Below are 251,570 nucleotides of genomic sequence, written 5' to 3'. Positions count from 1 at the left end.
GAGTTGCCCCACATTACTTCATATGAGTCTAAAGTAAAAAAGAAGATAAATATAATCGGTGTGCTTTGAGGAAGTTGCTTTGAACACAGAATTATTTTCTTCTCCATCCCCTTAGAAAATCAGAAATTTAAAAATGTGATTTTTTTTTAATACTGTTCAATCTGGCAGATTTTGTCTCCCTTTTGATGGCAAATAAAAAGTACTTGGTATCTACAGAACACTTTCCCAACCAGACCCAATGTGCTTTCCCAAATATTCCCTTAAATGTCATCGCACACACACACACAATGTGCTAGTGCAGAGAAATTGAGGGACAAATGGTTTATGTAGCCAATCTAGAAATGCATAAGAGCAAAAAATAAAAACCTGAACTCCCTAATCCCAGACCGAGCACTGGTTCTTCAACTCCTCTTCTTTCCTTTTGTCATCAGACAGTTATTAAAAACCTGTGGGCCCTCAGTGCCAGGTTTGTGTGTGTGTGTGTGTGTGTGTGTGTGTGAGAGAGAGAGAGAGAGAGAGAGAGAGAGAGAGAGAGAGAGAGAGAGAGAGAGAGAGAGAGAGGAGAGAGAGAGAGAGACAGAGAGAGAGACAGAGAGAGAGAGAGAGAGAGAGAGAAAGAGAGACAGAGAGAGACAGAGAGAGAGAGAGAGAGAGAGAGAGAGAAAGAGAGACAGAGAGAGAGAGAGAGAGAGAGAGACAGAGAGACAGAGAGAGAGAGAGAGAGAGAGAGAGAGAGAGAGAGAGAGAGAGAGAGAGAGAGAGAGAGAGAGAGAGAGAGAGAGAGAGAGAGAGAGAGAGAGAGAGAGAGATTCAAGACTGTCACAGATCCTGACAGTGCCAGCTCTCTGGTTTGGGATTAAAAGAGTCATCCTGCTCTGCTCAAGAAACCTTGTCAGCATCCTCCATCTCCCACAGTCATCCTCTTTTGCTGGGCTCTCTCTGACTGCAAGCCGCGCCCTCTGCTGGCCATGGAGGGTATCAATTCCTGACTGAAAGGGGAGAGCCCTTTGAGTCAATCAGTCAACATTTATGCAACTACTATGTAGCAGGCCCTGTGCTAGATACAGATACAAAGGGGAAGCAAGCCTTGGCCCCAAGGACCCTACTTTCTACATAAAGGATACAAGGGCATCAAAACTAAAACTGTGCCCTCTCTCCTTCATAACAGATCACTAGTGATCACGAGCTGAGCCTTTCATTGAACAAGCATTTGCAGGGGCAGGGAGGTGGCACAGTGGATAGAGTGCCAGAGTCAGGAGGACCTGGGTTCAAATTTTGACTTCTTTGTAGCTTTCTGACCCTGGGCAAGTGATTTAGCCTTAGGAAAGATTCAAAGAAGAAAAAAGACAACAAGCATTTACTAAATGCTTACTGTGTGCTGTTAAAGGCACTGGGAGAAATAGAGAGCCTCTTAAAAAATGGAGGCTCTTCAATTTATCTTTTTGTTTACTTTCTTATCTCTCATTTCTAGCAGTGTTTTGCATGTAGTGGCCTCTTACTAGGTGTTTATTGAGGTTTTCCCGACCTTGCAATGCAGTTTGGTTTCTTAGTCCTCTAATATTTTTTGTTTTGTTTTGTTTTTTGGGTTCAAGCTATTCTAAGAGAGACAAAGATAGAAAGGAAATAGCAGTGGGGCAACTAGAGATGGGGGCCCTGGGTTTAGATTTGACCTCAGAAATTTCTTACCTGTATGACCCTGAGCAAGTCACTTAACCCCAAATGACTAGCCCTTACCAATCTTCTGCCTTGGAGCCAATACTTAGTATGAATTCTAAGATGGAAGGTAAGGGATTTTTTTTAAAATAGTAGTTAAGTGCCTACTATGTGCCAGGCACTGTGCTAAGCACTTTACCAAAGGTATCTCATGACAACCCTGAAAAATAGGAACTGGTTAGCTTCCCCATTTAACATATGAGGAAAGTGAAGCAGGCAGAAGGCAAGGGAAGTGCTCAGGGTTACAGAGTTAATGAAAAAACAGTTCCTGTGGATCAGTGGCATACAACACTAGATAGAACCTGCCTGTTCCATGCCAATTTGCTTTGGGAACACCACTGTGAATATAAAGTGGCTGCTTTTGTAAAACATTTTTGTGCATCAATTTTCTATGTAATTTCACAGATTTTTGAAAGGCCGTGTTGTGCATCCAGATTGGACAAAACGGATGCATCTCTGGGCTTTGAGTTCTCAAGAAGATCTTGGCCAGACACTTTCTAGCTTTGGGACCCTGGGCAAGTCACTTAAATTTTGCCTGCTTTTTAGTTCTCCCTGCTGCAAGATGGGAATTATAATAGAACCCAGACCCCGGAGTTGCTGTAAGGATAAAATGAGATGATATTTTTTAGGTGCTTTGCTAACTTTAAATTGCTGCATAAATGCTAGTTGCCATCGTCATTTTTGTTGTGATACAGGGAGCATTGCTTTTGAAGTCAACACCTGGGCTCAAGTCCCAATTCTGTCAGTTATGAGCTCTGTGGCCTTGAACAACACATTTAATCTCTGTGACCTTCATCTGGAAAACAGAAAAATAAAACATACTCTATGCCTGGCAGATTTGTGGTAGAGAAAGTGCTTTGCAAACCTTAAAGAACTCTATAAATAGGAGTTATTATAGCAATTAGAAACAAGCTAAGATTTTTTAAAAACACAAATAGCAAGAATAAGAAGGAAATAGTTTAGACAAATAAATGATGCTGAGTCTAAGTGCCAGACAACAGGTCTAGTCCTTCAATGTCTAATAACTGAGGAACTGTTCTCTCAGAGGTAAGCTATCTCCTCAGAACTTTTTCATAAATATTAGGATATGTAGTTGATATAATCTAGATATTTGAAATAATCTAGATTAGGATATATGGTCGATATAATCTAGATGTGTTTTTATTACAGATTACATTAGTTTCTTTTGGGGGAGGGTTAAGGGGATCAGGTCACAAAGGAGGGAGACAGAATTTGAGATGTAGAAATATTTAATCCAAATCTCTGTCAGCTCAAAAAGCATGGCTTATGTTAGAATTATAACTATCACCAGCCTCGACCATGTAACTTTGTGTCCTTGGAGACTCCAAGTATCTCCTCAGGTAGTGGTTTTTTTCTTCATTCATAAAACAAGGGAATCCATTTGTGAAATTCCAGTGAAAATGCACCCATCTAAGGATCAGACTCTAGTCTGGACCAGGCTATCCTGCCGACTAGTTATCCCTGTGTCCTGAGGCAACACACTCAACTTTCCTCATCAAAGGAATTGATGCTTCTGGGACTTACTTGCTTCACAACCCTGGACAGGACATTTAGCATTCTGAATCTCATTTTCCTCATCTGTAATTCACAGGGTTGTTGTAAAGATCAAATGGGAAAAGTGGGTATAAAGTGTTTTGTAGAATCTAAATGCTAGCCATCATTGTCATGGTGGTGGAGATGATAGGAATCGGATTAGCTGGCCTGTGAGATTTCTTCCATTTCTAAAATCCTCAAATCTAGTTCTTTTCAGCCAGATACATTCCAACAGTACTCCCCCTTAGTAGGGTTATTTTCACTTATAAAGAAAGATGTATAAATAGCAGCTCAAAACATCCCAGGGTCTTTCTGGCTTTTCAATAAGGCCATTTGGGACCTCCATTTATTTTTTTTTAACTAAGTGGTAGATTTTTCCCCAGGTAAGATGATGACAATAATATCATAATTTGATCTAATAAGAAACTCAGAAGCCAATTCCTATTTCCCACACATGAGTATAAAAACAACTTGAAGAGCAAATGTGGGGACTGGGGACATTCTATTAATCAATACTGCAGAGCCCCTTATATATGTTTTCTCATCTGATCCTCATAACAACCCAGTGAACTAGGTGCTACTGTCATTCTCATTTAATAGAAGAGGAAACTGAAGCTGAGACACATAATGTTATGTATCATGCAGCTGGGCCAGCTAGGTGGTATAGTATAGAGTGCCAGGTCTACAGTCAGACTGAGTTAGACTCAGCTTTCTGAGTTCAAATCTGGCATGAGTCACTTCACCGTGTTGGCCTCAGTTTCCTCATCTGTAAAATGATTTGGAGAAGGAAATGGCAAACTACCACAGTATCTTTGCCCAGCAAATTCCAAATAGCATCATTGAATGGGACTGAAACCACTGAACAACAAAAAGATGATACCACTAGTAAGAAGGATTCAAACCCAGGCCTTATCTGACATTTAATGGTACCCTGTACCATTTAATTGCTTCAGAATACAAACTGTTTCTGGGATATTTTTGTGAATTAGGACATTGGTAGCTTAGCATGGATTAAAACCATAAAGCAGAGAGGATTCAATTTTCAGTTTAGTTTTTAAATCTCTATTATGTGTCTGGAAGTGTGCTGGGTGCTGGAAGAGATTCAAGGATGAATATACAGTCCATGCTCTCAAAAAGTTTACCATCTAGCAGGCCTGATGAAGATATGGTTTCTTTCCTGATGGTGCATGCCTCTGTTTTCTCTTTCCAGATGTTTTTACAGCAGTCAGCTGTATCCCTAAGTTTCAGCAGCATTCCACGGCCTGAGCCTCAGCAGCAACAGCAGCTACAGCAGAGGTCAGGGGTGGTTTCCCAGGCACAACTCATTCCTAGTCCTCAACTTCCAGGGCAAATTACAACTTCCCAAATAGCAAATCAGCAGCTGCTACGGGAATCCAGTGTGATAGCAAGCCAGGTAAATACACTTTTTTTCAGATTCCATTATCTCAGCAATGACAGGCAGACATAAATGAGTGAAGATATGATTTATTATTGATAGCAGAAGGGGGTAAACTGGGGAGTAGAAGATCTTTTGAAATTAAATCCAAGCAAATTTTTTTCTTTTTTCTAATAAGTTCTCTCTTTTTTTTTAAAGTAAGCCTTAAGGTTAATTTTGTTCCATATCTTAATAACTCTTCCCCCCCCCCATCCTTTTGTTTCTGATTTGCTTTGAAACATATTCTACATTCTTTAGTGGCTCAAGGAAGAGAGAGGAAAAGAAGGGGAGATTTGGATCTCAAATTTTTCAAAAACAGTCAAAAATGAATGTTAAAAATTGTATTAACAAGCAATGGGTGGGGAGAATAAAATGCTATTTGAGAAAGAAAGAAAAGAAAAGTATTCCAGAGCTAGCCTTGTCAGTCTTGCCTCTCATTGAGATGGCTTAAAAGGATGGAGAAGAACATCCTTCTAAATTTTTAAAGAGGCAAATCTAGCTATGATGTAAAGGGGAAGTTTCTAACACTTAGGGCTATCTGAAAGTGGGAATGGAATGAATGACTTTAGGTGGTGTTCTTATTGAAGGCCTTCAAACAAAGGCTGGACGACTCCTCTTTGAGAATATTTATAAGAGGGATTCTTGTTTGGGTACAAGTTGGACTAGATAGACTCTTAAGACCCATCTCCCTTGAGATTTTGCATACTAGAGATTCAGATCACCCTGGGTGATTACAGATACAGGTTGGTGTAAGTCAGCTCTTAATATTGTCCTTTTTCTTAAAATGGCCTGTTCTCTGAGAATTATCTGCCAAACTTTTTTTTCTCAGATCCCTTCACCCTTTACAAAGGCACTATCCAAACCAACCTTGGCCTCTCTTCTAGGGAGGGTCTAATTTTGCCCCACTCATGAATGATGGCAAAATGGGCAGACAAGAGACCTGACAGAAACAGAGCAAGATGAAAATATCCTTCAAGGGGACTGCTAGATGGCTCAGTGAATTGAGAGTCAGGCCCAGAGACAGGAGGTTCTGTATTCAAATATAGTCTCAGGCACTTCCTAGCTGTGTGACCCTAGGCAAGTCACTTAACCCCCATTGCCTAGCCCTTACCACTCTTCTGCCTTGGAACCAATTTACAGTATTGATTCCAAGACGGAAGGAAAGGGTTTAAAAAAAAAAAAAAGAATCAATCCTGTGTTTTGGTTCCAAGGCAGAAGAGTGGTAAGGGCTAGGCAATGGGGGTCTTGGAATCAATACTGTGTATTGATTTGAACCTAAGACCTCCCAGTTCTGGGGCTCCCAATTCACTGAGTCACCCAGCTGCCCCCCACAGTATTGATTCTAAGACAAAAGGTAGGAAGGAAGGAAGGAAGGAAGGAAGGAAGGAAGGAAGGAAGGAAGGAAGGAAGGAAGGAAGGAAGGAAGGAAGGAAGGAAGGAAGGAAGGAAGGAAGGAAGGAAGGAAGGAAGAGAGGGAGGGAGGAAGGCAGGAAGGAAGGCAGGAAGTACTGACTCTTCCAACTTCTTTTATTAAGACATTTCCTTCCCCTTAAATCCATGCTCCAGGGTCAAAAGCCAATGAGAAGCACACAAGTCATGCAGGGAAATGGCCATTCTGTGAGCAGCTTAACCTCACAGTTCAATAGCACAGCCTTACTCCCACAAGCGCTGAGCCTGGCCACACCTGGTTCTGTCACCCAGGATACTGGACAGTGTCATCCCAGCCCGGACTTCAGCCATGATAGGCAACTCAGGTATGAACAGGGCCTTTTGGAGGATTTTGTTTGCATTATTTTTTAAATTAAATTGTCTTTCTATTAACAAGGATTTATTTTTCTCTCCCTCCATCTCCCCACAATTGGGGGATGGGGGTCAGGGAGAGACATAAATTAAAGCCCTTATAATAAATGTTATATATGTATATATAATTTGGTGTGTGTATAACTTGTTTTACTTGACTATATATACACATGTATATGTATATATAGTCCAACAAAATAAATCTCTACGTCGGCTGTGTCCAAAAACATGTGTCTCTTCGTACATATTCCCCATCACTTCTTGGATAGCGAGTGAGTACTATGCTTCATCTTCAGTCAGCAGGAATTAGCATCTTTCTTTGAAAAGTAACTGATGCCTATCTTAAAGTGGCCCCTTAGATTTCCCCTTTGCCATGGACTATGGAGGTGAGTAAGAGAAATCCAGACATTCTTAAGAAGCAACATGGAAGTTTCTAAGCTGTATGACACAGAAAGCACACAAGCCCAGTGGACAGACGAGGTCTGCAATGTACCTCCCAAGTAGGAGACCAAGAAAGGTCATTTAAGTTAAAATGAGAAAAGTAATTCAAGTTGAAATAAGAGGCATTTGAATTGAATAAACATATAGGGGCTTGGTAAACACCGTAGTGTGCCAGTCATTACCAGAAGGGTGATGAAAAATATTCTCTCTCTCCTAAAGATTGCTGCTTAGCCAACCAATCCAGCCAATGATGCCTGGGTCATGTGATGCGCGGAGGTCCTCAGACCCTGGTGGCACAGGACGACAAGTAAAGTAGGTGGCTAAGGGAGGGAGAAGGGTGGGAGGAAAGATAGATAGGAGGAGAGTAGAAAACTGGGTTGGGGTCATAATATCATTATCTCCCTATTCAAATCAGAAGGAATCATTTTAATTGTATTCAGCTGTTCTTTTTTAAAAGGTCCCTGTTCTGTAATTGCCTTCCATAACAACAACCTATGCCCTTCAGCCCCAGTTATTTAGCCAGTCAGATGTGGCACTGACTCCTTCTCAAATGTGAAGAGCCTCTACCCTCAGGACATAAACTCCAGTGGGCCCAGCTTAGCTACTAGAACCCTGCAGGACCCCTTGTATGGTTTCCAACATTGATAGGAAGGAGCAGCCTAGAATAATAGATAGTGGCCACTCAAACGCACTTTCTCACACATACCAGACCATTCCTTAAGACTTTAAGGAAGAGTTGCCTCTCTGCTTTGAAAGAGGGAATTGTTTTCACTGGGAGCTCCTTATGGGACACCAATGAAATCAAAGGTCTGAACTCCTTACCCCCACATGCCCCCCAAAAGTCCAACAACCACTAACTGCCAGCCTGTGTCACTGATGATGCACCATTGGGATATTAAGAAATTTGTAGATTTTTTTCCCCTTTCCATCCACAAAAAGAAAATATTCTTCCTGTCCCATCCCTTGTCCATACCATTAGGTCTATAACTATTCCCTAAGTAACAGGGTCAGTATTACTGAAACATGAAGCTGAATATTTAAAAGCTCTTAGAAAAATAAAAAGTTTCTGTGCCTTGGAAGCGAGACTGAAATAGAGATACCTGGCAGATGATGCCCTTTCAGTAAAATTCTAGCTTAATTTTTGTAAGAAGGTGGCCACCACTCAATAAAGAACCACACAGAAGCTTTGGAAAACCATAAGGCAGCTCTTCCTGCCTTAGAGACAGCCTCTGTAGGCACCCCTCCCAGACTTCCATTTTCTCTAACTCTTAAACTCCCTTTGAAGCAATTCCATTGACATTTTCCTCCCATCTCACAATCCTTTAGAGAGCCATCTAGAGCAGGGTTGGACCACCCACTGTTTGTAGTCTCCTTGGTTCCTTCCCAGAGTTCGTAAAGAATGACCCATTTCATAGCAATCCTAAATAACATCAAACCCCAGTCGCCCAATTTCTTTCAGGTTTCTCTTAGACACACAGCAGCATTCCTCCCCAAAGATTCAGCCAGTGTTTCTAATTAAGCCAAGTTTTTAGCTCGTTCCACCCAAGTGGTCCAAGTGTTTGGAGACAAACTTTCTGGTTATAATAATAGTAACAATAGCCCTCGTTTAGATGGCTCTTTAAGATTTGCAAAGTGTTGTACTTATGTTATCTCTTTTGAGCTTCACAACAACCCTGTGAGGTAGGTGATCTTTTTAACCCCATTTTATAGATGAAGGAACTGGGGCTGAGGAATTTTAAGGGACCTATCCAGGAACACACAGCTAAATAACTACAATGAAGGAGGATTTGAACTTATGTATTCCTTACTCCAAGCCTTGCACTTCATCTACTGCCCCACCTTGCTACTGGTTATATTCGTTTCCAGGGAATCAGTGGGTATAGAAATTCTTCATTCTGTGAACTTTTGACTTTTTTTTAAGGGACAGCTAGATGATATAGTGGATAGAGTATTGGGCCAGGAGACAGGAAGACCTGAGTTCAAATCAAGCCTCAAACACTAGTTGTGTGACCTTGGGCAAGTCACTTCACCTCTCTCTGCTTCTGTTTCTTCAACTGTAAACTGGGACTAATAATAGTATCTTCCTCCCAGGATTTTTGTGAAGATCAAATGAGAATAATTGCAAAGCACTTAGCATGGTGCTGTGACAAGGAAATCACTTTAAAAGACTGATATATATTAATTTAAGGTCGCCAAGGAATTCAGCTATGTAATTCCTAAATGAAAACTCAAGTCAGCAATCAACCTTTTATGGAGTTTAATTACAAACAGGAAGAAGAAAGGTATTAGAGATAGAGAGAGAGAGAGAGAGAGAGAGAGAGAGAGAGAGAGAGAGAGAGAGAGAGAGAGAGAGAGAAAGGAAAGAGAAGGGAATAGGGCTTAAATACCCCTTCTGTTTAGGCTGGGCCAAAAGGCCCAAGCCCTTAGATAGCTGAGGCAAAGAAAAGAGATCAGTCCCTATCACTCACGTGACCAAAATGGAGAAACAGTCTCAGGGGCCTCCACCTCCAGCTTCCTTCAGAGCAAGCTTCTCAGAGCACAACCTCTCAGAGCAAAACCTTTCCAACCAACCACCTCTAGTCCTCAGACCCCGCTATCTTTAAGGAAACTATCCAAGTTCCCTCCCCTCAGTTCTCACATCTACCAATCACTGTCCATGTCTTCCCTGTGCCAATGGTGGCTCTACCTTAACCCAGGACCACCCAGAGTTCTGTGGCTTTGCACATGTCAGTTGAAGGTCATATTCTCAAATAATTAAATCTTGATCCTTTGCTACAGCCCTTCCTAAATCCTGTTACCCTGAGTAGGGTGGAGATTGGAATAATTAAATTTTGATCTATGCTGCAGCCCTTTCCATTGTTCAGCAAAATGTTTCTGTCCTAAAGTAATCTTAAGAAGGGAGGAGGAGGAACCTCCCATGCCAATGAGGTTCACATTCCAATAGACTATCAGTAAGAAATTTTCCAAGTCTGAAATTTCCCAATGGTGAAATTTCCAACATTTATAAGTCTAAGAAATTTTAAGGTTCACAGTGCCTGGCATGTAGTAAGCACTAATAAAGGTTAGCTGTTTTTAAAAAAAATAATGATAACCAACATTTATATAGCAATGTATATCATCTGCTCCTCACAAACTTGTGAGATAGTTATTACAGGTATTATTGTTCCCATTTTAAAGATGAGGAAAATGAGTGATTAAATGACTTGCTCATGATCACACAGCTAATAGGTGTCAGAAAACAGATTTGAACCTAGATCTACCTGACTTCAAATTCATCAGTTTATCCATTATTCAACACTACCTTTCTCTGACTCGCTTTTTATCTTGTTGAGCTTTTCATAGTCTTGATTGTGCTTTTCTTCCCTCTCCCTCCCCAATTTTTGTAGGACAATAAGTTGACCTTTTAATGCCTGAGCCTCCTTAGTCATCCAGAATCTAGCTGCCACTCCAGTATCTGGGCCACTTGTGAAGTATATATACATAGGGAGTGCTTCAGAGAAAACTGGTTTGAAGGGTAAGTTGGGTGGCACAGTAGAGAGAGGTCCAGGCCTGGAGTTGGAAGGCCCTGGGGTTCAAACCTAGCCTCAGATACTTCCTAGCCAAGTAATCTGGGGCAAATCACTTAACCCCAATTGCCTAGTCCTTGCCCTTTGAACCTGGAATTGTAACTAAAGCAGAGAGTAAAAGTTTAGAAGAAAAGAAAAGAAAGGAAAACTGATTGAAGATGCCCTAGAAAAAATGTACAGACTTTCCAAATACCTGAAACTTTTCGAGAGCCTCCCAGGATTTCCCCAAATAATCATTCCATGTCTTGCTGGAAGCTTTAAATATCTCATCCTTAATGTTTGTTTTTTCCTTCCCCGTGAAACCAAACAGATATCCTCAAAGCCCATCTGGCTTTCCAAGTCTGGAAGTGCAAACCTCCAGCAGCAGCACCTCGACCCCTATTCTGCTGATGGGACAGGCTGTGTTACACCCTGGCTTCTCGGCCACACAGCCATCCCCCTTGCAGCCCCTGCAGCCCCAGCAGCCACCACACTATCTACAGGTAAGAGATGGGAAACATGAGACTTCTCTAGAGAGGGACCAAACCAAGAAGAGAAAAGAGCCGATAAAGCCTGTTTCGCCTCTTGGCTTAGACCAAGAATTCCTACCTGGAATCTGGGAACTTGATCTTTTTCTAACATTTTGATCACCGTAATTCACTGTTCCTTTGTAATCCTACATCCCCGATATTATACATTTAAAAACTTGATTCCGAGAAGGCTCCACCAGACTGCCAAAGGGAGGGGTCTCTAATATACATACTCACAAATGGCCCCCAACCCTAGTTTGAAGATCACTCTAGGCTCCAGGTGCAGAACAGGTTCACTATTTGGTAAGATTTCCCAAACGCTCAGTGGGAGTAGGTAAAGCCACGGTAATAAAGGGAATTACCAGGGGCAGCTGGGTGTCTTAGCAGATAGAGAGCCAGATATTGATTCTGAGATGGAAGACAAGATCTAAAAAAAATCCTTCCGCTCACTGAAGCCATATCAAGTAGCATTGTGGGAAAAGAGAAGCAAGATCCCATGCCATGTGTCCCCAGGATCTGCCAGAGCTCATCCCCACGGCTTCCACTTGTGATAAGGTCTAGATTAACCATTTGGCATGGAATCTGCATCTCTTCCCTTGGAAGACCCTCTAGTTGGCCAATCAAAGTATAACTACTGGAATCCAAGTGTGTTTGTTTTCCTCACCAGGTACAAACACCAGCCTCTTTGCACAATGAACAACAAGACTCTCTGCTTCTGCCTGCTTACTCCCAACAGCAAGGGACCCTGGGGTATCACCCCACACCCCAGCAGCCCCCGCCGCCTCCACCTCCGCCGCCCCCGCCGCCACATCCGTCCCGAAGGCCCAGCAGTCTATCAGAGTCCTCGAGCCTCCAGCCGCCGCCCCGATAGGGCCCCAACATGACATCAATACATAATCAGCTTTAACCAATGGACAAGAGAGGGAGGGGCAGAGGAAGAACGGATTTTGCATCTAAACTCTTGGCTTTTGCACACTGCAGAATACATTTCAGAACTCCTAGATCCGAACACATCTCAGAGTGCAGGTTGCAGCGGGGGGAACATGATCAGGATCTGGACGTCCTTGGTTGCCCCTGGCTCGGTGGATCTCTGATGTACTCTACAGCCATACGATGACCACTCAGACTGGAAATGAACAGTATTCTACATGAACCCCATCCTTGTTGGGTAAACACTCGGAGAAAGCACTTTTTTGCCACATCCTTGTGAGCACATCCATGTTACTCCAGCTGACTGTGGACTGTCAATAAGAGATATTTGGCCTTTATTCTTTCAATCTTCTTTCCTTTGCATTTGAGAAGCACTTCGTCAAAGATCTGTGGAAGAGAGAAAGAACAAGAGATTATTTTTATTATTGTTAATTTTTTTTTGCACAACTGCACAGACAAAATAACTTAGGCACTTTCTGTATAAAATAAAAAAATAAATAAAAGTCTATTTACTTCATGCCGTGACCAACAAGTACAAAAATCAGCAGGCAGAGCTGGTCAGACTCTCCAACCTGAAATTAACGGAACAGGCCTTTAACCCTTCCTGTTCTGGTGACTGTTTGGTCTCTTTCTTAAGAAAATAACACTGGACTATACCTGTTTACTTTATTAATTACAACTACAAAGGAGGACTCAAACTGTAAGCACAATCATGCAGCTGACGTTCTGGAATTCTAGCGAGACACACAAGAACACAAAGAAGATCCATTTCTGCCTCCCAAACAGCCCATCAGCTCTGTTTGGGACTACAGGTCACTGGGGAAAATGCACTGTGTTTTGGCCCACTGAATGGGGATGCTGCATCTTATTACATATCTTTCATGAGAAATACCTAGGATTGAATTTTCCTTTAAGAAATGCACTTTTTGCTTTTTTTGTATGTTTTGTTATGTTGAGATGTTTCTAAAGAAAAGATTTTATGTAATTATAAAACATAGTGTATTGTACAGCTGTTGTAATAATGACCTATTTCTATAAAAAATAAAATTGTATGGAATTATGTGTAAATTATTTTGTATCTGAAACACCAGTTCATTTCACAACTATGAAAGTTTTCTTGTGCTTTTCTGTGAGTGGACATTTTGTAATAAATTAACAAATTTGTACAATTTCCTATGGAGGCAAGTCCTGTCTCTTGGTATATTTATATGTACATATATGTATCTGGTCATATATGTATATGTATTTATGAGTAAACATATTTTTGTCTTTATTTCTGCATGCATTTATATTCAGTAAAAGAACACTGAGAGGCGGTGTGGAGTAATGGAGAGAGCTGGCCTCCAGGCCAAGAAGACCAAGATTCAAGTCCTGTCCCTCACACAGCTTGGGCTGACGGCTACACTAAGGCTCCAAGTTTTAGAAAAGGTGCCCGTCTATACTGGTAGAAGGATTTTCCTTTTCCAGTGAAATCACAGGTCTAATCCCTATCCTTCAATATAAATAAATAAGTGTGAAGAAAAAGAAGAAGCCATCGTCCTCTCTAAAGGGACCCTCATAAAATGCAAAAAGCTGGTAGACCGGGGTTCCAATCACTCTTTATAGGACCTTCAGTAAGTCTAGGCTTCAGATTTCTTATTAGTGGTTTTTTAAAAACTCTTTATTTTCTGTCTTAGTATCAATTCTAAGAAGAGCGGCAAGAGCTAGGCAATTGGGTTAAGTGATTTGTCCAGGGTCACACAGCTCAGAAGTATCTGAGGTCACATTTGAACCCAGGTCCTCCCTACTCCACGCCTGACACTCTCTACCGTGCTACTTAGCGGCCCCATTATTAGTGATTTTTAAAAGTTGAGCTAAATAATAGCTAGAGTCTGTTCTAGTTCTGACATTAAAAGGGAAAGTGGCAGTGAAAGCAACTAGTTGGCGCAGTTAATAAAGTCTCAGGCCTGAGGTCAGGAAGAATCATCTTCCAGAGTTTAAATCTTGCCCTCATTCAGACACTTACTAGCTGTGTGACCCTAGGCAAGTCACTTCACCCTGCTTGCCTCAGTTTCCTCACCTGTAAAATGAGCTGGAGAAGGAAATGACAAACCTCTCTGGTATCTCTGGCAAGAAAACTCCAGGTAGGATCATGAAGGGTCAGACATGAATTAAATGACTGAAAAACAACAATAGCATGGCATAGTAAATAGAACACTCCACTTGGATTTGGGAAAAACAAATATAAGAACTAGACCTATGATTTCATTGCTGTAGAACTCCCAGCTGAGGAAACTCCTACCCCAATGTAGGTTGGTATTTTTTTGCAACCTCTAGAGTTGCTTAGAGCCCACCGAGAGGCTAAATGATTTGCAGCCAATATGTTCTAGAAGTAGGACTGAAACATTTGGTCTTCTCAGCCAGCCCTCTATCCAGTTGTGGGCTTTAAAATTAATAATCAATAACTAAGTTCTATTTTATAAAGTTTTATTAATAATAACTAAAACAAAAGAACTGCCTGACTTCAGCCTGGTCACACGTTCAAAAGAGGATGAGGGAGGGGTTACAGCCACTTAAATACAATCACATAAAATGTGGGGATGCAGGAAAAATGGAATTTTGGGAAATTCTAAGGGACTTCTGGAGGATGAATTCCAAAGGCTCAAAATCTCCATTTATACACAGTACACCTTGCTGGAGCCAAGAAGACCTGGGTTCAAATCCCATCTCAAACGCTTTCCATCTCTCCAGACTAGTTCCTTAACCTTTCTACACATTGGGGGCCTAATTTGCAAAAAATGGAGGCTAGATTCAATGGCCCCATCCAGCTCTTAGCGTGACATCAAATGATGGCAACACTACGCAGATTGAAATTTTTGCTGTCAGATTGAAGTTGAAAGAATTCTGTGCCTGTGAGCTTGAACTGTGCACATTGGACAGCTTGTTCAGACAGCCCTGAAAGATCCCCGAGGCTGGATTTAACAGTAAATGTCTCCACATTTTAACTCAAGAGGAAAGCTATAGATGTAAATGTTGCTAGAGTGGGATGTTAACATGCTAACCTGCCATAACTAGATTTCTTCTCTGAGAAGCTATTCTAGTCCAAATGGAAAAGAAATCAGGTAAAGGTAGTGGGAAAATCCATGAATCTTTTCTCTGGAAAAATACCAGCCTGAGCGCAGATAGAAGGTGCCTCAGTGGGTAAAGAACCAGCCTTGGAGATAGGAAGCTCTGGGCTCAAATCTAGCCTCAGATATGTCCTAACTGTGTGACCCGGGGCAAATCACTTAACCCCCATTGCCTAGTCCTTACCCCTCTTCTGCCTTGGGATACTTGATATTCATTCTAATACAGAAGATAAGAATTTGAAAGAAAAAGAAAACATACCACCCTAAAGGGGACAACGAGGTAGTTCAGTGGATAGAGTACCAGGCTTGAAGTTGGGAGAAAATGTGGGTTCAAATTTGGCCTCAGATATTTCTTAACTGTGTGACCCTGGGCAAGTCATTTAACTCTGTTTGCTTAGCCCTTGCCCTTCTGTCTTAGAGTTGTTTCTAAAGGACAAAAAGTAAGGTTTAAAAAAAAAGAAACGAAAGATACCAGCCTATCACATATAAATGAGTAACCCACAGAAATGCCCAACTTCACAATCCTCCCCAAAACATGAATGAATTTAATCTTTTCAATTTACCAACATGGAAATAACAAAGCTGGACAGATGAAGTCCTGAAATACTCTTTCCTGGGGTCCCTCAGTATGATGCGTAGGTAGGTGCCACAGTGCATAGAGTGCTGGGTCCAAGTTCAAATCCAGCCTCAGATATATGACCTTGGGCAAGTCACTACCTCTCTAACTCAGTTTCCTTATCTGTAAAATGAGGATATAAATAGCGACTACCTTTCAGAATTCTTGAAGAATCAAATGAGATTAATATTTATAAAGCACTTAACACAGTGCTGACTGAATAGTAGGTGCTTAACTAAAAGCTTGTTTCCCTTTTTTCCAGCAGAATTCCTGGGTTCCAACTTTAATCCTTTCACCAAGTAGCCACTTAACTATTGGGAAGGCATATAACCTCTCTGTGCCTTAGCTTCATCATTTCTCAAATGGCTATAATTCCTACCCTCACAGAGTTATGGGTCTAAAGTGAAATATGCGTGAATACCCAAAAATGCAAAACACTGCATAAAATGCCAATGTGTTTCTGAAAAGTGTAAGTCATTTTTTGTGATCAAACATTTCTAATCCATTAAAATATTTTACCATTAAAAAAACCCTTTAAAAGAGTTCTATGTTAAAATAAAGAATAATCACCATCTAATATATTATTCTTCAGTAAGTTCAAAATGTCATCTGTCAGGGTCTTTTTAAAAATTCTGCTTTATAGGGCAAAGATAGCACAGTAAATAAAGCACTAGGTCTTGGAGCCAGAGGACCTGGGTTCAAATCCGACCTCACTTTCCAGCTCTAGTACCCTGGGCAATTCACCTAGTCTTTGCTACTCTTCTGTCATAGACTTGACACAAAGACAGAAGGGAAAGTTTTAAAAGGAAAGAAAGAAAGAGAGAAAAAGAAGGAAGAAAACAACACTGCTTTATTTAATCAGCAAATTCTCAGAATCTCCACTTCTTTTTTTTTTAATTTTATAATATTTGATCATTTCCATGCATTATTCATTAAAGACAAAGATCACTTTCTTTTCCATTCCCCTTCCCCCCCCCAGCCGACACGTGATTCCACTGGGTATCACATGTGTTCTTGATTCGAACCCATTGCCATGTTGTTAATATTTGCATTAGAGTGTTCGTTTAGAGTCTCTCCTCTGTCATGTCCCCTCAACCGCTGTAGTCAGGCAGTTGCTGTTCCTCAGTGTTTCCACTCCCTCAGTTTGTCCTCTGCTTGTGGATAGCGTTTTTTCTCCTAGATCCCTGCAGATTGTTCAGGGACATTGCATTGACACTAGTGGAGAAGTCCATTACGTTCGATTATACCACAGTGTATCAGTCTCTGTGTACAATGTTCTCCTGGTTCTGCTCCTCTCGCTCTGCATCACTTCCTGGAGGTCATTCCAGTCTCCATGGAATTCCTCCAGTTCATTATTCCTCTCAGCACAATAGTATTCCATCACCAACTTATACCACAATTTGCTCAGCCATTCCCCAATTGATGGGCATCCCCTCATTTTCCAATTTTTGGCCACCACAAAGAGCTCAGCTATGAATATTCTTGTACAAGTCTTTTTCCTTATTATCTCTTTGGGGTACAAGCCCAGCAGTGCTATGGCTGGATCAAAGGGCCGACAGTCTTTTATCGCCCTTTGTGCATAGTTCCAAATTGCCCTCCAGAATGGTTGGATTAATTCACAACTCCACCAGCAATGAATTAGTGTCCCTACTTTGCCACATCCCCTCCAGCATTCATTACTTTCCTTTGCTATCATGTTAGCCAATCTGCTGGGTGTGAGGTGATACCTCAGAGTTGTTTTGATTTGCATCTCTCTGATTATAAGAGATTTAGAACACTTTTTCATGTGCTTATTAATGGTTTTGATTTCTTTGGCTGAGAACTGCCTGTTCATGTCCCTTGCCCATTTGTCAATTGGAGAATGGCTTGTTTTTTTGTACAATTGATATAACTCTTTATAAATTTGAGTGATTAAGCCTTTGTCAGAGGTTTTCATGAAGATTTTTTCCCAATTTGTTGTTTCCCTTCTGATTTTAGTTACATTGGTTTTGTTTGTACAAAAACTTTTTAATTTGATGTAGTCGAAATTATTTATTTTACATTTTGTGATTCTTTCTATGTCTTGCTTGGTTTTAACATCTTTCCCCTCCCAAAGGTCTGACATGTATACTATTCTGTGTTTACCCAATTTACTTATGGTTTCCTTCTTTATGTTTAAGTCACTCACCCATTTTGAATTTATCTTGGTGTAGGGTGTCAGGTGTTGATCTATTCCTAGTCTCTCCCACACTGTCTTCCAATTTTCCCAGCAGTTTTTATTGAATAGTGGATTTTTGTCCCAAAAGCTGGGATCTTTGGGTTTATCGTATACTGTCTTGCTGAGGTTGCTTGCCCCCAGTCTGTTCCACTGATCTTCCTTTCTGTCTAGAATCTCCACTTCTTAAAAGGAAAAGATTCTTAATAGAAATATATTCTAGTTTTTAACTCTAGCTCTTTATACCTAGAGGACATGAAAGTTTTAGGGAAGGGCATACTGTGCTGTATATTTGTCTTTTACTGATGTGTTGCTTTTCAAATACTCAGAATATGGAGAAATTTAGAAAATATATTAGTTAGTCCTTTGTTCACTCTTTAAACCTATATTCTTGATAGGAGATTTCAGCTCTAAAGCTTATCATTAATTAACATTTTGCTTGTTAAAATATTGTTTCACTCTTTTATCTTATTTCCGGGGGGGAAACTACAACCTGTCTGTTTGTCTTGGCTCCCAGAGAATGAATTGATTCTGAGTTCTGAAACACATTGACTTTCAGAGGGTACAGAATCAAAATCTGTTTTCCTCTATCACTAATGACAACTGCAGTTCACTCAATGAAAGATAATCTAAAGGCCTGTTTAGACACACAAAATGAAAAACTCTGGCAATCATCTGGATAATATTAGTATTTTTTAAGCACTTTTGCCATGATTATCTGGCAAAAAGGAATTGGCCTGAATTATTCACAGACTGTCTCCATTCTCTTCTTTGCTTTGTAGACTTAGCCTGAAGGCTTTTGATTCAGACAAGGGTATAATAAAGGGATCTAAAAAAAAAAAAACCAGATCTGGTGTATAGATGGAGCAGATGACTTTTGTGGACTGACGTGCATGGTGTTTATTCCTCCCTCTGCATATGGGCACAAAGATGAAAGTAAGCTTTCATCAGCCCAACATGGTTCATTAAACATGGAGCTGAAATATATAGCCTTATGCTGCATGCAAAACAGTTTTTTTCTGAATAAAATTTAAGATAAGTTTATTATCTCCCTTTACTATGTGTGCCTAGCCTGGTTGATATTCACAATTTTCTCTCCACCTTAAAAATGCTTCACTAAATTTACCATATTATATGACTATATGTCTTCATGTAAATCACCTCAAACTCAAGTTCTTTTTAAAATTAATTAAAAAAAATTGAACCCTTACCTTCTATCTTAGAATCAATACTGTATATTGGTTCTTAGTCAGAAGAGCAGTGAGGGCTAGGCTTAAGGGACTTGCCCAGGGTCACACAGCTGGGAAGTGTCTGAGATCAGATTTGAACCCAGGACACCCTCTCCAGATCTGACTATCAATTCACTGAACCATCTAGCTGCCCTCCATTATGTTGCAATCAAAGCTCATCATGCCCCTCAAATCAGCTCCCTTCCTCAATTTCCTTTTCAATATCACTACTCTTCTCTCAATCATACAGGCTAGAAAATTTAGTCATTTTAAATTCACATTCTCTCACATTCCCACATGTTAAGTCTATTGTCAAATTTAGCTGTTCATCTTCAAATATCCCTTGTATTTGCCCTTCTATACTTACTCTAGTCTAACTAATCCTCTCCTTGCCAAATCACTGCAGTAGGAGCCTTTCCCAGTACTCCAGTCTCTATTCCAATCTCTCCTGTATGTCACAACCAGACTCCCCAAATTAACAATAAATGAGGAGTCTCTTTGCCAATAAAATAACTGAACAATAACGGTCATTTTATGGTGCCTACTATGTGCCCAGCACTATTCTAAGTGCTTTACAAATAATACCTCATTTGATTCTGACATCAACTTTGGGAGGTAAGTTATTATTATCCCCCATTTACAGCTGAGGAAACTGAGGCAAACACAGATTAAGTGATCGCCATGGTCACCTAGCTATTAAGTGTCTGATGTCAATTTTAAATTCCAGTCTACCTGACTCCAGGCTTAGAGCTCTGTGCATTTGGCACCACCTAGAAGCCTTAAACAACATGTTTAAGGGGGAAACAATGTATAAGTATGCATGTCAGTATAAACAGCATTTTACAAAGTAGTTTCCAAGGGAAGTACTCAGGTCTAATAGGAAAGGCAGATTTGTTTTTGTGGTTTTTTTTAACAATGCAGCCAGGGTTCCAGAGGGTAGGGAAGATTGGCATATAGAAGATTGGTCTTTGTGGTTGAGTAGGAGAGAGTCTGGGAAGAAAGCTTGAATCCTGGGAAGCAGATTATCCCCCTCCCACTTCACAATATCAAAGGTCATGTTGATTTGATTATTAAACCCTGATAAAGGTGTGGCAGCCCAAAGAACCAGCCTAAAGGGTCCAGGCAGTAGAGTGGAGTTTTGGTAGCAGGCCAATATCTCTTAACTATAATGTATTGTTTTTCATTCATTTTCAATTGTCTGTCTAACTCTCTGTGACCCCATTTGAGATTTTCTTGACAAAGATACTGGAGTGGTTTGTCATTTTCTTCTCCAGTTCATTTTAGAAATGAAGAAACTGAGGCAACCACAGTAAAGACACTTGCCCAGGGTCACACAGCTAGTACATGTCTGAGGCCAGATTGGAATGTAGGAAGAGGAGTCTTCCTGATTCCAAGCCCACTATTTTTATCCACTGCACTACCTATTTGAAGGCACAAAACAAAACTCTGTTTTTAGAATGTAAATTCATTGAGGGAATCTAGGTTCATTTGCGTCTTTGTATCCATTGCATTTTACACAGTGCCTCCTGGAACATTAGAAGTGTTTGATTAATGCTTATTGATTCATTAAGAGCTACTTCAAGCCTGAAGAGAGACCTGTCACCAATTCAAGATAAAGATAATGTCAAAGTGAAATCTGGACTCCTCAGTTTTACCCCTGCCCTTTGAGAAACCCCAGTACCGGGCACACTTGTATTGGATTGAAGCATAGACCTTAAACTGTTTAGGGACCCTAGTGTGGGTGGGATTAGTGGATAAAGTCCCAATGTTGAGCGCCTTTATTTGTTTTAAAAGCTTCTCCCATTGTATTAAAGATCCCTCTCCAGAAGCCCAGCTCTTAGTTTGACCTTTCCTTCGTAATTGTTATAGTAGACCGCTCCCTGATACTCCTAAGGCTGGCTGCAACCTCTTTGCAGCCTGCTTGCGGTTTGTCTGTGCATGCTTGCTGTACGTAGTTCTCTGGGGGGTATAAAAGATCCCCAAGTTCTGCCCCTCTTCGGAGCTGTCATCTAGCGCGGTGGCACTCCCAGGAGTTTAGTGATCCGAGCTGTCAGAGTCTGGAGACTGTGTGGGTTTATGGTGCACAGCTCTGCCAGGAGGCCTGAATTCTAACGCTAAACTCCCTTTCTTAATTAAAGAGAGCTTTTTCCTACTTTAACACTAGCCTTGAAGAGACACTGGGCCACTGACAAAGATGGAGACAGAGGCATTCCAGGAATAGAGGTCTGAGAAGGAATATAGTGTGTTTAGGGGAGGAGAGATGAAGGTGCAGAGCACCGTCCAGTTTGACTGGAGTCACTTCCTCCTTCCAAGCTCTCGGAATCATTTTTTAACCAAAGCTCAGCTCTGGTGCCACATTCCAAGAAAAGCCTTTCCCTGAACTCCACCTGGTGGAGAAAAGTGATGTGTAGAATAGGGAAAGGACAAGAAGACCTCGCTACTGATTGGACTTGAAAGTGCTATGATAAATGTAATTAGAATCATTGTTAAATTTTCACTAATCATGTGTATCATATTCAGTGTTCTATGTTTTATGTGCCTTAGCTCCCCTACTAAATTATAAAATCTTTATGGGCAAGAACTATATTTCGTTTATTTTCGTGGCACCAATTTTTGGCCATATTTTTAAGCGTGTTTAACTTGAAATAAGAGGAACACTTTATGTAAGCAGGGAAGTCAATACTTGGCTATTTGAGGAAATCTTTCAAACAATGAGAGGAAATCACGGCTGCCTCCTGAGTTAAGCATTGACCGAAGCTCAGGATTCTACGAAGTGGAAGGAAGGAGGGAATGCATCCAGGAACGGGGGATCAGCGCAAAGATGCACAGGTGGGAGATGAAATGACGATTTGGGTCCATTCACGAAGCACTCCGGGTGAGGGGATTTCTCTATCCGTTCTGGCTGGCCCCTTCAGCAAGAGTACTCTGGCTTGAGTAAACAAAAAAGGTAGGCTGGTAGAAGCGGAGGAAATTTGTTTTCTCCGCCCCGCCTCCGCCGTGTGACGTAAGACGTAGAGGGGCAGGCGCCCCTCACCCTCGGCCTTCCACGCAGCCGCTGTTCATTATCCCATTTGCGCATGCGCGACCCGGAAGTAGTACTGAGGCTTGGGTGTTAGGTTCTCCCATAATCCCCGGCGTTCTTCCTTTCGGACCTGGTCCCCGGCAGGGTGAGTGTGTTCTTAGCTGTCTAACCTCCGTGAATCCGCCTCCATCCTCTCTGGTGGTCGCGCTAATCTGTACAGCGGGAACCCCCCTTAGCTAGGCCGAGGCTCTTCTGTCTCCCGGAGCAGGAGTTAGCGCCTCGGCGCCACAGGGGTCTTTTTAAATTCAGTCTAACTCGATTCGGGGCCCGGGCCCTGAGCGCCGGCGGGACGCTGATGGCTGGGGCTTGGGGGAAGTGGTGGAGGGAGAACCTGCTTGTGGGAGAAAGCGAGGTTTAAGGGGACCGCACGTGTGGTGAGCCTGCGGGCCTGAGAGTGTCTCGGTCCTGGAGAAAGGGAGAGGTCTGGGAAGGAGGCTGAGAACTAGGCTGGCCAGGTCGGGACGCTCCCGGAAGTGGAGCATGCTGGCTGAAGAGACAAGGGTGGTCCCTTTTGTCATTTGCTGGGTCCATAAACCCTTTCTTTATCTATACTCTCTCGTGTAGATGGCTCCCGCAAAGAAAGGTGGAGAGAAAAAGAAGGGACGTTCTGCAATCAACGAGGTGGTGACCAGAGAATATACCATCAACATTCACAAGCGGATCCATGGAGTGTAAGTATGGAGAGAGTTTTTCCGCGAGCTTTTGGGGGTCCCCGCAGGGTGGATGGAATTTGTTGGGAACAAGCCAGCATGGTTTTTTTATTCTGTCATTCGCAAAGCGGATACCTGTGTAAATGTTTTCAAGGACAGGTTGGAAGCCAAAATGTTCAACTTTTTTCCTTAAAAATGCACGTTGGAAGCAACGAATTCACAGTTGAATAGAGATTACCCGTTTATTATTTTGTGTGAATTATTAAAATTGAAAAAGGTTAAATGCTTACCGAAATGCTTTTGGGGAATGTTTATAGAAGCTTATGTTGAGCAATTATGTGTCTAAGAAGGTTTACTTAAAATCAGACCTGGACGTTTAATGGGTGAGTAGTTAAACATAGCTTGCCTGCTGCCAGAATTTTTCGTGAATTTTCCTTGCTTTTCATTCAGCTGCAAGGAAAAGGCATGAATCTGGGATTTTGAGTTCCCTTATGCCAGTGATACTGAGCCAAGAGTTAGGTGGGGGGGTGACATGAAGAGTATCTGTGGGTTTTATTTTGCTTAATTTAATTTTTCTAAAATCCTTACTTCCATCTTAGAATCATTAGGTCCAAGGCAGAAGAACAGTAAGGGCTAGTTGACGGGGATTGTGTGGCCATATTTGAACCCAGGATCTTCAGTCTCCAGACTTGGCTCCTAAATCACTGAGCCACCTATCTGCTCTCTGTGGGGTTACTTTAGAAAAGATTTAAAATCCTGGTATAGCTTAAGTATCATTGTTGCCCAGTGTTATTTAAATGATGTTTGAAGCCATAGGAAGACATACTAGTCAGGCATTAATAAGAGAAGCTGTGTGTCTAGAAGATTATTTTCACTTCAGTATGTTTACCTACTTAAGAAAATTGAGCAATAGCTGAGGAGCAAGTGAAATCCTTAAATTTGGCATAATTTGTTCTGGAAAATAAACTGAATTTCTACTTGAAGTAGTTGGCTTGGGCTTTAAATAAAGGTCCATTGGAGAAAAGTATTCCTAAATGGCTAGTCTGGTTACATTTTGTTTTGTTTCCTGTCTTTTGAGCTTGTTTATAGTATACATTTGTTTTCATGTTTGGAGGCAATTGTGGGCCTAAAGAAAGGAATGAAAATTATTTCTTTACCATCATTTCTAAGAGTCTGGATTATATGAATTTGCACTTGAAATTAACTGCATATTTACTTAGTAATTTAATTTAGTATTTTCTATTGTCTATATTTTGGGACTTATTGAAGTGGATTCACCTCTTGTTCCAGGCTTTAGAAAAGTTTTGGCTTAGCCTACCAAAGACAGTCACTATAAGTGAATAGGATGGGCTTAAGAGACAACTATTTAGAAGACCTCATGTTTTGAGTCTTCATACCTTCTCAGAGTCTACTGTGTATTGGCTCTAAGAAACACCTGGCTAGGTAATTTGCCCAGGATCACATAGCCGGAAGAGTTGAAGTTATTTAGTTCAGCCTTTTGAAATAAGACGAATGAAAACATTTTTATTTTACAGATGAAGGAACTCTAGGGTTCAAAGTCCTACCTAAGGCTGCTTATGTATTAAGTGGTTGAGCAGACTGAACCCCAATTGGGAGACAGTGTAGTATAGTTGGAACATAGGCTTTGAAAGTCACAGAACTTGGGTTCAAATCCTGTCTTATGTCTGTGATTTTGTGTAAGTGACCTCCTTGGGGCTTAATTTCCTTTTGTAAAATAGAGCATTGGATTTGATGACCTCTAAGGTCAAGCCCTAGATTTAAGGTCTTAGTCTCATCTGTAAAACAGAGTAGTGTTGGGAAGTCCAACCTCAAAGCAAAGTTGTGAGAGAACCACCAGGTAAATATGAGGAATTGTTTCTATACAACTAGACTAAAAATTCCTTAAGGCAGGGACTGTACCTTATAAATTTTACCTTCTAATATGTCATTAGCCATTCTAATTCTAAAGAATAGTTTCCTCCAAACATGTAAGTTAATATATTGCATATATGTATGCAATTTTCAGGCTGCCTCAAGTATAATCTTGTTTTCAAAAGCAGTTAAACTGGGCAGGCTCAGTGGTATAGATGATTTATTAAATTTGCCTTCATTATTATTTTTTTTAAATCCTTACCTTCCATCTTGGAATCAATACTGTATTGGTTCCAAGGCAGAAGAGTGGTAAGAGCTAGGCAATGGGGGTCAAGGGACTTGCCCAGGGTCACATAGCTGGAAAGTGTCTGAGGCCAGATTTGTGCCTTCAATTTTTAATAGATCTATGCTGGGGGAAAGATTGTGTGCTCTACCTCTGGGAAAACAAAGTTTGGACCATAAAGAATCAGTGGGGGGAAAGTCTGGTTGAAGTTGTGAGTTCTGGTCTTGGCTCTACTACTTTTTAAGTGCTACTCTTTTATCTAGTTTCCCAGAGTGCACCCTACCATCACCCCTTTAAGAGAGAAAATGAAGGAAAGCCTGGTGTCTACATATATGTACACCCCTCATAAAAAGGAGAAAGCAATGCCTGCATCAAGTCATGCATCCAGTCATTTATTGAAATCCTAGCTTTAAACAATAAAATGCTAGCCACTGAAGCTATTTAGGGGGAAAGTGCCATCATATCTTGATTGCTTTATATCACTTAGCTCATCACATACACCATAGTTAAGGTTAGGTTTTATTTAGTCAACAAGCATTATGTGGTTGGTACCTGAGTGTACTGGGGACATGGAAAAAAGGCAAAAACACTTGCTCTGGAGAGTATATCCTAACAGGATACGTGAACAGAAAGATGCACATATAAAACATGCACAGAATTGCTAGAAATGGGATAGATGGGTTAGGAAAGGCCTGCAAAAGGTGAGATTCTAAGATTGTTCTGTTATTGAAGTAGAGCTGCAATTCATCTAACATTTTTTGTGATTGTGTTTGTTTCCTCTTTCCTGAATTTTAGAGGCTTCAAAAAGCGAGCTCCCCGGGCTCTAAAGGAAATCCGCAAATTTGCCATGAAAGAAATGGGAACTCCTGATGTGCGCATTGACACTAGACTCAACAAAGCTGTTTGGGCCAAAGGAATAAGGTGCTTAATTGTTTCTTCTAAGAAGTTGTACCCCTATTTAGGCTCATTTCATCCTTGCTGAAGTTATTGATAGTGGGTGGTAATTTTTTTAAATGTATGGTGCTATATCCTAGAGGAGTAGCTATTTAGTGTTGGCTCTTTCCCTTCTTTGCGTTTGGCTTATTTTTAGTAAAGATATGTTGAATTGGGAATCTCAAACCAAAACATCAGTTTTTATTTGGCATCCCAAGTAATTTCTGGCTTCTAACTAAACTCCCTTGTTCAAAAAGAGTGTCTAAAACTAGTAATGTTAGCTGACCATTGAGTCGAGTCCAAAACATAAGTGGTAGGCAGTTGTAACCACTTAGTAAATGAAGACACAGGAAAGCAGTGTGTCACAAGCAAGGGGTTAGTTGAAGTTTTATTTTTATTACATCTTTAGTGGTTGTATGCAACCCCGTCGCCTTTTTTTTTTTTCATGTGAAGTATGCATTTTCTTTGGCAAAACACTTTCTGAAACCTGTTCCCACCCAGGAATGTCCCGTACCGTATCCGAGTGCGTTTGTCCAGGAAACGCAATGAAGATGAAGACTCACCAAACAAGCTGTATACTTTGGTTACTTATGTGCCTGTCACTACTTTCAAAAGTAAGTTATACAGTTCTTGGGAATTCTACTTCGAAAGACAATTGTCTTTTATTCTGAACATTTTTTAGTGTATACCTGATTTTGAAAAGCCCCTATATCAATATTGAAATTCACTAAGGTATTTTCTGTTGCTTTGCAGGCTTACAGACAGTCAATGTGGATGAAAACTAAATTGAACTTCATATAAATAAAGTTTTAAAATATCAGCTACTAGCCTGTTTTGACTGTAAGTTACTCATTTGTGACTATTTGGGTACCACAGGTAAATAATCTTTTAAAATTTCTAATAGCTTGTTAGGAGCAGTAACTTGAAATCATTTCTCTTCCTCTAGGCTGAATCCCCAGTATGGGGAAGCCAGAGGGGCTGAGATCTATGTTTACCCACTATATTTTAGAAGCTGCACCAAGACTTTGTCATCACTCTGTATACACATTTTACTTGAGTAGAAGCTGTTGCTTGGCCACAGCAGAGCATGACTGCAGTGAATGGAGAAGGGACCAGAGGATGTTGGTTGCTGGGATTCGTGTGTGTTTTGATGAAGGATAGTTAATGAGTTGTGCATCTGGTTGTAGCGAACATCTGCAGTTGTTTTATGACTTGTAAAATCCAGAAACAACTAGTGTTAATAATCTCTCGTCATGTAATTGGGACGACTGTTTTCTCGTTTCCTCACACCTGAAGATACAGCTTGAGGTCTGTTATTCTAGGAGGTGATAATTTCTCTTGCGAGTCATAAAACTATGTAAAATTCCATTGTATCAGAATGATAGTTTCTTTATGCTCCTGATATAGAGGTGAAATAGTGTATTTAAAGTATGCCCTAAATGAGGTTTTTTTCCAAATATAAGACTTATTTGGCCAAGTAAGCTGGCCCAAGTTTTAGCCAAGGTCTTTTGAGTTCCCAAATTTTAGGTTTGTGTGAGTGTTTAAAGGCTTGACTATGAATAATGTTCAAGTAACTTAAAAGAAAACCAGCAAGTCAATATAAAAGAATATTATTAAAAACCGCTTTTGGGGACCAACAACATCAAAAGCATGGTTTGTACACTTTTTTTGGTAAGACATACAAATTGAATACAACCAAAAATATTAAAACAGTTTCAATTACCAGCATTGAAACAGGTTTTTTTCAGGATTAGTGCAAAAGAAAAAAAGAAGCCATTTGCAAACAGTAGCTCTTAAACCTGGACTTGAATTAGTCCCCATCCCAAAACACCCCAAATCTCATTGAGTAAAATTTTTTACATTCATGGGGGGGGGTCTTTTTAAAAAATCTGTTTAGGAGGTAATGACCATCAGTAAACTGAAACGAAACTGTAGTTTAAACATTGGGAGACAAATCGGGCATGGCCTGCTTTGTTTTGTCTTCAGGGTCTTTAGCTAGAATTGGTTTGAGATTTGGTGAAGAAAGTAATGGCTTCTGTCCAAGTCCTTTAAGTAAAATTTAATAGTTCCTTGCCTCCCGTCATTTGGTTGCTGTCTGTCAAGATTCTTCTCCATAGCCCCTCAAGTTTGTAAAACTTAACTCAGCTGACATTTAGACAGTGCTCACTATTATAAAGAACGCACTAAGCAACTCAGAAGCAGCCTTGTTTGCCAACATGTGCTTTGGTATCGCATCTTCCAGTGTACTCAGCAGAATGGTGAATTGTGCTACTGGCCTTTACTCAGACTGGCGGCTCATTTCATTGGTTTTGAGACTATACTGATTGATCTTGGCATTTTCAAGTTTAGATTTTATGTCTAGTGGCTTTTCAAAGAAGTTTACTAGTGACTGTTCCGTTAAAAGTGATGCTAAAATATGTTCAAGGGAAACCGTCCAATCCCCTTCAGTCATAGTTAAAGCTTGGGAATATCTCTGAGGCATCTTCCCCACATCAGTAAAAACTGAGTCCTGGTCAGAGGTGGAAGCAGACCCTTCTGTTTGTATATCCTCCATATACTCATCTGAGCAGCTTCCTGAACTGCTGCTCCTCTGCCCCACTTCTCCTATTTGCAGTAACAAAGTAGTTACTGTGGCGATAGCTTGATAGAGGTCATTTTCCTCTGGATCTTCATGAAACATACTATAAAGAGTTTTGCAGAACTGGATAAATTCTCTCTGGGGAAAAAAAAACATCATTAGTATTCATTTTCCAGTAAAGAATCTTAATAGTGGCTATTTATGTTTCTAAAAGGAATAAAAAATCAAATGGCAAATTAAAATTGAGGATTATATATATGATTGCATGGGGCCATGGAATTCACATAAAACAAGATTGCCAGGTTTGAAAGTCACAAGAAATCTGAGTGTAGATTCAAGACTGTCCAACACTGAGCAGTCACTTAATGTTTTGAATTTTGGAAGGCCTATTGAATCCTTCAAAAATTAACTTGAGGCCTTTCCCAACATTGTAGGACCTTTTGGAAGAGGTTTACCTTACTGACATTGCCTTAAACTGTCCCAGCGACTTGTACTAGGCCACAAGATGTAGTAACTTCAGTAGCGGTTACTTAAGATGAAGTTGTAATTGTCCTTTCGCTGTATTCAATTGTGTCCTGAAAGTGGTCCCGAGCTCTTGAAACCTAGGCCAGCAGAACAGTCCGGGCCATGTCCTCCTACTAAGCTAGAAAGACTTCTAGCACTTTACTGGCCTTGACTGGATTATCAGAACTGAGGCAATGTGCCATATGTGGGACTAAATGTACAGCTAAATTTAAGAGTTTTTGTTTGTATGCATGAATAATTACCTGGCTCATTTTCGGCAATTCTTTTTCAGTTTTGTCTTTTTCTTTGGCTAAATCCTTAAGCATTTGTTTCAGCTGCTTTTGATAATCAATAGTATCACCTTGGGACAGAGGAAAAACAGTGATAAAACCAAAGCCATAAAAGCAGAGAGAAAGAAATTAATGGCTAAGAATATGGGGCAACCATAACTTTTTCAGTTTTATTCCAAAGACTTTCTAATGTTCATGGGATTCCCACGTATATACTAATCACTTAAGATGGGTCTGGGGGAATCCCAGAGGGAGAAGGGAGGAACAGGATGCAATTGTTAATGACTTCAATGCAATTTGGAACTTGAGGACCTCTGACTACACTTCTAGATAAGAGATACTGCTATGACTAACAGCTTTTCATTTTTCTCCCCTTCCCACATAGTTATAGAGAACAAGGACCTGGGATGACAAGCTTTGTATTTTGTGGGGGGGTGAGGAGAGATGGCATGATAGTAGGGAGAAGGCAGCCATTATTCAGTACTGCCTGACTGGGAATCTTTTTACCTCCAGGAGGTTTTGCAAAAGTGGCAATAAGTAGGTCAGGTCAGGGCATAGAATGCAATTCCAATATATGTCATACCAAAACAGAAAACTTAAAGATTAAAACCAATACATGCCATTTGACTTCCCAAAGACCAGAGGTCTTGAAGTTGACAGCAGTGGGTTCTTTAATGGTGATTGACTATCTTTGTCATTTTCAGTGAGAGCTACAAAAGAAAAAAATTGAACATTTAAATTCTCATTCAATTTTCTTTAAAAGACATTTGTGTTTTTATTGCAATTTAATGATGGGACATCTAGGGTAGTTTTGATTCATGTAATCTGGAAAAAATAGCATCTTAAAATCCACATTACTCAATTTTTTAGGTCAATATTTACAATCTCTAAGGTTTGGCAATTTACCTCAGTCTGATTAAGTGGTCACATCTCCACAAGGTGGCACTGAAGCCTGAATTACCATTGTTTTAGCCATCACCTTCTGTCCTAAGACTCATACGGAATATTGGTTCTAATACAGAAAATGGTCAGGGCTATGCAATTGGAGTTAAGTAACTTGCCCAGGATCACACAGCTAGTTTTTGAGACCAGAGTCAAACCTGGATCCTTACATATCTAGGCCTAAATCTTAGATATCTTGCATATCTAGATCTGGCCACTGTGCTATTTTTAGATGCCCAGCAATGTGTTTTTCTAATCAGCTGTTTGTAAATGTATATTGCCAAATATATCATAGATCTTAGGTCTAAATTTGGAAAGGGCCCTGAGAGTTTACCTAGTCTTAGCCCTATTTTAGATGGAGAAATGAAGGCAGAGAGTAGAGCATCAATGACTTGTTTTAAAGTAGTAAGTAGCAGTTTTAATTTTAACTGATCCAGTTTCAGCACTCTTCTAAAAGATACTAAGCCATTTCCTTTACTACTACCAAGTTTTAGGAAAAACTACAGTTTCCAAAGGAGTTCTCAACTTTGTGTTATGGACTTCTAAAATATTGCCTTTAAATGCAGAGAAACAACAATTACAAATGAAACCAGTTATATTAAAATGATTATCAAAACATTTTGAGAACAAGATCCTGGACCCCAGCTTAAGTACTTCTGCCCCAAGGGAATGAAAATATACTTTTGTCCTAAAAGTTTTATGGATGGTGTTTTATGACACCTAGAGAATAAGGAAAAGTAAACCAGAGCTACAGCTGACCTAGTTTGCTATATGACCTATGGCCAGTCACAACCTGCCTGTGGCTTTAAATTTCCTGTAAAATAAGGTTAACATTGATAACACAGCATATAAGGATTGTGATTTCAAAAGAGAAGTCTGTAAAGTCCTTTGCAAAATTTTTTTCTGAAGTTTGGTTAAAACCTAAAGAGGAACTTTGTTATAAATATAGGCCAGCTTGGGGCAGAAAAGCAAGATATCAGCAGGCTTAGCCCCAAAGACCCCATTTGATCATAGTAGGCTTTATAAAATTAGGAAAATGTGCCTTTAAAAAAATCTCCCCCTACCCCAAGACTTTGAAAGAAGCACAATTCAAATTTGTAATATGTTACTCCATCTTTCAGATTTACAATAATGTGAAATGCCTATATCTGGGCAGATTAAAGACAGGTTTTCTGCTCACTATATCTTACCAGGAGGGAGATGAAGCCTATAAAGAAGTTTTATTTTTTCATTCATTTCTCCATTATACATAACATCTGCAAAGAGAAGTAGAAAATGTGTTATACAATATTCCCATCATAGAGAGAAAAATAGTTCACTCGTTTTTCTTTTTTAAAAGTTTACATTGATTTTAGTTGAACAAATCTTTGCAAGATAATTCTCGGCCTTCTCCTGTCTGATCTTTTAGGCAAAAGGGCTAGATTGAAACCTCTTAACAAATGAAAACAGTATTTAATTAGAAACAAGCTCATCAGTACACATGAGCTCTAAAATCTGGGTGTTCCCTTTACCTCACCCTGCTGTAGTCTTCAATAATGAAGCTTCTACTTTAAAAGCTGTCTTTGAACTAGCCAAGTGAATAGAAAGGTGATATCACTCCAACCATATTTTCCGTTTGGTTTTCACAAGTAATTTCTGCAAAGACTAATAATGTAGGATTACCTAAGCAGATAGCAAATCCTTTGAATGCAATAAGGTGATCCATGTTTTCATCCAGGAGGCGAAAGGTTCTTTCAGCCAGGATCTCAGTGTGGGCACCACATGTCCATGGAGAGACGAGCTTGTAAAGATTAGTGAACTGTTGTGCATCTATTAGATACTGTTCAGCATATGGTCTGTTGGGATCGTGGTGCTGAAATGCAGGACTTGTCTGTTCCCAGTAACAGCTTATCATATGTTCTCTCTTCAAAAAAAAAAAAAGTTAACTATAAAGATGAGTCACAAGAGCAGAAGTCTCTAGGAGCCAAGGGCCAGGTGAATCATTCACAGCTTGCCCAATTTTATTTTGGGGGGAGGAGATAAGTTCACAGAAGGGTGGCATCTTGGAAATCTCATGGCACCTGAATTCAAAAGACTTGAAGGCCAATCCTGCTGTGCCACTTAACAGCTCAAAGAAGTGACTTGCATATTGAGAAAAACATTTGAAATCAGGTTTGGGTACTCTTTAACAGACATCAAGAGGCTTCAACATACGTACTGATACTCCTACAAACATCCTAACCTCCCAGTTATTCAACTTGCATATGTCTCCTATTTTACTGCATTCTCCCATAGCCATGCACAAAGGTAGTCCGTCATTCTTCCCATCTTGCCTTCCCTCACAAATGTATAACTTCTATGACCATAATCTGTTATCCACCTCTTCACAATGCCACATGCTGGACACTTTGCCCACACCATGACCTTCAATACCTTAACTCCTCCATCACCCCTACATTAGCTACACTTTTTGTGAACCAGTTCTACTCTACAGTACCCTCCCCCTTTGGGTCCCTTGGCCTGTCATCTTACAACTATTCTTGCCTTGCCAAGCCTCATTCTTGGATCATTCCCACCATCTATGCTATATACACAAGCTGCTGCAAGAGGAAATCACAAAACCGATCAGATCTACTATGAATTTGTTACATTACCTCACCTGGGCCCTCAATGCTATAAAGCAACCCATTTATGCTTCCTTGACTCCCTACACTACAGTGGTTTTTCCAAATTTTTCTATCCTTCAAACCTCCTGATTCTCAGGTGATGAGCTTCCTTTACTAAAAAATTTGAGCCCATTTGTCAAGAGCTGCTTCCTCTTCCCCCTCCTCATCTTATGTCGCCCATGCCTTCTGCCACCATCACCGTTACCTTATGGCGAAGTGCCTAACATAATAAAAGCTTACCTAATTACTCCTGTCTCCCCTGCAGAGGTGGGTGCCCTTCTTGCCAAGGCATACTCCTCTACAAGCACAGTTGACCACATTCCCTCCAATCTTCCACACTCCCGTTATCCCTACTCTTTAATCTCCACTACCTACAAATGCCAGTGTTCTCGCCCCATCTTTAAAAACTCCACTTGATTCCTCCCACCCAACTATTGTATCATATCCCTCCCTCTTGTGGATAAACTTGGGAAGGCCTGCAAAGGCCTCCACTTCATTCCCTCTCACCTTAACTAGTCTGGCTTTTGAGCTCATCATTCAATTAAAACATGTAAGTTACTAAACCCTTCTTAAGCCAGTCTGATGGCCTTTTTTCTCATTCCTATGAACCCCCTAAACGGTCTCTGACACTTGTTCAGCCTCTCTTCTTCTCTCTTGGTATTTGTGACATTTGTTACATGTTCTGTTTCTCCTATCTGGCCACTCTAGTCTTGCTCCATCTTCAAGTCATGCCTGCTAATATGGATATATCCTCTGGGCCTCCTGACCCTGAGCCCTCTTTTTTCTTCTCTCTCTCTGCTATTTTCTTGGGTTATCTCAGCAGCAGCCATGGATCCAATTAGGTCTATGTTGGATATCAAGTTTTCTTATCTAGCCCTTTCCTTTGCCTTCTTCCAGTCTTGCATCTCCAATTGCCCATTGAGTATCTTGAACTAGATGTCCTATAAACACCTTAAACTCAACATGCCCCAAACAGAATTCATCTTTCCTCTAAACCCTCCCCATTTCCACACTTCCCTCTTAAGCATCTTTTTACTTAGCCAGGCTCACAGCCGAGGTAGGGGGTAGCCTTAGCTATTCTTTCCCTGTCACCTCCAGGATGAAGTATATACAAGTCTGACGTTCAAAGCTTTTCACAACAGCCCTCTCTTCTAGTCATCTTACATCTCGTTACCCTGCCCCCCCATGTACATTGGCAGCAGGGACACAGGGTCCCCTTATTGCTCTTGCCTGGAATGCACTTTCCACATCTCAGCCTCCTGACTTTTACAGGAAGCTTTAACAGACCCTCCAAATTTGGTGCATTCTCCACTGATAATTTCAGATTTATCATATCTATATCTTTTTGTGTACATTGTTTACACATTGTCTTCCTTATTAGACTGAGCTAAAAGCTGGGACTATCTTTTACATTACTTTGTATCCCCACCACTTAAGTTCCTGGCACAGAGGAGGTTCTTAATAAATAGCTACTATCTGACTGGTAACATTAAAACTTTCTACAGGGTTATGAAGAGGAGTACAAAAATATATAGAATCACCTAGGTGATGAATAGAGAGTAGCTGACCTGGAGTCAGGAAGACCTGAGTGCAAATATGGCCTCTGGGCAGGTCACTTAAGTGCATCCATTTCCTCATCTTTAAAATGGGGGGTTGGGGGGGAGTCGGTCATAATAGTACTTCATTCACAGTGTCATTAAAAGTATAAAACGTTATAATATTCATAAAACATTTTGTAAACCTTAAAAGTGCTAGTCATCATGAATGGGAGCTATTATTGGGCAACAGAACTGTACAACTTCTATACAAAAACATGTTTCCTCAAAGCAATTTGCACAAGGGCTACTATCTTTACTACAACCTACCTAATTCTTAGTACCAGTAAGATCATGGACAAGTCCCATTTCTGTGCCTCTTTCCCTTGAAAACCTTTTCTGACTTATTTATTATTATTCCCTAAGAAATAGCTGCTTTCCGGATACAAAATTCAGTGGAGCACAATTCATTGGTGTGAAATGGAGTACTCCAAAGTGAATGTTCCTATTAATGTTTGGGTGAAAAAAATAAAACAAAACAAAAAAAGGCTTTAAAAGTAAAAATCTTTGCTAGAAATCTTCCTAAAATGTACTTGAAGAATATATTGAACACAGTCAGATCTGTCAAAGTCATAACCATTGATGATTCTACTCTGCTGAGCCATAGGCCCCAACACCTGTCAAGGTAGGCCAGGCTGTTTACCTCTACATTAAATGATGTCAGACGCTGTGAGTTTTTTCATTTTTATGTCTCTTTTTCATGGATTCCCTCCCAGTGGTCTGTCAGAGGTCATTTCCTGCTATCCTTTCTATGCCACCCTTTTCCTAATTAATATACTGCATTTCACCCATGTGTTAGAAATCCAGACAACCAAACCTGTTAAAATTCTGCTTAAAATTAGAGCTGCCAAAATGTGAATGAAGTATTTATCACATAAACTTTATTACATCTATTTTGTCAAATCAGAAGCCTTTTATTATTACTGACTGCAGCTCTGGTCTCCCAGTCTGGGTGGGGAGAAGGATGGAGGTTCCCTAGGTGAGTTGTCACTGAACCTATAGTCCCAGTTAAAATCCTACCTCTTCCTACAGTCCCCAAGTTTAGAGTACTCCATAATTAGGTTATCGGTATATGTCACAAAAAACTAAATGGAAATAGCAAAAGGACCAGGAAGACTTCTGGCAACAGTTTGTCATATAATTATGAAACAATTTAAATTTTACTTTATAACTCAATGTTCATACCTTGAATAAGTCATAGAGTTCCTCTAAATCTTCTGGGAGAATTGATACTTCTGGAATAACAACCCGGAGCTTACAGAGAGGAAAAAACAGTATGGAGTGAATATCTGCTTTGGTATATAGAGAAGACCGTGTAATTGTTGGTCACTTGGAAAGTCTGAAGAATTGGGCTCACTAATGCATAAAAGGTTGCAATGCAAACTTCCCTTCATCAAAATCACTCCTACATGGTGGTGACATTGCAGAGTGATCCAGTATTTCTAGAAAGTAACTGTGGAATGTCACCATAATTCTGATTCCTGTCCTATGTCCAGCTCCATACTGGGAAGCACTTCACTTACAACATTCTGTTTTGTTGTATCCTCATGACCTTGGAGAACTCGGATCCTGTGTTTGCAACGCATATGTTCAATCAGTTCCACCGACTGGTCTCCGAATTTCTGCAGCAAGACATGAATTTGAAAAATATCTTCAAATATAGAAGAGCAAATGCAAACTGTCTTCAGTGAATTTTAAGTGCAAAATCCATTCTTCTTTTAAAAAAAAATCCAGGGTAGACTAGACAGGTGATCCTGCTTACCTCATAGGAGTCCCGAATTAGGTCGGCTATCTCTGTCACAGGGAAAGGTTCCTGATCATCAGAGAAAAAGGTATGGTGATTTCCAACTGGTAGTCCAGGGCTTTCTTCATTCTTAACATGATCCAGGAACCTAAACAGAACCATCAAACCACTCAAAGACATGCTCCACACATCCTGATAGCAACTTCTTGCTTTTTATAATGCTTAGTTCTAGTGGCAAAGTTACAATTTTTTGGTGATGAAATAAATCCTATTAAAAATAGCAATACATCATTATTACATACTTAATGATTGAAACAAAAAAGATAGCTTTCAACTTGCAAAGAGAGAAAGCATTTTACAGATTTTAAAAGATACTAAGACTACTTAAAAAGCAAACCTGCAGGGAAATTTTTTCATTTGAAATCAGAAATGCAGCTGACTAATTCTGAGTGGAAGCTTACATCAATTTTTTTTAAAGAAAAGGCCTTTTACTGAATCACAAAAAATATTAAACTATTTTGTGATTCTAATCCAATAAAGTCTAATAATCTCAGTGAATTCTCTCAAGCCTAAATGAGACATGGATTGTGTGAAAGATCTGCTATCTAGGATAGTAATTCTTTTCATTATTATTCATATGTTAACAATAGAATATTAGTAATGAAATGTATTTTCTGCTCACACCAGTAAGCTCACCTGTGTAAGAAAAAACCCAACAGTTAAATGTAAAGTGCTTTCACACGGATCTCATTTGATCTTCACTAATAACTGGAATAGCCAGGGATGGGCACTTCAACTCCCATTTTACAGAAAAAGAAACAGATACCGTGTGGTCAAATGATTTGTCCACGTCAAGACTAAAACCTTGCTGTTTGGATTCTGAAGTCTAGCAACCAAATCATAACTACCACATTGCCTCCTGTACAGAAACAGTACGCCTAGAACTTGAGTTCAGATGTTAGGCCTTTTTTTTCTCCTTTGCTTCACATGGTTCTAAAATATGGTGTGTAGGTTTGTTGTTGTTTTTTAAACACTTGCCTTCTATCTGTCATCAATTTTAAGAAGAGTGGCCAGGGTACCACAGCTAGGAAATGTCTGAGGCCACATATGAACTCGGGTCCTCCTGACTCCAGGCCTGGTGCTCTATCCACTATTCTAAAAGGCTTTTGGATCAAGGTTGAGGGCTAGAGAAGTCAGTATAGAACTATGCACTTGAACATTATTTCAGAAAGTGGCTAAGACCCTTAGCCTTATAAAGCCCTTCACAATGTAAGGGATGTGTCCAAGGAAGGGGAAACTCCCATCTTTAGACTTGTAGAAGTCGAAGAGTGAGAGTAGTGTTCCACATAAACTAATGCTGAAAGAAGGCAGTGGCAGGGTGAAATCAGGTAGCTGCCCTCCCCCTTATTGGTTAGGATGCTACCAGCATACCTTTATTTTATTTTTTTTTAACTCTTCACTTCTGTCTTAGAATCAGTATTGAATGGCAATGAATGGGTTAAGTGACTTGCCCAGGGTCACACAGCTAGGAAGTGTCTGAGGCCAGATTTGAGTCCAGGACCTCCTGTCTCTAGGCCTGGCTCTCAATCCACTGAGCCACTAGCTGCCCCCCAACAGCATACCTTTAGCATCTCCTCAAACAGCTTTCCAACATGACAGATGTAATGGAACTTTCTCCCTGTGACAGTCTGTGTTCGGGCCAACTCTCAAACTCATGGTCTGACAGGGAAGGTCACCAACCTGCTAAGGATCATCAAGGCTTGGCCATCGTCTTTACTGCCGCACAGCTCCATTGCATTTGCTTCTAGTACTGCTAACCCCAGCTGGAAGATGGCTTTGATCCCATCATAGAAGAAACAGTCCACAACGTTCACGGCACTTTCTAGGGGCATTATGCTGAGGAACAGGGTCAGGAACCAGGAGAGGGAAATGGAAGCCAGAGTGGATAGATCCTTCATGTGTTCAGCCAGTTCTGGAAGTCTCTCTCTTATGAGTTCCTCAAAGACTGACTGGTCTACTTGAGCCCCTGAAACAAACAGCAGTCAGAATCATAAGAAAAGGGAGGGAATAAGCATTTATAGAGTGCCTATACTTGCCAGATATCACTCTAAGTGCTTTACAAATAACTCACAACATCTCTGTGAGGTATGTGCTATTGTTATCTCCATTCTACAGTCGAGCAAACAGAGGTTATGTGAATGGTCAGCCCAGTATCACAGCTTGAAAATGTCTGAAACCACTTTGAACCCGGGTCTTCCTAAGCATAGGCCCAGTCTTCTATCCACTGAACCAACTTGCCTTTCATAAGAGAGAAGTCGCGAGGGCCATTTTTCTTCATCTGGTTCTACTGCCACAAAATTAATTACCAAGGCTGGTAAGTCCCTGTGAAGAGGTTAGAAGTTCCCCGCCTGCCCAGACCACATCTCCAGTCATAAACCAACTCCTGGTTTCCACTATATAGCTAATAGCTTTGCATTCCTGAATTCCCCACATCCTCCTTTTTGTTCACCCCAATTATCCAGAAAGAACACCAATCTCCCAAATGTCCTGAAATCCCCTAAGTAAACAAAATATTTCTCCCATCAGGGAAGATCAATTATTCAATCAATAATTAAGCAATTTTTTAAACTAAACTAATTCTACCCACTACAAATTTCATTTCTCGACAAAAAAAAAAAAGAGGAAACTTGAGGTAGCCGCTAGATATGGCGCCATATATAATACTTCGTACTTATGGCCCCCCCACCTCTGTACCAAGGAAGGAAGTGGGTTGTTTCATTATCTGTCCTCTAGGACAAAGAATGCTTTTGTGTCAGATCTGAGTTCATGTACCTTTCAGGGTTTTATTTTATTTTTAAATTTTATTTGTTGTTATTTACATAAGAATTCCCAAGTATTTACCTCCCTCATCTCCCCACACCAGAAAAAGCATCAGTTCATAAGAAACCATATACATAACTATATTGTTCATGTTTCTTTTTATCAGTTCCCTTCCTGGAGGTGAACACTTACAGATAATTCTTCAAATATTAATTCTCTAGATGTATATACATCTTGGTTCTACTCATTTTGCTTTTCATAATTGCAGGTATCTCCTTCCAAGGTTTTTAAAAATTAATTTGCTTGTCATTCCTTATGGTGTAGTAGTATTCCATGACAGTCATATACCACAATTTGTTCAACCATTCCCCAGCTGATGGACATCCCCTCAATTTCCAGTTCTTTGCTACCACAGACAGAGCTGCTATGAATACTTTAGAGTTTTTGTTTGCATAATTATCATCATCATCTATCCTGCCTGCCTACCTTCTTCATATCTGCAGCTGCAACCTCACCTCAGTGTGAGAAAAATGAAGAGCTGCCAATTATATTATTTTGATCAACAAAAAATACTCAACCAGATAGAATTAAAGACTAAATGAAAATTTAGCCTCTAGTGTGAAATATCTACTTTGTCTACAGTCAACATTCAATCAAGATTTTTGATCTGTATCTCTTAAATTGAGTTGCTTTAAAAAAAAAAAACTGTAGAAAGCAGAACCAGAAGGGAAGTTTAACCTTGGAAAGAGAAACAACTTTGAAAGACTTAAGAGCTCTGATCAATGCAGTGTCCAACCACAATTCTAGAAGATTCATGATGAAACATGCCACCCTTCTCCTTTCCTGACAGAGGAGATAAAAAAAATTAGAGTACAGATCGAAGCCTGCCTTTCTTTCTTTCTTTCTTTCTTTCTTTCTTTCTTTCTTTCTTTCTTTCTTTCTTTCTTTCTTTCTTTCTTTCTTTCTTTCTTTCTTTCTTTCTTTCTTTCTTTCTTTCTTTCTTTCTTTCTTTCTTTCTCTTTCTTCCTTTCTTTCTTTCTTTCTCTTTATAAATTAGAGCTAATGCAGGAATTTGTTTATTTAACAATAAGAGAAGGTAAATTTTCCTTCATTTTAAAAATGAAAACTTTTTAACTTGTATGTATATAGGGATTACTATTGCAAATAGAACACATCAAGAAGCATGTCCTCTAATTTTTGGCAGGCCCTACAACTGTTAAGTCATTTTCAGTCACATCTTACTATTTGTGACCCCATTTGAGGTTTTCTTGTGTGAATCTTAAAAACTACTCAGACTGTACCTTAGAAGATTTGGTCTAGCTATTCCCTTATTGTAACAATGGAGATACTTGGTCTAACAAGAATCAGGAATGTATTGGGAACTTGGAAATTACTCCACCCTACTCATACAGTGCCTTAGGGGAAGACAAAGTTGTAAACTCCTGATTGAACAATGAAAGTCCCTAACTCATACCTTATAGTAAAGCTAGAACCTTAAGATAGGTCTATTTTTAGATCTAATACAAAAAGATGTTAAGTACCTGTAAAGGTTAAATTAATCACAAAAAGGTCAAGTAACTTACAAAAGCAAGCTTAACAAAGAGGTGTGAAGTACTCAGAAGATATAATCTAACCAGAGAAGGTGAGAACCAAAGAAGATGAGAACTAAGAATGGGCAGTCCTGGAAAAAAGCTTCTACTGTGATTGGTGGATGTGAAAGTTTAGGGGAGGTGACATAAGAGAAATTTTTCTTTAAAAGGAAGGGTAAAACAGTTGAGGCTAATTTCAGTTCGGAGTGGAAGAACCCAGCTTGGAGACGGTATTATGGTGAATTTGATAAAGACTGACTCGCTCTCCCTTAGGCTCAGGGAGGCCACTTTGGCCTAGGCCTTTAACTACTGCTTGGCTCAGCCTGAGCCAGAGCAGTTAAAATTAATTAATTCATTCTCTCTCTCTCTCTCTCTCTCTCTCTCTCTCTCTCTCTCTCTCTCTCTCTCTCTCTCTCTATCTATCTATCTATCTCTCTCTCTCTCTCTCTCTCTCTCTCTTCCTCTCTCTCCTTCCCTTAATTCCTTCTTTATTAATTAAAATCTCCATAAATCCCAGCTGACTTGGGTATTTTTCATATTTGGGAATTTCCCATGGTGATCACTTACTTAGATTTTAAGTCAAAACACTAAAATTATCCTTACAATTTTGGCAATTATACTTGGCAAAAGTATTGGTTGGATTGGTTTGCTATTTCCTTCACCAGCCCATTTTGCAGATGAAGAAACTGAAGCAAACTGGGTTAAATGAGTTGCCCAGGGTCACACAGCTAGGAAATGTCCAAGATCACATTTGATTTTAAGAAAAGAAGTCTTCCTAACTCCAGGCCCAGCACTCTATCCACTGTGCCATCTAGCTGCCCTAGCAGAAATAGAAAGATACTTAATCATCTAAATCACAGTCTTTAAACTAAGAAAAAAAATGGATCACTGCAGGTTGCATACTAACTTAGAAAACCATAAATTAGGATTATCTATGTAATACTATATTTTTATTGATTTTTCTAAACATTCCCCAATTACACTATCATCATTTTCTAGCCCTACAGGGAGTTTTGCAGGTGTATTCATTTGATAGTTCTGAACTAATTGATCAAACTTTTTAGCTATTCTGGATCTGCTGACTTTACACCAACACAGTATTGATTCTCAGGTACAGTAGAAAATGAAGCCATTTATTTACCTATTACTCGATGATTGAAGTAATCTGGTAACATCCGCTCACACACAGCAACCAGCAGCCAAAAGGCTTCTTCCTCTTTGGCATACAGGAGTAACACAGACGTCAGGATGTTCATTGACTGCACAGAGTTCAAAGAGAAGGAAGAGGTTACCGACCACTCGTTTTAGCATATTCATTCATGAAACGTATCGTAGCTGCCATAGACAGGGCAGCGGATGAGGCAGACAGTGAGCCCTTGTAGAGTGACAATCGGGCATGGGAATACAAGACATGAATGCAGAAATATAATGTACAATATGACACTTTAAGTTGGTCACAGAGTTGCAAAACAAAGTCATGGACCTTGGAGGAAAGGGCAGCACTTAGACTAGATTTCAGAGGACGTTAGGAATCCAGACAAGGAGGAAAGAAGCTACTCCAGACACAAGGAATGGCACTGGCAAAGGTATGATGGTGATGGGGAACTATTGGAGGGCCGTGTATTTATTAAGTTTCCAGTATGTGCTAAGTCATCATCATTGATTAAACACCTGCTCTATGCAAGGAGCTGTGCAAAGCACTTTACATTATAGTCTCTCATTTGATTTTCACTTTATAGATAAGGAGACCTTGGCAGACAGGGGATAAATGGCTTGCTCAGGGTCAAATGGGGAGACCTGATTTTCTACAATCAGGCCTGACTTCAGGCCCCATGCTTTGTCCACGGGCCATCTAGTGGCCTCCAATGGGAAATAATAAGCTTCGTTTAAGGTAGAAAGTGATTGAAAGGTTTAGATATAAATATACCTATACCTCAAAAGGCCCTGCATGCCAAGAGGAATTTAAATTTTTTGATTCACACAAACTGAGAGCCAAAGAAAATTTCTGAGCAGATCAAAGCATAGTATGAAAGAGACACTGCATGAGGAGACAAGGGAAAAGTAAAAGAGCATAAGCAAGGCCAGTACACTGTTCTAGGCACATGGGCAAAGTGCCTTATGAATGCTTATTAAATGGTGTCACTGGTGACATATTAAGTCACAGGGGTTAGAACATGCCAAAAGAAACTAGCCAAGTAGATGCATATAAAATAGACACACCAAGCTGTTGCATCGGATTAGGGCAGATCACCATAAGTCAGGCCTGGCTACAGAGATCCCCATTTATTGTGCAGACAGCTTAAAATCCAAGGGCCACTGCAGTTTGATCCAAACTGTCCAGTGGCGGTGCACAGCCTTGTCCAGATTTTAATTCCTCCTAATGTTACTTATTTCTTAGAAAGGAAGTTTAAACACTTTCAATTTTTGAGCTCCACTAACTTGTCTACAACCTGGAGTTGTTTTTGCTGCTCGGTTTTCATGCAGCTCATTCATGAAATCCTGAATATTCATGATTGTCCATGTGCTTCTCCTTACAACCACTGTCTCCCTGCACAATTTACTTACTTCTCAACACATATCCAACTACTATACATGCTGTCAGGTATAGAATTCCATGCGAGAATTGCCAGCCCCATTTTATGGGCAGTAAAGTTGAGGCAGAGGAGGAGGGCATGAACTCGGCTGGGGTCAGAGAGTAAGTTAGCCACTCATGACGCTTCATCTTCCCAATCTCTCTTCATTTTATACATTTCAAGGACTGGGACAAAGAAAAGATGATTTTCCCTGGAGAACGAACACATGAGGGTTTGCTTTATCCTCTCTCTTATCATGACTCTACCTGGCAGTATCCAATCTTGGGGTTCCGGTGAGCGTAGGCGGTCAGTACCCTCCTCAAGGCGGCGATTCCCGTTTCGTTCTGGAAGGCTGGGTGCTCTGGGAGAGAGCGGTGCAAATCCCGCTCTATCTCCTCGGTTACTAGGCAACATTTGCCCATTGACTCCTCTACCAGATTCCCATAGTAACCGGGATGAGAGGCAAGATCGGTTACAGCATCTGAGGATTTTTAAACAATACACATGCAAAGGGAATTAAGAATTATTTCCAGGACAGTGCCACCATGGGAGTTATATTTGTCAGAGAATATCTGTGTTATCTGGTTTTAGAAATTAAAAGCATTTTAAGAGTTAAAACATCTTGTTATTATAATAAAAATAGTTTGGGCCTTATCTATCTCCTCAAAGGGTCTTGGGGACCTCCAGATCAAAACTTTTCATAATGACACTAAGATATTTTTGTTCTTAATACAATAAATTATCAGGAGCTATAACCCACAAAAAAGCTCTTTTTGGGGGATCTTCAATAATTTTCAAAAGTATAAAGGGGCATTGAGACCAAAAAGTTTAAGAACCATTGCTCTAATTCATATAATACTTAATGAGCACCTACTATGTGCAGGTGCTTTGCCAAGATAGCATTAGTTATAATAACTTACTTCTGAAGGGACCTACAAATAAAATCCTTTGTAAAGCTTAATATCATACAAACTTAAGTAACCATTACCTACTAGAATGCAAACTCCATGAAGGCAGACAGCATGTCTTTTCTAAATTTGATATCTCCCCTGACACCCAGCAGGATGCTCTGCCCACAATAGGTGCTCTATAAATATTTGATCCACATTCATTCATTCGGTAATCATAAAAGCACCTTCAAAATGGCCTACATGAAGCATTTGAGGTTGTCTTAATGATCTAGGAAGAGCAGTAGATTTCATCAGAGAATGAAAGGACCACATAGCTATAAAATGAGATTCTTTATTTTTTGTGTGTCATGGACTCTCTGTAGTCTGGTGAAGCCCATGGACCCCTTTGCAGAGTAACACTTTTACATGTATTATATATATTATTTACATTCTTTAATAAAATGCATACTCAATTAAAGAGAAAAGAATATAGTTCATATTGAAAATAAACAGCATTTATGAAAAAACTTCAAAATATAATAATATATAAAATATATGTTATGCATATATGACAAAATTACAAAGGAAATAACAGTTTTGGGGGAAATGTTTTTCCTAGTTTAAGGACCTCCTTTCCATAACCTATCCATGGACCCATGTTAAAATCTCGGCCTTAGCACTCATCTAGTTCAAGATCTTCATTTTAAGATGAAGAATCTGAGGCCGAGAGTGGTTCAGTGAGAAGGTCTCACACCTAGCTAGTAGCGTTGCCTGGACTAGATCCTAAATCTGTTAATCCGGTGGTATTCCCACTATACCACGCTGCTTCCTATTTGAAAACAGGAAGAGATATCTCTGACTCTTAAAGAATGGAGCCTAGAACTCTTTAACTTGCCATATCAGATGCCTCACACACAAGTGTGAGTCTGTGGGCACAGGAAATACACTGTGACCAAAATAATGCGCAAACCTGTCAGAAGCATCTGTGGGGTTTTTGTTAAGCAATACCAGGTGCTTTGGGAAGCAGGGCTGAGCCACTAGAGGAAATAAATGGGTAAAAGGGTTAGGGCCAAGTTCTTTCCCATTTACTCTATGCCTCCTGGCTTAGCCCAACCTCTCGGCATTAAAGGCACATTTATAGTTAGCACATTAATTTCCAAATGGTACATGTATTTAAACATCCATCTCTAGTTCTGTTCATAGTCCTTAGGGGGATAATCCTAATATCTAGATGAAAAATCATGCTAAGAACTCTTCTTCACCTTATAAATATAGCCTAAAATGGCTAAATGAGACATTTTACGTGAATGAATTCCCTCAGGGGGGAATGAGATGGTCCCTCAAGTGTGACAAGAAGCAATAGAAAAGAAGAGGGCATCTAAGCCAGCAAGAACAAGAGAGGTAGGAGCAGAGGACAAGCTTCAAAGACTTCACAGTTTTGTCTAGGGTGGGTCCTAGATGCCTGCAGCTGGGGAGAAACGGCGCACTGAGGTATTTTTGGCATACAGCTGCAAACAGCAGCAGCAGCAGCTCTGTGCTGTGGACTTCATAGGAGATCTTTGGCTTCTTTGTTTATTTTAACAGGACTCCCTTCACTGAGGCCAAACATTAGCCCAGGAGTCAGGAGATCTAGATGCCCAATTCTACCTCTAGCATATGATGGAAAACTTGAGACAAAGAACAACCTTTCCGGGCCTCAGTTTCCTTATTGGTGTAATAATGGATTGGACTTGGATGATATCAAATTGGGTCACTTACAGAGTCAACATTTTATATGAAGCCACTTCCTTCCTAAGAGATTTGTTAATGTAGGTATAACTAGAATAGACAGAAAATCTTCTAGTGTATAGATCTTAGATAATCTTATAGTTGAGAAAAGACTCGAAATCCTTTAGGGATTTGCCCAAAGTCAGAAAAAAAAAATGTTCAGGCTTAAGAAGTCCTTAATGTTTGAGATTCCACAATGAAAACCCAAGTATGGCTGACTCCGCTGGAACCAGAAAAATTCCTCCGACCTTGACCTCCATTCATAAATAATGTTCCAAACTAACATTTGGTTAAAGATACAAGAGAAACAGCAAAATAAATATTTACCTGAAAACAGGAGCCAGAGTTTCCCCCGTAAAGATTCAGGGATTCCCATGGCAACAAGCTTGCGAATCTTTTCTGTACGAAACATACACACTGTTCTGCCATATTCCACAAAATGGTCGCTCCATAGACTTGCTTTGATTTGTTCCCTTGACTAGAAACCATAACATGCACATTTCAGGTATGGCACACACCATCCACACACGCCCACCATGTTTTTTTTTAGAGCACAGGATAAAATAGAAGAGGAAGTTCATTGAGAAGCCAACAATTACAGGCAATTAAACCTCAGTGGCAAAGCTTAACAAGAGGAACAAGATTTCCTACCAAAGTACCTCGTGACAATGATTGCAGGCTGAGGACTTAATGCTGCAACAGCTGCCAGAAGAGACCATGGCAATCTCCTCTGAAAGCATCAGAGCACAGAACAGTCTCCTTTTGTCTGCTCTCGTTACTGGGTGGCCCTGGGTAGGCAGGCAGGAAAGAGAGAGACCTTCTCCTGCCCCCCTTTTTTGTTTTAGGATTTGGAAGATAGGCAGGAATAAAGGAAATTACATGAACTCAAGAAATTTTCCACTTCCATTATCTGAAAAAAAATCAACAGAAATCAGACAGAAATCAACCTCCTTATTCAGGGGTCAGTTATTTTACACAGCCTCTCCTGTGGTCCTCCTGTCTGTTAACCTTCAGGACATCACTGAGAATAGTGTATGGAGTGGGTTGGGGAGGGGAGGGTGAAGGAAGAAAAGCTCAATCTGGGTATTTCTTAGCAATCCTTCATGAATTAAAGTTGTGGTGGGGAAAAAATTGGAGCCAGTTACTAAGATGAGGTTTAGGGAATAATTAAGAGCTGGCCAAAGCTATTTAAAAATCTCAGGACCATAAGGTTCACGCATTGCAAGATCATCGTGTTCTTATTTATCATCAACAATGCTAGTACCTGAAAGATCTATATTTTAACTATGCAGAGTCTTAGAACTGGTAAAGTTCTCAGAGACCATCTAATCCAACTCCCTCATTTTATATATGAGGAAATGCAGGTCCAGAGAGGAAGAATTGCCCACGTAACAGGTAATAAGCATCAACAGAGAAATAGTTATTTCCTTTTTTTTTATTATTTTTACTCTCTATCTTAGTATCAGTTCTAATACAGAAGAGCAGTAAGAGCTAGACAATTAGGGTTTAAATGTCTTTCCCAGGATCACACAGCTAGGAAGTGTCTAAGGCGATATTTGAACCCCAATTCCCTCTATTCAAGGGCTGGTATTTTATCCACTGCGCCACCTACCTTCCCCATAGTCTTTATTTCAGTTCTGAAACAATTTGTAGTGGAATAAGAATGCTGCCTATTAGTTAAACAATGGCTTGTGCTCAGGAGAAAAAAATTCTAAGGTAAAGGACATTAGAAAGCTTAGATGAGGTTTTCTTTATGAACAGGTTAGAAGACAAATTTGGTCCCAATCAAAAAAAAAGATGGCTGATATTGATAGCTGGTCTTTATGGAAGATTATGAAGTCCCCAATGAACTTTCAGATTTTTAATAGAGTAGTTTATTCCATTCAGAGAAGGTTTTCCAATCTTTTCCGTCCAATCAGAAACTGTAGAACATTGGGCACCATTTTGGCTGAGAAGACAACATGAAAATGGTAAGTGATGAGGCCCATCCTACCTTTCCATCCCTTACTCCTGATTTTATCAGAGAAATGGTATGGAGATGAGGCAGACAACATCTTACTCTGCAAACTAGGCAAATGACACAGCCTGAAGGATTGGAAGTAAGATCACAAATAAAGAGGACTTCAAAGTCTACCTACTCTACTTTAAGGTGGGGACACTAAGGGCTAAAGAAACAGTGATTTGCCCAAGATCACACAGGTGGTAAGAACAACTAATGCAAAGGTTCTTAGGAAAGTTTAAAGCAATGCCATCATCTTTAAGAAGATAAACCAATATGGGCACTTTCTCTTGTCATATCTTAGGGAGCATGGAGCATGCCTTGGGCAGCTTCCATGTTTGAACATGGAGTAACCAAAAAAATGCTGTGAAATTGGGAACAGCGATTTGGATGGCAGACTTGTGGCCTTCTAATGACTAGCACACAGAGGTACAGAGTAAATATTAGCCCATAATAAGCTATTAAGAAAACTATTTTTTGGGCTCATTACTCTCTAAGCCAAATCCAACAGTTAGCCTATCTGGGTTAAAGCATGGGGGCAAAAAAGATCTCAGGGCAGCTAGGTGGTTCAACAGACAGAGCACCAGGCCTGGAGTCAAAAGGACCTGGGTTCAAACATGGCCTCAGACACTTCCTCGCTATGTGACTAGGCAAGTTACTTAACCTCATTTGCCTAGCTCTTACTCTTCTGTCTTAGAATTGTTACTAAGATGGAAGGTATGGATTTTTTTTTTAAAGCATAAGGGCTACAAAGGACTTTAAAAGACTGTCTGCCCTTTGATCCAGCCATAGCACTGCTGGGTTTGTACCCCAAAGAGATAATAAGGAAAAAGACTTGTACAAGAATATTCATAGCTGCGCTCTTTGTGGTGGCCAAAAATTGGAAAACGAGGGGATGCCCTTCAACTGGGGAATGGCTGAACAAATTGTGGTATATGTTGGTGATGGAATACTATTGTGCTAAAAGGAATAATAAAGTGGAGGAATTCCATGGAGATTGGAACGACCTCCAGGAAGTGATGCAGAGCGAAAGGAGCAGAACCAGGAGAACATTGTGCCAGAGACGGATACACTGTGGTACAATCGAACGTAATCGACTCCTCCATTAGTGTCAATGCAATTATCCAGAACAACTCAAAGGGGCTTATGAGAAAAAAAACATGATCCACATTCAGAGGAAGAACTGTAGGAGTAGAAACACAGAAGAAAAACAACTGCTTGATCACATGGCTCAATGGAGACATGACTGGGGATGTAGACTCTAAGTGATCACTCTATTGGAAATATTAATAATATGGAAATGAGTTTTGATCAATGATACATGTAAAAACTAGCTGAATTGCTCATTGGCTACAGGAGGGGGGAGGGAGGAAGGGAGGGAAAGAACATGAATCATGTAACCATGGAAAAATATTCTGTTAATTAAATAAAATTTTAAATAAATAAATAAAAATAAAAGCATGGGGGCTAGAGAAAGAAGGTGAATTGTACCTACCATTCTGGAATCTGGGCTCTGGATTCCAGACTGATGGAAGACAGCTATCAAGGCCTCAGAATTTGGCAGAGGGCTAGATTCTTTGTCAACCTTGTTACCATTGGGAGACATTTTGAGAGTCCCAAAGTTTGAATCATTGCACATACTTGTTGACTGAAAAAGAGCAGACGTCTGAAAAGGAAAAATGGAGGGATTTGATTCTTGATTAAGGCTGTGGAGTTGCTTTGGGCTTCCCACCAACACATAACAGACAACTACAATTTTAAAAGCTACCTAGCCAGCTGTGGTTTGAGAGACTAGACTAATACACCAAGGAATTAAATACATCAAGGCTTTGCCTTTTCAATGGAATTGTACACCCTGAGGTTTTATTTTGGTTCTTAACAGGACACACACAAGGCAGAGGTGCCAAAACAAAAAGTCTGACATCTTTTGTGACTTTTCTTTTGAAAAAAGGAAAAAGCAGGTAACTTTGCAAAGACAACATAGATGTATCTCCAAACATTGCTTCTAAAAGGAAAATTTCATGCCAACCTTTTTTTCTATTCCTATCTATTCTAAAATGGATATAAGCTCTTTTGTGGGGGTGGGAGGAGCAGGAGAAGGAGGGTTGTTTTACTAATCTTGTCTATCCACTGTGGGTCCTACTGGAAAGGAAAAAGAAAAGAGGAGGTTAAAGGAGGGTAGAAGCTAGAAACGGGGAGAGCTAGAAACTGGGGTAGCCAAAGAGACCTCTGTGGGTCTGCCTCTTGGGCAGTAATATTGTCCCTGACATCTGGATACTTAGTGCAGTGGCTCACCAACATCCTCTCTCCTCCTTTCCGCCCCAACCTTTGCTCTCATCTGCTGATTTATATAACCCTCAGGGATTCTTTGAAGAATCTGAAGCAAAAATTCTATGCTGGGCAGGATGAATCTACAGAGGCTAAATGCATTATAGAATACTGTTTGTGTTTTGGCTCAAGCCTGTGACTTCGTGGACATAGGAAATTAATTCCCAGTGAGGAAACTCACTACACCCAGAAAAAGACTTTTAGGAGATGGCTTTTGAGCTGAGCTTTGAAGGAAACTAGGAGAGATCAAGGTCAGGATCGAGTGCATTCTAACTCGGGGGACAACTTGTGCAAAATCACAAGAGAGAGGAGATAAAACATCATGGATGAGAAGAGGAAGCAGGTCAGTTTGGCAGGCCCACACAAAGAATGTATGAAGACTGGAAAGGTAGTTTGGAGGCAAGTTGTAAGAGGCTTTAAATGCCTGACTATGGGGTTTGTGTTAGAGCCTGAGGGTTAGAGGAAATCATTCTAACATACAATGAGTCCTTTTCCAAAAGCCTTTGGGAAATCCTTATCTGAAATTCTGAGAGCAATTGGCAGAAGGGGGTGGAAGAATCAGACAAATATCTAGAGCTTAAATAGTCCATCAACAACCAACCAAAAAACTTGAAACGGATACCCTAAAGAAGGCATTCTATAATGCACTGAGTTTTTTTTTATCCTTACCTTCTGTTTTAGAATCAATACTATGTATTATTAAAGTAGCAAGGGCTAGACAATTGGGTTTAAGTGACTTTCCCACAGTCACAGCTAGGAAGTATGTGAGGTCAAATTTAAACCCAGGATCTCCCCCTCTTTATCCACTGAGCCATCTCACTGCCCCTAATACATTGAGTTTTATAAGTTAACCTTTATCTAGCTTAGACTTTTAGTTTCAAATTCTCCAAACCCTCTTGGGAGAATTATAGACAAACAAGTTCGCTCATTTCTGTGGCCTGCCCCCTGCTAGATATCGGGTGGGTTGAAGGAATGGAATAAAATGAAGAGTAAAAGAAAATAAATTATTAGGAGTCTAACTTTATATAGAGAGAAGATGAATAGGGAAGGAATAATAAACCCACCTCCCACCAATTACCATGTTACTTATTTCCATAACATCTACTTCTCTTCCCTGCAATCTGTTCTGGAAAATGCATTGTGTTTCTCATTCCTATCAGATGAGAGCTGAACCCCAGTCAAGGCTCCTCTCCTGTGCCTGGCAATAAATACATCAGGAGTGCTATTCAATAGCAGCACTATAATTTGTCTGCATTCTTAATTCATCAACAGGTCTCAGTAATTATAAGGCACCAGCAATCTTGGCTTTGGAGTCAAGTGACAATCATTTCTGTATCTTGCACAGAGAAATCTCGTGATAGCTTATGTGGGCAGAGGGAGAAAGCAAACCCAACAGCCTGCTAGGCACATCCTCCCATAGAATCCAATAAATATCCTCACCTAGACCCTCCACCCGAAAGGTCAAAGTGCCCTTTTTTGTTTTCCACATTACACAGAATTTCTAGAAAATCTTAATTTTTGTAGTCTTGGAATCAACTTTTAAACAAAAAAAGGAAGTGTTAATAATTGTAATTTCTGAGTATGTCACATAAACTAGGTGTATATAGAAATATAATTATTACATATATATTGCATATTATACACACACATCTGTAGATGTCTATGTAGAGACATATATATATATAAATATGCATAGATATTTGAGCCAAGATCTCCAAACATGCCATACACACACACACACACACGTGTGTCATATATACATGTTAGATATCCGAAGCATCATACCGTGTCTTCATTTCTCAAGGTCTTGTAATGTGCCGCGCTGTTGGCATGAACCTGTTTCAGCCTCATGAGCAGGTTTTCCACCAAACTCTCTCTATCCTTGAGTTCAATGAACTGAAAGGCCATCTTACTCCTTATACTGATAATGATGGGATTAGGAAGGAGGCTGGTGTCTTCCATTTTCTCTATGCTCACTACCTGTTTTAAAAAAAAATGGACACATGCCAAAATATGAGGGAAAAGAAAGTCGTTTTATTGAACATTCAGAAAAAAATGAGAAACAGAAAGGTAGCTGCAACAAAAGCATCTGCGTAAGGGCGGCGAGGTGGTTCAGTGGATAGAGAGTCAGGCTTAGAGAAGAAAGATCCTGGGTGGTCCAAATCGGACCTCTGAGGCACTTCCCAACTGAGTCACTTAACCCCCATAGCCCAGCCCTTACCACTCTTCTGCCTTGGAACTAACACACAGTATTGATTCTAAGACAGAAAATAAGGTTTTGGGGTTTGTTTGTTTTTAAGTGTCTGAGAGTAAAGGTTTTCCCTGTCTTCCTATCTTCGGGTGTTGGTTAAAGAATCACCAGGACCCATATTATTTCAGTAAGATCATTAAAAAATAATAAAAATTTTAAAAAATAAATAAAAAGACAAAAATATATAAATATAAATATAACAATAAATAATAAAATACATATAAATAATAATAATGATAAATTTTAAAAGGAGGTGAATTTAAGCAAACCTCAGAGAATGCAAGATGGTATCCAAGAGTTGACTTGCCAAATCCTTTTTTAATTTTCTTCACCTTAGTCAGACCTGTGATTTAATTAACATAGGATACTCCCAAGTCAAGAAAATTCAGATCAGCTGCTGGTCTGCAAATTATAATCTAAGAGTTGCCCAGGGCACTGAGAAATGAGATGACTGGCCTGGTACTGAGCCAGTATGAATCAGCCCCAGTACATAAGCCTCAGTCATTCACTCTTCTGTTCACTCTTCCATGCTGCCTCTCAGCCAAATCTTAATCTCTCTGATTATTTTGAGTGTTCTTGTTGTTGCTATGAATAGGAAATAATTACGACCACATCATTATTATCACATGTTTAGCACTATTTTTAGAAAAGCTCATTGGGCTTCTCACACACACATACACACACACACACACATCTATCTTCCATATTCTTACATCATCATTCAGGAAACATCTGGCCTCGGTGAGATGTCCCTGATGTGTTATAGTTTCTGCTTCCATTGTTGCTAGGACATATTTCAAGTTTATTCTTGTCTTTCTTTGACCTTGCACTTGCTACCTGGACCACAGGTATCACCTTCAATTTATAGAAGGGGAAACTGAGGCAGGGGTGAACTAAATAACCTGAGGTCACTCAATCAGCTGCTTTAAATCTGGGGGATAAACCTAGATTTTAAAATTTTCCTATCTTTGCTGTTTCCACTAGAAAAAAAATATTAGTTTTAAGTATTCTTTGTGGGGTAGGGGGAGTGTGCAGCTAGGTAGCACAGTAGATAAAGTACCCATCTAGGTGTCAATAAGACTTCTTGAGCTCAAATCTGGCCTTAGACAGCCTGTGACCCTGGGCAAGACATTTGCCCAATCCTATTTGCCTCAGTTTCCCCATCTATAAAATGATCTGGACAAGGAAATGGCAAACCACTCCAATATCTTTGCCAAGAAAACCCCAAATGGAGTCACAGTCAGGCACAACTGAAATGATTGAAACACATTTTTTTTATTATTTGAATTACTTATTATTCTGAATATTCTTAACTCATTTAAATATCTTTTGCAATTCTAAGGAATTATTTTTAAATTTTAAATAAAATACTAAGAAACCATAAAGCCCATACTGCTTCTTTTTTTTTTCATTTACCCCCCAAAAAATTTCTTTTAGGGGTTGGAGAGTAGGAGGCTTGGTGAGGGGAACTGCAAAGGAGAAAGTTCTTTTCTCTCTCTGCTGACAATCCTTAGAAAAGCTCTAATTGCTACATGTGTATTCTTAATAACAGCTTTATAAATACTATACATGTCAGGGTAGGTTGTTTATACAAGTCACTTAAAAACGTTTTTTTTTTCAGTTCTCAATGGACTAGAGAAAGCAAAGAAAAACAAGGGTTTTCTTTGTTTTCCACTGCATATGAGGGGAAGACTCACACATTTATAAACTCATCTCTGACCTAGGAAAGAAAGCTGTTTCTTCTAACTGTTGCAGCTTCACGTAACATTGCTCCAGTTATGGGATAAAGTGGGAAAGATATGTAAAAAAATATATACTCCCATAAAACAGAAAAAACAACAAATAGATCCAGAGACAGTTTCTACCTCTCTAAGTGGAAGGACGACATTACAACAGCCATCTTCTTTGCTGGCAAAACAGACATAGCTATCAGAAGCAAACATCCGTCCCACTGTGTGACAGCGGCTAAATGGTGTCCACAGAGAACAGTCTACAACTTCATGTAGTTTCTCCTTCCTTGGCAATCTGAAGAAGGCTCGAAAGAATTCATTTTGTGCTCTGGCTTCCAGATCCCTTGTGAGGGAGGGAAAGAGAAAAAAAATTTTTAATGGGAGAAGTTAGTTAGAAAAGGGAAATAAAACAAACCAAAAAACCCAAACACACACACTCTTCCAAATCTGGTGTTTCCAGGTTAGAAAAACAAAAACAAAAAACCAGATCATGTAAATTTGAAGTAGACACATTAAACTGTATATACCTAATTTTTAAGATAATCTCGGAAAGAATTATTCTGTATTGTGCCCCTTACACTGAACTTTGTTTAATTTAATGAAGTAAAAATTCAAAACTGATCGTTGAACAAAGTAGCCATTCCTTTTTTTATTTCATTAAATATTTCCCAAATGCATGGAAATAAATTTTTAATCAATTAAAATTTTTTTTATTTTTTTGATTTCCAAATCCCTCCTTAAGAAGGCAAGCAATTTGATTTTGACTATACGTGTGAGATCATGCAAAACCTTTCCACATTAACTATCTTATAAAAGAAAACACAAACAAAAACTAAAAAGTTTGCCATCTGCTCTTAGCTTTCATCAGTTCTCTCTCTGGAATTTAGCATTCCATCATTGTTATATACCACAATTTGTTCAGCCATTCCTCAATTGATGGTCATCCCTTCAATTTGCAATATTTTGCCAACGCAAAAAAGAGTTAAAATAAATATTTTTGCCCAAATAGGTCCTTTTCACCAAATAGTGGTATTGTGGGGTCAAAGTTTATGCACTATTTTATAGCTCATTGGATGTAATTCCAAATTGTTCTCCAAAATAGTTCACAGTTTCACCAATAGTGCATTAACAGGCCAGCTAGATGTCTCAAGGGGCAGAGTGCTGGGCCTGGAGTCAGGATTAGCTGGGTTCAAATCTGGCCTCAGACACTTCCTTTGTAATCCTGGGCAAGTCACTTAACCTTGTTTGCCTAGCCCTTGTCTTTCTGTCTTAAAGTTTACTAGGGCAGAAAGTTTTTTTTAAAAGTTCATTAATGTCCCATTTCTACATCCTATCCACTATTTTTGTCATTTTCCTTTTCTATTATGTTAGTCAATCTGAAAGTGTCAGGTTGTATCTCAGACTTGTTTTAATTTGCATTCTCTAGCCTGTAATGTTTTAAAGCAATTTTTCATTTGACTTTTGATAGCTTTGATTTCTTTCTCTGAAAACTGCTTGTTCATATCCTTTGACCATTTATTTATTAATTGGGAAATGGCTCTTATTTTTTATAAATTTCACAATTGCTCCAAATTCTGAATCCCCTCCAGTTTCCCATTTTCCTTCTAATTTTGGCTGCATTTGTTTTGTTTATGCAAAAAGTTTTTTATTTCATGTGATCAAAATAATCTATTTTACTTCTTATAATCTCCTTTATGTCTTGTTTGGTTAGAAATCTTCCTTTTTCTATAAATCTGGCAAGTACATTTTTCCATGCTCCCCTAATTTACTTGTGAAATCATGCTTTTATATCTAAATAATTTATCCATTTTGACCATATCTTGTTATACAATGTGAGATGCTTGTCTATGGCTAGTTTCTACCAAATTGCTTTTTAGTTATCCCAACAATTTTTGTCAAACATTGAGTTCCTACCCCCAAAGCTTGCATTATGGGGCTTATTAAATTATTAAGATTATTATAGTCTTTTACTACTGTGCATTGTGTACCTACCTATTCCACCAATTTGCCACCCTATTTCTTAGCCAATACCAGATTGTTTTGATAATAATCACTTTGTAGTATAGTTTGAAATCTGGAACTGCTAGGCTGTCTCCTTTACTTTTTTTTTCATTGATTCTCTAGCTATTCTTGACCTTTTGTTCTAGGTAAATTTGTTACTACTTTTTCTAGCTCTACATTTCTAGCTCTTTGGTAGTGTGATTTGTATGACACTGGATAAGTAAATGAATGGTTGTCATTTTTTATTATAGTGACTTAGCCCACCCCATGAACAATTAATATTTAACAGTTGAGATCTGTCCTTATTTGTATGAAAAGTGTTTTGTAATTGTGTTCATATAGTTCCTGGGTTTGTCTTGGCAGGTAGATACAAATATTTTATATTGTCTATAGGTATATAAATGGAATTTCTCTTTCTCTTGCTTTCTTTTGGATTTTATTGGGATTATGTAGAAATGCTGATGATTTATGTGGGTTTATTTTACATTCCACAACTTTGCTGAAGTTATTCATTGTTTCAACTAGTTTTTTAGTTGATTCTCTGGGATCCTCTAACTATATCATCTGCAAAGAGGGATAGTTTTGTTTCTTCATTGCCTATTTTTATTCCCTCAATTTCTTTTTCTTGTCTTATTGTTATAGCTAGCATTTCAAGTATAATATTGAATAATAGTGGTGATAATCAATGTCCTTTCTTCATTTCTTATCATTTTGGAAAGGCTTCAAGTTTATCGTTGTTACAAATAATGCTTGTACCTGGTTTTAGATAGATACTACTTATCATTTTAAGAAATGCATTCCTTTGCCTTCTAATTTTTTTTAACCCTTACCTTCCATCTTAGAATCAATACTGTGCAGTGGTTCCAAGGCAGAAGAGTGGTAAAGGCTAGTGACTTGCCCAGAGTAACACAGCCAGGAAGTGTCTGAAGCCAAATTTGAACCCAGGACCTCCCATCTCTAGTGTTGTGTTTTTTTATAGGAATGGGTATTATAATTTGTCAAAGATTTTCTACTGCATTTATTTTTTAGACCCTTCCCTTCTGTCTTAGAATCAATATTGTGCATTGGTTCCAAGTCAGAAAAACAGTAAGGTGAGGCAATGGGGATTAAATGATTTGCCCAGGGTCACACAGCTAGAAAGTGTCTGAGGCCAGATTTGAAGTCAGGATCTCCTGTCTAATCCTGCCTCTCAATTTACTAGCCCACTTAGCTTGCCCCCCTTTTCTGCATCTACTGATATATAATCATGTCATTTTTGTTAGTACTATTATAGTCAATCATGCTGATAGTTTTCCTAACACTGAACCAGTTTTGCTTTCCTGGCATAATTCTACCTGGTCATAGTGTATGATCTTTGTGATATATTGCTATAATCTCCTTGCTAGTATTTTAATTTTTAGCATCACTATTCATTAGGGAAATTGGCCTGTAGTTTTCGTTCTCCATTTTTTGTTCTCCTTGATATTATCAAAATCACATTTGTGTTATAAAAGAAATTTGGTAGGATCTTTGGGGTCCTTAATCATTTTAAATGGTATAAAATATTTTTAGTATTTTTAGTAATTTTTATTAGGAGTATAAAGATATCCTAAAATGAAAAAGTATGAGAACTGCTGCTTTAGGAAAATTTCCTTAGCATGTCCCAAACTCAATAACTTAGATTTAAAACATCTTCTGGTTCTAGATGATCAAAGGTAATACTTAGAAGGGAAATAAAGAAATGATAGCTAAAGAAAAATCTCAAATTCATTTCACTTTGGTGTCTATGGAAAAACTAAAAGGAAAATTTCATAGAAATTTTTTTACCTGTAGAAGTAAAAACTAGGAAATTTGATGTCTAAAGAAAGCTTAGCATTAGCACCAGGCAAACTAATCTAGTGACTATGTCAAATAACATCAGGAGATTTCAGTTTTAGAGCTCAATTTCTTTATCTGAAAAATAGGATTAATATTTACTGCTAAGTAAATATTAACACCAACACATTGTGAAAATCAGTAAAGATTTGGAAGCCAACTCCCCTCAGAAGTCACAGAACCCTTTTATTTTACTTTTTATCTCCTTAACTCCCAGTCCATGAGAGAGGGATCAAAATGTCAATGACAAAAGTATAATGCCGTTACAACACTGGAAGTCATTGATCTAGAACAGTGGTGGCAAACCTTTTAGAGATGGAGTGCCAGGCCCTGCCCTCAGACCCCACTCCAGACTGAGTGCTGTGCCTGCCCCCTCCAGAGGCCATGCTCCTCCTCCCCACAAGTTCCAGGTGGGCCCTTCCCCCCCCCTTATCCCACACAGGGGAGGGAGAAAGCTCTCCATTGGGCTGCTAGGCAGAGGGTTGAAGTAAGGAATGTCCTCAGCAAGTGTAGAGAGGGGGGAGAGCAACTCCACCCAAGTCCCTCTGCCTTTCTAGTAACTAGGGTGTGGGGTGGGTGGTGGGTAGCCACATGCCCACAGAGAACTCTGTGTGCCATCTTTGGCACCCATGTCATAGGTTCGCCATCACTGACCTAGAGCATAAATTACTTGGAGAGCAAAAATTACCAAATACATGTAGAAGCCATATATAAATTTCAAGTCACCAGGTTTTTAGTTACAATATGACAAAAAGTCACAATTTACTAAATGATACCTATTATCCTGAAAGAGTTCACACATCAGTTTTGAATGTTGCCTAAGCCCATCCCCCAAGATTGGGCACAGGGAAAATGTAATTCACAAGATCATAGATTTAGAACTAGAAAAGATCTTACAAGTCATCTAATCTAATCGTCTCATTTTACAGATGAAGAAGATAGAAACCAGAGACAAGAAGTAACTGATCCAAGGTCACATAGGTAGCAGACTTGGCACTTGATTCCACTGCTCTGATTCCAAATCTAGTTTTCTTTGCACAATACCATACTGCTTTCCCCAAAGGATCCTATATATGGCTAAATACTCCAGACCCTTCAGATCATCATTGGGCAATGGGGAAGAGAGAGCAGAAAACAGAAAATGCTAAATTAAACACAAGTTGTCTTAGGAATTTTGTATTAGCCAATATTTCCTAATTACCAAAGTGCATGCTAAGCAATCCCAACATTTATTAAACTGTGTATCTCACAAAGCTATTTCTACATGCCAAATATTTTCTTTTTTTTCTCTGAAAGATATCACTCTCCCATTAGGAGAAGGGTGAGAAAGAGGTGAATGTATGGGGGTGTGATAAATCACAGATGAATATTACCAAAGCACAGGAAAGGTGGGAGGATTCATATTTGCCCACTCCCTAACATTCTCTCTCTCTCTCTCTCTCTCTGACACACACACACACACATCACATGAACTCATGATTAGTTTTATTTTTTCCATAATCTGTAACATATTTAAAATCTTTGGCTCATACACCTGCTACTTCCTCTATTGACTCAATTTTGAGTTCTATTCAATCAGCCTTTTACATGCTTTTAAAGTTCTCTCTGTATCACAGATTCTTTATATGAGGTTACCCGAGAGGATCTGTGGATAGATTTCAGGTGGTTCATGAGCTTATATAAGAAAAAAAACCCATATCTTTATTTCAATATAAATAATGTCCTTTGTAAACTCTTGTATTTTATTTTATGCATTTAAAAACATTATTCTGAGAAGAAATCTGTAGGCTTTATGAAACTACCAACATAATACTCCATGACACAAAAACAGGTTAAGAATCTCTGCTCAACACACATACTTGTCTTCACCTTTTTGGCAATGTTTTTCTTCAGGGGCCTCCCATTCCACCAAGAATGCAATCCTAGACCCAGAAGAACTTTTTATTGGCTTCTTTTCCTCCTACCCTCTACAATGTTAAGCATCAAAACTCAGCCTTTGGCATTCTTTCTCTCCCTCTCCAAATTTTCCTCTAATTACCTACCAATGAATTCTACTGTCAGCTTCCTACAGAAGATTTCCTCCTGTCCAGATCTACTGGTGATCTATATCCAAAGCTCCAGGTCAGCATTTTTATCTGCATAGTAAACTCTACTTGTTTGTTCCCACCATTACTTCTTTTAAAAAAAATTTGTTTGTTGATTACATTAAAATGTATATATAAACCATGCCATTCATGCTTCTGTTTGTCAATTCTTTCTCTGAGAGTGGACATTCACAAGCTATTCTTCAAACATTAATCCTCTTTTGGTTCTACTCATTTCATTTTTCATAATTTCATGTAGGTATTTCCATATTTTAAAACTTAACATGTTGATCATTTCTTATAGCACAATAGTATTATATCACAATCATATGCCATAACTTGTTCATCTAGTCCCCAACTGATGAACATCTCAGTTAACAGTTCTTTGTCACCACAAAAGAGAGCTGTTAAAAATATTTTCATTTCTTTTCCTTTTCCCCTGATCACCTTAGGAAACAAATCTAATAATAGGATTGTTGGGTCAAAAGATAGACACCATTTTATATGCTCATATTCTCTCCAGAACGCTCACCAAAATGGTTGGATCAGTTCACAGTTCCACCAACAGTGTATTTAAATCCCCTTCTCCCACCATTACTTCTAACAACATCTGGAAGAACATATTTACTTTATCCTCCCTTCTCTTAGGAATCCATTTGTTTTCTCAACTGGCTAAGCTCAAAACCTTGGCTACCTTTGCTTTTTAACCCCTCACCCTCCAAGACCTAGGACCAAGCTCTATCCATTCTAATTCCACAATGTCTTTGGACTCCCTACTGTCCTTTTGGATCCAACTTCTCTTTGCTTTAGTTCAGGATCCTATTGCCTCTCTCCTGAGTTTACTGCATTAGCCTTTTAATTGGTGTCCCTACCTCTCAAGCCATATGATCATGTTCTCTTTCATCATTTACAATCCTACCCTGATACCCACCCTCTGTATAGCTGCTGTTCCTAGGTTAAAAAGGCATCCACGTAAGTCGGCAGCTTTCTTCTGCTTTAAAAAGTATGCCATCTTAGGTACATGTAATTATATATAAAGAGTAGGAGTGTCAATCAAAAGTACATGCAGCCACATGAAACAAATGTCATGACTGCAGAGGATGGGCGATTTCGCTATAAAAATGTGACTTTATTAAAGAAATTCAGAGTAAAAGATTTTTTAAGATATGTGAAGATACAAAAGGACTTTACCTTAATATTCATAATTATAAGAGACCTGGGACATTTAAGGGTAGAGAGTGTTTTTGCTCCTTTGCATATTCACAAAGCTTTATAGTATATATGGGTATCTTTCTTGCTACAAAATCTCTTAAGAACCTACAGATTCAATTAAACAATTCCACAAATGTTTATTAAGCACTTAATATTTTCCCAAGACATTGTGTTAGGTATAGGGCATATGGAGAGGTTAAAAATGACATGTCTGTTCTTTCACAAAAGTTGGATAAAAATGTCATGCACATGTTGCCCTTTTCTTATGTAGACATTCTATTTGCTAAAAGGGACAGAAAAACCATATTTTACTTGGCTCACAAAGAAAAGCAGCTGTTTTGAGAGAGCCTGAAAGAAAAGCAATTCCTGGGGGCAGCTGGGTAGCTCAGTGTATTGAGAGCCAGGCCTAGAGATGGGAGGTCCTGGGTTCAAATTTGACTTCAGACACTTCCCAGCTGTGTGACCCTGGGCAAGTCACTTGACCCCCATTGCCTAGCCCTTACCACTCTTCTGCCTTGACTCCAAGATGGAAGGTAAGGGTTAAAGAAAAGAAAAGAAAAGAAAAGAAAAGAAAAGAAAAGAAAAGAAAAGAAAAGAAAAGAAAAGAAAAGAAAAGCAACTCCTCAGATAAAAGTTCTGAAAAGGCTTTGAAAGAAAGCAATTTCTCAGAGAAAGGTATTGCCTTATAGTAGAGGTGACTTTCATGCATTTTTCCCCAGTTATTCATTTAAATATAACTATTTTCTAGACTTTGGGGTTTATTGCTAGGAAACTCCTCCTTGAAGAATTCTTTGGGAACTATGGAACTGTTGCATAATAATTAGTGTCACATCTGACAAAAAGGTGGATTTGGGGTTTCTCACCCTTAGTTATAGATGAGTAACAGTACTGAGAAAGAGGTTATGATTTGAGGCACAGAAGACTGGGATCCAGAATGTGGGTAAAAAAGAGAAGTCGAACAGAGAAGCTGTTTACTGAAATCAAAACATCAGAAACTAAAAGCCTGAACCTGGAGCCAAGGGGCCTAAAACTGACAGACAACAAATGCACAGGCTCTGCAGCTGGTGTGGGGAGATGAACTGATTGGAGGAAAGCTTTAATGCTTAAATGATAATTGGTGAAAGCAGCATCCTATGCTGTGAAGAACTAACTGGGGTAAAGACTGATTTACTCTCTAATGTCATCCCCAGCTTGAGAGAAGTGAAATTCCTCAAAGACCTGCTGGTTTAAAATGCCCTTATTTCCATCTATGACTTGAGAGGGGGAAATCTCTCAAAGCCTATAGAAAACAAGCCACGAATGGCTTTGCAGATCCTAGAATTAAAAGGAGTTACTTTTCATTGAAAATGGTCATACTGCCTCAACGTGGCATCCAGCCAAGGTTGTAGAACTGGCAAGTTCTGAAGATACTAGGTTTGAGAGTTCTGCTAACCAAAAAAGCCTAGCATTGTTTCATAGACCTTAGAGTAACAGGGAAAGGCTTTGACCAGCTGGAGAATGAGAAAACCTCTTTAAGAGGAGGTGATAGTATAGAACAGTGATGGTAAACCTATGACATGGGTGCCAAAGATGGCATGCAGAGTGCTCTCTGTGAACACCACACACACACACACACACACACACACACACACACACACACTAGTTTGTTACTAGAAAGGCAGAGGGACTTGAGTAGGGCTGCTTCCTTCCCCCTCTCTCTACCATACCTGATGATATTTTTTCACATCACTTGCCCCTCTGCCTAGCAGCCCAATGGGAGCACTTTCTCTTTCACCTGTGTGGGGTAAGTGGGGGGGGAGGGGTTTGGTGGGTGGGTGGGCCTGGCACTCAGTCTGAGAGATGGGGTGGGGGCAGGACCCAGCACTGCCTCTAAAAGGCTCACCATCACTGGTATAGAATGTTTCCCAAGGAGACAATGGCTACATTCTGGGGCCATGGACCTCCCAAGTTAGTGGTTGTATTATGTTTTGATTTTTCCTGTCTTCTACTGAATAAAATTAATGTCAAAATTATTCTTTCTTTTGACTTTTTAATAAATGTTTCGTGTTTAAGAGTTAATGTTGCCATTTTTACTGATATTTGTATAAATAGGAAGCATGCTAGTGGGGACTCGGAAGCTGCAGCTGTAAAAGTATCCATCTATTTCTTCCATATGATGGTTATTTTCAGCACCTTGAGGATAAGTTGTAGCCCCACAGTGATCACTGGCATCCCACCCCCAATCCTTGGGAAAACTCTCCATCCCTACCATCATGAGTGCATATTAGGATGAGTGAGAAAACCCAGAAAGAGATTTGGAGGGATGGATGCCACATTAGGCACCATGCCTTTTATATCTCCAACAGTTAAATATAATGTAAGGTACACTGGCTATGGGAGCCAAAGACAGCCAAAGTATTCTAGGATAATTTGAAGAGATGGATGGAAAGTTCTATACGAATATTATCAGGAGGGGTAGCTAGACGGCTCAATGGATAGACCACCAGGCCTGGAGAAAGGAGGTCCTGCTTTCAAATCTGGTCTCAGACACTTCCTAACTGTATGGCTCTAGGCAAGTCACTTAACCCTAACAGCCTCACCCTTATCACTCTTATGCCTCAGAACTGATTTTAAGACAAAAGATAAGAATTTTGGGGTTTTTTAAAGAATATTATCAAGATCCTCATAGAATTTCTCTACTTCTTAATCCTCAATTGATGTTGTGTAATCTGCAAATATTTTCATGATTGTCTTTTTGCAAATATTTGTCATCAGTACTGTAATATAGGACAGGTAAATAAATGGATGGAATGAACTAATGAAAAGCATTTATTAACTACTTATTATATGCAAAGCCAATCTCTTATTAAAAATGTTTCTTGTTGCCTTTGTATGTATGACATATATCAACTCTACCAATGTCTTTCTTTGACTTTCCTCCAAGGAGTGCCTGTGAACCATCTTTCCACTTATCTGCCATTTCATTCTTTCTTCTGGTTTCATTTATAGCAAGATCATGAGCGTTTCCCCCAGAAATATGTACATTCATTAATTATTGGGCAAGGATCTCACATTTATAATGCCAACAAATCAAATTAAAGTTTACAGATTGTAGAAAAGCTGTCTTAGCATCTTCCAGTCCCTTTTCTCCCTTTCTATCAGTGTCACCACAGAATCGGGGGTCCATACAGAATTAATAATCATTTTATATTTTTCTTTGTTTCATAACTTGCTATGGCCATAAAACTTCATCACCAAGTGACTGGCCCACTGCTGGCAATAAATCTCTCTGCAATTAACTGAGCTAGTTCTTAAGAAAAAGGGTTCACTCAGTTACTAAGATCACACTTGAAGCCTTTTCAGGTAACCTTCAAGAATACAAGGTCCCCTCTATAGCACAATGAAGGACCAAAGTAGGACATTATGGAAGAAAGTCAATAATATCATCAGAAAAGTTTTCCCCATGCATAATACCACAGATTTAATAAAAGCCTCAGAAGCTAAGGAAGCTGTTTTACACAACTGATTAGCAACTAATGCTGGGTTTAACATTTTAGGTAAGAAGGCTGCTCAGACAGAAATATTATTAAAGCCCACAAGAAAGTCTTCCTTTTGTGAGAAAAGAACAAAAACTGTCTGAAAATCTAATCTTTTCCCAAAATACAAGGATATCAGATAATCTGGTGAAGGGATCTACCATTGTGACTAGACATTATCAAGATATGTCTTGGCTATCTGAGCATGAAAATATTTTCCATTCCTATAATGAAAAATTGGATGCCTCACAAAACCTTTACTGGCCTATTGGACTAAAAATGTTTATAGAGACAAAGCAGAAAACTAATTCTGCTGTTGGTTTCATCTCATTAAGAAGGTCCAGAGACTTGTAGTTGTTCTGTTAGTTAAGAATGTGTCTGCCTGTGAGGTTTCTGTGGGTAAAAAGTTACAGAGAATAATTTTTCAAAGATATTTACTAACATCTGAAGACAGATAAACCTGCTGGGCTTTAATAATTTGGGATAAAAGTAGAAATGCTATTTATATGGCTTTCCCTTAAAGTCCAAGTCTGAAGAGAAAACACCCTGCACATTTTGTTTCTTAAACTTATGTTTACATAAAACGTCTTTCCTCTATTACTCCCCAAAGTGCTTTAAGGAAATAGAAGAATGAAGTTCCTAGTCAGCAGCTTGTATACACACACACGCATGCACACACACACACATGCACACACATACGATCATGCAGCAGGCCACGGGCTGGGCAGAATAAACTTCAGATTTACACGTTCCCAAGTGTGTGCTTATAGAACTTAGTAAAGCAGCTGTAGACGAAGGTAATAGAATATAAATTACATTAACTTCACATCTCCCAAGCAGTCTCAGAAATCAACATATCTGGAGCACCTATAATATAGTAGGAACTAAACTATAAAAAGACATGTAGGAATCTCTCATTCCCAAAGGGGGGGAAAAGTTTTTACCCTCATCTCCTGAGTATCCATTCTACTACTATCAAAAGCTGAGAACAATCACTGAATGAACAAGAATTTAATGAGGGGCCTCGTGCAGGAGTGAAAGAGCCCACTTTGAAGCCAGGGACATCAGGGACCAAGTCCTGCCTCCATATCTCCATTTATGTATATATAAGTAGATAGACCAGCATTTTTAAAATTAAACATAAGAATGGAGTAAGATGACCTTTTATTTTTAGAGGAAATGACTTGGAAATATGTTGGGGGGGGTTCCTAGGAAGAATGCATTTCTTCCCTTGTTTTGTCAAATATGCTCTTTATAAGAGATGTTTCATGCAAATTTCCAGCAATTATAGGTGGCACTTCTACCATTGCTTCCTAATTATACTATTTCTCCCCATCCTCTGCCCTTATTTCTTGCTCCTCTGGATTTTCTGGAGTCAAGTCTTGCTCCCTGAAGGCAAGGACTGTTTTTACCTTTCTTTTTAGATCCAGAGATTAGCACAGAGTCTGGTACATGGAAAGTAATTAATAAATACTTGTTGACTTATTGACTAGTCAATGAACATTAAATAAAAAGTGAAGAAGTAGTTTTCAGTTTTCCCAGTTCTTATAAGTTTTGACCATAAAAGTCAAAGTATTACGTAAATGTAACTTATTATTTTATCAAGTATCACAGGATATTCTTATTATACAGCGATGTCTTTGTAAGTCAGCAACCAACAAGTATGTGGATTTGGGCTTTCAAAGACCTTTTCTGTGTACTTCTTGGTTCTTGGCTGCATTGAAGGTTGTCTTTTGGACAGCTGAGTTTGGGGTGGGTGAGGTGTTATTGTCCCTCTTTCTACTGCTAAACTGGAAACTAAAGTTTATCTTACAGATATACAAATAATCTTTTGGCAAATGTTTTTATTTTATTATTTCTAAATAGTGCCAGAGAAATAAATATTTGCTCCAAATGCATAAGCTGAAAGGATGATTTGCCAGATTTGACTCTCTTAACTATGGTGACCTGCCCTTAGAATCTAGCAAAATTTTTTTCTCAAGTCTTCTCTAACCTCATTTTGACAATGTTCGACTTGGTGGTTAATATGCCAGGAAAATATTTCCACTTCACCCACACTATTAAAAATAGATTGATACACAGTGACAAGGATAAAAGTGACAAGCTCCATCTGACTGTTTAGTTTCAAGAGAAGGTGGGTTCAGGAATCCCAGCTACTAAGGTCATGCTGAGATACCTGAAGAAACCATGAAAGAGGAGGATGCTTGCCATATTAGATGACTGAGCTCCTTGGAAAACAAGTTCCCTTTAAAATGAGTCCATAGTGGGGCAGCTAGGTGGCAAAGTGGATACAGAACCAGATCAAAAGATGGGATAAATCTGGCTTCAGACACTTGCTAGCTGTGTGATCCTGGGTAAGTCATTTAACTCCAATTGCCTAGCCCTAACTGCTTTTCTGCCTTGGAACTGATATTTAGTATTGATTCTAAGACAGAAGGTAAGGGTTTTAAAAATAATAAAATTAAATAAAATGAGGCATAGTAGAAAAGCCAGGCTTCATAATTAAGAAGAAAGAGCAATGGGCTGGAAGTTAAAGCACCTGAATTCATGTTCTGGTGCAGGACTAATCAAATGTATTGCTGGAGGCAGGTCATAACTTCTCTGTGTCTTATTTCTCCCATCTGTTAGGAGCATTTCTGGCTTTCCCTATCTCCCAGAGCAATGGTGAAAACCTGAGAGATGAGAGGATAGCCAAGGTGTCACAAACATTCCTCACTTTATTGCACCCTGCTTTATGGCACTTTGCAGATAGTTTGATGTTTGTTTTTATTTTTGTTTACAAATTGAAGGTTGGTGGAGCCCAACATTAAAAACAAGTCTATCGGTGCACCATTGTTCCAAAAGCACAAGCTCCCATCGAGTCTCTGGGTCACATTTTGGTGATTCTTCTCACAATATTTCAGACCTTTAGATTATGATTATATCTGTTCTGATGATGTATGACCAATGATCTTTGATGTTACTTTTTAATTGTTTGGGGTGTTACACTTGTATGAGATGGCAAACAAAATCAACAGGCCAGTTAACAAACCTTACACTGGTCTCTAAGTGTTCAAGTGAAAGGAAAAAACAATTGATGCAGCAAACTTCATTACTGTCTTATTTTAAGAAATTGCCTCAGTCACCCCAATCTTCAGCAGCCACCGCCCTGATCAGTCAACAACCATCAAAACTAAGGCATGAGGGACAGCGGGGTGGCTCAATGGATTGATTGAAAGCCAGGTCCAGAGATGGGAGGACCAGGCTTCAAATCTGGCCACAGACACTTCCTAGGGTAAAAAAAAAAAGTCAAGACCCTCCACCAGCAAAAAGATTAAGACTTGTTGAAAGGCTCAGTTGACAGTATTTTTTTTTAACAATAAAGCATTTTTTTTACCTAACAGATAGATTTTATAGATTCAATATCTTACAATTAAAACACTACAATAGAGTGTAAACATAACTTTTATATATACAAGGAATCTGAAAAATTCATGTGATTTGCTTTATTGTGGTGGTCTAGAACTGAACCCCCAATATCTGTGATTATGTGATTATCTGTGATATGTGTAAAATATTAATATTTCTTGGTCTTGCTATAGTTCTTATGAGCTTTAGGCTCAGAACTGGTGTCCCTTGTCATAAGGTGGCTTAAATATACTTTATTTTAAAGTCAGACACACTACTATTATACTATGTAGGTGAACTCTAAAATCATAAGATTCTATGTACTGGCTACCAAGCAAATGCAAAAAAGTTATGTCATTTGGCTCTTTTTATTTTCAAGAAAAGTCACTAAAATTTTAAAAAGAGGAAACTGGAATAAGGAACTTCCTAAAATTACTGGCACTCAAACTGTGGATAATTCTGTAACTTAAAAAAAAACTACATAGCCCAAATAGCAGATTAAACATATTTTCAAATTATGATCAAGAAATAGCCTTGCAACTCCCCAGCTGTCTGCAATAAACCACAGTCAGAAACCACACTCAAGTTCAAACTCTGGATTGAACTTTAAACCAGAAATTTAAACTTGATTTCCTTAAAAGGATAAGCAGGTTATGAAGTTTAATTTAATTTAATTCATTATCATCCTGATTATTATGCCTTAAACTATATGTGCTCAGGGCATGAATAAAGAATGATAATTTTTATTAGTGGTGAACTACAGGGCTGTGAGAGAGGCTCAGCTGGCCCCAAAATGAAGAGATATCAGCCCAACTAAAGTTTTTTCAACAAAATAATTCTGAAAATAAAGATTTTTCTGAACCACATCCAGTTTCTCAGAGAGAACAGAAAACTAACTAGGGTCCATTCACAAGACTATAGCAATACTCTTTTAAAAAATATGGGGGGGGGGCAGCTGAGTAGCTCAGTGGTTTGAAAGTCAGGCCTCTAGAGAAAGGAGGTCCTGGGTTCAAGTCACTTAACTGTGTTTGCCTAGGCCTTGCCCTTCTGTCTTAGAGTTGTTACTAAGACAGAAAGTAAGGGTTTTAAGAGAAATAAATGAAAAGTATGAAAATATAAAGGAAACAACACAGCATAAATTAAAGGCATGTCTGAAATTTCAATCACTTTTTTTAACCCTTACCTTCTATCTTAGCAGAGCTACTAAGTATTGATCCTAAGACAGAAGAGCAGTAAGGGCTAGGTAATGAGGGTTAAGTTATTTGCCCAGGTAGGGAGTGTCTGAGGCCAGATTTGAACCCAGGACTTCCCATCTCCAGACCTGGCTTTCTATCAAATAAGTCGCCTAACCTGCCCCTAATTTCAGTCATTTTCTAGGAATGGAGCTATCTGGATCACAAGCATAGAAACATTTACATTTAGATTATGCCAACAAGATGTATTCCTCAAGCCTCCCTTTTTAAGACCTGGATTAATTAAAGCAAGTGAAGCCTTTACCTCTTGGTAATCTGGGTTGGCTCCTGCAAGTCTGGATCCAGTTCAAATATCTCATTATCTAGGAGCCTTCGGAGTGTCACATCTGCTAGTTGTTCCATTATCTTAAATACCTCGTCAAGGTTAAGAAACATGGAAAAATCACGCTCTTTATTCTGCGTGGTAATGCGGATGGTGTCCGTCATGAAGACATTGCATGTCCTTTCTAGCTTCTGAACATCAACCCAGGGGACAATGAGTTTGACTGCAAGAGAAGAGAGCAAAATGGGCATCTTTATCTTAGAATGTTCCTTTACAAGTCAAAGCTATAGATGTGTTATAAAACATCAGACTTGGGGTTTTTTGGTTTTTTAAAAATGCAGATCTCCAAATATCATTTTAGGGTATTTTTTAAAAAGAACAAGACTGCTCAGCACTTGTATATCAAGATGAAATTGATTTTCAATCAACCAACAAGCATTTATTAAACATTGACTGTAAGCCAGGCAATGTGCTACACACTATGGATGCAAAGAAAAGGCAAAAACAGCTCCTGTCTTCAAGAAGCTTATATTCTAATTGGGGTTATGACATATTTAAGTCAGAATATGCAAGATAAATAGAAAGTAGATCTATAAATAGCAAGAAATAGAAAGCACAGAGGACAGAAGATCAGACCTGGAGTTAAGGACCTGGTTTCAAATCCAGGTTCAGCCACTTTCTGACTTTGTAACCCTGGGCAAGTCACCTAACACCAATTGCCTACCTCTTGCTGTTTTGTATGAGAATTGATACTAAGAGAAATGGTAACAGTTTAAAAAAAGAAAAGAAAAGAAAGGGAAAAGAAGGAAATTTTATAGGAAATGGCACTAATAGTTGGGGGGGGGGGGAGATGGGTACAGAATGGAGACCAGGAAAATCCTCCTGGAGTATTGAATTTTGGTACTTGAATTTTTATTAAACTAAATTTTTTCTTCCCTTCTTTGAGTTGAGTCATAAAGGAAGCCTGAGATTTGTAGAATCCAAGTTTGGAAGGGAGAAAATCTCAGGCATGGGGAATAAATGGGAGTGTTGTGTGCAAAGAAGAGTTTTCTCTTTGGTACCATTTTCTAAAGTCACAGGATTTATCCAGTACAGTGGTTAATAAATGCAAGCATAAAGAAGATCATTCTGAAGCATACTGTTAACAATCATCCTGTGTAAAATTTCTGAATATTTAGAACCACAAGAATCGTCAGTCAATATTTTTTTTAAACCACCAACTGCAAAATTCTGGATTCAAGGGCAGCATTCATCTAATGTAAAAAAAAGGAAAAAAGCTATGAAAGGGAAGCATTTTAAGTTAAAAGATTATTCACAGGCAAAGTTTTTCCAAATAGGACAAACATTTAGGTTGTGTCAAAGAACAGTGTTCTAACAGTGAACTTACAAATAGAGCTTTTATGCAACTCTTTTGTTAAAAGAAAAAACCTACTGTTTGTACTGTCCTTTATGGATACAAATTATGTATTCTCCCAATTAATGTTGAGGAGAAAACAAATGATTGAAGTATCAGAAAATCAGAACTGGAAGAGACCTAAAGGAGGGTTGGGGGCACCATCTATCTCCACAATTTTATAGAGGAGAAAAATGAGATGCAGAAAAGTGAAATAATTGTTAGAGGCACACAAGCCAGTGGCAGAGTCAAGATTTAAAATCATGTTCTCAAACTCCAAATCCAGCTTTATAAATACATATATATATAAAATATATATATATATATATATATATATATATATATATATATATATAAACCTATCAATCAATGTTAGTTACAGAGAGGCAATTTCTACATAATGGAAATCATGCTGGACTTTTAAGTCAGAAAACCTGGGAAGGAGTCCCAGGTAAAATGATAACTAGCTAGGTAATCCTGAACAAGTTAATTAAATTCTTGGGGCCATAGTTACACAAATCTTCATCAACAAGTTGTGGTAAGGAAAGCATAAAATGCAACCTGAGTTCTTTGTAACCTAACAAAAATGAAAGAAAACTGAACAATCAGCAGTCATTATTAGCAGGAATGAGAAAATGGCTCAGTTCCTCAAGTCTTATAATAGCATGGAAAAAAGGTAGTAGATTTCTGAACAGGAACCTTTAGCAAAGGCTATTTTCTCTTTTAAAACAAAATAGATAACCCAATGAGTGTTTTCATTATTTTTCATAATAAATTTGGTATGTAATATAAAACAACACATTTAAAATAATAAATTAAATAAAATAAAGATTTGTAATCATAAATTTAATCAAATAAATTATTTGAATAATAATATTTTTAATAATATAAACAAGTATACCTGTTTTCAGGCCTATAAGAATTGGAGAGGGAAAAAAGAGTGAGCTTCGCAGGATGTTAGAGCTAGAAAGGACTTTAGTTTCCCCCTAGTCCAAATCTCTCATGTTACAGATCAGGAAACTAAAACCCAATATAATGAATGACTTGCCCAATTTGAGATGCAGAGAAGGATCTCAACCGTGGGTCTATGCTATCTAAACTTCGACATACATATGTATCTAATGAGATTATATATGAGTGCATATGTGTGCATATGCACACCCATATACACCCACGTCATATATATACATATATGTGTATATTGGAAATATATTAAATAATATATTTAGCTTTGCAAACTTTAAAGCAATATATAAATGTTAGCTATTACAAGCTTAATAGTCATTTCCATAAGCATCAAGGATGTGTAAATATCCTTAGATATTTCTGGTCCTGACTAATCATGGTGTTGTAGAGATTACACTGGGCTTGGAATCAGGAAGAACTGGGTTCAGATCCTGTCTCAGACTCTGGACAAGTCATCAAACCTCAGATTCCTCTTTGGTAAAATGAAAGGGTTAAGCTCTAAACCTATGATCCTATGAGCTAGCTAATTATTTCTATATCTATATTCATAGATGTAGCTGGCAGGAAGGCTTATAGTCTCTCTGGAGAGAAAGAAGCCTCTCTTCGGAAGCCTGGAATCAGAAAGATTTGAGTTCAAATCTAACCTCAGACATTTAACTTGCTGTGTGATTCAAGGCAAGTCGCTTAACCCTGTTTGCCTCAGTTTCCTCATCTATAAAATGAGCTAGAGAAGAAGATGGCAAATTATTCTAATACCTTTCCCAAGAAAACCTCCAATGGTGTCAAAAAGAATGAGACAATTGAAAAACAAATGAACTGTCTCTGAATATCAAAGATTAAATAAAATGTAAACCTTGTCCTCAAGGACCCTATGGTATAATAATAGCAATAGTATTTCAGTGCAAATAATGATGACATTACAAAGGGCTTTCTTCAGATGTAATATCATTTCCATCCTACAGATAAGAACGTTGAGATTCAGAAAAGTAATTTGCCTAATTTGGGGGGATAGGTACAAGCAAATGGGGATAATAATAATAGCTACTATATGGGATTGTTTGCATCTAAAACTCTTAGCAAATCCTCAAAGTATTCTATTAGAATAGATAGACAGATAGATAGATAGATAGATAGATAGATAGATGTATATGTGTGTGTGTGTGTATACAAAGACACACACAGATTTATATCTATCTCTCTACCTTTAATAGTGGATACTGTAAAGTAGCCACTATTTATGTAAGGTTTACAAAAGGAATTCCCAGGATCAAAGAAGACTTGATGGTCAAGGTGGCATTTAAGTAGATCCTGAAGGACATGTGCACACTCCTAAACTATAAACTCGATTGTTGATAGAACTCAATTCAAGACTAACCCAGATTCAGGAAAGGAACAGGAAAAGGAAGGCAAGCTCAGTATAAACAAGAATATAAAAATGTGGATGAATTAAAAAACACTAGTAAGACACCAGACCCTTCCTTTTACTAAAACTAATCAGGTCAGGCCATTTCTGAAACAACAGGAAGTAAGAACCAGGACCAGCTATTTTTTTTAATGGAATTATACCATTTAAATAGAATCAGGCATCTGGTTCTATAATTTTTCAATTATGTAATAAATTTACATTTATCTATTATATGCATCTATCCATTGTACAGCATGCTATAATGGATTTAGATTAGAAATCCTATGTTTAAATTGTAGTTCAATCACTTAAAAAGCTACTGAACCTTGGAAAAGTAACAACCTCTCTAGGATAATTTCTTCATCTGTAAAACAAAGATAAGGGCAATAAAGAATTAAAAACAACTAGCATTTATATAGCACTTTAAAGTTTGCAAATTGGTGTGTGTGTGTGTGTGTGTGTGTGTGTGTGTGTGTGTGTGTATTAGATCAAACTACTTTATGTTTATTTCTTTATGGTCATTAGCCTAACAATGATATTTTAAATTCTAGAAAGTTTAGATAATTTTATCTTTATGTATGTATAATAATTACATATAAGAACATATTATATTATAATATGATTATAAGATAGCCTGTGGTTATAACATATATCATATTCAATATATTGTGTTTATATACTATAATCACATAATATATTTTGTGTATATATATATATATTTGCCTTATTTGGGCAGCTAAGTAGCATAATGGATAGAGTGCTAGGTCTGAAGTCAGAAAGAGGAGTCTTTCATAGTTCAAATCCAGCCTCAGACTTTTAGTAGCTATATGACTCTGAATAAGTTACTTAATTCTTGTTTCCCTCAGTTTCCTCATCTGTAAAATGAAGGAGAAGGAAATGTCAAACCACTCTAATATCTCTGCCACAAAAACCCCAAATGGGGTCACAAAAATTTAGATATGATTGAAAACAACTGAACAACAAAATTTGCCTTATTACATAAATTAATGTATAATTAAAGAAAAATAATCTTTTTTCAAAATGCAAAAATTATTGAAAAAAATTCAATCAACATTAATTAGGGCCAATTAAAATAACCAAAACCAAGGACTGAAAACTGTGCAAGGCACTATGATAAATGCTGTGATTGGATATAAAAGAGTTTAAAAAAAATCATCTGGGATGAAGATGACAGCCAGACTTTATGGTTTCCATGAATCACCTCATTTGATTCTCTTTCTCCAGTCAGTTTATTTATTTTTTAAATTTCATTTAGTCAATTTAGAATATTATTCCTTGGTTACAAGAATCATATTCTTTCCCTCTCTTCCATCCCCCCATCCTTCTTGTAGCTAACGCACAATTTCACTAGGTATTATTTGTGTCCTTGATCAGAACCTATTTCCATGTTATTGGTGTTTTCATTAAGATGTTCATTTAGAGTCTATATCCCCAGTCATATCCCCCTCGATACATGTAATTAAGCAGGTGTTTTTCTTCTGTGTTTCTGCTCCTACAGTTTTTCCTCTGAATGTGGATAGTGTTCTTTCTCCTAAATCCCTCCCAGTTGTTCAGGATCACTGCATTGCCACTAATGGAGCAGTCCATTACATTCGATTGTACCACAGTGTATCAGTCTTTGTGTACAATGTTCTCCTGGTTCTACTACTTTTGCTCTGCATCAATTCCTGGAGTTTGTTCTAGTTCACATGTAATTCCTCCAGGTCATTATTCCTTTGAGCACAATAGTTTTCCATCACCAACAGATACCACAATTTATTCAGACATTCCCCAATTGAAGGGTATCCCTCATTTTCCAATTTTTTGCCACCACAAGGAGAGCAGCTATGAATATTCTTGTACAAGTCTTTTTCCCTATTATCTCTTTGGGGTACAAACCCAGCAGTGCTATGACTGGATCAAAGGGCAGACAGTCTTTTAGCACACTTTGGGCATAGTTTCAAATTGCCCTCCAGAATGGTTGGATTAATACACAACTCCACCATCAATGCATTAATGTCCCAACTTTTTCTAGCTCTTGCTTGGTTTTAAAGTCTTTCCTTTAACAAAGATCTGACATTTATACTATTCTGTTTTCACCTAATTTGCTTATAGTTTCCTTTTTATATTCAAGTCATTCACCCCTTCTGAGTTTATCGTGGTGTAGGGTGTGAGGTGTTGATCCAAACCTAATTTCTCCCACATTGGCTTCCAATTTTCCCAGCAGTTTTTATCAACTAGTGGATTTTGGTCCCCAAAGCTGGGATCTTTGGACTTATTATAGACTGTTTTGCTGAGGTCATTTACCCCAATTCTATTCCACTGATCCTCCTTTCTCTTAGCTAGTATCATATTGTTTTGATGACCACTGCTTTATAGTATAGTTTGAGATCTGGGACTGCAAGGCCACCTTCCTTCGCATTTTTGTTTGTAATGATTTCCCTGGATATCCTTGATCTTTTATTCTTCCAAATGAGCTTTGTTACAGTTTTTTCTAATTCTGTAAAAAAGTTTTTTGGTAGTTCAATGGGTATGGCACTAAATAAGTAAATTAATTTGGGTAGGATTGTCATTAGCTCGTCCTACTCATGAGCATCTAGTTTTCATTGTGTGGAGAGTGTTTTGTAGTTGTGTTCATATAGTTCCTGTGTTTGTCTTGTCAGATAGATCCCTAAGCATTTTATATTGTCTAGGGTGAGTTTAAATGGTATTTCTCTTTCTAATTCTTGCTGTGGAGATGGGTTGGAAATATATAGAAATGCTGATGACTTATGTGGGTTTACTTTGTATCCTGTGACTTTGTTAAAGTTGTTGATTATTTTAACTAGCTTTTCAGTTGATTCTCTGGGGTTCTTTAAGTAGACCATCATATCATCTGCAAAGAGTGATAGCCTGGTCTCCTCATTGCCTGTTTTAATACCTTCAATTTCTTTTTCTTTTCTAATTGCTACTGCTAGTGTTTCTAGTACAATGTTAAATAATAGAGGTGATAATGGGCATCCTTGTTTCACTCCTGATCTTATTGGGAATGCATCTAGTTTATCCCCATTGCAGATGATGTTGGCTGATGGTTTTAGATAGATACTGTTTTTTATTTTTAGGAAAGGCCATTCTATTCCTATGCTTTCTAGTGTTTTCAATAGGAATGAGTATTGTATTTTGTCAAAGGCTTTTTCTGCATCTATTGAGATAATCATGTGATTTTTGTCAGCTTGTTTGTTAATATGGTCAATTATGTGAATGGTTTTCCTAATATTGAATCATCCATGCATTCCTGGTATAAATCCTACCTGGTCATAATGAATAACACTCATGATCACTTGCTGGAGTCTTTTTGCTAGCATCCTATTTAAGATTTTTGCATCTATGTTCATTAAGGAGATTAGTCTGTAGTTTTCTTTCTCTGTTTTTGACCTGACTGGCAGTAGAATCAGTACCATATTTGTGTCATAAAAGGAATTTGGTAGAACTACTTCTTTGATTATTCTGTCAAATAGTTTGTATAATATTGGGATTAGTTCTTTGAATGTTTGATAGAATTCATTTGTGAATCCATCTAGTCCTGGGGATTTTTTCTTAGGGAGTTCTTTGATGGCTTGTTAAACTTCTTTTTCTGATATGGGGTTGTTTAGGTATTCTGTTTCTTCCTCTGTTATTCAGACAAATTATATTTTTGTAAATATTCATCCATATCACCTCGATTGCCATATTTGTTGCCATATAACTGGACATAATAATTTTTAATGATTGCCTTAATTTCCTCTTCGTTAGAGGTGAGGTCTCCCTTTTCATCTTGGATACTGTCAACTTGGTTTTCTTCTTTCCTTTTTTTAATTAGATTGGCCAATACTTTGTCTATTTTATTTGTTTTTTCAAAGTACCAGCTTCTAGTCTTAGTTATTAAATCAATAGTTCTTTGACTTTCAATTTTATTAATTTCTCCTTTGAGTTTTAGGATCTCTAATTTAGTCTTCATCTGAGGGTTTTTAATTTGTTCACTTTCTAGTTTTTTAATTTGCATGCCCAATTCATTGACCTCTGCCCTCCCTAATTTGTTAATATATGAACTCAAGGATATGAATTTCCCCCTGAGCACTGCTTTGGCTACATCCCATAGATTTTAAAAGGATGTCTCATCATTGTCATTTTCTTCAATGAAATTATTATTTCTATGATTTGTAAAGAAAAGATCAGACCTGAACAGAAAATGTGATGCCCAAACACAGAACCCAAGAGAATCATCAAAAGGTAATTAAGAAAGGGGGGGAGAAAAACAAAACAAAACAAAAAAAACTTTTTTCTTAAGGGACCCAATAAGTTAAAATTATATGTATCCCTATAAGAAAAGAGGTCATTGGTAACTCTTAAAAATTGTTATTATCACCTGGGTAGCTAGAAGAATCATACTTACAGGGAACAGTGACAAACTGTATAGGATGAAATTCCAAGACATAAATATGTATATAGATATATGTATACATAAATATATATGTATTATTACAAATTTGACTAATAGAAGCTAATCTGAATCTAAGAAAGTCTATCTAATAAGTCTGAAACCAATTTACAAATATTGATTCTGATTTGGTATACAATTCTCATTCAATTAATACAATATATTCATAACATAATAATATAATGCAATTATATTTGTATTTTCAATAAATTACAATTGTAGTTAACACAATTAATCATGAAATAGCAATTTTCAAATTTCACAGAACATTCTAAGTGAGGGCAATGGTATGAAGGTGATACTAAGAAAAAAATTAAAGCAGATTAGATAGTCTAAAATAGGGAGGCACAAATAGGGAGTTAGAAATAATGAAGTTGGGAAAAGGGAGTAGTGGAAGTGGGGAAGGTAACAACTGTTTAATTATGGATGATCTTGTTTCCCATCCACTATACACCAACCTGTCTCTTCCTCAAAATAGATTAACTTTGAAAATTTAATTATTTCAACAAATACTGAGTTCCATTATGGCATCATTTTTACTTCTTGAATTTTACCATCTGAAAGTGCATGGTGGCCACAGAAGAGGCTTTAAGGGGGAATGAAAGGAAGAGAAATATACTACTGATGTCATCCATCCTCTGTAAAAGCTGTACACTTAATGGAACCTAAGATGAACCAGAGTAAAATAATTCCCTTTCTGGAGGAAAACTGCTTATCCAGTAACTCTTCCAAAGAGTAGGGCTAGGATTGGGAACTTTGTTATTTATGTTAATGAGTAAAGAATACTGGATAAACAGAATTCGTTTTATTTACTCTAACATCAGTTCTAGTATTATTTTTTAAAATAATACTGTAGTCAAAATGACTTGCATATCCCTAACCAAACTTGCTCCCAGAGAAATAATTTTTAGGGCTGCAAAAAAACATCTAATTCTCTAGGATCATGCCTTAGATTAATATAATTAAATAAATGTCCATATAACTCATTTAACAGTTAATTACATACTGCCTTGTGGCATCTCTCCTATTGCTGTCTTAAACTATAATATTTAAATAAATTTCTAAGTCTTAGCCCTACAACTAGACTATACATTTCCAAAAGGCACAGAATCCACTGACTTATTCATTACTCTATCCAGTATCACACAGTGTCTTGCTCATAGTAGACAGTAATGACCGATATGATTTACTATTACTCTTTAAATATACTGATTACTTACGTTCTTTGCCCAAGAAGAAAGAGTAAAAACAGAGGTGGTTAATGCTCAAATACAGCCAACCCTGACGAGGGACCCGACCCTTCCAACAACAGCAAGAATAATAAGTTATCAACTTCTCAGCTTCAGGAAAGTTAAATCTGGCTTCAAATTTCACCAATGCCTCTCGAAATTTCTCAGGTTCTTCCTCTTGTTCTGCTAATTTACTACGAGTCTCTTCTGCGATCAGGGCCTGTTGGGAACAAAAAAATTCTATTCTACTTGAGAAGAGACATGGGGAGGTGGGTTGTGTTGTTGGGAGCTAATTAAAGGGATCCAGAGACCAAAAGGGCAAATTCATGCACAAATTTTAAGTATAATTCCTTAAGTGCCATTTTGAAAAGGTTTCAAAATATTAAAATACAGTAACAACTTCTCAAGATTTCCAACACCTGATGAAACTTCATTCCCACTTTGCAACTAAGCAAAAAGATCCTAAATTTGCTTAAGACTCCCAAGAATAATCATTGATAGCCCTGTAGGAAACACCTAGCTCACAGAAAGCTTCTTTTGCTGTTGAGTCATGTCTGACTCTTCATGATCCCACTTGAAATTTTCTTGGCTGAGATACTGGAGTGGTTTGTCATTTCCTTCTCAGCTCATTTTACAGATGAGGAAAGTTTAGTGACTTGCCCAGGGGCACATAGCTAGCAATTGTGTAAAGTCAGATTTGAACTCAGGAAGATGAGTCTTCCTGAACTACTGTGACTCCTCATAAATTTTAGGTATTATAATTACTTTTATTTATTTATTTGTAAAAACCCTTACCTTCTTCTGTCTTAGAACCAATACTGTGTGTGAACCAAGGCAGAAGAGCAGTAAGGGCTAGGCAATGGGGGTGAAGTGACTTGCCCAGGGTCACACAATTTATACTTACTTTTACAAAGAAATCATATGAAATTAATTCTGGTTCTCTTGGGAATCAAATCACAAGATATAATAGTTATGATAGCCCAATGAGAAACAATACCATCAACAAAAATGACAAAACAGTAAAAGAAATAAATTTGAACCAGAGAATCAATTCTAAGAGCAACAACTTACATTTATAGAGTATTTTGCAGAGTACTTCATAGTCATGATTTTATTTGATTCTCACAGCTTCTAGGGAGGTAGGCAGCATCAGGATCATGCCCATTTTGCAGATGGGGAAACTAGCTACATTATTTAGGCAAGGCCAGACAGTGATTGAGAGACAGATTTAGTACTTGAATCCCTAGATCTGACTGACTCCAAGTGTGGTACTCAAATAGTTTGGGACCCAGGAACCTCTCAAAGGAAGGGAGTTGGTTTTTTCCCCTTTTTTCTTTAAAGCTTTGTAAGGCAGTTGGAAGTTCAGGGTGTGAATAGGAAATACTTCATTCCCTAGGACTTCTGGCAGAAGAAATAATAGGAAAACAAACATCACTGTTCTCTTTCCACAAGGTACAGGTCAGCAGTTGTAGCCAATGGCTTTAGATTGGGTGGAGTCCTTTGCTTTCTAACCTCTGGCTTATAAAAACTATAGAGTCAGCAGGTTTCTTGTAGCCTTTCTATACAGGCTTTTTACTTCAGAGTGTTTCCAAGACCCTTTCGACCATAAACAATTTCTTCTTCCTCTCAAATAAGAGAAGGGGACCGCAGAGGCTAAAAAATTATAACAATGGTTGGTAGATGGCACAGCAGATAAAGCAATGAGTCTGGGGTAAGGAAGACTTGAGTTCAAATCAGCCCTTGGACACTTTTTAGCAATGTGACACTGGACAAGTTATTTAACCTTGTTTGCCTTAGTTTCCTCATCTATAAAATGAGCTGGAGAAGAAAGTAGCAAACCACTCCAATATCTTTGCCAAAAAAAACTCCAAAGGGGATCACTTAGAATTGGACATGACTAAATGATGCCTGCCAAGCTTTTTGAATTAATAATATCTTTAAACCATTGAAAAGAAGAATATCTCACCTACCCCAACCATACCTATGTCAAATAAATGTTACATTAAATGTATTAAATTTATATGAATAAAAACAATTTTTTCTTGAAAATTTTATTATTTCACAACAATCTCTGAGGAAACTAGAGGTTTCTTGAGTATGCTGCAAAATTAAGGCAATTAATTGTTCCTTGAAAGCAAAAAAAAAAAATCAGGAGCTTCACTTATAAGTGAACAAAGCAGAATTGTAGACTGATGTATGTAAATGTTTAACTGGATAGGATAGTCCTAAGAAGAGAAAAAATACGATTTTTTTTTCCTTTTTCCTCAAAGTCTTTAATGCAGTGAATTCAAAACCTAGTTTGACAATAGTCAAGACACTCACAATTCCATCATTGGAAGTGTTTAAAACAATGGGTGATCACTTGCTAGGATTCTTATAAAGGGGATTCTTACATGGGGAGAGAGTAGACTAGATGTCCTCTAAGTCCCTTCCAAGCCTAAGATCCTACAATTCTTTTTCAATGGAGGTAGAGAAGAATCATGAAGCTCTTTTACTGCCCGAAGTTAAATTCACATCAGTGTGACTGAAGGAATCCATTTATTTTTTTAAGAAACCTGTATCTTATATGATTTTTAGAAGGTGGAATAATAGGTGTGAATAGAATACCAAATAAATGGTAAGAAAGGGGCCCCAAATGGCATAATGTTGAGTTCAGTACTTAAAGTCAATCTTACTGGATTATTCATCTCTGCAGGTATAGAGAGTCAGCAGATCATTGCGTATTATATTAAAAGCACAGTAACTTGAGAAAACTATATTAAATGCTGGTTCAGGAATGTTGTCTGTTCAGATCATAAATGTCACAGTAACATTCAGGTTAGGAAAGAGGAAGCAATAGAAATAAGGAACCACAGAAGTAAAACTAAGAAACAGAAACCTACCTTTATTTTCCCTTTAACAAAACTAGCAATATCTTCTTTATTATCAAATACAGACAATGTATGCAGCAGGTTTTGTTCTAGCCACTCCCAATGCTGATTAATCTCCTCTAAGGTTGCACCTAAAATAAGAAACAAGAAGATGTGAAGGATAAGAAAAACTTGAAGAGAGATGAAGCATATTTTCAAATATATTGGAACCCATGATTTGCATTTGCTTCCAGCTACATTTCACTTAAACACAGATTTACAGAATCATGGATTAAGTCATCCAGTCTAATCCATACTTGCATAAGAATCTTCCCCTGTGACATTCCTAACAAGTGGTCATCCTGTCTCCAGGTGAAAGTTTCCAATGAGAGAATCCAATACCTCATGAGGCATCCCGTTCCACTTTGGGACAACTCTAGTTTAAAAAAAAAATTTCCTTATACCTGTCAACATGGAATCTAGAAACCCCAAACTTGTAACCTAGTAAGATCTGACAAACCCCAAGTTTTAGGACTAGCTTGTAAGTTGGAGACCCCAAAGCTTGTACTTGTTCCTGTGAGAATCCACCCTGAAGGGAATTTCAGGCTATCAATTCCAGACTGAATAATGGACCCTAAGGTAAAGACAGTCCACTTTAGGTAGAAGCTAAGCCCAAGCTGAGTGACTCTAGTGCAATAGGCAGCATGTCAGTCTCATAAATTGAAGGTCCCAAGTTTGATCCCCGGAAGGAGGGTGTGATATACTTGGAGAGGCTTCTGGAGATAAGAAGAGTCACTTGGCTTGGGCTTAGCCCCCACCTGAAGTGGACTGTCTTTACCCCAGGGTTCATTATTCAGTCTGAAACTGCTAGCCTGAAATTCCCTTCAGGGTGGATTCTCACAGGAACAAGTACAAGCTTTGGGGTCTCCAACTTACAAGCTAGTCCTAAAACTTGGGGTTTGTCAGGTCTTACTAGGCTACAAGTTTGGGGTTTCTAGATCCCATGTTGACATACCAAGCCTGAATTTTCCAAAGCATAAGTCTGACCATGCTCAATAAATTCCAGTGGCTCCCTATTAACTCCAAGATCCCAATTAAAATGCTTCATAACCTTCCCCCTGTCTGGTCTTTCTTACACTTCACATCCATCCTCCTGCCTCTATAATCCAACCACATTGGTCTTCTTGCTTTCCCTTGGACACTGCACAGCATTTGCCAATGCTCTGACTGCATTAGCTTTCTACCAGGCTTAGAATGCTCTGTCCTTTGTATTTCCCAAACTCCTTTCAAGATTTAACTCAAATCTCACTTTTTACAGGAGTTAATCTTTCTGAAGTTCCTTTCCCAGGCCCCCCTCCAGCTAGTGTCTTCCCTTCTGAAATTACACTTCATTTACTATACAGATATTCACGTATCTTATATGTATTTGAGAGTGTTGGGGGAGATTGGAAATGCTAAATTTGAAGACATATTGTCTCCCCCACCCTACCCTTTACTCAAAAGGACCAAAGGAGTTCCCTATTACTTCAAGGATCAAATACAAAATCCTTTGATTGACATTTAAAGCCCTTTTACAATCTAGTTCTTTCCTACCTTTCCTGTCTTTTTATATTATACTTTTCTCCCGATGATCTTGGTCTTCTTGTTCCCTGCATGTGGCACTCCATTCTCCAGAGGTATTGCCTGGCTATCATCCTTAATCTCAATGCCTTTCCTCTAACATTACCCCCAAGATAAATATAGATAGATAGATAGATAGATAGATAGATAGATAGATAGATAGATAGATAGATAGATAGATGTTTTTATAGACACACATAGTATATACAAACACAACACACATACATACATATGTGCATAATTGGTGCTTAATAACTGACTGATCTCTGCCTTCTGGCTTCTATGACTACTTTTAAAATTAAACTCAAATTCCACCATCTGAAGCCCTTTCCTGGTTCCTTCTTTCTCGCACTCTCCCTGCAGTGCCCCCCATGCCTACTTCTGAGATTACCTTCTATTCACAGTGTATCTGTCTTATCTGTTTACTTTTTACATACTGTCTCCACCTCCAACCCCTACCTCCTAATAGAATGTGAGCTCCTGGAGTGCAGGAATGACATTTTTGTCTTACTTTACATCTCCATTGCTTAATAGAATGCCTGGCATATAAGAAGCACTTAATAAATGCATATTGACTAACTGAATAATACCCTCACATTTCACAGAAAAATGTATAGGAGTGGGTGGTCGTGGTTGTTTTACTGTACACATTCAAAAATAATTTAAACAACTTAATTATAGCAACCCTTTCATAAGTCCAAAGCAACACACCCTTATTTTTTTTTAAAGCTTACTATTTTTAATTCTTTCGATTGGATTCCAAGTAGTCTCAAGATAAACCTAGCTAAAATTCAAAAGTACTGAGAGACAGGTAGGTAGCACAGTGGATAGAGTATCAGGCCTGGAGGAGGAAGTTCAAAATCTGGCCTCAGCCCCCGTCCTATCAGGGTGACCCTGGGCAAGTCACTTAACTCCTATTGCCTAGCCCTTACTGCTCTTCTGCCTTGGAACCAATACATAGTAATGATTCTAAGATGGATTCTAAGGATTTTTAAAAGTATGATATAATGGATAGACAGCTAAGTTCTTAGAATTTGGCTTTGAGTCCCATTCCTGTCTGTGTGACCCTGGGCATGGTACTCTAGACAACTCTGAGTTTCTAAGTGGCAGAGAAGATTCTGACCTTCACTAGCAGATGGAGTTTCCTCATCTGGGGAGTTGCCTATATGAATTAAATCAAAGATCCAGTCCCTATCCCATAAAATGATTTAGAATACCCTTTGGAATACTGTCTGATTAGTATACATTATATGTGGGTCTAGTGAATTATGGGTAAACAGAAATAACTACTACTAACAAGATAAAGGAAAACAAAACAGTTCATACAATATTCTAAGTGTCTACTGCATCCAGTTTTAAATATTGAGTTTCAAACTACAAAATAGGATTCTACAAAAGATTGTCCTCCTACTCTCCACTAAAATCAATTTTCTTCTTTTCTTACTTGGCATTTATATAGCTCTCTGTTTGGAAAGCACTTTATAGTCATTGATCGGTCATTTCTTTCCTCCTCAAGGTCTAAGAACCTGACAGTTGGAACTTCTTTTATTTTAATGATGATTTTTAAACCTTGTCTTTTGCTTCGGCAGATAGATTCTAACTTATTTCTGTTCCCAGTTCTGGCCCTAGCATTTAGTCACAGCAGTTGTATTCTCAGCGTTCTCCTCAATCCTTTCTTTGGTTCCTCCTCTTCTTCTGGTGTTTGGATTCTTGCAGGTTTCCCTAATCCTTCCCTTAATTCCTTTCAGATTCAACAAAGACTACCCTGCCTATCTCTCTGTGAAGCTTCTGGCATTTGCCACTTGAAACTTACTACTCACCTTCCTCTATTTTCTGAGATCTTTAACGATTAGCTCTATTGGTTAGAACATTATGATCAAGCTCAAGTCTGGTTTATATGTTGGCCAGTTACCTTTTTCTCTGTTTGATGAAAAAATGAATTCTTAATTCCATTTAATTGCCTTATAAACATGTGGCTATTAATTATAGAGAAGGCTAGGCAAGAACCTGAAAGAGGGCCAGGTACCTGATATGTGCAGGAGCTGGCTGTATGACATCCTGGGAATGCAAAGACCAAGCTAGGTGATCTCTTGCTATTTTCCTCATACTTGTCTTAAGTATCAACTCTGTACTAGCCATTTTTGCTCATTCTTTTCCAGGTCAAAGAGCATCTTCTTTGGCAGAGAAAACAAAAATAAGAAATGAATTCCATCTTCTTTCCATTCTTGATTATTATAATCTTATTTACCTCAGATTATTCCTTTCTTAAGTATTTCCACCCCCTTCAATATAGCCTTAAAAACAACACTTTACATCCCTCACCAGCCTCAAGCTCATTCTGAGAGTAGAACTGCAGATTCTTTTTTTACAAGACTAAACATTGCTTTTATATTCACCCTTAATTACTTATTTTACTTCTACTGTTACTCCTGGTGTATCTGTCTGTTCATATCTTTTTAAAATCTAAGCTTCTTAATTTTTCTTCAGGGTTTTTTTAAAATCACTTTCCTTTTCCCCTTTAAATGGAGTTCTTTTTCTTTGTGTCTTCAGAATTTCATTCTTAAGAGCTTCCTATCTTTCTGGGTTGACTTCACCTATAGAATTTAAGCCTATGGGACACATTTATTCTTTCTCTAAACCCCCTGAAATCTGCTCTGCTAAAATCTAGGTTATACCAGGACCAGCTTTCCTTTCCTATAGCATAAGATTTTTAAATGGAGTAGTCACAAAGCCAATAAACATTAAGTGCTTTCTATGTTTCAGGCACTGGACTAACTGCTGGGGATGAAGCAAAAGACAGTTCCTGCTTCTGAAAAGCTAACAACCAAATGGGAGAGACAACAAGAAAGCAAATATGTACAAACAAGTTATTTGATGAATAAATAGGAAATAACAGAGGGACTGTATTAGAATTAAAAGAGATTGGGGAAGGCTTCCTTTACAAGATGGAATTTTATTTGGGACTTAAAGGAAGACAGGAGGCAAAAATGAGGGGAGAGAATATTCTATATACAAGGGACTGACAGAGAAAATGTCTAGAACTGAGAAATGGAATATCTTATTTTTGGAATGACAAGGAAGCCAGTGCCACTGGATAAAAGAGTGCATGTCAAGGAGTAAGGTATAAGGAGACTGGAAGGGTAATAGAGGTTATGACGGGATATTAAGGTAAAACAGAAGATTTTGTATTTAATCTAAAAGTGATGGGGTGGACAGGGAGACAGGGAGAGAGGAAGAGAGAGAGGGAGAGAGATTTGCATGAGGTCCAGCAAAGGACACTTACAGCAATTCAAAAGGTAGGAAGAAAACTAGGAGAGAATAGTATCCCAAAAATCTAGAAAGAAAAGGAGATGGTAATCAACAGAGATCTCAAGAGATTGCAGACTTTTTTAAAAGTCCACTGGATTTGGCAACTAAGCGTTTATTTGTAGTTTTGGAGAAAGTACTTTTAGTGGAATTAAGTTTGGAAGTTGAATAGTAAGAGGAAAAGAAAAGAGTGGGAGGAGAGAAAGTATGAACACCTTTTGTAGATAATTTTCTCACAGGGTTTAGTCACAAAGGGAAAAATAGTCACAGGACAATATTTAGCTGAGACTGAAACATCAAGTGAAGGTTTTTACAGGATAAGGGAGGTATATTTATAGCCAATAGGAAATTTTAAGTTAGTAGGCATGGAGAGATTGAAAATAAATGATAAAGTGGCAGTTAGGTGGCACCATGGATAGAGAGCCAGGCCTGGAATAGAGAAGCCCTGGGTTCAAATCTGACCTTGGAAACTTCCTAGCTGTCTCTCTCTGGGGAAGGTCACTTAAACTTCTTTGACTAGCCTTTGCCCTTCCATCTTAGAGTTGTCATTAAGACACAAAGTAAGGATTAAAAAAGAGAAAGTAAATGATAGAGGTGGGGGGGGACCATAACAGAAAAGACAAGATTGAATGGGAATACTTGAGCATGTAGAGGGATTAGCCTAGGTAGGTAATAAAGCCACCTTATCATTTGAGACAGGGATAAAAGATATGAGCAACTGAAGGCACCTGAGTGATCAGAGATAAGGATGAGGAGGAAAAAAAAGAGAGCTCATGGAAAATGTCCTCAATTTTTTTTTCTGTAAAATATGAGACAAGTTTCTCAGATGAGAAGGGATGGGGACAGGCTGAAAACAAATGGAAAGTCTTGGAAGAGCTGGTGTGGAGCGTAGAATGGTGAATTGATTAAGGCAGGTATTCAGATTGTCTAGCAGCAATGAGGGCCCAGTTGAAACTATATAATGTAAGTGGACCCAGTCAGAATGGTTGTATGATTTTCTTCATCTTCATTCAGCATCACACATGTAGGAACTAAGGCAGCAAATATGGGAGTAATCCAAGGCTAAGGCTTAGTGGGTACAATCAATGAAATGATGAGGAACTCCAAAAAGGAGAACAGTTAGAACAAGGGAGACAGTCCAGGAGAGAATTAACGGGTCAAGAGACTGGAGTTCATTGGTAAGGATGAAGAATAGAGTTTGGTAAAGGATGGTTAAGGAAAAAGTGAAAAATCATTGGATTATGGTGAAATAAGGTGATTTAGTAATTCTTGAAATGGAGATGGTACATTTGTAAGTGAGGGCAAGATCAAGGATATGACCATCTTTATGTGTAGCTAAGGTAGGATGGAGGAAGAAGTCATAGAAAGTGAGTAAGCTGAAAACTGAGTGGTTAGATTATTTGAGGAAAGTTAATTTGTAAGTTGGAATTCCCTAGTAAGAGTCACTTCCCTTCAAATTTCCCATCATTTCTTCTTGTCTAGAATTTTGTCTAGAATAGAATTCTTCCTTTTTGGTTCCTCTACCTTTAAAGGCTGAAATTGTCATTAAAGCAAGTAATTATTGCTCTGCTTTTGGCAGACAGAATGTTTCAGGCATTAAATGTCTAGATAACTAAAGTCCATTAACACTATTCCATATGTCTAAATTCCAGGCTTGGGAACTGTTTTTCAAGCTGCTCATCTCTTTTTTCCCACCCAGGGAGAATGTAGTATATTCCAGGGGTTATATCACTCCTACCTCATCCAAATACTCTCAGTCATGCTTCCCTCCCTCATCCTCTGAGCCTGTTCCTGGACTTTCTCAATTGACTGTATCTAAAAATATAGTGCAACTCTACCAAATCCCTCCCCCCACCCTTATATACCCTTTTTCTTACAACTAAGAAATCCTATTCTAAAGTGATATTTTGGTTGGGGGTTTCATCCTAATATGTCTCAGTTATACACATACACACATACACACTACATATGGCACACATATATACTATATACAACCTATATATACTATGCATATGTCCTTTTATCCTTCTTATGTTAGGATTTCTAATTCACTTTCCTCAATACTCATATTTGCACATCTTGTATCAACATCTGAAGTCATATATTTTATTGCTGTTCCCTTTCTTGGATTCCATATACTGTGCATATCTTTGCATCTCTACTGCTAAGTTTTTTTCCTACTTTGTAACTTTGTATTTTGTATTTCAAATCTTGTTCATAGATACTATCTTTTAACTGGCTGTTCATTTTCCAAAAATCTATCCTATCTCTTCTAAAATTTTTGCCTTTTTTTGACAGCAGGAATGAAAAAACACCACTTATGTCCCTAAGGTCTTCAGTTCCTTACTCAAAACTCATAATCTTTAGCTATGTTTTCTTGAGTCCTTCTGGAAGTCTCATTTGTGCCTTCATAGTAATCATCCAGTTTGTCAAGTTGTGAGAAGTTTCCTTCATATCTTGGATATATGCCATAGCCTTAAATGTCATCAGTTTTTCAAATAGTAGGTAGGGAGAGGGAAAGAACAGGCAGGCACTTATTAAACGTGACTATGTGCCAAGCACTGTGCTAAGTATTTACAAATATCTCACTTGATTCTCACAAAAACCCTGTGAAGCAGATGCGGTTATAATCTTCATTTTTGAGTTGAGAAGACTGAGATAAACACAGGTTAAGTGATTAGCTCAGGGTCACAAAACTATTAAGTGTCTGAGGCCAAATTTGAACTCAGATCTTCTATAGAGTGCCAGGCCTGGAGCAAAAGAGACTTATCTTCTTAAGTTAAAATCTTACCTCAGATATTTCAAGCTGTGTTACCTTGGGCAAGTCACTTAATTCTGTTTGCTTCAGTTTCCTCATCTGTGAAACGAGCTAGAGAAGGGCATGGGAAATCACTCCAGTATCCTTTACCAAGAAAACCTCAAATAGGGTCATAAACACATGACTGAAAAAAAAGCAACTGAACAACAATAACTAGGTGTACCACACCATGCTAGGCAGTAGGGAATATACAAAAATCTAGGGCTCTTTCCCTTAAGTTCCTTCTTTTTTTTCCTAGTCATTCTTGGATAAAAATAATCAAAGCACTTTAATTTTTTTCTGTTCAGCTTCTGATTAACTGCTCTAAATACTCTAAATCAATTTTAAAAGTTTAAATTCTATTACTGAAATAAGTTGTGAAGAAATTACTTTCTAAAAGAGCTATAGTTTTCAACACATAAAATCTAAAACCATTTATCATGAAAAGGCTTTAAATTGGAACATTCAGTAGAAGTCCAACTAACAAAAAATTAAAAATTTTTTAATTCTCTTTTGTGTTATAGAGACTTCTCCATATTCCAAAAATTCCTAGCCTAGGACCAAGCCTCATATTCTCAGGACAAAAGGACTGTAGTTAATTTATGAACTCTCTCTACAAACTGAAAAAAGCTTAGAAAACTCAGCTAGTTAGAGAAGATGGTATCAGAAGGTATGAATGAATACCAGCCAATAATTAAGTAATAGAAGCCACCCTGATCATCATTCTATTTTGACACACACACACACACACACACACACACACACACACACACACACACACACACATATTTCAGACAGTAAAGTGAGTGAAATAATCCCATCTAGATTTCCAGCTATTGGAACTATGTAAATAGACAAGCCTTGGGAAGTGAATTCTATCTACAGAATTGATACTTAGTGTTGATTCCAAGACAGAAGGGGTTTTAAAAAAAAGTTCTAGCTTTCAGAAATGACATCTAAATTCTAAAACCAAAGTAATCTCTTCAAGGCCAGCACACGAATACTTTATTTACCTATAGATTTTCATCCCTTGTATATTTCCCAAATGCATACATTTTGAAAAGGAAGTAAAAGCATGTTTATTCACATAATTCACTTATTTCAATTAATCCACTCTACAAACATTTATTGAGTATCTACTAGATGTGGGTGGGTTTCCAACTTGGAAACAATCACTTCTTTTCAATCAGTCATCTTCTAAACAGAATCCACTTTGTTTTTGCCACTTTTGTTTTGTACAGTAAGAAAAAAAAAGCTAAATAATTTTAAATAGCCTTTTGTCTTTACATTATGTACTTCTTTCAAGTGCCTCCAAATTAAACACTCCTTTGTTACAAGGAAAGTTAACAATTGTATACAATGAGAGGCAGCTAGGTGGCTCAGTGGATAGGATACCAGACCTGGAGCTAGATGAAATAGGGTTCAAATCTGACCTCAGACATTTCCTAGCTGGGTGACTTTGGGGTAAAAGCATTTACCTATTCTTTTTTGCCTAGCATTTACCACTCTTTTGCCTTACTACTTTTTTCCAAGATAGAAGCTAAAGGTTATTTTTTAAAGCAATACAATGATCATAGCTGATTATTTTAGGCAACATTCATTAATAACAACAATAATAACTAACATTGATATAGAATTTACTATGTGCCAACACTTTGCTTAGCACTTTACAATTACCATCCCATTTGATCCTCACAACAACCCTACAAGCTAGGTGCCTTCATTATCTCTATTTTAGAGATGAGGAAAGTGATGCAAACAGAGGTTAAGTGACTTGCCCAGGGTCACACAAGTAGAAGATGTCTAACCCTGAACTTGAATTCACTTCTTTCTTACTTTAGGACTAAGGCTCTATCCACCATACCATCTAACTACCATTGTCTCTTACTTTTCTGCTAAGGAGAAGAAGAATTAAAGAAGAATGCATTGGGTCAGTACTCACTCCTCTAATCCAATGCCTTTTATTTCCTTCTTTACCTTCCCCCCTCTAACTCAATTGGCCTGTGAAATGGAAGGGTCATTATATCCTGAATGCTCTTACTTCCAACTTTATGGAGAGATGAGGAGTGAGATAGAGGTATAGTAATGAATCAAAAGATGGTGTATCCACAAAAACATAAACTTTAAAGGCTATGAAAGCCTAATTGTAAATCTACCATTTAATTATTTATGTTAATTCCCCAGTCTCTAGCAAAGATACACTCAAAGTCACTTTTTCCAAATGAAACTTTTCAAGAATTTGAAGAGCTAGTTCTTCCAGAAATGAAGTTTCTGGAGATCGGAAGCAGGTACCCTTTTCTTCAGAGGGCCTATACACGGAGAAACCTGAACTCAAATGGAACAGCTGCAGGGAAGAAATAAACAGCTCAAGTGTGAGTGAAGAACCTCTCTGAAAGCCAAAAGTGACTTTAGAGACAAGATTACCAGCCCTTTCTTTACAGTGCTGTAAGAGTGCTTCTGATCACCTGAAGGATGTTGCAAAGTCTATTTAAAAACAAATAAACCTCAGGACAAAATTCATCTAAGTATTAAAAAATAGGCTGTATATCATAAATGGAACTTCTAGGAGATTTTCAAACAGCTTGAAAAACACACACACAGAGAAAATTACTCTTCTAGGATTTCTAAGTGATTCTTTGCCAACCCTGTAAGGGAAATACAAGGTTATTCTAGCTGTAAGGGAAATAGGAGGTCATTCTACCCCTGGCAGCTTTCAATGGCTAACCCACTGTACTCAGTGTGATTGGAACAGTCCTGCTTGGCTTAAAGGACTGACCACTGCACTGTCTTATGACACTTCAATCAACTGGTCTTGGCAAAGCTGACACTATTGTCATTAGGTCCCAGTGGGTTATTTGGTTTGAATTCATCTGTGTTTAAAAAAAAAAAGAGGTATATACAAAAGAACAATTCAACGTCTGTGTTTTCTGTAAAAGTGCTGGAGGTTTTCACCCAAAAACATCATGGGATTTCTCTTTTGGTATACCCCATGTTACTTCACTAGTCATTACTTGCCTGCTATTTAGAGAGATGTGCCACGTCACAAAGAAAACAAGTGCTCAATATTAGGTCTGAATTCAGTCTATACTGAGAAAAGGGAACCCTGGGGTACCTTTAGATAGAATTGCATCATTATTAACTCTGGAAAATCACACTGAACCCAGACAGGAGTTCTGTATTAGCATAGAGGGTAATATTCTAAGGATGTAACCTTTTACCAACTAACAATGGAAAAAGAAGAACTGTATCTTCAGCTTTCAGTCCACAGGATCTAATCTGTGCAGCCTCATTTCAAGAGCTGTTTCACCAGTTCTTTTCTCCATTGGGAAGATGGCACTGGAGCAAAGATCCACAATTTAGTCACATGCAGGTTTGAATTGTGAGACTGTGAGGATGAAAAAAGGAGCCACCAGGCTAATATGCCAAGAAGAACCCTATTCCACATAACACATCTATTATACAGAGATCTTTAAGGGAAAGCTGGAAAAAATGTCTTGGTGCTTTCAGAACATTCTCATCCGTGCTTAACACATTCAACCAGTTAATAACACTTTCTACTCAGCACCAACGGACAACAAAATGAAATTATAGCTCGATAATGGCCCCTGCCAGGAAGATACATACACTTAGCCAGACCTGGAATTTCAGGGAACTAGTTGGTTTTCTTTAAAAAAAAAAAACGTATTTTCTGTCTTATAATCAATACTGTGTGTTGGTTCTAAGGCAGAAGAGTGGTAAGGGCTAGGCAATGGGGGTTAAGTGGTTTGCACAGGGTCACAAAACTAGAAGTGCGTGAGGCCAGATTTGAACTCAGGGAAGTTTTAAAGTCCCCACACAGACCTAGGTTGATATCCATTTAGAATCATGTGACCCAACTTCAAAAGCATAATTAAGCAGGTAGGCATATTTTTAAACTCCTGACACCCTTCTTTCTTCTCTTCTTTTTTTAAACATCTTTTTTTAAACCCTTCATTTATGTCTTAGAATCAATCAGTTGAAAGGCAGAAGAGTGGTAAAGACTTGGCAAATGGGGTTAAGTGACTTGCCCAAGGTCACATAGCTAGGACAGGTCTGATTTGAACACAGGATATCTCTAGGCCTGCCTCTCAAATCCACTTAGTTACCTAACTGCCCCCTAAGTATCCATAAAAAAGGCACAAATTTAAAATTTTTAAATCCAATTGTGATCTAATATATTTGTTATTTATTCATAAATAAATAAATACATGTGTGTATATATATATATATATATATACATATATATAAACTTACCAAAGAGTAAAAATACTTGACTAAATCCAATATCAGTTGACTCTTTTTTGGAGAGAGGAATTATTTTTTTTAATTAAATGTCACTAAATATTCCTGAGTTCTTAATATTTGTTCACTTTTTATCTCAAGAAAAATAAGATTCACCTATTTGGATCTTCATCTTAAGAAATATACTAGGGTGTACTAGATAGGGTACTGGATTTGGAATCAAAACATCCTTGGTCCAAATCATACCTCAGGTATGGAGAAGACATCTCTCAGATTCATTTCCTCATCTTTAAAACAGGAATAAACAATAACCATAGTTTCAATATTATAGGGCTATTGTGTAAGGATGGAAAGAGTACAATATGGATATATAAATATGGATGTATATGTATGTGTATATACATATACACATGTATAGAAATCTATACATATATAAATGGTTCATAAACCTTAAAGCAGAATATCTGTTATGATGATAGACTTCCAGCAGTGTCAAGGAATGTAGTATTTTATATCAAAAAAATGGCTGAACTTGGAGTTAAGAAAGACTTGAGTTCAAGTACTGCCTCTGATACTTACTAATTGTTAGGCTAAAAGTAAATTACTCACAGTCTTTATTTTTTTCTAAACCCCTACCTTCCATCTTAAAATTAATACTGTGTATTGGTTCCAAGGCATAAGAGCAGTAAGGGCTTGGCGATTGGAATTAAGTGACTTGTCCAGGGTCATACAGCTTGTGAATCTGAGGACAGATTTAAATTCTGGTCTTCCTGACTCTTAAGTCCAGTGCGCCATCCACTGTACCACCTCACTGCCTTATCCTACTTTCTGCCCACTCCCAACATCCTCCACACTCTTAAACCTCTGTGCCCTTGTTTATGCTACTACCTAAGCCTAAGCTTGGTCATGATGTGTTCTGATGTCCCTTCCAGATCTAAAAATTGTGATTCATTGCATAAAAGGAAAGTAAGAAAAGAGAGGGAGGGATATAGGAAGAATGAGAGAATGACCCTTTTGTTGTATTTACAATAGGGTTCATAATTTTTTACAAATAATTTGTAAGAGAAACACTTTTAAGAACCAATGTTAATAAATCTTGACTAGGGCTAGTTTCATTATTTGAGCCCGAAAGTGCTTATATTAAGTGCTCAGTAATACCAAAATGGAAATTAAGTCCGAGAGAGAGAGAGAGAGAGAGAGAGAGAGAGAGAGAGAGAATTTCAACAAAAAATATTGCCCCAAGTAAGTCATGAAGAACTGAAAATATGTATGATGACACATATCATGTGATCTTAGACAAAGTATTCACTACTGCAAACACTCTCACTTATATCCTGCTGGCCAAGCTCCTTACACTTTCTTTGAATTAATTGCACAGTGAGTTCTGTATTTGAAAAATGATCAGCCTGGCACTTCCTTCATGACCCTGGCACAGTGTAGATACCCAAGACGAGAGTCTATCCCCAAGTGCAGTCCACACCAGATCATTTCCTCTTTTGATGAGGAAGTAAACAACAATTAAGGAAATAAGAAACTGTTAGCCATGGGAAAGGGCAAGAAATAAGGCAAGTGGGAAGGGAGAAAAAGAGAATGCAGAGCTGGCAATTTTCTATATACAAGATAACAGATCACAGATTTGGAACTAAAATGGATCTCAGATGTTATTTAATCCAGCCCCTTCATTTTAAAGATGAAGAAACTAAGTACCAGAACTATTAAATAATATATCCATAGTTTCATAGCATAAGAGTCAGAATTCCATTTTTTAAGTTCTCTGATGCTAAATCTAACATTTCGTACATTGCATGATACATAAAATCATATTAATCCTGCCACTGCCAGTGTAGTCTTATGTGTACTGATGGTTTTCTCAATGAGATTTTCCTGAAGACCAATTTATTAAATGGTCAGAAGCAGTGTTGCATATCTGTGCACACTGTGCTATCCTCTCTCTTCTATGGTAATTCTGAAGTTAAAAGACTTATTTTTCTTAGCTTCAGGAATACTTCTTGCTTTATCCCAGCTTTTTTCCACAATGTTTCTCATCGCTCCTCTAATATCTACTCTAATATCAACTATCCTCAACAAAGGAAGTGTACTGTGGAGAATAGAGCACACCCGTGGCTAGGAAAAAAGAAGGTGGGTCAGAGTTACCATGAAAGGTCTGTTACCTCAGTCTTCCCATGCTCCTCTGGGCTCTGCTCTCTCTACTTTATCAGGAACAAAACGACAGCTGACAATGTCTTAAAAAATGGACTAGCCTTCTAGAACTTGAACTGACTTTTTTTTTAAAAGATACTTTATTTTCCCAATTACATGTAATAATAATTTTCAACATCAATTTTCCAAAATGTAAAGATCCAAATTGTCTCTCCTCTTCCCTTTCCTTCTCCTTTGGAGAGATGGTAAGCAATATCTGTATTATACATGTGTTATCATATTAAGATACTTCCACATGGATCATAAAACCAAAACCCTAAAAATAAAACATAAATAAACTAAAGTGAAAAATTGCAAGTTTTGATCTGCATTCCAACCCCAACAATTCTTTCTCTGGAGATGGACAGTCATCTTGGTCAATAAGTCCTTCAGTCTCATCCCGTTAACATCGTATTGCTGAGAGTATCTAAGTTTTTCACATTTGATCATTATATGATAGTGCTGTGGTTCTACTTATTTCTCTATGAATTGGTTCTTACAGATCTTTCTAACTTTTTCTGAAATCATCATGCTTATTTAAATTTTTTTAAATTTTATTGTCATGCAAAACACACTTCCATATTGGTCATTATAGTAAGAAACACACTTATACATAACCAAAATCCCCAAAACAGACCAAAGATACACTGATATGAAAGACAACTTCAACAGTTCTTTCTTTGGAGGTGAAGAGCATTCCCTGTCATCAATCAGATTATCCCAGATCAGTGCATTGCTGAGAGTAGCCAAGTTTCCACAGATGATCATCGACCAATATTGTTGTTACTGTGTACAATGTTCTCCCTGAACTGACTTTTAATAAAACCATGATACTAAGTATGCAGTCTAAAGTCAAACCATGAATTAACAACAAAACCCAACACCAATTTTCATCATTGATAAAATATATTTTATTGATACCAAAAATGCAGAAATGTTTTATTTGATAAAAACCCTAATCCAAGACATGGAAAGCACGTTAGGTACAGACAAAAGACAAAGAAAAGTCTCTATGTATGATTTCAAAGACTTTTCTGATTAATTCAACTTCTTATATACTTTTAGATGGACAACAACTAGGACAACATTAAACATGGAAATGATGGAATTCCTCTATTCCAATGAAATACACACACACTCAAACTTAAACTCTACCTTTCTCTTCCCTTCTCCTCTGCCCCCTTCTTTCTCCCCTTCTCTCCTATTCAAGAAAGATGGGAGTAATACAATCCAATCTCAATCTCTGCACTAATGGAGGGGAACAATTTCAAAGACAATCGAAAATGGTAAATTATTCACTCAGCTGGTTCAGGGCTACATAAAGTTCTTATTTGTGAGTACAGAAAGTTAGATGGATGGACAGAGCTGGAAGGACAGAAAGACAGAATCTATATAAAGAGCCATCTTTGAGGAAACATCCTCTCATCAGGGTAGATGGATACTTTCTTTATAACTTAATCATCTTAGAGAGTTGCCTAAAACATTGAAAGGAGTTAAATGACCTTCCCAGAATCACATCATCAGTGTGTGTCAGAGACAATCCTTTACTACTGGTCTTCCTAATTTTGAAACCAGATCCCTATGAGAATGTCTCTAAGAGAGAGAAAGATTCATACATACATACATACATACTTTGGGCAAATCTTTCAGTCGCTCAATGTTCAAGACAATTTATAAGATTATACACTCAGTGACCTGCCTTGGGAAAGGAAATTTCCTCATCCTGGAGTTCCTTACATGAATAAAATCACAGATGCAGTTCCTGTAGATATGCATATGTATATATACAGCTACATATATGTGCATCTGTATATACACATGCTTATTTTCTAAAGTTATGAACATGCATATTTATTATATGCATGGCTTATTAAATATTATATACACAATATTATTCTATATACATTTTATATATTTATTGTATATGTATATATTTATACACACATATATGATATCAATATGGGCTCAAAGATTTACTATCAGAAGGGACCTTAGAGGCCATCAAGTTTAGCCACACATGTATTATAGATGCACGTATATGTTAAATATGTATACAAGTGTTTGTATATCTATATATACACACACACACACACACACAAAAAGGAAGGCTAATGTGTTTCTACACATAGGATACCATGTGATCCTTGGTTTGGAGTTAAAAGAGACCTCAGGGAGTCTCGTCGACTCTTTCCTTTTAAAGATGAGGAAGCTGAGGGATGGAGAAATCCAGTTAACTTCAATTTTCCATGAATTTCTCTTTTTTTAACCCTTATCTTCTGTCTTGGAATCAATATCAATATTGTATATTGATAATGAATATCAATATCACTGAAAAGCAGTGAGGGCTAGGCAATGAGTTTTAAAGTGACTTGCCCAGGGTCACGCAGATAGTTTCTGAGGCTGGATTTGAACCAAGGACTTTTCATCTCCAGATCTGGCTTTTACTCCACTGAATCACCTAGCTGGCCCCTTTTCCATTAATTTTAATGGGCTTCTTGGTTTGTCCTGCTCACATCCATTCCAGGTGAGTATAAAATTGGGACAACATTCTTTTTAAAACTATTTTATCTTTGACTTAGCAAGTTATAGGGTTGAAAAAGAGGGTTGTCTTCTACTAGTAAATGGTAGAGCTTGGATGTAAACCTAGATTAAAATATGTGTATATGTGTAGATAGACAGACATAGATATACATGAGACTGTCCCTGTTCTGTGTTTTAGGAGACATCTAGCTAGCAAAATACAGGGATAATGTCTCACTCATGGTTCAAGACATATTCAAACTTGAGATATGAGTGATGCAGAAGAAAGGGCACTGAAATGGGAAATGGGAAATGTGGATCTTAGTTCCAGCTCTAACTAGGTAACTTGGTCCCAGCTCTTACCAGGTAATCTCTCTGCTTTAGTTTCCATATTTATCCAATGAAGGGTCTGGACTATATGCGTATTCCCCACACTAATTTGGGCGTTAAAAATTATTGTTTTAAGTCTATTAGCTGAACCCTTAAACATATATATAAAATCAAGCCCACAGTTATGGAATAGCTTTTAGATTAGAGCAGTGGGTCTCAATCTTTCTAATGCTGGGACCCTGCAACACAGTTCCTCATGTTGCAGTGACCCAAAACCAAAAAATTATTTTGGTGGCTACTTCAAAACTGCAATTTTGCTACAGTTATAATTCGGAATGTAAATACCTGCTATGCATTATGTATTCTCATTGCTACAAATTGAGAGGTTGAGAACTGCTGGATTAGAGAGTACAGAGAAATTTTGTAACTGAAGGATTTTTTTTTTAATTCTTAAACACTGTCTTTGAAATTCAGGACTTATATTCAACTCCCACCTCTTACATTTATACTAAATTTGCCCTCTTCTCCTATACTTCAAATGCCTCATCATCTTATAAAGCAAAAGCTAGTGCTGCATTTGATTCATTGTTTTAATTTAAATTTTATTTTTTATTATTTAGCAACAATAGATTTTCTATCCCCTTGCATCCTTTCTCCAATACAATTAGGAAAAAGACAAGAAAAATAAAACTCTTATAACAAATATGCACAATAAAGTGAAATAAACTGGCATTTACCATGTCCAAAAAAATTGTCTCATTCTGTATCCTGTGTGTCCATTACCTCTCTGTTAGTAGGTGGATAGCATATTTCATCATCAGTCACCTGCAACCATGCTTGGTAATTACATTAATCAGACTTTTTATAGCTTTCAAAATTATTTGTTTTTATAGTTTGGTTGTTATTATAGGTTGGTTCTGTTTAGTTTTCTCTGCATCAGTTCATACAAGTCTTCCCAGGATTCTCTGAAACCAACCCCTTCATCCTTTATTATGGCATAATAGTATTCCATTATAGAATATTATTGTGCTATAAGAAATGATGAGCAGGATGATTTTGGAAAAATCTGGAGAGACTTACATGAACTGATATATAGTGAAGTGAGCAGAACCAGAAGAACATTGTATACAGTGATAACAATGTTTTCTGATGAAAAAAAAACTCTGAATTACTTAGATATTAGCAATACAGTGATCTAAGACAATTCCAGAGATTCATGATGAAAAATGCCATCTGGCCTCCAACAAAGAACTGATGGAGTCTGAGTATATCCTAAAACATATTATATTTCACTTTTTTCCTTTTTTGTTTGAGATTGCTTCCACAAAATTATTAATTTGGAAAAATACTTTATGTGATTGTACATGTAAAATCTATATCAGATTACTTATTATCTCAGGGAGGGAGGAGGACAGGGAATGAGTGAGGAAGGGAGAGTGGGAAAGAAGGATAAAATCTGGAATTCAAAAAAAATTTAAATGAATCTCAAAAATTATTTTTACATGCAGTTGAAGGAAAATGTTATTTAAAAAATAGTATTCTCTCTATGTATATGTATATATAACTGTAGATATAGATACCATCATTTGTTCTGCTATTTCTCCCATAAGTTGGTTATGGGTACCCAATTAGTTTCTAGTTCTTTGTTACTAAAGAGGTGCTATAACTATTTTTGTGTATATGGGCCCTTTTCTTCTTTCTTTGATCATTTCAAGGAACAGACCTAGTAATAGTATCACTAGATCAAAGTGGGTATATACAGAGTAGTAACTTTTTGAGTAAAGTTCCAAATTGCTTTCCAGAATAGCTGTACCAATTCACAGTTCCAACAATACCACCATGTGTCTGTTCTTCCTGCAGATCTTCCAACGTGTCATTTTTTTCTAGTCCATTTTAAAGTTTTTATTTGTTTTTACTTTAAGAATTCTCCAGCCTAATCCTCTCATCCATACAAATTCCTTAAGTTTGTTTTGTCAAAGTATCTTTGCTCTTTTTCTCTACAGTTCATTGCTGCCATGACTTGTTCTCAACTTAGAGGTTCTTTCCCAGATTGCTTCTGCCTTATTTTAAAAAAACCTATCTAATCATTAGTTAATTCTATGTCCCACTTCCAACTCCGTTTTCAATTTTTTTAAATCATTAATTCTGCTGAAAATTTCTCATGGCACTCAAAACAACATGACTGATAGAAAATAGCAAAATTAAACAAAAAACATATTCTCAAAACCACTGTTCTACCACCCATGTTTCTCTCCAATACCTCATTCCCTTCCTCTGATTTATCTACATCTTGAGATGTTGGGATCAATTTCTCCTTTAATGCTCAGTACACAAGAAAACCTAACAAATGGGGTTTTCAAAATGCAATCATCCTCCAACAAAGGTAGAAAGAATACCTAAATCAGCACCTTTGCTCCTAAGGTATAGTTACCATCCCCATTCTTAGCTATCCATAATCCAACATAAATTGATTTGCACCAGAAAATTAAATTCAATCCAGCATGCATTTATTAAACACCTACAATATGCAAAGCACTGGGAATACAAAGACAAAACAAAGCACAAATAATCCTTGCCCTCAAGGAACTTATCTTCTGTTTGTTCATCTTTATATACTTCTGAGACTTTTGCTCTGGGAGTCTTGTGAAATGACTGGTCATTCCCATATGCACTACATCAATTACTTCAGTAAAATCTTATAAGCCCAGGAGTGCAAAATGATATCAAAGTTTATTTTGGAGCTGAGGAAAACTCAAAGAAATTTCTTCCCACACAAAAGAAGTTTTTATGTGTATGCCCACATATGCGTATAAAAATAGGGTTAGCAGAGCAAACATTTTGTATTCTACTCAAACACAGTAGACAAGCTCTTGAATCAATGAAATGTGCCAAGCCTAAGAACCATTAGGCAAAGCTAAGATGCCCCTGAGTTATAGCTAGTAGTCATTTTGATGGTTAAAGCACACACACAAAAAACATTCACCCTCAAAAAAAACAGCCAATATGCTTTTTCTCAAAAACCAGTTTTAAAAGGGGTTACCTTTAGCTTCTTGGACATGCATACTCAGCATGCTCAGACAATAACTTTTGGAATTTTTTTTTGGTATGTAACTCACCAATGGCTATGGCCCAGTAAACTTCTGATCCATTCAATAACTCACCACATGCTATGGGAGAGTAAACCTGCGATCCAGGGACTTGTAGCAAAATTCGAAAGGGGGCAACACGTGCATTGGAATCCAGGACTGCATCCAGTGCGCCTACCAAGCGACCTTAAACAGAAATGAGAAAATCTTTGAGTAGAGGAATACATTTGCAAATAGACAGAGATGATAAGTCACCATTTCATGCAATAATGTACACATTTCCTCATGTCCATTGCAAAGTAGACCCTGGAGTCAGAGGACCTGAGCTTCTGTTTCTTCATCTGTATCTATCATCCTCATCTTCATCCAAGGGTCAGATCAAAGCTACTGGTCAATAAAATGAACATATGTTAAGCCCCTACCATGTGCTAGGTATTGTGCTAAGTGTTAGGGATGCAAAAAAATAATCTCTGACCTCAAGAAGCCTATAATATTAATGGTAGAGACAACATGCAACCGATTTAGAAAGCAATCAATATACAGAATAAATAGGTCATAACAGAATCAACAGGGATTGAGGATGGTTTCCAGTAAAAGATAGGATTTTAGTTGACATTTAAAGGAACTTCGAGATGCCTTTCTGGTTGAAGATATACAATCCTGTGATTTAAATGGGAAGCATATTGGATAATTTTACTGTTCAATCATTTTAAACACGTGTATATTTCTGCACATATTACATATCATGACTTCCCAGTTCAACATACATATGCATATGAAAGAGACATTATACATACACACACATACACATATATATATATGTGCTAATTATGAGTATTATTTTGTTGCTGCTGTGGTTGTGCTAAGGAGAGAATTCCTTTCAGGTATGGTTTAGACTAGATGCATTCTAAGATAGAAAAGCAGTTACTGAGCACTAATTATGTGCCAATTATTGTGCTAAGTTCTGGTGATATAAAAAAGAAAATTTAGAGACAACACCTATGGAAAGGTTCTTCTTCAGGGTAGAGAAAGAACAAGTGATCCTCAAGATAGGACAGTGGACCAGATGGCAATGTTTAAGAGTCCGAAGGGCAAATCTGATGGTATGATCCACCAAAAAAGCATAACACTAATATATTTTATGTTTTTGTTTGCAAAAGAAACTTTACCTTAAAAAAAAACTTAAACTACTTACATGATCACTAGATCACCTTGAAATTATTCCTCTTAGTAAGAACTCTTTCTTAACACTTGCAATGGTTAGCATTTAATATTACCACGACTTAAAACTTCTTTGGGGTTCTTAAAGCTATTTCAGCTTTTTTCCATGAAGCACCTTGCCATTCTGTTCAATATGCTATAATCTTTTTTTTCATACTCCAAAACATTTTATTTCAAGATTCTTTTTACCTCTATCTGCCTGTGTGTCCTCCTGATCCCTGATCCTAACATATTTCATCCAGGTATGCCTTATGAGTAAGATACCAAAAAGTTTGACAGAAAATGAATTTGAACTAATTGAATCCTATTTTCTCATTGATTTACACTGTACATTTGGGATCTGTTCCCAGGGAATATATGTTGAATCATCAAGATCATAATGTGTTCTAATGCAGGAACCAACCTTTTATATTTCTTCATATTCTCCCTAAGGCTGCTTGCTATTTAACCTCTCTCAGCCTCAGTTTTTATGTACTTAGTTGTTTCAGTAATGTCCAATTCTTTATACCATAATCATTTCTAAAGGGAAATGATATTGGAGATTTCTTCCATGAGTATGGCTTAAGGAACAATGACAATGCAAATAGTACTCAAACAATGCCAGGTATGAGGGGCTCTACCAGGAGAGATCATGGATATGGTTGTGTGTTATCTCAGGCAGGGATCAGAATCTAGCTGAAAAGGGAGCATCTAGCATTTAATTGAATGTCCTTCTACTATAGCATAATTCCCTCTGGTTGCCCAGGACCTGCTTCATTCAATACTCATGCTGAGGCTAGAACTTTTTCTTTTTCTTCATCAGAAATCACCTATTTTAGTTCTCAGTATATCAGAGTTCTGAAACTTTATAGATAATGGACTAATTGTTTGATAAACTAACCTAATCCGCTTCAAGATGCAAAAAGCTAGTAAGAAATATATATATATATATACATATATATACTTTTTTAAATTTTTACTTAATTGTTTAATTTAGAGCATTTTTTCAGGATTATAAAAATCATGTTCTTTCCTTTCCCTCCTCCCATCCCCCTCCCATATCCAATGCACAATTCCACTGTGTTTTACATGTGTCCTTGATCAGAACCTATTTCCATATTGTTGATATTTACAACATATCAGGGTGATTATTTAGGGTTTATAACCCCAATCATACACCCACTGGCACATGTGATCAAGCAGTTGTTTTTCTTCTGTGTTCCTACTCTCACAGATTTTCCTCTGAATGTGGATAGCATTCTTTATCATAAGTTCTTCAGAAATGTCCTGGATGATTGCATTACTGCTAGTAGAGAAGTCCATTACATTTGATTGTACCACAGTGTATAATGTTTTCCTGGTTCTGCTCCTCTCACTCTGCATCAATTCCTGGAGGTCATTCCAGTTCCCATGGCATTCCTCCACTTTATTATTCCTTTGAGCACAATAGTATTCCATCAGCAACAGATACCATAGTTTGTTCAGCCATTCCCCAATTGAACAACATCCCCTCATTTTCCAATTTTTGGCCACCACAAAGAACGCAGTTATGAATATTCCTGTACATGTTTTTTTCCTTATTGTCTCTTTGGGGTACAAACCCAGCAGTGCTATGGCTGGATCAAAGGGTAGACAGTCTTTTATCGCCCTTTGGGCATAGTTCCAAACTGCCCTCCAGAATGGTTGTATCAATTCACAACTCCACCAGCAATGAATTAATGTCCCAACTTTGCCACATCCCCTCCAGCATTCATTACTTACCTTTGCTGTCATGTTAGCCAATCTGCTAGGGGTAAGGTGATAGCTCAGAGTTGTTTTGATTTGCATTTCTCTGATTACAAAAGATTTATACCATTTTTTCATGTGTTTATTGATAACTTTGATTTCTTTATCTGAAAATTGCCTATTCATGTCACTTGACCATTTATTGATTGGAGAATGTCTTGATTTTTTATACAATTGATTTAGCTCTTTATAAATTTGAGTAATTAGACCCATTGTCAGAGTTTTTGTTATAAATATTTTTCCCAATTTGTTTTCCTTCTAATTTTTGTTGCAGTGGTTTTGTTTGCACAAAACCTTTTTAACCTAATGTAATCAAAATTATTTATTTTACATTTTGTCATTTTTTCCAACTCTTACTTGGTCTTAAAATCTTTCCTTTCCCAAAGATCTGACAAGTATACTATTCTGTGTTCACTTAATTTACCTATAGTTTCATTCTTTATATTCAAGTCATTCATCCATTCTGAGTTTATCTTGGTGTAGGGTGTGAGGTGTTGATCTAAACCTAGACTCTCCCGATTTTCCCAGCAGTTTCTGCCAAATAGTGGATTTTTGTCCCAAAAGCTGGGATCTTTGGGTTTATCCTAGACTGTCTTGCTGAGGTCACTTACCCCAAGTCTATTCCACTGATTCTCCCTTCTGCCACACTGTTTTGATGACCACTGCTTTATAGTACAGTTTGAGGTCTGGTACTGCTAGGCTATCTTCCTTCACATTTTTTCCCCAACATTTCCCTTGACATTCTTGATTTTTTGTTCTTCCAAATGAATTTTGTTATATATTTTTTTTCAAATTCAGTAAAAAAGTCTCTTGGTAGCTTGATGGGTATGGCACTAAATAAGTAAATTAGTTTGGGTAGGATTGTCATTTTTATTATGTTATCTCATCCTACCCATGAGCAATTAATGTTTTTCCAATTATTTAGATCTAGTTTTAATTGTGCGGATAGTGTTTTGTAGTTGTGTTCAAATAGTTCCTGTGTTTGTCTTGTCCGATAGATTTCTAAGTATTTTATATTGTCTAGGGTGATTTTAAATGAAATTTCTCTTTCTACCTTTTTTTTTAAACATTATTTTATTTGGTCATTTCTAAATATTATTCATTGGAAACAAAGATAATTTTCTTTTCCTCCCCCCCCCCCACCTCTCCCTTAGCCAACGTGTGATTCCACTGGGTATCACATGTGTCCTTGATTCAAACCCATCTCCATGTTGTTGGTATTTGTATTAGAGTGTTCATTTAGAGTCTCTCCTCAGTCATATCCCCTCAACCCCTGTAGTTAAGCAGTTGCTCTTCATCGGTGTTTTTACTCCCACAGTTTATCCCCTCCTTGTGGATAGTGTTTTTTAGATCCCTGCAGATTGTTCAGGGACATTGCATTGACACTAATGGAGAAGTCCATTACGTTCGATTGTACCACAGTGTATCAGTCTCTGTGTACAATGTTTTCCTGGTTCTGCTCCTTTCACTCTGCATCACTTCCTGGAGATTGTTCCAGTCTCCATGGAATTCCTCCACTTCATTATTCCTTTTAGCACAATAGTATTCCATCACCAACATATACCACAATTTGCTCAGCCATTCCCCAATTGATGGGCATCCCCTCATTTTCCAATTTTTGGCCACCACAAAGAGCGCTGCTATGAATATTCTTGTACAAGTCTTTTTCCTTATTATCTCTTTGGGGGACAAACCCAGCAGTGCTATGGCTGGATCAAAGGGCAGACAGTCTTTTAGCACACTTTGGGCATAGTTCCAAATTGCCCTCCAGAATGGTTGGATCAATTCACAACTCCACCAGCAATGCATTAATGTCCCAACTTTGCCACATCCCCTCCAGCATTCATTACTTTCCATAGCTGTCATGTTAGCCAATCTGCTAGGTGTGAGGTGATACCTCAGAGTTGTTTTGATTTGCATCTCTCTGATTATAAGAGATGTAGAACACTTTTTCATATGCTTATTAATAGTTTAACTGTCCCCTTATATTCTTTCTGCCTTGGTAAACCCATTCTCTAGTCTCAGTGTTGTAACATATAACTTCATGGCTTGTAAGCATAACACTTTCATTTCTATAATTACTTTAACATCAGTACCATTCTTTTTATTAATTCTGACAAATTAAAAACCCTTTTTTAACAATCTTTTCAGGCATGTAGTATTTTAAGTCAGTTAGGTGGTGTAGTGGATACAACAACAGACTTTAAGTCAGGAATTTAATCTGAATTTAAATTCAGCCTCAACATGTACTAGCCTGAGCAAGCCGCTCAGTTTCCTCATCTGTAAATTGGGAATAATAATAGTACCTATCTTCCGGGATCAATATGAGGTTCAAATAAGATAATATTTGTAAAGTGCTTTATAAATCTTAAAGCACTCTATAAATGCTAGTTATATCACTATTATGATTTATTAGTATCCCCATTTCACAGAAATTTGCCAAGATCAGATGATTTGCTTCTAATTACAGATTAATAAAAGACAAAATTTAAATTCCTTTGTCTGGCATTCCAGGCCCTTTACAATTTGGCAACACCCTACATTTCCAGCTTCATTTATTATTTCCATCGACATGCTCTGTGCTCCAACCACCCTGAACCAACTGTTATCCCCCACATTTTCCTGCTTCTACACCTGTTCTTATGTTTTTTTCTGATGCTGATAAAATGCCCACTTTTTCTTCCTCTGTTTGTTGAATTCCTAATTTATCTTTTTCTTAACTTTCTATTCCTTTTTTTAATTACATATAGAAACAAAATTTAAAAGGCATTTTATTTTCCCAATTATGTATAATAATAATTTTTGGCATATTTTCCAAAATTTAAGATGGTAAGCAATTTGATAGGTTATACATGTATTATCAGGTAAAACTTACTTCCATAAGGGTCACTGTTGTAAGAGAACACTCATATAAAACCAAAACCCCAAAATAAAAACATAAACTAATTGAAAAGTAGTATGTTTTGATCTGCATTTCATCTCCAACAGTAGAAACAATTTTTAACAATTGTTTTTTGGAATCCACATTCTTTCCATCCCTCCCCTGATCCTTCCACAGATGGTAAACAATCTGATACAGGTAATTCCAGTGTTGTCATGCAATACACATTTCCATATTCCTTATGTTGTGAAAGAAGACATCTCACACACAGAAGAAAAAACTCATGAAGGAAATAAGGCATGAAATGGTATGGGTTCAGTTTGCATTCATACTCTGACAGATCCTTCATAGCTGTAATAACATTTTCCATCATGAGTTCCTTTAGGGTTGTCCTAATTTATCAGTTTTTTTTTAAACCCTTACCTTCCATCTTGGAGTCAATACTGTGTATTGGCTCCAAGGCAGAAGAGTGGGAAGAGCTAGACAATGGGGGTCAAGTGACTTGCCCAGGGTCATACAGCTGGGAAGTGTGGGAGGCCAAATTTGAACCTAGGACCTCCCATCTCTAGGCCTGACTCTCAATCCACTGAGCTACCCAGCTGCCCCCAATTTATCAGTTTTTTAAACCTTTACCTTCTGTCTTGGAACCAATTGGTTCCAAGGCAGAACAGCAGTAATGGCTAGGTAACTGGGATTAAGTGACTTGCCCAGGGTCACACAACTAGGAAGTATCTGATGCCAGACTGAAATGCAGGACCTCCTTGTCTCTAGGCTGGACTCTCAATCCACTGAATCACCTAGCTGTCCCCCCATCCCCAGCCAAAATGTATCTTATAAAGCCTAACACATACACCAACTTCTCCAGAAAGTCTTATCTGATCCTACAACCTTGCCTCCATCCTGTCCAAGGTCATTACATGGCACTCTGTGGGGCCTTTCTACTGTTGGGTCATGTCTGACTTTTGTCTCCAATCCATCCTATCACTGTCAAATTGATATTCCTAAATACACAGATTTAACAATATCATGTAAACTTTCCCCTGCCGTCTCAAAAAAATCTTTTCATTGTTGTTTACTCCTGTCTGATTCTTACTGACCCCATTTGGGATTTATTTTGGCAAAGATACTTAACTGACTTGCCATTTCCTTCTCCAGCTTATTTTACATATGAAGGCAATGAAGCAGACAAAGTTAAGTGACTTGCCCAGGGTCATAAAGCTAGGAAGTGTCTAAAGGTCAGATTTGAACTAAGGAAATTGCATCTTCCTGACTCCAAGGCTGGCACTCTAACTACTCTAAGGAGAATATTAGAAATTAAGTCTTGTTATATTAGTTTAGAGAGAAGTAGAGAAGCTGGCTAGAGAAAGAATTGAAACAGATCTGAGACAGTGTCAGTTTCAAATGTTGACAGTGTGTGGGGGAGGGGTAACGGTTTTTCTGTGGCAGTTACTCTCTTTGGATATGGCAGTTAGTCTCTGAGAGTGGCAGTTGGGCTTTCTCCAGTGCTGGGAGCAGGTGACATCTTTTCTCTCTCTCCTCACTGTCTGAAGGAGGAAAGGAGGGAAAAACCTGAAGGAGCTAAGTGATTTCCTTTTCCAACTTAGGAAACACTAGTGACTGTCCATTACTATTTCATAAATTGTTTTATCTGAGAAGACCAAAGAAAGGCCTGGTTTTTGGTTTGGACTCTGAGTCTGTTAAGGCTCAGAGTCCTAACTTGGTTCTTACTGAGGCTCAGCCAACTGGCCTTTGTTATTTTTATAACTTGGAGACAAAGTTAAGAATTATATACTTCTTATGAGGATAATAGTGTTAGTTTATTGTAGAATAGGGAAAATTTGGGTTAGTCAAATCAGTAAAGGTCAATGTAGCCCATGAAAATTGGAGAAGTGGTTCTTTGTGGAACCAAGGAGTTTTATTTGGGTGGGGTTAGAATCCCTTAGAGTTAGAAATCTTTTTTTATACTTATATTCTCAATAAATAGTTTGTATTTGTATAACAAGAGTCTCCTTAGCATCCTTGCACCTGGCCCTAAAAAGAAGTTCACTTATGAGCTTCACTTCACTTATATAAACTGAAGATACTTTGTAAGCATAGCAAGCAGAGTATCAAATTGGTTTATAATCAATAATCAATTCATTTTTACCCATTGTTTTTACACCACTGAGCCCCTTGGCTGCTCCTTTCCACTGTACTTATTTGTACTTACTCTAGTTATCTTTTTTTGTATTTGTCTTATCCCTTTACTAGCAATGTGAGGCCAGGGACCATCTTACATGAACTCTATATTTCTAAGGTAGTGCCTAACATTTCCTACCCACAGTAGGGTCTTAATAATTGTTTGCTGTATTATTGAATTCAAGTGGTAATAATCTGGCTATTAACATGAACAGTGAGATAGTGTTTGTAGTATATAAATAAACTAGACCCAGGGAATCTGTATTCAAATCCTGGCTTTGCTACTTGTTACTTATGTAAATCTGGGTAAGTTATCTAACTTCTTTAGGTCTGTTTCCTCATCTTTAATGATAGATTAGACTAAATAATTTCCAAGTTTCCTTGTAGTACTAAATCCTATACTCCTTCAGCACCACACATATGGATACATTAGAGAGAAGTAAGAACAACAGAGAGATAAGGTTGCCGATGTAACCTTAGCTACAGATGCAGTCATCTGACCTATTCCCAAGGAAGTAGGCATATAACTTGAAAATGAAGTGTGTAAAAATGGAAAAGGCAGACCACAGTCATGGTACACACAGATGATCTTATACTGGCAATAACTGAAAAAGGAGAGGATTCATTTAAAAATCATAAAGGATAGCCAGTATGGTTCGATAGTGAGTCAATAAAACAAGATGTGAAGCCATGAGAATCATAGGAAAGGAAAAAATTCTGAAGACTAAAAAAATGGTGAAACCCAATCAAAACTGACAATATGCATAGAGAGGAAAAGCAAAAAATAATTTTAAAATGAAAGCAGAAAAAGCATCAAAAGGTCAAAGATGTGAAAATTCTCAACTGATTTCTGATGCTAATATTCATATTCACTTGAATATTCTTCCATACTGGAAAAAGTTATTGTCTAAATAAATTCTTATTCCCCAGTTTTTGCTTTTCCATCTTCCCTCCCAGACCTTCAGACCAAGCACAATGTTTTTCACATAATGGGTATTGAACAAGTGATTGTTGAATGAATGTTCATGCCAAGTTTGAAATGACAGTTACCAATACATCAAAAATACGCATGGGGAAAGAGGCTGTAATTTGTTTTATAGATCCTATAAACTAGGTCTCTGTCCCATTACAGACAACAACTGCCCAGTGCTGCACTCTTCTTGGTAACAGTCAAATAAAATAATTAAAAACATTTTTTTATGAAAGTAATGTCATAACAAACAAAAATGCTTTATAAAGAAATGAACATAATGATTTCAGAGAAAAGCCAAGAGGCAATTGTTTTTGTTACACAAAACCATAGTCACAGGTTTTCCTGCCTGGCTTTCTGCTCCAGAAACAATAAATCAGTTTAGACACACAACAAAATTCTAGCACATGAGCCAAGAGCTTGCCATGACTTTGTCCAAGCTCCCCAAATGTGATCAAACACAAATAGAGAAGGGGCCAGCACCATTCTGGGTCAGCAATAGGAGCAGCAGTCTATTAGGATACTAATTTCTTTATCTATTCAGCAAGGTCTGTGTGAGATTTTGGGAAAAGGGGGAAGGTAGGAAAAAGAGAAAAACTCTGTAGTCATAAAAAATACTACTGACAAAGACCATATTGAACATCCCCCACAACCAAATATTTGAAGAGAGAAAACAATTATAATCATTATGTCACATTATGCATCCATTTGCTTTCTTAACAGGAGAACTATCTCTTAAATTCTAATGGGTTTTGTCATTCCAGATGGCAAAAAAAAAAGTGTTTTATGAAACTGAACATGAATAGAAATTATTCAGTTTTTAGAAAGCTCCATTATAAATCAAGAAACTACAGGGCTATTTTCAGATTCTGCCACAGAAAGAGTAGGCTTTAGGATAACCAAATCATCCAGGAAGTAGCCAGGTACAGCTTCCTGATTGGATCTGCTTTTTCTACCTAATTCATTCTCTTTGCTATATTGGGCACAAGGTCAGAGTATTAAAGAAAACAAAAGTGGGGAAAAGCACTGTATATCAAGGGCACCTGACACCTTTGAGATATATTAGGTTATAGCTTTCTGACTCAGGAACTTCCATCCCACCTGTAATCCATATCAGAGATATGGACCATTATCTCTTACAAGGTGACCCTTTATTGCCTCTGGCATAATAGATAGCAAGGGAGACCTGGGTTCTAATCTTGCCCCCAGATTCTTATACATTGTGAGACCTTGGGCACATTAATCTTCCTGACTCTAAATTTCCTTACCTATAAAATGTGACTACCTTTTACAGTAAATGTCAGGATCAAGTGAGATAAGGTATATAAAAATGTAAACTTTAAAGTGAATGAAGAAACATTTCCCAAGAGATTGCTACATGCTCCTCTCTGTGATGATGGGGTGGGGGTAGGGGAGTTACAAAGACAAACATAAAATTCTTCTTGCCCTCCAGTAGTTTAAATTTTATCAGGGCAGGCAATATGTAAAGATACAAGCATATACAAAATAAATGCATGATAATCTGTAGGAGGGAAGAGAGGGGGTTATATATATATATATATATATATATATATGTATAGGATTATAATGATGATGATTCCTGAGTGTAACACAAATTCTCGTCTGTATTCCAGATGGAGAAAAGACTGGTAAAATCTGTCATCTTGAATCATGACCACCCAGAGAACTTGATTCATCATGTGGGAATTACATCACCTGATTATTAAGGGAGAGAGTTTGTTGCATTTCTTTTTTTCTTTCCCTTAAAACCATAACTACTCAAAAAGTCAAAGGTATTCCCCCTTAAACTAAATATACAAGGAGGATTTTTTTCCTATTCCTGACTCACCGCAAAACTACACTCACATGTATTTAATTATAATTACAAGGGAGCCACTATAAATGTATGTATGGGGGTGGGAAGAAGAGATGGTGAGCTCCTGTTATTATAAATTCCTTTTAGTGCTTCCAGGAATAAGACCCCTTTAGAAGACGAGCCTTAAGACCTCATACTAATCAATGCTATCATGTTCTATAGTAAGACTCCAGGGTAACTGCACAAATGCTCAAAATAACACAGCAAGAGGAATTAGGCTTTAGCAAATGCCATCATTACATCCTGTTCAATATAAATGAAGTTATTTCCATGTTACATAGGCAGATCAAATTAATGCTTCTTGCTGATGTGGATATAAGTAATTTTATACCATGAAAATCTCATATATGTGATGTTTTTGCATGTTCCCATCCATTTGACAATCAACCTATTTAATAAATGCATTTAATAAATGTGTTTAATAAATAATAAATAAATTAAATAAATGTATTTGATAAATAATAAATAAACCTTTTCCCAAACATTTAAGAACAGCAACTAACTGTATGCCTTTACTTATACGGTAAAGCAAAGCTATGAAATGAAGGAGTGTCTGTCCCAGGGCAAGGACCAAGGAGAAATTATGGAGATAGTAGCTTTTTTTTATCCTTTTAAATTGAATATTCTTGTAGGGTAAATGTGGTTGTTAGACCAAGACAACAAAAAACTAAGTTTTTCAATCTGATTCTTTCCTTTAATAAACCACCACTGCATCACACCTCCCCTTTCCATTCCCCTTGCAGGCTCACCTGTCTTTTCTCTATGTGGTCTGAGACCTCTTCCAGCCCCTCTAAATACCCAGTCACATGATCCTTCCTGATAGGACTATCCTGGTGCTCCAGAAGTCTCTCTACTCCACTATCTTGCACAATCTGTCATCTTTACCTCAGACATCCTTACTAACTGGCAGTGCTGATTCACTTCTCACACCTCCATACAACCATCTCTTTGACCTTATATCCCTGGGAAATGGCTATATCACCCACAAAAACACTCCAATAACAAAAGGTTTAGGAAAACACTTCAGAATTCTATTAGGAAGGTCTAACAACCACATTTACTCAGCTAGAGAATATTCCATTTAAAAGAATAAGAAAAACGCCTACAAAAAAAGTCCTTCTCCCTTCCATTTGGTTTTGTTTGGGAATTAAATGGACACAGATTAGTCACCTTAAGTGAAGGGGTAAACAAACAAACCAAGCAACCAAAGTCTTCCTCCTAATTACTAGCTTCCGACTTCCTACAAGGACCAGTCAAAATCCCACCTTCTGGAAGAAGCTTTGTGTGCACCGGTTTCCATTATAAATACAAAGTAGCCTCTGAGGTACCACTTGAATGAACTTAACAAGTATTGACCCATATTTCTCAAATCAAATTCAGAGTTGATCATCTTTCTGTCTCTGTCTCTATCTCTGTGTTTGTTGTCTCTCTCTCTTCCTCTGCCCCCTTCAGTCTGTCTGTCTTTCTTTCAAAGACAGACTCTAACAAATTAAAACAAATTTAGGATCTTTTGCCTCTCAGGTTCAGGGGCAAAGGAGGCCAGGAAATAAAGAACAGGACAGAACAAGAAATAAAAAACAAAGCCTCCTCTTTTAGGTCTCAGAGCCTGGGAAAAGAAAGGTCGTTAGACAAGTTCAACAAGACTCCCAGCAGGTAGTGTATGTAGATGGGTTTGGAGCCAAATTCAACCATAAATTTAGCACACAGCTCCCATCAAACAAAGCCAGGTTACAGACCTAGTGTTCCCTCTACCATCCACAGCACACCTTTGTATGATAAACTGTACCTAATTAAAGGCAGGAAATGGAGCAAGGTGGTATTCAGGGAAGGCGAGGGGGCATTAATAAAAGGAGGTTATACTCTATTCTGTGTTACATAGTAATCAATGTACTAACTCAGAAGGAGCTAATGAAGCAGGACGCTTCCATCTGTTCAAGTTCAAAATGAAAGACAATAGTCATTTGCTACTCAAACAGAAAGAGATTTCCACAGGGACACACTTAAGACTGCAAATGTAAAAGGTTTTCTTGTTTTGTTTTTGTTTTTGTTTTTTAATTAGAAGCATGAGGTTCTGCTTTTCCTCTCCTGTGGGGACAGAAGACCTGAGTTAGAATCCCAATTCTGTGTAATCTTAGGCAGTTGACTGCCTCTCCCTAGGCTTTATTTTCTCATCTGCAAAATAAAGAGACTGGAGTAGAGGAGCTCCAAGTCCTCTTTTGGCTCTAGATCTATGATATGTGATTTAATATTCAGGCTAGCCAAACGAGAGAATTTTAAAAAATCTGACATTTATATAGCATTCTATGGTTTGCAAAGAATTTTACAAATAGTATCTCATTTGAGCTTCATAGCAACCCCCCTATATCCATTTTTCAGATGAGGAAATTGGATCAGAGAGGTTAAATGACTTGCCCAGAGTACACAGTAAGAAAATGTCAGAGAAAAGAATCGAGTTCAGGTCTTTCTGACCACAAATATGGCAATCTAAATACTATGCCATCTCTTGTGAAATACCACATTGTATTTTGGGGGTTTTGACAGCTCTCTGTGATCCAGTGAGACAAAATACTCCAACTCCCAACTCCTGACATTTTCACTGGCTATCCCAGATGCTTGGATTTTTCTCCCTCCTTATTACCATCTCCTAACTTCAAGTCCCAGCTAAAATTCCACCTTCCACAAGAAGCCTTTCCCTATCCCCCTTAATCCTAATACCTTCCGAGGGCAGGTAGGTGGCACAATGTTTAGTGTCAGGTATGGAATCTGGAAGACCTGGCTTAGACACTGTCTAGCTGTGTGACCTTGGACAAGTCAGAACCCTGTTTGCCTAGCCCTTGCCCTTCTGTTTTAGAATTACAGACAAGTAGTTAATTGAAAAATTAAATAAGGGGGCAGCTGAGTGGCTCAGTGGATTGAGAGTCAGGCCTAGAGATGGGAGGTCCTAGGTTCAAATCTGGCCTCAGACACTTCCCAGCTGTGTGACCCTGGGCAAGTCACTTGACCCCCATTGCCTAGCCCTTACCACTCTTCTGCCTTGGAGCCAATACACAGTATTGACTCCAAGACGGAAGGTAAGGGTTTAAAAATAAAATAAAATAAAATAAAATAAATTCTAATACCTTCCCTCTCTTGATCATCTCCAGTTTATCCGGAATATATCTTATTTGTACATAATTGTTTGCATGCTACATTTCCCATTAGATTATGAGCTCCTTGAGTGTACAGACTTTGAGGGGGGAAGGGAATCTTTCTTTGCATGACTAATATTCAGTGTCTGCTACACAGTAGGTGATTGATAAATAAATGCTTGTTGGCAACATATAGTAACATGCTTTTTATTTTTTAATTTTTAAAATATTTACCTTCTGTCTTGGTATCAATTCTAAGACAGACGAGTGGTAAGGGCTAAGTAATTGGAGTTAAATGGCTTTGATGTGGAACCCTAGGTTTACCTTGCACACCCAATTTATAAAAGTGTTTCAGGCCAAACTGTAAGCAGGAAAATTGTCTTGCTTCCTTGCATCCTTGTGACTACTAACCCTAAAACATCAAAAACTCCTGATAAGACCCTGCAACATCAAAGGGAAAGTCCCCTGGGAGAACTATCTTCTTTGGATTGTCCTTTAGGTTTTGAGATGGACACAGAGATACATCTCCAGGCTATGCTTTGATACCATTGGGTTGTATCTAAGACATGTATTTGTTCCCTAAACTATGAGTCTTTATAGTTTATAGTTCATAATTCATAGCCTGTGACTTCAGGCTGACCCAAGTCAGATGACCAACCTCCCACCTGAGTGGGAGTGCTGAGTGCATACCCCCCCTGAAGTCACATATTACCTGTTATAAAGAGTATAAAGACCTCAAAATTGATATCCTCGAGGAGGTAGCTTTCCATCTGTGCTATCCTCCCAGCCAAATTCAACATGAATTCCAAATTTTTTATTTTTATTTCTAAACTAAGGAATGGAGTCTTGAATTCTTGTAAAGGTTACCCTTCCTGAACCCAAGGAGTTCACCTCAAGCCCCTCACAACAGCTTGTCCAAGGTCAAACATGTAGGAAGTGTCAGGTCCTCATGGCTCCAGGCTTAGTGCTCTGCCACTGTGCTACCTAGCTGCCCCTAAAGGTCCATAGAAGAGGTTAAAATTTCTTATAAGGAATTTGGCACAAGTGTATACCATCTTACATCCTTTTTACCACACAAAAGGCAAAGTTAATGGCTTCTTTTTTATCTGGAATTCCTGTATCTTCCCCACTTCTGGGGAATCAAGGTTGTATGCTGGATGGAGGGCTGCCCTTTGGAGCTAAGAAGACTAGGTAAGCTCCAACCCCATCTGTGCCACAGACTGTGACCCAGGGCCAGTTACCTAACCTCACAGTGTACTAGTGTGAGTGGGTTAAAAGAAGGGTTCAAATTATATATATATATATACATATACATATATATACACATATATATATGAAATATATATAAATAATATGAAATAAAAGTTTATTTAACTAAAAGAAGGGAAGAAATCTTGCCTGACTTGGAATGGAAAATGGAAGCAATTATGGCAAATAGACTTGGTACAACAGGATGAGTCTTGATTACATAATCACTAACTGCTCTTAAATCCTGTATAAAATGATATACAACTTTGCCATTCTGGTCTAACTTTGGCCTTTTGATTAGAAGAATAGGGGTATTAAATTCTGAAAAGCAAGGTATTATGATCCCTTGTTGGATTGGGGATTCAATGACTGGTCTTATACCCTCAATTGTTTTTTTAGTCGAGGAATATTGAGGTACACAAGGAACTGGTTCTTCCCTAGTCCTCACCCTTACTGGAGTAGCTGATTTCAATAGATCTACATCTGTGGAAGACTTTGACGAAAGATCTTCAGGGATATTCTCAGGTATTGGATAGATTGAATCTAAGAACAGTAATGGAAAAGCTTTCAGAAATTCTTCTGGTAGATATAATGAGATATCACCAGTATCAATACATTGGATTGTTATCCTTAATTCACATAATAAATCTCTACCTAAAAGATTCATTGGACAGTCTGCAATACACAGGAAATGCATATTCCACAGATAATGGACCTAAAGTAATCATTTTTGGTTGTAATTTTGCTACTCTCAATGGTTTACCAGTAGCTCCTATTACTTCTATTGTACCAACAGCTCTACAAGTCTTAGGAAAACTTTGCAAAACTGATTTACTGGCTCCAGTATCAACCAGAAGATCATAAATCTGATCTCCAATAGTTACAACATATGGTTCTGTACTATTATGCAGTTCAAATGTTTCCAACTATAAAAATAAATTTGGTGAGTTATAAAATATTTAGATGGAAAAACTATTTCAATATAGGTTCAAAACTTTTAACTCAACAATCAGGTTCAAACTATTCAAAACTGTTTGGATACTTTTTGGATACTTTTGATAGAGGTAATCAAAAGTATCCTCAGTGATGAAGTGAAGCTCAAATGTGAACTTACCTTCAGGGCCAGGCGCAAGGACGCTAAAGAGACTCTTCTTATAATAATAAAATATTTATTGAAATATATAAGAATAAAGAAAGATTTCTAATTCTAAGGGATTCTAAATCCACCCAAATAAACTCCCTGGTTCCACAAGGAACTGCTTCTCCTGTGTTTCATGGACTGCACTACTCCTCCCTGACCTGATTAACCCAAATTTATACTATCTAAATAAAAACTACTGCTATTATCCTTATACTTCTTAACTTTACCTTCAAATTATAAAATAGTAAAGGCTAGCCGGTTGAGTCTCAACAAGAATTCAGTTAGGACTTTGAGTCTGTTCCAAAGACCAGATTTTTCTTTGGTCTTCTCAGATATAAAGCAATCTAAAAAAACACACAATAGATAGTCACTAGTGTTTCCCAAGTTGGGAAAGGAAAACACTGAGCTCCTTCAGAATTTTCCCTCAGACAGGGAGAGAGGCAAAGATGTTACCTCCTTCAGTCTTGAGAGTGTCTCTGAAAATGTCAGAGAGTGTCTCTGCCAACTGCCAGAGACCAACTCCCAACTGCCAGAGAGAGTAATAAAAATTGACATAGAAAAATGGTTATAACTGTCGCATCTGAAATTAACACACTCTCTCAGCTCTGCTTCAAACTCCAGTTCTTTTCGTAAGCCAGCCACTTTACTTCTTATCCCTAAACTAATAAAACAATACTTATTTACTAATATCATCCTTACAAAACACTGGTGCTAGCACAGTAACATCAGTACAAAGTTCAGTCATTTCCTGTCCATCCAAATTTACATCTGCTTGAATTGCATGATATTCCCAGGATTTCACATCTTTAATACCATCATCAGCTTTTTCACTACTCCCCTTGGTCTTTATAATCTCTACCTTGGTATCATTATTCTCATTTACAATCACATTATCTCTATCCAATTTACATTCTTCAGTATTTTCCATTATTTCACAATCATTAGAATTTCCCATTAATTTTACATTACAATTTTCTTTTTCTTCATAATTATTAACGCTAATTAAAGTATCCTTTGTTTCAATCACATTATTTATAAATTCATTAACCTTATCTCCATTTTCCTTTGATTTTTCAAATACTTTGGAACTTTGGGTACACCTTCGTAATGAACATGCCCCTTTGTTATGATCACCCTTATGCCCATTCACTACTTGACTGTATTTGGGTCTTGCTCCTGATTTTACCCACTCTTGCATAGTGTTTAAATCTGGTGCTTGAGCTCTATGAATTGATTCCTTTCCCTCTTAGTGAATAACTCCTTCATTAATAAATAAAAATCTACATAATCAGGGTCAAAAATCTCTATAGCCCTTTGAAATTCTTTTACCACCTTATTAGGCTCATCTGAAAAGCAAGGAGTTTTACACTTAATCATTTCCAAATCTTCAGGTGTAAATAATTTATGAGTTTTACCTTACATATTTCATCTTGTGTCACAATAGGGATATCCCTTAGAGGAAACAGCAATGCTTGATTTTTATTGCATTCTGCATCTTCCCTTTCTAATCTAGACAATTTCTTAATTTTTCCATCATCATTTTCCTTATTTATATAATTATCTTTTAAATCATTTACAATATCATTGGTTAAAATCATCCTCTCTTTCATATAACTCCATTGCCTCTATTTTGTCTTTCATTATCATTATTCTCTGTTTCATCTCATAATCTTTTGTTATCATAACACAATTACTCTTTTTTTAAACCCTTACCTTCTGTCTTGGAATCAATACAGTGTATTGGCTCCAAGGCAAAAGAGTGGTAAGGGCTAGGCAATGGGGGTTAAGTGACTTGTCCAGGGTCACACAGCTGGGAAATATCTGAGAACCTATGACCTCCCATCTCTAGGCCTGACTCTCAATCCACTGAGCCACTAAGCTGCCAACTCACAATTACTCTTAATCTATAGCCAACACCAAAAAACATAAATTTACATTTCTACAATATAAGTAAGCATATACAAATCAATGGTACATAGGCTAGCACAGTTCTTATAGATAATGCCATCACTGGTTCCATCCACTAATATCCTAAAACCATATAGCAACATTAGGGAAACAGGGTAAAAATCCCATAAAGGATATGTAGGAAACAATCCCATAGAAAACACAACATAACATTTGCCATGTCCCCTGACATGATATTTACAGTGTACATAAAGTTGTTATCCAACAAAGGATATGTTCTATTATCTACTATGATTAGTATTTATAAACACCAAAGAACAGAACAACAACAAAATGGCTTCCTAGCACATGTGCCTTTGGGCTCTTTAAAAATTAAATCCCATTCAATGTCAGTCAAAAGTCAGAGTTCTGTGCCACTCAGGGTAAGCAGCACTAGCACCTTGGAGAGTAACCAAGTGCTTGGAGAGGTTCAATGGAATGTTCCCAGGTAGCCAACTGCCAACTAATCTGTTTTTCTCTGGCCAAAGTCAATTACTTTGCAGGTTGCCCTACTGACTCACCAAATGTTATAGGGTGGGTTAAAAGAAGGGTTCAAACTATCTATCTATCTATCTAAAATAAAAGTTTAACTAAAAGGAGGAGGGAAGGGAAGGGAATCAGGTACTAACCTACTTCTAACCCACACAAGATATTAAAATACTAAACTTTCTATAATTATATTAAACTAACTAATAAGTTAAAGTTAAGGAAAGATTGTTGGAGGCAAGGTCAAAGGGCCCAAAGAAATCTCACAACACAGGAGTCCTTTCTTTGATCAAGCAAAAATCCCAGTGACAGTTCTTTAGGTCCACACAGGAGTAGAAGGGGAATGATGATTTACCCACACACTGTCCACCAGTGTGAGGTAATCACTGACTCAACGACTCCTTCAAGATGGTCCAATTTCCTGGAAGCTTCAAAGTCTATTCCTTCAGAGAGAGCCAACTCCACTCCCTCTCTGTCTTCTTCCAGAGAGATAACCAACTGCCTCTCTCCTTCTCAGTCCTCTCGGAATGTTGGCCCAGTCCTTGCCCTGTGGGATCTCCTTGCTTCTTGCTTTTTGCAAAGCTAATCCTTTACAACACTAGGTAACTCTCTAATTGCAATAAAGGGGTCAACTTGCATTGGTTGAGAGAGTTTTCTCATCTGGGAGTTTACTATATCAATAAGAAATGGGTCCCTTCCTTATCCCTGCTTTCATATCTCATAGCTACTGAGCAGGACTTTTTAAGTTAAATTCTTTCAAACATCAATTTAATGTTCATCAGAATCCTAATTATTATGATGATTATTGCTTATCATAATATTTAGTGTTAGAGTATATTATAATCATTGAAGAAAATAAAATTTGAAAATAGCTCTCTTCAGGCTCAAAGATAATAGTTTCTATATCATCGAAATAGCCATAGCTTTCTATTGTGAATTCTGATCTGGAAATATTTCTCAAAGTCTGCCATCTGTTAGCTCTATTTCGACATGTAAACAGCTATTCCATTTCCTGTTTTTTTTTTCTAAACCCTTACCTTCTGTCTTAATATCAGTCCTAAGACAGAAGAGCAGCAAGGGCCAGTCAAGCAGCTAAGAAATGTCTGAGGTCACATTTGAACCCTGGTTCTCCTCCCAGGTCTGGTGTGTGTGTGTAAGTGTGTGTAAGTAGCACACCCACTGTGCTACTTAGTTGCCCCTAGCTGCCCTGTTCTTAAAACAATCCTCTGCCAGCTTTGTGCTCCTAGACTCTGACATAAGACAAACATTTCATGAAACAAGTTTCTCCTGGGGCCAAGGTTTTAAGTGTTTGGTTTTTTTAAGGTAACACAAAGCAGTAATTTAATGTTTGTATCAACTGTGTTATTCTGAAGTACAGACTGCTTGTCTCTTCACAAGGTCTCGATAGAGGGAATACAAGGAGTAACCACAGTAACAAACTGGCAAAAGAAATAGTAACCAGGAGAGAAAAGGGTCAGGGAAAGCCCACCTTCTTCTCTAGAACCAGCGTCATATCCTATGGAAATAAGGAAGGGCATTCACTCAGGTCTCCTATTGTCTCTCTATAGGAGATTTCCTGATAATGACAACACTGTTCTCTTGGACTTGGTGCCTACTTTCCCCAGCTTAGTTTTCACAGGGAATCTGTCTCACTATGGTCTTGAGGGTTCAAATTCAATTAAGAACTATTTGCTAAAAACTTACAAAAGGAGAGGTATTGCGCTGGGAATACAAAGGTGAAAAAGATACAGTTAAAGATTTATAATCTAGGAAAGGAGCTAAAGAAAAACATGAGAAAGACATGAGATTAGAGTGATCCTCGGAGTCCTACATCTGAAACACAGTGTCAGGGTGCTCTAAGCAAGATTTGGAAATTCCTTCATAGGAACACATTTCATTGAACACAACATGACTATATGCTATGGGATTTACTGGTATTAATAAAAGTGACTTGAATAAGTGCTTATGACGTCCCTTGGTGTGATGTACTCTGGGGAGCTACTTATCCCCAATCATAAGGTCTGGACTAAGACACAAGCAGAAGAGTGGGAGGAAGAAAGGTAAGGAGAGAGAATGACCTGAAAGGAAATGAAAACTTCAGAGAGAGATGAACCTTGCTACGGGTATCTTTGATTAACTATTCTCTTCAGAAAATTTTAAATATTTGGCCTAATTCAGGGATACAAATTAATCACAACCCAAGGGTCTTGGGGACTGAAGGGAGAAAAGTGTTGACCGATGAACTGAATAAATGAAAGTAAACTGCATGTTTATAAAAATTTATTTGAATAAAACCACAATTATGACCAGTTCAGATCAATTTCAGTTCAAATTATTGTTTTATACACACACACACACACACACACACACACACACACACATATATATATATATTATGTGAATGCATGGGGCAACTAGAGAGCTCAGTGAATAGAGCTTTGGCATCATTAAGTCCTTAGTTCAAATCCACACACAAAAATGTGTGACCTTGGGCAAGGCACTTAAACCTCTGTCTGCCTTAATTTATCAGAGGAGGAAATGGCAAACTGAGCTAGTATCTTTATCAAGAAAACCCCACAGGCATTTATGATCCACAGGGTCACAAAAAGTCGACAAATGTGAATGCAGCAGATAAAAGCATATGATTTTTCTATTGTTTATTTGGGTTTATATTTTCAGGTTTTGGTTTTATAAGATTACTCGCAAAAATGAATAATATGGAAATACATTTTCCATGACAATACATGCATAACTCAAATTGAATTGCCTACCAGCACAAGGAGGGGGAAGAGAAAGGGGAAAAGGGAGATAAATTCAATCATATAATTAATGAAAATGTGTGGAAATTTATTACATGTAATTGGCTAAAAAATTAATTTTTTTTTAAAAATGTGAATGCAGAAAAACACCAGTCTTAATGATCGTGTCCTAAAATAATATCAAATTACTTTAATCAGTTTTTTTTTTGGTTTTGGGGAAGGGGGTTGGGATGTTTTTTAAAGCCATGAGCAATTCTGGGGATGCTAGCCCTCAATGATTCCTCTCATTAAAGAAGCCCAGCATGCCCCTCTCTCCCTTTAGGTCTCAAGAAACACCTGTTTGGTTCAATCAGCAACCCCTCCACCTTTCTGCTGTGCTCTCCAGAAAGAATACTTTATAATAGCTGGGCAACAAGTATAGCAGAGCAAGCAAAAGGGTTATTTTTCTTGGTTTTTATTCTGGAGGCCATCTTTTGGTCAGGTTCAGGTAGTCTATCTCAGAGTATGCATGGGCCTTTCTCCAATTCCTACTGCCCCACTGCTGAAATCTTTGTTCTGGTACTCCGGACAGGTAGTGCCGGGGTGGGTGAAATGTCTTTCCTGCTCCACTCAGGAGGCTTTATGAGTATGTGTGGTCAAATGCATGAACAAAATATTGAAGAAAAAAGCTGATTTGATTGCCAGATAGTTCCTGTGACTGAATTAAACTGTTAAGACTGTGCTTTGAAATAAGGGCTCTGCAGAGGCTTCCTATCTTTATAACTCTGGGCCTGTCACCTAACCTATCTAGACACAAATTCCATCATTTATAAAATGAATGGATTCAATTAGATGGCCCTGAGCTTTCTTTCCAACTCTAGGCCTAGTATTTTTTTTTTGATACATCACTTAGCTAAGTGATTACATAGGGATGTAGGCAGAAAAACCAAAAGCCTATTCCTTTTATAATGTTTTAATTGCGAAACTTACACAATCAGGAAAGTTACACACTTATGTTTATAAACGTCCTAGATCTCTGTTACCTGGGTAAATATATATACACACACATATATATACACATACATATATAATGAGAGTATATGCTCAAAAATATTTTATTACTAAAGGTTCACAATCAAAAGAGTTTAGAGAACTTAAATGTAAATGCTACTCTAACTGGGAAAGGGTCAGAAAATATGAAATATTGAGTTTTGACATTTGAACATTGAGTTTTATAGAAGGTCCCATCTATTTAAATTTTTTTCAGCACAGACTTATGTTCCCTCTCTTAAAAAAACAGGCAAAACAAGTCTGAAATAACTCATGAGTTTTCCCCATAAGCTGTTGTTGGTTATTTACAAAAATTGACTCAGAGAACAAAGAAAGAGGAAAAGGTCCTTTATGTACAAAAATATTTATGGTAGCTCTTTTTGTGATGGCAAAAAAAAAAGAATGGAAACTAAGGAGATGCCCATCACTTGAGGAGTGGCTAAATAAGTTGCAATATATGAATTTGATGGAATGCTATTGTGTTTAAAGAAATGAGGAAATAAATGATTTCGAAAAGATAAATGAACAGATGCAGAATGAAGGAAGCAAAATCAGTTGAACAATTTATACACTAATATCATTATTACAAAAATGAGCAATTTTAGGGTAGCTAAGGGGCATAGTAGATAGAGAACCAGGTCTGGAGTTTGGAAGACCTGGGTTCATATCTGACCTCAGATACTTCCATGGGCAAGTCACTTAACCCTCTATTACCTAGCCCTTATCACTCTTCTGCCTTGGAGCCAATACTTAGTACTGATTCTAAGACAGAAGGCAAGGGTTTATTATTTAACAATTATTAAGAGCCTACTATGTTTAAGGCACTCAAAGATTTATTTTTTATTTTTAGAAAAATTTATGTAATTAATTAATTTAGAATATTTTTCTATGGTTACAAGATTCATGTTCTTTCCCTCCCCTACCCCCATCACCCTCATGTAGCCAACATGCAATTCCACTGGGTTTTACATGTGTCATTGATCAAGACCCATTTCCATATTATTGATAATAATTGCATTAGGGTAATCATTTAGTCTACATCCCAAACATAACCTCATCAACCCACGTGATCAAGCAGTTGTTTTTCTTCAATGTTTCTATTCCCACAGTTCTTCCTCTCAATGTGGATGTTCTTTTCCATAAGTCCTTCAGAATTGTCCTTGATCATTGCATTGCTGCTAGTAGAGAAGTACGTTGCATTCGATTGTGCCAGTGTATCCATCTCTGTGTACAATGTTCTCTTGGTTCTGCACCTTTCACTCTGAATCAGTTCCTGGAGGTCATTCCAGTTCACATGGAATTTCTCCACTTTATTATTCCTTTTAGCACAATAGTATTCCATCACCAACATATACCACAATTTGTTCAGCCATTCCCCAATTGAAGGGCATCCCCTCATTTTCCAATTTTTGGCCATCACAAAGAGCGCAACTATGAATATTCTTGTACAAGTCTTTTTCCTTATTATCTCTTTGGGGTACAAACCCAGCAGTGCTATGGCTGGATCAAAGGACAGGAATTCTTTTAGCACCCTTTAGACATAGTTCCAAATTGCCTTCTAGAATGGTTGTATAGAAGGCAAGGGTTTAAAAAAAAAGTGAGAGGGCACTAAGAATTAGGAATAAAAGGAAAGCCCTGAAATAAGAAAAGATACCTAATCATCCTGAAGAATCTGAGAATTCTAACAGGTATAGAAGAGGAGGGAGTATGGTCTGAGGATGGGAGAGCTTGGAAAAGGCTTGGACACAGGTATTGTTAGACGTATGAAGAAAAACTAGCACACTAGTTTGACTCAAACACCTAGAGGGTGAGTTAAGGGAATATGAAACAATGATGGGAAAAGGAAGGTGGGGGGAAGACTGTGGAAAGCCTTATATGCCAATCTGAGGATTTTATATTTGGGGGCAGCTAGGTGGCACAGTGGATAGAATACTGGACCTGGAGTCAAGAAGACTCATATTCCTGAATTCAAATACAGCCTCAGGTACTTACTAGCTGTGTGATCCTGGGCAAGTCACTTTACCCTGTTTGCCTCGGTTTCCTCATCTGTAAAATCAGCTAGAGAAGGAAATGACACTCAAGTATCTTTGCCATGAAAACCCCCAACAGGTTCAGAAAAAGTCAAAAATAACTGAACAACGAAATTACTGAACAAAAATGGGGGAAATGTGCAGGATATTTTCAGATTTGTATTTTAGGATTATTGATTTGGCAGTGGTAAAATGAATTGAAGACAAGAGAGACTGGAGATGGGGAAACCAATTCCTGAACCAAATAATTTCTTTTAAAAATTTAATGCATGACCATTCCTAGCTCTTAATATAATTAACTGACTATATTAGTCATATCGGTCACATAGTTTTAGAGTTTCTATGTACATACCATTAGGAAGAATTATGCGTGATTCTAGTTTTTACAAAGCTTGTAATAGATGATATTTTAAGGGTATATTTGATGGATATTAGATAACTAATGGATCAGATAATTATCTTCTTTTTGCCTAACCTCCTCCCTTTTGTACCTCCCTATTCAGAAGCCTTTCAGCTTCCCCTCCCCTTCTTCATCTGCCTTCAAATCAGTCAGGCCACCTCCAACTTGACTATCCCAAGTCCCAGAGATAAAACCAGCTTCTTGCTTCAATCACCACCATTAGCCAAAGACCTTCAGCCAAGTCCAGCAGTTGGCTCTTGCCTCCAATTGTTTCCCAGTTGCATTCCAAATGGAATCTTCATTTGACTGACAGATGATCAATCTCCAGCTTCCTGTCCTTTGTATGCATGCCTCTACTACAAGCTGGAAGCACAGCATAAGGAGAAGCAGCATAGTTTAGTGTAAAAAACACTAGATTACAACGTGAGACATCTGAGTACTAGTCTTGGCTCTGCTTCTTATTAGCTATAAGACCATGAATACATCACTTAATTTATTCTGAGCCCAAGTTTTTTTTTAATCTGTAAAATGAGATTTAAATTAGCTGATCTCTAAATTACTGTCCACTTCTGGCATAGACTACTGCTTAACGAGGCTTCCCTGTGTACTCTGCTCAAGATCACAGAAATCTCACTAAGTCCGATGTGGCTCATACCATTCTAATCATTCTATTCAGTGACAAAAGTACAAAAATAACCCCATAAAAAGCTGAGAATATTGATGGTACAGTGGAAAGAACTTTGGATCTGAGGACTTGTATTCAAATCATGCCTGTCACTTACCTGTATATCCAAATCAGTTTCCTTATCTGTAAAATGAGGGATTTAGACTAAATGATCTCTGAGGTCCCTTTCTCCTCTAAATCTATATTTCTACCATCACTATTATAGCTTAGACTAGACTACATAAATATAGCACTTTTAGAATTCCAAGTAATTCTGTTAATAAGTCCCAAGCACTCAATGAGTAATTAATTCATATTTTCTTTTACTAGTAATAAGAAATCATTGAGTACTTTAAAAAAACAGTTTGAATGAAAGAGACTGAACAGAGGAAATTTCAAGAGAAACAAAAATAGGTTTTGACATATAAAAACCATCAGAGAAAAAATACCAAAGAAAAATAACCTAAGACAAGAAGCAAATCATTTGTTCACAGTAAAGCATTTATTATCAATGCATATACAAAAGCAGCTTAAATCTCCAAGAGTTATTATTATTATTGTTATTATAGCCATGTGGAAATCAACAGTTTTCAACATCAAAGAAAGTTTGTTAATCCATCTGAAACTCAGCAGACTGGAAGCCTTAAGCTCACAAATTATGTGACTATGGAAAATGCCTCAGAACTGTAAATTGTGGAATGAGCCCTGTTATTGCTGAAGACCCAAAGCATGAGTCATGTCATCCGAGTAGACAACAATCTATCAGATTTAGTAACTTATTCTTATCATAGCCTGTGAAACTTCCAGCTTCCTAACAAAATACATTTAGGAAACTTTGAAATCACATATATGAACAAAAGGAGAAGAAAGGGAAAGGAATTAAAGAAATATTCAAAGGACTTTAAAATAAAATCTTTCATATCCTTTATAATGTATATCAAGTTGTGCCTATTTGAACATTAATGTCACCTAATCTATAGTCTATATTTTTTAATAAAGCAGTGAGAAAATGTTTTGCTCAATTATGTGTATGCTATATGTAAAGGAGAGGATTTACAAGACAAGACAAGCATGCAACACAAAGTAAAGGACCTTAGCTGTCAATCAAAAAAGAACATTCCAAATAGAATGTTCCCAGGAAAGACAATTGGAGAGCCAAGCCAGGCTGAAGGGGGAAGAAGCTCTGAACAGAACCCCTGTTAGCTTCTGTCCTAGGCTGAGCTGAGGGAGAAATTTGTGAACTAACTTTTGTTGGTGGCTGAGTGTGGTGAAGAAGATATTGGTGTCTCTGAGACTTGAGTTTGAAGGAAGAAGATTAAACAGTTGTCCTCCCATCTCCCTAACAGATTTTTATGTCACAGCTGTGATAGGATTGACATTTCTCAAAATTCTCCTAACCCTCATTATAGACTAGGGATAACCACATCCCTCTAACCTCATCTTCCATCCTTGTCCTATCTTCCCCAACAAACCCCCTTACTTGAGAAAGAGAGAAAGAGTATTTTCTCTAAACCTCATAGTCCACTCTGGGAAGGAGGGGGAAGGGGCAAAGCTGAAAGGCTTTTGAAGAGGGAGGTGAAGGGAAGTATTGAGGGAGGAAAAATATTAATTGATAGACACCTTCAAGTATTCTTCTAGCATATCTCTCTCCATTACAACTAGGCACTCTCAGGTTTCTCTTAGTATCTCTCTAGTCAAACCAGAGTATCTCATTTATTACAATTGACAGACCAGCATCCTTTTTATTACATATAAAATTTTTGTTTTTCTTTTCTTCCTCCTCTTTTTTCCTCCCTTAATAAGGTTGGATCAGAAGGGGAGAAAATAGATATCTATTCACTGAAAAATAAGAAAGGGGGCATGTGTCCACAAATGTGAAATGTTGCATGCATTTTGAGACAAGGTCACTGTGTTATTAATTTTACTTAACTGTTCTGTTATAAAATATGTCTCATAAAGTGGAAGTTATCTATAAATTCATGTAATTTAAAAACAAAACACATTTATACACCTTTTTTTTTAATCTACTCTGAAGATTTCCCAATCTGCCGATGGGATCTTTCTACCTCTGCTCAGGGAGCACCATTTCCTGAATTTAACTCAACTTGTATTAAATGTCTACAGGGGCATTTAGGTGGCTCAGTGGACTGAGAGTCAGGTCTAGGGACAGAAGTTCCCGAGTTCCAATCTGACCTCAGACATTTTCTAGTTGTGTGACCTGGGCAAATCACATTGCCTACTCCTTGCTGCTTTTCTGCCTTGTAACCAATATATATATATATATATATATAAGGAATTTTTTTATGTCTACATTGTGTCAGGCATTGTGCTAGGTTCTATTCAAATCAAATAGAACATTCCCTGCCCTCAAAGAGTTTATATTTGGTAGACAGAGCAGGGAGATACTCAAATTATTAACACATATTTCAAGAGTAGTTTAAGGTTCCCAAAGTACTTTCCTCATCAAAAACTAAAACAAATCCAAAATTTTTTAACTGAATAGGACAAGTATTTTCCCCATTCAGCAGACAGGAAAATTTAATCTCAGAGAGGTTAAGTGACTTGTCTGGAGTCACACAGTTACAAAATGTCATAGATGGGATTTGAACTCGGTTCTCTTCTGACTCCAAATCCAATGTTCTTCTTAGTACACCAGGACTCCAGGAGGGTAGGGATAAGACCTCGCCTTATTTCAACTTATCAAATTCTAACCTATCGTATAGTGATTTCTATTGAGTAGGCTTTTAATAAGTGTTTGCTGTAACACAGATGAAATAAACACCATGCCCATTACAGAGCTAAATGCATCCCCTGCATGGCTGGAATGGGACGACAGGAAAAGGGGAGGGAATATGAGTAATCCCACCTCCCCAGAATTTTCAGCACTAAAAGTCCTTCTGGAATCAGTCCAAAAGCCTCGACTGCTGATAAAGAGAACAACATACTTGCACAGAAAAGATTCAGGTAGTGCTAGTCTGAAGCCATTCTCCAAGATGGGTAAATAGAAGAGTTCAAAAGGGGTATTAACCATTCATTTCTTTTTTCTATTTTGGCCCTTCATTTTTAAACAATATACCATGCAAGTACAGTCAAGTTTGTTTTTTTTTTAATGCCAACAATCTACCTATGGCTAGTCTTCAGGAAGTTAAATAAGTGTTCTGCCCTTGGGTGTGCAAAATGTTTAACAGAGAATCTGCTTTTGTGACAACCAGCACCGGACATTTTTCTGGAAGATTATTCCATATATTAAAGTACCTATATAGCAAAGGAAGCTGTTAAGATCTCCCTTATTCTTCAGAGCCATACAACTAATCCAGGCTTAAATTTAAATCATTTGTGTTTTTCTGAATGCCAAAGTCCAGCACGACCCAAATAGATGGCAAAACAACTTGGGAGAGAAGAAGGGAACTTATGTGTTTGTGAGCTCCATGGGACAGAGTCCTAATCATCATTTCAACAAGTATGTTGTTGTTCAGTCGTGTCTCTGTTTCCCTGTGAACCATACTGCTGGTAGGGTTATCTCGTAAAGGACACTGGAGTGGTTTGCCATTTCCTTCTCCAATAAAGTAAGGGAAACAGAGGGTAAGTGATTTGGCCAGGATCACACAGGTAGTAAGCATCTGAATCCAGTTATGAACTCAGTTCTTCCTGACTCCAGGCTTAAGGCTCTATCCACTGAGCAACTTAGCTACCTCCTTCAACAAGTATAACTCAATTAAATTTACCATATAATCATCCTGAGCCCTAATTAACCCTTAGCAAGGCTTCCTTATAGTTTTTTAATACTAAAAAAAATCTATTAATCAAGAGAATAGGTTTTCTCACTGCATGGGGCAGCAGGCAGATAGTAGAGATCTATAAAACATTAAATCATGAGAAGTTTCTAAGCTAATTCTATATAACTTATTTTTATCAAATGTAACTTCTGTGAAGCCCATATATAATAATACTACAGAGCATGGATTGTTAACTTTGTTTGCCTCATGAACCACTTTGGTAGTCTGGTGAGTCAGACCACGGTTCAAAATAATATTTTTAAATGCAAAAAGAAAAGATTACAAAGGAAATAATATATATTGAATGTATTGAAATATATATGTATGTGTATATATACATATACACACACACACACACACACATATATATATATGAAACTGGAGTTAGGAGTGTAAAGGGGAATTCTTAATCCCTTTCTCTAATTTCCTGGGGACCTGGAGGTCCTTTTACCATAGAGATGTGTAAAGATAATACCAGCCCACAGTGAAAGGAAGTAGAAACCAGAGAGACAGTAAGTGAGGTAAGAAGGGGTTGTAAAAGGCCAGTGCAAGTTCTGACAGGGCTTTTGGACCTTTTTTGGGTAGGGAGGTGATTGGTAGTTGGTCACTGGGAATTGGTTATTGGTGATTAGTTGGTGGTTGAGATATATATATAGATATAGATATATATAGATATAGATATATTGTGCCTGGTAAGCTGAGCTGAAGGGTAATCTGGGCTATAGGGTAGCTAGTTAGGTATTAGGCAATTTCTTTCTCTACATCTTTCCTATATTTCTTTTCTTTATATTCATTTTACTATATTCTTTTACTATCTCTATTTTAATAAAACTAAATTGTTAATTGTTAAAAGCTGCTAAAAGTTTTCTTTTATTTGGCTTAAAGGGATAATATTAATTTACAACTCTACTGTATTCTCATTAAAACTTAATTTATTAAAAGCTGCTCTCTCATTTTGCCAAAACTCCTAATTTAACCCTTACAGGAGAGAAATGAGTTGAAATCCCAGTTATGACACTTACTAGCTTCATGATCCCAAACAAGTCACTTAACTTCTCAGAGATTAAGTTTTTCTATCTGGCAAATGGGGTAAATACTTGCCCTATCTTTTATCAAAATATTTTTAGAACAGTTCCCAGATCCCAGGATAATGACCTGTGCTTAAAACACATGCAATAGTGAAACCCAGAGGAGTGGTGAGCCAGGTTGGGGAAGCCAACTTCTCTTCCCACCCTTGCCTTCCTGTTCAAATTACTAGGTTCAGGGCTACTAACTCATCACCTTGTTGCTGTTCCATTTCAGAGCCTTTCTCAGAAATCTCAGAAAAGGAGAATAGAAATTTTTAAAGACAATCAGTCAGAACTCTATGGTGCAACAATTCACCTAGTTTCTTTTGATCAGTTCACTATGTTTAGTAAATTAGATGGCTACAGAGTGCTAAATATAGCACCCACCTCATAGACACCCCCCCTTTCAATAATTAATATAGTAACACACTGCCTTTCTGTAGGTATAAAGAAGGCAGCACACTAGGAAGAATGTGCTATTTATACTACTGTTATGTCCCAGGCATCACGAGATTACACTTGCACAGCAGTAAGGAACTGCCATGTGTAAAGATAATTTTAGGGTTGTTACTTAAAATCTAGAATTAATTGGTCACTGGGGGAAATCCCAAATAAAATACCCAAGTCAGTCTGGAAACTTATGGTAATTTAATTAATACAGAGGGAAGGAATTTAAGGAGGACGGAAGGGGATATAGGATTTCTCCTGCCTGGCCTGTGCCAGGAAGAGTTTTAAAATCCCCGCCTCTAGGTCTCTGAAGGAGATTAGAGGCTTCTAAGAGGATAAAGTTGGAAAGTAAAGGAGGAAAACTCAGCCAGAAACTCACCACCAAACCAGACAATAGCTTGTAGCCACACTAAGATGCCGAAAGACCCAGCATGCTGCTATCAGCCAACTCTCTGCTGCCAGAAAGGTCCCTGAGAGAGGAAGTGAGCCAATATATAGACTTTTCACCCTTGTGCCCCCTCCTCTAAATGCCCATTGTTTGGTTCTCATCTTCTTTGATTAGATTATATCTTTAGAGTTACTTAACACTTCTATGTTAAGTTCACCTTTTGTTAGTTACTTGACCTTTTTGTGATTAATTTAACCTTTATAGTTACTTAACACCTTTTTGTATTAAGATCTAAAAATAGACTTAGCTTAAAGTTCTAGCTTCACTATAAAGTGAGAGCTAAGTATCTGCATTGTTCAATCAGGAGTTTACAACTTTATCTTCCCATAAAGTAAGATCTAAGTGAGGTGGAGTAATTTAAAGTTCAAGGGGGCAGCTGGGTAGCTCAGTGGATTGAGAATCAGGCCTAGAGACTGGAGGTCCTAGGTTCAAATCTGGCCTCAGACATTTCCCAGCTGTGTGACCCTGGGCAAGTCACTTGACCCCCATTGCTTAATCCTTACCACTCTTCTGCCTTGGAGCCAATACACAGTATTGACTCCAAGATGGAAGGTAAGGGTTTTAAAAAATAATAATAATAAAGTTCACACATGGAATCATTCAACAGTTTGATTTCAAAAGGCTATATGGAAAAAAAAACTATTACCCCTAAATTTTTACAGGCTACAAAATATGTCAGAAGTAATTCCATTAGACACTACATCCAAGAGGTACTATGGTATAAGATATGCCTTAAATATTAAGAGCATACACAATAAGAGAATGCAAAATAAACTAGAATAAAACCAACTTAATACTCTATTCAAAACATTCTATTCAGTTGTCACTTGGCAATATCTTACATCTAATATTAATGAGCCCAAAGAAACAGTGGTAAGGCTGATTCATATTTCACATTTCAATTATCCACCAAAGGATTTCTTTCAGAACAAGCCAGATTTCTCTCAAAACCCAGGCCCATAGCTAATTTGCCTAGTTAGCTTAATAAACAACTTCTCATCAATATTATTAGTCATCTCTGATTTGTCATTGACTAGCACATGCCCGTCCAGTGCTGGTGTACACAATTCTGGGTGCTAGACCAAGCAAGATGGACATTTTGAAATTCACAAAATAAACAAAATATAACATCACACAGAGTTCCTAGAAAACCTAAAAGTGACTAGACTGCAAATATTGGGGACTTGGGAAAGAAATTCAACTGTGGCTTAAAGTCTTACCAACTCAAAGGCAATATGTCCATTAATTTTTTTTAAAAAGTAAAAATAAAGTATATTTATTTCTATATCTTGAAGCATGTTCTCCCTTATTCATTGAGTACATCCTACTTTAAATTTAAACCACTACCTCACATTGTCTAGGCATTTGCATTTTATAGGTTGTCTCATTCCTAAATTGTATTTTTAAAAACCCTTATGTTCTATCTTAGAATCAATCCTGTGTATTGGTCCCAAGGCAGAAGAGTAGTGAGGGCTAGGCAAAGGGATTAAGTGACTTGCCCAGGGTCACACAGCTAAGAAGTGGCTGAGATCAGATTTGAACCCAGGATCTCCCATCTCTGGGCCTGACTCTCAATCCACTGAGCCACTCAGCTGTCCCCTAAATTGTATTTTTTTCAAGTAGTAAAGATAAGCGTATTCTGAGCCATGTAAATTTTCTACCCCAGTCTTCTTTATGAATGGTATTATGTACATATGAATAGGCAGTTTTCAGATGAAGAAATCAAAACTATTAATAATAATAATAATACTATAAAAATGTCCTAAATTCCTCCTGATTTGAGGGTTGAAAAATACTTATCAAAACAACTCTGAGGTGCCACCTTACATCTAGCAGAGTGACCAATATGATAGTTAAGGAAAATAATAAACTTTGGAGGGGATGTGGCAAAATTCGGACACCAACGCATTATAGGTGGAGTTGTGAATTGATCCAATCATTCTGGGGGGCAATTTGGAATCATGTCCAAAGAGCTTTAAAAGAATGCACGTCCTTTGATCCAGCAATATCACTTACTGGATTTGTATCCCAAAGAGATTTTTTTTAATGGGAAAGGGTCTGTTTATACAAAAATATTTATAGCTGAGTTTTTTGTAGTAGAAAAAAATTGGAAAATAAGAGCATGTTCCTCGATTGGGGAATGAATGGCTGAACAAATTGTGGTATATGATGGTGATGGAACAGTATTGTACTGTAAGGAATGATGAACAAGATGATTTCTTTAAAAACTGGAAAGAAGGGGGCAGCTGGGTAGCTCAGTGGATTGAGAGCCAGGACTAGAGATGGGAGGTCCTAGGTTCAAATCTGGTCTCAGACACTTCCCAGCTGTGTGACCCTGGGCAAGTCACTTAACCCTCATTGTCTAGCCCTTACCGCTCTTCTGCCTTGGAACCAATATATAGTATTGATTCCAAGATAGAAGGTGAGGGTTTAAAAAAAAAAAAAGAGTGGTACCAAACTCTCCCAACAAGCTATCTCCAGTGTTATTTTATGCAGCCATTCTTAGATTCCAAAGGTTTGGTCCTCTATCTCATACAGCACTGTGTAAATACCAGCTAACTTCATTGTTCTTATTCTTATAACTAACTGTTTACTTGTAAAATGAAGGAATTGAACTAGATCATTTCTATGGTCCCTTTTGTTCCAGATTCTGTTGTACAGCAATACTGTCACATCTTAGCCACTATTAGGTGCCTTTAAAAAAGATTTTATGTAAAGACTAAGTTAGGCAGCAATACAACCAACTAAGCTTTAGTAAATATTAACATTCAAAGGAATTAACTCCATATATTTTATTTTATGCATTAAAAAGTCATTCTGAGAAGGGGTCTATAGGCTTCACCAGACAACCAAAAGGGACTTATGATGAAAAAAAAAAAAGTTAAGAACCCCTCTTCTAAAACAACCAGCATTCCATGTACGAAGCTGGGAGGAAAGAACAACTAAAGGCACATTGAGTCTCTCACACAGTGCTAAGGTAAGAAACCTGGAATTTTCCCAAAACATGGTTTAAGGAGAAAAGCCCTCTCATCATCTTCCCATTCTAAGCCAACACCAAAATACAAGTCTCTGAATCCTCATATGGGTTCCAAAATACAAATAAGTATGCCTGAATGAGAAAAGCAAAGAAACACACAAGATAATTAGAAAGTAACCTCATATTTGAATGACATTTTATGCACATTTAAAAAACCACCAAATGATAAATGTGCATTAAATATTTATAATAAATGTATAATAAATAAATGAGTGCTCATCATCCTAATAATCAAAAGGTCTTCTGGCAGCTCTTTTGCCCAACTTTGTAGGACAAATCTACAAGTTTTATCTGGCAAACCACTGCCTTCAAGACTCACCAGGCTCCCTGATGTCAGATTAAATTTGCTGAAAACATTAATACCATACATTCCTAAACTTATTATTCACTGCCACTCCTTTCCACCAGGAATATGTAAAACAAACAATTAAGGAAAATTCATTGTTAAAAGAGCAGCATTTTCCAGATCTTGTGCCTCAAAATCTGAAAAACATTACTGTAGATTTATTAGGCACCTGCATGCTTAGAAATAAGGAAGAATACAAACCCCACAAAATCCCTATTTTTGGAAAGCTTATCTCATTAATAAGTACCAAGAAATCTGGGAAGGCACCTCAGTTGAGGCTAAGAGAAAGAGAAAAGAAAGCTGAGATACATTTCAGACGTAGAAGAATTCTACAGCATATCAAGTTTAGGAAAGAACTAGTTGTCCAATTTGTATGGAGCATAACTGTGTCAAGGCGTATGAAATAAATGATCCACGAAAAGGCAAGTTGGAGTTAGATTGTGAAAGGCTTTAAAGCGCCAAGCTAGGAAGTTTATATTTATACTACTTTATCCCCAAGGCAATGGAGAGTAGTGAAGTTTTAAAGAAGGGGAGTAATGTGGCCTGACCTGGTCCTTAGAAAAATTCTTTCAGCAGTTTTAAGACTCGGGCAGTGCAACAGGAAGAGGAGAGAGCAATTAGGAATTTATTACACCAATCCTGGCAAAAGTTGATGAGGGATGTAGTTTACGGTTGCCTGCCTGAGTAAGAAAAGGAAACAGACATGAGAAGGGCTGGGCAGTTGGAACAGATAAGATTTAGCAACTGATTAAATGTTGGATTGTGGGTAGCATGAGAGATGCTGAGGAGTCATGGATCACATCAAGGTTTCTGGCTTGTAAATACACTAACACTGTAAGTCATTCTGCATATGGAAGGGATAAAACTGCACAGAGAGGGGCTAAAGAAGTCTTTATAATACAAAAAAAACTGTGTATTCATATATAAAAATATAGTTTTTTGTATTTTGTTTCTCTATTATAAAAACTAAGAAAAATCTTTATAATACAAAACACTTTTATATACACACACACACATCTCTATCTACCCTTAAAAACCCAAAGGTTATGTTGTAATACAGAGGTACAGATATGTCTAATTAAATTCACAAATAATCTCTAAACCTTGCTTTAACAGATGGGTCCCACTCCTGCCATCAGATGTTTTTATTTCTAAATCAACTAATGAGAAACAAATCAGAAATTCATCTCTCCCTTCTCATACCATTAGGTTGTAAATTCTTAAAGGGCAAGAATACTCTCTAACATCATCATCACCATAGTTAATACCTAATGTGTGCCAGGTTCTGTGCTAAGCGCTTTACAAATATAAACTCATTTGAGCCTCAAAACAACCCAGAAAGGTAGATGCCATTATTATCCTCATTTTATAGTTGAGGAAACTGAGGCAAATAGAGGTAAAGTGACTTATCCAAGGTCATAGAGCTAGTGTCTGAAGCAGGATTTGGACTCAAGTCTTCCTTACTCTACCACATAGCTGATAACTTTTGCTATATACACCCAAGTTCCTATGTGGTATGACCTCTGGACCCTCAAAAAATAACTGCCCTGCATTTTTGACATGGTTGCAAGGTTCATTTGGAATGAAATATTTTTAAAAGTGAAAACTCTATACTAATGTAAAGATTACCCTTGAGGTTTTCCTAAGTAACAACTGGAGGAGAATCTGAAAGAGCCTGAATGGAAATCAAATGAAAAGGTATTTTTAAAGTGTTTCTTTTATATAAAGAGCCATATGTATATATAATTGAGTTAAAATTAAGGAAGGACATGAAAAATATTTTCACAAAGATAAGAATATGGATAATGAAAGGAAGTTGCCCATTTTAAAAATATAATAACAATAATAATAGCTAGAATTTATATAGCACCTACTATGCACCAGACAAAACAACCTGGGAAGTAAGTGTTATTATTATTCCCATTTTACAGATGAAGAAACTAAGGTAAATAGAGATTAAGTGATTTACCCATAATCCCACAACTGGTAAGAATCTGAGGTCATATTTGCAATCTGATCTTCCTGACTCCAAGTCTGGTGCTTTCTCTACAGTGTCATCTAAACTCACTTGCAATTAATTTGAAATCAAATTCAAATTCCAGTTTTTCCACTTAATACATGTATGACTTTGGGCAAGTCACTACGGCTCTCTCAGTTTCCTTAAAGAAACGGTTGGACTAGACAATGTCTGCTATTCTTTCTAGCTTTAAGTCTGAGCCCATGGACTCAAATATTTATTGAGCTGCATAATATGCAGATCATTAGGGAGAGAGAGAGACTGAGAGAGAGACAGACATACAGACAGACACAGAGACAGGGACAGAGACAGAGAGACAGAGAGAGACAGAGAAAGACAGAGACAGAGAGACAGAGAGAGAAGGAACTCTGATAAAAAAGAGTTTTGAGAAGAATTGAGATTTAGTGGAAAAAATACCTACAAGCTCAAGTTCTCCATCTCACATAAACAGTTGGGTGATACTGGGCAAGTCAAACTCTCAATTCCCAAGGCAATTTTTAAAGACTGCAAGTGGGGGGCAATTACTAATCAGCATTGGTGGAGGACTTTCTTCTCCCAGTGAAATCATAGGTCCAATCTAAACAAACTGATTAGTTCTAATATGTTTGTCATCATGGAATGTTCAATCAAATGAGATAACAAATGAGTGAATAACTGAATGAATTAAAAAAAAAAAACTTTTATAGAGGACAGCCAAGTGGTGAAATAGATACAGCACTTGGCCTCTAGTCAGTTCAAATCCAGCCTTAGACACTTACCAGCTGCCAGACCCTACCTAGACAAGTCACTTAACCCTGCCTGCCTCAGTTTCTTCATCTGTAAAATGTGCCAGTGAAGGTAATGGCCAATCACTCCAACATCTTTGCCAAGTAAACCCTGTCATGACAATGATGGAACAATAACTAAATATGCCAACACCTGTGCTAAGATCAGGGAATACCAATAGGGAAAGCTCGTTAGTCCTTGTTCTCAAAAAGCTCACACTCTAATTGAGGGAGAAAAAATTCAGTCAGGGCAGAAGGAAAAGCCTGACTGTCCCGTGGGTAAGTCAATCAATTGGAACGAAGACAAGACCCATTACTTACAACAGTTGTTTTGGGAGTCTCTAATGATACTACGTTGTTAGGATGGCAGTGCCATGGGATGCCACAGCACAGAGGTAGGCCAGATGGTAGCTCTAAGTAGGTAGTGGTCCTTCATTTGATCAGAATAAGTGGATTTGTTGACTTCCATCTCATTCAAATCCTGCGCGCAGTCAAGTAACCCAGGCAGGAGGAAAAGCCAGATTGCTGGCTGTCTCCCGGGAGGCCAGTTTTTTTCTGACCAACCCTCTAGAACAAATGGATTATGGCACACGAGGTAATAAAAATGCACAGGTGCATTAGAAAGACATAAGGAAACGGTATATAAAGTCGGAGGGACTGTAGAATTTAGACCAGAAGAGCAAGAAAAAGCATACAAGAAAGGGCATCTCATCAAATCCCTTTGTTTTTATAATTGAGGGAAAGGGTAGCAAAAGAGGAATTAAAACCCAAGTTTTTTCATTCAAAATCTAGAGCTGTTTCCCCAAGGGTTAAAGTTTGAGGTGGAGTGGAACAAGGCAAAACACTTTTCTAGTTCTTTTCATAGACTTTAATGTCCTTCTCCTTTCTGAACAAAAAGCGATCATGGAATACCTATGACAGCTCCTGCCAATGTCCTTTTCTGTAACTCTCCCAAGATCACTTGTGACATGGGCTCCACTTTGCAGACATGGATGGCACAACAGGGTCGACATCTTGGTCAGAGATTGTTCTTGGCACTCAAGGCTAGCAGTAGGGACTTGGCTTAAAGCAAGCAGCAGCCAGTTAAGGATATTTTTTGGTTCCAGATCAAAGCACTTTTTCAGTGTTTAGAGTGAGAATGCCATTCCAGTTCTTCTTTTCTCCCATCTCACACTCTGAATGATTCTGACCTAATGCCAGAAAAGAAAAATCTGGGAAGAGTAAAAGACTCACAGAAATCAAGACTAGATAGTATGTTCATAACGATTCATCTTTTCAAAAAACACACACAATCCATATGAAGGCTATAACAGTAACAGTTTAGTTTGCTTCAACATAATACTTTGTTGTTGTTTAGTCATTTTCCAGTCATGTCCCATTCCTCTCCTGAACATTTTGGGGGGAGTTTTCTTGAGAAAGATACTGTGGAGTGGTTTTTCATTTCCTTCTCCAGCTCATTTTACAGATGAGGAAACTGAGGCAAAAAGGGTTATGTGACTTACACAGCTAGCTGAGGCCAGGTTTGAACTCGGAAAGATAAGTCTCCCTGTTTCCAGGTTGGATGCTCAGTCCACTGTACCATCTAGCTGCCCAATGAAAATATTTATGGGTTATTTTAAATGGGTTATGAGATCATAACACATCACAAATGTAGCTTTTTAAATGAATCTTACTTTCATTGGTTGTGAACATTCCCAAATAAGAAATCAATCCTTAAGGATTTTTAAAGCTCCTACTATGTACCAGCTGCTGTGCTAAGTGCTGATATGCTGATACTAAGAAATAAAAAGTTGCTGGCCTGAAAGAGCTTTCATTCTCTTAAAGGGAAATATAAATATAAGTGGATATAAAATATATACAAATGGTCTTGACCAAAGACACATGTAAAACCCAGTGGAATCATGCGTCAGATATGGGAGGGAGTTGGGGGGAGGGGAGGGAAAGAACATGATTTTTGTAATCCTGGAAAAATGCTCTAAATCAATTAGATAAAATTATATATATGCAAAGTTGATACAAAGTAATTTTGGAGAAGCTCTTGAGCAACGGGGATGGGGGTGCAGCAAAAAAGACCTCATGTAAAAGAACTTTAAGTTTTGCTTTGCAAAGGCTAGTGACTAAGAGATGGAGGTGAGAAGGGAGTGTCATTTTAGGTAGGAGGAATAGCCAGTACAAAGAAATAAACTGGTCAATAGAATGTTGTTTCTGCTAGATGGTAGAGACTGTAAACGGGAGTAATAGTTCAATAAGACTGGAGAAATAGGCTGGAATTAACTGGTGAAGGGTTTTTAACATGACTAAAAGACTAGTTGAAATAATTAACATCTTTAGCAAAGAAGCAGGATATAAAATAAACCCACACAAAGCATCAGCATTTCTATATATTACCAACAAAGTCCAGCAGCAAGAGATAAAAAAGAGAAATTCCATTTAACTTTAGACAATATAAAATAGTTGGGAGTCTACTGCCAAGATAAACTCAAGAACTGCATAAACACAAAACACTGTTCACACTAATAAAGTCATATTTATTCTATATTCTAAAGAATGCAAGAGACAAAAAATGAATACACATATAAAAAATTATCAAACACATAAAATATAAAACAAAGAAATTGGGGGGGGGGAAGAATCTCTACTTTATTTCAGAACTCAGTTCAATGTCACTTACTTCATAAGAAACCTGTTCTCACTACTCCAACTATTGTTGAATCTTTCACCAAAATTCTTTTGTATTTGTTTTTGTACATTTTTTGTATAGTACCCTTCAACATGATCTCTTTGTATCCCCAAGCCTTTGAGCTAGAACATAATATGTATTTGATAAGTATTTATTATTTTAAAAAATAATAAATTCCCTATTAAATATTAATTGCTCATGGGCAGGCTAAGCCAATGTAACAAAAAATGCCAATCCTACAAATCAGTCTACTTATTCAGTGTCATAAGAGTCAAACTATTAAAAGATTATTTTATAGGGCTAGAAAAAATGATAAGATTCATCTGGAAGAACAAAAGGTCAAGAATATCAAGAAAATCAATTAAAAAACATGAAGGAAGGTGGTGTAGTCATACTAGATCAGAAACAGTTGTTTTTTTAAAACGACCGTAAAAATAAAATGATAATCATCAAAGCAATCTGAAATTAGCTAAGAACTAGAGCAGTGGATCAGTTGAAACAGATTAGGTACGCAATACATAGTAATTAATGACCATAATTGATTACATGTTTGATAAACCCTAAGATCCAAACTTAGAACTCACTATCCATCAAAAACTGTTGGGAAAACAGTAGGGCAGAGACTAGGTATAAACATTTCATATTATATACCAAGATAAGGTCAAAATGGGTACATGATGTAGATATAAAAGGTGATATAAGCAAATTAGGGGAACACAGAATAGTTTATCTGTCATATCTATGAATAAGGGAAGAATTTTGGACAAAACAGGAGATAGAGTCCATTATAAGCTGTAAAATGGATCATTTGGATTCTATTAAATTAAAAAAGGATTGCACAAACAAAATTAATGTAGCCAAGATTAGAAGGAAAGCAGATAACTGGGAGGAAATTTTTATAGCACTATCTCTGATAGTGGGTGTAGGAAAATTGAGACATTAGTACACTGTTAGTGGAGTTGTGAATTGATTCTGCCTCAGTTTCCTCTTTTGTCAAATGAGCTGGAGAAAGAAATGGGAAATCACTCCAGTCTCTTTGCCAAGAAAACCCCAAATGAGGTTACAAAAAGTTAGACAAGACTATAAAACAACAACATTAATACATGGCCCCCAGGAACTTGTTTCTATTTGAGTTTGACACCATTGATGTGGAATAGACATATTAAACATTTGGCTTGCAACACTTTCCAGTGCAGCCTAAACTAGATAAAAATGCAATTATGAAATATTTATCAAAATAAATAAAAATACAGTAAAGCATAGATAATGCTAACATGTGGTTTTGTAAATCAATATGCCTCTTGCAAAGAGGCTTCTGCATGGCTTACGGACCAATGTCCATTTGAATTTGACATCACTGCTATAGAGAGCAGTTTGCCCATGGATAGAATCACACCAAGAGCCTATAGCCTCCATGTAGTCTATTCTCCAGTGACTCAGAAACTTTACCTGAGTTAAAGAAAGACCTTAAGAGGGGTGCTAAGTTATGAAATTGTGTAGACTCAGACCCAGCAATACCACTGTTGGGTCTATTTCCCAAGAAGATCAGAACAAAAGAAAAAGAACCTAAATGCCCCAAAATACAGCAATTCTCTTTGTGATGGCAAAGAACTGGAAACTAAGGGGATATCCATCAACTGGGGAATGGCTGAACAACTTGTAACGTGATTGAGATGGAATTCTACTGTGCCTTAAGAAATAATAAACAGATTAGTTTTTTTAAACTTGGAAAGATCCATATGAGATTATGAAAAGCAAAATGAATAAAACCAAAATAACATATGTGGCTAAAGAATTAATGTTTGAAGAATTACATGTGAATGTCTCTTTCCAAAGAAATAACAGATAAATTGAAATACAAAAGATATAATTTTTACATACTTTTTTTTTGGTCAAGTGAGAGAAAGAAATACCTGGGAATTGTAACGTAACCAACAAACAAATTAATACTTTTTTAGAAGAGGGGTACTCCTATAGTTGGATATTGAGGGTTCAGCACAAATCTATAAAGGTGCAAGGACAACAATAAAAATGTTCCCATACCCCCATCACCACTACCACCAAGGATGTCAACACCTTGGAACAAAGCTCCTATAGTCTCAAGCTAGTTACAGTTATTGGTATTTTTACATTCACATAATTCAGTAGTCATAGAACAGATAAAATATGTAAGCAATTATCTCATCTTGGGCACTTGAATAAACTTCTCTGGGCTACAATTTCCTGGGAGGAATGGATTAAAGTCCTTTTCAGCTCTATAATTCTGTGAGACCATCATTTCCCAGAGAGACACAATGATTCAATGAGCTTACTGGCAACTGGACTTTGTATTAACAGCTTCCAGCCATGACAGTCTTCTCCCATGTGATTAAAGGGCTTGCAACCAGCAGCTGGTGCAGCTATTTTTAAATGTGAAAATGAATCCCCCTCATTCCAATCATCCAAGGGCTGATCACTGAGATTCTAATAAAGGGGAAGAAATGAAGAATAACCAAGTACCCAAATGAAGGATATAGATAATTCTATTTCCTTAACTGAAGCAAGTTCAGAAGAGATTAGATATCCAACATCCCTAGGGTCAACTGAAGAGCAATAATATCAGAAGGAGATTTGCCCATATGTCCTGGCCTCTGGAAAGCTATCCCAAATGAGATTATAAGGACTGTAAGATTTCTGAAATTATTATCTATCGTCTTTCTACATGGAATCTCGACTAGATTGTACAGATAAACAAGAAAGTGACCAGAGAAAAAAAGGAAAAGGACCTAGATGCTCTAAAATATTGATTGTAGCTCTTTCTTGTGATGGCAAAAAACTGGAAATTATGGGGATGACCATCAGTTGGGAAATGGCTAAACAAGCTGTAATATGTGATTGTGATGGACTATTATTACTGTGCTGTAAAGAAATGACGAACAGGTTAATTAAAAATACAAGGAAAAATCTACATTAGATTATGAAGAGTGAAACAAGAGAACATTATATACAGCAACAGAAATTTTGAAAAATGTTTGAAAAATTACTACATTTATCCAAAAAGAAAGAACTAATAGAAATAAGCAAGACATTTATTTTTCTGCCAAATGATGCCTTCTCTAGTGTGGAGAGGGGAAAGAGAAATATCTGGGAATGTTAATGTAACAAATAAATTAATAAATATAATTTTAAAAATATTTTTAAAAGAATTAAAGATCAGAAAGATTCTGTAGAACAAATATAGTTCCCCCTACTAATTTATGAGGTCCATACCAATAAAACACACACAATTAATGGACTCATTTAAAACCATACTTTTAATAAAATGCAGGTGTATGCATTTGAAAAAGTCTCTCTACAAAGGATTATAGATTTAGAACTGGGAGAGATTTTTATCCACCATCCAATTAGACTCCATCATTTTACAGATGATGAAAGTGAAATCTATATAACTCACTGACTTGCCCTATATCCCAAGACTAGTAAATGGTAGAGTGAAGATTTGAACCTGAGTCCTCTTTTATCAAACCAGTGTTGTGAGCTATGTACTATGAATATTATGAAAATATTCCTAGCCTTATTTTTTATGGGACTAAAAAGCCAGAAACAAAGAAGTGACCCATTGTCTGGGGAATAACTCAACAAAATGTGGTATGTGCATGAAATTGTATTGTAATAAATGACAACAACAACAAAAAAAACACAGGAAAACTTGTATGAACTGATACAGAGCAAAGAAAGTGAAACCAGGAGAAATAGATGATTAAAATCATGCAAATGAAAGCAACACTGAATTTCAGATTAAGTGCAAGGACCAATCTTTGATACAGAGAATGGATTGTGAAACATACTTTTCCTCAGCAAGGAAGCAGAGGATTCTGAGTTCAGAAGTGTACCCCCACCCAGCATATGGCTCACAAGGGTTGGTTCCAGGGTGGATTTAGAAATGGGATACTAATGTACTATAATTATCACATCTTCAGGGCATGGTTTGGGAGAGACTGGAAAGGCTTCGTAAGATTTTGAATTAAGAAAAAGATGAGTCTGCATAATGTTCTGGCTGTAATAGAACCTTTACCATCATTATGAAAATAAAGTCTTCTCAGTGTATTGTAGCCTAGATGAGTCCAATTTCCTGATTCTCTGATATCCGTGACCTCCCATAGCATTTGGTATTTAGGCAAAATGTTTAGTGCTTTCTTCCTACAGTTCTTTCAAGCACATCTTCTCAATTAGATTGAAAACTCCTCAAGGGCAGGATCTATTTTATAGCAACACTCTATGGCACAATTGTGCTTTGTGCAGTGCTAAACACACATGCTATTTGCTGACTGTAACCAACTTCAGTTTAAAAGTTTTTAAGTAAAGCTTTGGGAAGGCAAAAACAAGTATCTAAAATGCATTTGAGCAACAAAAGGTTTACATAAGTTGAAATAAGCAGTTTTGTAGGTACAAAGACTACCTCCATAAAGATGACATCATTCACATGCTTGAACAAAAAAAATAAGTGCCAGAAATTTTGAATTTAAAAGTCTAAAATTTGAGGGGGGTGATTGAAAAAAAATTTTATTCTGGACTTTACCAAATAAAATGGGCATTTCTACAGCACAGTATAAGCATATATACGGTATACTAGAAATAATATATGAATGTACATAATTGTTTCATATAGACAAAAGAAAAAAAGAATGAGAATGTACATAGTTGTTTTATATAAAAGAGAGAAAGAATACATAAAGAATACATGGTTGTTTTATACAGGAAGGGAGGGGGGAGAGGGAGGAGAATGAGAATGTACCTAGTTTGTATGCATGTTGTTTCTCCCATTAGAATGTGAAGCCCTTGAGGGCAGGGACAGACAGCTTCACACACATAGTAAGCACTTAAAGGTTTGTTTTTGACTGACTTTTTCCCCTTCTCCCTCCCATCTTAATCATTAGAAGGAAAAAAAAATCCTAGTAACAAATGCACATAGGCAAGCAAAGAAACTCCCACATTGGTCGTGCCTGGAAAAATAAGTTTTATTCCTCTTGAGTCCCTCCCGTATCAGGAGGTATGTAACATCTTTAGTACTCTGAAATCATAGCCATTCTACTGATCCAAGTTCTTAAATCTTTCTAAGTTGCTTTTCTTTACAGTGTTATTGTTGCATAAATTTTTCAGCTGGTTCTATTCACTTCACTCTTAAATAATTCATATGAGTCTTCCCAGGTTTCTTGGAAATCATCAATTTCAATAGTTTCTTATAGCACAATAATATTCCATTAAATTCATGTACCAAATTTTGTTCAGTCATTTCCCAAACAATAGGCACCTTTGTTTCTAGTTCTTGGCTATAATAAAAAGCCATTATAAATATATTTGTATGAATGAGGACTTTTCACTCTGTCTTTGATCTCTTCAAGATATAAGTACAGCAGGGGGCAGCTAGGTAGCTCAGTGGATTGAAAGCTAGACTTGAGGATGGGAGGTCCTGGGTTCAAATCCTGCCTCAGGCACTTCTTAGCTGTGTAATCCTGGGCAAGTCACTTAACTTCCATTGCCTAGCTCTTACCACTCATATTCTAAGGTGGAAGGTAAGAGTTAAAAAACAATGGTATAAGTACAGTAATGGTATCATAGAATAAGGTAACATTACACCATTCATCTTTGGTTTTGTTCAGTACTTGCCTGTAGCTACTATTCTATCCCACAAATTACTTGCAATGTCAACCATCCTAAATACAAATCCAGAATAACGAAGAAAAAAATTTTCTGCTTGTTCTGTAATGAAGGAAGATATATGTTTTATTTAAATAACTATTGGTAGTCAAAGAGTATGCACACTTTAGTGAGTGGGAGGGGGGCATAATTCAAGTCTTTGGCTAAAAGGAACACCTAAAATATTTTTAATGGTTACCTTAAAATATCTGGAAAACAGCAGTTTTCAGAGTGAAGGTTAAGAATGCCAATAATACTAAAGACTTCCTATTTTTGTTTAAAAGAGCAGGCTAAATGTTATTTTTTCAATACTACAATCTGTGAAAATAAGCCAAAAAAGGAGAATCTATAAGTGAACAAACATTTATTAAGCACTTACTATTTTTTTAAAAAGAGAGAAAAAATTATTATTATTATGTCTCTGAAACTAGCTCCCCTTTAAGGAAAAAAAAAAGGCTCTTTTCCCCAGCAGGCAAAAGCTATAATATTTCTCAATGAAGATGCTTTGGAATTAGAAGTAAATAAAAATACATGACATTAGAGGCATTTCTAAAAATAGATTTGAGGCTTCTGTGAAGACAACACACCCTATGTGTGCTAGACATTATAAAAGCTAAATATGGAGTAGTGAGAAGAAAAATAGATATGAAGCATAAATAGTCTGTGAAGCAACAGAAGCACACCATTCTAACTCTGCTGCTGCTCACCACCAAGTTAGTTCAGTCCTTTCTGTGAATCCTGAAAACATCACAGTATCACAAATTTCCATTCTCAGCCTGTGTACTCCCTGCATGCACAGCAATAATCCCTACACGTTGTTTTCTGGCTGCTCATCTGCTATGTCCCATCCTTTGCCCCCACCAAGAGAAAAACACAACACAACAGTAGCTTACTCAACCCAGAGCAGGCTATCAAATTTTTGTAAATAAGTAACTTTACAAGTGGGAAAACAAGGTAGAAGAACACTGGGAGCCTCCGGTCAGGATTACTCATCTCCCTAAATTCAAATCTGGCCTCAGACACTTACTTGGTTAAACTATTTGCCTTAGTTCCTCATCTATAAAATGAGCTGGAGCAGGAAATGGCAAACCATTTCAATACTCTTGCCAAGAAAACCCCAGATGGGATCGAGAAGAGTTGGACACAACTGAAATGAAGGAACAACAAAAACTTTAGAAGCATTAGGAAAAAAAATCATCTTTCCTTGCACAGAACTTTTTATAAAGCAGAGTCCAGCATCTGTTTTTAGATTAATTTGGATCTAGTTTTTCTTAAGTTGGGTGCATATGCACATATAAAAATATAAAAAATATACGTCCACATGTGTATTTTATAGACACATACAAACATAACATACTTTGCTTTTTCAATTACTACATTTACTTTAATTTAGTCATCTAAAATGTTTAATCTTGAAGTATGCTAATGGAATCCATAAATACTGACTCAAGGATATTACATTAATCAACCAGCATTTCTTAAGCATCTATGTGCAATGCATTGTACTCAGAGCTGGGAATATCAGCTTAAAAAAAACCAAGATAATACTTCTAAGCAGCCTTGTTATTGTTATTGTTCAGTCATGTAACTTTTCATGACCCTCTGGATCATAGTGTCCATACGGTATTCTTGGCAAGGATCCTAGAGTGATTTGCCATTTCCTTCTCCACTGGATTAAGGGAAACAGAAGTTAAGTAACTCGCCCAACATCACAGTAATTGTTGGAAGTTAGATTTTAAATCAGGTCTTCTTGACTCCAAGCCCAGCACTCTATCCACTGAGCCACCTCTATGCCTCCTTCCAAGCAGACTACCCCTGAAATAAAGGGAAAATAATCTGAGAAATTTTAGAGCATTTTAGAGCAAAAGAGAAAATTAAACCTATTTTCATATCATCTCAAATGCCATACTAGCATTTTCTGATATCTGCACAATTTGATACTTGCTACTTTAAAAGGGAAAAATAATTGTTATCCCCCATGTTACATGACACCAAACATCAGGGTTCATGTAATATGTTTTCCCCATGATTTGGAGAGACTGCCCCAAATAATAATATTATATACTTAGCATGATGAGATTCATGTAAAAAAAAAATTAAAACAACACAGCTCAGAAAAGGGAAAAACGGAGTACCTAATTCTGAAAACAGTGATCAGCAATCTTAGACAAAGGTTCTGAAGGGTCCAACCCTTTTCTTCTGGCATGTGGTGCATGTGTTGGGATAGCGGTGCAGTACAGAGAAAGAGTACCTGTTCTATCTCTCAAGGAAGAGGAACATGCCACCAATTTCTGTAGCAGGTATCTCTTAAAAACAATAAATGCTGAAAACATAGCAGAAGCAACAAATCCAATGTGCCAATGACAATGTACCAATGATAATCAGCCCATGTATGACCAAATCTAATTCGAGAGAACTGGCACTACCATCCTCATAGCCCTTACTCTAATCATCTTTGGTTTTGTCCAGTGCTCATTTGTAGCTACCATTCTATCCCACAAATTCCTTGCATTGTCAACCATCCTAAATACAGTACCAAACTCAGAATAATGAAGAAAAAGTTTTTCTGCTGGTTCTATGAGGGAAGGTGTATAAATTATATTTAAATAACTATTAATGTTAATAGGAATAGCTATGAATGTATCACAAAAGATATGCCTGAGAGTATTACAAATCAATTTTTAAAATTTTAAATGTAAAGGGAGCAATGTTCTATTTGGGAACTATATCCCCCAGCAGCTTGTATATCATTATGCATCATGAAGAAGTCACCAGATACTGTGTGATAAATATTCCCATCATGAAAAGTTTGAAAACAATGAAGAACAGATTTCTCCACAGTGAATGGGAAGGGATTTAATGGAAAGGAGAAGGGAACAGTGGGGAAGGAGAACAGGAAAAGAAAGGGAAAAGGAAAAGAGAGGAAGGGAAGATAGGGGAGAGAAAGAGGGGGAAAGGAAAGGGAAAGAGGGAGAGGAAGGGAGGGGAGGAGAAGAGAGGAGAGAGAAGGGAAAAGAGAGGAAGGGAAGGGAGAATGGGGGAGAGGAAGGAGGAAGGAAAGGAAGGGTAGAGAAGAGAGGGAAGAAGGGAATAGAGGGAAGAAGAAAGGAATAGAGGGGAGGGGAGGGGAAAATAGGGGAGAGGGAGGAAAAGGAGAAAAAGGGAGGGAAAGGAGGGAGAGGGCAGGGTAGGATGCTTTTCATGCTGATGCTACCATTCCTGGTATAAATAGAGGCATCATGTGGCAATAATCCAGGCATTGGAACTTTAGCTTTCATCTAACAGTCAAGTCCCTAACACCTTTTCCCATTCCAGAGCCCACAGTGTGATACAAAAAGATATCATGATGAGAAGTATAAAAGGACTCCCCCCCAAAAAAAGCATTCAGTACCTGGAGGCTAGAAGAGACTAACTGCAAATTAGCTGTCAACTCAATTTGGGTATTCCAGTGATATAGATCAAAATTCCTTCATGCTTATCCATCCTGTGTGACTTTCATCCATGTCCTTACAGAAATTCAACACAGGAGGTTCTAACATTGGGAAATGGGTGGTATGAAACACAATTCCAGAGGACTGATTATGAAGAATGTTAAACACCTCTTGACAGAGAGGTGATAGATTCAAGAAGCAGAGCATGGCCAATGTAGGAATTTGTTTTGCTTGACTACACATATTTGTTATGAGTTTCTTTTTCTATTTTTTCTAAAGGTGGGGAATTGGAGAAAGAAAATGCAAATACTTGTTTTTTCTTTGAAAATAATTAAAATTTCAAAAGCCAACAGGCTATATATAAGTTTTTTCTTAGGTAAATAGATTTTGTCAAAAGTATATTTATTCTCTCATGTGATAAAAGTATAGTTTCATGAAAAAAATGGTTTGACACATTTGTAATGCCAAATTATATAAAGCAAGTGACCATAGCTGACGGAAGATATATTTATTCCATATTAAAAGATTTTTAAAAGACATATAATCTCCCTTGAAGAACATTTCCATAAGAGCAGCAAGACAAAATCCTCTAAATAATTATTATGTGCCCTTGTTGTCTGCATAATGTTTATCTGAATATTAAATAGGTACAAAAAGAGAGGGGGAAAATCTTGGCCCCCAAAACCTCAGTAGTAACATAACAATAGAGCAAAGAATATAAACTCATATTCTAACTGACTAAATTACCTTTCCATTGCAGATGAAAAGAAGCCCAAATCTTCTGAAGAGTAATTTGTAAATTTGGCCCTCACAGATCCACCTCTCTCCTCTGAAACCAAATCTAATTTGGTTTCTTTGTGTTAAAGCAGCTTACTAGACTCCTTTGTCTCATTCGTTCAACTTCTCCACTTCGTTACTAAAATATCTTCCTACTCCTACAGCTAAGCTATATTTTGAAGGAGCAGTAGAACTATATCACAGGAAGAGTAATGATAGACAAGGGCAACTAGGAAACGAGATATTCTATGAAGATACCTAGGTGTGCAATGGCACAGATCTGCGAGACTGGAGTTCAAATTTAACCTCAGTTACTTTCTAACTGTGTGATTCTAGGGAAGTCATGTACTGCTGTTTGCCTCAGTTGTCTCATCTGTAAAAAATGAGCTGGAGAAGGAAATGGCAAACCACTCAAGTATCTCTGCCAATAAATCCCTAAATGGGATGACAAAAAGTCAGGCAGAACTGAAAAACAACTGAGCAACAAATGACAGAGAAATTAAAATAAGAGAAATTAACACCAGGATAGAACTCAGAGGTAACCTAATCTTAAAAAAAAATTGTTTAACTGATACAAAATGGGTTCAGAGAGGTTCTAACTTTTGTACAATATCACAGTGGTAACACAGCCAAGTCTCTACTCTAAATCCAGTTTTTTCACTGTCAGGTTGCCTCTTACACTGAGAGAAATAGAATAGAAACTAAGTGTTTTCTACTAAAAAAATAAGTTGAGTTTTGAGGTTTTTAAAGATGTTCATAAAACTTTCCTTTGTAGTGGCTAATGCATTTTCTATGATTTTCCAACTTATCCATAAGTAATTTTCCTAGTGGCAAGAAGACCTTTAAATAACAGAAACAAAAAAAGTGAAGACATACCAAAGAATTTTATTTTAAAAACATAACAAGTCCAGGCTTAAAACTGTTTTTTATCAATATTTATCGAGTGCCCACAATGTATTAATCACTCTTTGTCTAGAAAAGTCAGAAGAGACCTTGGAGGAGATCATATTTTAAAAGGGCATTTGTTTTGTTTTCATGCACTGCGTACCTCCCAGAGGACAAGAGGTGGGAATAAGAAGAGATAAATTTCAGGTAGAACTGGTGATAGGTAATAAACAAAACTTATGGCTGTTGAGTCTATTGTTGGAAATGATTCTGAATTTCTTTGAAATCACTGGCATTGTTCTACCACCAGTTAGCTCAAAGAATAAGTGTCTGTTGGCAGAATATGTGTTGGCACAAAAGACAAATGACTATGAGGAGCAGTTGGCATAAAGATAGAAAATAGACCCAGAGGCAAAAAGATCTAGACTTATATTTTTATCACACATATATTACCTGTGTAACCATGGGCAAATTACTTAATCTCTTTTGAGTCTCAATCTCCTCATCTGTAAAATGGGAAGGATACTATTTATGCCTATAGTAGCCAGTCTCTTAAAGCTGTTGAGAAATTCAAATGAGAGAATGTACACAAAGTGCTTCACAAATCTTAAAGTATGATATAAATATCTATTCTTATTAATAAGGGTTGTTATTACCTTGATGTTGAATGGAGTCAAGCTGTGCCAGAATGGGGCATCTCCATATAAAAATGCACAATTGGCTACTGTACACCCAATGTTATTCTAATTTCATGCATGAAAAACAAAAGTAAATCCTGCTATTACAGATCTTCCCCAATATGAGGAACTGTTAAAATGTGCAGAATGCCATCTGATTTTTTATGCACAAAATTGATTATGGAGAGTTTTTGTTCAAGGAATGGAAGAGTCATTGCTTTTTTTTCAAATTTTATTTTTCAGTGTTATAAATGTATTATCATGCAAAATGTATCTCCGTATCATTCATTTTTGTAAGTAAACAATCTTAAAAACCTAAATCACCTACCCAAATAAACAAGTGATAAATTATGTTTTCATCAAGAAATCGAGTCATAAACAAGTGATAAATCATCCAACAGTTCTTTCTCTGGAGATGGATCGCATTTTTTTTATTCTGTATCATTGTATTGCTGGTAAGAGCAAAGTCTATCACATTTGATCATTCCACAATATTTCAGTTACTGTGTATAATGTTCTCCTCGTTCTGCTTATTTCACTCTGCATCAGTTCATGGAGGTCTTTCCAGCTCTTTCTGAAATCATACATCTTTCCTTATAGCACAATAGTATTCCATCACTATGATTTACCACAATTTGTTCAGTCATTCCCTAATTGAGAGACATTCCTTTAGTTTCCAATTCTTTGCCACTACAAAAAGCACAGCTATAAATATCTTTGTACAAACAGGTTCTTCCAGATTATGTTTTTTGTGTCTTTCAGATAGAGATCTAGTAGTGGTATTACTGGATCCAAAAGGCATGTATTCTTTTGTAGCCCTTTGGTCATAATTCTAAATTGTCCTCCAGAATGGTTGGATCAATTCACAACTCCACCAGCAATACACTAGTGTCCCAATTTTACCACATTTCCTCCAACACTTATGATTTTCCTTTACTGTCATATTGGCCAATCTGAAAGGTATGAGGTGGTACCTCAGAGTTGTTTTAATTAGCATTTCTCTAAAAAAGAGGGATTTAGAACATTTTTTCATATGATTATTGATAGCTTTTATTTCTTGATCTGAAAACTGCCTATTCATAACCTTTGACCATTTATCTATTGGGAAATGATTTAGATTCTTATAAATTTCACTTAGCTCTTTACATATTTGAGAAATTAGACTTTTATCAGAGAAATGTTTCCCTTCTAATCTTGGTTGCATTGGTCTTGTTTGTACAAAACTTAATATAATCAAAATAATTCATTTTACATCTTGTAATGTTCCTCATCTCTTGTTTGGTCATAAATTCTTCCCTTCTCCAGGCTAATTTACTTTTATCACTCCATGTTTAAATCATATACCCATTTTCACTTTATCTCGGTATAGGGTAAAATGCTGATCTAAACCTAATTTTTGCCATACTGTTTTCCAATTTTCCCTGTAGTTTTTGTCAAATAGTGAGTTTTTGTTCCAAAATCTGGGATCTTTGGGTTTATCAAACACTAGCTTCCTGAGGTCATTTACTCCTAATCAATTCCACCCTTCTATCTCTTAGCCAGTACCATATTGTTTTGATGATGGCTGCTTTGTAGTACAGCTTAAGATCTGATACTGCTAGGCCACCATCCTTCACATTTATTTTTCATTAGTTCCCTTGATATTCTTGACCTTTTGTTTTTCTGGATGAATTTTGCTATTATTTTTTCTAGTTCTATAAAATAGTTTTTTGGTAGTTTAATAGGTATGGCAGTTAATAAGTAAAATTTTCATTTTTATTCTATTACTTTGGCCTACCTATGAACAATTAATTTTTCCAATTGTTCAGATCTAGTTTTATTTGTGTGAAAAATATTTTGTTATTGTGTTCATATAATTCTTGCTTTTGATTATAGATTCCCAAATATTTTATATCATCTGGAGTAATTTTAAATGAATCTTCTCTTTCTAACACTGCTGAGTTTTGTTGGAGTTGTATAGAAATGCTTATAATATTTACGTGGGTTTATTTAATATCCTGCAGCTTTGCTAAAGTTATTATTTCAACTAGTTTTTTAGTTGATTTTCTAGGATTCTCTAAGTATACCATCATATCCACAAAGATTGATAGTTTAGTTTCCTTGTTGCCTACTTTAGTTCCTCCAATTTCTTGTTTTTCTCCAATTGCTAAAGTTAACATTTATAATACTTATTAAATAATAGTGGTGATAATGGGCATTCCTTGCTTCACTCCTGATCTTACTGGAAGGTTCCTAACTTATCCATATTGCAGATGATACTTGATGATGGTTTTAAATACTATTTGTTATTTTAAGGAAAGGCCCTTTAATTCCTATGCTTTCTAGTGTTTTTAGTAGGAATGGATATTGTATTTTTTCAAAAGTTTTATTCTGCATCTATTGATATAATCATGTAATTTCTGTTAGTTTGTTGTGGTCAATTATGCTGATGATTTTCCTAATATTAAACCATCCTTGCATACCTGGTCTAAATCCCAACTGGTCATAGTAAATAATCCTTGTGATACACTGCTTTAGTCTCTTTGCTACTATTTAAGATTTTTGCATCAATGTTCATTAAGGAAATTGGTCTGTAATTTTCTGTTTTTGGTCTTCCTAGCTTAGGTCACCTATTCGCACCATGTGTGTCATAAAAAGAATTTGGTGAGATTCCTTTGCTTATATTGCCAAGTAATTTGTCTAGTATTGGGATTAATTGTTCTTTAAATGTTTGATAGAATTCATTTGTGAATCCATCTGGTCCTGGGGATTTTTTCTTGGGGAATTCCTTGACAGCTTGTTCAATTTATTTTTCTGAGATGAGATTAAGTATTCTATTTCTTCTTTTGTTAATCTAGGCAATTTATATTTTTGTAAATATTCATCCATTTCACCTAGATTAACAGATTCATTGTCACATATTTGGGTGAAATAGCGCCTAATGAATTACTTTAATGTCCTCTTCATTAAAGGTAAAATCAGCCTTTTCATTTTTGATACTGGTAATTTAATAACTTTTTAAAAGTGAGCCTTTGAAATAATAGGACCTCTGTTCAAATCTGGCCTCAGACACTTCCTAGCTGGGTGGACCTGGGTAAGTCACTTAACCCCCGTTGTCCAGACTTTACCATTTCTCTGCCTCAGAATGAATGTGCAGTACTGATTCTAAGATGGAAAGTAAGGGTTTAAAAAAAGTGTTCCTTTGACCACCACCAGAACGCATAAACAGAAAATCATTAGGATGACAATGCTAAATGGAGCTTTCTCTGTTTGTCTATTGCTCCTGAATAGGCTTTAAGTCCTTAAATACTGAAGTGCTCTTGAGTACCCCTAAATAGCTTTAAAATCTTTTGCCACCTACACATTTCCAATCTTACTCATCACCTGTGCACATGTTAAAATCTTATGACATTCCCTAAAAGACATAGAAGGGATAAGTTTATTCAACAACCCTCTGGTTTTTTTTATATCAAATAAGACGTATGCCAAAAGATATTTGCCACTGTCATGGAGGATGTCCAGAATAGGCCAAATGAAAGAGGAATTCCTCCTCATAGATGCTGAGATACTCCAGTTGCTCCTTTTTGCAGATAATACTGTGCTGATTAAATCTAGCCCTGGAACATTGTCAGCCAAAATCACACAGCAGATTTCATCTTAATTATCTACAGAGAAAAAGTCAAGTGAATGAAGACTATCTAGTTGCTCAGACTATGATATTGCAAAAAGATAGGCAAACCATAAAGCAGATGCATCAATGGGCCTGAAATTTAAATAAAAAGAAGAAAGAGAGCTGAACTGTTTTGGGAAACTGAATAGTGCAAACATCTTTTTTTAATATCAATATCCTTCTAAGGATGCTAGGTACCTATGAGTAATGGAATACCACAGTCTCCAAAGAATTTAAAGTTGTGAGTAAAGTCACTGGTTAAGCACTTACCTGACAAGAGAAGGCTGGGGCATGCTGTTAATGAAAAGTGATACAAAAAAATCAGTGAAAAGTCCACCAGAGGAATATATAAATGCAAAGGGTGGTGAAATAGTAATATAGCAAAACTAATATAAGTGAGAAGGGTGGACTCAAGATGGCAGAGTAGAGGCAGGAATTCACCTTAACTCTCCCAAATTCCCTGCCAAACTAAGGGATAAGTAATGGACAGTCTATGTGCTCCTCTGCTAGGTTTACAATGTCACGGAAGCTAGAGGAAGCCCCTCCAGCATATTGGAGAGAGGAAGTCTCTATGAAGGAATTATAGGAAGACATGGGCAAAACCCAGGATAAAGAGTAGATGAGAAGCCATTCTTGACACTAGTGGGAATAATCTTATCATTAGATCACAAATCCATCAAAGTAAGGTATAAGGGTTTTCCAAACTAGTCTTCATCCACTTTCTCTCTTTATCCTTTGCAACAGAGGGTACATAAACTACAATTATTTTCCCCCCTTTAGTCACAGTATTTATTCACAGATGATGAGGTTTGATATGCTATCATGATGTTTACAACATGGGATCCCTTTACCAAATGTGATCTTTTTAACATCTCAGTATCCATGACTACAGGACAGCTAGGTGGCATAGTGGGGAGAGTGCAGAGCCTGAAGTCAGACTCATCTTCCTAAATTCAAATCTGGCCTCCAATAACCACCATCTCTATTCTATGATCTTGGGCAAGTCACCCAACCCCGATAAACGACAATCGTCAAGCTGGAATTCACTTCATTGCAATCTATAGGTTTATGATTATCACAAGCATAGCAAGTAAGCCTCATGACCCAAGTCTACAATAAAATATTTCTCTTTGAAACATTTCCCTTTAGAAACATTTTATGTCCTAGCATACATATCAACTCGGTGTGTGGTACTATGGAAAGTGTGTTGGATGAAAGCTCAGAGGTTCAAAGCACAAATCATTATGTTTATATTGCTTAGATGGGTAGCTAGATAGTTCAGTGAACAGAGAGTTAAGAATGGAGAGGGGAGGTCCTGGGTTCAAGTTCAAATATAGCCTCAGATACTTCTTAGCTCTGGAACCCTGAGCAAGTCATTTAACCCCAAGATCTCAAGTTTTTTCATTAAGGAAATGAGAGGTCTGGCTAGATAACCTCAAAGATTCTTTCCAGCTCTAAATCTAGAACTGGATTATTGTAGTAGTACAAATTGATAAACTAAAGCCTTTATCAAGAACCTATTTAATATTTACCTATATGATAGATACTACACTAGATTGGGGTACTGTACTAGATTGGGGAAATGAAAACAAAAGCAAAACAGCTCCTGCCCTTCTAGAACTTACATTCTACTGGGAGGGCAGGGGGGAAATCATGTTCATAGATAAATAAACAAAAATATTTACAAAGTAAATGCTAAGTAATATTAAGAGGTAAGCACTAACAGATGAGGTAGGGGAGGAATCAGCAAAATTCTCATGTAGAAAATTGAGTTTGAGCTGAGCTCTGAAAAAGCTTAAACATTCAGAAATGCAGAAGTGAGGAGGGAATGCATTCTGGACACATGAGAGAGCCTGTGCAAAGATATGGCAGAATTTGTAATGTCATGTGTGAACAACAGCAAGCTGTCCAGTTTGTCTGGAAGTTAAGAGTATGGAAGGGTAATAATTGGTAATTTGGTAATTTTTGGTAATATTGGTAAAATTGGTAACTTGGTAATGATTCTGGAAAAGTAGGCTGGAGTCAGATTAAGGATTTTTAATGACGAAATAAAGAGTTTGCATTTAACCCTAGAGGCAACTGGGAGCCCCTAAAGCTTACTGAGCAGAGAAGTGACAGGAGCAGGTCAGACCTGTGTTTTAGGAATATGTGGCAGCTGTGGGGAGAAATGTACTGAGGAAAAGAGAGACTGAAGAAAGAGAGATCAATTAAGAAGTCATTTTAACATTCCAGGAGAGATATAATAAGTACCAAAACAAGGGTAGTTGCCAAGTAAATGGAAGGAAGGGAACAGATGTGAGAAAATGTTGTGGAGATAAAAATCAACAAGATTTGGCAACTGATTGAACATGGGGCTAAGGAAAAGAGAAGAGCAATACATAAGTGACTGGAAGGATGGTCTTGCCCTTGATAGAAAAAGCAGAGTTTGAAATAGGGTAGATTGGAGGAAGGAAGAGAAAATAAAACATTTTATTTTGGATGTACTGAATTTCCCAAAAGGACATAAAATTCAAAATGTGAGAAACTAGGGTTTGATGAATATATTTTTAAGTTCTTTGCATAGTGCTAATAAGGACACTGAATGTATATTAAGAGAAGAAAGTCTAGGATAGCACCTTAGGGTCCACCCACAGTTAGAGGGACAAAGGAGAATGAGGAAAAGTCAGAAAAATAGGAAAAGAGCCAAGAAAAAACAACATCAAGAAAATCTAGCAAGCTGTATATATTTAGCAAAGTGGGATCAACAATGTTAAATTCTATTAAGAGAACTGAGAAAATCAGGGATTGGTGCCAGCTAAGTGGTTCAGTAGATACAGAGCCAGGCCTGGGAATGGGAGGTCCTGGGTTCAAATATGACCTCAGACACTTCCCAGCTGTGTGATCCTGGGCAAGTCACTTAGCCCAAGTTGCCCAGACCTTATTGCTCTTCTGTCTTAGAACCAATACTTGGTATCAGTTCTAAGACAGAAGGTTAAAAAAAAGGAAATAAAAGAATGTCAGTATGTGAAATGTTTTATTAAGTAATTATGAATACACTACTCATTGCACTCAAATGAAATGTAGTATGATATGTATAAGAAAGCACAGTTGTAGAGCCCAGGAACAATTTGATTGGTCCAGAAAGATCTATGTTTAAATTGTCAAAGGAAGGAATATCTTGCACTTATTTCTACCCCATTTGTAATTTGTGGGCAATTTATAGTCTCAGAGTGGGACCTGGGATATTGAGTATAAGCGACTTGCCCAAGGTTATATGGTGCAGCCAATGTGTTCTGGAGAGGGAAACTTGAACCCAGATTTTCTTGTCTCTGAGATTTAGTCTCAGTCCTCACACTGCCTCTCTCCTTTTTGCTATGGCATTCGAGGTTACTTTGCCACAATTTTTAAAATACTTAAGAACTCATTTAAAGAAGAGGATTCAGACATGCAGTCCACATAACTTGGAGGGGAAAAGGGGCAGTGTTGAACCAGATTAAAATATAATGGGAATATACCTAAAGTAAACAGAAATACAATAAAACATAGACAATATTACATTTTAAAATTAAATCATTCTGCAGCCCACATCTGTATGTATGATTTCATGATCCTCATTCATATCTGAGTTGGACATTACTGATCTTAATTACAACAAAGTTGTTTTTAACTTATGAAATCATGTGGTTAAAGGAGTTGGCTCCATATTGAACAAGAAAAGGAAAGAGTTGTATTGCCTTTGGGAAGTTGCAAGTTCCTTCAAAGAGACCAAGCTTCTTCTTAAATCCAAGGCTCACATTTTTTCTTTTTTTTTAATTCTAATTTTTTATATCTGCACTTGGAAAACACCTGGAAACACAAACATTTCTACAGAACAAAAAAAATTACACAGCATACCACAAATCTCTACCACACAGAGTTTGGCTCTTTTTTCTTTAAAATAGTTATAAATTGAGCAAATTGATTTCAAAACTCTCTCACTTGTCTCTGTTTCCCTCTGAATCTCCATCTGTTTTCTTTTGCATCTTTTTAAATTTTTGTGGGGTTTTTATGTATCTTTTAAAAATACCTCATTAATGCTCTTATTCTTTCTCCTTCTTTTTTGATTTCTATCAATAGCAATACATTCTCTCCACCCCAAAAAAAATTTTTAAGTCCTGCCTTATCAGTAAATAAGCACACTCAAGTAAAATGAATCAACACATTGAAGCCTATCTTCTTACTAAAGAAAACCTTTTTCCATGGAAGTTGTCTGGAAAATTAAAACAATGACATGATTCAGTTAAGCATGGTGGGGATGTCCATTGTATGCTAGAAACAAGAAACCATAAAGGAAAAGTACAAAGATGGCATCAAAGAAAAGCATAATACCAAGAGTAGGTAAGGTGGTCATGTAGAGGCCAATGAATGGACAATGGTTCTTCAATGGTATCCTCAAGAAAACCGAAATAAGTCACAGATAGCAACCAAAATATTGAGTGGACACTACAGGGGAAATTTATGGGAAGACATGTACAAGATTCACAGAGGACAAGCAGGCACAGCATATAAGCATCCTGAAGAACACAATGAAAATAGCCTAAAGGTCAGCTCATACTATCACGTTACAAGAAGGGACAAAAACATAGATACTGAATGCACTAGAGGATAGAAGTAAGAAAGTTCTCAAATGAGCAGACCTAGTCTCTGATGTATGATGCTACAACTCTTTCATTTTTAAAAAACATTTTAAATAATTGTGATAAACCAGAAGGAAAAATGCATAGAAGAAAATCATGACATATTAATTTCTCTATTTTCTCCAAAATGCTCATTCTTGCACTTTATAATCCAAGGTTGAATTTAAGAGTCTAAGTAGGTATTTGGCAGGACAGTTAGGTGGTGCAGTGGATAGTGCAGCAGACTGGAGTTGGGAAGACTTACCTTCATGAGGTCAAATCCATGGCCAATTTAATATTGCACAATTGTTTGTTTCCTTTTGGATGTACCATCTCTAATTCTGGCATTCTGAAAACTTCCTATAGTGGCACATTTAGCAGAGGTAATAATGTTTGTCCTTGAAATGGCATGATCTCAGTCCAAGAGAGAATCATTGAGTCTCTCTGAGTTTATTTACATATTTAACTTAGAGGGTAGCAGTTTCTTTTAGGCAATTTATTATTTATAAAATATTATTCCCACATTTAATAATGTGAGGGGGAAATGTTTCTAAGCTTTCATTAACACCTGGGGAGTCTACAGTACTGTAGCCCCCAATGATGAGTGTCAAGGTAGAAGAACAAAAGAAAGTTTTCATCGACCTCTTCAACTTCCTCAAACTTACAAATAAGGAAGTGTAAACCCTGGGGGGTAAAGATCAGTTTTCTTTTCAGTTGCCTAAGAAACAGTGATACAAGGATGAAAAGTATTACCTCTTCACCTACCCACAGTCTTTCCTTTTTTTAAAAAGTAAAGGTTATAAAACAGAGGGATGGTTATCCTAGGGCAGCCTCCACAAGTGCTCTGTTCCCATATTCAAGAACTCTAATATGACCATTGTTCCCTAGATTTTAATTCTCCTAAACTCATAAATTTATTATTTGATCTCTAATCTTAAGATCTTTTGCTACTGTTCCAAACCAGCAACCCTTCTCTGGCTACATTCCTCTCTTTTCAATAATAATCCCTTGGTAAAGTTCAGCACCATATAAAAAAAATTTTAGACTCATAGGACAAGGGCTAAAAGGGACCTTTGAGACCATTTTATCCACCCTTTTCATTTTACAGATGAGAAACTGAATCTTAAAGCTTGCTTTGTTCAAGATAACAGAAAGTTAGTGGCAGAATCAGTACTAAAATCCAATCCTATATTGTTCAGTCATGTCTGATTCTTGCCCTGACTCTGATCTTTTCCAGCTCATTTTACAAATGAAGAAATGGAGGCAAAGAGTTAAGTGACTTGCCTAGGGTCACACAGCTAGGGTCTGAGGACAGATTGGAACTCAGGTCTTCCTGACTCCAGGCCTAACACTCTATCCACTGTGTCATTGAGTTGTCCCTAGTCCTATATTACCAGTTTTTCCATAACTATCTATTTCTATTTTTATCTCTATTTCCCTCTTGACTTTCAGCAAAAGTGAAGAAATTTCTTAAATTTCATTTTTCTAGATGTTACTTCAAATTTCGGGAGTTTAAAAGGATGAATTTAATTCAAAATTCATAGAGTATTTTTTGTTTTCTGAGGTCTCTACTGATTAAATTCCTATAATTTTCCAAACCTTCATAACACTGATGTTTCTCTTTCTCTGTAACAGTATATGTTTCCCTTTAAGGACAATCTAATTTGATAAGTCAGAGACTCTCCAACTACAAAACAAATGCAACTTGTCTCATGGTGAATGGCATAAAACTGCACAGGGCTGTGCCATCCTTAAGGTCAACATAGTACATTGTGTACCTACGAAATTAAATTGTCAGGAAACCAGAGTTCTTTCAATTCTTAGGGCCAACACCCTTAACACCCTCTGACTCTCTTTTTATTTTGTTTTGTTTGGATTGGGTTTTTTGTGTGTTTTGAACATATGTAGTGGATAAAATGTTGGACTTTGAATTAGGAAGACCTGGGTTCAAATCCTTTCTCTGATACATACCAGCTAGCTGGGTAACCCTTAGGAAGTCACTTAATGTCTCTATACCCCTGTTTTCTCACTTGTAAAATGAGAGGGTTGAAATAGATGACTTTTCAGGTTCCTTCCATATAAATCTATGATGCTAAGATGATACCACTTATATTTGCCAAGAGGTTCACATTAATTACAATCAAGAAAACAAGTAGGGGACAACTATGTGACTCAGCAGGTAGATCCAGGCCTGGAGTCAGAAGAACCTGGGCTAAAATCTGGCCTCAGTCACTTGCAAGCTGTGTGACCTTGGATAAGTGACTTTACACCCCATTTGCCAAGCCATTTCCCATCTGTTTTAGAGTTGTAGCTAAGACAGAAAGTAAGGGTTAAAAAAAGGAAAAAAAAAGAAACAATTAGGACCTAGGTGTGGGGAGTCACTATAATGGATTCAAGGACATTTGACTATAATAAAGTCTCAATGTTTCAAAACTGCTTTGAGTCTATCATAAAGTATTACTAGACAGCCTATAATGTCCTCAATTCTATACAGTTTGAAAAGTCATCCTGAAGTCCAATAGGCTTTCCCCTCAAAAAGGTTCTTGTTTTAACAAATACTTTTCCCTTTCTAACGCCAATCCTGAGCAACCCTTCAATGTTAAAGAATTCCTCTTCTGCCTAGAAGCAAGCTGATATTCAAAGTACATTCTCTAACAAGAATGCCCTTGTTGTTTAGTTATATTTAACTCTTCTGGACCCCATTTGGGGTTTCCTTGGCAAAGACATTAATGTGGCTTATTTCCTTCTCCAGAATCATTTTACAGAGGAGGAAACAAAGGAAAACAGGGCTAAATAACTTGTCCAGGGTCACAGTCAGTAAGTATCTGAAGCCAAATTTGAACTTAGATCTTTCTGACTCCAGACCCAGTGCTCTATCCATTGTACCATCTGGCTGCCCCAAACGGAAAAAAATGTCCTCCACTCTAATTTTTCCTGTCCCCCTAAATTCATCCTAAATAAAAATACTGAATTCTGCTCTTCAAGACTCTCCAATGACTCTTCTTACCAAGTCTAAACTCCTGTGTCTAATATTTTAGGGCATCCAACTTTATCTTCCAACACAGCCTGATCCACTCCCTTTCTTATTCTCCTCACTGCCCCCTCCCCCACATATAGCATGAGCAATGACAAGGGAAGTACCCCATTCCCCTAGAGTGCCATCCTTGACCCTCTCCACCTATCTGACTCCTCCTCATTTTTAGCAGCCTTAGTTCAAGTCACATCCATAAAAGTACTCTGACTCACAATGCTGACTCCCTTCTCTGAACACCTGCATCACAAAACTTTCTAATCATCCAGTTTTTTCATCTCATTTCCCCACATAGATTTTGTAGTGCTCATACTACTTCTGCATTCCCTACTGCACCTAGCACAGAAATGTGCCTACAGATATACCTCTCTGATGAAACCTGTTGGCCAATTCCCTTGGTTGTTATGTGGCATTTCTTAACATACCTTTGTCTCTTTCAATTCAACAAACATTTAGTAATCACCTTCTGAATTCAAGCCTCTCTGCTAGGTGGTGGAGCTACAAAGATTGAAAAAACAAGCATGTGCGGTCCTCAAAGAGATTACTTTCTACAGGATTAATTCAGGAATTTTTTCTCCTTTAGTAATCCTGTATTGCATCTCAGATCAACCCTTAGGGGAAACTGAAGCAAAGAAAAAGAAAGTTCAACCGTCCCATTTTGCAATCGGGAAGATTAGCTTTAGAAATGAGAGTACGTAGCACCTTCTGCTTCCCCTCCCTCGCTATAGTGATAACCCCAAAAGTACCGCTTGTTTTGAGGCATATCAAGCTGGGAGGCTGAGAGCCAGCTGGAGCTACCCTTCCTACCCCACCCCCAAGAGCCACCCACACACCAAAGTTTAGGAACCTTCTTAGGTGAAGCTAATTCATCCGTTTATTCGGTTGGCCTGAACCAGATAGGATCCTACTCCTCTTAAGTACCCACCAGGAACTCACATTAGTTTCCCCGACACTAATCCAAGCTTCCTCGAAGGATGGCCCTAGGGCAAACTGCACAGGCTCCATCCCCAGGGTTATCGCCACACACCTGCACAGGTGGAAGCAGAATTTCCTGCTTCTTTGAACCAAGTCTACCTCTCTAACTCAGGCCCTCAATCAAACCCTAGTTTACCTGAAAGGCAAGTTTTCCTCCAGCAATTCCATAATGAAGTAGGGCCGCCTAAATTAAACTCAAGAACCTTCCACCCGACAAAGCCGGATCTCCCACACTATAGCCTAGAGGGATTTTTTACAAATGTATTTCGAAAGGAAACCCCAAATCCCAGTTTAAGAGCCAACCAGTGACTTCTTCACCTCCAATCCAGTAAATCGAAATAGTGCCAGCCCAAAAGGCTCCACACCCCTCTCCACCGCTTTGCCCAGCTGCCCGTGGCTGGGGCAGCTTCCAGGGGGGTGTCCCCCTTAGCTACGAACTCTCCGGGCTCAGCTGGCTTCTCTCTCTTGACCTCCGGAGCCCCTCTCTTTTGTCCCCCACCCTAAATCTGCGTGTACCGACACCTACCCTACCCAATGGCCCTGCCCCAGTTGTCCCTCCCTTCTCTCCCCAGAACCCCAAGGGGCACTAGGGCTCGCGCCGCTTACCGGTGAAGCGGCCGCTTCCTTCCCCGTGGCCCCTCCGGCGCTGCAGAATGAAGTAGCAGCTGCTCTTCTGGGTGACCCAGAGCTTCAGGGCGTTCTTCAGCAGCACCTCCTCAGGCTTCAGCCACATCTTCCGAGCCTACCGCTGCGTCCGCAGCCGCCGCTGCCACTGTCCCCTCGGTCCCGTCGGGGCTGCTGCCTCTATCCCTTCGCCCCGGAATCCCGCGGCTTCTTGCGGCTCCGCCCCCTGCCCGCCCGCCTGCCTGCGGCCCCGCTGGTCACATCGTCCCCCACTGGGCCTGGGCCCGGCCCGCCCCCTACAGTCCTCTCCCCCACCCCCTTCGTCCCGTCTGCGGCAGCCGACTCGGGGAGAAGGTGGAGTGCGGGTCCGCCCGGGGACCGCAGCCCCACGGCGGTGCCTGCTCACCAGGGAGAAGGAAACGCAGCTGGGACTGAGGCTCGGGCTAGAAGCTCTACCTCCCGAGGAGCAGGGGTCCGCTTCCCCAGAAGGGCAGGGAAAGAGAAAGAGGTGCAACAGCGCCCAAGCAGCCAAGGCACCGGCAGCTGCAGCCAGGAGCCCAGCGCGCTTCCCTGGGCTGCGCTCCCAAACCGAGCTCCTCCCAGCTGTCGGCTTGGAGGCGTCCCCGGCCAAAGGCAGCTTCAGCCCTAGGAGCAGGTTGGGTTTCCGTGTTTCTGCCTCTCCCCAGCGCACAGTTCCGGAATCGGGAGAGGAAGTCCAGTCCCAGCTCCCAGCTCCCTCCGCCTTCTTCCCATACCTCCCTCCGCGTTCCTGGCTCCTTCCCGTGGCGAGAGTGAGGGGTGGGATGAAGACTTCGTAGAGACTCCACTCAGCGCGTGGACCAGCCAGCCTGGACCACCTGAAATGTCCTTCCCGACATCCAGATCCCTTAGGGAGAAGGATGCTGGAGAAACCGAGTCCTCTTCTCGATGAAAGGATGCATCGAGGTCTTGTCCTCGGGTCTTTGTCTGGAGAGGGGGGGAAATGCATATGACAAGAAATCCCAACTAATTTCTTATGTAGAGTTTAAGGAACAGATGCGACATTTAGAAAAGGTGTAAACCATGGAATTGTTTAAAGACTTGGGGGCGGGAGGACGACCACTTGGAGAAAATTTTTCCTGGGCTTCCTGCCAATAAATTACCAGATTAATTAGGGAAAGAGAGCCACAGAAGGGGGGAGAGGGATTGGGAGAAAAACAACATAAACTAATAACAGGGTGAAAATCTTACCCGACTAGCGAAACAATGTGATATCTCTGTGGATGTAAGCTCCATATAAAATAATGGGGGTAATGGGGCCCAACTGTAGACCAGCTGATCTGGAAAATGAAACGCAGCTGGAATTGTGCAAGGAAATCGGAGGTATTTAACATAATTACTCCAAGCAGTAATAAAGTGGGAATTTAATTATCCAGAGGAGATGCTGAAGTAAGGTACAGATTTCAGAGTAGACAAATTACTGGCCCAAAAAAAAAAAATCCTTTTTAGGATCCATAAGGAAAGACAATATGCTGAACTTAATTCTGAGCTATAGACAATAGTTATGCCAGAGTTCCCAATGGATGAGCTACTATGTAATAATAACCATAACAATTCAATACAACGTTTTAGGAGTAACCTAGAATAATTGTCAGGCCCTCTTTGTGAAATATATGCTCAATTTGCATGAAGTACTCCAGTACACTGAGACTTTACTGAAGTGTCTCTATTGCCCATGGAAAGGTAGGATATTATTTCTGGAGAAAGACATTTCTTCCTCATCTTCCACCTGGTAACACTTGGGAAAAGGATCATCAGTTAGAACTGAGATATAGATTACACTAACTGAATGTTATCAATAGGAATACAGTTATTAAGGACCTACTAGGTGCAACGTTTTGGGCCAGGAACTAGAAGAGTTACAAAGTTTAGATAAGAATGAATTTACGCTTTTAAATATTTGGTTTCTGAATGGGGGTTTACGTCAAATAAAGAGAAAAATTCTACAAAGCATATTTTGTGTTGTGCTACAAGCAGTCACAAGACAAGAATTACATTGAGCAAAGAAGGAAAAAGCAAAAAAGGGGGGGGACCCCTCCATGATCTGGCTACAACCTGCAGCTTTCTTCTCTGTATCTTTCATATACTTTCTGCTTCAGCCAAACTGTACTAGAAGCTGTTATTTGATTATGACTTGCCTTCTTCTGTCTCCATATATTTGGGCAACCCATTCTACATCTTTGGAACACTTTCCCTCCACCTCTCCCTGCCAGTGGAATTCCTTCCTTACTTCAAGGCTCATCTCAAATGACACCTCTTAAATGTAGCTTTCCCTGATTTTTCTTTCTATCTACCCTCCCTACTTCAGCTGAAAGTGATCACTTCTCAAGTTTCTTATAGCACTTTGTAACTTTCCTCTGCCTTTAGAGTCATTCTTATGAGGGGAGCATAACCCCAAATGTTGTGTATTTAGCATCTATAGTGTGTCAGCTTATCCTGTAGAGGAAAAAGAATGAAGTAGCTCTACACTTACCCTGGCAATTTGAAGTGTTAGGTAAGTATCAGGTTCTCTAAAGTTCTCAAAGACTTTTTTACCATTTATTCCCTATTCCACCTCTCTTCTAGGGTACCATAATTGCATTGTGCAAGAGAATATGGATTCCTACACAATCAGAAACCAACACAATAGCCCTCTCTTACTGGCAAATTCAGAGAGTACCAAGATGACAGTGAATAGAGTTCCAGGTCAGAAGTCAGAAAGACTCATCTTCATAAGTTCAAATCTGGCTTCAGTCACTTACTAGCTCTGTGAACCCACACAAGTCAGTTAACCTCATTTGCTTCAGTTTCCTCTATAAAATGAGCTGGAGAAGGAAATGTCAAACCACTCCAGTATCTCCTCCAAGAAAACCCCAAATGGAGTTGCTACGGGTCAGATGCAACCAATCAACAACATTGACAAACTCTACATCTTTCCTAAACTTTTATTTCAGTGAAACCTATTGTTGTAACCTTGGCCTAATGGAGCCTAATTCCCACAGAATCAGACAAATATACTTGGATTCTGAATTCAGCATCATCTATTAGAATATGACAAATATGCAAATAAATGCTTCATGATAAAAAAGGCATGAAGACTGGACCAGTTATTATTTCTTAGACTTTACAGAAGTTTTTGGACTTAGGGACTTGGACCTAGGGTCCAAGAACTTCTTTCATATTTTGATATGGCACTATGCCAAGCACTTTACAATTATTATCTCCTTGGTAGTCACAACAATCCAAGAATGTAGGTGCTATAATTATACCCATTTTACAAATAAGGAAACTGAGGCAAATACAGGTTAAATGACTTGCCCAGGGTCACACATCGAGTAAAGCTCCATGGTCAAATATGAACTTAGTTCTTCCTGACTTCAGGTCCAATGGTCTCTCCACTGCACCAATATGCATCTGAAAACCTTCTGATAAGCTTCCCAGGTTGCTGAAGGAGCCCATAACACAAAAAATAGCCTCTATCTTAGAAAACTGCTAAGGCACAGAAAGGTTAAATGACTTTCCCAGGATCCCAAAGTCAGTATGTGTTAAATACAGGTCTTGAACTCAGGTCTTCTTAGTGGGCTCTCTATCCAAACTAAAAAACAGGACCACTACATAAAGATCTCATAGGTTTATATTCTATATTAATACATTAATGACTATTATTAATCCATTAATAGGGATATTTGTTGTATCATTGATGCATTGATATTAATATTTATTATATTATCAATAATTATTAATACAGTATAATATTAATTTAATTTAAAATGTAATATTTATATTTTATTAATTTTGTTATGTTTCCCAATTGCATTTTGATGGGGGCAGGGTTTGTCTTTCATTTTTTCTAAACCTTTACCTTCTGAATATTGATTCTAAGGCAGAATATCAGTAAAAGCTAGGCAATTGGGGCTAAGTGACTTTCCCAGGGTCACATAGCTAGGAAGTATCTGAGATCACATTTGAACCCAGGACCTCCCATCTCCAGGCCTGGTTCTCTATCCACTTAGCCACCTGGCTGCCCCTTGCTGTCTTGACTTTCAAATGAATTGGACTTAAGTGGGTCCAAGTTGCATTTTAATCTGGTTTAAGCCACACTCATCCAGGTTTTGTTTGAAGCCACACTATACTGCCAGCCTAACAAAAAAAAATTCTACATATCATGCTGCCAAAACAATAACAAATAATAAAACATCTATCAAGTAGTATATAAGCCCACAATTTTCATAACCTTGGAATGGTCCCATCTCTTCAAGACATCAAATCATAGATTTAGAGCTGGAAGCAAAGGTTCTGTCTAACCTATAAATGTCACCTCCAAAATGAGGAAACTGAGACCTTAGGACTTGCCCAAAGTTCTGCCACTAGAGTTTGAGAAAGGATTTTCCTGATTCCAGGTCCAGCACTCTATCATTATACCATACTGCCTAACAATCCTTAGGGCTGATCTGAATTCAAGCATTCTAGGAAATATACTGTTTGAGCCCTCCCTTGAGCAAGAGAATAACCAACCCAATTTCCACAGGAAGTTTGATTTCAAATGTAACAGGGCAGATAGACAGAAAAGCAGAATCACTGGACTCACATCCTCAATTCAAGAAAAGGCTGGAATTTGGGATCCAGTGAACACTGGAATGCAAAAAGGTTTTTTTCTTTCCCCAGATTCAGCTGTATGGTCTTGGCTTGGAGCTCTGACCAACTCCAGCTTTAGCTAGCCTGTTACAGAGCAAGAACAGGGTGAATAAACAGTAAGAAGTCAACAATCAGGCATTACCACCCTGGCATTTTTCTATAGTCTTAACCTTGATTGTGGCATTCTCCTGAGACATCTAGGTGATTTGCTATGATTATCTGTTCTATCTCTATGATGTTGGTTTTTGTAGTTGGAATCTCTGATACTCTGGAAAGAGATGGGAGAGGGGGAAGGCTTCAAGACTAGACACATGGCTATTTCTGGCTCTCCTGCAGAAATCTTTTGTAGTATGGAATGCTTCCCCCTGGATGCTAGCTGTGTGGCCCTGGTAAGCTCATTTGTTGTCTGGAGGGTTGCAGAGCTAATGAGCCTCTCTGTCCTGCCCAAAGCCAACTTCTTCAATCTGAAGTCAGGATCTTCATAGCATTGGAAAAAGGAAGGGGAAACTGGAGTAAGGGATTGGGTTTGTTGCTTTGCCTATATGGATTAGTTGGTACAATCTTGCCTGTCAGCATCATGGGAAGGAGGATTTGGACATTAGTTTATAGATTTTGTTTGTTTTTAATCTTTTGGATTCTGGGTACCCTAAAACATGGGAACAGTGGGAGTTTCTTTATCTTTAGCAATAATTTCCATTTTTGAGAGGCTTAAGAGGTCAGTAGGATCAGAGAAAACATTTAGTCCACCATATTGTTTATCATCTAACCCAGAAGTCCACAATGATCCACATATAAAAAATACAAAGGGAAAATTAGAATAATTTCCCAGGGAGTGAGGGAAGATAAGGGTGAGAACCTGAGAAAGACTTCTTGAAAAAGGTGGGATTTGAACTGAGTCTTGAGAAAGTCAAAGAAACTAGAAGGTGAGGTAAGAAGGAAGAGAATTACAGGTGCTAAAACTCCTGATATAAATGGAAGCATCATGCAACAATAATCAGTGCTCCCTAAGGAAAAGAGTTCCGGTGTTTATCTAACAATCAGATTGCTAACCCCCCTTTCTCATTCTGTAGTCTACAATGCCAGGTGGAAAGGCAGCATGGAGAGTAAGAATAAGTGATCTTAAACTCTTTAGTACATAAAGGTTTGGAAGAGTCTTTACTTCTAATACTCTGATCCACCTGGTATTTCAATGTGGTGTTCTTTCTATTGATACAAATCAAAACTCATTCAAGTCTGTTTATTCTAGATGATTCCTTGATGTTCTTACTAAAATTCACCCCACTGAGTCTATTGTTGGGAAATAGGTGGCGTGAATCACAATTTCAGAAAATCACTGATGTTAAAGGTAAATTGTAGAGTTGAGACTGAATATATTTTTAGTTGGTCACCAGGGATTTAAATTCTAAATCCCAATGAAATACTCAAGTCAGAATGGAATTTGTGGTGGTTTATTTACAATAGGAGAGGGGAGAGAGAGAGAGAGAGAGAGAGAGAGAGAGAGAGAGAGAGAGAGAGAGAGAGAGAGAGAGAGAGAGAGAGAAAGAAAGATCTACTCTAGCCTGTGTGAATCTTAAAACTGCTCAGACTATACCTTAGAAGAGTTGGTTAAGTTTTTCTCCTATTTTAACAATGGAGGTACTTGATCAGGAATGTATTGAGAACTTTTAAAATTACTCCACCCTACTCAGACAGTGCCTTAGAGGAAGATAAAGTTGTAAACTCCTGATTGAACAATGAAAGTCCCTAACTCGTGCTTATAGTAAATCTAGAACCTTAAGCTAGGTCTATTTTTAGATCTAATACAAAAAGGTGCTAAGTCCCTATAAAGGTTAAATTGATCACTAAAAGGTCAAGCAACTTACAAAAGGCAAGCTTAACAAAAAGAGGTGTGAAGTTTTTATCTAACCAGAGAAGGTGAGAACAAAAGAAGATAAGAACTAGGAATGGGCAGTCCTGGGGGAAAAGCATCTACTGTGATTTGTAGATGTGAAAATTTAGGGGAGATGACATAAGAGAAAATTTCTTTAAAAGGAGAAGGATTGAACTCAGTGGAGGACTGGAGCTTGCTTGAGATGATCTTGTGGTGAGTGATAAAGACTGAGGCACTCTCCCTTAAGCTCAGGCCTAGGCCATTTGGCCTAGGCCCTTTCTACTATTTTCTCTTTCTCTCTCTTTCTCTCCTTCCCTTAATTCCTTCATTTATATTAATTAAAATCTCCATAAAACCCAGCTGACTTGGGTATTTTCATATTTGGGAATTTTCCCATGGTGACCACTTAATTTTCTTTACAGTTTGGCTGAAACCTTTACAGTTTTGGTAATTCACAATCTTTGCAAACCACATTTTTCATGGTTACACCTGGTCTGAGCCAGGGGGAGTTCATAGGCCTCAGCCAAGGAGCCTTCCCAGAAGATTAAATCTAGCTTGGCTTCCAGCCACAAGGCCTCCTTCAAGATAAGGGGCCTCCTTGGAGGCTAGTGCCTCCAGAAAGAGCCAAGGAAAAGGGGAGTCAGCCTTAACACTCACCATGTGGTTGTCTCAGGGAAGCAGTCTGAGAACCCACACTCCAGCCCTCCAAGCCAAGTTCCACCACTAAAGTCCTCTCACAGGAAGTGATGTAAAATATAAAGGCAGTTCTTTACATTACTTCCTGTGTCTCACATGTACCAATGGTGGCTTAAACTTGACTTTGGACAGCCCAGGAGGTCAGTCAGTTATTTCTAATTTGTCACTTGCTAGCACATGTGGGTCTTATAGCTTCCTCCCCCACAGTTAATCCTCAAGTGGGGGTGTATACATTCCTAGTTGCTAAAATTCTAAAGACTAAGCAGGGTGGAATAAATCTAAAATTCACACTGATGAAGCATGTTATCCATCTTCTGACAAAATGGTCTGAAGATATAGGATAAGATTCAAATCTTTGGATATGACCAATCCAGAAATTCATTTTATTTGCCTAGTATATTCATTACAATGGTTATTGTTTTAAAATTCAACTTGGAGCTAAGTGAGTTAGAGAGAAAATAAGCTCTTGTTCATTGAAAAAAATCAATGTAAAAAAAATTTGGATTTGCATTATATCTGCACCTTGCCCCATTGAACTTCTTGGCTACTCAAACTTTCAAACTAGCTTGCCACTGATGCCAAATATTTAGTACTTTTAGTTTGGGCATTTTGGTTCTCTTTTCCTGTCATTATGTTATTAGAAAATGACGTAACACAAATGCCATTCTAGGATGCTGTAGCTAGTTATTTATCTTTTACCTTTATCCCGGGGGCAAGAGGTGACATGGATGGTAGGACAATTAGGTGAATTCATGATTCTGGAAGAAGGAATATTTCTACCAACTTTCCCCCTCTATATAGTCTAGGCTAGTTCCTTTCCATAAAAGATGCTAAAACCCTCCTTAAGATTTACTATAGATTGGGGAATGGCTAAACAAATTGTGGTATATGTTGGTGATGGAATACTATTGTGCTCAAAGGAATAATGAACTGGAGGAATTCCATGTAAACTGGAACAACCTCCAGGAATTGATGCAGAGTGAAAGGAGCAGAACCAGGAGAACCTTATACACAGAGGCGGATACACTGTGGCACAACTGAATGTAATGGACTTCTCTACTAGCAGCAATGCAATGATCCAGGACAATTCTGAGGGACTTATGAAAAAGAACGCTATCCAAATCCAGAGAAAGAACCATGGGAGTAGAAACACAGAAGAAAAACCATTGCTTGATCACATGGGTCAATTGGGATATGATTGGGGATATAGACACTAAATGACCACCCTAGTGCAAACATCAATAATATGGAAATAGGTCTTGATCAGTGACACATGTAAAACCCAGTGGAATTGTGCATCAGCTTTGGGAGGGGGGTGGAGAAGAGGAGGGAAAGAACATGAATCTTGTGACCATGGGAAAATATTCTAAATTGATTTATTAAAATTTTCCATATTAAAAAAATAAATTAAAAGGATTTAATACATCCAGAGGACCAAAACTTCCTGGTTTCCTGAGTACATGAAAGCTAGTACATAAGGTGATCTAACTAGTCCCTCAATCTTGACTAGCAGAACACTAATGAATATTACTGGCATAAGGAGGAAGTGGTGCTCAACTGAATCAAGACTATCTCTTTTATGAATATCTTTTTCTTGTTCTACATAACATTCCCCTGCTTATGGCTAAGTAAACTTCTTTTTGTGATATAATATACTGAATCTTTAATATGTGTGCAGTTTGTTGGTGAAAGGGGCAAATTTTCCATAAAAAGGGAGTAAATCAACTTGACAAAAATGTACAATAATGCCCTCTTCATATATAAATAGTTCAGTGGTTTAAAAGGTCCAATAAAATCTTATTTAAATTTTAAACTGCTAAAATATGAAGTTTTCAGATAAAATGTGAGCAGTTTGGTTGACTAAAGGAGCAGAAAAATAAATGGAACAAATCAAAAAGCTTAACTCTTCTTATAATGGCTACAAGGAGATGTTCCTTTCATGGGTGAATAGTTTGATGGCTAATGGGGCCAGAAAAAGAACTTTAGTGTTCTAAACATTTATAGATTCTAATATGAAGAAAAAAATAATTTTCAGAAACACATTGGTAAGAGGAATAGTTTGAAGACGGTGAAAGCCTGCAAACTACATGACATTTTGGTCCCTTAGCTCATTCATTGTAATTTTTTTCCCCAAGGTTTATCACAAAATGATAGATCAAATAACTATTGGGCTGCTGTAGAATGATTCGATAAGGACTCTTGATTTTATATTAACCGAAAGGTGATTCACTGAGTATCAGGAGGCTCTGATTTGAGCCACAGTCAGTACTAAGAAATAATGTAACTGGTGAATAATCAGGTGTGAAGTACAGAACAGAATAAGAACTTAGAATGGGGTAGAAAAACCAGCTTGGATTTAGCCATGTGAAGAAACTAGCAGGAGGAAGTAGATAGAAAGGAGAGTTTGTGGGAAAAGATGAGTTCTGAAATTTTTACAATAATAATAATACTCTAAAGATAACTCTGAAAGATTCGGGAACTCTGATCAGCACAATGGCCAGCAATAATTACTAAGGATTCACAAACATAGAATCCACCTCCAGATTAAGAGCTGATGGACTCAGTTTGCTGATTGAAGCATTTATTGTTTCTTTCCTTTGTGCCTTTCTTTCTTCTTTCCTCTCTTTCTTCCTTCATTCCTTCCTTTCTTCTTTTCTTTCTTCCTTCCTCCTTCCCTCCCTCCCTCCTTTCCTTCCTTCCTTCCTTCTCATAGCCAATGTGGGAATTTGTTTCATTTGATTATACATATCTGTAATAGTTTTTTTCTTGCTTTCTCAATAAGGGGATAAGGGAATGGTGGGAGGGGGAGAATTTGGAACTTGAAAATAAAATAATAATGATTTTTTTTAAGAGCGAGAAAAGAAACCAACAAGAGATAAGACTTCATCTGCTAGTTTCTTATTGGTTGTATAAAGGGTGATTCCCATTAGGAGAGCTGAATTCTGCCTTCTTTCAGCTATTATTCTTAAGTAACATCTATAGCTTGAGAGCTGAAGTCTTTGAAGTGCCTGTTGCTGTCTGCTGCCCTACTTTGAGAAAGGAAAGCAAAAAGAGGAAATAAGGGCATTGCAGTGACTTGTTGAATTCAGAATATTGGTGAGTGAAGAACAATCTAACTTGATGAACTTTGCAGTTTTCTGTCTTAAAGGGAACTGCCAGCCAATACAATGTGGCACTTTCTCTGCATGATTTTAAGGGTGAATGTTAGTTTAAAAACCTTGTTACTGCTTCATCTGTTGAAGAGTAGAAGAGGATTTGTACATCAGGGGATAATGGAAACCAGAAAGAGAAGCTGCCTTGTGTGATGTGATTATTTCTTAAAGGACTGATGACCTTGAAGCTTGAAGTCTACAGTTGCAGGTTGCCCAGAGTATAAGAGAGGGTTTCCTACCTCATAGGCTTTCCTGCCAAATTTCTGTTAACATGTGCCTACTCTCCCTCACGTGTACTGAATGTGTTGATAGGAGGTTATGATCTAGCTTTATATGTGGTCTGTGATAATGTACTGATTATTTCTGGATTTGCTTCATATTGAATGTCTGTCCTGTACTGATTATTCCTGCTTTTGTCTCATTGTTAAGTAAGCAGATCTAATTGTGTCATCATTGTGAGTGGATGGTTTTGTGTAAATGGGAATCACATCGGCAAGGGCTTAAGGATAGTATATAAATGAATATTCTTTTCCTCCCTGTCCCAAAACAATTGAGTGCCCTAAGATGGCTTGAGTTTAGCAAAGTGGTGGTGGTCCTCCTCTGGGAACTTAGACCTGCTAGTGAGAGGTCAGTTTGGGGTGAGCCAACTAGATCCTAAAGCAAATGTACGGGTCCACACTAATCACACCACAACTAGGAGTTACAGTTTACTGTCAAGATAGTTTACAAATGTTTAATTCCAGCGTAATATTTAATTTGAGGTACAGACCAGCCTGAGACAGGCCTGGCTACCTACTACTCTTTAAACCGTAACCAAAGAAGCTTGAGCAATGTCACCATGGAGAAATGTTTCTACTGTCATATTACCCCAGAGTTTTATCCTTGGACCTATCATTGTTAATGGAGAAGGAAATAGCAAACCATTCTAGTATCTTTGCCAAGAAAACCCCAAGATAGGGTCATAAAGAGTCAGACATGCCTGAAATGACTCCACAACAACCATTATGAAGTAAAATTTTAACAATAACTTAGATGAAGTCAAACAAACAAACCAAGTTTATGAAATCTGAAGATGGTGCAAAACTGGAAGTATCATTAACATTGTTAGGATAAAGATTCAGAAAGATTTCAATAGCTTAGAAGGATATCAGATATTGTGGAAGAGGCCATTGGGCTTGGAGTTAGAGGCTTTGGGTCCTAGTCCTGATAATTACTAGGAATGTAACCTTGGGTAAATCACTTAACCTTTTGGGTCTCAGATGCCTCATTGATAAAACTAAATAATTAGACTAGAAAATCTCTGAGGTTTCTTGCAATTCTAAATCTAGGAATCCCAACTAACAAGATGAAATCTTATAGGTATAGATATAGAAACACAGAGTCATAGATTTAAAGCAGAAAGAGAAGATAGAAATACCCTCATTTTGTGGATAAAGGAACGGGGGCCAAAAAAGGCCAAATGACTTGCCCAAAGTGACACGAATATGATCACATAGAATCGTGGTTAGATCTTGGGTGTCTTGTTGGATAAAGGATTGACTTTGAAGTCATGGATATCTATGTTCAAATCCTACTTATGACACATACTGATTATGTTTCCATGGGCAAGTTATTCATTTTTTAGTATTTCAGATACCTCTTGAGGACCATACATTATAGACACACTGTTAGTCTGCATCCTAGAACTGGCTCTAGTTTTTTAAGTCTATAACTTATTATTTGATCATTATTATTTTCATAATCAATATTATCATTAATAGTTTACATTTGAATCGTATTTTAAAGTCTAATTACTTTCCTTTAAAAAAACTCTTTGAAGTAGGTAATATAATTATTTTTATCCTATTTTGCAGATTAAGAAATGGAGTCACAGAGGTAAAAATGACTTGCCCAAGACCAAAACAGGCAGTGAGGGTCAGAGCCAGGCCTGAAACCCAGGTATCCTAACTATAAGAGCAGGGTTCTTTCCTTTATACCACATTTTCTATTTCCCTAAATTAAAAAATAAATTTTGCAATCATTTTAAAGTATTCATTAGAATTAAGTATTCACTAGCATTTTCTAACCATTTCCATGTCTGGAAATCTCAGAATGTTTCATTGGTAAGAAGTTCTGATTTTTAACAATTTTTAAAATTTAATTAAAAAAAAATTTAAACCCCTACCTTCCATCTTGGAATCAATACTATGTATTAGTTCCAAGGCAGAAGAGTTTAAGGGCTAGGCAATGGGGGTTAAGTGACTTGCTCAGGGTCATACAACTAGGAAATGTCTGAGGTCAAATTTGAATCCAAGACCTCCTGTCTCTGGGCCTGACTCTCAACCCAGAGCCACCTAGCTGCCCTCATCAACAATTCTTAATAAAACATAAACATTTGTAGTGTAAGCATCTTGAGCAAATGGACCCTTTCATTTTTTATTTTTGTATTCTTCACTATCTAGAATACTTGTGACTTCTCATATAGATTATAAGCCATCTAGAGTTTATGTTCATTTTAATATAATATATTTTTTATTTTTTCAATTATATTTTTAAATATTTTCCCCAAAATTTGGAGTTCCAAATTTTCTCCCTTCTCTCCTCTCCCCACTTTCTGAAACAGTAAGTCAGCTGATTTAGGTTACACAATGTGCAATCACGCAGAAAATATTTCCACATTGGTCATGTCGTGGAAGAAGACTCATAAAACAAAACAACAACAAAAAACCACAAAGATAATAAAATGAAAAATAGTATGCATTTTCATTCAGACTCCATCAGTTCTTTCCCTGGAGGTGGATAGCATTTTTCATAGTGAATCCTTTGAAATTGTCTTAGATCGTTGCATCATTGAGAATAGCCAGGCCATTCATAGTTCTTCCTTCCTTCCTTCCTTTCTTCCTTCCTTCCTTTCTTCTTTTGTTTTCCTTCTTTCTTTCTTTCTTTCTTTTGTTTTCCTTCTTTCTTTCTTTCTTTCTTTCTTTCTTCCTTCCAACTCTCAGACAAATGAGCAGCCAGGGCTAGGCAATTGGGGTGAAATAACTTGCCCAGGGTCACACAATTAGGAAGTGTTATAAAGGATAATTTATCGTTGTGACCTAAACTATGTTAATTATTTGGTCTCCATGGATATCCCAAATATAAAAGAAACATAACCAATTCAGCTGGAAATTAAGAAGAAAGGAGAAGGAAAGGGTAAAGGATTTCTCCTGCTTGGCTTGTACCAGGTGGGAAGATTTGGGGATCTAGAAAGTAAGGGTTTGAAGGAGGAAGGAGGAAGGAATCAGCCTAATCTCCAAGAGGGTTCAGCCAAGATTCCTGAACCTGAATTAGCTCAAGGGCAAACTCACCACCAAAACCAAGACAAATAGCTGCCACCACACCAAGATGTCAGAAAGCTTAGCATGCTGCCAGCCAGAGATGTCTCTCCAGGGGAAAAAAAGAAGGGAGGAAGTGACATGCCTCATATAGACAGTTTTACATCACTTTCCTGTGTCTCATTTGTACCAATGATAGCTTAGCTTGACTTAGGACAGCCCAGGGGTCTGTCAGCTGTTTCTGCACATGTCTGTTGAAGGCCATCTCCTCAGATAATTAAATCTTTGAGTATTGTGCAGACATTCCTGATCTTGTTAAACTAAGTAGGATGGAGAAATGTATAGTTCCCAAGACTTGATTCTGTTAAACCAAGTATCTCCATTGTTACTAATCAGGAAATAGCTAAATCAGATCTTCTAAAGTATGGCCTGAGTAGGATGGAGTAGTTTTAAAATTCACAGTGTCTGAGGCCAGATTTGAACCCAGATCCTCTAGACTCTAGGCCTGGCACTCTATCCTTTGCTATTTACCTTCCCCCTGATTATCATTTCTTATAGCATAATAGTATTCAGTTACAATCATATACCACAGTTTGTTCAGCCATTCCCCAATTGATGGGCATTCCCTCAAGTTCTAATTCTTTGTCACCACAAAAAGAGCTACTATAAATATTTCATACAAGTACTTTTCCCTTTTTTGATCTCTTTGGAATATGGACCTGGTAGTAGTAGTAATGTTGCTGAGTCAAAGGGTATAAATAGGCAGTTTTATAGCCATTTGGGCCCAGTCTAACATATTTTTTAGAGCTGCTTGGGGTAAGAGCTTTTAGGTCATATGGTTACATAGTCAGTGTCAAATCTGAACTTTCTGACTTCAAGTTCAATATTCTTTCCACTACATCTCATTGCCTTTCTATCTTGAACATAGTAGGTGCTTAATAAATACTTCTTGAATTGATTTGGTACATGATTGGAATCATACTGATAATAAAGAGAGAAAAATCTTATTTTAATTTTCCTTGAACTTAACCTGATTCTATTTAATCTTTTTTTAGTTGTTTCAAAATGTTATATATTCCATGAAGATATTTTATTTTATTTTTTTGAAGAGATTTTTAAAACAACCACAAAACAAACAAAATAAAAGGTACTCTTTGGTTATATAAGGATAAAAAAATGGCATGAGATCAGAGAGTTTTATGGGTAGTATAAGGGGGGAAAAAGGGTTACTTTTTAAAGGGTTGGACTTGATTATTTAAGAGTGCAGTTGCCAAGAATTTAATTAATTCTAAAGAGATTTTATTTACAATTTATTTACAAAATGTAGAAAGAGTGAAGCAAGAAATCAGAGAGGATAAGGTAAGATATCTAGCCTGAGCACTAAGTAAATTACTCCTGGCTCCTCTGGGCAGGGAGAATTAGTTTCAGCCGGCCTCGGCAAAGCTGAGGAACTGGGAAGTGTCTCTCAAGAGTAGGTCTCTCCAGAGGATAGTTTTGTTTTATTTTGTTTTGTTTTCCAGAAAAATACAGCAGTTAAGAATCAGCCTTTTTTGGAACTATACACAAAGGGAGCTAAAAGACTGTCTGCCCTTTGATCCAGTCATAGCACTGCTGGGTTTGTACCCCAAAGAGGTAAGGAAAAATACATGTACAAGAATATTCATAGCTGCGCTCTTTGTGGTAGCAAAAAAAAAAATTGGAAAGTGAGGGGATGCCCTTCAATTGGGGAATGGCTAAAAAAACTGTGGTATATGTTGGTGATAGAATACTATTGTGCTCAAAGGAATAATGAACTAGAGAAATTCCATGGGGACTGGAACAACCTCCAGGAACTGATGCAGAGTGAAAGGAGCAGAACCAGGAGAACATTGTACACAGAGACTGATACACTGTGGTACAAGTGAATGTAATGGACTTCTCCATTAATGGCAATGCAGTGATCCTGAACAACTTGGAGGGATCTATGAGAAAGAACACTATCTACACTCAGAGGAAAAACTGTGGGAGTAGAAACACAGAAGTAAAACAACTGCTTGATTACATGAGTCAATGGGGATATGATTGAGGATATAGACACTAAAGGAACATCTTAGTGCAAACATCAACAGCATGGAAATAGGTTCTGATCAAGGACACATGTAATACTCAGTGGAATAGCACATCAGCAACAGGAAGGGGGGGGCAATAGAATATGATTTTTGTAACCAAGGAATGATGTTTGAAATTGACCAAATAAAATTAAATAAAATTTTAAAAAAAGATTCAGCCTTTCACTCACCATGTGTCAGTCCAGTCAGCAGATTCTTCTGCCCCACTTCATCAGCCTCTCCTGGAAAGCATGAAGAATTCCTCCAGTCTCCACTTCCAAAAATGAAGAACTGCCTCTCACAGGAAGTCCTTTTTAAGACGCTTCTTTTGCATCACTTCCTGTGTCTTCCCCTAATTTTACGTCTACCAATCACAGCTGATGCTTTGTTTTAGGACTGCCCAGAAGGCAGTCAGTCGATTCTGATTCATTATCCACTATCACACATGTGGGTCATAGACCTTCCCCACTAAATGTGTGAAATGGAGTGTTTGCACCTTTAGTGATTAAATCTAAAAAATGGGAAGATCTCCATACTTAACTTTTAAGTACCATGTTCTAAGAATAGACAGAGGTTACAATTTAATCTTCACAATCAAGGGAGAGTTAAGTACTTTAATTGTTATAATCATGGGAGAGTTCATTTTAATTTTCACAATAGATATACAAATCAGGATAGCATCCGTTTATCTAGTCTGATTCTTCCCTGAGGCATGGAATAACCACATGGTTGAAAAGATATCAGGCAACATACTGCTGGGGTACAGTTATTCAACTTTCAAGTTTGGCAAAGCAACTGCACTGATTGTAGAGAGCAAATGCTTTAGCTGCCTGAGAAATCATTCTCCCTTGTCAGGAGGTGCCAGCCTGAGGATTGTTCAGCACTGGAATCATCCCAACCAGGGAAGGCTGGACTAGGGAAACTGGCACAAATCACTGGGTAAGGCAAGCTCTAGGCAGTAGTCAACAGCAGACGTTGATCATCCACCTATCTGGACTTCATCAGGGTGGTCTTGTGGCAGATAACAGTGATAATGATGGAGAATTGGCATCAGGGAAGCCTGGCAGAGGCAGAAAGGAGGATTAGCCTAGAAGGATGAGGGACTGGACTTATAATGCTTAGCCTTGTAGGGTGTAATGATCATTATAATTAGCTTAATTAAGAAGAGTGAAGTCATATGTAGGGTTCCTTAAAGTGATTTGAGACTACTAGGACTGCTTTCAGATTTGCCATGGAACCCTGAAGGTGAGAGGAAGAGAATTTTGCAGTGTGCCTTGAGTGCATCAGATGAGAAACCGTCACCCACTTCTGGGACAGAGACTCAGAGGTTGGTTGTTCCTGGCTTTCCTCTGATAAGCCTTGGAGAGTTTGTGGAAGATTTGAAACATCTTGATTTTGAAGTTGGGAAGGTGTCAGATCGGAGAGCAGGGGAGTTACTGAGCAGTTCTTCGAAACTTGTCTGGGGGCACTAGAGGGCAACTGCTGGGAGAACAGCTTGTTATTCAGATTGACAGCCAGAGTTTGGTCTTTGGCTGAAGGGAAAGGAAGGTTGGCAGATCTATACAAACATCAAGTTCATAATTTTTTTGAAATAGGTTTAGTAAATTAAAATTTATATTTTAGTTAGACAGTATAGAGTAAGGAGGATTGCCATTTGGTGATCACGAAGGCTTCCTTCAAGGGAAAGATTGGGTTCAGAGATTTATTTGGAATTTATTAGATAAAGGGAATATTTCTTATCAATACTTAATTTCCTTTTATTTTCCCTTTTATACAAATTTTAATAGTTATAATAAATAGGTTTTATAGAACTGGCCTGACCAGGAGTTTTCCTTCAACTACTTGAGTAGCCATATTTATCAATGGTCAAACTCAAGAGCCTGTCCACATCAGTGCAAATATTGGTAATACCAATAGCAATAACCAAAAAGGGTCAATAATCTTTTTAACAAGGGGGAAACTAGGAATAATAACTAGAAAATACAATGAAATAAATTTCACTTCTTCAAATCCAAATGCCGAATGTGACTTTTAAAATATACTGAGCAGGGAGCAGCTAGGTAGCTCAGTGGATTGAGAGTCAGGCCCAGAGATGGGAGGTCCTGGGTTCAAATTTGGCCTCAGACACTTCCTATCTGTGTGACCCTAGGCGAGTCACTTAACCCCCATTTCCTAGCCCTTGTTACTCTTCTGCCTTGGAACCAATACCCAGTATTGATTCCAAGACAGAAGGTGAGGGCTTTTTAAAAAAGAAATAAATAAACAAAATAAGATATACTGAGCAGTGCCATAAAGATGAGGCATTCAGAGAAACATGAAAGATTTGTATCTACTGATGCAGAACAAAGCAGGCAGAACCAGGAAAAAAACTTATGCAATAACTATACCATTATAAACAAAAAGAAAAGGAAAAGGAAGCCAAAATAAAATTAATTGTATTCTTCAGTCTTGAACAATAGAAGAAATTCTCAATAGAGGGACAACTACAGGGGTACATTTTTCCTATCTTCCTCTCGCCCACTGTCAGACCATGTCACTATAGGTTGGTTTTGCTTATTTATTTTCTTTGAAGGGAAGTTGCTGTGGTATAAAAAAAATGGAAAAGATATATCAATTCAGGTTTTAAAATTAAAGGGAAATAATATGTAAAATGACTTGAAAATCATAAGGAGTTCTTTTGTAGTCCTGGATTTGTAAAGCATAAAATCATCACAGGATTTTTAGAACTTGCTGTTATTTTTATTTTGAAAGAGACAATATGATGAGGTAGAAAGACCATTGATAAGGTCAGACCAGGGTTCAACTATTCTCTATGAAACTGACTAGGTATATGACTGTGGGCAAGTCACTTAACCCTAAGTCTAAGTCTTTTTCTTCATCTGCAAAATAAAGATAATAATTGTAGTACCTGTTTCCCAGAGTTGTTAGAAAGATCAAATGAGATAATATACCTTAAGTGCTAAACATAAAGTGCTATAAAAATATCATCTGCAGTTATGATTTTAAAGGCAACCCTTTATTATGTGTTCCAAAGATGACTTGCAAACAAGAAATATGTTGATGTTCTCCAAGTCACATTTTGTCTAATGGTTTAATTTTCTCTCTAGACTTTAAAAAAATCAAGGACTAATAACAAGAAATTATAAAATTGACTACTTTAATTTTCATTTCCTTTAATCCTTATAAACCATTTTAATGGATGTTTATTGCTTTGGGAAAGGTGAGATTTTGACCTGTTGCTGTATTAAAAGCCCATGCCCTTATTTTTAGTAAAAAATTAATTAAGCTTCAGTGCCTAGCACAGCACCCTGAATATAATCTGTGCTCAATAAATGTTGAATGATTGGAACATTGTTCAAGGGATAAATTTAATTCAGCTTAAAGGATGGGCGAGGGGAGGGGAGAAAGGCACCAGATTAGAAATCTTATGAGTTTCCATTCAATTTAAGCCCTTTGAGATTTATAGTTTAAAGAGAAAGCTGGGGAAATTACTGGACTCTGCATGTATAAGGTAATTTCCTAAGGGAAAGGGAAAAGGGAGAAGAGAAACAGCAAAATCAATTTCTCCCTCTCAATATCACATTACTGTACCCATATGCTACTGTTGTTTATAGCTTGAGAAGCAATGATTTTCTTCCCTGTCTGATTAGAATTCTCAATCCAATTGTTAGCCTTTCTAAGGAGAGATGGAACCTGGAGATATTAGATCATTACATAGACCTTAGAAACCAATGCTATATTATAAAAACTCAATTAGAAAAAGATTTTTCAGTGTGTTTTAAGATAGAAATATAAACGTGATCCTTTATCATTTTCTCTCCATAGATAAGAGAAAATTAGGCAGGGGTTATAGCTCTTCCAGATATTCATAAGTAAAAGTATACTAACTTCTCTACAATTTCTTTTTACAGTTTAAATCAATGACTTCCTGGGATCTCAAATCCTACTCCTGGTTGGGACTGAATAGGAGAAAAAAATGGGAAACATCTTTCTAATGAAGAACAGAGAAGATCTGGTTACCACTTTTTAAAAAAGGACCTTACATTCAATTGTGCTAGAGAATAAAAAGAACTGACAAAAGGAGTGGAAGAATTTAAGTGGATCCTCAAGAATATTCCTTTCCTTTTCATGAGGATACAAGACATCCTTTTGGTAGGATATAGGCATATGCCCTAACTTGGGATGTAGGGGGTGTTCAGAGAGGATTAGTACTTCTGGTGTAAGGGCTTATCCAGCCCTTTTCAGTAGTACTCATCTACCTCTGGTACCCATCTGCCATCTAGCTCTCACCTGTGGATCCAAAAAGAAGTTGTATATAGCAGTTATATCCATCTTGGCAGACAGACTACACCAGGTTGAGGGTAACCCACAGGCCTCAAACTTTTTAGAGGATACTTACCCGAGGCATGTGAAGACTTCTCCAGGTAGAATGGGCAGATGAGAACAATTTGTTTCTAAGACCATGAAGGTAGCAAAAACAGGCACTGTGGGGCTCCAAGAACTTGGTCAGATGTGGAAGATGCCAAGGTCATTCACTGCATCCCGAGCCACCATAAGTCCTGACTTTTATCTTGCCTCTAGACTTGGATGATTCTAGAAGAGAGATTGAAGTTGATGATTTTGTGCAATTCCAATTCTTAAATCTTAATTCTCTTAAATCCAATTCACAAACAAGTTATGACATCATCTCACAAAGTCATTGGTCCTCTGAAAATTAAGGATGAATAATAATTCCTTAAATCTAAATAAAAATCTAATTCATCTCCTGTCACCTTTAAGAAACTCTCTGTCTGTCTGTCTGTCTGTCTCTCTCTCTCTCTCTGACTTTTGACCCTCAGAAAATCCCACAAATTACTGAATATCACCCTTACCTTCCATCTTGGAATCAATACTGGGTATTGGTTCCAAGGCAGAAGAGTAGTAAGGGCTAGGCAATGGGGATTAAGTGACTTGCCCAATGTCACACAACTAGGAAGTGTCTGAGTCCAGATTTGAACCCAGGACCTCCCATCTCTAGGCCTAGCTCTCAATCCACTGACCTCCCCATCATTCCCATGATGCTGTATTGAAATGTGTCTTACGCCAATCATTCAAGTATAGGCAGAGAAAATTAATCATGCCAAAATATCTGGATCAATTCAATAAAAATTTTGGGGGCAGCTAGTTGGCTCAATGAATTGAGATCCATGCCTAGAGACAGAAGGGTCTGGATTCAAATGTGACTTCAGACACTGTGTGACCTAGGGCAAGTGAGTCACTTAGTCCCTGTTGCCTAGCTGTTATTGCTCTTCTACCTTGGAACCAATTTACAACATTGATTCTAAGACAAAAGGTAATGGTTAAAAAAAATTCAATAAAACATTCAACCAAAAGAGTCAAATATTCATCCTAGTAAGCCTATTGCTTAAAGTGATGTAGTCAAAATATACAAGTGACTAATTGTGTTGAGGTGTGGCGTTCTCTCTTCTGCAATAGCCACACCTCTCTGTTCTTAAGATACTGGTTTCTAACCAGCAGCCTCAGGCACCTTCTCATGAAGACACACCTTATGTCTTATACTCTCCTCAGCAGCTTTCCTCCCCTGAGATACATTTTGCCTAGAGAAAAATACTGTAATCTCTCCGTTCTCTCTCCTAATCCTGCTCTACTCTCCCTCCAAAAAAACCCCGTTATAGATGGATGTCAGATAATCTGATTGTTGTTTGCCCCTTGTTTTCAGAGGACCAGTGACACCACGAGGGATGTCTTGACTGGCTCATGAACTGTATCTAAGTGAGGCAAAATTGCTCAAAGGCATCAGCCTCACTCTCTCTCCCAGAGTCATTGAAGTTCAATGGCGAGACAAAAGTCAGGACAACTGGTGCTATCTTGGGATGCAGTAGATGCCCTTGACATCTTTGATGTCTGACCAAGCTTCAGCATGGAGGAACTTTTACCGAGTTTGAGTGCCCAGAGGGCAATATCAAGCTGTCTGTGAACCCTGCATTATAGGAGAGAGCTGAAGGAGAAAGTGCTTGCTTTGGGCTGCTGGACAGAGAAGCGGCATGCTTAAAATGTCCTCAGGCACTGGGAAGAGGGAGAATGAAGCAGCTCTCTGAGTGCCAGCTCTGCACATGTGCCACATCTTCACCAGCACTAGGTGTTCCACAGCACCTGCTTCCACTGCTTTTGCAAATTGTTCTCATTCATTCCTTCTGCAAGGGGGACTCTTCACATGCTTGGGGTAGATATCTCCCTAACTCCCTGATGGGTTTGAGGCTCGTGGGTCACCCTCAACCTGGTTTAGCCTGTCTGCCAAGGCAATTTTACCAGATATGGCTACTGCACACCCTACAACTTTACTCAGATAGTGCCCCATTTACTAATATCCATATTCCTGTTCTCTTTGAAGCACAGAATTCCTCTTAGATCAAGGCTCATTAGTTCTGTACCTGCCCTAGCACTCAGACTTACTGACTCATACTCAATTGTTCTCTTTCATATACACTTGCTAAATCCTCTTCTCCCCTATTCTCTACTTAGTCATGACAGATATCCAAAATCAAATCGCTCTGCATGTTACACACAGACTCAGTACTTCCGAATAACCACTGCCCCTGTAAAAACAAATTAGCGAGCTATATAAAATAAAATATTTAGATGAAAAAACTGTTCCACTATTTTACTCGAAAATGAGGTTCAAACTGTTTGGATACTTTTGATAGAGGTAATCAAAAGTATCCTCAGTGATGAAGTGAAGCTCAAATGTGAACTTCCCTTCAGGGCCAGGCTCAAGGATGCTAAAGATACTCTTATTTTTAACATAAAATGTTTATTGAAATATATGAAGATAAATAAAGGATTTCTAATTCTAAGGGATTCTAAATCCACCCAAATAAACTCCCAGGTTCTGCAAGGAACCTCTTCTCCTGTGTTTCACAGGCTACAGTAATCCTCCCTACTCTGACTAACCCAAATTTATACTATCTAAATAAAAACTACCACTATTATCTTTATAAATCTTAACTTTGCCTTCAAATTGTAAAATAGCAAAGGCTAGCTGGTTGAGTGTCAACAAGAATCAAGTTAGGACTCTAACCAAAGACCAGGTTTTTCTTTGGTCTTCTCAGAGTTTAACAATCTATAAAACCGCAATAGCTAGTCACTAGTATTTCCCAAGTTGGGAAAGGAAAACACTGAGCTCCTTCACATCTTTCCCTCAGACAGAGAGAGGCAAAGATATTACCTCCTCCAGCCCTGAGAGGGAATCTCTGAGAGTGTGTCTCTGCCAACTGCCAGAGAGAGTAATTGACATAGAAAACTGGTTATAACTGTTAGCAGTTGAAATTAGCATACTCTCAGCTCTGTTTCAAACTCCAGTTCTTTTCTCAAGCAGCCACTTTACTTCTTATCCCTAAACTAATAAAACAATACTCATTTTCTAATATCATCCTTACATCCTCCAACTTATGATCTCCTAAACAGTAAACCCAATGCTAGCTCTTCCTGCCTTCTCCTTTCTTCACTACTCTTAGGTCAGTTTCTCACCTCCAAATCAACTAACAATAGCAGAATCTACTTCCTAAAATGCTTAAACAGGCCCAGGAAATTGTCTATGTGTTCAAAGCCCTAAGCACAAAGGCGTTCCCACTTTCTCCAGCCTTATCCTGGACTTTGAAACATTCTCACCTGGTACAATCTATATCTTTAGCTTCCTCTAATAAAATACTACTCCAACATATTCTCATGGACTCTCAAAGTTTATGACCATAGTACAAGTTCTGTCAAATCCAACCTTTCTCAAAAAGTTTCAAGGATAAGACATCCATTTTTCCATTATGGTGGAACCAACCTAGCTTTGCTGGTTCAGAGAGTCTCTTCACTGGGAGAATGACAACTGGATGATAGACTTTTTTTCAGCTTCAGCAATTTACAAAGTTGGTCTTTTGGGGGAGGGAGTTAAATTTGTACCAGAAAAATGGGTGCCTTCATGGGTGAAAATTGCAGATTCTTTTATAAGTATCTTCAGCTCAAGAAAAAAAATAAGAGAAATTAGGGAGAGAAAATTCAACAATTTGAGAATTATAAAATCTTACAGATGAAATTTTTGGTCTTCTATCTAAAACATTTCACTGAAATGCCAAATAGAATGACTATTTGTCCTATGAATGACCTTTATGGAGGTAACAAATAGAAGTTATCTTTGAAATAGAGACTATCAGAGCAGATAGTGGGTCTCTTGCTAGCTATTTAAAATGTTGTAAAGGCAGATGAGGAAGGATGTTCAAGTTATTGATAGCATCTCACTGTCAGAATGTCTTTCCTTTATGATCAAAGAAGGAAATGACATTTAAAATAACTTATAATCCTAAGTGGTAGTACTACTCAGAATGTTGCAAAACTGACTAACCATTCATTAATTGTATTTTTATATAATGAATCCCAGCCTGAGGAATATAAATCAAAGGTGTGACTCTTTTTTAAAGGTATGGGAAGGACTTTGAACAGGACAAAACATTTTTGTGAAAACAGAGCTCTTTAAGTGTATAAACAAAGACTTTAAGTAAGAGTTCAATGACAGATTGTGTTTATCATCATCTGAAGTAAACAAATTTAGAGAGGATCATCAGTACAAAGTTGGCCACTAGGAGATGGTTTATGTTGTTGTTGGTGGTGGTGGTTTGGAGTTATTGGGGGAAGGAGTAGATGGTGAAAACATTTTTTTTTAATTTTTAAATTTTTCATTATCTTTAATTTGACAAAGACCACCTGTGGTAGGAGCAATACCCCAAGTCCTACCCTTATGCAAGCTAAGTTAGTTTGTTCTTGAGTGGTATTGAGACCAGGTTGGTTTAGGAGACTAAAGACCCACACTATCCTCATTGCCTATCCTTGCTGAATATACCTGTCTCTCACTAGGGTGAAGGAAATTGCCTTTTGTTTACTATTGAATGGTCTGTAAGTATGTCATTTTGTTCCAGTCTATAATCCTAATGCACCAGGGATTGATTGGCTTCAGGCCAAAACACCAACAAAAATAAATATTTTCATATATAAAAACCAATAAAAGATTATAAAGGAAATTATTAACCTCTGCTATATGAAATTCAAATTTTCAATATTTAATAAATTCAACATGGTAGTTCCTTCCTTCTTTCCTTCCTTCCTTCCTTCTCTCTTTCTCTGTCTTTCTCTTTTTCTTTCTTTCTTTCTATTTCTTCCTTCCTTCCTTTCTTTCTCTGCCTCTCTTTCTTTCTCTCCTTTTCTTTCTCTCTTTCTCTGACTTTTTCTTTCTTTCTTTCTTCCTTCCTTCCTTTCTTCCTTGCTTTTTTCTTTCTTTCTTTTTCCTTTGTTTCTCTCTCTCTCTCTCTCCCTCCCTCCCAAAATGGTACTTTCAAAGCTATTCTCTTTGTCTGAATCCTTCCGGACTTTCTTCTGTTATCTTCTGCACATGCAAAAATGCTTCAATGACATTTTTTTTTAATTTTGGCATGACACCCTATCACTAGCCTTCACCTCTCAGTGGAAAAAAAATTATCCTTCTGTAACAAGTAAGCACAGTTTCACAAAATAAATTCACACATATTAGTCATGTCCAAAAAAGCATGTCTCATTCTACTCTTTGGGTACATGATCTCCCTGTTAGGAAGTTGGGAACACACTTCAGTTTTAGTTCATTAGTCAAGCAAAAATAATGCTGGAAGATATAGTATATGAAGAGTTTTAATTCAGGAACTCAGTATATTAAACACCTACAACATACCAGGCACTATTCTAGGGGCTGGAGCTACTCTCAGATTCATCAATGCTCTCATCAATTTGGATCCTCTCTCCTATGGCATAGATCACAATCTACCCATACCTAAATATATGTATAATAATATATGCAAACACACAAAGACAATCGTCATACTTGGTTACCAAGAGACATATATATATATATGTATGTAGGTATATATGTATATATATATATATATATACTGTGTAACTCTTATACATACCTTCTCTTAATTTTGCAAAGACACTCCACCAAATATGCAAGAGACCTTCCTCATTTTTTCTTGATATCATGAGGTACCAATGAAACGTTTGAACTGCCCATCTGTTATCCCTCACCTTTGCTGTGTGAGCAGTCTATCTTCTTTCTCTCTACTTATACATCCTAACTCTGGCTTGTTTGGGGAGGTCTAACACCTCTGGTTCAAGGGCAACTCATCCACCTTGGGTGTCCACCTTTTATCTAACTCTCACCTGTGGCTCCAAGAAGCTATAGCATATTCAGTGCCTACACCCTTGTAAAACTGACATTGTAGACAAGCTAAACAAAGTTGAGATAAACAAGAGGCCTTAAACCCAACAGTGAGTTAGCAGGATATCTGCCCCAAGCTTGTGAAGACTTTCTCCCTCAGAGTGGGAGAATGAGAACAATTTTTTTCCAATGACCATGAAGGCAGCTGAACAGGCTCTGTGACTCATTTAGAGCTTGGTTAGATATCAAAGATACCAAGGTCATCCACTGGACTTCAATGACTCTGGAAAAGAGAGTGAGCCCAGTGACTTTGTGCAACTCTGCCTCTCTTAAGTCCAATTCATGTGTGAATCTTCCCATGATGTCATTGGTCCTCTTTAAAAAAAAAAAGACAAACAACATTTCTCTCATCTATACTTTATTCCAGTTCTTTATTCCTTTATTGATAGATATCCTTTATGCTAATTCTTCTTCAAAACTTCTACTACATTATATAATTATAGCCTGTTCAGACCCAATATGCCTCTCTCCATTGCCTTCAGTGTGATACTCATTTAGAAATCTACAGATATGACCCTGTTCCATAAAGCTGTAAAATAATGCAAATAGAATATTGGAGTTAAACTGGTGGAGTTTTGCTTCTGAGAGAAGTTAAAGTTCACTAAAGTAGCTTTACAATGTCCTGAAGGCAAACCAACCTACTATCCTCCTATTTAATTCTAGGCTTAACTTATTGTCCATTTATACTGGCTTTTCTAGAAATATATACTGATGGATGAACAATATAAGTGTCTCTCTCAGAAATAAACATTCATTATCCCCTTAATTTTCCACATGTGGATGCTAAGGATAAATTCTTGAATAGCTATCTTTTTCCCAAGGTTCATTAAGGTTCCAAGACTTGATATAACCCATAAACAAGCATCTAGAAAACATAATTATCTGTAAGAAATGCTTCTTCACCTTGGATTTTATGTTGCATCTCCTCTATCAATCAATCAATATGGATTAAGGACATACTATCTGCCAGGAACTGTGCTAAGTGTTGAGGCTATGAAAAGAGGCAAAAGATATTCCCTGGCCTCAAGGAGCACACAGTCCAATGGGGGAAACTACATGCAAACAAATGTGTACAAAGCAAGCTATATTCTGGGGAAATAGGAAATAAGTAAAAATAGAAAAGCCTTGAAATTAAGAGAGTTTAGAAAATGCTTCCTGTAGAAGGGAGGATTGTAGTTGGAGTTAAAGGAAGCCAGGGAAGTCAGGAGTCAGAGTGGAAGAGAGAGTCTCAAGCATGAGGATCAACCAGAGAGAATGGCCAAAGCCAAGAGATGGAGCATCTCATTCACAGAACAGCCACGAGGTCAGTGTAACTAGATTAAAGAATAGGTGCTAGGGAGGAAGATGCAAGAAGACTGGAAATGTAGGAGGGGGCTAGGTTATGAAAAGATGAAATGTTTTCAATGCCAAACAGAGCATTTTATATTTGACCCTGGAGGCAAGAGGAAGCCACCAGAAGCCACCTACTGCGTAGGGGAATGACTCGATTGGAACTCTACTTTAGGAAAATCACTTTAGTGGCTGAATAAAAGAAGGATCAGAGTGGGGAGAGACCAACCAGCACACTATTGCAATAATCAAAGTGTGAGTTGATGAGGGCCTATACTAGAGAGGTGGCAGAGTCAGAGGAGAGCAGGGATTATATTTAGGCAATGGTACAAAAGTGCAATCAGCAGGCTTTGGCAATAATACAAAGACACAAAATAGTCCCTTCAGTGAAGAGATTATATCCTAATGGATCTGTGTTGATAGAGAAAGTACCTGTATTGATGAATACACACATTCATTAAATAGTAAGATAAATATGTGTGTATATGAACATAGACACAAGGATGTACATAGTACTTTTCTTTCAGAATGCTCAAGATGTTTTAGAAAATTCATACAGAACTAGTTACAGAAAGCCTGGGAGGTAGGTAAAATTCACTACAGGCATTCAATCTTTTTTTTTGTTCAAGAAAACAAATTATGCTGCTTTCAGACAGGGTTTAGGGCATATCTCCCAAAGAATACTCTACTACTCACTCAAATGCTAGACTGGGAAATTTTCATGATGACAAGCTATTTGTTGGAATCTCCAAGAATAGTTGAATGCCCCTTTAAAAAAAGAAAAAAAAACAGCACACGGCCACATAGACTGTAAGTCAGTTGCTTCATGTAAGAAAGTCATGAATCCTTGCCTTTGTAGCAAGGTTGTCCCCATTAGCCATTGGCTTTCTCATAACTCACATAGAGTCAAAGGCTCTGAACTTTGGGTTGACAAGGTTGAGTGGAGAGGTCTTCACATTTGTCTAACTAGGTTCTAATCATCTAATCATTCAAACCACTTTCCACAAAGGGTGGGGTTGTGGAAATGTGGAAATGTGGAAAATAGTGGAAATGAGTTAAATACCTCAAAAATGTTCCAACTTGGTACTGAAAGAAAGAACCTGAATGAGGTCAAATAGTCCAAAGGTATATTGGCACTGGATCTTTTTTTTTATTAAGTTTTTTTCATTCATCAAACATATATTTTTTTGCTTTCCCTCACTGAGAAAAAAAGGAAAAAGAAAACTTGTAACAAAATATGTATAGTTAAAGAAAACAAATTCTTGCCTGTTCTCATTCTGGAAGAACTATAACAATTCCTTCCGGAAGAGAGCAAATGATAGGAAGCCCAAGGCAACAACAACAGCAAAGGCATTAGTAGTAACAATAGGTGCTATAAAGCAGCAAAAGAAATGAGAAACTCAGAGATGAACAAGAGAGAGAGACAGAGACAGAGAGAGAGACAGAGAGACAGAGAGAGAGACAGAGAGAGAGAGAGAGAGAGAGAGAGAGAGAGAGAGAGAGAGAGAGAGAGAGAGAGAGAGAGAGATGTGAGGGCGGGATAGAAGGGAACAGAGAGACAGATAGAACATACAGAATTGTAGTCCAAAAAGCAATGGAATGCCAAAGATTGGCATGGCAGAGAATCATAGAAATGAGGATTGGAGAAGGGACTGGAATGAAGGAGCAATGAGACTTGGAATCTTGAAGAGTAAAAAAACATAGACCTTATCATTGACTGGTATGAGTCATGAGTCATTTGGATTGTGTAGCTTCTGTTGGGACACTTAATAATTTGATGACCCTCATTAGTGGCAGTGTAATGTCCCTGAACAATCTGCAGGGATCTAGGAGAAAGAACGCTATCCATAAGCAGAGGACAAACTGAGGGAGTAGAAACACCGAAGAAAAGCAACTGCCTGACTACAATGGCTGAGGGGACATGACAAAGGAGAGACTCTAAACGAACACTCTAATGCAAATACTAACAACATGGCAATGGGTTTGAATCAAGAACACATGTGATACCCAGTGGAATCATGCGTCGGCTACGGGGGGGGGGGGGAGGGAGGAAAAGAAAATGATCTTTGTCTTTAATGAATATGGAAATGATAAAATAAAATGTTATTTAAAAAAAAGAAAAAAAGAATTTGATGACCCTGACTTTTTTGGGGAGATTTAAATCTCATGCTTATCCTCTGTCAAGAAGAAAATATATAGGACTCTTTAGGAAGTGGGGAGGGGGACCAGAAAGGAGAAGGGGTTATTTCTTTACAGTTTCTGGATTTGGATGGGGATCCATCTATATTTTTAAATTATATTAAATAAAATTTGTTCTATGTTTGATTTTTTTCTTCTTCTTAGTGTGAGGGGCCTATTTAGGAAAGCAAAATAAGTCAGATTGTGATATTTCCAGTTTCCTTGACTGGATGTAAAATACAAACCAGAAAAATTTTGTAATAGGTGCCCTTGTGGGAAAAAAAAGAAAAGAAATGTACTTGAGTCCTCTTGTCAGGACTCTGACACCAGGACTATACTTATAAAACACAGAGAGCCCATCCCTAGACTTTGGGAATACTAAGAGCAAAACCCATCAAAATAAATAACTGTGACATCCCTCTGCTACATTTCATTAGGTTCCTTCAAAGGGAACTCCTCTGAGAATACAGAGATGACTGTAGATGTCCCAGGATTCTCCCATCTATCAGTCACAAGCTTGGTTGGAATACACACTATGGAGCTGAGGGACCATGGCACCAAAGGTATAGTTCTGGAGCCAGCTTCTACAGGTTTAAGAGAGCTGATGGTTAAATTTCAGTGTGAACATTTATACCTTGGAAATCAACAAATGCTACAAATCACTCCTAGATTTGTTATTTTGTTGATTGTTTAGATAAGAAAGTAAAAGAAAATTGTAATAATAGAGATTAGAATTAAAAAGCAAATCGTGCATATATTTCCCCCCTCCTTGGTTCTTTGGCATTCACCAGCACACTGCTGCAAAGCATTATTGTTTGACCCAGAGATCCTGATGGTAGGCCTATACCCCCAAGTGCCTGAAAACGAAGAGGTCCAAATGTATACCAGAATATTTTTAGTAACACTTTTTGTGGAGGCAAATAGCTAGAAACAAAGCGAGCATTCTTTGGCTGGAGAATGGCTGAACAAACTTTGTTATATGAATATAATAGAATATTATATTGTTTCATAAAAAATGATGAACATGAGGAATTCTGAGGAATGTGAGATTTACATAAACTGCTACAGAGTGCAAAAAAGTAGACCCAGAACATGATACACAATGGTTGCAATAATGTAAATTAAAAGATCACTCAAAGGAATGAAAACTCAGGAATTGAAAAAGAACAATAGTGATCTTAATAAATGAATAAATAATAAAATATACCTCCTTCCTTTTGGAAGAGAAGACCAGCATGAGCATATATTTCAGGCCCTGTTGTATATCAATTATTTTTACTTTAACTGCCATCCATTGTCACAAGGAAGGGTTCAACTGGGGAAGAAGTTGATATCCAAAAATGAACCAGTAAACATTTATTGAGTCTTACTATATTCTGTGCTAAGTAAGGATTGAGGATACAAAGAAATGCTCCCTGCCCTGAAGGAGTTTATAATCTAATAGATGTAGATAGGTACACATGAGATAAATATGGAATATATGGGGAAATGACCAAAATATGAAAACCAATAATCAGTATTATCAATTTAAAACAATTTTAAAAAATCAATCCTCGTCTCTGAGACTTGCCTCTTCAAGGATATCAATATGTGAGTAAGTCATCTGGGCATTCATGCAAGGTAGGTCAATTCTCCATCTTCCACTGATTGGATTTCTCCATCTCTGAATTTATGTGAAGAATGTTTGCATACTTGGAAAGTATGTGCTTGGAGGTTCTTGGGTGGTGGGTGGGAGAAGTTCAGTGTAAGTGCATTTACTGTAGTTTACAGCGCCTTTAAAAATCCCCTCTCTAAATAGCTGTGTAGCCTGGGCACAGAGCCAGATCTCTCCCTGCACTAAAATGTGACTGGAGTGAAAAAAGAGGGGGAAAATGCAAGAAGAGACTAAAACCTTCTCACCCAAGTCCAGCACTTTTCTATGCAACGAAGGGAGATTACAGTGCTATCATTTGGTCCCCCCCCCCCCCAACCCTTACCTTCCACCTTAGAATCAATCAATACTGTATATTGGTTCCAAGGCAGAAGAGTGGTAAGGACTAGGCAATGGGGGTTAAGTGACTTGCCTGATTTAGGGAATTATTGTACATTGCCCTAAAATGATTGCAATGGTGGGATCTACTCCAAAGATCTTCTGGCTTCCCCTTTGAGCTACCAAGGTCCTAGCTCTTGTCAGAAAGGAGTATTAGTTGATTTGTCATAAAAAAAAAAAATAGTAGGAGGAGGGCAGCTAGGTAACTCAGTGGACTGAGAGCCACGTGGTCCTGGATGCAAATATGACCTCAGATGCCTCCTAGCTGTATTATGACTTGAACAAGTCACTTAACCTGGTTTTAAGTAATAAAATGGATAAACCAGTGGAATTGCTTGTCAGCTCTGGGAGCGGGGAGGGAAGAAGGAAGGAAGAGAACATGAATCATGTAACCACGGGAAAATAGCCTTTAAAAAATAAATTAAATAATATTTAGAAATTCAAATAAAAAGTCACTTAATCCCCATTGCCTAGCTCTTACTGTTGAACTGATTCTAAGACAGAAGGTCTGGGTTAAAAAAAAGTAAAAAAAAGAAAACCACTAATTGAGCCATGCTCTAGTTTGAATTATTTCCCTACTTTAAAACCAGTTCATTCGTTTTGAAAAGAAAGGGAGAAAGTACCTCTCCTCACAACATTGCACCATCCTTTCATTTTGTAAGGGTTTTATTAAAAAAAAAAATGCAAGCTTCTTCTGGAAAGGCATTGTTTTTACTGCAACCTGAGTTCAAATTTGACTTCAGACACTAGCTGTGTGATCCTAAGCAAGTCACGTAACTCTATTTGCCTCAATTTCCTCATCTGTAAATGAACTGGAGAAGGAAATAGTAAACCATTTTGATAAGTTCCTTTAATTGGCTTTGGAAGCTGCTTTGAGCTACAGCTAAAGCTGAAATTGTATTCCATTTAAATTAAAAGAAAGCTTCTTAATTTAACTTAAAAGAAGGACTTTTACCCAGTGTTTTTTTAAAAGGATCTACTTTATTTTGAAGAGCTGAAATGGGCTTCTCTCAGGTCCAAGAGCTCATATTCTTCAGCCTTAAGCAAGTTTCCTGTGCTGAGTTGTCTCTCAAGCAGTGCTTACCTCTGAACCCAAGTGGCTATTTTTTACTCTGATGGTGACTTCTGGGAAGAGGATCCAAGCTGGAGCCCGTCAAACTAATTGCTTTGTAAGACTGGTCTGTGCCCAGATTGGCAAACCAGGGGTGTGAAACAACTTGATGCCAGGGCCCGTGGTGTTTTATGGTCATCATGTCCTTGAGCTCCAAAGTTGGGAAGAGCTGCTGTTGCCATTTTACTGAGGACAAGGAGTGGAGGAGGAGTGATTGGAAATACTAAACAATCCAAAATGGAATCTAATATTCTTTTCTAAATAGATGGAGGTTGGTTGTGGGCTGGAGAGAAGGGAAAGTCATTGTCTTCTTGCTCTCTGAGGCCAATGTGTGATGAGAGAGAGAGAAGGCGAAAGAGATCTAAAAGAGGATGGGCATTCTTCACTACTAGACCATTTTTCAATTGTTTCCTTCGGAGGAGACAAGGGAAACATAGATTATTGAATACCTAAAATCTTTAGATTACCTGGTACCTAAGTTAGAATTTTTCTTTTCCTGAGCTCCCTCAACACTCATTTTATTTTACTTTTTAGACGAATTTGTATTTTACCATTATCATTTTAGTTACATACTTTTTGAAAAGGTAATAAAAAGTGTGAAGCATGCAGTCAACAGAAGGGATATTAGCTCATTTAGTGAGACATTTATTGAGATGGCTGGTGTACTTAGATTCAAGGGTCATCTGCAAAGAGTGACCACCCCAACTCACCCCCAACCCAGAATTCTTTTTCAATATCCAGTGTGGCATATTTTTCAGATCTCACTACAGGAAGCTAGAATATTTTAAATGTTTGCAATTGAGAGTTCTGTGTAAGATTTTTGTAAACATTTTTAAGGGATGAGTTTTCTTTTCTTTCTTTTCCCCCCAGAACCTTAACCTTCTGTCTTAGTATCAATCCCAAGTATCCATTCTTCAGCTCCTTTTTCTCTCTCATTTACATTGTAGTAGTCAATGAATGGGTATACTGTTTTTCTGGTTCTGCTTGTTGACTTTATTCTATATTAGTTCATATAAACCTTTCAACACTTCCCTGTACTCTTCATATTCAACATTTATATGCTTTTTAAAAATTTATATTGATGTATTTAGTTTCTATATCACCTTCATTTGCAAATAGATCCTTCTCCAACCCTTACCAAAGAGCCATCTCTTGTAACTTCACTAGGTGAGTGGGGTGAACCTGGACACAAATCTGGCCTCAGACACTTCCTAGCTGTGTGACCTTGGGCAAGTGACTTAACATCCATTGCTTAGCCCTTACTGCTCTTTTGCCTTGGAACCACTACAGGATGGATTCTAATATTTTAATAAATAATAGTACTTTCAATGATCTCAAACAATCCCAAAGGACTCAAGATTTTAAAATGCCATCTGTTTCCAAAGAAGGAACTGATGGAATCTGAATCTGGAACCAAAGCAGACTTTTCACTTTTTTTTTGTTGTTGTTCAAGTCTCCTTCCACAAAAGGAGTAATATGAATAAATGTTTTACATATTTGCACATGTAAACTCTATATGAGACTGTTTACCCTCTTGGGGGAGGTGCAGGGGTGGGGAGAGATAATTTGAAACTCAAAATTCTTTTTTAAATGTTGGAAAGTTTTTATATGTAATTGGTGGGGATCAAGTTAAATTAAAAAAATAATAGTATTCTTTTTGGTATCAAAACTATTCTAGGCTGACTCCACTCTTTTTATTTTAAATTTATAATATATTTTCCATGTTTACATATTTCACTTTCTTTCCCTCCCCTCTCCAGGATCCAGTAAGCACTTCCAGTGGGTTATACAAATATCACTTATGCCTATTTCCATATTATTCATTTTTTTATTTTATTTTATTTTTTTTTAATTCCACCTCTTTATTTATTTTTTTTAATTTTTTTAATTTCTATTTGGTCATTTCCAAACACTATTCATTGGAAACAAAGATCATTTTCTTTTCTTCCCTCTCCCCCCCCACCTCTCCCATAGCCCATGCGCAATTCCATTGGGTATAACATGTGTTCTTGATTCAAACCCATTTCCATGTTGTTGGTATCTGCATTAGAGTGTTCATTTAGAGTCTATCCTCTGTCATGTCCCCTCCACCCCTGTAGTCAAGCAGTTGCTTTTCATCGGTGTTTTTACTCCCACGGTTTATCCTCTGTTTGTGGATAGTGTTTTTTAGATCCCTGCAGATTGTTCAGGGACATTGCATTGCCACTAATGGAGAATTCCATCACCTTTGATTGTATCACAATGTATCAGTCTCTGTGTACAATGTTTTCCTGGTTCTGCTCCTTTCGCTCTGCATCAATTCCTGGAGGTTGTTCCAGACTCCATGGAATTCCTCCACTTTATTATTCCTTTGAGCACAATAGTATTCCATCACCAACATATACCACAATTTGTTCAGCCATTCCCCAATTGAAGGGCATCCCCTCATTTTCCAATTTTTGGCCACCACAAAGAGTGCAGCTATGAATATTCTTGTACAAGTCTTTTTCCTTATTATCTCTTTGGGGTACAAGCCCAGCAGTGCTGGATCAAAGGGCAGACAGTCTTTTATCACCCTTTGGGCATAGTTCCAAATTGCCCTCCAGAATGGTTGGATCAGTTCACAATTCCACCAGTAATGAATTAATGTCCCTACTTTGCCACATCCCCTCCAGCATTCATTACTTTCCATAGCTGTTATGTTAGCCAATCTGCTAGGTGTGAGGTGATACCTCAGAGTTGTTTTGATTTGCATCTCTCTGATTATAAGAGATGTAGAACACTTTTTCATGTGCTTATTAATAGTTTTTATTTCTTTGGCTGAGAACTGCCTGTTCATGTCCCTTGCCCATTTATCAATTGGAGAATGGCTTGATTTTTTGTACAATTGATTTAGCTCTTTGTAAATTTGAGTAATTAAATCTTTGTCAGAGGTTTTTATGAAGATTGTTTCCCAATTTGTTGCTACCCTTCTGATTTTAGTTACATTGGTTTTGTTTGTACAAAAACTTTTTTAATTTGATGTAGTCAAAATTATTTATTTTACATTTTGTGACTCTTTCTAAGTCTTGCTTGGTTTTAAAATCTTTCCCTTCCCAAAGGTCTGACATGTATACTATTCTGTGCTCATCTAATTTACTTATAGTTTCCTTCTTTATGTTCAAGTCATTAGGGTTTTGGACTCTAATCCACTCTGCTATTCGCTTGTGTTTTATGGGTGAGTTCATTCCATTCACATTCAGAGTTATGATTACTAGCTGTGTATTTCCCAGCATTTTTATTTCTGCTCCTTTTCCTGCCTTTTCTTCTTTCACTATTTCCTTCTACACCAATGTTTGCTTTTGAACAGTCCCCCTTGTTTCCACCCTTATTTTACTTCCCTTTCTACCCCCTCCCTATTTATCCCTCCCTTATTTTCCCTATAGTCTTTCTAAAATTAACCCCCACTCCCTCCCTCTCTTGTACTGCTTCCCTCCCCACCAGACCGTTTGTTACCCTTCTACTCCCCTATAGGGTGCAAATCTATTCTCTGCCCCCAATGGATTGGATTGTTTTTCCCTCTTTGAGTAACTTTCAAAGCACGTAAAAGTTGAGTATTTCCTGTCTCCGACCTCTTTACCCTTCCAGTGTATTGATGTTCTCCCCCCTCCCACCATGAGCTTCTTTATGACATATAAATTTACCCCCATTTGTTTCTTTTCTCATTTCTTTTAATATTAACCTATTTTTAAGCTCTAGTTATATATATATATATACATACATATGCATATATATTTTTGCATGCATATATCTATATACTTATATCTTGTCCTTTCATCCTATACAGTTTGTTGCTGTTCCCTCTAAGTATACTTCTTTTTGCTGCCCAGGTAATAACAACAGTTTTTAAGAGTTACCAATGACCTCTTTTCTTATAGGGATACATATCATTTTAACTTATTGAGTCTCTTAAAATTTTTTTTTGTTTTTCTTTTTTCCCCTCTTTTTTAATTACCTTTTGATGATTCTCTTGAGTTCTGTGCTTAGACATCAAATTTTCTGTTCAGGTCTGGTCTTTTCTTTACTAATTCTTGGAATTCTTCTATTTTGTTGAATGACCATACTTTTCCCTGTAAGACTATAGTCAGTTTTGCTGGGTAGTTGATTCTTGGTTGTAGACTAGTTCCCTTGCTTTCCGGAATATCATATTCCATGCCTTTCTTTTTTTCAGTGTGGATGCAGCCAGATCCTGAGTTATCCTCACTGTGGTTCCTTGGTATCTGAATGACTTCTTCTTGGCAGCTTGTAATATCTTTTCTTTCGTCTGATAGTTCTTGAATTTGGCTATAACATTCCTGGGTGTTGTCAGTTGGGGATTAAGTACAGGAGGTGATCTGTGTATTCTATCAATCTCCACTTTTCCCTCTTGTTCAAGGATTTCGGGGCAGTTTTCTTTAATAATTTCCTGTAATATAATGTCCAGGCTTTTTCTTTTGTCATGGTCTTCTGGTAGGCCAATAATTCTTAAATTGTCTCTCCTTGAATGATTTTCTAAATCCTCTGTTTTGTGAATGAGATGCTTCATATTTTCCTCAATTTTTTCATTCTTTTGGTTTTGTTTTATAGAGTCCTGCTGCCTTGTGAAGTCGCTCGATTCTAGTTGTATTCTGGTTTTTAAAGACTGGATTTCATCCTTAGTTTTTTGGTCATCCTTTTCCTTTTGGTCAGATTTTCTTTGGAGGTCATCTTTCATCTTCTTCACCTCATCTTTCATCTGCTTTGCCTCATCTTTCATCTCCTTTGCCTCATTTTCCAGCTGGTTGATTTTGGCTTTCAAGACACTATTTTCTGTTTCCAGATGACTTATCTTAGTTTTTAAGTTCTTTTCCCAATTGTCTTCAGCCTCTCTTAATTGTGTTTTGAATTGCATTTTGAGTTCTTCCAAAGCCTGTATCCAATTCGCTGGGATTTCTGATTTTTCCTTTGCTGATCCCTCCCCCTCTGTTTCATTTGCTCTTTGCTCATTACCTGTGCAGAAGCTGTCTATTGTAATTTCTTTTTCTTTTTCTGTTGTTTGCTCGAGTTTACCCCTTCTTTGCTCCCCGTATTTGGCTGTGCTCTTGCTCCTCTCATTTTGTTTTGGTTTTGGGGCTGTCAGTCTCCCCTCTTGGGGCTTTGTCAGATCTCTTGGTATAGTCTCTAGGGGAGGAATGTTAGCTTCCCTGTCCTCTGGAGGCTTTTGATTGGATTCCATATTATTCATTTTTGCAATAAAGCAATTTTAAAAAAACAAAACCCCAAATCATATATCCATATAAACAAATGATGTCATTTTTTTTCTTCTGTGTTTCTACTCACACAGTTCTTTCTCTTGATGTGGATAGCATTCTTTCTCATAAGTCCCTTGGGATTGTCTTGTATTGGAAAAGTCCATTACATTCTATTGTTCCACAATGTTTCACTTTCTGTGTATAATGTTCTCTTAGTTCTATTTATTTCACCTGCATCAGTTCCTGGAGATTCTTCCAGTTTATATAGAAATCTTCTAGTTTCTTACAGCACAGTAGTATTTCATCACCATCATATACCACAATTTGTTCAGCCATTCCCCAATGGATGGGCATTCCCTCATTTTCCAATTTTTTTCCACCACAAAGAGATTGGCTATGAATATTTCTGTACAAATATTTTCCCTTATTATCTCTTTAGGGTACAAACCTACTAGTGGTATTAGGGGATCAAAAGGTATGCATTCTTTTAAAGACTTTTGGGCATAGTTCTAAATTACCTTCCAGAATGATTGGATCAATTCACAACTCTAATAGCAATGCATTAGTGCCCCAATTTTCCCACATCCCCTCCAACATTTATTATTTTCCTTTACTATCATATTGGCCAATCTGAGTTTTGATTTGTATTTCTATTTGTAATGAGAGAACACTTTTTCATGTGCTTATTGATAGTTTTGATTTCTTTATCTGAAAACTGCCTATTCATGTTCCTTGACCATTTGTCAATTAGGGAAAGGCTTTATTCTTTGTACAATTGACCTAGCTCCTTATAAATTTGAGAAATTAGACCTTTGTCAGAGATTTTTGTTATAAAATTTCCCCCCAATTTGTTGCTTCTCTTTTAATTTTGGTTGCATTGGTTTTGTTTGTATAAAACCTTTTTAATTTACTGTAATCAATATTATTCATTTTACATTTTGTAATGTTCTCTATCTCTTGCTTGATCTTAAATTCTTTCCTTTCCCATACATCTGACAGGTGTACACTATGTTCACCTAATTTACTTATACTTTCTCTCATTATATTTAAGTCATTTACCCATTCTGAATTTATCTTGATATAGGGTGTGAGATGTTGATCTATACCTAATTTCTCCCATACTGTTTTCCAATTTTCCCAGCAGTTTTTGTTAAATAGTGTGTTCTTGTCCCCCAAACTGGGATCTTTGGGTTTATCAAACACCATCTAGCTGAGGTCATTTAACCCAAGTCTAATCCATTGATCCTCCCTTCTTTCTCTTAGCCAGTACCAGATTGTTTTGATGACCATTGCTTGATAGTACATTTTAAGATCTGATACCGCTAGGTCTCCATTCTTTACATTTTTTTTCATTAGTTTCCTTGATATTCTTGATCTTTTGTTCTTCCAAATGAACTTTGTTATAATTTTTTCTAATTCTATAAAAATATTTTTGGTAGTTTGATAGGTATGGCACTGAATAGATTAGTTTAGGTAGGATTCTATTTTTATTATGTTAGCTCATCCTACCCATGAACAATTTGTGTTTTTCCAATTGTTTAGATCTACTTTTATTTACATGAAAAGTGTTTTGTAGTTGTGTTCATATAATTTCTGGGTTTGTCTTGGCAGATAGATTCCCAAATATTTTATATTACCTCAAGTGATATTAAATGGAGTTTCTCTTTCTAACTCTTGCTGCTGATATTTATTGGAAATAAATACAAATGCTGATGATTTATGTGGATTTGTTTTGTATTCAGAAATTTGCTAAAATTATTATTTCCACTAACTTTTTCATCTGCAAAGAGTGATAGCTTAGTTTCTTACTGCCTACTTTAACCCCTTAGATTTCTTTTTCTTCTCTAATTGCTATAGCTAGCATTTCTAGTAATAGTAATGATAATGGGTATCCTTGCTTCACTCCAGATCTTAGTGGGAAGGCTCCTAACTTATCCTCATTGCAGATGATATTTGCTGGTTTTAAATAAATACTGTTTATTATTTTGAGGAAAGGCCCTTCTATTCCTATATTTTCTAGTGTCTTTAATAGGAATGGGTGACTCCACTCGTAATATCTCTATAATACATAAAAACATGGGAACTCAAAATAAATAAGTGAATAAGTAAACAGAAACATGAAGATTGTTCCACAATAGGCACTAAATGAATATTAGTTGATTGATCCATAGAATACCTGGAGAAGTGGAAGTCCCATCTATCAGAAATCCTGAGTTTCAAGGCATCAAAAGTACTAGAGGGCCTACATTCCTGAAGATCAGGAACTAAGGGCTTTCCCCCTATGAAGGCTATTTTGGGATATTCTTCCTTTTCCACTATTTGGAATAAAGCTATAGAGCAGGCACCTGGTTCAAATTCAGTCCAAATATAGTCAAGGCTAGAATTCCCTGATGCCAAAACCTTTTGGCTACTCTCTAACTCAGTCATCAGAGGACCTTGGTGAGTGGGAATTCCAATCAACTTGTTCTTTTGATACCCTAGGACTAGCACCTGAGCTGAAAAAAGTCCTCTCTTTGCTACCTCTCCCAATAATCTTATACTCATCTCTGTTGAAACTGTTGTTTGTGTGTTTTTTAAACCCTTACTTTTTGTCTTAGAATCAATACAAAGTATCAGTTCCAAGGCAGAAGAGCGGGCAAGGGCTAGGCCATTGATGGCAAACCCATGGCACATGTGCCAAAGATGGCACACAGAGTGCTCTCTGTGTGTACGTGGCTGTCCCCTTTCTGAGTTCCTTACTCAAAAGACAGAGGGACAGTAGAGCTGCTCCCCTCCCCCTCTTCATAGCCCCTGAGGACATTTTTCCCATCCCCCAACCCTCTGCCCAATAGCCTAAAGGGAGCACACAGGCAGGAAGGTGGGAGGCTCATAGGCTACAGAGCTAGAGGGGAATGGAGTGCTTGGGCTACTCCCCTCCCTGTCTCTACACTCACTAAGGACATTCCTTATTTTACCCATCCCTCCATCCTGCAGCCTAATGGGAGCTCTTCCTCCTTCCCCTGTGTAGGGTAAGGGGTGGGGCAAAGTATGCCTGGCACTGGGCAGGGGGGGATTGGCACATGGTCTGGAGGGGGACAATAGGGCAATCAGTCTGGGGGGTAGGTGGGGGTGGGGGAAGGGCCTGGCACTTCATCTCTAAAAGGTTCACCATCAAACGGCTAGGCAACTGGGATTAGGTGATTTGCCCAGGATTACACAGCCAGGAAGCACCAGAGGCCAGATTTGAATTCAGGACCTCTTCATCTCTAGGCCTGGCTCTCAATCCACCTGCCCCCATTAGCTCTGTTCTTCTAACATCCTTCTCTTCCTTCCTATTCCACTGAAGCCTCTAGAACCTTAACTTGTAAGAATTAAATTTAGGTTTTACTCAATATGAGAGTCATAAAAATCATTACTGTTTATAAAATATTAGCCCCTAAGTCAAAATGATTGTTAGCAGCTTTTATTTACAAGGTAGAAAAAGTGAATGTGGGAAATGTAGAAAAGAGACAGAGCCTTAACAAGTCTACCAGCCCTAAGTGCTTCTATAGTGAAGTCCAGCTCAGCCCCCAGCAAGGGCTTCCTCAAGTCCCAATCTACACTTGAAAGTCCAGTAGTCTCCAGCAAACCAAGAATCCAAGGAAAGAATCTCTCCACAAGCTGAGGGCTGAGGAAGGAAAATCTAAGACCAGTCTTTCCACAAGCCAAGGAAGCAAAGAGAGCCAAGAAACCAGTCTCTCCCAAAACCAAGGAAGGGAATCGCATCCAGACCATATTGGTCTCTTTTTATACTCCTCTTTTCACAACATTTCCTGTCTCTCCCCCTCTTCACAGAAACCAATAGCAGTCTTTCAATTTGCCTAATACTGCTTAGGGGGGGGGGGTAGTGTTTGTGGGATCCACCTCTTGTCCTCTGAGGATGTAAACTCTTATCAAAGGATTCACAAGTTTCTGCCTGATTGAGTTAAAAGGGTGAAGCTCTCTAAGTATTTGATTGAGTTAAGATAAAGACATTTCCTTTCACAAATTCCATTTGTTAACAAACTCTTTTGCATATTATGTCTTTCTTTTTTGTAATTCTTCTTCCTTTCTGACCTTCATGGAATCTCTGATCTTTCCTGAAAATGCTACTTTCCTGACCAACCTCTACAACATAGGTTGTTTTTCTCAGTCCCTTCTGGATGAAGGGATGGTTCATAGAATCCTACAATAACTTGTGAGCCAGAAAAGGCTTTAGAACAAGTTGATTACAACTTTGTCAAAAGATTAAGTGACTTTCTTGCCCAGAACTCAAGTGTAATTCGAACCCACATTGGGACTTGACTCTATATAAATGGAGATTTTGAACCCTAAACATCAATCCACAGAAGTCCTTGGTATTTCCCAGAATTCCCTATAAACTCACCTGAGTCTCCTCCTGGGTGAGATCACAATTAGTATTTAACTGGCAGTAACACCTCCCACAGGCTCTTCTCTGCCATTGCAATGATGTAGCAAGTGTAACAAGTAAGCTAAGCATGGGGATTTTGAATGGGCTAATCAGTCATGGGCACGTGGTTATTATTTTGTATCTTCTTTATTCCTTGATTTCTAATAATCCTTAATAAACCTCATAAAATATAATATTTTTATTATTAGAGATATAATTTAATTTTTTACAACTCTAAGCTAAGTACTAATAATCTGCCACTCCTTCTTTGTCTTTCCCAATACCACTTCCAGATCTCTACTTTGGCATCTACATTCTGCCACCTCTCCTTCTTTGAGGTTCACTCTATCCATTTATATCTCCTTACTTAGATTCTTTTGCCATAATATACTGGTGTCCATGTCAATCTCTTTTTTCTTGAGGAGTATAGTGCTCAACTCAACAGACTTCCTCACCATTTTTGTTGTTGTTGCTTGTTTTCAGTCATGCTCTACTCCTTAGGACCCCTTTTGAGGTTTTCTTGGCATAGATGCTGGAGTGGTCTGCCATTTCCTTCTCTAGTTCATTTTACAAATGAGGAAATTGAAATAAATGGCATTAAGTGACTTAGCCCAAGATCGTTCAGTTAATAAACATGAGGCTAGATTTGAACTCATGAGGATAAGTGTAGCTCTCTCAGAGGTGAGAGAAGCCACAAGGTAGGAAGATAGAGACAGGATAGAAGTTTTGATACCACGAGGGAAGTGACGGAGTCCTAGTAGAGATATGAGGTGTTCAGGATGAGTCTTTATTAATTATCAATGAGCCACAGCTAAGCTCTGATCAAAGGACCAATTCAGTAGGCTATTCCAGTCCTGAGATCCATTCCACGCAGGTCAGAGAGGTGAATAGAGAAAGATTAAAGATGGAGCTTGGCCAGAGGCCAAGCTCCTGCAAGGACAGCCATCAGGTAGCCTGAAAGAGAAAGAGCGCAGAGAGCAGAGGGCAGAGGGCAGAGAGAACGAAGGCGGAGCCTGCTGGGCTAGATATAGTTTTTGATATGCAAATATACACAGTACATAGGGATGATTCTCATTGGTTAATGACAAGGCGCAGGTGTGGTTTCTCTTAACCAGGTGAGAACAAAGAAACCTGTTTTCCCACCTAACCTGGGAGAAGCTGGGGTCAAGGGTCAGAGGCCTTCCCAGCCATGAGCACTACTGAGCATGCCCAAGACTGACTGTTCCTCTTGCCCCTAGTTATGAGTGGACTGCTACAATAAGTCTTCCTAATTCTAAGTCAGGTGCTCTATCCACTGAATCACCTAGCTGTCCTGCTTAAGTGAGTCACCCACAACAGGGGCCAAGACCTGCTTCACATTCTGTTATGCAGCTGGAAACAACAATGGCACCTAGGTGGAGGATGGACAGATTCCAGAGATCATCTTCTACACATAATGGCCTGCCTGGCAGGAGTGTCCTGGAGTGGCCCCCCCAGGGCCTTATCCCCCTCTTCTCTGGCTGAGTCCAACCATGCCAATGGGCAAGGCTGTCCCAACACTCACCTCCATGTTTCTGCTTCATGTTAGTGATGTCACCGCCCTCTCTCCCCATAGACTGGTTTACAGGAATTCACTATAGTTACATGGCTCTAGTGACTGCTTCCATTTTAGTGGTTATCTTATCCTCTGAGTTCATGAAAAACATTTAAAAAAAATTGTAATGAATGTAGATGCTTTTACATTGATTAGAAGCATGAAAAGAGAAAAAGAATTCAGTTCTCCAAATTAGGGTGTTGTTGTTGTTCAATAGTTTCAGTTGGATTTTATTCTTTAGGAGACCATTTGGGGTATTCTTGGCAAAGATATTCGAGTGGTTTTCCATTTTCTTTTCCAGTTCATTTTACAGATGAAGAAACTGAGACAAACAGGGTTAAATGAACTGTCCAGAATCATCTAGCTAGTAATGGTCTGGGGTAGGATTTGAATCCAGGTCTTCCTAACTGACTCAAGGTCTGGGTCTCAATCCACTGTGCCACTTAGCTGCTCCATATAGTACTAAGAACTCTAAAATAGTGAAGGGTAATAAAATTTGCCACTCAGCTTCTCTTTGTCACCTTCTTCCTCTTTTTCATTTTTTCTTCTATCCTCTCCTCATCCCCACACCCTATCCTGGTAGCCAGTAGTTTTCTGCTATCATGGAATTTTATTGAGTCTAAACCTTTTATAGTGAGAAAATTGGAGACACAGACAAGTGAATGTATGAAAGACTTAACGTATTGCTCTTTTTGAGAATCCTTACATAATGGAAATTGGAAAACAAGCAGGTGTCTAGGGCAAACCAGAAGAAAGAAATCTATTATGATGAAATTTCAGGTACTTATATATGAGGCATATTTTCAAGCTTTGTCTTTATAGACATACCAATAAGTCTGACCTTGTGCATGAGGGAGAAAACTGAGAGAATTAATCCACAATCGCCCCAAATCCTTTCTGGGACAGAGTTAAAAAGACAGTACAGTTTAGCACAAGTCCAATGTCTCTCTGAGGATCTGAACTTCTAAGTGAGTTATGGAAAATTCTAAGGGAGCCTTGGAGATAGGAAGACTAAACAGAGATGGGATTCAGGGCAGTCCATCTACATGGAAAAGTTTGCCACATATTTTTGCTATTGAATAGGTGTCTTTCTGCTGGTATCACTGAGAGAATCTGGGACTCTTTTCCCAAATACCATTTTCAGAGGTTGCAATTATATCAGACCAAAATACAGAAGCCAGATAAAAAGGAAGTGAACAATTTAGTTAGTGAAGTCTCTTTCCCAAAAGAATCACTAACAAAGGGAAATACTGGTAATATGGGAACATAGAAAAAGTGCCATTTGTCTACATAGTCCACATCTCTTAGACATAGTCTCTCAATGATATTTACTTGATGATTTATGCCTACAAAACCCTTTACATACCTTCTCTTTTATCCTCATTGTAATGATAGATGGGGTTGTACCCTGTCAGCCGGGTCTGACACTCATAACAACTGTGAGAGTTAGGCAACATAAAAATTAGTCATTTTACAGATGAGGAAACTGAGGCTCAAAGAAATTGAATGGTTTGACTAAGCTCACACAGTTAGTAAAAAGTAGTCTGGATCGTTCCCAACTGAGGTATTTTGATTCCAAGTTCATGATATTTTATATTTCACCCTAAATATATTTTGGGATTTAAATTAGGATTAATGGCCAAAGGCCTCTGAAGACATCCTGTAGGAATAAATGGGTAGGGAAATTCCTGGCATCAAAAAAATGTGTAACTAACCTTTTTTGTCTCTAAGGAGAATAACTCTTAAGAAGTTTGCTGCTGCTAGATCTCATGAAAGAGAAGGACTATACCATCTGGATTATCTAGGGAGACCATATCTAGAAACAAAAACCAAACAGTAGGCAAATATTAGTTCCAGTTAGAAGAGGAAAGAAAATATTTTCATTTCTGCATACCTGTGACTTTCAGGTTTATGCCAGTCTGCATACTGGAAATTCCCTTCCAATTATTCATACAGAGAGTGATCTTTTCCCTTGAACTCAAGGTCATTTTTCATGTGTGATAAGATACAGAAGTTGGTGGGATGTGAAACTGCTCTTTGGACTTTGCTCCCTGACTGCGTGGTTAATTTGATCTATAGCCAGTTTGATCAGTTCCCATGAATGACAAATAGGCATGGAAAAGAGCAAAGTGGGGAGGCAGGGGAGCAAAAAGCAAACCAACATACTCCATTGAACAGACTCTCCTTTCACTTGATTGTACCAAGCAATGCAAGCAAAGCATTATTTTGAGTTTTAGAGTGTTAAAAGTGTTCAGCAGATTTTTTATAATTTTTTAAATCACCGAAATCATCACTGAGAGAAACTGTAGAGGCCATTTGGTCCAGCCTCCTCATATGACTCAAGGATATGAGGTATCTCGCCCAAAGTTACACTTATTCTTCCCTTAACCTACCCTGAAACACAGCCTGTACTTGCTGAAACCTTTATCTGGGAATCGGCCTTGTCTTGCTGGCTGGAGATAGATGGGGCATGGTGAAGTCCAAGAACTGGGCCAGCCTACGCAGAGAGCAGCCGGATGGACAGACAAATAGTACTCTTGTTAGATCATGGGATTGGAGGAATTTAGAATGAAAGATGTGAGGAGCCTCAGAGACCATCCGATTCTCCAAACTAAAACAATGGAGTCAGTTGATTTCTCTTGCTATGTGAGCTTAGGGGGACCAGAAGGATAAATGTTGGGTCTTTGTTTTCTTAGCTTTCTTGGATTTATTTTGGCCCTAAAGTCAGCTCCCCTCTCCAGCCCCCTGCCACTGAGGTGTTTTAGGGACAGTTGTTTCCCATTGGTCTTCTCTCTTAAGATTCCGATTCCTAATTGTTGTTAACTTGAAGGACCGGCTATTTTACTGCCTAGGCTTGCCTAATATTTAATTCAGATTCTCAGTGAAGCTGTGCTTCACACACACACACACACACACACACACACACACACACACACATACCATCACCACCACTCACAGAGTAAATGTTATATAAAAAGACATTTGCAGATAGTCATTAACTTTTAATGATTTAGCTGAAATTATCCTCTTCAGATGCAGGCTAATGGAAAATATCTGTCTCTTTTGAGCCTCACACCCCATCCCAAGAGCAGTCTTAGACTCTTATCAAGACTCTTTATCAAATATGTCCATCCACTATTAGGACTAATATTGGCTGGCGGCACTCAGCCTACTGAATCCTTTCTCTGCGGGTCAATCCATCAACAAGTATTTACTGAGAAACTAATATGTGATGGCATGAGTTTGGGTCAGATCAGTTAGTTAAAAAAGAAACATGAGTCAGAGCAGGAAATCTGACTGGGGCTAGATAGCTCTAGACAAGTAACTTGGGTTATGGGCAACTGCTTTTATTTATCTATGTTTTAATCTTGATTCTTTTAAAAATGATTAAGAACAACTAGATGGCACAGTGGAGAGAGAGCTAAGCCTGGAACTGGTTCAAATCTGGCTTTAGATACTTCTTAGCTGTATGACCCTGGGCAAGACATTTAACCCTGATTCCTTAATCCTTGTCTTTCTGTCTCAAAGTTGTTACTGGGAGAGAAAATAAAGGTTTGTTGTTTTTTTTTTAATGGCTCCAACTTGTAATTTCAATAACATGAAAAACTCCTGGTGTAGAACTTCCATCCATAAATGCGGATGGGTCATCATTGGTAATCTATGGTCTTAGGAAGTCGTCCAGAACATTGAGATGTTAAACAAATGGCCATAGTCATGGCTAGTATATATCAGAGACCTCTCCCCTCTTTCCCTAAAAACGCTTATTTAATTGTTTGTAGGTTTACCAGGAGTCCGATTTATACAATAACAATCTAAAGACAACTTTGTTAGATTTAAGAAGTCTGATCAAGGCATGCTAACATTTTGACTTACAGACCACCATTCCAGAAGACTAATGATGATCTAGGCCAGAGATGTGGGCCCCCTATTGGTCCCAGAGAGAAGACCAATGTTTAACAAGCCTTCTCCAAGTTGAATGAGACCTGAACCAGATTAAAATGCAGATTGGGGAAGGGGGCAGCTAGGTGACTCAGTGGATAGAAAACTAAGACTAGAGACTTCCCAGAGGTTGTAAATTCAAATTTGGCCTCAGACACTGTCTAGCTGTATGACCCTAGACAAGTCACTTAACTCCCATTGCCTAGCCCTTACCACTCTTCCACCTTGGAACCAATACACAGTACTGATTCTAAGACAGAAAGTAAAGGTTTAAAAAAAAGTCTTTACCACTTCTCTTTAACCTTTCCTCTGAGATTATTTCCAGTTTATCTTTTATATATCTCTTACTTACTGAGTTGTCTCCATCATTAGAGAATGAGTTCCTAAAGAACAGGTTTAGAGTTTTGTTTTGGTTTGTGTTTTTTTTGCCTCTCTTTGTATCCTCAGAACTTAGTACATTGTGTGGCATATAGTAGGCACAATAAATGCTGGTTGATTTGATTTGACTCTCAAGGAGCTTATGTTTAAACTGGAAAGACAGCCAGCACAAATATAAGTATATATAAAAGATATATTTAAAGAAGATACAAGGTACCTTGGAGAAGGAATCAGCAGGTGAACAGATCAGTAACAGCAAAAAATAACTTTTGTAGATGAGGCTCAAGGTGGCTTGCTCCTGAGACCTGAGACTGACTCCAGGTACCTGAACATTGCACACATCAGGTCTCTCTTCCTGACTTTGATAAGAAGAGAGTGACTACCTAAGAGATTTTCCTATTGTGTTGCCAGGAAAGCTAGAGATTTCCCTAACTTTGATCAGTCAAGCAATTGTGCCTTGATAACTTAATATTGTTTGCCACGTGATTTAAATCCTGGCAGAATCAGTGACATTATCAGTGTGTGTCTCCTAAGACCCAACCTAAATCCCCCCCCCACATTCCCAGATGGTCTTAATTTTTTTTTAATTATTTGTTTGTGCTGGGGGGGTTGTGAATTGATCCAACCATTCTGGAGGGCTATTTGGTACTATTCCCAAAGGGAGATAAAAGACTGTCTGCCCTTTGATCCAGCCATAGCACTGCTGGGTCTGTACCCCAAAGAGATAATAAGGAAAAAAGACTTGTACAAGAATGTTCATAGCTGCCCTCTTTGTGGTGGCCAAAAATTGGAAAATGAGGGGATGCCCATCAATTGGGGAATGGCTGAACAAATTGTGGTATATGTTGGTGATGGAATACTATTGTGCTCAAAGGAATAATAAAGTGGAGGAATTCCATGGAGACTGGAACAACCTCCAGGAAGTGATGCAGAGCGAAAGGAGCAGAACCAGGAGAACATTGTACACAGAGACTGATACATTGTGGTACAATCGAAGGTAATGGACTTCTCCATTAGTGGCAATGTAGTGATCCTGAACAACCCGGAGGGATCTATGAGAAAAAACACTATCCACATTCAGAGGAAAAACTGTGGGAGCAGAAACACAGAAGAAAAACAACTGCTTGAATACATGCATCGAGGGGGAATATGATTGAGGATGTTGACTCTAAATGATCACCCAAGTGCAAACTTCAACAACAATAGGTTCTGATCAAGGACACATGTGAAATTGCACATTGGCTGTGGGAAGGGTGGGGGGAGGGGAGGGAGGGAAATAATGTGATTCTAACCAAGGAATAATATTCTAAATTGACTAAATAAATTAATTTTTTAAAAACAACAAAAAAAATTTGTTTGTTTATTACATTAATATTCCCAGATAGCTCCCTCCTTCCCTCCTTCCCTTCCCCACACTAGAGAATGCATCATTTGATGTGTGTGTGTGTATATATATATACATACATATATACACATACATTATATACACACACATATCTTAATACTCACATATATTCACACACATACACACACATATATGTCCCTATTTATCAAATTCTTTCTCTGGAAATGAAAATTCACAAATTATTCTTTGTTGCTCTGTACAGTGGTTTTTTTGGTTCTGCTCATTTCACTCTTGATAATTTCATGTGTATCTTTCCATGTTTTGTTCGTTTGTTTTTATCAAAACCCTTACTTTCTATCTAGAATCAATACTCTGTATCAGTCCAAGGCAAACAAGTAGTAAGGGCTAGGCAATGGGTTTTAAGTGACTTGCCCAGGGTCCTACAGCTAGGAAGTGTCTGGGGCCAGATTTGAACCTCCTAAAAGTCTCTATGCCTGGATCTCAATCCATTGAGCCACCTAGCTGTCCCCATTTTTTTAATCTTCATTTTATTTTGATAACATTTCTACATAAGTTTCCCAAAGTTTTATGATTCATGTTGTTTCCCTCCCTTCTTCCCTCTCCCCTCCCAGGGTAGACAAGCAATCCCGTGTTATTTTTTAAAAATTAGCCTGCTTATCATTTCTCACAGTGCAGTAGTATTCCACCTGGATGGTCTTTTTTATTTAATAGTGGTGGAAAATTCATCCTACAATCAACTTAATGTCTTTCTTTAAAAATATTTTTTATTGGGGGCAGCTGGATGGCACAGTAGATTGAGAGCCAGGACCAGAGATGGGAGGTCCTGGGTTCAAATCCAGCCTCAGAAACTAACTAGCTGTGTAACCGTGGGCAAGTCATTGTCTAGCCCTTACCTCTCTTCTGCCTTGAAACCAATACGCAGTATGGATTCTAAGACAGAAGATAAGGGTTTAAAATGAATTTTATTAATTCTGAAGCTGGCAAATGTCTACAAACATGGGGATTTCCATATACACAGGAGAATGAAAAAAGAAAGTTGTATTTGAAATCACAAGTCTCTGTCATATGCAGCTTTCCCTCTTTTTAACTAATATTATTAAGTAATAAGTAAAAGGCTCAGTCTAAACAGCTAGCCTACCCAACTTAAAGTAAATAAGATATAATGCTCTCATATCTCAATCGTAGAGAACAAATCTCCATTGTTCACTAGTATAAACAAGGACTTTATACTTACCTAGACGTGACAGAAGTCTGTTCTGACTAGTTAAGAGAATTGGTTCTCATGCCTTTTGGGGGCTTTCTAAAATCAGTGAGCTAGTCTGGAATCCTAATGAAGCATCTGGAAGCAGAGAGATACCTACAACCAAGTCCCTGAGAAGAAATGAGGGGACAGGAAGAAGAGGGAGAAGAATGGGGAGAAAGAGAGTGTCTTGGCTTTGACCTTGGCCAGGGGAGGAGTTCAAAAATCTCAAAAGGACTGGAAGATTTAAACTTTCTAATTGGAGCCATAGCTGTGTCTCCAGGAGAGCAACCTTGCTTGCTTGCTTGCGATAGGATCCAAAGATGGATTCAGTGAGGAAATAGATTCAAGATCCTAAAAAAAGAGCCCAGCAGAAAAACTACCCCATATCCAAGGAGAAAATCTTAAGGAATTCTAATGAAAGTATTACGAGGTGCTACAAGTTACCCATTTATCACACGTTCTCACTATTTCACTTTTCCCTGGACTCTGTATGTACCAATAACAGAGAGCCATATAATAGCTCAAAGTCCCACTTGTTCCACTAGACTTAGTTTGCAGTATTGTGAGATGATACTGCTCATCCTATCTCTTCCCTCAAGTTTGTATTCAAATATGTGTTGTCCTTGAAGTTCTTTTCTCTCTAGTTTGCAAAATCAAGTGTTTGACAGCTGAGGTTTTTGGACTTATGGATTATGATAACTGCTTTGTTTTTAAAACCTTTGCCTTCTATCCCAGGAACAACTTTAGGACAGAAGGGCAAGGGGCTAGGAAAAGGAGGTGAAATGATTGCCCAGATAGGAAGGGTCTGAACCCAGGACCTCTTATCTCCAGATTTAGTGTTCTATCACCTACGTGCCCCCTTGCCCCTCACTCTAAAAAAATGGTAGTAATCATCATTAAAAAAATAAGCAAATAGAACTACCTTACTTTTTGTCTTAGTAAGACAGAAGGGTAAAGGCTAGGCAATTGGGGTTAAGCAGTTTGTATAGGATCACACAGCCTGGAAGTGTCAGAGATCAGATTTGAACCCAGGACTTCCCAATGCCAAGCCTGGCGTTCTATCCACTATGCCCCTTAGCTACCCCTTATTGTCATTTTCTTCATAATCAGCACGTATTCATTAAATGTGCCAGGCACTGAGTGAAGTGCTCAGAGTCAGGGCTTTTCCTCTTTATCAGTTTTTCCATTTGTCAGAGCCAAGAGCTTCTTTAAGTAGGTCATGCTGGAGCTACTGTAATTGTGTACGGTGTTTTCCTAAGCATTCATCCTTTCTTTTAACTTGGTGTTACTGGTGGATGATCTGATGGCAGGGAGACAGCTGATTCTCAAATGCTTCACATTATCTATTTCCTTTAGGATTACAGTCCCATTTTTGGATGTTGCTTGGCACTTTTTCATGTCTAACATGGAGTTGCTTATTTCTCATCCCAAACTATATTTTCCAAAATATATTTTTAATTTTCATTAGTTGCCATCATCTAGTAGTCAACCTGCTGGTGATGAGCTCTTATACTTCGCCTGTTCTTAGACTGAAGGCTCAGCTGCCTGTGGGACAGACTATATATTCAGAAAAACAGAAAAACCTTTAGAGTACCATATATCTACTTATGCCTTTAAAGCAATTTCATTTGTGAAATTCATTTGTTAGAAACAGTAATTTGAGAGGTTCCTTGATGCAATTCTATTGAAATTAGTGCTAAAACTAATTGCATTTTTCTCCCAAGAAAAGTAAAATAGACTCCAGTGTGGTTAACCTTCAAGGAGAGGGTATGTGCTACATCAATAACTATGGGAAGACTCGCTGTGATATTACATGAAAAATCAATAATATACTTTTAAACTTACATTATGGCTTTTATGCTTCATTAAAATGTATTCAAAATCTTTCAACGTTAAGTAAAACCTCAAAGAAAAATGGAGCAATAGTGGGCATGCAACAACAACAAAAACAAATGGAAAGCAGACAGCAAACCTTAAAATTCACTGTTCGTAGGGCTGTGGAGACATAGGCGTGCTTCTCTGTCATTGTGGAGCTGCCAAACAGTGCAATTGCTTTAGAAAACCATCCAACAATAACCATTATGTATGAACTTATTGTGCTCTTGATCCAATGATCCTATTACTAGGGCTATTTCAAAAAGATGTTTTTAAAAGAAAGGAATATCTATCTTCATAAAAACGTCCATAGCTCCTTTACTGTAAAAGAGAAAAGAAATTTTAATGATCTATAAATAAAACAATTGGGAAATGGATAAATAAATTACAGTATGCTAACATGAAAGAATATTACTGCAGCATAAAATGTTAAATATGAGAAAGACCACAGAATGTGGAAATATTTATATAAAATCATGTAGAGTGAAGAAAACAGAACAATAGAAACAACTTATATTGACTCCAATTATATATTTATTTGAAAAATAGAAACAGGGTACAGCTAGGTAGCTCAGTGGATTGAGAGCCAGTCTCAGAGATTGGAAGTTCTAGTTGTTTAGGTTCAAATCTGGCCTGAGACACTTCCTGAGTGGCTCTGGGCAAGCCACTTAAGCTCCATTGCCTAGATCTTAACATTCTTCTGCCTTGGAATGAATACACAGAATTGACTCTAAGAGGGAAAGTAAGGTTTTTTTGTTTGTTTGTTTCTTGTCTTTTAATTAAGCATTTATTAAGTACCTACTGAGTGCCAGGGACTATAGTAAACACTAGGGACACAAAGAAAGGTATAAGAGAGCTCTAGCTCTTCACACTCTAAGGAGGGAGAAAACATGCAAAGAACCATGTAAAAACAAGATTTATATAGATTTTATTTTGTCATCTCTCTTCCAAAAAAACTGAACAAATAAATTAATCAGAATTTTATTCTTAGAAGCAGCTTTTCACCTGTTTGAGTATTAAAAATCTGGCCTGGGGAAGCCATCCTCTAGTGGATTCAAATGAAACTACATCCTTATACACTTTTTGAAACCAATATTTAAAACGGTGGATGCACAACAGGAGTGAATAATTGTAAACGTCAACAACTTTTGAGTTTTATAAATGTACACAAAGAGAAGGATGAAGGCAGAAATCTGGGAAAAGGTAACAGGGAAGAAGAGGTGGGCAGAGGGCATTAGGGACAGAAACTGGCAACAGCCAGACTACAAGTGAATGCTTCTTTTTGTGGGACTAAATTATAAGATAGGAGTGTACATGAAAGTGGGGAGAGGGGAACAGAGTGATAGAAAGGAGGGAGTGATGCATTTGGTTTGAATTCAGGGCTTATGAAGAGGGTAAGGACAAGGGGGAGACTGAAAAGAGAGGGGGGGAATTCTTACTTTGGAGATGGGAAAGAGTTCCATTGATAAATGATCCTATGGGTTAAGGGAGATGGGGACCTACCTTTGGGAGGATTTGGGACCTGAAAAATCAACTTGTCCTGGGAAAGGATGAGGTGGTACCCTGGGAGCAACTGACACATGCAGGAGTGGGACAGCATGGACACCCAGGAGATTTCCAGCCAAATGTAGGGAGAAAAGGACAAGAGAAGATATACATCAGTGGGGGAGGAGAGCTTACCATGGGGCAGCATCTTCTCTGAAACTAACAATAATTTTTATTGTTCTGAGAGCTTGAGACACAATAGAAAAGAGGAATCCATGGGGAAAGAAGTCTTACAAGGTAATAGCAGAAAACATGTAGAGGGCAGAGCCTAAAATGGATGCCTTGGAAACCTAGAATGTATAAAGAATACAGCGAAAGGACATAGACCAGATGATTATAGGGGTCATGAATCAAAGAATGAAGGTCTAGAGTATCCAGAAAGAGGAGATAGATAATGAAGAGAGTGAGAGAAATTCTTTTTGGAAAGGGTACAAAAATAAAATAACAAATGAACAGGACTAGCTGGAGAAGAGGAGAAGAAGGTGGGGAACCTACATGACTAACTGAGAAGAAAAAGAGGGGGAAGAATTATATAACCAGATAAAAGCCTGCAAGAACAAATAAATAATACCCTATGGGGGAAAGAGTAACAAATCAGAAAATGGGATCAGGAGAGTGGAGAACAGAGCCAGTGGGAATAGGGCCACCTGAAAAAAATTAAAGTAAAATTATCAAATGAATAACAGAAGAGTGGTAGTGGTGGTGGTGAATTGTAACTTTAAAAAAATCTTTAGAGACAGATGGAGAAAAGTCTAAATCCAACTCATAACTTTAAATGTGAGTGAATTAAACAACCAAATGGAATGAAAAAGAGTGCTACATTGGATAAGAAAACCAAAACCTATGATTTGTTACTTATAAGAAACATTTAAAGAATGATGTCATACACAAAATAAAACTCCAGGAGTAGAAAAAAAAATTTACTGTGTATCAAGCAAATCCAAAAAATCAGGAGTTTCCTTCATGCTATCAGAAAAAAACATTCAAAAAATAAAAAGAGATAAATAAGGAAATTATACTGACTGGAGGAACCTTATAGAGCAAATTAAACTTACATGTTCAAAATACCTTTGTCTCCAGATTCCTTCATGAAGAAACTATTATTTGAACTTCAAGAAGACAGTAACACAAAAGTAACAGGAGACTTCAACATCCATCTCTCAGTTTTGGATAAGTCTAACAGAAATATAAAAGGTAGGGGGCAGCTGGGTAGCTCAGTGGATTGAGAGTCAGGCCTAGAGATGGGAGGTCCTGGGTTCAAATCTGAACTCAGACACTTCCCAGCTGTGTGACCCTGGGCAAGTCACTTGACCCCCATTGCCTAGCCCTTACCACTCTTCTGCCTTGGAGCCAATATTGACTCCAAGGTGGAAGGTAAGGGTTTAAAAAAAAAAGAAATATAAAAGGTAAAATAAGGAACTAAACAAAATTCTGAAACAAATGCTGAAATTTACCAGTGCTCCTACATGATAGTGAGATGTGGATGTGGAATACAACCGTCTTTGAAGAATTAAAAACTAGTTACCACAAAAGCTAATGTAAAGGAGTGTGGTGGGTATGAGTAGATTACAACATATAAACAGTGAGGAACACTGAAGAAAAATCAGAGTAAAAAATGTTACTAACAAATTGTACAAGATTGGGAGTAAGCAGCATGAAAAATGATAAGTGTTCCACCAGAGTTCATGAGGTCACCAAGAGACAGTGTTGAAGGAGAAGATACCCCAAGACAGCACCTTAGGGAACACCCACAGTTAGTGGACGATACATGGATGATGATAATGAAAAAGAGATTAAGCTTAGATCACAGGAGTAGGAAGTGAAGCAGGACAGAATAGTGTCACAAAAATCCAGGGAAGAGTAAGTATCTAGAAGGTCGTTTGGGGCTTTTTTTTTAACAGTATTAAATGCTGTAGAGAGTTCAAGAAGGTTGGGGATTGAATCATTTAATTGAGTCTTTGAATTTAGTAATAAAGAGATCATTGGTGACGTTGGATAGAACCATTTCCATCACGAGTAGGCATGGGATCCACTTTGCAAAGGGTTGAGAAGTGAGTAGAAAGTGAAAAATGGAAGCAATCAAAATATGTGGCTTTATTAAAAGACTTAATTATAAAAGGGGGGAGAAATATCAAATGAAAGACTGCGGGATTGTTAAAGTAAAATAAATAGTTCGCATGTCTTTAAAGACTGGGGGAGATGTAGGCATGTTTAGTAGGCAACAGTGTTAGGAGAGGTTGAAAATTAAGGATATATAGAGAATGATCAATGGAGCAAGCTCCTGAGAGAGAAGGAAAAAGAAGAGACCGAGAAAATAAGCAGCACAAAAGAGCTTCCTCATCCAGTGAGATGAGATCAAAGGATACGGGAACAAAAAAGTTAGGAATTGGGAAAGACGGGAACTCAGAAAGGATGACCTAATTTTTTTCAGTAGCATAGGAAGGTGAGATCCTCTCTTTAAAGGGAGATGCCAGGGAGTAAAGTAGGTTACTTAAGGAGAAAAGAAAAGAAAAATTCAAAACAGTCACTGTGGGAAATGGGATAAAGAATCAATAAAGAAAAATAAAATGATTGACCCTTAGACCAGAATAACAGAAAGTAGAAGGTAGATAATGAAGTATTAAACTTTGAGTTTAAATACTGTCATCTTCTAGTATGAGGGATTAAATATTTTTAATGGGTTTCAAATTTCTGCTGTCAATAAAATGTATATAGATTGGAATTGGTCCCAATTAAAGCTAATATGCTAAAAATGTTTTCAGGATCTGGCTATATTAATGCTTAAAGTCTGCTTTTTAAAAAAACTCATCACCATTTAGCAAAATTTAGCTTCATCATCATATAACATAAGTAAGGTTAATTTTTATCACTCAATACATATAATAACACTAAATTTTTATGGGGTATAATAGAATTTCCCTCAAACAAAAGGACTGAAACTCAATGGATTCTTGAGACCTACACTATGAAACAACAGTACATTTTACATTTTCAAAGTTGCCAACATTTCAGCACAAAATCCTATGAGTTCAGACAGAACAGACCCACATCCAGCAATGTTTTTTTGTTTACTGAAAATATTTTGATTCACTTTATAACATTTACTGCATTTTTCTTATTTTATACATCACTCCTGTGTCCACTGAAATCACAATTATAACAAAATATGCCTTTATTATTCCTTTGTTTTATTAAGTTGGTGTTAATTTGTCTGGATTTCTGGTTACTCTGAATGGTTACCTTTCTATGGCTGCTTTGAAACGGAATATTAATAAATTATTTTTCTCAACTCTGAACTATCTGGAGGACTTTGATTTCCAGATGATTAAATGAGTTGATGAAGCTGTGTTGATTCATATTTTCACAAGTTAATTTCATGCTTGTGGTTGGAAAATAGCAATCAAAATATTTGCTATTTTTTTTAACATTTCATCAAAACATACCATCTTTTGTTCATAATTCCAACTAGGAGTGGTTCTGAACCAGTTCATACAGTTCAAGAGTGCTGATTGTTAAATTTTCCGTGTGAACTTTTATACTTTTGAAATCAGAAAATGCTACAAACTGGGGCTTGAAATATTGTTCTGTTGACTGTCCAAACTTTTTTAAATGTTGGAGATAATTTAATAACGAAGAGCAAAACTTAAAAATGTATTGTGTACACAGGTTTGTTTTTTTCTGGAAAACCCATTGTTAAACATTTATTAACATACCACTGTGTGTGTACCCAACATTATCTGAGGTCATGAATAAGCATGATTTGATATCATTCATAAAGTGTTCATTTTCTGTCCAGAACTGCTTAATTACCACCTGAAAGAGATATGTACACATATATGGTGTGTGGTGATGAGTGTGTATACACACATATATACACATATATGCAGTTTTTAGTAAAACAAGTCTTATTTAAAGTATCAAAATGTTCATCTATAATAGTGGCAATACCTAATATCCTTTAACTATTGCTTGAACTCTTTTCCTTCACATAAAAATGCTTTTTTTGTTGTTTTGTTCATACTAACCACTATTCATCTTAGAGGGAAAGTATACATTAGAAAAGCAAAGTCCCACTGTGGCTCTTAAAAAGCTAGCTTTCTCTGTGTGACCCTGGGCAAGTCATTTAATCCCCATTGCCTAGCCCTTACCACTCTTCTGCCTCGGAACCAATACATAGTATTGATTCTGAGATAGAAGGTAAGGGTTTTAATTTTTTTAGGCTAGCTTTATGCCTCTGCTGCCAGTCTAGGAAGGAATACTCAATTGAGGAAGAAAAACTAGCCTCTGGAATGTAATTTCTCTTTTACACTTTGTGGCAGAAGAGGAGATTTTTCTCCTTAGCTCCCTCACCAGCTATGGTGTTTTGTAGCCCTGTTGTGAAACACCACTGCCAACAGGGAAAACTGGAGGTATATTGAAGATGCTTTGACCAGGGAGTAAAGACACCAAAGTTATAGTCTTCTTTGGAGATGGGGGCACAGCAAGGACAAAGCAGGGAGTAGAGTCAAGTAGTTGGAACTCTGGCAACAAAGCAGAAAGTCAGCTATGGATTCAAGAGGGAATAGTCTTAGCAATTGAGAGTTGAGCTGTGGACAAGAGCAGATGCTGGCCCCCTAGCTGAGTGACCCACCAGGCAAAGAGAGGGAGCAGCATGGATACTCTATGGTGAGAACAGAGTGAGGACCTCCATGTAGGACTTGTAAGATCACTGGGAGGTACATAGGGTACCCTTTGAATCTGGGAGCAGTTATGCTCTTAGAAGCTACACCTGCAAATCTGTGAGTTGATGAGGCAGCCCAGAGGAGGTTCAACACATAAATTTAGGTTAGATCTGATATTTTATGGCATCCAGAAGAGGAATCAGAGAAGTTATATGTTCAGAGTAATCCAGTATGTTTGGGTTTTTTTTTTTTAAGGATTACAATAATGGGACAATGGAACAAGGAATTTAAGAATAGAAGAGAGTGTAAAGTTGACGTAGCAGGGATGCAAAGACTGAACATTGAGGTGAATTCAGACAGAGAATAAGTTTAGGAGGGATGAGGCATCATCTGCCCACTGGTTGCTTATAAAGGAAAGCTAGCTCTGGTTTCTGGGTTGATGTTTCCTCAGCTGTGACCATAGTGATGATTATGTTGACAGGAAGAAGGATAAGGGAGGTATGTGAGGCTTCAGTATGGCACAGCAGGTCTGGTTCTCTGAGGAACTTTCTTTGTGTTTCTCTATGTGTGTTCTGCTTCCTGTAGGTTTGGGGGCAGGAAATAAGGTCTTTGGGCACAGAAAAGTTGGAGGAGTGATGACCGTCACTAGTAGAGTGTAGATGTGTCCTTGACTACTCTGAATCCCTGTTTTATCCAGCAACTGTCTGTCACTGAAGATTTGACAGTCCATAAACCCTTTTGATAAAACTACAATTTTATAAGACAATTAGACCAAGAAACTAATAAACAAAAAAGGGGTAAAATATTTTTAAATTTTCATACTTTTTAAATAATTTAATATTTTTAAAACTTTTAAGATTCAACTATCACTTGGCATTATCCTCACTAATTTTTACCTGGTCATCATTTTACTCCTAACTTTAATATATACAAACTTGAATTGGGATGTTTCTAACTTACTAAAATTTCTTAAAATGTAATTCAAATCTATCCAGAGTATTTGAACTGCTCCAAAACTTTAGGTCCTTGGTATTGAAGTCCTTCTAAACAACTCATCTCTCAGTCAAGGGTTCTTAAACATTTTTGTGTCATGGACACCTTTGGCAGTCTAGGGAAACCTATGGACTGCATCTCCAAATAGCATTTTACATAAACTATAATACATAACAACCAGGTGGAATTGCTCATCAACTCCAGGAGTGGGGAGGAAAGAGGGAGGGAGACAATATGAGACATCTAACCTTGGAAAAAATTGTTTAAATTTAAATTTTAAAAATTAAAAAAATATATAATACATACATAAAAAACATTTGCATAGGCTGAGAATAAAATGCAGAGGAATGCAAAGAAAACCTGGAGATAATGGAGATAATGTGGAGATAATGGTGAGATTTCTTTTCCCAGCCCTGGAATCTGTTCCAGTTAAGTTCTAAGTGGGTCTAACCACAGTAACAGAAGTCCTCTGGTTTGTTACACCCTAATCAAAGAGAAGGCATTGTGGGGCAGCTGGACCGAGTGCCAGGCCTGGAGTCAAGAGGATATGGATTAAAATCTGGCCTCAGAAACTTCCTAGTGTGTGACCCTGGACAAGTAACTTAACTCCAATTTCTTGGCCCTTGCTGATCTTCTGTCTTAGAATTAATACTAAAACTGAAGATGAGGAATTTTTTTTAAAAAGAGCAAGTGCAAGAAGGCATTTATTTATTCAGAATATTTAGAACTTTCAACCAATTTTCAAGACTTGAGTTCCTGTATCCGTTTTCCTTCATGTCTAAAGGTGAAAAAGAAGGGAGAAAAAAAGCCACTGCATGGCATCCCCAGGGCAAGTGGATAAAACTTAAAAGTAGATGCTATTAAATGTTATATATTTGGTTACTTATGCTTTCTTTCTGACATGCACTTTAATTCATCCCTTCCCTTTTGATCAATACCTTCTTTTCAAATAATGATGTTCCAATTTTGAGCTGAAGTTTCTCCTAGCAACTTCCTGGCAATGACTCAAGCTCACAATATGTGTCCTTTTAGGGAATGAAGTTATATAACCCCAATTTGTAGTGGGATATTACCTTAAAAATGAATAGAAAACATTGCACAACTAATTTGGCTTACTTGACACCCTATGGGGGGAAAAAAGCATCTGTTGTGGTAGCATCTTGCATGATATATTGTGTTGGAAGGAAAAGTAATGTTATAATGTTCTACATGGCTGCCCAAGTTGCTAGTTGAGACTATATAGGCAGATAGGTGACACAATGGATACAGTAGGTAAGAGTCCTGGGCTGGGATCAGGAAGAACTGAGTTCAAATCATACTTCAGACTTTTACTAGTTGTGTGACCCTAGGCAAGTCACTTACTCTGTTTGCTTCAGTTTCCTCAACTATAAAAAGAGGATAATAATAATAATATCTTCAAGGGTTGTTATGAGACTCAAAAGAGATAATATTTGTAAAGCACTTAGCACAGTGCTTTACATAGAAGATTCTATACAAATGCTTATTCCTTTCCCTTTCCTTCCCCTCTCCCTATTTAATCCAACCACCTAACTTTATAGAAGTAACTAAGGCACAGAGATCTTAAATGACTTGCCCAGAGAGCTACAGGAGGGCTAAAGCTGACTGGGTGTCAACACTAAGACTGGTACCATATGGTATACTGCTTCAAGAAGCTGAGGCTACCAAGTTACCTTCAAAATGGAATAGAAGACAGACAAATGTAAAGTAAATAATTTGGTAGTTCCACAATTACATTAGATGACAAAATGAAATGAGAGTTTCTCTGTGCTGATGTCCTATGTATTTTCTCAATTTGCAGAGGATACTGCCATCTTGTCTACTTGGGAAGTTTGTTCCCTTCCTCCTCCCTCCCTTGATCCCAATGAATCTCATGTTTATACTTCATACTGTGTCTTCCAAATCTTTTATCATACAGTGAACATCCATCAGTTCCTTTTTTAGTTTTATTACTTCCTGATCTTGTTCGATTTTATTCATATCATCTTTTGACTTTTAAAAAAGTTCATTCATTTTGAAACTGAGTTCAAGTTCAGTTCAAGGAGTAAATCTATCTATTCATTAACTAGTAGGTTCCTGGAAACCCAAAGTTTTCCATCAAAACTGTCATCTTTCTGTAGTTCTTGATAATAAACTCAAACATTAAATCTGTTCATTCTGTCAGAATTCTTCTAATGTCAAATTATAGCTAGTTGGTAATTTCTTTTATAATTGCAAAGTTAATTGTTATTAATAGCTTCATCCTTTTCATCTGTGAGATTCCAAGTCGAAAGTTGGTAAGTATGATTGATACCCAAGTATTGGATAATGCAATGTAAATCCCATAACATAATTTCTGGTGGAATCATATATATGAACTCAAAAGATCATGTCCATTCTCCTGAGATTTTTAGGTTTATCCCAACATGTTCATCAGTGTTCAGCTGAAATGCTCAGGTTGTAGGTCTTTTAAAAAAAAATTTAAACTCTTACCTTCCATCTTAGAATCAATACTGTGTATTAGTTCCAAGACAGAGAATAGGTAAGGGCTAGGCAATGGGGGTTAAGTGATTTGCCCAGGGTTATATAGCTAGGAAGTGTCTGAGGACCTATTTGTACCCAGGACCTCTCATCTCTAGACCTGGTTCTCAATTCACCAAGCCACCCAGCTGCCTGCTTATAGGTCTTCTTGAGAGTGGTTAGATGTCATTTAAGATTTATTTTTTAAAAATGTTATTGACTTTTTTTGTTTTTACATTGCTTGATTTTCTCTCCCTCCACCAGTGTCCATAATTCCTCAACTGACTTCTCTTAGAAAGCTATTTCACATACGACAAAGAATATTTTTTAAAAAGAAAAGAAAGAAAAATAAAAATCAGCAAAATTGATTAACACATTTTAAAAATTGAGTATATAGAAAGTGCCATATTCACAGATGCTACACTATAAAAAATATAAATAAATACTTCTGGGAAGCAATTTCTGTACTCAAACTTACATTTTATTGTAGAAGCTATAAATTACAAAATGTCAGCATCCAGACCCACCCCAGCTTGGCCAAAGATGCAGATGAGGAAATGACAAGTATATATTGTCTATTCAAATCACTTATATTATAGAAACTTGCCCTATAAAGGAGGAGGAGAGTAGTCAGCTGAATGTTTCCTCTCAGGGGAAGGCAACCAAAATTTTTGTCTTGCAAAAAAGGCTTCCATCTTCAAGAAAGTAGCATTTTCTTATTTGGGGGCCAATTACATTATCTTTGTTCCATATATGGTAAAAGGCCATGGTCACTCTGTAGCTTCAAAGCCAACTGAGATGTCATAAATTTCCAGTCTTTGTAGCATCTGGACACATTCTAGGAAGCTGATGGCATATGAACAACTCCTTTTGGCAAGGATATGTTGACAAGGCATTTCAGAGGATTTTCTTTGTAATTTAACTCACAATATGAATTGCTGATCCTCATATACAATTATTCAATCAGTAATTGGGATTTTTACTTACTATTAAATATATGGTTACAATTTATCATTATAATTATGGGTATCTAAAATTGGGTTACATGCAGTTCTAAATCTAAATCTAGTTCTAAATCTAGATCTAAAAAAACCATAACATGATGAATATAAACTAATTAAAGTTGCTTAATTAGGTTAACTTTTATACCACTCAATAAAATAGTGGGGGAAGCAGTCTTCTCATCTCTCTTCTTTGGGACCTTCATTCTTTGGAATATTGGAATTAATTGTTTTTTATTGTTCCTTCAATTTACATTATCATAATCATTGTGTATACTGTTTTCCTGGCTTTGCTTCCCTCATTTAACATCAGTTCATATCTTTCCAAACTTCTCTGTATTCATCATACGTGCTATTTCTTACAGTATAATAATATTAAATTATATTCAAGAACCAAAATTTGCTTGGTCATTTTTCAGCTGATTGGTACCTTCTTTGTTTCCAGTTCTTTGCTATCACAAAAAAATGTTCCTATGAATATTTGTGTGTGTGTGTGTGTGTGTGTGTGTGTGTGTGTGTGTGTGTGTGTCTTCTCTTTATCAGTGACTTCTTTGTGATATATGTCTAGGAGTGGAATCTTTGGGTCAAAAGTATGAACAATTTAGTTACTTTAGTTGCATAATTCCAAATTGCTTTTTAAAATAATAGTACTAATTCATAGCTCTACCAACAACACATAGATATACTCTTCTTTCCACAATCTCTCCAACAATGACTATTTCTATATTTTGTTATCTTTGCCAATATGCTGGATATGAGGCAAAAATCTCAGGGTTGTTTTAATTTGCATTTCTCTTATTATTAGTGCTCCAGAGCATACTTTCATGAGATTTTAATAGTTTGAAATTCTTCTTTTGACAACTGTCTATGTGTCTACTTTAACCACTTATCCACTGGCAATAGCTTTCAGTCCATTTCTGTTAGTTGTCTGTTTATCTTGGATATCAAACCTTTATCTGAGAAATCTGATACAATATTTTCCTAGTCAGTCTCTTCCCTTCTTATCCTAAATGCATTAATTTTACTTGTGCAGAAGCAATTCAATTTCATATAATTGCAATTACCCATTTAAATCTTTTCTGATTTCCTCTATCTCTAGTTGATTAAATATACATCTTTCCATAGCTGCAAAAAGTATAGGATCTGCTCCTCTTTCAATTTTTTTGTTTGGTCTCTAAAATTTAGTTCCTCTATCGATTTTGAATTTATTGTGAAATATGGTATAACGTGCTGGTCAAAGACTAATTTCTATCATGTTGCTTTCCAGTTCTCCTGGTAGTTTTTATCAAATAGGAAGTTGTTTTCTAAATAATTTATGTTATGAGATTTATTGAACATTGTTAATTATTGATTATTGGGATCCCATTATTTGGGATTATTGAACATTGTTATTGACTGCCATTATTTCTGATTTTCCCTTGTCTTATCTGTTTCATTGATCTCCTTTTCTATTTCTTAACCAATAAGAAATGGTAAATAATGTAGTTTAAGAGCTAAAAATACTATTACTCCTTCATTCCTATCTTTTTTCATTTTTCTCTTGATATTCTAGACAATTCATTTCACTAAACAATTTTTTATTGTTATATCAAATTCTATAAAATGTTTCTTCAATAGCATGTGGCATAGCATTAAAACTATAAGTTAATTTTGGTAGCATTTTCATTTTTATGATGTTGAATAATCCAGACATGAGCATTGAATATTCCTCTGGCTATTTAAGTTACTCTCTATTTCTTTACTAAACACTTTGTAATTGGATCTTTCTGAGAATTGGGCATTATTTAGTAAATTAACTCTGAAGAATTTTATGCATTTTATAGTTATTTGGCATGGAACTTTCCTTTCCTCTATTTACTTTTAGATTTTGTTATTATTATAGAGAAATGCTATTGATTTTGACAAGTTTCTTTTGTAGCCTGCAACTTTGGTAAAGCTATCAGTTGTCTCAATTAATAGCTTTAATGATTCCCTAGGACTTTACCAATAAATTATCAAGGCATCACAAAATAGGAACAGTTTTGTCTCTTCTTGGAATTCTTTAAGCTTTTAATTTCTTGTTGTCTTAATGTAATTTTATTTCTAGGGCTATATCATTTACTAGGGATAGTGTATATTTGCTCATCTTTTTATCGGGAAAGTTTTTAATATATCCTTGTTGCATATGGTGCTTTCTTTTTATTTTAATTAAATACTCTTTATGATATTATAACATATTCTTCTTTGCCTTTATTTTTTGTTTTAGTTCAGTTCCTTAAAAGCAAAAATGAGTGTTTTATATTGTCAAAGACTTTTTCCTGAATTCTTCTTTCTGTAGTATTTTTAATACCTGATAAAATTTCCATTTCCTTAAATAATTTGCTTTCAAAATCTCTACCTTAATCAGAATGAATCCTGGCAAGAAATTCACATATTGAAAAAAGAATTTTCCATTACATTCTACAAGCAAAGAGGCTCTCTATTTCCTAGATGATATAATTGTGCACATCTGGTGAAATAATCAGTCACTCCTAAAATATGGATTATATTTTTACTGTCTTATTGCAGGAATAAAAAATGCAAACAGGCTAAACAGGTTTTCTAGTACAAATATCATCCAAATATGCAATGAGTTGATAATACTTTTCTTCAAACTCATTAAGTACGATTTTAAAAATTCTAAATGACTTCTACTGCCATCTTAGATCAATAAAATTGGCTTCTTACTAGCATAAGGGTTTTTTCTTGGCCCATATGTACAAAGTCATCATGCAGTGTTTTCATGACCATAGATCAATACACACTGGGGAGTAATAACTATTTGGAATTTCATTTAAGGAACCAATTAGTTTGATATGACTTTCCATTACATATCTCTAACTTCTATGATTTCTTATTTTTAAAAAACCCTTGCTTGCTTTCTTAGAATTGATATTTAAGTGATTTTTAAGTTGGTTCCAAGGCAGAAGAGCAGTAAGGGCTAGGCAATTGGGGTTTTAAGTGACTTGCCCAGGGTCACACAGCTAAGAAGTATCTGAGGCCACATTTGAAACAAAGGCTTCCCATCTCTGGGCTTGGCTCTCAATCCACTGAGCCACTAGCTGCCCCTTCTGTGACTTTTTAACAACAAGAAGTTTCCTTCTAACAATAATAAGGAATGAAATTTAATTATTTAGCTTCACTTCCCTTATTTCTTAGTTTGCATTACTTCCCAATTCCTTCATCCATCATCTGTTTTAAAAGTTACTCGCAAATAATTAAGGCAAAAAAAAAGATCGATTTAAGGAAACAAAATTGACACACATTGCTGGCATGGTATCTGGTAGAAGGCCCATATTATCAGCTTCGCTTCTACTTGATCATGATCCAGTTCCTTCACTCTTTCATCAGATGTTAATATGGCTTTCATACCACATGGGCTTTGAGACAGAGTATCAGCATCCACATCAGGATATACTGAATTCCTAATAGTTAATGCTTTCACCCATGTCTGACAAAAATATTTTGATATTTCCTAGCTGTATGACCCTGGGCAAGTCTCTTAGCCCCCATTGCCTAACCTTTGCCTCTCCTGCCTTAGAACCAATGTACAGTATTGATTATAAGAAGGTAAGGGTTTAAAAAAAAAAGGATTGACACTAGTCAAAATATGACAGTGAAATTATTTCAGTCCACACTTGAAATTTGTCTCTATACACAGTCGTTGAATTTTTCATTGATAGCCCAGTTCAAACAATAATATTAAAACATTTAGCCTGGCTCATAGTAAGTGCTATATCTCTGTTACCTATTACTAATTATTATCTTATCCATTTTACATGGGAGTTAGCTAGTTTCACTGGCTCTAAGTCCTCTCCTCTCATTTATTTTGTCGTGGGATTATGTTTGCCATTTTCTAGGCTCTGCTTGCTTCAGTCTGCATTATTTCACATAAATCTTCCCATGTTTCTCCTAATTTGTCATATTAATAATTTCTTGTGCCACAGCAACATTCCATTACATTAAAGTCCCACGAGTTGTTAGATGTGCCCCAATCCAAAGTAATCTGATTTTTGTCCAGGTTTTTGCTGCCACAAAAAAAAAGTATTGTTCTGACTATTTTGGTATTTATGGGAACTTCCTTTCTTGCTTTGTTCCCTCCTTTGTTTTCCTTGGATTATACGTCTATCAGTAGGATTGCTAGGTCAAAAGGTAGGAACATTTTAGTCACTTTCTAAACATTATCTGAAATTACTCTCTAGAATGGCGGATTTGATTAGTGTGCATGACTTTTCTTGGCAGCCCAACCTCCCAATCTTAACCATTCTACCATTTGTCATTTTTGCCCTTTTGCTAATTATAAGAGAAATCTCTGAGTTGTTTTCTTTTGCGTTTTTCTTCTTCATGATTTGGAGCAATCTTTCATGTGGTTGTTAATATTGTTGCAAATTTTTTGAAAAGTATTCATGTGCTTTGTTACTATGATCCACTGAAGAATGGTTTTTATTCATATTTACTCATTATCTCTATATGTAATATACACATACACATATATACACTCTCTATATACACATAAACATCTCTCTCTAAATATACATACATACACTCTCTCTATATATACTCTCTCTATATATACATATGTACTCTCATTTTATATACAATACATATGCACATATATATGATATATATATATATATACATATATTCCACAGAGAGACATAGTATGCCTTGGTAATCAGACCCTTTGAGATGTTTTATAAGGATTATATGAGAAGATTCTTTATCTTTATATCTTTATTTTTATATAGTATACATTTAAATATGTAAAATATTTGTATACTTATAATATTTTAATGTGTTATATATAGATTATATATGCTTACATGAGATATTTAAATATATATTTATTGATATAATAAGAACCTTCTAACTTGACAGCTTCTCTTTTATTCAAGTTGCATTGATTTTGTGTGAAAAGTTTTTCAATTGGACATAATCAAGATAATCTATTTTATCTTTTATGTTCCCCTTTATTTCTTGCTTAGGTAAGTCCTTTCCCACTAGCCACATCTATGAAAGCTATCTGATCTCATTCTCTTCTACTTTTTTTTAAACTCTTACCTTTCATCTCAGAATCAACAGTATGTATTGGTTCCAAATTTTGAAATTTTGAAATTTTGAAAACAAAAAAAGATATGATGAGATATACCACCCATATACAGAGATGGGTGCAGAAATACATATGATTCAATATGACAATGAGGGAAAGGGGAGAAGAAAAAGTGAGAAATAAGAGGGAAGGTATATTAAGGGAGGAATTCTTCTTTTTTTTTTTTTATTAAACCCTTACCTTCCATCTTGGAGCCAATACTGGCAGAAGAGTGGTTAGGGCTAGGCAATGGGGGTTAAGTGGCTTGCCCAGGGTCACCCAGCTGAGAAGTGTCTGAGACCAGATTTGAACCTAGGACCTTCCATCTCTAGGCCTGGCTCTCAATCCACTGAGCTACCCAGCTGCCCTGGGAAGAATTATTCTTAAGCAAAACAAACTCTTCACTTGAATTTCAAGGAAAGGATTAAAAAAAAAGAATAAGAACCTATTATTGGGCTCTATCTAAAGAAAAGAGAACAGGAGAATGGAAGTTCACATCACCATTCAGAGAGCACAGTGCTGAGCTCATTCTTTGTCCCTCACCAATCTCTTTTTCATAAAGAGAGGGCAGAAAGGCAGAGAGATGGTTCAGTGGATTGAGTACTAGGCCTGGAGACAGGAAGTCCTGGGTTCAAATCCAGCCAGTCACTGGACCTAGGCAAGTCACTAAGCCCCAATTGCTTAGTCCTTCTATTCTTCTGCCTTGGAACTAACACTAACTATTAACTCTAAAACAAAGAGAGACAGAGAGGGCAAAAAACAGAAAAGGGAAAATATAAGAGAGTAGAACCAAGGGGAAAACACACTTAATAGTTATAACTGTGAATATGAATGGAATAAACTCACCAGTAAATGAAAGAAGATAGTGGAATGAATTAAAGAGTAGAATCTAAAAATATTTTATTTATAAGAAACACACTTGAAACAGAAAATGGGCACATAGATTTAAAATAAAGGACTAGAGCAAAATCTATTATGATTCATCTGAAATAAAAAAGAATCATGGTAGCAATCATGATATCAGTCATAACAAGAGTAAAAATAGACTTAATTAAAACAGACAAAAAATATATTTTGCTGAAAAGTACCATAGATAATTAATTAATATCAATATTAAGCAAAGGCACCAATGGAATTGCATCTAAATACTTTTTTTAAATTAAGTGAGTTAGAAAAATAAAAAAAATTAATTAAAAAAGTTACTGGGGAAGATAACTATTGGTATTGTGAAATCAAATCTCAAAATATCTGAAAGGGAAAGACATTGAACAAATGGAAAAAATTCATGGCTGAAGAAAGCTAATTAAGAAAATATCAATAACTACTGATGTGTTTGCTTACTTTTTCATCTCTATAAAATATAAGAATAATTTACCCACATATTAAAAGAACCTTTGAGGAAAATATGAGATGGGAATAGACTAGTTTCTATAAATAATATTCTACAACAGATTGCATCTTTCTGGTTGCACAACTAGGTAAAGTACAAGATCCTACTCTGTTTATCATTTGTTGATTATAAAAATAATTTGACTTGGCAAAACAAAATGCATCTTTGAAGGCTCTTATCCAAAAAAGGCATCTCCCACTTATATTATTAAACTCCTAAAATATTTCTTGATAGATATACTGTAATAGCAAAGATAACTTTCAAGAACTTCTAATTATTTTATCAAGCAAGATTCAAAATAGGAAAACATATACTAATGAAGGTGTTTACTGCTGCCATGGATGATGTCCAAAAGAAAGAGGGATTGCTTATGGATAATGGAGTGAATATTCCAGAAGTTCTTTTTTTGCAGATATCTTTGTGCTGATTGTACCAATTACTAGAATACCACTGAGCCTGCTAAATGAGATTCATAATCACTAAAAATAATTCAATCCAAGTTTCCACATAGGAAAAACTAGTGGGTGAATGCTTAGTGTCCAAGCTATGATTTACAGATGGATGTGTATGTAGTCCATAGTTAGTTGATGTATGTATATAAATACACCCATTTGTGAATTTTAAACAGATACAATTACCTGTACCCAGAATTAAATAGAAATGGAAACAAATTACCTGTATAATTTCTAGATGATTAAACATTGTTTTTAATGATTCCAATCTTCTCCTTGAAATAAAACTGTCCATTATGCATCACTATTCAGATGGACAGATAGAATATTTGTTAGTAGCTAACTACTACCAGGTACTGCCCTAAGCATGTTGAACAGAAATACAAATAAGCAAGATAGTCCATGCCCTCAAGGAAACTGTATTCCAATAAGAAAAAACAAAGTATAAAATGGAAGCAAGAGGTGAGTCATGTCATGTCCATGTCATGGTGAGAAGAAAATGAAATTAAGTGACTTGTTCAAGGTAACATAAGCTAGGAACAGAGCTAGTAAAAGATCCCTATGACAGAGACTGGTTAAGTCCTACTAGCATTTGACTCACTGTGCATCCATCACTAATATGAGAGCTATAATAGATTGTTTGTGGCAATGTGGATATAGTGATGGACATGGAAACAAGAAAATATGGGTGTAAATCCTGCCTCAGACACTTACTAGCTTTTTGAACCTGGGCAAATCATGCATCTTTTTGAAACCTTAGCTTCTTCATCTGTTAAACTGGAATAGTGAGGTACATAGAGGAGTGAACTTGAGCCAGCTCAAACCACCTCACAAGAGCCAATAGTTCAGCTTCAAAGTATGTATTTCTACTTTCTTTTCAGAGAACCAATTGTTAAATATTTGCCAGTACATCCTGAATACATACTTCACAAAGTTATTGTGAGGATCAAATGAGATAATGTATGTAAGTTGCTTTGCAAACATGAAAGTTCTACTAAAATGTTGGCTGTTATTGGTAGATGCACTCAAAATAATCAGGAGTCTAAAACACAAGTTTTAATAAAATATTTTGTAAGGCAGAAGCAGAAATGTTAAGAAACACCAAGATTAATTTAATTCTTTTGGTCCCATGTCCCCTTTCCTCCATTGGGGGATAACACTGTGACAACATCAGTAAGAGGTTTGGTCTTTTGGATCAAAGGTGTTACAGAAACACAAAACATGAGTCATGACTCCATGTATAAAGAATTTGGAAGGGCCTTAGAGAAAACCAGAGAAATGGTGGTGGGGGGAAACAACTTTGTTCCTAATGATAATGCACTCCTTGAAGTGGATCATTAATCTAATGGACAAGAAAGAAAAATGTTTTCAGTGAAGCTGCCTTATTCATTTTTGCCTCTCCCTGTTCCAGAAGTTTTGGATGGAACATCATCAAAACAACCACTTGGGAAATATTTTAAAAATAATACAAAGCTGCCAGATAAAAATGTGGACAGATCCAGACAGATCTACTGACCTACCATTTCAAAGTACTACACATCAAAAGTGAATTGAGACGATTATTTTAAAAAATCAAGGGAGGGAAGAGCTTTAGTCTCTGGAGAAGAGTCTAATGAGCAGAGACCATCTGGTACAATTTTCAATTTGAGGAATTATGGAGATTCTAGAAAGAACACATAGGTAGACACTTTAGAAAACAAGAACTTAAAGGATAGCATCTGTATAAAAAGTATTTATTAAGCACCTACTATGTGTCAGGCACTGTGCTAAGTGCTATGAATAAATTTAACAACAAACATAAAACATCCACACTCTCAAAGAGTTACAAAATTAGCCTTACATGTGTACATTGGTTTATGGCACAGCTGTACAGCTAGGCTCCAGTTTACATACAATCATTGATACTATTCCCCTTGCTTTCAAAGACCTTTCCCTGCTATTGCTCTGGGATCTGAAAAATCTTTCTCTATCTGGTTCCTACTTTTTGCACCTTCCCTCTTTATACCAGAGCTGTCATAATGCTGGAGACTTTATCCTGCTTCCATTCCTGAACTTAATTCTCCATCCTTTCAAGGTTCCAAGGGGCTGGAGGCTTTGAAGCTCCAAGACCAGATTTTAGAGATCCTTGGGGTTCCTGTTAGCTGGTAATTCAGTGTTGCTAAAACATGGGGTTCAATATTCAAAAAGCTTCAGAGGAACTTATATTAGAGGTGTCAAGTCTTGGTGATTAGCACCAGGCACCCTTAGACTAGGTATAGGAAATTGAGTGAATCTGCTAAGAGTCAAATGTGCAGCCATAGACTAAATCTATCCATGTGACACATTTCTAACTCAGATTCCCTTTTTTATCTATTCTGCCTGGAATATGGAGAAAAATAGGACAGAGGGGAGACAGAATTTACCCTTCAGAAACTAGCAAACACTACGAATAATAGCTTGATTTATTGTTTTGTAGATTGTTTAGACTTTAAAAAGTGATGGAGAAAATGTTATTTTTTTCCATATAATTCAGATTAAACTTAAAAAATGTGTTCCTCTAAACATTTTTTAAAAAGAGAACTATTTGTTTAACATTAACCAGGAAACTCCTGTATAGGACCTGTTGAAAACTAACACAGAGATACCAGGGAAACACAGACACAACCAACAGGCTGTTGAACATTTATTTTGAGATGTAGCCAAGGTATCAAGTACAAGAAATAGTGCTTGACCACACTAAGCTAGTACACAACTTCTCTGAGTCACATCTGGCCATATGCTCCCAGTCACTACCTAGTAAGTAGCAACAAAGATTACCTAGTTTGACATCTGTACACCATCACTGTTCTCCAATGAAGCCCATATTCTAAATCTTTACACTGAGGTGTGGTAGGGGCTTCTGGAATTTATCTTTCGTATATAGCTCACATTGTGTTACCCTCAGACTTGCTACTAACACAGAGATTTTAGGGGAACTTGATGTTCAAGGTTGCTACCGGTACTATGATATTTGTATTATTATTCATATGGTTGAGTTGCCAAAGGAATGGAGAGCTTAAAGGGGAGGGAGATGTTAATATGAAAGGGAAGGAAAAGAGTTGGGTATTAGGGTAATCCACAAGAGGAGCCCCTTTCAGGTCTTTGAGGTTTATATCTCTATATAAAAAGGGCCAGGATGGCTTGTCTTATCTCTGAGCCTTTCTCTAACTCTATATGAGGAAATGGAAGAGGTTTAGAAATTGAGGAATCACAAACTCCAGGCTGATTTGCTGGATCTTTTGTCTTGCCTCCAGAAAGTAAAATTGGTAGGTATAGGGAATACTCACCACAAACTACATTAGGACTTCCCTGGAGACCACAAACAGTGACTAAGAAGTTTAGTTCAAAGAAAAAATTATACTTGAGTCTTCAGCTAGGTAGGAAGAGTCCACTTTTTGTTCTAAAGAATCTGTCACTTGAGACTGAGGATCTTTTGCTGGGGAATGTAAAAGCTCATTGCAAAGACTCTGAAGGGTACAAAAGAAGGAGAACCAGAGGGAAGACTTTTTGTTGGTACTAGTCAAGGAATTCACCCTTTTCTAAAAGATCTGAGAAAAGTTTGTGAACTTTAAACTAAAAGGTGTCATGGCGGCATCCACTCTTCTATTAAGGAAGAGATAGCCAAGGATTTCAGCCCATCCAGATGCTGGAAACAGTAGTGACTATAAGATTTTAGTAGGCTATATATACTATGTGTATGAATATGTGCTATATATAAAACACATATATAATATATATTATATAAGGGTGACCAGGTAGAACACTGGAAAGTAGATGAGTACTTTCCTTCCTTACTCTGAGGATGTTGTAAACATATCAATATCATTTGTTATGGAATATATATCTATAAATATGTGTATATTCAAATTAGTAGATAAGGTCTTTATTTCTCTTTAGGATCTTTAGAAATTGGAAGTTTTCCTCTCTCTCCTGTGGATTCTCAGTGAGCATCTCACATGTAAAATCCCAACCAGGTAAGAAGAAAAGAAAAAGTGAGATAAAGCAATCCTGCTCTAGACCTTAGTAGCTGTATGATGCTGGACAAGTCACTTAACTTCTTTCAGACTGTTTTTTTAATCTCTAAAATGAAAAGGATGGGCTTGATAAGGCCTTTGATTTTTCATTTGAGAGAATAACACAAGGCTACTCTTAAATTATCTTGGCCAGATAATAATCAGAGAATTAATAATCAAGAATGAATTGTCTCTTCCTTTTTTGTTTCCATGCTTTAACCAACCATGAATATCTCACCCTATTTTTTCAATAATACTCATAAATTAATTGTCTACCTGAATGAAATAGCTCTATAGCACTTAGCATCATTGAGAAGACCCTCCTTACCCCTTTGTTGGCCAATCTTAAGAGAATCAGGATCTGCTCCACTATCCAAATCTCATTCCTCCACAACCAATCACTGTGATTAAAGATCCCAAGTATTTTCAAAGGAGAGATGGCAGAAAACATCAACCTTCCCACTGATTATCATTTTGGAACTAACTCCTTGTCAAGGAGAGAGAATCTTTAACATAAGTCAGAGATAGGGTTTTATTTTTCTCATGCAAAAAAGAAGACCAGGAAGCTATCTTGGGAATAGTCCCAATTATAACATAATAGAGTAGGGAGAGATTTGAAGCAGAAAAGCCATCCAGCAAGCTTTTGTGGACATGAGGTAAAGAGAGTCTGTACCAGAGTGGTGGCTGTATCAGAGAAGAAAAGTCAGCATATTCAAGAGATGTTGTGTAGATATAAATGACAGGACTTGGCAACAGAGTATATACATGGGTTGAGTGCAAGTGAGAAGTGGCAAAGCAGTTGTGACCCTGGGTAACTAGAAAGATAATAATGCTCTCACAGTAACAGGGAAGTTAGGAACAGAAGAATGTTTGGGAGGAGAGACAATAAGGTTTGATTTGGACATATTGAGTTTAATATGTCTACTGGACATCCAAGTTGAGGTGCCCAGTAAGCAGTTAGAGATGCAGTACTGGATATCAGGAGAGAGATCAGAGTTGGATAAATAGACTTAAGAATCATTTGGAGAGAAATAATAATTGGATCCACGGGAGCTGAGGACATCAACAAAGGAGATAGTATAGCCGGAAAAGAGAAAAAAGCCAAGACCAGACCCTTGAGGGGTACCCAGGGTTGATGGGCATGACCTGGACAAAGATCCAGCAAAAGAGACTGAAAAGAAGCAGTTAAGACAAGCAAGAGGAGAACCAGAGGAGAGCAATATCTTAAAAATCTAAAGAGGAGTTGGGAAAAGAGGGTAATTGACAGTGTCTGAGATTACAGGAGGACTAAGAAAGATGAGGATTGAGAAAAGGCCCTTAACAGTTTCCTGAATTTATTAAATTGCCACTTTTATTAAAACTAATGAACTTAGTATTACTAATAGAGAAAATGTATAGAAAATATTTTCATCAGTCCTTAATACTTAATCTATGTTTAAGATTATAAAACTTTAATATCACCAACCACAACTTAATCTTTTCCTTATATACCCAAACTTCATTTTTTAAATTTAAGTTACTCTGATTCTTAGAGTTGAGGGATAGGTTATTTTCTTAAAATATTGTTAACTTATTTCTTCTGTCATTATAATTTGGTTATCATGTAAGAATATAAAATTGAGGTTTTTATGCCATTATGAAAGTTCTAACATAATATTGTAGCCTCCAATTTAAAAAAATTATTATAGTTTAAGTCAAAATGACTTTTAGTAGCTTTTTTTACAAAGAGGTGGAAAGAGTGAAAGTGGAGAAATGTAAGAAGAAGATAGAGAATTATTTAACCTATCACCCTAAGTACTGCTCCAGTGTCTGGTTCAGCCCCAGCAAGACTCAACAATCTTCAGTCTAAGGTTCTGGTGGTGTTTTCAAGAATTCTACCAACGCAGCCTCCTCCAGGAAAGGAAGGCCTCTCTGGAACCAATTTCTCCAGAAGCCAGGAAAGGAGGGCCAGCTACTCACTCAGCAAGTCAACGTAGGATCTGGGGAAAGAGCCTCCTCCTTTAGTGTAGTTCATCAATGCAGAGTCTCCAAAGACCAATTCTAAAGGGGAAGACAAAAGATGAAGTCCAAAAGCAAAGTCCCTTGGATAGGAAGTACAGGAATTTTTATAGTCCTTTTTCCATGTCACTTCCTGTCCCTTCCCCCACTTTATGGGAACCAATTGCAGTCTTTCAATTTGCCTAGCCCTACCCAAGGAGGGTGGCAGTAGCTTTTGAAGGTGTCACCCACTCTAGCAAGTGAAGTGAATTCTCTTACTTATTGTGAAGAAAGGGTGCTTAAGTTTTTGATTGATTAATTTAAAAGTTGCTGATTGATAGACAAAGAAAGTTTGATTCACTCTTTACAATTAAAACAAAGAACAATATTTTTTATTGTGTAAAAAAGGCTAAAGAAAGGAAAGCTTCTTGAAACAAGAGAAAAGAAAATCTAATGAGAGATGCCTTGCTCATTCTATTTAACATGTCCTTGGTAGTACAGAATAATATTCTCAGGCTTTGATTCTATTTTTAATGGAGGGAACTGGTCATTGGTTACCTGTCCTTGGTTCATATTCAATGTATTTTGACTACTACCATCCCACATGGAAGAGGTTGGGGAGCCTGATGGGATAGCACACAATGGAAGGGGAGAGAGGCTTAAGGATTTACTCACTACCCAGACCCATATGTGACCAAGAATATGGGCCTCTGTTCTTTGTCTCTTTATAATTGTTCTTTCCTGGTCTTGGGTAAAGTAGTATTGAGCTAGGCTGTAATTTTTTCAGCTTCAAAAGTCTAGGAGAGTGAGTCACCCGAGGGTTGGGAGCTAGAAGCCATGTCAGATATTGTGGACAGCTAAGTCAGTGAGGAAAAAAGTCTTAACAATCTACTCTACCCTGGTAGACCAAGAGGGTATGATAGCAACTTATCTATCAACCATGGTACATTTGGATTTTATTGGGGTACATATTTTGTATTCGAACCTTTTATCCCCAGGAACCATAGTGGTATAGGGGAAAATCTGCCCCCCCCCCAGGTATTGAGAGGAAATAGATTGTATTCCTATCCTTGCTAGATCTTCAGAGTAAATATCCCTTTATAAAAACAAAAAACAAAATTAATTGATATTAACTACAATGCTATCACTGGTGATTGATAGTGAAGAAAACATTAAAATGAGTGATTTAGCTGATGACATTAGGGAAGAGACTCCCATGCCATTCGTGGTAGCCCTAAAAGATTAAGGGGAAAATATTTTGTTCTGAGAGCCCAACTCCACTGTAAGAGTGGGAATTGTTATAAGGATCCCTAGGGGGAAGCTGGGTTGCTCAGTGGATTGAGAGCCAGGCTTAGACACAGGAGGTCCTACGTTCCAATCTGGCCTCAGACACTTCCTAGCTGTGTGACCCTGGGCAAGTCACTTGACCCCCATTGCCTAGCCCTTACCACTCTTCTGCCTTGGAACCAATACACTATATTGATTCTAAGATGGAAGGTAAGGGTTTAAAAATAAATAAATATCAGGCTTAGAGATGGGAAGTCCTGGGTTCAAATATGACCTCAAGATACTTCCTAACTGTGTGACTATGTAATTGGAAATCTTGTGCCTTTGAACTACATTTCCCAGGAGCCCACTAACTTCCTGTCATTACATACAGCTGTAGACAGGAGAACAAATAGGGTGGTCTTCCGTGGCTAACCCTCTTTGCTTCCTGGGTCTTGAATTTGGTGGAGTGGGATGTTTGAACAGGTAGATTAGCCATGGGCACAGGGTTTTATTTTGTTACCTTTTTATTTTGTTACTTCTAGTGATTATGAATAAATCTTATAAAATATAATATTTTAATTATTGTAGATTAATTTTAATTTCTTACATGACTCAGGCCAAGTTACTTAATTCCAGTTGCCTAGACCTTACTGTTTGTCTGCTTTGGAACTGATAATATCAGTTCTAAGACAGAAGGCAAGGGTTTAAAAAATAAATAAAACAAAAGAAACACAATTAGATCCTAAGATTGATGTAAGTAGTTTTCTCATAATTGTTGCTTATGGTCTTTATAAAAATAAAAGGAGAACTTTACAAATAAATTTGAAATAGTTCTATTTGGCCAAGATGCAGAATGTATCAAGGAATTCAGGCACTGTCCTGTTAAGGGTAAAAATTTAGGATTGAGACTGAATATATTATTTAACAGTCACCAGGGATTTAAATTCTAAATCCCAATGAAATACTCAAGTCAGAATAGATTTTTATGGTGGTTTATTCACAATAGAAGGAAGAAATTAAGAATGAGGGAGAGAGAGGGAAAAGGGTAGGAGATCTACTCCAGCCTGGCCTGAGGGGTGGGGTAAGGGTGGGGCTTCAGAGGCCTCAGCCAAGGGGCCTCCTCAGAAGATTAAATCTAGCTCAGCTTCCAGCCACGAGGCTTCCGCCAAGATGAGGGGCCTCCTTGGAGGCTGGTGCCTTCAGAAAGCCAGGGAAAGAGAATTCAGTCTTAACACTCACTACGTGGTCACCTAAGGGAAGCAGTCTCAGGTCTCCACGCTCCAGCCCTCCCAGTTAAGAACCACCGCAAAAAGCTGCCAAAATCCTCTCACAGAAAGTAACACGAAATATAAAGGTACTTCTCTACATCCCTTCCTGTGTCTCACATGTACCAATGGTGGCTTAAACTTGACTTAGGACAGCCCAGGGGGTCAGTCAGTTGTTTCTGATTTGTCACTTGCTAACACTCACAGGTCACAGACCATCCTCCCCCACACTTAATCCTTAAGTGGGGGTGTATACATTCCTGGTTGCTAAAATTCTAAAGACTAAGCAGGGTGGAGTAAATCTAAAATACACAGTCCTAAAAGCAAGAATAATAGTTTATCACTTTAAGTGGAGGAAGTCAATGCATTTTGACTAACCAGCCCCCATGAAAGAAATTTGGGGATCCTGGTGGAATAACATGTAAACATGTAATGGAAAGGAAGAGAGATCGAAGGCCTTAAATCACTCCACCTATACGATATTTGACCAAGAATATGGACTCTTGCTTTTTTGTCTCTTTGTGTTTGTTCTTTCCTGGTCTTAGGTAAAGTGGTATTGAGCTAGGACTTGAAAGTCCTTAATCTTACCTAAATAAAGTAGTATTGAACTAAGGCTAGGCTCTAGAAAATGACATGGTGCTATAGATTAAAGTCTGTTTACAGTGAATCAGTAATAAAGCCAATTAATGAGATTGACCAGAGTAATGAAAGCAAGCACAGAACCTTGCTCAAATTCAACATCTGCAGGAGGAAAAACCAAAACAAAATGGCAAGTATAAAATAGGATTTAAAGAGCTCATTGTTTTTTGCTATTGAACTGACTCCATAAAGCATCCTGTTGTGGGACCACTTTGGGATTGTCTGTTGATGAATCAACAGTACGTTCCTGTTCTAAGAATTACAGCAATACAGAGGGACAGTGACAAGCAACTCAGTAACAATGTGTGCTAAAATAAAATGTTAGTATTACCATTGTCTGCCCAATTTACTGAGTCTTCCACAGTTCAGAGAAATATTTTCAAGAATTTGTATGACAAAAGCATACATTCTTATTTCCCTTGAATAGTCTCCCTTGTGTCTCTTTACTACTTTGAGAGATGAAATTGTCAGCAAGGAAAGTCAAGATTTTATCCAATGTCCTGCTTCTAGTGAAATCAGATTTTCTGAAAATATACAGATCGTCAAAGAATAATAGTTGGATATTGTTTTGACTTCACATCAGTTCTGTGATATATATGAGAGAACACAGCATTTATATCTTCCATGTGGTTGGAAATTCTGAAGTACATTTACAAAGTGATAGTGCTTCTGTTTCTTGCTGTCTTTATGTTCATTCAGAGGTGGGAGTCTACAGAAACAGAATATTGCATACACAGTCAGGTGTGGTCACTGTATTTTTTGTATTTTATTGTCTTTGTTTAACTTTTTACTTTGCTTCAAGGGAAGGTTCAATTTAGGAAAAGGGAAGGCTCGTAGCTTAGGCAGGCTTTGGTAGAAAAACAAAAAGTATCCACCATGCTTTTTTTAAAGAAATGTTGATCACATAGAGTTAAGTGTGATTTCATCAAAGGAAAGGAATAAACATTTATGTAGCACCTAACTTTAGGAAATAACTTTACTAACTAATTCTGATGGAAAAGATGAATGAGATAGATTAGATGATCGTATAGTTAATATAGTGGGGAATTTGCTGGATGCCGGGGCCCAAAGAGTAGACATTTATAGTTTAAGGAATCACAGAATTTTAATTAGACAGAACTTCAGTGACCATCTAGTCTAATCTGTACCTGAAAAAAATACCTAATACATTATCTGAGAAATAAAGGGTGGTCATCCAGCCTCTGTTTAAAGATTTTCAATGAAGAGAAACCCACTAACCACTCAGGTAGTCCATAGCATTTATGGATAGCTCTAACTCAGTGGTTCCCAACTTTTTCATCCATCAATAAAGCTTTCTGTACTCCTAAATCAATAAGAAAGGAAATTAATTCTGGAGTTTTCTGTTTATCCTATATGTACATAAGAAATTTAAAAAAAAAGATTAACTTTCCCTTACCATCTATTCAATACAGAAGGAAATGCATTCTAAAGTTTACCATGAATATGCAAATAAGAAATAAGTGACATTAATGAATTGCAATAGGATAATATAGTTATATGCCAAATCTGCCCTACAAACATCCTAATTGAGCTTCTTTCATCACGTGGAGTTATGTGCAGACATGTTAGGAACTCCTTTTTTTAGGAAGATTTTCCTGATGTCAAGCCTAAATTTGCTTCTTTGAAATTTCCACCCATTATTTCTGGTTCTGGTCTCTGGGGCCAAACAGAACAAATCTACTCTGCCTTCCACATGACAGATTTTCAGATACTTTAAGACAGCAATCATATCTTCTTTGAAGCTAAATCTCTAAGCTAAACATTCCCAATTCTTTCAATCAATGGAATAGACTTAAGACCCTTCAACATCATGATTGTCCTTCTCTGGACATTCTCTAGCTTATCAATGTGCTCCCTGTAAGAAATTAAATTTAGGGTTTGACTAAATATGAGAATTCTAAAGTAATATTGTGGTTGCCGATTTAAAATATTATAGCTCAAGTCAAAATGACTTTTGGTAGTTTTTATTTACAAAGAGGTGGAAAGAGAGAAAGTAGAGAAATGTAAGAAGATGGTAGAGAAAATATCTAGCTTATCACACTAAATATTGCTCCAGTGTCTTGCTCAGCCCTGGCAGGGCTTGGTAACCCTCAACTAGAGGACCTGGTGGTGTCTTATGCAAGGGTTCCACCAATGCAGCCTCCTCCAGGAAAGGAGGGTCTCTCTGGAACCAATCTCTCCAGAAGCCAAGAAAGGAAGGTCAGCTACTCACTCACCCAAGATGAAGTCCAAAGGAGAAGATCCAGGAGCAGTCCTCCAAGAAGCAGTCCAAGAGCCAAAGTCAAGGTCCAAGCCGAAGGTCAATTCCAAAGCTACTTCCAAAAGCTAAGTCACCAGGAGAAACTCCCTGGATAGGAAGTTCAGGACTTTTTATAGTCCTTTTTCCAAATCCCTTCCTGTCCCTTCCTCCACTTTACAGGAACCAACTGCAGTTTTTTAATTTGCCTAGTACTTCTCAGGGGCAGGGCAATCACCTCTGGAATTGTCACCCACTTTAGTGACTCATGAATCCTCTTACTTGGTGTTAAGTAAGGGTGTTTAAGTTTTTCACTGATTAATTTTAAAGTTACTTATTGATAGACAAAGTTTGATTTCATTCTTCACACCCCTAAACTGTAAGTGTACAGAGCAGGTCCTAAACTTGACTAAGTTAAAGTATATGCATGTAGCTGAGATGAGAGGGGAAGTAACTCATTCATCCAAGAATCAAAAACTGCTTGGGGAATTTAAGTCATATGTCTGTATCCACAGCATCCTTGAAACTTTTTTCTGTTTTATAACATTTTCCTACACATGTTTTTAACCCCAAAAATGTATGTATAATGAAATGTTAAAGTTTATCAGTTGTTTTACATTGTCTGTTTCTCCGAATTTGTGGGATATCATATAAAATAATCCATGTGTTCTTTGACTGGAGCAGAGTAAAGCAGAATCATCACATTCTTTCTTCATCCATATATGTCACTGTACTCTGGAGTCCTCCCCACCTCTCTTTCATCTCTATTGAGTCTAATTTCATTAGCCTATATAAGTACCATTATGCAGATGACATTCAAATCTATACAACTACCTCAAATCTCTTTATAGATCTCCAGTTGCATATAATCAATTGCCTATTGGACATCTGCAACTGGATGTTCAATAGATAACTCAAATTCTGAATGCCTAAAACATAATTAAAATCTTTCCCCCAAAACCCTTCTTCCTGTTTCTGTTAAGGATATCAATCATCTTTCTAGTAATTCAAGTTCGCAGCTCTTCCTTCCCTCTTCTTCACTCCTCAAATCCAAAGTTGTGAAGTCTTATCGATCTAACTCTACAGAGTATCTTACATCTGTCTCCTCTCCACTCTCATAGCTACAGCCCAGGCTCAGGCTCTAATTATCTCCTGTCTAGGCTATTTAAATAACTTTCTAATTGTTCTCCCTGCCTTCAATCTCTTTCCTCTAAATTCCTTAAGCCTAGGTCTAATCAAGTCATTTTCTTGTTCAGGAAGCTCCAGGGGATTCCTCTTGCTTCAATTAAAACTACTCTATTTGGTTTTGAAAGCCCTTCATAATTTAGTTCTAACATATTTTTCAGACTTGATGCACATTCTTCTGTGTTTCAATGGCTGGACTACTTGGGGGGATCCTACTTGGTAGGGATCCACCTCTACCTTATAGAATCTCTAGCTTCCTTTAAACCTCAGCTCTATGCCACTTTATGCAGAAAGTCTATCCTATTACCAATTAGAGACATCTTGGAATGTTCAAGGAAGGGGCTGAATAATGATCTTCTAAAGATGTATTTATAGATCTGCTTGAAGGACCTTTGAAGTCTTTGGTCATTGAGAGAACCACTGGCCTAATCAATGAATTGATATTCTTACCCCACCCCCAAAAAGAAAGTCCATCCTAATTCCTGTCCCCTTCAAAGTTTCTAGTGCCCTCTTTCCCATCAATTACCTTGTATGGAATTTGTACATATTTTATATTTATTTATCTAGGTTTGTGTTTGCTATTCTTTCTTCATTGAGATCAGGAGTTATTTTGTTTTTTTGCCTTTTGCATCGCCAGTAAATGAAACTGTACCTGGCAAATAGAAGGCCATTAGCAAATGCTTGATGAATTGAATTCAATTAGAAGCTATCAATCAATCATCAAGCATATATTAAAGATTTACTTTTCTCCAGGCACTAAGCTAGGTGCCGGGTATAGAAAGATATAAACAAAAAAAAGTCCCTGCTCACAGAATGCTTACATTCTATCAGAAGAGATAACGTTTGTATTGAGAAATGTATATAAAGTAAAACAAGGTAGATTTGGTGAGAGGAGCTAAATGAAGGAATTTATAGTTGATTCTAGCTGCTCTACAATTTATTAAATAGGGAATAACACAGTCAGACTTGTCCTTCAGGAAAGTTACTTTGACAGCTAATTGAAAGGCAGATTGTCCCAAGGGAGAGAGATTGGTGCAAAAAAGCCCAATTAGAAACACCTGAATGAGGGTAATAGGCACACGAAGGGAGAGATGAATACAGATGTAAGAGATATTAGAAATGACAAGATTTGGCAAATGATAGAGTAGTATAAGGCTAGGGGAAAGTTAAGAGTCAATGATTATGCCACAGGTGTGTACCTGGGTGACTGAAAGGATGACAGTTGCCCTTGATTGAAAGTTTGGAAGGAAGGTGGATTTTGGGGAAAAGATAACCAGTTAGGTTTTGGACATGTTAAGTTTGCATATATAAATATTGAATGGTAAATAGATTTATAAAATGATAGATGTAATGATATTAAGTGACTAAACATTTATCTATATGAATAGATGACATCTAGTTCATTGGAGATGCATGCTATAGCTCAGTGCAGTGCACATAAAGTCTCTTAGAACATGAACTATCTGACTTTTTAAATTTGTATTCTTGGTTCCTGGTACACAAATGCTTAAAATATGTGTTGATTGGTTGATTAGCTTTTTTGATTTCTAAAACTGTAGGATCATGTTATATTTTGGAGTCCACTAAACACCTTCCATTTTTTTAATGGAAAAATGCTGTCTAAACATACCTCCCTTGTCTTGTACTTGTGGAACAGATTTTTCTAATCCAAATATAAGACATTATATTAGTCCTATTAACTTTCATCTCATTAGGTTCCACCCAATGCTTTAGTCTGTCCAAGTATTTTTGGATCTAGACTCACTCATCTGGTAT

At 37.5% G+C, this 251,570-nt stretch overlaps 3 protein-coding genes across 12 annotated transcripts in view; 2 read left to right on the top strand and 1 right to left on the bottom strand.

The window, feature by feature from the left end:
• NPAS2 (neuronal PAS domain protein 2) overlaps nt 1–13,119 on the top strand; it is a 282,607-nt gene extending 269,488 nt beyond the window's left edge. For all 5 annotated transcript variants that reach the window (XM_007501138.3, XM_007501137.3, XM_007501139.2 and 2 more), the window contains 5 exons: nt 4,478–4,681; nt 6,269–6,456; nt 7,163–7,255; nt 10,820–10,991; nt 11,686–13,119. In XM_007501138.3, the coding sequence (XP_007501200.1) occupies nt 4,478–4,681; nt 6,269–6,456; nt 7,163–7,255; nt 10,820–10,991; nt 11,686–11,889 (861 nt within the window). In that variant the 3' untranslated portion in view covers nt 11,890–13,119. The remainder of the gene's footprint in view (nt 1–4,477; nt 4,682–6,268; nt 6,457–7,162; nt 7,256–10,819; nt 10,992–11,685) is intronic.
• Nucleotides 13,120–22,118: 8,999 nt separating this feature from the next.
• RPL31 (ribosomal protein L31) lies at nt 22,119–26,741 on the top strand. 5 transcript variants are annotated; one of them, XM_001363855.4, is made up of 5 exons: nt 22,119–22,261; nt 22,741–22,847; nt 25,777–25,902; nt 26,416–26,528; nt 26,668–26,741. In XM_001363855.4, exons 2-5 carry the CDS (start codon nt 22,741–22,743, stop codon nt 26,697–26,699), a joined length of 378 nt encoding a protein of 125 aa, XP_001363892.1. In that variant the 5' UTR covers nt 22,119–22,261; the 3' UTR covers nt 26,700–26,741. The 5 variants fall into 5 exon arrangements, with proteins under 5 accessions (XP_001363892.1, XP_056663421.1, XP_056663418.1 ...); XM_056807443.1 differs by having other exon boundaries at nt 22,256–22,409; XM_056807440.1 differs by lacking the exon at nt 22,119–22,261 and adding an exon at nt 22,262–22,314.
• Nucleotides 26,742–27,508: 767 nt separating this feature from the next.
• On the bottom strand, nt 27,509–166,929 carry TBC1D8 (TBC1 domain family member 8). Of its 2 annotated transcripts, none has more exons than XM_007501140.3 (20): nt 166,789–166,929; nt 102,174–102,329; nt 82,059–82,177; nt 79,168–79,396; nt 69,710–69,950; nt 54,295–54,502; nt 51,964–52,158; nt 49,346–49,516; nt 46,179–46,329; nt 43,461–43,675; nt 41,763–41,880; nt 37,953–38,238; nt 36,231–36,360; nt 35,992–36,090; nt 35,654–35,722; nt 31,891–32,131; nt 31,419–31,484; nt 29,907–29,996; nt 29,260–29,357; nt 27,509–28,630 (listed from the first exon to the last, which is right to left on the bottom strand). In XM_007501140.3, the coding sequence occupies exons 1-20, from the start codon at nt 166,913–166,915 to the stop codon at nt 28,193–28,195; spliced, it is 3,447 nt and encodes a 1,148-aa protein (XP_007501202.2). In that variant the 5' UTR covers nt 166,916–166,929; the 3' UTR covers nt 27,509–28,192. The 2 variants fall into 2 exon arrangements, with proteins under 2 accessions (XP_007501202.2, XP_001369775.2); XM_001369738.4 differs by having other exon boundaries at nt 102,219–102,329.
• Nucleotides 166,930–251,570: the final 84,641 nt, after the last annotated feature.

The sequence above is a fragment of the Monodelphis domestica genome, chromosome 8 (assembly GCF_027887165.1).
Source record: "Monodelphis domestica isolate mMonDom1 chromosome 8, mMonDom1.pri, whole genome shotgun sequence".
Classification (NCBI taxonomy): Eukaryota; Metazoa; Chordata; class Mammalia; order Didelphimorphia; family Didelphidae; genus Monodelphis; species Monodelphis domestica.
The sequence above is the reverse complement of the archived record's forward strand: the minus strand, read 5'-3'. Positions and strand labels throughout refer to the sequence as shown.

What these genes read in the sequence shown, in the direction of transcription:
- RPL31 (XM_001363855.4), top strand. Translation starts at nt 22,741, where the DNA reads ATGGCTCCCGCAAAGAAAGGTGGAGAGAAAAAGAAGGGACGTTCTGCA. An exon ending in GTTTGGGCCAAAGGAATAAG is followed by an intron (nt 25,903 to 26,415) that starts GTGCTTAATTGT and finishes GTTCCCACCCAG; the next exon opens with GAATGTCCCGTACCGTATCC. An exon ending in GCCTGTCACTACTTTCAAAA is followed by an intron (nt 26,529 to 26,667) that starts GTAAGTTATACA and finishes GTTGCTTTGCAG; the next exon opens with GCTTACAGACAGTCAATGTG.
- TBC1D8 (XM_007501140.3), bottom strand. Translation starts at nt 166,915, where the DNA reads ATGTGGCTGAAGCCTGAGGAGGTGCTGCTGAAGAACGCCCTGAAGCTC. An exon ending in TTTCTTCTTGGGCAAAGAAC is followed by an intron (nt 69,951 to 79,167) that starts GTAAGTAATCAG and finishes CTTCTCTTGCAG; the next exon opens with TCAAACTCATTGTCCCCTGG. An exon ending in CCAACCCAGATTACCAAGAG is followed by an intron (nt 54,503 to 69,709) that starts GTAAAGGCTTCA and finishes CTCCCTCACAAG; the next exon opens with GGATCTGGAAGCCAGAGCAC.